The 240,558-nt window shown below is 43.9% G+C and overlaps 9 protein-coding genes across 27 annotated transcripts; 6 read left to right on the top strand and 3 right to left on the bottom strand.

The window, feature by feature from the left end:
- Window positions 1-2,205: 2,205 nt before the first annotated feature.
- Window positions 2,206-59,552, bottom strand: VPS35L (VPS35 endosomal protein sorting factor like). 5 transcript variants are annotated; one of them, XM_082312485.1, is made up of 31 exons: window positions 59,470-59,552; window positions 54,295-54,394; window positions 53,179-53,346; window positions 52,741-52,863; window positions 52,358-52,382; window positions 51,183-51,259; window positions 49,297-49,425; window positions 46,061-46,145; window positions 44,976-45,035; window positions 42,940-43,036; window positions 42,474-42,521; window positions 41,340-41,433; window positions 38,987-39,064; window positions 38,496-38,618; window positions 37,732-37,778; window positions 35,424-35,535; window positions 35,103-35,219; window positions 34,696-34,749; window positions 34,191-34,271; window positions 33,259-33,321; window positions 32,107-32,192; window positions 30,953-31,033; window positions 28,429-28,492; window positions 26,294-26,392; window positions 25,405-25,482; window positions 24,115-24,229; window positions 13,999-14,138; window positions 11,863-12,028; window positions 9,894-10,012; window positions 3,465-3,611; window positions 2,206-2,906 (listed from the first exon to the last, which is right to left on the bottom strand). In XM_082312485.1, exons 1-31 carry the CDS (start codon window positions 59,484-59,486, stop codon window positions 2,808-2,810), a joined length of 2,892 nt encoding a protein of 963 aa, XP_082168611.1. In that variant the 5' UTR covers window positions 59,487-59,552; the 3' UTR covers window positions 2,206-2,807. The 5 variants fall into 5 exon arrangements, with proteins under 5 accessions (XP_082168611.1, XP_082168612.1, XP_082168613.1 ...); XM_082312486.1 differs by lacking the exon at window positions 59,470-59,552 and adding an exon at window positions 58,417-58,460; XM_082312487.1 differs by lacking the exon at window positions 54,295-54,394 and having other exon boundaries at window positions 59,470-59,530.
- A 344-nt stretch (window positions 59,553-59,896) lies between these two features.
- CCP110 (centriolar coiled-coil protein 110) lies at window positions 59,897-79,881 on the bottom strand. Of its 5 annotated transcripts, none has more exons than XM_082313577.1 (15): window positions 79,660-79,881; window positions 78,255-78,411; window positions 76,759-76,887; window positions 73,662-75,300; window positions 72,561-72,685; window positions 72,233-72,416; window positions 71,016-71,155; window positions 70,542-70,658; window positions 70,180-70,281; window positions 69,783-69,899; window positions 69,148-69,227; window positions 68,479-68,541; window positions 67,475-67,534; window positions 66,818-66,900; window positions 59,897-62,174 (listed from the first exon to the last, which is right to left on the bottom strand). In XM_082313577.1, exons 2-15 carry the CDS (start codon window positions 78,399-78,401, stop codon window positions 62,122-62,124), a joined length of 3,039 nt encoding a protein of 1,012 aa, XP_082169703.1. In that variant the 5' UTR covers window positions 78,402-78,411; window positions 79,660-79,881; the 3' UTR covers window positions 59,897-62,121. The 5 variants fall into 5 exon arrangements, 4 of the variants coding, with proteins under 4 accessions (XP_082169703.1, XP_082169702.1, XP_082169704.1 ...); XM_082313576.1 differs by lacking the exon at window positions 79,660-79,881 and adding an exon at window positions 79,395-79,516; XM_082313578.1 differs by lacking the exon at window positions 79,660-79,881 and adding an exon at window positions 79,395-79,516 and having other exon boundaries at window positions 72,561-72,682.
- A 1,482-nt stretch (window positions 79,882-81,363) lies between these two features.
- GDE1 (glycerophosphodiester phosphodiesterase 1) lies at window positions 81,364-88,247 on the top strand. 2 transcript variants are annotated; one of them, XM_082313580.1, is made up of 6 exons: window positions 81,364-81,676; window positions 83,412-83,587; window positions 84,861-84,966; window positions 85,742-85,834; window positions 86,450-86,661; window positions 87,054-88,246. In XM_082313580.1, the coding sequence occupies exons 1-6, from the start codon at window positions 81,422-81,424 to the stop codon at window positions 87,199-87,201; spliced, it is 990 nt and encodes a 329-aa protein (XP_082169706.1). In that variant the 5' UTR covers window positions 81,364-81,421; the 3' UTR covers window positions 87,202-88,246. The 2 variants fall into 2 exon arrangements, with proteins under 2 accessions (XP_082169706.1, XP_082169707.1); XM_082313581.1 differs by lacking the exon at window positions 85,742-85,834 and having other exon boundaries at window positions 87,054-88,247.
- Window positions 88,248-89,679: 1,432 nt separating this feature from the next.
- On the bottom strand, window positions 89,680-125,842 carry TMC5 (transmembrane channel like 5). 10 transcript variants are annotated; one of them, XM_082313476.1, is made up of 25 exons: window positions 125,574-125,842; window positions 125,237-125,357; window positions 123,574-123,721; window positions 109,413-109,606; window positions 108,647-108,846; window positions 108,136-108,240; window positions 106,336-106,428; window positions 105,426-105,525; window positions 104,734-104,824; window positions 104,161-104,409; window positions 102,742-102,893; window positions 102,057-102,201; window positions 101,320-101,475; window positions 100,575-100,741; window positions 99,845-99,923; window positions 99,382-99,479; window positions 97,530-97,625; window positions 96,880-96,955; window positions 95,881-96,014; window positions 94,520-94,693; window positions 93,259-93,337; window positions 92,383-92,475; window positions 91,247-91,345; window positions 90,903-90,948; window positions 89,683-90,323 (listed from the first exon to the last, which is right to left on the bottom strand). In XM_082313476.1, exons 4-25 carry the CDS (start codon window positions 109,484-109,486, stop codon window positions 90,208-90,210), a joined length of 2,622 nt encoding a protein of 873 aa, XP_082169602.1. In that variant the 5' UTR covers window positions 109,487-109,606; window positions 123,574-123,721; window positions 125,237-125,357; window positions 125,574-125,842; the 3' UTR covers window positions 89,683-90,207. The 10 variants fall into 10 exon arrangements, with proteins under 10 accessions (XP_082169601.1, XP_082169602.1, XP_082169603.1 ...); XM_082313477.1 differs by having other exon boundaries at window positions 125,677-125,842; XM_082313478.1 differs by lacking the exons at window positions 125,237-125,357; window positions 125,574-125,842 and adding an exon at window positions 124,862-124,883.
- A 158-nt stretch (window positions 125,843-126,000) lies between these two features.
- TMC7 (transmembrane channel like 7) lies at window positions 126,001-141,895 on the top strand. The gene is given in 17 exon segments (XM_082313497.1): window positions 126,001-126,244; window positions 126,246-126,315; window positions 126,317-126,624; window positions 129,237-129,385; window positions 129,738-129,905; window positions 130,090-130,175; window positions 130,705-130,850; window positions 131,389-131,536; window positions 133,016-133,186; window positions 134,642-134,799; window positions 135,661-135,778; window positions 136,315-136,412; window positions 136,706-136,889; window positions 137,708-137,838; window positions 138,111-138,266; window positions 139,556-139,634; window positions 140,765-141,895. Coding segments are annotated over 17 exon segments (2,382 nt in total). The 5' UTR covers window positions 126,001-126,092; the 3' UTR covers window positions 140,825-141,895.
- Window positions 141,896-142,337: 442 nt separating this feature from the next.
- On the top strand, window positions 142,338-147,668 carry COQ7 (coenzyme Q7, hydroxylase). The gene is made up of 6 exons (XM_082313972.1): window positions 142,338-142,428; window positions 142,569-142,768; window positions 143,191-143,305; window positions 143,417-143,556; window positions 145,617-145,685; window positions 146,980-147,668. The coding sequence occupies exons 1-6, from the start codon at window positions 142,353-142,355 to the stop codon at window positions 147,055-147,057; spliced, it is 678 nt and encodes a 225-aa protein (XP_082170098.1). The 5' UTR covers window positions 142,338-142,352; the 3' UTR covers window positions 147,058-147,668.
- Window positions 147,669-163,413: 15,745 nt separating this feature from the next.
- On the top strand, window positions 163,414-173,646 carry ITPRIPL2 (ITPRIP like 2; the record flags this gene model as incomplete). The annotated part of the gene is made up of 2 exons (XM_082313944.1): window positions 163,414-163,494; window positions 168,352-173,646. The coding sequence occupies 2 exons, from the start codon at window positions 163,414-163,416 to the stop codon at window positions 169,918-169,920; spliced, it is 1,650 nt and encodes a 549-aa protein (XP_082170070.1). The 3' UTR covers window positions 169,921-173,646.
- A 12,998-nt stretch (window positions 173,647-186,644) lies between these two features.
- SYT17 (synaptotagmin 17) lies at window positions 186,645-226,358 on the top strand (the record flags this gene model as incomplete). The annotated part of the gene is made up of 8 exons (XM_082312236.1): window positions 186,645-186,659; window positions 189,958-189,975; window positions 191,353-191,501; window positions 196,666-196,814; window positions 197,245-197,864; window positions 209,027-209,147; window positions 209,948-210,103; window positions 225,720-226,358. The coding sequence occupies 8 exons, from the start codon at window positions 186,645-186,647 to the stop codon at window positions 225,914-225,916; spliced, it is 1,425 nt and encodes a 474-aa protein (XP_082168362.1). The 3' UTR covers window positions 225,917-226,358.
- Window positions 226,359-231,551: 5,193 nt separating this feature from the next.
- Window positions 231,552-239,687, top strand: CLEC19A (C-type lectin domain containing 19A; the record flags this gene model as incomplete). The annotated part of the gene is made up of 5 exons (XM_082311867.1): window positions 231,552-231,642; window positions 237,185-237,350; window positions 237,845-237,938; window positions 238,710-238,842; window positions 239,608-239,687. 5 exons carry the CDS (start codon window positions 231,552-231,554, stop codon window positions 239,685-239,687), a joined length of 564 nt encoding a protein of 187 aa, XP_082167993.1.
- Window positions 239,688-240,558: the final 871 nt, after the last annotated feature.

Here is a 240,558-nt window from a genome sequence, read left to right as displayed (position 1 = left end):
GGTTACTATCTCTACTTACCCAGCTCATCGTTCTTCTGCTGAATTACCTATCATCTGTTTTGATAAGATCATGCCAACTAAACTACTAAATTTCTTGCTCTTTGAAGGCAACCTCACTTTCCACAATAGTCTTTTCCAGTGGACCGCTCTACCTGAAAGCAGCTGCCTCCAGCAGAAAATACACTTAACAAACCAGCAGTTGGTCCCAGTGCACTTTGGGCAGCTCTATGCAGAGGCTCCAGCTTACGGGGTTGCCATGAATCCATACCTGGGAAGAGAGAGATGCCGAACCACTTCCTGCAGGGTCTGAACTTGTCTTATGAGGAAACCATCTCATTTAAAGTGTCATTTAAAACCACCACTACCTCAGGGTGAATCTGTTTTGCATCAATGCTCTCAAAGCTCAGTGACTGGCTTCACCTGGCCCTTCTACACTTCCGCTGTTGCTTTACTTAAATTGAGGTAGTGGAGGTTCTGTTTTCTCTTCTGATTTAAGACAAATGCTGAATTCAGGCCCTCAGCTACTTGCCTGGCAAAGAAAACCAAGTTAAAATAAAGGAACAGGTAGGAAAATGTCAACTAGTGACTTCATTTAGGAGGAGAGGGACAGCTTTCTGCTGCAGAGCCAGTCTTGGATGGGTAGGGACTGGTCCTGCACTGCCACTGACAAAGTTGCTGAAGGTATTAGTCCTAGCCTCGCCTTTGGATAAGGACTCTTTTTCCCATCTAGGATTGCATAATGTATACCAGTGTGTTGCTCGACTATAGGTTTGTGGATGGCCTGGTACCTTGCTCTTGATAATACTGTGCACATGAAAATGTCGTAGTTTGAAAAACAAGACACGTACCTGGGAAAAAACCTGTCGGCTTTTTTTCAAGCAGTCAAACTTGGTCTGGCCTGTATATTTGCTATACACAGAAGAAAGAGAAGGTCTGTAATAAGTAGAGTGCTTTAACTAAAATTAATTTTGCTCGTAACATGGAAGTAAGCCAAAAGCAGTTTATTAGAGTGGCTGTGTTAGCTTCTAAGCTAGATGTTTAGAGTTTGCTATTGATAACTAACCAGAGCTTTCTGCCTGTCATTGAGCTATTTTTGCACTAATAAAAACAGTACTAAAACATTTGAAAGCATTTCTCATGGCGGTCTTGCATCAATAAAGAAACCAAAGTTACACTGTGCTGAAAAGACAACAGGCAAAAACTGGTGCCTGTATGGGGAAGAGGAACAGTTGGGACATTCGTAAGCCTGCCCTTAGAGTTTCCATTTTACAGAATCTGGAACAACTCCACACTGGGTTTAGAGCAGTACATTTGCCCCCAGAGGGCAATTTCTGCCATACCACAGCTGCGTCGAGTGACCCACTTGGCGGTTTAGAGAGCTCAGAGTTTAATCCCACTTACCCAGTTTGTGGTTTATGTTTCCAAGCCCAACAGGGAGAATCATCTACGTGCTGTTGAGAGTTGTTTTGTGCAGCTGTAGCAAGAAGGAAAGCTAAATTAAAGTGGGACATGACAACATGTGCCGTACTATCATTTCCTTATCTTTGTGCGCTTTATACAGAATTATTTAAGGAAAGTCAGTATAATTAAAATAGCTAGGTACTAAGGGTTGGAAAGGTTCTGTATCAAGTTGATACCACTTCATAATTGTCTTGTATTCCTGCAATTTTACTCGGCTTACACATATAGTCTGTACCAGGACCAAAGGGTCCTAGTTCAGTTCTTTACAACCTTAACACAAAATAAATATTTTAGATGTACCCTGCTTCAGTAGTCACTGAGGAGATGAAAAACATGCAACAAGAATGGTTTAATAATTTGGGTGGTATTTATTATCCGCTTCCTAACTCCTTAAATATATGGTTCTAGCAAAACTGATTACTTGTTTAGCCCTAACAAAATAGAACATTTTTGTGCAAAAATATATCTTAATATCTATATAGGGATTTAGCTCATTAAAATACTTACCACTAAGCAAAAGCAGCAATAGATGCAAGGTCTCAACATGGTTCCTTACCACAGGACAGAAGTAGTGAGAGTAAAATTTATTAGGTGTAACAGCAGTACATGTAACTAAATTCCACAAGGGTAAGGTGATAAATTCGTATACGCAAAGAAACTCCCCCAGAACAAACAGATGAACTGCAAATTGTTTTATTCAGTGATACAGTGTACTTTGCGAATACAGAGTACTTTGCGTACATTTCCATTTTCCTTTGCAGACAGCACTTAAAATATTCCTTCCATTTTACAAAACACCATTGAACTAAAATGAAAGCATAAACATGTCTGGGAAAATGTATTGTACAAATTAGAACAGTAACACCTTGGCCATTTTTCTCTTTTACTGGAACTGACCAAACAAATGTTGGCAGCATCGCAAAGCAGATAGATGACTTAGTAGGATTATTATATTGCAATGCTGCTTTCTACACAGGAGAAAGACTATTCTAGAGGTGGGATGAAGTTTGGAGGCTGTGAATTGATCCGTGCAGATTATCTTCTTCCTTTGTTGCTAAAATGACAACAGATTAGATTTCAAAAGGCTTTTGCAACGATAGAGGTTCCAAATACCCTTTACTGAATCTAAATCAGCATTTAAAATAAGAATATTGTGGTAAAACTGGAAACAAAAATTCAGGTTAAATTATTGCACTCAGAACAGTTTTACCTGTGTCCAAGTAAATCTGTCACACTAAGTAAAATGAAAATACACTGAACTCCTCCAGTCAAAATCTAGATCAGTGATTTTTGGCCTTGGCTACACGCTCTCTCGCACAGATGACTCCTTGGAAAAGAGGCATTCATCAAGTCCTGGACTGCAGAGAAAGCCGAAGGGCCAAGTCTGTGAAGTGACTCATTTCAGGTTGTTTGCTTCGCCTCTTGATGTATTCTAGCGTTTTCACCTGAGCATGAAAAGAAAGATATTTTGAGAGTTTTACTGTCTTTGTCTTTTCTCGTTTCATAGGCCATCATTTAATCTATGTGAAGGTATTTTAACAGACACTCTCATGATTTCCCCTAAATTTCACTAGCTACACAAGCACTAGCATTTCTTACTCCAGAGGTCATTATCATGTCTATCTTTCTTAAAGGCTCTAGAATGCCCAAGATTACACCATGCAGTTCCTCTACTAAATAAAAATGCTGTATTTCTCTTACAGATAGGTTTCTGTACTGAAAAAAAATTATAGTACCCAACGTTTCTAGGGTCCTTAATGTGTGAAATATATTTAAAAGTGCTAGAGAGATACAGACCACTTGAAATAAGAGAAGCTGCTTGTTCATTAAGAAGTGTTTAAAAAATAAGGGTTTTTTTTTTAAGCTAATTTGATTTTTTTAAGAGAGCAACTTGTAAAGAGATTAGGTTTATTCAGATCAAGAAAATGTTACCTTTTCCCAAATGAGGAGTTGAAAAAAGATCTGAAGAACTAAAATTTCTCTGCATTATCTGTTTTCCTTACCATAGTCTTGGTGTCAGCAAAGCCATGTTTCTGAGCAAGATTCCAGAGATTCACTGAAAGCTGGTTTAGTTTGTTGTTCCGTAGATCCCCATGAGCTAGAATAGTGTTAAAGAAATAGAGTGCCAACTGACTCTGTCGCTTTAGGGTCTATAATGACAAAAAAAAAATCCCATATTACCATATAGTCATCCCAAAATATCCAGCATATCCTCTCTGGGTTCTCTGAACTCTTACAAGTGCAAGGGGCACATACTCGTTCTGTAACACACAGCAACGATTACAGACACAAGAATGCAGGCATAGTTTCCATGTGCCATTCAAAATGCAAGAAGTAGTGATAGTCATGGATCAACGTAAGTTGCTGTAAATAAAATAATTACACAAGATTCCTACATCTCATACCACTTTGGCACAGCACAGTATGTAGCTCTGACACATTCTTTTAATATATCTATCTATAATATCTTTTAGAGAGACCACTACCATAAATCTAGATTAATGCAACTTCAGGCTTTTTCCAGCAGTCTACTCTACTTTTATTTATTTAACCAAAGATGTTTTTCCCCTGCTATTCTTTCACTGAAACTTTGGTGATACCAACATATTTGCACCATATTTGCAGCTACTTTCCCTAAAATTGCTGAGGAGGGACCTTGAGGAAGAGCCCTGCTTCATGGTAACGTACCACAGAGGAGCACCATGGCCGTCGGCCTCTATGGAGGAGTTCTGGGGCACAGACAATCCTGCACTAAGCTTACAGGGTGCTACCACCCTGATTTGGGGTGAGCGGAAAACAGAAGTAATTAAAATGCTATTACAGATTCTGCCGATTCCTACAGAATAAGTTTTAAAAGGCTAAAAGGATGAATTATTATTGAATGCATCTGAGACGTATTTGTTTGTACTGCTTTGCTGCAGCTGTCTTTTTTTTTTTTTTTCTTCTCAAGAAAGACCACTGATAAAAGCATAGCTCCATCTTACACAGAAACCACAGCAGCAGAGTAGTAGTTAAAACAAAACTGTCAGCTGAGCACCTCAATTAATGAACTCAATACTTCACCGCAGCCCTCTCAGTTCAATACGTATGAGTAGCTAATATACAGCATTCAGATATGAAGTTACAGGAAGAATGAGGCAGAGATTGGGGTAAGAGGAGTGCAGTGATCTCTGAGACTTGTCTGCTCCTGCCACGATACCAATGCAGCCGTGCAGCCTCTGCCCTTTCCCTAAGGGACTGAAAATAAATTAATTTCCCTTCTCACTGCCAGCAGAAGAGAGGTCAGATGCTATTAGTCAAAGAAATGGCACACACTGAGCTATCAGTCCTCCAGATAAATATGGAAAAGGAGAAAGCCATGCCATTGAAGAATTGGCTAACGAGAAAAGAGGACACAGCATGCCCCAAACTAGAAGCAGGAGACTGCTACTGTACGTATGTGACCCACACAGTAGATTTGTACATGCAGAACAGTACCCCAGTCTGAATATCAACTAGCAAGGTTTTCCAGGCAGTATAACGCAAACGCAAAATTTATTCTTCAAAATAAGGATGACATTTTGACTAAACTGAAACATAAGTACTTCAAAAAGGATCATACTTCAAAAAGGATCTAGAAACACATTAAAAAGCTACAAGAATGAGATGCGCACTAACTCTCATAGTATTGGGGTAGGTATAACAGACAGGATCTTGGCATCTAGTCATCAGTTACACAACGCAAAGTGAAGAGAGAGGCAGGCGCAGGTATGCAGTAAATCCCACTACGTCTGAAAACGAACGAGAAGAGTCAGACAAGGCTTCATATGATGATGAACAGGAATGTTTGTGTAACATGGCACCGACCTCCAACCCAAGGGAGACATCTACGCCAGCGCGCTGCCAAGCCTGCTGACATAACTGAGATTGAATTGTGGGTGGCACTCCAACTCACAGGATGCATTCACAGGCAGCACGGAGAAAGCAACAGCTCAGCTATTTGGCAACCACATACGTCATGGGACTAGCAATTCCCACACTAAGAAGAATTGCCAGCCTTCTAGGCAGCGCATTTTCCATAATCTTTGGAATAATGCTGATGACAATGAAACAAAGAACAAACTACATCATCCCAGAATGTGACCCCCCCTTGTGTCCTAGCCCCTCCACCAAAGTGCAGAGCAACGTCCAAATTTCATACAGCATAACAGAAAAAAATAGGATCTTCCATATAATGGACCATGTAACTTCATAGTCCACAAAATTCTGGATAGCAATTCAAATATTCATTCCCGTCTTTCAGTGACTTTTGCCAGACATCTATGTCATAAGGGTATCTTAAGCCTTCTATTAGAAAAGCATTTGTGCATTTAGATGTGTTGCTCCTCTGAAGGTGCGTCTGGCCTGCTGCTCCCATGCACAGCTTTAAAAAGACTGGCTCTGATACTTGTTAACAGTCCATCTGCGGCAGCACAGAGCTCAGCATGGGCTGCAAGGCTCCTCCAAGGTACTAAATATATCAGTCTAGGCCAAGTCTCCATGCTGATATAGCATCTGTTTGCTAGTATTACCTGAACTATTTGGCTGAAATTAATTCCAGCACTACTCTGATGCTGGTGGTTACAACCTTGTGATCCAAACCTAGATATTCCTAAAGAAAGCCATGACAGGCAGCCTTGCCTTTCCTTAAAAGCTCTCACGTGAGGCACTTTGGGAACCTTTTAACATCTGTTAGTTCACTGGAAAAGATCACGAGCTGCACGGGACAGACCAGGTTCTCAGCGCTCTCATTATACAACTGTCCTAACACGGGATAAACGAAGCACCTAGCACCAATGGCAGCTAATATGAGTTCATTTATAATAAAAGGAAATAACGATTTGAGAAAACACCAAGAACCAAGCTGCAGCTGGGAGTTCACATACCGCACAAGAGGATGCATATGCCCTGTTTCACCACTCCTCTAGCACACTGAGATGGTCAGAAAAGAAAGTGCTTTATTTTGGATACAATCCTTGAAAGAGCAGTCCAGAACCTCCCTCTAGAATACTCCGTCTCAGTGACAGCTTCTGCTGGCTCAGGGTGCAGTAACACACCTCTTAGTTAAGGCAGGCTGAAACATTTTACTCCTAGCTCTATGCTGGCACCACGGTAGGTTCACCTCTTTTTCAGAGTCCTTATCTATTTTTAAAGCTTTCAATATTCATAGTGCTGCTCACATCAGTTTGATTTCCCTCTAAAATTAATCTAACAAAGATGTGCTCCATGTGGAACTTGTGGTTCATGGAGGACCAGACTGTATTTTCCAAAGCCATACTCAGTAATCCTGCTGTAGGCAGTTAGCAGAATCCTAATTTATTTATTTTGGTTTCCACCATTTACCAAGTACCTTACAAACATGCAGAAACAATATTCCCCATCAAAGTATTTCTAGTCTTTAAACTCCACCAGAGACAATGGTGTAATAAAAGGATTGATCTGGGGACTCTCCAGCGCCGAGGCAGAGAAGCGGAGCTGGTACGCGCTCAGCAGCCGCAGTGCCTCCTCGCAATGCACCCGTCCTCTCGCCGCGTCACCAGCTGCAAGCGTGCCAAGGCAGGCTCCTCCACCACCTGCAACGTCTTCTCGAAACCGCAGCAGGTAAATTCCCTCGCCTCCCTCCTCCCAAAGAGGAACGAGATGTTTAACCACCTTTAGAAAATCTTGGCCAATGACACAAAATCCTTCAGGATAAGAAACCTCTTCTCAGTTTAAAACACAGACAACTATGTCCAACTCTCCTTGTAGCTTAGTATTCAAACACATACGAAATCAACTGAAGTTTTTATAAGTTCATATAAAATTAAAAATCAGTTGTGTTGAAAGGAGAAGCCTCAAGAGCGTACCCAGGAATTGCTTTCTACTGCTCCATTTTTGATAGTTACTATAAAAAGTCCAGTATTTATCATATGGTACACGGGAAGACTGCCATCCTAACATGGCACTGCCAAGGACACAACAACACGCTCTTAATGTTTTGGATCGAAAGTGGTGTTTGAATAAAACATACTCCATCTGGACATCTCTCTCTGAGTAGCAAGTATTTACATTTCTAAGAAACCTGGAGCATAAGATTAGTCTTCCACCCACACAAAGGCAGAGAGGATTCACTGATACATGCTCTCATGACCAGAAACAGCTTGAACTTTACAGAACCATCCAGAACTGAAAACTGCCATTCAAACACTGCAACATAAATGAAGCATTCTCTAATATTGCGAAAAGACCATGCTGTGTTAACATAAGTTGCATTGTTCTCTTCCAAATTGCCATTTTGGTGAAAGCATTTTATTGTGAGAAAAAATTATTTTCCTTTATAGCTTTTAAAGGAAATGAACCAATAAAAATCCAGTATCATCAGAGGCTTGTTCATTTAAATGAGCAGCCAAGCAGATGAATAATAAAAGGTCACCAACACTGAAGCAATCCAAATACCTCAGTGATTTTATGATCGGTTCTACTTTAGCACAAATGGAGGTCTCTGACAATATTCTCGTCGCCTCTTTCCTCAGCAACAACAGCAACAGCTTCCTCAAAAAAATATTCATTCTTACAAAACAATTTTTATCTAAATCTCTCAAGGACTTCTGTTCAACAAAGCAAAATAAATGCTCCCCCCCTTTGTAAATAAGGATGGACAGAGGAGTAAATCCAAGGCCACGGAGGCAAAGGCAGGGCAAGGACCTATATCGATGCTGCTTAGCTTTAAATCCAGTTTTCTATGCAACAACTGCTTCAGGGAAATAACACAGGATCTCATTACTCAAAGTATTAAGCTTGAAAGCAGGAGGGGGAAAAAAAAAAAAAGTCTTTCAGAAACCACAGATTTCAAGCCTTACAAACATTCCCACCCACCTACTCCATATAGGAGTCAGATGCAAAAAATCCTCAATATACAACCCACAGTCCTGAAAACTCTGTTACAAATCTCCTTCCAATACCTGCTTGGACATTCTTAGCTGTGCAAGAATGGTTGTTGTCTGCTATTATTGTTCTGAAAAAGAACTGCTGTTCACTGTGGTGGTGTGTACAATGATGCAGAGGCATTTGAGCAGAGGATTTATTCATCTTACATCTCTACAATTGCTCACGGAAGGATAAACAAGATAGCGAAAGCAGAGAAAAGGCTAAACTTAGCATAGTGTCCTCAAAATATGTATCACTTAACGCATTCTGTATTGGCAAACACTACAGGCTACTGTGCAAACAGGCTATCTAAAAAATTTTATCAAATGAATCATCCCCTGCCCTCCCATTTCAGTCTACAAGCCACAAGATTTCTATCATTATGCACCAGTTCAGCAAGGGGTGATTAGGGAGTTGTGGAGGGGTTCAATCTCAGAAACAGGTACAGGTACATTAACAGAACAGTAAGTTCTCATTATTTCAGTAATACTGACAACATTAGTCACCTGCCTTTCACACACAATCCATTAAGCTGTATTTGATCTCTCAGAGCCTCTGAACTCCAGTGAAGAAATCCAATAAGCTGTTGAGAGTTTTCTTTATTTTATATTGAACAAATACAACCCTGTACTAAAAACAAGGTAAAGGCAAAACACTTTTTCCCTCCGTCTGTGCCTCTCTCCTGACTTCAGCCTAGCATCTGGGATGCAAAACTTGAACAAATTAAAGGTGGTTTCCACTGCATTTTACCCAGTAACAGACTAACTGTGAATTCTCACCGCCCATTACAGAATTGGACATTTCAGGCTACTGTTAACTTTGCTGGCAAGAAAATACAGTTTATTTACAGAGAGAGAAAGGTGACAGCCAGGAGGAAACAACAGGAAGAACAGACATGGAGCAGATTTTAGGCATAAGTGTACTGAATCAAAGGAGTGACTGTGGCACTGTCTCCAATTCTCTAGCTTAGGCCAATAATTGCAATACCAGCATCATGGAGCTCATTATAGGCAGAAAGACTCTCATAAGGAAAAAAAAAAGTTATCCCACACTGAGCATCATATTTCCATAACCAGACTACACCAGGACTCAAGCCGGTTAATTTAAAGCTAACTCCAACCTCACTATGCTGCTCTGCAGCAGAATCACATCCTTTGGTGCACTGCCACAATCCATACCACAGAGTATATACCAGAACAGCTTCTACTGCTTGTCGGTTCTGTCAGGCTATCCAGGTAAAGCATGCAGCTAAGCAGGTAACTGTAGCCTGCATCTTAAAAACGTATTATAATTGCCACATGATCTCTTTCACATCATTAGGTCTTTCCACCACCAGCCTGCCTACGTGATCGACTCACTTTTTAAACAAGTAAAATTACCTAATTTCCTCTTGTTGTAAGGTTCCTGGAGCTTTCTAAAAGACTAATGCTTGGTCAAAAGGGTGGTCCCTTTATTCAACTCCAAAGTAATTTTGGCTTTGCATTGAATCAAGCTGAGTAAGAACATACCTCATCTTTTCCAAGGGTTTTCAGATGATCCAGGATCTGTGCTATCACTGTTTCACACAGTTTATTAATTTCAGCCAGGAACTTGGAGTCTCCACCATACAGGGTATCATTGGAATCAACTGCAGAGATGAATTCAAGCTTAGGTCTGGCGAAAGAGCTATGCATTTGCTACCGAAAACACCAGCTATTTATAGAAGACCAGATTGGGAAGTTATAAAATGACCCTCCTCCATGTAACACAAACAGAACAATCTTGTCTGAGTGTCTACCACTTGGTTGCCTACTATGTCCTCTTGACTTTAGGAACAAAACACTGAAAATAATCTTCTAGCTTAAAGCCAGTCCTGTATTCCTGGATGCAGCCAGCTTCAAAAATATCTGCTAGACTTAAATGCAAGCCGACATATAGTGTCAATTTTCGTTTTTTCCACAGAGACAGACTCCCTGCTCCCATCAGTTTAGAAGACTATGGCCATCATCTTCAGCAGCAGCAGGACTGGGCCAAACAATTTATGTTTTCCTTTGTGAAAACAAAATTTTCAAAGGAGACTGCATCTTACATTTGTGTTGTTTTTTTTTTTTTTCTCCTAAAATAAAACCTTGATTACCTCAAAGTCACAGAGAGAAATTCAGAAAGTGTATTTCTAATTTCAAAGCCCTTGAAGGATTTTTTGGAGGGACAGAGCTCTTGAAGTTTAGAGCTTATATAATCGTGATTTTAAACATGTGTTTTGGCCTCATTTATTTATAATGTTTTACTAAGAAGTAAATTACAACAAATTTGTAAATTTAAGTGTATTCTGGGTAAATCAGAGTGTATTCTGGGTGTATTCTGGGTAATCTGGGTGAATCAGAGAGCACATAAGATGTGATCCTCTGTTCCCAAGTAAACTTCCTTTTAAGAAGCTAAGGTACGTGGTCCACCTAGAATAAAAACCATCATCCAACTACCGGGGAAAATTACTAATTTATATTTCTGTGCTTCTATCCATTGAAGTCTAATTAATTTACATTTCTCATCTTGGGATTATGCAGTTATTTTGGTCATATAAAAAAATGGAATGAAAGAAAAAGCAGCTAAACCACGTTTCCTTACAGAATCTGAACAGCAAATTTACTACAGAGTAGTTGTTCAACTGACAACTATTTTCTGTGCTGCTAACCGCCAGAGATATTCTTGTCATGGTTGGTAACTCTGACAGACTATTCACCAAAAGAACTACAGAATAGATCCCAGCCTGCCTCTTTGTGAAAGCCCTGTGCAACTAAAAGAAAAAGCCTAAGTAGCTTGGCCTCTCAGACTAACTACTCTCGCCAGTATACTTTAAAAGATTCAATTAATGCTCTACCTTGATTTAGTAACCTCTCTATGATCAGAAGGCAAACACTCAAGTTTTAGAGCAATCCAAATATTATTACAAAAAGACTACAGCCATTTTATAAAATGCAAAATCTTTAGAATTTTTTCTTCTAGCTATTCTGAAGATCTTTATAAGATACCACCACAATTTCCCAAACTGAAAGCCTGCCTTCAAAGCAGCAAATACATCATTTAAATAATGAAGACTAGGCATTACATTCTGAAAACTGGAGTTGTTAATAAATGTGAATGAACCACTAACGGTAAGTATAAATCAAGTTGATACTTTAGACTAAAAGGAAACCCTCCATACATATAAAGTTCTAATATTTACTTGAAAAGTTCACAGTTCTAAGTATTTGCATCAACACCACCAGGAACAAGCTAAGTAAACCAGTCTGCACAGATTCACTTTAAAGAACAGACTGCACATCTGTTTGGCAGCCACCGCCTGTGATTATTTTGTCACAATATCTGGACCTGCATAGGAAGAGAATCCATTCTGTAAGGCTGACTACCATTGATCTTCATTAACTAGGGATGGTGACAACACAATACTACAAATTGCATCGTGGAATGCAAGGATCCAGAGACACCATTATGTATTACCTTTATCTACATGGTAGATAAATGCTTCTTGAGTCATTGCAGACAGAAGATGCAAAACATTAGTATAAATCCTGACTTTGTCATCGCTGTTATCCTCCCAAGTATAATCCTGGATCACATTTAGTAATCCTCGCACAAGAAACAACACTCCTTGTTCTGGATGGTCCTACAGAAAAGAACAGAAATAAGTCAAAACCAACAACACAACCACCCCAAAACAAAAATTGGATTATTTGTGGCCATTCAGGGGTTTAGAGTCACAATATTAGCTCTATAAAAGCAAAAACTAGAATATAATTAAAGCTGACAACTACTTTTCTGAAGTGTACTTTCTGCAAATCCTTTTAAAAATTTGTTCCAGTTTCCTTCTAAAATGCCCATTTGACCCATAACCATAAACTTGATCTGCACAGTCTCCACAGACAAACTTTGAAATCCTTTGTTTTCTAGTCAGGGGTGGGAGGTGGGGGGTAGTACAGAATTACTTGTCAGCTTCTTAACAGCTAAGCCCCTAAAATTAAACACACTGGGTAGGATTTTTTTAATTAAAATAATGTCAGTAAGCTATAGAAACAAGTACATTACTCATATAATTATGAGTTTCAGAAGAACACCTACACTGGAAAGTCAAAGTTATAGACAATCAACAATCTTTTAATATGAAAGGGATATAATTAGGAAGACATCTGCTTTACATAAGCTATGAGTTTTTGCAAGCAGTTTTAATACTGCACCCAGCTTATTTCAAGCTGGCAGTTGGCGCAATGATACCAACATATGTAGAACAAATCACAGTCCACTGGGGACATTTCCTTCTGATCATGTATCCTGTAAAGTAAATAGGGGAAAAAAACTATGGAAGCTAAGTTCTGAATCCTGGTTATTTTTTTGCAAGTTCTTCTTCGTTACTGAATCCGAGAGGCTCGATCTCCCTCCTTCAATCATCTGTTAACGATCTGAGTCATTTCTCTGAGGGGCATCCAGTTCTGACATAGCCTTTGTTCAAAGTCTTATTTCCGCAGTCAGTGGACAGCAACGACATGTCTCAGTGGCAACCAGCCTTTCCCTTCTAACAACACAGCACCTCTGTGTTGCTGAACATGCATGGCTTGGGCGACCCCTTCCATTGGAAAAAGGAGAATACGCTGATTATGAGAATTTGGACAGCACTATACTGCGTGCTGCTTCACCAAACATGTAGTCAAAGAAAAAAGGAAGGAGGAAACCATAAGAAATGTTTCAGTGAGGAGGAACAACCTACTTTCTCCAACAACAAATTAATAAATATAAAAAAAAATTTTTTTTAAACATGCCATGATACTAAGCCAACCCTTGGTGGGAAAGAAGAGTGTTTTCAGAGGGGGGGCAGAGCTGTTAACAGAGGGAGGTAAAATCTTCAAGCAGTAGGCTTTCACTGCAGTGAAATCTTGCAAGTCATAGGCCTGTCTTTCTTCTCTAAGGTCAACAAAATACCTTCGTTATGTAAGTTCTATCTCAGGTCTTCCAGATTAGTTTACAAATTTTCCTCATCTTTTAGCTATAGCTGAAAATATAGGAAGGAAAATTACATATATATCTCTATTTAAACTTGACAATTGGTTAAAAATTGGAAGGGAGTAGAATGGTAGTATTTTGTGAAATATTCATCGGAAGAGGAAGGCTATGCCAAAACACATCTTCTAATTATTGTTTTCACTCAAAAGATTAGGCAACCTATAACAAAGAAACTAACTGAAACTAATAGAAAGTAGAGCTCTATATTTTTCCTCTCCTCAGGCATTAGATTTTATGAGTGCTCAGCTAAAATACCACTTTTCTGCAAGGATCTATTAAAACAGTAAATGATGTTTACACAGTTAAATGATGGCAAGATTTCACTCTACCCAAATCCGGTTAAGCGCAAGGTGCTACTGAGAGAGGCAATGCTGTACCTCCACCTCCGAACAATTGTTCTGCCTCCCCATTTTGCATTGGGGCGAGTGATTTTGCAGCCAATGAGCAAATCGCTTCAGCTTGCTCGTGGAAAACTAACCACTGCATCTCCCACTCCCAAAAGCCCAGCCTACTCTAAATTTTTAAACAGGAAAGTCAAAATAGTCTACTAGCCTATGTGCTATTCATACACACACAACTTACCGGAACAACTAATAACGTGGAAAAAAAATTACAAAGGAATTCCAGGAGGAAGGCATCAGAAGGTCGCATCTTTCCATCTACACTGATCATTTTTGGCACTTCAGGAACAAGGCTCACTGCAGCTTTGAAAAAAGCATCAGCTACAAAATAAAAAGATAGTTGCTGTGTTATCGCTCCAACTGCAATGGCAGTCATGCCTGTGATCCAATGATTGCTTCGAGCTTGTTTTAAATAGACTACAGAAAATGAAGGTACGCTTAACTGCAAAGAAACTTGAGACTCAGCAGTCAAAATCTGTGGTAATTCAAGCGACGCTGTTTTTTCAGAAGTTCTCGCACCACTTGAGACTTCTGAAATTATAATTCTTCTCCTTTGCTTAACAAGAGGACACCATTGTTTCAAATATATTGCACATATAATAAAAAAAAAAAGCACACAATTCAAAATTGACTTATCTAAAGAAACGCTTATGCCAGGAGAACGGAGAATCCAAAGGGGGGGAAAAAAGTACATTAGATCATGCTAACTTGTTCACGACTTCGTTCACAAAAGGCTGTTAAAGTTATAAGGAAGTATGGACAACTTAATTTCCTTAAGTATTTACAGTAATTAAAAGTAAAATACTAATATAGTACCAGAACCTGAGGTATTGCTGGTTACCTAGATAAAATTATTCTTTTCAAGAATCACAATACAGGAATTACAGAAACCATCCACCATTATGGCCTTGGCAAAACAGCTATTATGAAGTTTTTCATAACTGTTTATTATGTCTCTAATCCTACAAAAAAAACCCCCAACAACCACTAGAACATCTATTCCTCAGTTTATTAAGTTAATATTCACAAATTAAAAACAACAACATTTTCCCTCTTACCCTAGAAGACCTCCTATATATGCTAAGAGTTCACAAAAAATTTTCTGACAGCAACATTCTTTTGCACTTTCTTGGCTACATTTCAAAATATCCGAGTATCCAAATCCCATTTAAGTTGTTTAGCCATGTACTTCAAAGCATCCTTCGGAATTAATACTGTGTCTTTATTTTACAGGAACAAAGACTAAGCCCCTGAAATGAACTTTTAGCGAAGAGAAAAAGAGAATTCTTGGTGAAAGCCAAGAGGTGTTACATGGCTGGGATGGAGATACCACTGACAGGCACGCATGGGCATTTCCCGGAGTGCAGCTTGCTCTGGAAAAATTCATCTGAGCACATGAGACTCCAAGCAAATTTGCTAAATATAGTACCAACTGATATCTAATTTAAGCTTATGAGGAATACCAGGGAAACATGTGCTTTGGAAAAACTGTAATTCTTCTGACTTCTTTTCAGCACAAGAGTGAACTTTTCAGTGCTTAGAACACAGTCAATCATCATACTTCCTTTTATTCTGCACGTTTGATGTGAAAGAATGTTTTTTATTTATTTCAAACAACATATAAGTTTACACAGCCAACCTAAAGGAAGGTAAGTAATCTTTGTCTGAGCTTTATTAGAGGAAGGAAAGCAGCAGCAAATGTTCAGTCTAGCACAAGTAAATAAATCGCTGTCAACTTCCACAGTTGTCTCAGCAGAAAAAAAAAGAAGTGCATGCCCCACATCACCATATAATCAAAACATGTGACCAGACAAATGAAAAAATGTGTCTCAGAAAATAGTCTGCATACCAAAGTACCCATGCCTGTGCACAGAATACTCCTGCCTTCTGAAGTTACTTCATAACGGGACAGGAATGCGCTGTGCAGCAGTCGGTCTCCGCAATTAAAGAGCAGCGAAGTCCCTCACCTTAATTTACACCAGAGAGGGCTCACCGGGCCCTGCCCTTGCTGCGACAAGCTCCTCTGCGCTTCCATCCTTTTCTTCCCTAACCACGGCAATCAGATGGCTGCTGCCTCCCTGCCGTCTCCAGGTGGCTGCTGTCCTCTCGCCACTGCCACACGGTTGTGTTTGCAGGACGCCCTGCAACCCCCAACGTATTGCTGCTGCCTCAGCACAGCGGGGAGACTGCAGGGCTCTTGCCCCCACGCTTTTCATTCTTCCTCCTTGCCTCGCTCCCCCTGTCCCCCACACAACGCAGCAAGGCAAACCAAAAAAGCAATAGAGCCTAAAAGCAGTTAGCTGCATTTTCCATTAAAGAGATGAATATTTTACTTTGGTACCTCCAGAAGTACAGGCAAAGGAGAACATATTCATTTTGCTACAAGTTCAGCCAATCTGTGCTAACCACAAAATGGTTCTTACACTGGAATATTAAAAGCACATTCATCCAAGGTGTACGTGCTTCGTAAGAAGCAAAAATAAAGTAAATTCACATTAATGCAAAGGCTTTATTAGGAAGTTTGCAGAAAACTAACTGTCCTCCACACACTACCTATTTCTCTTGTGAAAGGTGTCAGAGTATGCATCGTATGCTCTGAGTTTGGAGGAGAAGTTCACTAAATAGGTTGTCACAGAAGTGCTGACTATTTCCTTAAGTATGAAATAAGCATCGGTATTTAATTCTGAATTACACTAATTACAAGGTTATGCAACAGTGCTTTCTCTACATCTTTTAAAAGTCAATTTATAAAGCTACTACTGTTGAGATGTTTCAAGAGAAAACCGTACACCCACTTTTCCTGGCTTCCAAAAGGTATGAGGAACCACTTAAAAAGCACTGAAAACCACAACGATATTATGTTCTTGATTTAAAAAAAAAAAAAAAAAAAAAAGATAAAAAAGGCTTCTTCTGGTGAAGGATGCTGTTTTCTTATCTGCCTAAAGTACGATACTGCTTCTAAAGCGAGCCACTGTTAAGTTGGTTAAGGGGAGCACAGCCTGCGCATTACAACAAATCATCATGATAAAGTCTTCCCAGACTGCTGTTAATATCTTGTGCAGTGCTCCGAACATGACATACTTCATGCTTCGCTAAATTTATCCTTTCACAGCAGCTCCTTCATTTTGGTTGACCATAATCCTATAAATCTTTCCCCCAAGCATACATGCTGACCTTCAGGCTAAGAAAACTGACAATCTCAGATATCCAAGTCGGCACTTCCAGTAATACTCTCCTACAGAAAAAGCAAGTGAAATTGGTGTTGAATGTTTTGCTATTGTTGATATTCATGATAGTATGTACACGCACACATTTAATTATACATACACACAAATATATGTACCTCCATATATTTCTATATATCAATTCTCTACATACAAAAATTTAGCTTATATTGTATTTGCTGCATCTATGATAGTCAAATTGTACTAATTTAAGATTTCAGGCAGGCAAAAAAACAAGGAGGAACAAAGCCATTAGAGATGGGAAAACAATTAAGCTCCTTAAGTCCACCTTCAAAGAGCAAAAGGGAGTGAGTTTGACATACCTACACAAAGTATTTTTAGTCACGGATACAATTACACACGGCTAAGTCCACCCAAAGGACAAAACCAGGGACCACACGCCATCTTCCGCATTCCGCATCACCTTCGTGTCCTACAATGCTGTCGAGCATATTTTAATACTCCGAAGATTTTGCTTCCACATCTGACAGATGTTGGAAATTTAATGAAGCCTTGTACTCCAATGCAAAAAAAATAATGGGAAGCAAGCGTGGGGGGTTTTGTTGCCTTTTTTTTTTTTCTCTGTTAAATAATTAAAGCATTACTGTTTTGATGACCAAGCACTGCAAACATTTGGAACTCCTCCTCACATTGGTGAGGTCACTGTGAGAGTTTTGCCACGTTGTTGAAATGTGTTTTTCCCTTGAGCTATTGAACATTCTCAGTCTTAAAACCCTCTAGGCATCACTTCCAATCCAGAAACTACAAAGAATTATTTGAAGTAACAAAGATGAAATAAGAAAATGAATGTGCTGCTGCTTGGTGAACTGGAATGGACTATGTCAATTCATGCTATTTCATACTAATTCATACTATGAATTAGCTGCAGATAAAAAATTATGTGGATGAAGCTTGCTAGTGCTAGTTTTAGGAATAGCTTGATTATAGATTGTTAGCCAGGCCTTAGTACTTCCAGACAAAGGCATACAGAGGCATGAGTGGAAGGGAAGATTCATACAGGGAGATCATACAGCACAAGCAAGAACACTGGATACTAGATGTTTTATTCTTAAGCTGTAATCAGTAAATGCAACACATACCACCCACAACCTCCCCCAGCCCCCCGCCAAAAACACCCCAAACCCCAACCCCAAATTTCAGCCTGCCTCTCTGAATTCCATGTAACCCCTAAAGACTGTGAGGTAAAGCACCATCAGTAGTCTTTAAAGAGAGCTCCATTATTAATACTGGAAACTTTGAAATAATAAATGCTATAGTTAAATACTGTAGTTTCTCCTGGTTATTATGAGGTGAAAAAAAATATCAAACGAGAAGACACATGGAAAAACATGATACAACACTGAAGAGTCACATATGGTTTTTGCAGAGAGAAATCATTCCTCAGAAGTCTCTCAAGTTTTCCAAAGAACCAGCAAGTTTGTGTTTAAAAGTGACCGAGCCAATGCAAATACTTAGATTTTTAAAACACATTTGACAATGTCCCTCATACAAAAGGCTCTTGAAAGAGCTAAGCTGACAAAAGATAAGGAGGAAAGCCCTCCTGAGGATTCATTACTTAGTAAAGGATGGGATGGAAGGGGAAAGGAGCAGGAATAAAAAGTTTTCACAGTGCAGTGAAAACGACTACCGCATTCCTTAAGGTTTTGCAGAGACATGTCCTTATGATGAGCTGGGAGGTGACAATGTTTGCAGACTAGTCTGGAACGTGACTGCAAAGCATCACAGATGGATCTCATGATTCTAAGCAATAAAGCAACAGATGAAATCTAATATTAGTAAGGCATGCGGGGAAAGAAACAGCCCTTGCTATAACTATAGAAAGATAAGCACCAAATAAGCTATTCACACTCATGAAAGATTTTGGAGTCATTATCGATGGTTTCCTGAAAACTACATCCTAAACAGCTGTCAAAGAGGCAAGGCAATTATAAGAATCATTAGGACAGTAATGGAAAACTGAGGTTTCATTGTATCATTTATATAGCTGTTGTGCATTTATACCTGGAATACATTCCTGATCTTCCCATTTCAAAAAGGATAAAAAGAAGATTAAAAAGGTGCTAAGGCATGGAACCGTTTCTTTATTAGAAAAGACTATACTGACACAAATTCTTCAGGAACTTATCAACTCCAATATCTCATAGGTAACATGAAGAAAATGAACGAAGAATGACTGAATTTTTCACAGTATCACTAGTAGATCAGCTGCATGCACTGAAACACTCAGCTAACATTTAAAAACAATACAGAAATAAATCCCCAAGTAGTAGATTTCCAAGTAGCATGTAACTGTGGAACTCACGGTCACATGAAGTTACAAAGGCCAAAAAGTAAAAATTGATAAAGAATTCAATTCCTAAGGATCGGTTCATCTATCTTATGAAATACCGTGGTCCATGTGCGACCTCTGCTCAAGGATGTATTTAGACCACCTGCAGCTGAAAGCTAGAAAGCATCATTCCACATTATTGTTTCCTGTATGTTCCCTTAGTAGATGCTACTAGGCACTTTCAAAAACAGGTCATGGGCTAGACAGACTTGAAGAACTGATAAACTGATACAAAATGCTAGTCTGAAAAGCTTACAGAGGCAGAGATGTCATCTCTCTCAAATCATATGGAAAAGCTATTGGCTGGGATAAAGAGAGCAACAAGAAAAAGCTCAGTGAACGGGAGAAGTTTCCACCTGTGGAAATCCTAGGTAACAGTGCAAGTCATAATTCTGTTCAAATAAAGCAACATTTAGTATTACTAGTAAGGAAAACAGTATCTCATAAGTTTCTCCCAAAGCTACTTTGCTGCCTTCAAGGCAAACAGTATTTAAAAAGATAACAGAGGCAGCATATACCAATCTCACCAGAGAAGCGTGAGCAAAGAAGTCCCAAAATCTGTAATTGAGAAAACCTCTTCAGGTTCTTAATTCTCTCAATTCTTTACCTCAAATTTTCTCTATTTATATTCTATTTATATTCTTTAGATCTATAAAGATTTTTAGGAGATTAGGAAAGAATACTAAAAATTGTTATCTAATGCTACTGAGAAAATACACTAAAACATTATTAGACTGTGATTACAAATTACTTATTAGATATTCAATACTATACTTTCTCCAAAGTGTGGCTGAAGCCTGTCACATCTAGAGAACATTAATGGAAAAGTAACATTTTCTGAAGTAGAAAAAGAAATTCCTTTTGCAATCCACTAGGGAAATGGTGTTTCGGCTACATTTGAAGAACAGAACAAATACTTAGCAGTACATTAAGCACTGTATGCTTCAGAATTAAAATCTGCATTTGCTAAACAAAACAAAGATCTGCGTCAGTTGATTTGGGGGACAAAGACTTTCCATTTTTAATAAATTTTTACGTTTGACAATATCCCAGTGAAATTAGTCACACAGAATCAGTTGAATTACTTTATTCACTCAGCATGTTACTTCTGAAGCGAGGCAAGGATTTCACAGACTTTAAGATAAAAATGCCATTGAACATACATTACCAGAAAGTTGCGTCATCTCTACCCACCTGCTGACTGCTGTGACCAACAATTAAAATCGTGCTGTCTGTTCTTTGACAGACAAAAGCAGTGTTTCCATGGGGAGGAAATATGTGCAATTAAAATACCACCTATATCTCAAAAATCCAGAAGAGTGACACAATGGAGAATGCGTTTAATCTCAATTTAGTCCAGGCACTCCCTATGACAGAAAGCATGACCGATGAGAATTTATTATTCTGTGTTGGCAGCATGCAGCATTCTGTGGCTCAGTTAAAAAAAAAACATGAAAAGCACATCACTGTAAAATCTAGCATCCTCCTTTCTAAGGTGGGCTCTTAATAGGCTCTCCAGAGGTATAAACTGCACATCCAGGACAAAATCACCTAAAACGTTCTGAACTTAATTACAGATTAATTTTATTTAAAGCACCTCTTGGGAGCTGGAGACAAGAGAGATAGTAGTCATGTTTAATACATGCTGAACAGCATACCTGGACAGACATTCGTCACTGTATTAATACTGGACTTTCCATGAGCCTATAAATTCACATTTCTGACCCAGTTTCATTGTATTAAAGAAAAACTATTCCAAGAAAAAATACAATTACAGTTTTCTAATACTGAAGTATTTGGGTGAGTTCAAACAAGCATCACACAGTTGCTTTGATTAACAACGTGGCAAATCCCAGCAGGCAAGCCTCTGATTTGATAGAAGAAATTGGAACAGAGGGACATTAGGACTGATGGTCTACGGCTGCTGCCCCTTGAGACTGGGAATGAGGCAAAAGCCAAACTCCTCCAGTTATAAGCAGATTAGCTGTGGCTCTCCAGTTGTTGGTAGTTTATCAGTGCAGTCCTCAGTTTTGCAAACTTTATTTACTGTTATGACCCACACGTCATCTTTATAAAAAAAGCAATCTTTTAAATTCCCCTTATCTACCCTAATGGGTAATTTTACTCCTTTTCAAGTTAGATACATTGGCAATTTAGAGAAAACTCCCTATTGCCAACAAAAGTCTATCCTGTGAAATTCAATTTTGTTATAAGTTTAAGTAAAAACTCAACTCACTGAAATAGCTAGACTCTCTAGGAACTTAAAATTTTAAAAAAATCCAAGAATTTAACTCGCTAAAAACAACAGCTGGAATCTTTAAAGACAAACTGCATGCACATGCACACATGCATGCCCCACTACTGACTGAGCTATCAGATCAGGTACATTACCTTTCAGTTTTATTTCTCTTCCCAATTTTAAACTGATTAAGCTAATTCCACTCAGCATGAAGTAAAGGTTACACACAAGGCACAATTTCACTTCCTAGCCTAATGCTATCATTAACTGCACACTCTTAAAACTTCACTTCATGCTGCATTGGTTTTAGTAGATCAGTGTCTAATTGGCATCAGTTAACACAGTTAACTGACTGGATTTAAATTTGCTGTTATGAATTAATCAGTACTTCTTATACACATGAAATGCATTCAGTTGAGATACAGATTAAACAGTGTTAAAAGTAACTTTCAAGGACACGTTATCTGACTACGATACACCAGAATATGCAAAGACAGTTCACAAAAAAATGTCCCAAGACTGGTGTCACTGTTGCCTAACTGGTTAACACATGCTAAATTACTCATGCAAGTGACATGTCTCTGAATACAAATTATGCCCAAAATAGCTTTTCTAAGGAAGCAAAAAAGTGTATAACAATAAAATCTTGGTAAATGAAGTGAGTTACTGAACACCAGAGTTTTGCATATGCTTCATTTCAGCAAAAGCTGAAATGGACCAAATGCTCCTCTCTCTAGCTTGTGCGTCTAAAATTCAGGAGAGAGTGGGGTTAATAAATATGCATTTTAGAGACTGAGTTCATAATACTTTGCATATACCTGCTACCTTAAAAGATTTCAGAATGGGGATCCTATTAATTGTTTAGTGAGTGCGCTGTGTTCACATGTCAAACGACACCTGTGCACATTTATAAACTCTCACACTGACAAATCTGGACAATTGTTGGGGCCCAGAAGTCTCACTCAGAGAAGATGTGGATCACAAAAATAGTGGAAAAGCAGTGTATAAATTGAGAGATTATTAAATCGCTGAGTTGATCCCAACATGGGCAGGGCACAGTCCTCAAAGACCGAATATTACAGAAAAACTGCTTTGGATTTGTTTCCAACAAGAGCAGCACTGCAACACAGCAACAATAACAAAAATTGGTACAAAGGATAAGGTAAGCTGGTCAATTAAACAAAAGAGGAAGAAAAAGCGAGCCCATTTTTGGTAAACTCTGTTACTTACAAAGAAACTGCACAATACTAATTGCACAACAACAGACTTTGCAGATCTTTTATTTGCACAACATACTTGGACACAACAGCCAGCTTTACTCTAAATCCCTCGGCTTTGCTCTATGGGCAGCATCAGATTCAAAACAAAGAAATACAACAGTCACCCTGTACTAAAAAGTCTTAATCAGCATCCTAAGTCAGCTTGTTTGTGCAGCTGGAACTCACTGGTAAATGCAGAGCTTGGAAAATGAGCTCTCGTGAAGAAGCACAGAGCTAAAACAAAGAATTAATAGCCACAACAAAAGATGTTGCAAAGTAGTCCAATCTATTACTCTCACAGCTCTACCGAAAACACATAAAGGAAAATAATTTACAATTGGAAAGCAGGCATTTAAAGTCAGTATTAAAATTGCAAAACAAGGGAGAACGACACCAGTTTAAAAAGGAAAAGAAAGATAGTGCAAACAGTTAAAAGTATGAGAAGACTTTCAGAATAGGTAACTGTCTTCCATTTGTGATATGAACAGGAACAAGATCATATTAAATGGTGATACAGATTTAATGCTCATTCTGGTGCCAGAGTAGCTCCAATTTTTTTCCCCCAAATCACTTTTTGTCAGAATTTCCAATTACTTAAGACTGAGCTAACACGATGGCTAAAAACTGTACACAGGCCCTGGTTCAATCAGTAATTCCGATCAAAGAAAGAGAATATATTTTTCATTCTTCATATTATCTGGTATTACTCCATTATTTCACTCCGATATAGTGGCACATTTTCTTAGCTAAGTGTTTATCATGCATGTGCTTTGACAGCAAGTTTCTGGTGCCATTGCCCTAAGTTTTAATTGTTTTCCAGCTCGTTGCAGGATTTTGTCAGCCTGTGAACTACTACACAGATGAACCAGTTTCTTTTCCCACAGTTATAATAAAGCACATCATTTGTGATTGGAGTGCTTGCATAATTATGCAGGAGAAAAACATTCCATGCTTTCCATAATTTCTAAGTAATTTAGGACAACCTACCTCAGCCATGACTATGTCGACCAGAGTCAGCTGTCCTGGTTATTTAGATCACAGGATTAGTGTTAGAACTGAAGAGTTGCTTTAATATGACAAGTTTTCTCTGTAACAGTGCTTGAAACAGGGCTGTATTTTAATTACATCATAAATATATGACTTATGATTTCAACCAAGTTATTATTCACAGCTAGAAATATTTCTGAAATAAAAGAACCTTTAAGTAGACAAATTCGTGCCTTACCTTGTGAAAGGCACTGATTTGCCAGAGCAACCTGTCCAGAGTGTAGATACAGATTAAGACGTGTGAAGATGCTGCTCAGAGATGGAATTGTAATGAAGCAGAAGGCAACACAAGCCTAAAGCAAATAAAAAAACGAAACTGAAGAAAATTCCTAACTTAGAGTTGCAGCAATCATTATTGATTTTATACATGATTAGGAATCAAAATCTCTAAGTCACTTCTGAGAAAGGCTTTCAATAAAAAGCAAATATTTTGTGAAGTCCAAAATCAGCAGCTTCAAATTTCTCATTATCATGTCAATAATTATAACAATATTTATTAACTATTGTTATTATGAGCAGATTAGCTCAAAACTTACCCTATGACTCTAGCTCAAAGAGTTCCTCTCTCCTCAAGTAACCAGTTTGCAGCTCAAGACCAAAATCTAACTAGAAGAGCAGACTACTGGTCCTCAGGGACAACCCATCTGTCAAACTGGTCAAAGCACGTGCACTGTGGATATTTGGGAGGAAGCAGACCTAGTGCAGCATGCTGCAGCTTTAGCCCTCCCGCAACAGCCCAAACACCTAGATGGAGTGAGTGGCTCCCAGGCAAACAGAAGTTGGCCAGTGTGACCCTAGCTATCCTTTGTCCAGGCCATCATGCACAGGTGCCGTGAACAAAAATCCTTTAATTAATGGTAGCATATGCAAACACCTTCACAACACATGAAGATATCTTAGTTGCTATGTTTCAGGTGAGAAGAGGGGAACACAAGCAACTTGCACAGCCTGTGCATAGTTCAAAGCTCATTTGACCATATCTACACAGACTCAGAGGCACTAAAACCGAAAGGAGCACTTTATTTGAAATTCAAACACTGAATTCAGCATATCGACATTGATATTGTGAGACAGAAGTTTAAATACATTCTTTTCCCTCTATCTCCCATTCTCTCTGTGATTCAGTTACATAGAAATTAAGTATTTTATTTCAAACATAATTTGAAAAGCTGAGCTTTCCAGAATTCACACAAGCACCTCTCCAATGAACCTTCCTTTGGAGACGGAGTTGATCTTGTGGCTCTTTTTTAACACAAAGCTGCCGTTAGATGTTTTGGGTCTTTTTTTTCTTAAACGGCAGCATTTGGCTTTAGAAGGTAAAGATCAATGGTAACAAGAGAAAATGAGACTACAAACAGTGTCAAAAAAGACTAAGATATATTTTTTGCAAAAATTATAAACTTAGGTGGCAGCAGATAGCATTATCTGCTAAGAAGGCAGGTTCAAAGTTTATTAGAGTCAGACCTACCCTGACAAACGCAGCCGTCTTTCTGGAATGATTTCCTTTCATCACCTTTCTTGTTTCCATTGCTAGTTGGTTCACAGACTACACATAAAAAACAAAAGCAAATAATTAAGAAAAATGCACAGATTTATTAGGTCAGCGGCAAATAACAAACTGCATGTTTCACTGCATGCATTTAGAGAACAGAAACTGTCAAAAGGGACCCTGATATGGTGTGTCCTCACTGTACTATTTAGTTTTTACTTAGGGAATTTTAGTGACTGTTCCTTAAAGCAATACGATTCTGAAGGTTTTTGAAGGTAGACTTGTTGATTTAATCAAGGCTTTAAATCATCCCTTGCTTCCCAGCTATAGTGGGTCATCACCTCCTTATGTAAAAATCATGATTTCTAGCTAACACACTTACTAAAAAAACCAAAAACAAAATAATAAAAGGATTTAAGAGAAGATACAATGTTGCAAAGGAATGAGATGCAGCTAATGCTCACCTGACATGTGACTCAATACAGAAAAGAGATTAACCTTCCCTATCACAGCAGGACTCTGCCTATATCTGCAGCCAGACACAGTCTAATCTCTCCTAGATGGAGGATTATAGAAGAGACAAGCCAAATTCTGAGTGCACAGAAGTGCCATTTATTTTATTAGACATGAAATCTCTCGTAAGATAGCCCGTTTTCTTTGTTGCAACGATACCGTGCATGCCTGTCAAGCAAGAACTTCAGAGAGTTTAGGGTGATAAAATGAGAGATGAGATCAAAGTTTACTTTAAAAACACCTGACAAAAAGACTTCAGACTGACTGTGACATAGACCAATAATCTGGGCAGGGAATGGGAGGATGGCAAATATATCCCCACTTATTAAGATAACGTAGATAAACTGTAGCTTACATGAATCAACTGGACTAGAACAGGCTCCAGATTGCAAAACATTGACCTGGCTTCAACATAGAAACTCAGCTGTTGTTCAAAGTCACGGCCAAATGAAACCTATGAAAGACAAAAAAGACCCTAGATTTTACCATTGTAGGCCATTAAGAAACATAAAAATGCATACAGATAAACCACAAATATTCAAAAGTTAAAATCCCCATATATTGGTAAGAAAAAACCCCCACCACTAACAACAAAATAGCACCTGGAGAATCTCTGTCCTTTTAACTGTCTGCTTTCCAATACTTAACCTTCAGGGAAACTTGAAAGTTTTACTGGGGTTTTTTTGTCCATATTCCACATGATCTTCTACTTCACAGACCAAGTATTGATCAAGAAAATAAAATTTAAATCCTGGATTTGTGAAGTGTTTTCAAAACTAGCAGAACTCCTGATTCTTTACGGAACAGGGACAAAGGCTTGGTATAGTTCATACTTAAAAAGCAAAATAAAAAAAACCCAGAAAAATAGAAATAGATCAGTGAACCTGTATTCGGATTCCTGTAATTTCTAGTTGCTAAAGGGCCTCCAAGAGAAATTAGCATTTTCCTAACTAGATATACCAGTAAGAAAAGCAGTTTTTCCTCGAGTTTGGTTAATAAATATATGCTTATATAGTATGGCAAAAGCCTGCAACCTTGCATGCTGGCAGGAAACAAGTGAAGTCAGAAACAACCCTTGTGTGAGAACACTCTACTTCCAACCCTCCAGATTTTAAAAAGCCCAGTGCTGTCAGCTGGAGTGTCTCAGCTGTCAATTAGAAGCCTAGCAAGAGAAACAGTCTCCAGGCAGTCTACATTTACGTATTCAAATGGTATTTTTTTCTAATAGAAGTAAAGGTTGAATTATTTATTATTTCTCAAGCCACATGCAAAAGAAGTTTTTACAGAATTAAAATAAAAATTACATTTAATCCATACAGTGAAAGATCAAAGGAACTGCACCAGAAAACAAAGGATTACCTCTTACATTACAGACTACTGTCTTTGCCTTTCCTTTATTTGTACAACTGCTGATTCTTGAACCCTAGTCTCAAAAAAACTTCTCTAAAAATACAACATTTTCCACAAAAATGCCTGACTGTAAGGATGACTGTTACAACGGCTTTTCCCTCCACATCTTAATGCGTGCTGGTTTAAAATTTATAACTAGTCATTTTGCTGCTATGGGATTCCCCCCCCCCCCCCAACCCAAGACTATAAAGCCACATCAAATATTATTCAATGTGGGAAATCCTCCTAAAGGAAATTATACAATATTATACTGCATATAAAGCTTAATAAAGCAAAATTATATTAAAAACATATTAAATAGCAAATTATTATAGCTGGAGAGAAAGCAACCACCTAGAGATAAATTCATAGAATTGCAACAAAGAACAAAGAGGACAAGTAGAGACAAAGCCTGTCAGCTCCAACTATGTGAAAGAAAAGCCAAGCATTGAGAGTACCTGGTTAGAAAGCAAAAAAAAGCTTGACACATCCCCCTAAAACAACCTGACAACTCAAACACAACAGATAAGAACAAAAGATTTTACTGGGATATGAGGGAGGGAAGGGTTAAAAATTAATTTCAAGACAAAACAACTGGAGTTTTTGTGGGACTACCAATTTGATGATACAAATTATCTTATTTGTAAATTAGGATAAACAGAGATAATAATAACATACTTTTTTGTGTGTGTTTTTTAAAGCTCGTATTGATTCCGTTTAGAGCTGGGTAGTTGAACTTCATTCACATACATCAGTGACCTCTCTGATGCTATAATAGGCAAGACTTTAATTGCTCTAACTTTTAAATACTTACCATGTTTTACATGAGATTTAAAAAACTAGCAGAAAAAATGATTAAATAAACAACATGTGCACTTTAAACTCTCATATTGCACCACATCAGCTTCAACACTATGATATTTCTTTCAACACATGCATACTTATTTCACTAAAATACACTGGTTGGGGTTTTCAACGGTCTTAAGCAAGTCAGACACACAGAGTCTCTGATTCAGCTACACGGGCACCTGTTTCTCATGGGGATCATGAAAATCCGAGCTATAAGGTACACCCCGACAGTTGCACACAAGTGTCACTCACCATTTTTATGAATCCATTTATCAAAGCTGCTAACATTCTTTTCTCATCCTCAAGTGTCAGTGCACTGTAACAGAAAATTTATATTGTAAATTTTAGAATATTGCTTATCTTATTTCTCTTTAAAGGTTCAAATGATACATACTAATTGATATAATGTTATGTCCATATGAAATATTTATTGCATACTAAGACCACTAAGCTCGTAATTTTAGTTACAAAGCAATAAAACTAATTTTAATATGAATATCACCAAGTCAACCATGCACCAAACCAAATTCCAAACTAAAAAAAAAAAAAAAAAAAAAAAAAAAAAGTAAAAATTGCTAAGAGTGTCTTTAGATTTTACAGAAACCCAGATTTTGGCATGAGGAGAAGGAAGCTAAGCTAATGTTCTTTACTGCAGCAAGCAAATGGCTTCAGTCTTGTGTTACAACATGAGAACTTGAGTAGGAAGTGATTATAAAAACCTAAAGAAATTACTAAATCTATTCTTAGAAGAAAGTTATCCTATTTAAGGGGAAAAGCTTTTAAAATACACTTTAAGTAGTATATGTAATCATTAATGTATTTATTTTAGAAAGAACATTAGTTTATTGTTTTGTTTGGGTTTTTGTTGTTTTTCTTTTTAAACTAACCCTGCCACATAATTTAAAAAATAATTAACATCACCTTGTTACAGTGCTGCCTTTTTGATGTTTTAGTAAGAACCGAACTAAACTGATACGTAAAAAAGTTCTTTTTCAAGATTATCACAGATACCTATTCTATAGCAAGAGTCCAAATCTGATTTGAAACACATTTACATCACATGAAAATCCAGTAAGTCAAACCTGTTTCACTGAAAATGGATGAACAAAAAGTTAAATTACAATTAACTAATACAATTTAATCCTTTTACTATTATATACTTGTCTCCAGCTTTGACCTTTAGTATATCAGTTACCAATTTCCTAGCTCAGACACCAGATGGGAAGAGAACAATAGTTTTATTATACAAATTCAGTAAAGGAGGAAAGAAAATCTCAGCATGATTAGCTCATTAGTGTATTGCCAATCAAAAGAGTCAACTGATGGCCTCTGGAAGGCTCAGAAGACTGGTAATGAGATCTCCGGGTCAGTTATAGGTTTCCAGTTCAATACTGAATCAGAGCTCTACCAGTCTAAAGGCTGTTATCCTCCAACAGCTGTTCCGGGGGTTGGCGAGCTCTACACAATAGGTTGGGAGTTTCCTGAACCAGGATGTAAAAACAGATGCGGGAGTTACTTTAAGATAGTTAGAATTCATGATGATTTGCCAATAAGAGATGACACAACAGAACCAAGTTAGTGATGTACACCATCTTATCTCAGCTGAGAGAACTGCTGGTTTAAGGGATTTTAAGGATCCCGGTAAACTATCAAACTGTTTTGGCAAAACGTCAGAGGAAGCACCAAATATGGATCACCATAAACTGCTTAATTCTTTTAATAAGCTGTTTTACTTTCAATATATTGTTCTAGTTAAAGGTTGAAGTGGCTTTTAATGCAGCATACAGCCAAATAAGGTGCTCTAACCCAAAATAAAGCACTCTAGCTGGTATAAATTGGAATTACATGCCAAACCTGACTTCTTTATTGGCAATAAAACCTGCATTCATGGCATATCAAGGCTGAGACAGTTACAAGTTCCTTTACAGCGTCTGCCATACTGAGATGCTCTGGGCTCAGAGTGCCAAAAGAAACTGTGCCCTTACAATTCTACTCAACCCAAACTGGAAGAAAAAAGGAGATTTTTTTGCTCTTCAGATCTAAAATCTGCAGTATTGTGATTCTGGCTCTATTTTCAATCATAGATCTCTGTGTGATTTCTGCAAGTTACCTACAAACCACAACTGTTTTCCACATTGCACAACTGCTGTTCAAACAGTGAGGGTGCAACAGAGTGCCCAGGATCCCTAACCACCTCAGCGCTCAAAGTCAAGGGGAAAAGAGAAGAGGAAGATTTAGGGAAAGACATAGATGGTTCAAGAGGTTCTCCTCTGTTCTAGCTCCCCCTACTCAAGTCCCTAGAGATCTTCCAGGTGTCCTTTTAAAGATTTCACACCCCTTTATAATGGCTGAAAAAAGCGGCCCAAAAAAAGGTATCATTGACTATGGCAATCTCAATCTGTGCTTTAATAGCTACACATTCACTTAAATCTCAAAAATTGTTTATTATTCACTATAACTCAAAGATTACATTGGTTCCACTCTCAAAAATATTTTTAAAAGATTGGATTGTTTAGTATCTCTGCTTCACTAGAAAACGCTACAAAACCGTTGCTACTTTCCTTTTAAAATTCTGCTTCAATATTCAAAATAAAGCAGTAATTAAAGAGCAAATGGTACATGCTGCCGCTTCACTGCACAGCTCTTCCCTCACCACTAATTGGATTCATGTCTTAATCCACCATGAAACAAACAACCTCAGAAATGTGAAACTGTACACCAAGCAGCCAAACTTTGCATAAACGGTAGTTATTAGTATGAGTAAAGTTAATCTTACTTCACAGAATCATGCATCGTCTTGCAGATATGCAGAAGAGCATTGAGTATAACAGGATCCTTTGTAGATTCCTGCTGATGCCTATAAAATGTTTTAGAAAATGTGATGAAAAATCCTGCTCTGTCAAAATGGAAAACAATTAATAGAATAACACTGATCTAATGCAGAATTCCAATCATCAGCATTGTATGACACTACAGAAGTTTTATATTAATTTTTTAACCAACAGAACTCCAAAGATCACATGGTTAATAGACATACAATTCCAACAAATGCCAGTCAAGAAATATTATCTTAACACGTGGAGCTTTACTTCCAAGCCACAGAATCTGATTCCTTAAGGGACACAAGCTAGACATGTGATACATTAAGGCAATCTAAGCACATCAAAACAAAGGAATCCTAGATCTACTAAGAGGTAGTATATTTTCTCAGCTACTGATGGACAAACAGAAGGGATAAATGTCACGTTTAGGTACAGAGGCACACGTGCAGTGGAGCACCACTAAGATGATTAAGGGGCTGCAGCATCTCTCATATGAGCAAAGGCCAAGAGAGCTGGGACTGTTTAGCCTAGAGAAGAGAAGGCTTGGGGGGGTGCTTAGCAGTGTATATAAATACCTGAAGGGAAGGTGAAAAAGAAAAATATGTTTCAAGGAACCTGTTAATTATTTGAAAAAGAAAAGGACTGTTTGACTTTTACAATATTTGAAGATGAAGCCTCATCTTCTAAGTTCATTTCCAACTGTGGAAATACCCATTTTTCTACAAAATGGAGCTTGTAACAAGAGACTGTCTCTCTTCCTCCATTATACCAAGCTAACGGTTCTGTGCTGTCACATCAGCTGGAATACGAAATAAATTTCATAAACCAACAAAGGCAACATAAATTTAAAAAAGCTCAGAGAACAACTATTCTATTAATCCACAGCAAGTCACCATCAATGTGATTACTTCAATTTCAGCTTTCTTTGTGAACAGTTAAACAGTCAATCAATAGATTAACAAAACTGACACATTTTTGTTTTTTTCCCCATAGTCTGGAACACTTTCACAAGCTAAGTAGCCTATATACTAACCATCTTCCCTAGCAATCTTTCAATACATTCCCCAGACCCTCCAGAGTACATTTAATCTCAATATTCTCCACTTACTTAATAAAAGATTCCATAATGCACTTGCAAACCTCCACTCTCACACTTTCCTTCTGGAACATATCCAGAAATGGCAAGAATTTCTCCTGAAAGTACAAATACATAAACAAGTAAAATTAGGTATTTTACAAACAACACACTAAACCAATAAATATTTTTGATAAGTTTTATAATCATAGCTGCTTTAATTAAAAATTATTTTAATCTTTTTTGAAGACAGTAGTTCATAGTGAAGCATGAAAGAGTGGAACAAATGGAAAAGCACCGATGGCTGAAAGGCGTATTGATTTATTGATTGCAGAGATCCAGAATAAAACACAAAACACAGAACTGTTTGAATCAAATGTTGCAAATTTTTTAAAGCAATCATATGCTTGAAACGGCTTAAGATCATGACAAATTCAGACATCTATGGGAACAAAAGGTAGGATATTAAAAACAGTGAAAACAGGCCACATGCCAGCAACCATTTTGCATGTATTCAGGGCAACTTATGAAGGTCCAAGACATTCAAATTTTCTTCAAAGATAAGAGTTTAGGTTGTTAAGATACTGAAATACTTAGTGTCTGTATCATCTCAAGAATGTAGTGAGGGTAAGTTTTTCAGAATTATCTAAGCAATTTGTGAACAAGACTTGATTCCAAATCCACAGGGTCAGTCTTGAATTTTACTCTTCAACTGGTTTCAGTACTTTGACACCCACTGTCTTTGTTCCTTTTTCTCTACCTCATATACAGTCTCTGACCTCTCTAAGTTTCACTTTGTTTCAATGCCAAACTTAAGCCCTATAACAGAGCATGTTATGTATATATCATAACATAGAAACAGCTATCAGCAATTACACCCCCCCCCCCCAATAAATGGTATTTTATCTTCCATTGATTGGTACTTATGCCATAGTAACAAACAAACTTAGAGAATCTAACAGCCTAAGGAAAAAAAAGTATAGAAAATTCGAATTACAAGAATGAATACTTAAGTAGCAAGCAGCAGAGAGCTTCCAAAACGTTTCTGCACTTATCTACTTGATAAAAAGTCCTCTCACTACGTGAGCTTGCAAACAATCTAAATATCCAAGTCGGGTAAAGTCTCTTGCAGAAACAGTGCAAAATAGTTCCTCCTAAAATTTTATTAGACAGAGTATCACTTACCACTGAAAAAAGCAGAGAGAAGTCATAGATATAGGTAATAACTTTCTGAATAATTGACTGCAGCTAATGAGGGGGGGAGAGGGAAGAAAAAAAAAGAGAAAATTATTGTAAGACAAGTTAAATTAAGACTATCCACACCAGAGGTTATTCTTCTTTAGTTATTCATAGAAAACTGGGTTGGAAGACACTTCAACCATTCATCGATGTAATTTCTCTCCCCAAAACAGGATCAACTACAGCTATGCTGTTCTTAACAGATGTTTTTCCAATATGCTCTTCAGAACTCATAGGAACAGAGGCTGACCAGCCTGCCCAGGCTTTATTTGTTCTTTACTTTTTATAGTCAGGCAGATTTTTCCAATTTATAGTCTGCATGTCCTCCAGCTCTCCAGACTAAAAAAAACCCAAATAAACAAAACAAAAAAAACCCCAAACCAGTTTGTTAAATCTTCTTTTGAAGGCACTTTATCTACCCTCCAAGTAACCACAAAAACCATCTTCTAGAACCTCTTCAACTAATCCATGTCTCACCTTGCATGCAGCCTCAAGAACTGGACATGATAATTCACTGAAGCCTTAACAATGTCAAGTAGAGATGGATTATTTTATGGTTTACTTCTGTTTAAACAGCCTGCCATAATTGCTAATTTTCTTCAGCAGAACACCACCGCTGATGTAGGAGTTAACTATTGCTACTTCTAAATACACACATCATTCTGGTTTAGCATTTCTCTGAACTGAAAGACTGATGTGCAGGGTAAAAAGGAGGAACAAATCACAGCATTACACTATTCCAAAAGGCTTCCCAAATTATAGCCAGTGTTTACAAATAATTGTATTGTGGTAAGAGACATCAGTAATGTTTAAGAATTAATTTCATCTAAGAAAATGCACATCAGATTTTTACAGAGTTGGCAAAATAAATTCTTTACCTGTGGGTAAGCATCTTCAAATGCTCGATCAGGAGTCATATGTTTGATAACATCAGCCAGAACTGTATTGACCTCTCGCTTCTGTGTAGCGAAAAATGAGGTTACAAAACACAGTAATGAAACCGGCACATAAAACAAGTCACTGAAAACCAGTTGGATAATTTATTTCCATTTGCCAAAGCATCAGCTTTCTACGGAGCTCTAGTTAAGCCAGGAACTTTAGCCATAGCTCCAGTAAATCCTTACTTAAACGGCTCCATCTGCCATTAAAATAAAAGGATAAGAAATACTCAGTGCCAGGGAGTGGCAAAGACTCCTTTAAAGCTGCATCTTTTTTTCCTATTCATCTTTCATGAAAGATAATACATTTTTTCATTCACTACTGAAGTCCTACACACTTATATTGAATAGTCATAGCTTTTCCATTTTTAATACCAATCTGCTAATATAGCCACTTCATCTGTATCAGAAAACCTTCAAAGGAAACAAAGAAATTTTTACGTACCGTAAAATGTCTGCATGTATACTCCACCCACACTTCAGCACAGTTGATATAATCCTAGAAATACATGCGTCTCATGATTACCAATATTTACAGGAGTGTATGAGAAATACACTTGCAAAAATTACGCTTAAAAGAATTAACTCCTGAGGTATGATTCATGCAGACCTAAAGATCTAGCACTAATGACAAACCTCAGAAGTTGCCTATGTAGAATTATGTTATGCTTAAGTAGAGCTCGGAAAAGCAGGGATCATATAAAGATATTACCAGGTATCACATTTTTTGGCAACTGTGTGTATCTAGAAAAGGTAAACCATGTCATGCTAAGCATATGCTTACGGAACAACTGGCTACAATTTTGCCCTAAACACAGACTCAGTAGTGAAACAGCATGGACAATAACTCACCTGTGGGTTCTTCAGCTTTGTTATAACCTTCCAGGCTTCATTTAATATTTGAAGGCGATCATTTTCAGGAGGATCAGCCAATGCCAAGTTTAATCCCAATGAGCGAAAGAGGAGATGCTGAAAGTTAATGAGAAATTTTAAATTAAAAGCAGAAGATGCATGTCCATCCGACACTGCTCTAGCAGGTACATGGTGCAGAAAGATTTTCTGGATCAAATTGCCTTTTTTTTAAATGATGTGCAAGTTATGTAGGCAAATAAGAGTATAAAGAACTGTCAGACAATGAACAGGAATTATTACAAATTACATACAAAAAGTTACCTTTGGGAATCCAGATTCATCACACTCTTTAATCATGCCAATGAAGTCCATGGATCTTGCAGCAATAAACTCTGCTCTGAATGCTGACATTACTGAATTCAACAGCAAAGCACTACAATGAACATAACACGAATCAACACAGCTCAACATCAACTCAAATTTTGTTGTCCCTTCATTTACATTAATCTGCACTTCTTAGACTAATGACTGTCCAGCATCTATTCTAAATTTATGAAAAGGGGATAAGGAAGAAAAAGCCTCACAAATCAAGCCTGCGTTGATGAGGAGTAATAATGCATAAGCAAACCAAGAAAACATTAAGCCATCAAATAAGGACAAGGTAACCCCGCCTGTAGAATACTTATTCCAGACAGATTTTTTTGAAGCCATCATTTTACCAGAAGTTTGCTAGAAAGATCAAGTAAACCAGGAATAGCTGACACATTTAGAAACTTACTCTCTTTTTAACCATAGTTCAGAAGTATACTTTGGCAAGGCAAATCTCTATTGAAGTTCTTCTCACTGAATTAAAATATATATGCATTATAAAAGTCAGATTTCTAGTAGCTGCTTTGTTAGGATTAAAATAAATCCAAACAGTCATTATCGTATGAACTGGCAATGACATATTTAGACATTTGTGATTAATCATTCAAACCCGTATTTGCATTACTATCAAGCCAAAGTTACAGATGGAAGAGAGAATTCATCGCATTACTGGAAAACCCAGTTTACTGATACTGTTATGCAAACATAAGAAACAAAATCTAGCATCGTTCAAAAGGCAGTTCCTTTGGGCAAACTCCGCCATGAGTTAGCACAGAAGCTGCCTCATAAAACACTGTGCCCTTCACTAGTCTGAAACAGACAGTTTGAATACAGGGCAGTTTACCTTGAGGGAAATTCTATGGAGCACTTAAAATAGCCCAGCACACTCTGTGGTTCTGACTGAGCATCAGCGGTCCCATCGCAATTTGACTAGAATTTGCACTTTATCATTAGACAAGTACTTCCAGTTCACTAGGTATATGCTTGGCAATACAGAGAAGCAGGCTGTCACTTTTCACTTAGATGGTTGCAATGTAGTTCATGGAACATACTGAGATTATTTGAAGATTCATATACTGATGCCTCTTGCTTTGTAATATTTTGACAGTCATGAGAAGACATAAAACCACAGAACTCCACTTTAAAAGAAAACTACCATGCTTTATAGACCATCTAAACTGGATTATTCAACTTCCCATAAAAAAAAAGACATGTTCCAAAAACATTTCTTTAAAAAAAAAAAAAAAACAAAAAACACCTCAGTACACTCAACATTTTGTCCTTGCTTCAAAGAGCAAACAGGCACAAAGAGGAGGCACCTAGTCCAGCTTTACAATGAGAAATGCTAAAAGGTGATTTAAAAATAAGTTCCACAAAACAAATCAACACCTATACAAAATAACTAATAAAGCAGAGTACGTGGATTATCTTTACCCATATTATACACTCTAATACAATAGCATCTTCACATTACATTCCTAAAATCACACTTTCCCCACACTCCTTAGCTCAGTCACAGAACACTAATGCTGGCATTCCTCATCTAAGTGATGAACATATTTTAGTTCCTCAGCCACTGCAGAACTGGACTGTACAAAGCACATCAGAAAAAAATAGGTAGCTGAAAACTTCCACAGAACTCAGCTTACCTACCCAATAAAATGAACTGAGATTAGCTCATCAGCAGGCCAAATTGCATTCGCACAGCTCAGAAAGTACATCCAAAACTTTCAGTCCACCTTCCTGAACTACTCACTGAAGGCAATTAGTCTGCACACAGACTTCTAGGAGACATTTGGGATACTAATTTTGATGTTGAAAAAAGCAGTTGCCTAAATATTACCATCTTCCAAAGGTGTCAGCTGCTTTACAACTTCCCTTGCAAAATGCACGTATGGGCTGGCTGTAGCCAGTGGAGGCTACGGGGAAGGAAGGGGAGGAAAACAGAAGAAAATGAAGCACAACCAGGAATCAGAGACATGGCTGATGGAGAACACATTACGTGTTCTGAACTTTGGCTTAGGAGCCAAAATGCAGCAACCAAGTTAAATCAGTTAACTTTTGCTCTACAAGTAATCTACCATATTTTAGAATTCATCTCTGGAAAACAGATGTTCATAATCACAATTTAGTAAGCTACAAGGAGAACAAAAGCTATAATATGCATCCAAAAAGTGTTTTCAAAAGGGAGAGGATTTTATTACAGGGATCACGGGTACTCATTACAGAACTCCTGTCTTCTACAATGTGCAATACTTACTTGTTCCCCAATTTTTTGCATCTCTCCATCATCTCAGTAAGCAGAACCTGGAAGAATTACTTATTAAAATTAGTGAGTAGTGACTCTGCAAATAAACTCAGCTTTAATTACTGTAATGAAGTCTACCAAAAGCTGTTTTAATTACCTACCCAATACATTCCAATAATCCTGTCTTATCCTGTATTTACAACACAAGAAAACAATGGTGTAGTACAACATAAAACACACCTACTGGAACAGGTACAGTGGCATTTTAATCAAAACCACCATTTTATGGAAGTCAAATTTGCAATCCGTCAGCCATGCCATTTCTCAAAATAATTACTATTTGCCAGCCAGGTCAATTACCTCTGGGAGGAGAGGTGAAGATTACCAACTCTTTGCCACAGAATGCAAAACAGACGGACTGAGATTAAAATAGCCTGTTGACTACGCTAAGCAATTACAAAGCTACAGTTTACTCAAATCATTTTTATATCTGTATGACAGAAGAAACTAATGAATTTAGGAAATTAAACTAGCTAAAGGACAGCAACAAACAACCAGGAATACCGCCTATGAATTTAAAGTGGTCTAACTTGAGCTTTGTGGAAATGAACATTCTTCCTGTACAGAAAGAATAGAGAAACAGGCAGTCGTATCTAGGCTCTTTATACTCGCTGTCACACTCATGTAACTACTGACTGAGGGGTTGTTTTAGCAGACAAAATTAACTCTTCAACCCAACACTTCCTTTAGTATCAAGCACTACCACGCTTACTTACTTCAGGAGCACGGTATGCAATACACTGTAAAATCCAGTCTATAGCAGGAGAATATAGAGTCAAATACAAAGGAATCTCTACGCATTGTACTACCAGCTGATTCTGAACCGTATCCCCGTGAATCTGTTGAAATAAAAGACAAAAACATGTTGCTGTGAAAAGGTATTTAATAGGAGCTATAAGCTGGAAAAAGTTTGTGTATGAATGGAAACGACAACAGACAAGATCACAAAGATACACAGATATTCTGAAGCATTCCTTGCATGCTGGGGGGAAAAAAATATCAAGCTCATGTCACGTATTATTGAAGTATGGAAACATGCAGTCTCAACTTATCAGAATGTATGTAAAATTTCCCATACTATATGTGGGTACAGGAACACCCCTACATCTAGATTTAAGAAGTTCAAAGATTTTTTTAAAAAGTATGTGGTAGTTTGCTTAAGGAGTGCATTTATGTGATTTTGCAAATAAAAACCCTATTTGCTTACTTGTTTAAATGTTAGAAGAAAGTCAAAGAAATTTTTGTTAAGGCTTTCTTTGAGTTGTGGTGCCACTTCCATCCCAACCTGTATTAAAAGAAAGAGAAAGATTTTATCTGCATCTATCATCTACGATTCCCCTTCAACTCTAAGACAAGAACGCATTTTCCGGAGGAGTACACCTAGTCACACGCATCAAATCAACAAAGAGCACCGAATTGTATGCTTTTGACTGATTATTGCCTTGCTAACTATTATAGTCATGTCCACTAACAAGTACCCTGCGGTAGTTACAGCTGTGTTTAAATTTGGTTCTCCTAACATCAGCTCCAAGTATCTGTAAGCAGTGAGGAAATCAATGTCTACCCCAGTGCCTGCACTGTAACCGCCTACATTCATTGTATGCAGAGAGCCTACAGTGAAGAACATTTAAAAAGTCAGTCAAAGTTCAGAAATTGCTTAAAGTCACGTGCATTTATTCCATGGACAGAGTGAAGCAAGGATCCCAAAGGAAAATATGAATATATAGACAGATATAGATAAAATATTGATAAATAATACAAGGTGATGTACAAACACAAGGCCTATGTAGAAAAGCTGGAACCGCAACAGAAATTAATCCATACAAGACTGTTTTCAATAACACAGATTAAAAAATATCAAAAAATAAAACCATGGCATATTACTAAAGAAAAGAGAAAGATGCAGAAGTGAATGAGAAGTTAGTAACAGATCAGGCTTGAAAACACCACAGGCAAATCCATTTCAACAGCTTAAGGTTCCCCTCTTCAAACAAACCCAGGGTTCTGAGTTTTTGGGATCCCTGAGCATATGCAATTCTAGCTGACTTCATCACAAAGCAGAGGTGCCTTGCACAGACCCAAGCCAGTCATCTATCACTTTTCTTTATATAGCATTTCCTTTTAGCTCCATGGTTTGAAGAGAAATGCATCATCTTGCTGTGTAAAGATCTGGTTCTTTAGTTTCATGCAAGTGTTTATTCCGACATTTTACTATGCTGTGGCTTTAAACATAATTTATTATTGATAATACAGGTTCCCTATTCAAGAATTTGTTGTTTTTTTTTTTTTTTTAACTCTATTTTCATTATCTTAATTGTGAAAGTATTAATACAGTGTCAGTAGCTGGAATACAGAAGATTAAATGCCTTCCGTTCCAATAAGTTTTCTTATTTTAAACAAAAGTCTGGATTTTAACAGCTAGTATTTTATTCCAAGAGAATTTTTACTATTTATTTCATATGATCATCTTTGTGGACAAAAAGGAGCATGCTAAGCTCTTTCTTACTACATAATTGCAATTACTATTACTAGATTATTAGTCTTAACTGCTCTATCTTTATGCATCTCTTTTAGCTGTATCAGGAGCAGTAAAAGGTGGACTGTGCCTACAAGCTGTTTCCTAAAAAACCTTCAGAAACCTTGCACTATGTAGCAGGAATGATTAGGCTACGACAAAAATGCAGGCATTATTGTATTTCAGATTCAACTAAACTAAGCAGCTCATCTATCAGAGTAAACCAGAGGTTAGTGATTACTTGCAGATGCAGGAATTCATAAGGACACCCCTCAATAGTATACCAAAAGCATACCGGACAGTTTATTCAAACATAACAGACGTATCAACACTGAACAAACTCGTATTTCGTAATGGCAGCTAATTTCATGCAAGTATTGCTAATTAGCAGCCCTACCATTTTCCAATTATAGTCGAGATCTTTGCCACTACTTCAAAAATGTATTTCACAAATATTTTTCCACTATTGATGACTTTTTGAATCATTTTAGAGTCTCCTCTTGGGTAAGTTTATCTTGGCTGAGCTGTTAAGGTAACTGCAGGAGTAGTTGAAGATAAGAACGTAGCCACACTGTGCAGTCAGACAAAAATCCACTCTCTGAACACTTTACCAAGTGGCTCCTCTGCCAAGGAGCTTGCCAGCCCTCTGCCTGCCACAGACACGCTAGCAGTAGGAGGAGGAAGCTAAAGACAAGGGAAGTGCATATATGAACTATGAAAGCAGTGCCTGGCAATCAGACAACAGCATGTAGTCTCCAGGTTCAAACTCTCCTTTCACTTAGGTCCCTAACATTTTGCCCTACCTGAGGATGAAAAACTGGCATAAGCAGCACATAAAATTATTTTTATTTATTATTATAAACACTTAAAGAAAGATTCCCCATTATTAAAACAAAAGAGAAATTGTTGTTTGTTCGTTAGAAGGAAGAGACAGGCTGCTGACTACTTCAGATAAAAACAGCAGTTAAAAGAAATTTTCCTTTAGTGGCAGAGCTAGCTGTAGTAAACCTTTGATACCGATCTGAAGTGTTAAATGATAACCTACCCTGCAAAGGTATGCTCTTGCATAGACTGCAACCAGTGGATCTCCAATTCCTCTAATCATAGATGTTAACCGTGGGAGACATTCCGAAATCCCCCTGTTAAGATTTTTCAGAAATGAAAATGAGATTTACCAATCAATAACAGAATTATATCACCTACAGATAACTTCAGTAGCTGCCTTGCAGATTGACAACTGAGCATGAGTTATAGAAACACCTACCAAAGGTGAAGCATACTAGCACAAAATTTTATTTCAGAAGTAAAATTTTATGTGTATAGTAACACATATCCTATATTCAAATTACAGTATTTGCCATTAGGAGTAGGGCAGATAATAGCCAGGTTGGATGCTTGGCTTGTAAAAGACAAGCACAACTGAAAAAACTCCTCCTCTAGTTTGGAGGAACAGCAGAGCTCTTGAAGGGCTGTAATTCAATGTGAAGAAAGCATCCACTTAAAGCAGAACTGGCAGAACTCCTTGTATGTCTCATTTTCCCACAGGTTCTTTTTGACAGAGCTGTACTACTGCCTGGAGAAGAGGCCCATCAATTCCAGTAAAAGAACTGCTTTTTAGGGATAATGAAGTTGTCACTATAGTAGCAATTTGGCTTACAACACTCATTTCAAAATATAACTGAAAAAGGACGATTACATGTGAAGGAACATTTTCAGCTCAGCAACTGACACTGTTTGGCAACATATGAAGCTTATACCAAGATTTTCAATAGATAATGGTTCATTGCTCCTAAATTGTTTCTCCAACTCTGACTCTAGCAATGTGACACATCAATATTTTACTTTCAGTTTTCTATCCCATCTTTTTGCCACACTCCTCAACAGCCTTGCTTCCCCCTCCACCATCTGAAGCCACTGTTTTTTCATTTGTAAACTCCTGATGTCACAATTATACACATATTCCAAAACTGCAGGCACTATTGCATTCCAAATTGTACCACAGTTCACCTTGAATTTATTCCATGGCATTCTCACTAAAAACTCCAAAACCTCTCTGTGCTGCTTCCTCTCAGATCTATTGAGACCCTGTCCACCATTAATCACGGAACGTGCATGCTTAACTCCCTAGTTTATAAGCCTGCCCATTAGCTTCCTTCCCACGCTTAACATTTACTCTTACGTTTTGGATAAGAACTTATTGCACTTCAGTATTGCTGCTTCCACGTAACTAAAATGAAGCCAAGTTAAGGAACAAAACTAAGATGCATGCCATTTAAAAACATGAAAACAAACTTATATGCTGAATACCTAATGAATGAACTATTTCAAGGCCTTCTGTAATTAATTCCCACTATACGTTGTTGATTTTTACGATTTATCTACAAGATTTTTATTCTTTCCCAAGTTTTCACACATCAACTCTACTTTATCACTGCCACGCTGCTCATAGCCAATAATTCAGCATTCGGTTTACTATGAAACATGACTCAAAATTAAATTCAAAACATACAGCCTGAAACAAACAAACCAAAGTCAGTATAAACATCAGATTTCTCTGCATTTTATTGAAACAAACATGTTCCTTTTTGGAAAAGTCTATGAAAAGCCTGCAGACACACTTTGAGAGTCTCTTTTGACAAGGATACAATCTGGGAATGAGTTCTCTGATTGAAGCAATCTTGAAAAACCAGTTTAAGCAAGTTTCTTTAGCCGTATCATTAACACTCTCTGGAGAAAAATTATCTGAGGAAAAAAACAACAATTCAAAAATAGTTACATTCTTTCTGGAAACAAGTTGCTTTTCATTCTAGGTTTAGAATTGTATTCTCTTTCCTTTCAACAAGGAATTAGGCATACCATAATAAACGAGGCAGCATGTTTGACTCTCAGCTCTCTCTTGCAGCAGTAAGAACTGAATACACAGACAGCAAGAAGAGGTAACTAGAGCTTCCATCGTGCATTAAGTAACATTTCAGAAGCTGAAGTCAAGCACTCAAAGCTAATCTCAGATCTGCTACTTAGAAATCTAACCTCTGCCTCCCTGCAAAAGTAGAAATTGTAAAAAAATATAGGGAATTTATAACAAATACATGTATATAAATCTATAACAAATGCATACATATAAAGCAGATTTAAGCACTCAAATTCTTTACTTTAAAAGGCTAACAATTTTTAAAGATTATTATTTAAAACTATATTGCAAGAAGTAGGAAATATTAAGCACTGACAGAACACTTGTTCCTGTACACTGAACATCTAACACTGCAGTGCAGTTCTCTCCTCCTGAGCTCTGGGACTATTTGTGTCAGCTGCCAGCAGGAAAAAGCTGCCACCCCGGGGTGGAACAGATGGGTTTTGGGGACAGTGCTCTGGTCAGGCAGGCATGCAGTTGCATGGCTAACTGCCTCCTCTTTCTCCAGATTGCCTGCAACAGAAGGCAAAAACGGGCTTCTTGGGACCACCCCAGGTCTGAGGCAAGATGGTTGGGAAGGATGAGTCCCTCTTCTCTCAGTGATAAAGCTACACAAGCAGCTTCTGCCGTGAATGTCTGCTTATAAACTCCTTGTGAAACAGTTTTAAAATACCAGTGCTTTCCCATCCCTGCTCCCAGAAGGCGAGAAGCTCCTGTTCCACAAGAAGGTTGCCAAGACTAGAGAAGCCACATGCTAGATGCTGCCTGAGTAGAGGAAGATGTTCTATCTCATCTAGGACCACACGAGTTCTCGTCCAACTTTGTTTCACTTGGTTCCCACGGGATGAGCATGGAGGTTGGGCCTGAAATCCCCGGGGGTTCACACTGCCACGCACAGCAAGCGCAGCACAGATTTTCCTTCTCCCTCCCACTTTTATAGCTACTTGGGAAGTTCCCACCAGCAATGCCTCCAGCAGCTGTACAGCTGCAGCATGAGCTCAGCTCTCCAGACCAGAGGTAACTGTGCCCAGTAATCATGACATGCTACGGGAACTGTCTGCCTTCATTAATGTTTATAAGAACAGTTTATCAGAGCTGCAACCACCAAATTTATTTTAAGTATTTTCTGTAGGTTTATTTCAAATTTAAATATTTGCTGGTTTCAGGCTCCTGGCTCAAATCCTATGGATTTAACTGTAAACTAAAGTACTGTTGGATTGCCAGCTACAGAGTAAGAATGTTTCATATTTCAAGGACATGCACTTAATACACTCCAAATTGCAAGGAAAAGCCCACATTTCAATGGAATATTTCGGTGCCTTCCTAAAGAAGTACTTCCATATACATTTGTACTGTAAATGCCAAATTAAACTTTTACATTGTGTTAGAACTTCAACTGAAAAAATGAAAAGGGCCCAAGACAGAAAGATCATACTGACAGCCTGCTCCTTCTTCCAAAATTCTTCCCTAATTAAAGCAAAACTATCCACAGTTTCCAATGTAGCAAACAAAAACATCTATTTATCAAAAACTGAGACTCTCAGCTTTGTCTGTATATTCTTCACAGTTAAAATGCAAACTTGCATAAACACTGTGAATGGTGAAAGCTATGAGCAATGGATTTTACTCTGTTAAAAACCCCAAATTACTAGATTCAAATCAGAACTTTTTTCATAGGAAATAAAGTAGCATGGGTCCTATTTAACCTTTCTCAAATTAGCTCAGACACGATTTTTTCCAGGATCACAGTAGAAACAAACACAAAGTTACCTGGCAGAGAGACACGATTGTCCATGCACATTGACAGAATTCTTTCATACACTAGTTTCCCTGTTTGTTTGTTTGTTTGTTTGTTTTTTAAAAAAAAAAAAAAGAAAAAAAAAAAAAGAGGGTCATTCATAACAAACTAACAAACTGTAAACCACAAAATATTAATACAAAGGTTCCCGCTCCAACATACACTGAAATTAGCTGGAAAAAACTTCCTAGAACACTAACATTATGCTGCCCTCTAGTGAGGATGAAATGTTAAGTCTGAATTTAGCACTTCGCACACTATAAAAAAAATTTATCTCGCTCCCTTAAGCGCAGAGGTAGCACACAGGACAGATTTCTCCCAGGCCAGGAAAGGACAGCTGATGTCCTGTCTTTGCTGAGTTTGGATATTACGTTATCTTCAGCAACTTTTGGTAAGTAGGAAAGAGCACAAAGAGGAAGCAAGACCTGAAAAAACAATTGGATCTATGTCATAGCATATCCTGCTAAACATCAAAATATCCTTCAACTTTGAATGCCATCATCTTTTCCATAACATGGCAGAAAACCAAGAGAATCACATGAAGTGGATGACGGTTTCACTTAAAGGATCACTTAAAAATGATAAAAATAGATTAAAAAATTCAGTAACTACATTTTGATCACTTCAGAGTCCCTGTTCAGCTGAAGAAAACTTTCTGACTTCTATTCTTCACATATAAATAGAATGAAATATTGAGTCAAGAGGCTGCCAAAACCAAAATGTTTTCATGATAATGACAGTGTGCTTTAAATTTCAAAATGAGAGATCATGGCTTTTCCTAAAGTTTTGTGCTAGATATCCACTAATACATAAAGCATAGAACTACAAAATGAAATATTTTTATTTTAAAGACTTCACTCATAAGAGTTTTTCAACAATTCTATACCATGTTTATACCACTGGCGTCCAAATGCTTATGTTGGAAATATTCTGTGTTAAAACTGTGAGTCGTTTCAGCACTTTTTGGATAACTTCAATGTTTTCTAACATTACAAAAAAAAAAAAAAATTCATCTTATTAACAATTCTGTAGTAAGTCTGGCACATTAGATACTTACCAAAAGTATCAAGGATATCTGTAATTAAAACAAATTTACTTGGATAAAACTGGATTACTGTTGTGTCTGAAAGAAGCTTAGAACACTAGAAGGAAAAAAAAACAAAGAAACATTTTTAGAGGACATTGCAAGTTTGTGTTTTCACTCCAGACAGGCTGGAACAGATTAATATCTCCAGATGGAAAGGACCAACACGAACAATCCAGCAAAAAGCACAAGAACCTCTAACATAACACATCATGGTACTCTTTGTATTTTTCAGGTTATTCTTCATTTCCGGCAGAGCTAGTCACAGATCTGTTTTTCCTTTATACAAGGTAATCTACAATGCAGAATTTCAGCTGACCATGCAGATCTGTGCATTTGTTCAGACAAGACAAATTGTCTCCCAGAAGCAGCACAAAAAGGCACTTCTTTTATAAAACAACTTTTTTTTAAGGGCATTTTTCAGTTTCTCACCACCTCTCTAAGCATCCATGTCAAACACTAAATTTGATATAGACTAAATTAAGAAACAATTTCAAAAGTTTAGTTAATGAGCTTTTCAACACATCTTTGCAGCTCACATAACCAGTTCCAACATTTTGGAAACAGGCCAGCTGATCCACAGGCAGCTCTAGGGAGGAACCTGTGATCATTCACCACCCACAGGCACCCAACATGATCACGGCAGTTGGACTATAATGATGGCTGATACAAAGTCACATTTGAAAACCTATTAGCCAACTTAATTCTAGCATCCTTGAATGTTAAGTCCAGGTAGGAACATGTCCATTTATGAAGGAATTCAAACTACACAGGGAGGAATGAAGCTATTTTTAAGATATTTAATTAAGCTATACTTTGTTTCCCAAGATGGTGCAAAAACTGCAGACTAAACTGGAGTCAAAAACTTTGGCAGAAGTTTATTCACAAAAAAATCAACTTCCACCTGAAGAAAACAGGCAAATGACTGACTGGGGAGAGAAATCCACCTCCTCCCTACTTGAGCCAAATGCGGCCTTTGAATATGAGTCTTTTCTGGTCTCTGTTTAAGACTGACAAGTATGGTATCCTCTGTGATCTCTGTCCCTTCTCTCTCCATCAGGAGACAGTTCTTCAATCTCAGTGGAATAAATAAAGTTCAAGTTTTCACTACATTCCAAAAATCCGGGAAGCAATCTGATAGCCCAAAAGACTGCTTTGTTTAAACAAGAAAATCGTAAAATTTAACATGCTTAAACGAGGGGCACACTTAGTCTTTTTGCTTTATTCATCAGGGAGGAACTTAAGAGTGCACCCAAAAGACAGGTGAGAGCATTCACATCTTACAGCCAAAGCGGAATCTTCCGTACTGCGTGGTAAGTCACCTTCAAAGAAAGGTAATTCAGTAGCTGTTTAGGACCTACACATACCATGAACGCTTAATTACCACTTTTCTTAGAGCTCACATACATAATCAACTTACTTCAGCTTAGTCTAAGTAGCTTAGCTTATTCCAGGTTGACAAGTAAAGTATCTTGTAAAAAGGCACCTGAGGAATTCACGTTATCAATTCAGACCCTGCCTTAATAACCAGAACTCTTCCTGCACTTCAAGCTTAAAACGCTCATACAGAGAATGAAGGCTCCATCCCCAATGTCCAAATGAAAGATTTTGTGTAACTTCATCATTAGTTCTTAAATCAAGATAATTCTGGCATTCAAATTAAAATTGCTCTTTCCAGCCCAGTATACGTTTCTGAAAATAACAACCAAAAAAAAAAGGCCAAACTTACTCCTCCTATTGCACACTAATCAGTCTGTGATACTAATGATAGACTACGTATATAATCACAGCCTGATGTCAAGAAAACGGCTTAGTTCTTTAAGAGGATAAAAAAAATTCTTAAAATGATATTATCTGCTAGGAAGAATCACAACAAGGAAAGTTCAGTCAGGTTTCTACCCTATCCTGCTTTGTAAGTATAGAATTATTATTAGTTACTTATCATCTCCTTTATTAAAGATTTTTGTATTCATGCTAATTACCCAAACACCTATTTCATTTTTACCCAGTCTTTCAATTAATGAGCATCTGCAGCACGAAGTTCAAGTGCAAAGTGAACAATACACAGACAACACTTTGAGATAAACATGCAATTTTGATAGCACTTTCCTAAAAGAAAGCACTGAATCCCATCTTAGAAACTGCATTATTTCAAAATCATTTGTGAAACCATTTGCAAAAGAATATATGAAAGTATTAATGCATAATCACTGCATGTCAGACACTATATATGTATTAATGCACTGTAAATACAGTAAGATTTCACTTCACTAAGACATTCAAACTTCACAATGCTGTATATGGATTCTTTCAACGAATAATAGTGCTGATTTCATAGTATTACAATAGAACATTAGTCACCCTAGGTCACATATAATTTTCTGATCTCCCCTCGTTTATGTTTCATTTCCTTTATTGTCTTTACCACAATTTAAGATGAAATTACCACAAACAGTTTTCACAAGAGTATCCAGCATGAGAAAAAAAACAAACAACTGACTTTATATAACCCTGCTTGATGACTATTAGCATTACATCAGTTTTACAGCTTTTAAGGATGTCATTATCTCCTCTGTCCTCTGATGCACTCTGCCTCTGGCCTTTTTATAAAGGCCAAGCCAAACAAAAGAGCATTTAATTGTCCTAATCCTCCCTGCCCCTCTCACAGCCCGTCACCCCAAATGAGCCAGAGGAAGACTGTGGAGAAGTTTAAAACAAAAACAAAAAATATGGAGTTGTTTTCTGTACTTTGCTAGGGTCCTAATTCAGATTATTCAGTTGCCTTAGTAAGTCTGGATGGCAAAAACACTGACGTTCAAAATGCCACTCTGGTGTTATTTGGGGTGGGGGGCAAGGGGGAAGAGGGGGAAGAGGAGAGGAAAGGAAATTACATGTCCTAGGAAGAGCTGATATCACTACATGTTATTTTTTTAAATTATCCCTAACCAGGTAAAATTTCCACATCTGTCATTTGGCCACTCTCTTCAATAAGAATTCCATCCCACATACCCTAGTCAAAACCAATATGTAACAACAAACTTGAAAATCCCACTGTTGTCAGAAGTCATAAAACTGAGAGAAATGCATTTCAGTAAAGAACAGAAGAAAACAGTAGAAAAATAAGAGAAACCTTTCTTTCCCCAAGAAAGAAATGGGGCAAGCCACACCAAACTCAGCAGTTCTGTACAGAGCGAAAATGTAAAACTGACCTGGATGACTATTTTCAGAGCTTTTACTTTCTGATCAGAGGACCAAGCATCCTTCAAAGACTGATTCAGTTCTTCAATTCGGTTCATGTAATCCTGCTGAGTCAAATTCAGCAGCTCTTTCTGTGACCCCTGGCAAGAAAACACAGGTCTACTTAATAAGAGAGGGAGGGAAGGAAGAGAGTGCCATTATTAGAGAGTCAAATCACTGGGGGGGAACCCACAAAGCTTATTACAGAATTACCTAATTTTCCCTTCTTACCTTTGCAGCATCAATACTGCAGGTGTTTGGCACAGGAGTGCATCACAACTGCTTTGGTTTTCAAGAGACATACATGCCGGTACCCAACGCTGTCTGAGAGATCAGAAATGCTGGACTATTTCGGTGGTATTCTACCGATGGTATAATTAGGACACTAACACTATACATAAGCATACTAGCACCTGTGTAGAAGCAGTATCGGAGAGAAATGAACTGTTTTGCCAGGAAGGTCCTAATGAATTTGTTGACAGCAAGAAAAATCTGGCTATGCTTCACCCTCAGTAAGAAAATAAAACTGTCTTCATTTCACACTCAGTACTGGAGCATTCTTGTGATCGTTCTTCCAGAAGATCACAGAATCATAGAATTGTTTAGGTTGAAAAAGACCTTTAAGATCATGGAGTCCAACCGTTAATCTAGTGCTGCCAAGTCCACCACTAAACCATGTCCCTAAGCACTGTGTCTACCCATCTTTTAAATACCTCCAGGGATGGAGACTCAACCACTTCCCTGGGCAGCCTGTGCCAGTGCCTGACTGCCCCTTCGGTGAAGAAGTTTTTCCTAATATCCAACCTAAACCTGCCCTGGCGCAGCTTGAGGCCGTTTCCTCTTGTCCTATCACCTGTTACATGGGAGAGGAGACCAACCCCCACCTCATAAAAACATTACGTATCAAAAATAAACTAGTGAAACGCTGGAAGCAGAAATAATTGTTTAAGCTTTAGAACCAAACTGACACAGCAAAAAAGTTACTATAAATGGATTTAGAAAAATCAGAAGGTGGTTCTAGAACAGTCTTCAGTAGGAGTGACGTTAAAACCTACCTTCAGGACTAGTACTGATGGGTTTATTAAGCTGCATTACAGAACAGATTTCGTAATATGAGAGTCTAGAAACAACCATCAGTAAAAACAATCACACATGAAGAGATAAAATGCAAACACAATTGGTTTCACACAAGGTTACATATTTCCTTACGGTAAAGAGGAGTTTATTTTTCTACTAAAAGAATCCAATCCTTAATTTGTGATATGCAACTATTAGAACTGTGCTGGTGCAGGCAACACGCAATATGAAGTTATTTAAGAGGCACAGATTTCAAAACAACATTACCCAAAACAATTCTAGAAGTACCCCACATATTCAGGTTTTAGGAAAGTAAGTTAGGGAACACCTCATCTTTGCACAGTAGAACACTGCCATTTGAGAAATAACTTGAGTACTCAGTATTTCTATCAAGCACATAAATGTAACTTTAATCAAGCTTAGGTAGACAGTATGCAGCTTCTGCAGCAGGGGCAAACAAAATTATCAGATTATTAGGCTCCATGAAGTTTTATAGCAGCTGCAGACCGTACACAGTATCAAGGTAAATCAACAGTGGTAGATCAGGTGAATTTTTCAATCACCATTTCTAGTGATACAAAAATACGATTCTGCCTGAATTCTACAACAATAAGGACTGAAATTACTAGAGAAGTCCCATGGAAAGTATATATTTGTTTAAATACCGTAGAAGCACATGCAGAATCAGGATCTTCTTAAAAGGTTTCATACAAGATTTTTATTTCGCAAATTTATTTAACTTTTAAAATGGTAATGTAATTGGATCAGAAAACTTTCTCACCTCTTCCAGATCATCCAGTTCTTCTAACCTTGTCCTCACTTTTTCAGAAACTGCTGACCCAGTAGTTGTAGCCTTTCCTGTAAAGAATTATATGTTTGAGTTTCTTTAACATTTAAACACTTGGACTTCCAAAGGGAAACAAACCTGAAGGAGCTTGACGGACTCAGACAACTAGTCAGCTTCCAGGACAGAAGACAAGTGGTTTGATTCATTTGGTGGCTATTCCAGAAGACACACATTTAAACGTACCTACAGTTCATTCACTTTGAACAGGGAATGACAAGTAAGCAAAACTGAATATAAATGGATTTTCTTGCAAGTTTTGCTGGTAAGGAAAGAACCACTGGATAGAACCATAGGATAATTTAGGTTAGAAAAGCCCTACAGAGGTCTGTGTCCAACTGCCTTCCTCAAAGCAGGTCCAATTTTGAATTTTTAGCAGGTTGCACAGGGTTATACACAGTCAATTTAATGATATCTAAGGATAGAGATTTCACACCCTCTCTGAACATCCTGTTCCAGTGTTCGACCATCCTCATTCCAAAAAAGTATTTCTTTTTTTTTTTTTTTGCAGAAGCTGAAATGCTGCATGTTTACTCATATATAAAAATTCTGATTTACTACGCAATCAGCTATGACTACTTAGCCTACATTTGCTTCGCTAGAAAACATGATAAAATATTTAACATTTGGTTCTTTTTTGAATACTCAGCATACAGTTGAAATCATTTCACTTTCATGTGAAGAGAATAACTGAACAAGTTCCCAAGGGACTTGTTTGCTTTCCCTTCCAGCAAGCAGAAGAGGTAATAAACATGATCCTCAAAATATCATTGCCCACTTTAAAAGGAAGAAAGTTTTAAGCTACAGCAGAAGGCAGTGAATTCCAGTTCCTTCCCCAACACATAATCACAAATTCATTGGCCTACAAGGCACACAGGACAGGGTGGTTAAGTGGTTTGTTTTCAATAATTATTTTAAGTAAAAATCCAGCAGAAGTCTTATTTACAAAAGAAAAAAAAAACAAACAAAAAACAAAACACCATAGATCCAACCATATGTCAGAATGGGGGGAGGAGAGGAAATCACGTTTCAACTATTCTTGACCACAAACCTGTCACTGCAATCTACCTCAAGCAAAATTTGTTACTGTTAGATACAAAGGAACTGCTTACCTTTTTCAGATCCCATGTACAGATTCTGTGAAGAAACAGAAAAAGCAGACTTTTAGAAAACACGTACTCGTTAGCATTCCAAGAACGCACAGGGTAATTACGCTGGTAATTAAGCCTCTAATCATTTAGAAGTAAACATAAGACCAGAAGTTATTTGTATTGCTACAAAGAGACAAAGTGATGGCTTCTAAGTATCAACAGACTTTTGGACTGGGCTCCAAAACAATCATTGTAAGTGAGAGCTTGCGGTACAGCTTTCTACAACATTAAAACTGAAATTCAGAGGACTGGTATTTACTCATGGAAGAATTACAAAACAGCAACATCCAAAATCCATTACAGGTCTAGTACAAATAAACAAAACTGGAGAAGCTGCCACTTACAATAGAGAGCTTCTCTGTTGTTGTGTATCTAGCAAGGATTTCACCACGTTTGCTTGACCATGGTTCAAAGTCATTTCCTACTGCGGAGCTGTCATCTTTATCCCGTTTCTTTCGTGTACTATCCTATGAGGAAAGTACGAGTGCAAATGTTAAATACAAATCTGGAAAAAAAAGAGAAGGCTGATAAAGGTCAACTTAATGTTTCAAGTGCTTCCTGATCCAAAAAGTTACAATATTAAGAAAAAAAAATCCATATTTAAATAAGTATCAACATAAAACAGGTAAATGAAAAAGAATACTTTGTTCTATTAATACAGTATATTTCCTATTTGCATTAACCTCCAAATTGGTAAGACAAATATATTTTATCCAGGGTTGGCTTTGTGGTTTGGGTTTTTTTAATTTTATTTAGTTGAGATAACTGCCTTCTAGTGTTACCATGGTAGCAGCAGTCGTCACAGGATCTGCAGCTGCTGCAAATAATGACAAAGGATCGGTACCATCCAATACACTGCTCAATGGATCCATCATAGAACTCGAAGAAGAAGAGGAGGTAGAAGAAGTACTTCCTTTCCGGTTCATTTTCTTGGTCTTGGATTCAGTAACCTGAAAGAAAAATTCAAAACCATTAAACAAAAAGACTTTATTCCCCTCATTTTCTTTAAAAAATCATCAAAATATGTACCACATCAATTGTGCTGTTGCAATGAAAGCAAGGACCCACCTATAAGAAACTCTTTAGAACCAGCATTAGCATTTAAATTGAAGCACCTCTTTTTCCCCTGAATCTAGAGGCACCTGCACTAGCATTTCCATTACTTTTCTCTTTTTCCTTCCAATCCTGGGTCTGCAGAACTATAAGAACCATTCTAAATTTCTTTCTAGTACCCTTCCTCTAATTTATTGTTTTTCTCCCTCTCCTCCAACCTCTTCCTTGCTGATTTCCTCTGCCAGTCTCATCTGTACTTTTCTTGTACGATACTCAAGCCTGAAACATCAAATCCATTCTCAAGGCCTCTGCCTTATCTCCCTACTGACCTTCCCGCGTAGAAGCTGCTGTCCATTTATCATTCATTAGTGTACGACTATCATCTCTTTGAAGCTGGATTTTTTTGTACATCCACATTTTTAAAAGCTTCTCATACATTAAAGAAATGATAAATGTTTTAAAGCATACAGCTGACTGGAAGTTAACCCAAAACCAAATCTTACATCAGGCAATTATGCAGGTTATTTGTAATGCAACAATTTGATTTTAAACTTATCCATTATTCAGCATTTAATGCAACCAAGAAAACCCACAAGTTGAAATGCTGTATTAGTCAGAAGGAGACTGGTTTTGACACATAAGAGCACCAGCAAATTTTTGTGAAGGACAAACAACAGAATAAACCTTGATGCCTCTAAAATAGCAGGCCACTACCACAGACAGCAACTTCACTAGTACCACCACTAACTTCAAAGCTTTTTAATGTTAAAGGAGGGGAAGTAAAAAGAGGAACACGATCAGGTTTAATTCACATTCATTTTCAAAAAGCACAAAAAGAAACTCACTGTAATGGGTTTTAGCGGATGGTAATCGCCAAAATCCAAGGGTACAGATTCCAGTTTGCACACTTCAGATTCTGAAACATAGTTTCTTGATCTTGCATGCCTTAAAAAGCAAGAGTAAAGGGAAAGCATACAGGTGCATAAATAATCACATAATTATGAACAGAGAAACATATCCTATGTCAATACAGATGCAGGGATATTTACGAAAAGAAATGCATGTTGAAAAATAAGTCAATGTAAAGACCAAGATTTCTCTCTATTGAGATACATAAACTAAAACTGAAGAAATTTTACTGTCAGCCATTCAACTGTACCCTGCCTCTACAGCTGGATTCTCTTCCATTCCATTGAACATCAAAAGGGCTATTTAACCAAGCGTCTGTATGTGTGACAGGCTGATGGAGATTATTCAACACATCTTTTAAAGTGAATAGTCAGAGGAAAAGAAAAAGGTAAGTGCGAAAACACGAGGGAAGAAATCAAAGTGATCACGCACAGATATAATGAGGGACTACACAGATTATCTTGTGTAGCTGCAAAGCCCTTCCCTGAGAAATCTATTTCTATTTGTTCACTGTACTCATAACAAAAGTTGCAAAAGACAAATTATAAGAAAAAAACCTATCAGTATTCATATGCTTCCCTTGTGGATAAGTCCTTGTAGAAAAGCCTTGCCTCTCCTATGAAAATTAAGTATGCCATTAAGTGAAATAAATCACAAAAATATACATATTTCAGGTTTTATTTTGAATCTGATGTTAAGAGAGAACTGTGAGAACTATGGCCTCCATCTCTAATTAAAAAAAAAAGACTTGATTCCAGAAAAGAATATAAATAGAAGTATTTGAGTAAAACAACATTGCCACTAGGAACTAACAGTAATGTACACTGATTTATCAATCACAGTTTAAGGACGCTGCTCTTTTATAAAACAGACCATTCATCCTGGTTTCAATTGCTCAATTATAGATATAAATTTATATTTTAAAAAGGCTTTTAAAGCACATTCGACAATGTAAGAAGGCAAAAAAGGGGGATTAAAACTTTCCTGACTAACACTGGATGACAATTTCAAAAGAGACTTAAGAGTTACAAATGCTTTCTAGTATCTCTGACAGCACATTAATATATGAAATTAATTCCTTTTAATTGTATGGAGTAGTAGTAGTGGTTAAACAGGGAAATGAAAATACAAACTCACAAAAATACACAGGACAGCAGCTTCTTGAAACAACTGCCATCATAGCTACTACACGGTACCTTCCTTTAGCAGCAGCAATAGTTAAGTACTAAGGCAGAAAGAGATCCAAGTAAAATCTAGAAAAAAATATATTTGAAGAGGTTTTCTCTGCATTCTGCCCTCCGCAGCCTCTTCATTTCTTTTTTAGTCTTTGAAACATGCAGAGCAGCTAATTGTTCTTTCCTGTTTCATCCAGGATCCTGAGAATGTTTATAGCGCGCACTAAGACCTTAGCTGAATGAGTAAAACCAGCGGATACACAAAGGTTTGTTTAATCAGATTCCTAATGAAAACAAACAGCACTCCCCCCATATAATACACATCTTTCCCACAGAAACTAATCCAAACTTTCAAAGAATTCCATTCCTACTCAGAGGTGTAACTCATTAGGTAGAATTTCAGCAGTGCCAAGCAGCCAGCTCTTCTATAGATACTGTGTACCCCAAAAACCCCCAGATTCATTTTAAAAAGATATTGAGTTTAATTTATGGTTGTGCTACTCCAAGGAGAAGCTTTGACATCTAATGAGATACAGCAGAGCAAGAGAAAGAGTCCAGTGAAATCCACGTGCTTATTCCTTTTGTTTTCTTCATCTCCAGCTGCCTTTCTTTATACATGAATAGTCTCTTTAATTTACTATTGTCCCATGACTCAGCGTTTCTCCTTGCTCACTTTCTTCATGGGTTAATTAGCATTTGGGTGAAAAATCTTTCAAGCTCTTTCTGGCTGCCTAATTATAACATTTCTATTACTCTGTTACAGTTCTGTCAGTGTTTCCATACCTCTCCTTTACAGATATTTCCAAACTAGCAGTAAAGAAAGATGTCACCGACAGCTCACACTTGGCATACCGCTCCCAGGCCAAAATCAATTGTACTCCAATAATAATGTAAGGCATCACTGGGCAAGTATACATGTCTAATACACATGTGGGAATGAAGAAGAGCTGTTCACCCTGCAAATAAGTCTTTAAAAAGTACATTTGCAATGTGGCTAGTCAAGCGATAAGACAGCTTGTAACATAGCTAATACGGGGGGACAAGTTCAAGCTTGCTCTGACATTATGTTCCACGTATTCTCCAGGGAAAGGAGATTAAGCATTCCTTTTTTGGCCACAGCAGCGCAGCCAGCTTCCGAGAGTAAACAAAAATAAGACCCAGGCCAAGCCGGGGTTTCATCCCCAGCGCTTGCTGCAAGATACGCCCCTGCTTGCAGGTGCTGTTTTAACAGTGGCTTTCAACCTTTTTTCACACACGAGCATCGCTGCAATTGCCACCAGTCTATGCCTCCGACACCTGCCAGACTGCCAACCTTCTTCTCTCCTCCTGGTAAAGGATCTTTTTTCCTAGGACTGCTGTACTTCCACCTTACCCCCAAGTTACTGAAGCTCTTTCAACCCACCCTATGAGCCCGGGTGCCTCCCTCGCGCTCCAGGCTCAGCACACAGCCAGCCCCTGCACAGCAGCAGAACCAGCCTGGCCTCCACACCTCCCCTTCTCAGGACGTGACACCTTTCTGGCACACAGCACCCACACGGAGCCAGTGCTTATCCTAAAGCAAGCGCTTCAGAAAGCTTACAGGGAGCACAAACAAGCAAGGCATGTAAAATGGGAAGGAATCTCTTCACAACACTAGACATATATTGGTATTCATAATACAATGAAGTGCATCCCACAAGCCAATGTACCTACCATTATTTGAATATTAAACATAAACCCCAAACAATATCTCTAGATAGTCACACACAGTTATTACAAAAGTTAATTCTAGCCCTAAGTTTTAAATTACTTTATATATTTGCCAATTCTTTTTACTACTGTAACGAATTTTTAAACTAATAATTTTCTTAATTTGAACACTATGTTAATGCAAGATCCTTTTATTCAGCACCAACAGGTGCTATTTCTTCCCCTCATATGAAGACTAATGAGTATGCAGACAATTAATCTGCAAAACACCTTTTTAAAATTAGCATCCAACAATGCTTAAAAATAGCTAGCGTTCTACTGAACCCTGTAGCATGACAGTATCTTCCATATTTCAGAAAAACATGCATTAAAACATTTTACTCCGGTTCATTATTTCTCCATGGCCACTTCTGCATCAGTGTTACCAGACCTACTTATTAGCCTGCTACCTCATTGCTGCATTATGTAAAAATCAATTTGTCAGCATCCCTACTGTTCTGCTTTGCGGCTGCGGTTCTTAATTTTTTATTATATTTTGGTACTGCTAGAAATTCAAAAGTTGCAGCCACATTTATTCCTTTCAGTTTCTGCAAGGTCACTGACCACACAGATTCCACCGAAATGACTGCACTCAGCAAAAGTACCATCAGTTCCAACAGCCAACTAACGTGTCAGAGCCGTCTTACACCCTCCAATTTTCTTAGCTACATAAATTCAAGTTTTAAAGTATTTCATACCCCTGTGAATTTAAAGTACAGCTCTGATGTTGTTATAAAACTTCAATCAGTTTCATTAACAATGACTTTTAAATCCACCCATTATTTCCACTTTTTATTAAACATGGAAGTTTACTCACACATTACTAAAATAAAAAAGTGAGGCAGACAATTTTCAGCATGACAACGTATATAGGGGGGAAACTTTTTGGCACCCTAATGCTCTAATTGGCTCTAATTGCTGCATATTACTTTTCTTGATTCCACATCAGGTTTGATTTCTCGTTTGCTCAGGACCGTAACACATCAGCCACGTCAAATCCTCTAAGTCAGATATATTCGATGTGTTAAAAGAAGAATAGCCTCAGGAGAGCAAGTCTTCCAGAAACAGAAAATCAGCTCATTTGTAAACAAGAACAAGTTCGGAGAAGAATGAACTATCAACCTATTTTCCTTTACTCTGTCAGAGAGGGAGCACCTGTTTTATCCTTCCTTTCCGTAACAAGCACCAGGCTGTGGAAGTTATTCCACGTCCTACGCAGCGCAGCTTCCTCAGCTCCGTTTTTCCTGCAGAAGTATTGCACCTTGCTAGAGGCCGACCCTGCCTCTTCGGTTTGCAGCCCGTAAACGCCGTGTCTACTCCTAAAGAGGCTGTGAAAGATCACTAAGGGAAGCTACCCCGCGCCAGGGTCCTTAAACCCGGCGTACAGAAAGGCTGGCCGTCGCTGCCGCCTCCGGGAGGGCGCAGCCCCAGCCCCTGCTGCCCGCCGGCGGTGACACGGCCCGGGCGCGGCGGGAGGAGGCGCCCGCCCCTCGCCGCCGCCGGTCTCCGGGCGGAGGACGCGCACCCTAACGGATACGGCGCCACCACACCGAACCGAGCGGCCGCCCGCGGGTAACCTTCTTGCTTGGTTAGGGGAAAACAAACCCACGGCAGCGCGCAGGGACGGGCGGGCGGGCGGCTCTACCAGCACCGCCTCCTCCCTCCGCCGCCTCCCGCTCGGCTGGGCGGCGGGGCCGGCTCCCGTCAGGGCCCGCTCCTGGGTGGGAGCCCCACGTAACAGGGCGCAGAGCCGCGCCGCCGCCCCGGCACCCCAGCGCGTTGTGAGCCTGAGCCGGATCTCCAGGCTCACCCGGACCGCCCCACAGACCGCCGGACCGGCCAGCGGGGCCCCGGCGCCCTCCCGCCACTCGCGGAGGTTCCGGCCCCTCAGGAAGCAGCCCCGGGGGCGGCCAGCGCTTTCGCTTCCCGAAGGCGAGGCTTCCCTCGCCCGGCAGCGGAGCTTCCCCCGCTGCCAGGCTCCCGCGTTCTCCGAGCGCCCCCGCCTCAGCGCTGCGGCCCCCGGCTACGAGAGGCGCCGAGGATGACGGCCGCCCTCAGACAGCCGCGGGAACCCGCAGCCCGCTCCGAGCCCGCTCCCCGGCCTCGCCCTCCCCAGCGCCGCCTCAGGGGCCGGGGGGAGCGCAGCCCCCTCCCGGGACGGGGTCAGGCAGCGCCTGGCCGCCCCGCCCGCGCCTCCCCCAGCCTCACCAGGGGAAGGCAGCCATCTTGCCGCCCCGTCACATGACGCCGCGGCCGGGCAGCGCCTTCCGCCGCCATTTCCCGCCCCGCCCCGCGGCGGGCAGCGCCTCGCCTCAGAGCCGGCGGCGGGCGGGGCGGCTCCGCCGCGGCCTGGCCTCAGGGCGGGCCGGCGGCCGAGGCGGCTCCCCCGGATCTTTGAGTCTCGTGTAAAATGGCACACGGGGGTACCGGCCCTGTTCGTGGGCAGGTCAAAAGACCCTTAACGAGCAGCACGAATTGCAGCCAGTTGTGAGGTGGAAAAGCCTTGCGCCATAGGGTCTGCCTTTTCCTCGTTTTACATCCAGTGATTATCCAACCCAGAAAAAGAAAAGAAAGGCAGTTCTTTTTGAAGTTTATTGTGCAGTATGTTTTAAGTAAAAAGCAAGACCTGAAAATGAAATAAAGTACAAAAATAAATACACTTTTATAATGATAGTACAATTCCACACAAAATAAAAAGATAAATATGCATAAATACAAAACATCAAGTACAAAAACAAATTCTGGCACTTGTCAAGAGAAAGGCCACGTGAAAGTTAAAAAAAAAACCACAACCCTCATGCTACAATGTTTTATTACACATACTGGAAGCATGCTTAAAAGTAAAAGGTTTAGATGTGAAACCTGGACAGACAGTAAGCGTTCATTTTTACTAACACTTAAACTAAACCTATTTTTACATCAACATATTGCCTATGCTAATGATAAATACAGCACATAAAACATCCTTTAAAAACATTTATCTTTAGCACTGCTTTATCAACAGCACATTTTGTCACCTGTGACACTCTTGCCATTGTAAATTTTTCCCCTCCTAAGGAAAGCTGGGAACCAAAGCAGCGCTTTGATGCCTCCCGGCTGAGCAGGAACCTTGCCTTGGGCGTTTTTTGTATTACAGCTGAAATTTTAAAGATCCATAGCATTTGTAGGAAGGAGGCAGGTCCTCCATCGGTGTAAACTCTTACATTTACACCATTAGGGGAGCCCTCCCCCCCCCCCCCAGCTTTCAAATAAACGCCACTGTAAAGAGCCACCGAGCATTCCTCAAATTGTTTAGGCAGCATTTTTGCCTTTTTAATAAGTATGCAATTTGGGTAATTCACTGCATGGTATAAAACACTTGTTTTGAACAATGTCACTAGCTGCAAAGGACAGACTTGGTGGTCAATAAAAGCCACAACTAGTGCCACAAGCAAGCCAATTCACTCATTGCTGCTCCTGAAGACACTCCCCGCATCCGACCACTCATGTTCCTCTTTCGGGCTGCTTGACACAATGAAATTGTCGGTCAGTCTTTTTTCTCATATCCATGTCAACATGTTACAAAGCCTCCGAAGTTAGGGCGTTGCCTTGTATTGCTAGTGGGGGAAAGCAACAGGATATAACCCATTCCACATTCCAGCAGTTGGTTCTCTACTAGTACTGTTACAGGGCAAAACGGTAAGCCCTGCGAAGACTTACACTGCCAAGCTTTTCTCTATTGGACTTTGAATGTTAACATCATGTCTCAAGTTCATTAAAAGACAGAAGTTACAGAATTCTGCTCCCCTCAAGTTGAAGGATAATATCCATCAGTAGGAAGACCAAGGTAAAAGATGAGCATGGTCTTTTAATGTTAGATTTCCATAAATATTACAGTGTGTTTGTTGGGCTTAGGTAGGGATTTTTTCCCCCCCCTGAAATCATGATTGCGGAACAAGGGCCTGTTAGATCACGGTAGAAGAGAAGCTGCTCAGAAAAATTGCAATTTTCATCAACAAAACATAAGATATCCGAATTATTATTATGGACAATAATTTGTAAGTCTGAAATGGTAAAACAATTAAAATCTTGCCTTCCAAAATTTTTGTAGAACATACGCTTCGTTTCGGCCAAAAGTTGTTTCTGTAAGAAAATGCAGTAGACAGCAAGGAAAAAAAATCCTAGGACTCTTCCAGCACAGTGGTTTGACCTACCACATGTATAAATGTGCAGTTTCGGTAAAGTCATTGAAAGTACGTCTGCCTGCCCAGCAGTTAATCGGGATCCATCTCTGTCCAACTCAGCAGAAATGCAGAACATTTAGGCCATTAGTATTTAAATTGAGGTAATCTCATTCATACAGAAAGTACATTCAAAAAGGCTGCTGACAAATTCACTGATGGAAGAGCTCAGTTTTGTTTGAATTATTTTTTTTTTCTTATTTAACTGCTTTAACTTTATGGTATGAAACTAAAAATATATACACACGACTTATTTATGGTGGCAATCATACGCAGACATTGCAATTTTAAGGAATGCAAAAAGCTTATGTCTGAGACAAGAATCAGAGTGTGTGAAAAAGTCACACATTAACTTACTGTTGCCCTACAGTCATCTTTAAATAAACAAGATTATGACTCTTATGTGTACACAGGAGTATGAATATGTAAGTTTTAACATGCAATTTTTCCACAAGTATTAGAGCTTCACAGCCCTTTATTACTTCAATATGATTGTATTAATGTGTCATCGTCTGGAAATGAAAAAGTATGTTTACCATTTCTAAATACACATATACATACAGAAGATGCAATATTGGAATCAGTGCTGAGAATGCCATCATTAAAAAATAGCCATTTTATCCCAGCGAGTGCTGTCTTCTTAAATTGTCACAACATTTGGCTTCTTTCTTTGGGTTCTTCCTGCATATGCTCCTAAAAATTAAGTAGAAACATTAGCATTTTACAATTAGTAGCACTGGTTTTTGTAACAGGATTATCCAACAAAAATACCTGAAAATGTTTAGGGCCATTTTTTTTAAGCAGTATTATATATTCAGTGGCTACTTTTAAAATGGCAGTTTTCATAATGTTACATGCAAAACGCCTTACAAAAACTACCTAGAGGTTCGAAAGTAACGACATTTTATAGCAGTTCCTTCCTCAGTAACTGTTCCATCTTCTTTTCTGCTACTCTACAACATCTACAACTACAATTCACAAGTTTTTAAAAGTCTGTCACATCACCAAGACAGAGATTAAATGACCGATAAGTTTAACTATGCCATGTACTACTTTTAAACAAACTACCAATTAAAAAAAAATATTACACAAGTCAAATATTTAAGAGAACTCTTTCCTTTTCCCCAACTGCCACATTAATAAACCAAGAGACAGTTGTAGGTTTCCATATCTCGATAGACACAACCAGAATTAAAAGTGCAGTATGAATAAGGTCAGCAGGCAGAGCCCTTATAAAAGGAAAGCTGCTCAAGTATAAAAATAATAAATAAATAAATAAATAAATAAGTAACGTATCTCCACATGGAAGAAATATATACACACATATATATATTTAGAAAGCCATATTATACTATGCATAGCAAAAGGATCTTCCAGTAATAAGGGTTTAGCGCTGCAGGCTGCTAAAAAGTAGCACAACTCCGCATTCGTTAGGTTCAGGCAGTTATTGCGAGTGTCCAGCAATGTGAGCAAACATTTATACAAAGCCGTGAAAATCATACCACGTGGTGCAGAGCAGTGGAAATGGGAGACAGCCATGGAAGAGAAATGATTACCAGGCAATTAAATGAATGTGACGAAAAAGTGCCAGTCCTTTTTAGGGTCTTCAGTTACTCTTTGTCAGAGTTGCAGTGGTTACTTACAGGTGTCCAAGGGCTACGTTCAGCACAGTGCAAAGCAGCTTTGGAAATGCGCCCCGAGACCTTACCACAGCAGGATCCCTCCCTGCTGAGCACTGCTTCCCACTACACAAAAGGCATTCTGGCTGGCCCAGCACTCTCCAGTGCTGCACTCTTCAGCTCACCTGCGGTCTCGTAGGACAAACAACCAGGCTGACAGGCATGATGCTTTATTAGTGACTTAACACTACCTCTTAACCCTCCTCAACTGCACTCCAAGTTACGTAAAAACCTCACCTAGAGAACAGGACAGTATAGGGAAGTGTAAAAAAACCCCAGCAATCTAGACTAAGGAATTGAAGAAGCCAAATTTTATTAACAAGAGTTACGGTCCTTCTGAATACAATTATCACCCAACTTTTTCCAGTGGCAAGGGGAGCAATTACACAACGCCTCTCTCCTATGACATACGATTGACCGGCTACTCACACACAGCCAGTCTGATGCCTTCCTGAAGTGCTGGCCTGAACGCTAACACGCCTCCCAGCAGACGCCATCTCACGCAGGCAACCTGCTGCCTGCTCAGGCTGGACAGGCATGCAGCAGAGACCATGCCTGGCCAAGTGCTGCTGCCACCCAGATACTCTATATGCCTCATGCCCCGTATTTCTTTTCCACAACACTTACTCAGACTGGGCAGAAACAAAGGAGATGAATGGGTCTGGTTGCAGCAGCTGCCTGATCTCAACCACTTTCTTTCTAACACAATCAGATCACATGAAATACCCTGCCTGGCACAGCTTGGAGGCTACTGACTGAGCATCTCTGTCCCGTTTAAACTAATAAAAAAAGAAACAACAAATAAGACTCTCTACAGATTTATTAGTTTGTACTTTTCTCTTTAGCACAGAACTCTGGATTGAAGGAGTACAAAACAACAAAACCTAAATTTAGGATCACCAGTTGATTCCTAAAAGAAATGCCTTCTTGCCAGAAAAAGACAACAATCAATCGGAGTGGTATTAAAGCTACAAAGCACTTTGCAGACAGAATTTATAAAAACAATCAGAGGAGTGAAAAAAAAGAAATAAAAGAACAAAGTAGTTGGATGAGTATGTTACTGTTTTCTTCTGAGGGTATGTCTCTCGTCTAATTTGAATGCATAAGTGACATTTATATATAATAGTTGTATTCTACTAACCCTCCTTCCCTTTTCCCCCCTCTAATAAGCACAATTTAATTGGGAGTCAGGGATGAATGAAGACAAGAAATTAAATAGAAATATTATGGGTTAGGAGTATAGCAGACTGACATAGCTGCAGATATAAATAAAACTCTGTATTGCCTAGACCAAACCACTGCTACAACTCTTCATTTTCTGACATGCACAACTTCTACTAAAATAAGAGAAGCATATGCATTTGTTTGACTTTTTTCATTTCCTTTTCAAATTGACACTTGAGATTATATTATCCTCTGTCTATGGTCTTTCCCAGACAGAACTTGTTGCCTCACTACAGATGACTTTCAAGGATCTCTCTTGAAAAGATACTTTATTACTTCAAAGAAGAGATTTTAAAAAGTATATATTAACAAAAAACCCTATACAACATACTGCCAAGCCTTTCACTATTCACATTTTATCCATATATAAAGAAAACCATGTTCTATTTAAATGTATTCAACAATTATGCAGATTATTTCTTTCATGCCGAGCGTTCCCCACCTAATAATTTCAGAATGCATTTCTATTTAGCACAAGTAGCCCAAACTATTTATAAAGGAGCATACGGAAGTGCTGGTATTACGCCACGGGAACACAAGTGATGTCCAAACACTAAGCGAGGTTAGGTTGTGCAACCAGAACTAGGCAGCATACAATTGGTTAGACACATCTGCTTTAAGTTCCAAGAAGTCCACTATAGAAGGCGTTAAATAGCTTTCAAGATACTCAGCAAGTAGCAATAAGGAAAGGCAAAGAGAAATGGAGAGATGTATGCCAAAGGATTCTTTTCATTGCCAAGTATCAACTGTCACGACTTAGATAACTACGACTAAGATAAACTCAGGGACTTAGCAGAGCAGCACACAATGCCAACACAGCAGAGTGAGAATGCTTTAACTGGATGTCCGATGCCAGACACAAATGTAAAAAACACTGTAGATCATGACGAGCTGAGCATGAATCATACGAGATTGGGAATGGCATCCAAATCTCAACTCACTGCTGAACTTGACACTGACACCACCCTTACACTACTGCTCTTCTACAACCTCTGTCATACTGTAAGTGGTAGAGGTCTTGATTGTTTTACTGTCCCTGTTCTTCAGCACTCTCATTTACTAGTTAATACCAGACACATTTTTGCAAACTTGCAGGTGAAAACTTGCCTTAATGGCTACCTCTGGTTGCTGAAATTATATTGCTTACTTAATTTTCTTCTTTGTATTTCAGAGACATTGTTTACTACCTTTGCTAATTTTCCTGTAGTGTCACTGAGTGCAACTGAACAGCTGCCTTGCTCCACTTCAGTGGTGACAGCACTGCCAGGAGAACTGGCAACAGAAAAATAAATGAACAAACCTTGATTGTAATCTCATTGTTTACTTTTCTATTTTGCCCTCTTTTTTTTTTTTTTTCCCTCCTTCACAAACTGAAATGCTACAGATGTGTATGGCTTCACAAAGTACTATGAAAAAACCAAACACTCTGGGGAAATATCACATTTAAACAGTGTACACGCTGCACTAAAATGCGCAGATGCTCCCTGCCGGCATTGCTCCAGGGCAGTAATAAACGGAGAATTTCCCTTATAGGAAAGGTTTGATACTTAATACATAAAGATAGTTCAGATCACTATGGAAAACAGTTGAAATCCTACTACATTATAATTTGCCTTATTGAGCCCAAAAATTCCCAATTTTTATACTTGACTTGTGGAACTCTGCTTTGAGAACAAAGTGTAAGTAAGATCTTAAGCAGTTTTAGAATGCGTAAATCACTTTACCTTTTGATAAATTAAGGTTGTCACTTAAGAAATTTAAAATCTGATTTAAAAAATTGAAGTTGTATACAATGTTTCATAGTGTTTTAGTCCTTTCATGGCTGAACGGGCTGAAAACTGAGAGGTTTTGCACTATTATCAAACCTTTTTAATAAAAGGTAACCAATCAGTAATCTCTGTATGCAAGTACAGGAATACTCCACTTTTAAAATTGGGTCATTAAGACTCAAACATTCTGTAAGATACTACAGTAACATATATAATTTCAGGACTGTATGACAACTGAATAATGTTGACTGATAAGTCTGAAACTGCCCTTCCTGCCCTTTCAGTAGGCTTCGTGTTGAAGATGAGTTACACGTGTGTACAGAACTAAGAATCAAATGACATTAAGATTCTAATCCAAGTCTAGTTTGACTACTATTAGCTTCTCAAACAGTTGCAGTGAATATATCTGGCAAACTTTTTTTATGACTGGGCATCTGGTGAGTGAAAGCAAATGAGCTGCGCAGTACATTCTATATACTACGTTTATAGAATTTAAAAGTGGATGGTTAAGTTACCAGCACATGTTTGTTTAAAGAGATAGGTTAGATTCAAGACATAGCAAAGCAGGTGCACAAGAAAAGGAAAGCAATATATCCCCCGTTTACTTTTTCTAGATACTAGTAACTTATTTACTATAAGATCCAAGCACCAATTTTCTACACACCTGGAACAGCCTTGTTAGACACTCTGCTCTCTGGGGCCTTCTTTCTATTTTGCTCAACCCCCTTCATTGAGGTCTTAGGGGTTCTAATTAAATATAAAAGAGTTAATAAGTCACTTGCATCAGAGTTGAAAGGCTGTATCCAAAAATATAAAGATACTATCAAACTGTGTTTGTCATGAAAACATTTTTTACAGTGTCCCACAGAGCCTCCTCCTGAGTATGTGTACAATTCTTGTTGACATTATTATGGCTTAAGTACATATATTAAATAGGAGAACACCTCCCCACGAACAGATTTTTAAAACTGTATTCAAGAAACCGATTCAGTTCAGATACTGTGGCATTACAGTCTACATTTAAAAATATACATATTTCCTTAAGTGGAAGCAAAGCTTCATGGAATGAATGTTACAAATACAAATGTCGGAACACAGTGTAAATGGCGACAATACACAAGAGGATGAGAACACTAAATATTTTCTTGCAGTATAAGGTAAAACAGAGCTTTATCACTCTCTCAAAATACTGTGAGAAGTAATTATTTTTACTTTGAACAAGAGTTGCATCAGTACGTGTAAATATTATTGAGAAATCACTGTGCTCTTGCACTTTGCATTTAATTTTCATCTTTAGGCTATGAACACGCTGTGCCCTTACCCTTGTCTGCAAAGCAGTCTATGAACTGGGGCATTCTGTCCTTGATTTGGTTGAAGTACGCTGTTAAAATACAAACTTTTATTAGCATTTCTTCTCTTCTTAAAAAAAAAAAAAAAATCTCATAAGGAATACTGAATTATGCATCATGTTTCACATAACAAATTTCAGAAAAGGCTAACAGGTTCTGTAACGCAGATGACATGTAGGCAAAAGTGGCAGGAATTAAAATACCGGAAGAGGAATTACTACATCCACTACTTAAAACAAATAAACAAAAAACCACATAGATAAAACTCCCTCAACAGTGCCTTGGGTTCCCAGTCATTGACAAGAACATACAGGAAAAAAGGACTGAATCGCTTAAACTAGTCATTAAAGAGTGACCTGTATTAGTAGACAGCATGTGTTAAAGGCTTTTGGGTAAGCATGGGATAAAAATTGTTTTTAAGGGATGCCAGGTATCTGATGTTGTGCACTAGAAAAAGGCGCAGACAGGCCTCGTAAGGAAAGGGCTGCTGTCTTCCTGAACCGCAAGTATTGAACACTGTAATTTCGATGATCTAAGCAAACAATCGCACAATCTAGAAGTAGGAACTTTTCCTCCTAACAGAAAGCCACTTCTTTTCTGACAGCTTCAGATAAGCCTATCAGTGACTACATTTTAAAGTAAAGGGTATTAAGAAAAGTAGTAATGTCAAACTGAAGTTTACGAGATACTAATATGTCAGAGAAAAACCTTGAACCTGAGCACAGAGATTTAAAGCCATAAATAATTTCGGAAGGTAACATTTCAGAACTGACTCTGAAGAAAATAAATATTTTCTATCTTCTAATGAGCTAATAAACCCCTTTCTCAGACCATGCTAAATCAGATTTCATTACCGTCCATCATTATAGTGCCAGGAATTGAGCTGACTGATGGCAAACCACCAAGGCAGATCAAAGAATCTATCATTATAAGACAGTTCTTTAGAAGCATCCTAATACAAGTAAACTTCACTCACCGGCTTTCAGGAGTTTTTTGTTTTATGATTATTTTTTTACTTGGCATTCCCATTTCTGAAGCCCTAGAGAAACAAAAGTATTGAAACATATTTAAATTATAAAATCATCATCTAGGTCTTAAACAGAAACAGCAAGAGAAAACCTACAACAGGATCTACATCTACATGTAATACTGCCAGAGCAGTACTACAGATTATCACCTTTTACTCATGAGCAAGTGTAACACAACTGTTCAGTCCACTGTGTTGCAGGGTAATGCCTGCTATCATCCCCCCCAAACTTTGCCAGATACTCTACCAAGTATCTCTATTGCTAGGCACTTTAGAAAGACTGATAAGATAACTTGGAGCACTTTTCACAATTCACAAAGTCAATCATAAACTAAGTGCACAAGGATCATTTTGCTCACCACTGAAATATAGCATAAAAGCACAACTTAGAACAAACATTTTTCTCCCGTACAAACAAAAGCCTCTTAAAAGTAAGAGCAACTACTATTAGTAAATCACCACACACCTGAAGACTTTTTTTTATTCATCCTTCCTAGGGGAGGTACTGGTTTGCAAAGAAGCTGTTACTCCAAAAACTTCTTTTCACTATTTCCAATGTCTCCTGCCCATCCTCTTGCACCCCGCCCCCCACCACCACAAAGGGAGAACTGCACATACTTCATGTACTTTTTCCTGTCCAGAGATTTCTGTGTAGCTGTTGAAAGTGTCGCTCTCTCTCTTGGGCTCTTTACTTTATCCTAAAAACCCAAAAGAACCGACAATAACACTAGTTACTGCTCTTACCGAGCTTAACCCCATCTGACCTGCCCCTACTTAAAAACAAAAAAACCAAAAAAACCCAAAACACCACACTAAACAAAAAAACCCCACAACCAAAAAAACCCAAACAAAACCAACAGTGTTTTCAGTACTAAGTTCACATTCAGGCTAAATTCAAGGTTTTTTTTCTTTTTTAAAATTAAAGGATCTTCCTTATATTATCAGATTAAAAATATTTGTGTGCCATAATGAATTCTTATTTAAAGTACAAACTTTTTGTTATTACTTTCACCATGTTTTTCATTCTATTTTTTATACATCTACACACTAAAAGTTTCAACATATTAATCTCCTACTGCAGTAACCTCTTTTTTTTTGTTTTTTTATTTGAAGAAAGTTACCTACAGAAGCATAACTAAACAACAATTTACATTTAAAAAACTTTTTACTGGGTGAGAAAGAATCTCTTAAAAGCAAAATGATTCAGTACTTCAGGTTTTAAAACAGTTTACATTCTCTTGACTATAACACACCATTTGCCTGAGCATCTTCTCTTTACGGACTTCACGATCATGACGCAGAATATTCATTCTTTCGGATGCCTCCATCGTGAAAAATATGTCATGGATGTCATACAAAGCAGCTCGCAGCTGGAAAGAATAATTAAAGTTTTAATAAAATATTCAGTCAATTTAACATTCCCATGGTTTTGATCATCAAGCTCTTCTTGCTTTCAATCTAAACAAAACACTTGAAAAGATAATTTTGAAGTCTCTCTTAATGTGTCATCACAAAAATGGAATCTTCTCTTCACAGCCATAGTTTAAACCTTTTACTTTAAACAAAGTCACTGTGAAGGTTTTAGGTATTTATATTACAAAAGCAGAATAGCTAGGAAAGAAGAAAAGAAAAAGGTTTAAACTGTGTCACCTGAGCCATTACTCTTTCATGAAGGGATGCATCTTGTGCTGAAACATTTCCTCTCTTTAATGGGGCTTCAGACTGAAAATTTTTTATGAACTCCATAGTGTCCTGGGGAAGACAGGAAAGTAAGATTAAGCACCAAGCATAATCCTTCACAACAAAGGAATCATTACAAACTGTACGCATAGGATGTAGTCTTTGTTTGACTTGGACCTCATGACACTAAGCAATGCAACACTCACACATTCATGTGACAGACACTTCCAAATTCTTCTGAAATCAGAAAATCCATGATTTCACCTGTCAGTTGAAGATAGGAACAAAAGCAAACAGGAGGAGAAGCTGCATAATAAAAATGCTGATCTTACTTTTACAGTTTGCTTAAGATGTTTCAGTTTTTCTGTCTGCAGGAGTCTACGAGTGAGAAACCCCTTTGCCACAGCAGTGATCTTATCAAACTTCATTTGTATCTCTGGACTGAAAACCTTAAAAGAAAAGAAGCACCTTCTAAACATTCGATAAAGAAGCAAGAATTATGAATTATTTCTCAAATAACGTGAATCATATGACATAAGTTTTCAAGTAAGAAACAGGCCGCTGATAAAAGTTTTGGCTAGGCCAGAAGTACCCATGATAATATTAACTTAGCAGAAGCAATATATTGTTATATGATTATTTTGCATATATGAACAACGAGAAAAATATCCTATTGAAGTTGATATAGGAAGGGACAGCAAACTTCTCTGTGAGATATATTACTGCACAGCTATTATAAAGCTACCAGTGTCTTACAAAAACTAGAGGGCTTTTTAAGCTATAAATAAACCTTTTTTTTTCCTTACCTGAGTCCACCTAGTTTTGATCCTGTTACTTGGCCTAGATACCGAGGTTTTTATAACTCCACCACCTGACGGTCCCCAGAGAAAGAATGAAGTTTCACTTGTTGAAGCAAAGGTGTCAGGTGTCGCAGTATGAGCAAAACCTGCAAGCAAAGCAGAACATACAGTTCAACACACAGGCTTGGTCCATAAAGTAATGACTATGTGTGCATATACACATATATACTGAGATATATACACAAATATACAAATGCAGCACTCCATAAAAAACAACAAATGCAGATAAAAATCAAGCACATACATAAACTTTAACTCTGGTTGCAGTCAGGAAGCCTTTTTGGGCTTAAGACCAAAGAAGCTCCCAGGGCTGTTAGCAATTCTTATTCAAATTGCAGATCATAATACTTGTGCATTGGGAGGAAAAATGTCCATATGCTACAGCATGAAAAATCACTTACCTAATGTTAAAATTTCTACAGAAGATCTTATTCACAAAGCATCTCAAATAAAATGGTTTTAAAGTGTTTAATGTTGCTATTATGGATCCTAAAGATTAATAAGAATAATCATCTAGTTCAGCAATTTTACTCTCAAATGAAAGTTCCTTTGCAGTTTGCCTATTGGAATACCCAATTTCCATCTGTGTTTGGTAACTGCATGTTAATACACTCAAGAAACAGAACTCAGCTCAGAGGTAGCAGCTTTGTTTACAAGGTCAATTATAGGCAAGAAGCAATCTGAATATTTCGGATTCATTTCCTAGCAAAATTCGCTAAACAGAAGACAAAACAAAACATTTCAGTGTTCTGGAACAGGTGAGAGGTGTTCTGTCAGCTATAGCTGTACTTCCTTACAGTCAAGACCCCTTGGCAGAGCCCTTCTCATCCTCCTACACAAATGAGAACACCCGGCCCGCTGCTGCGCAGCTATATGGAATGAGGATGAACGCCCTGTAGCAATTATATACAAATGCAATACATGGAACAGTAAAAGGATGGCTGAAACTGTGCTAAATGCCAGCTAGACACAGATGCAACACAATTTGTTTTACATATGCTGTCAATAGCTGAAGGCTGCAGCTGGCCGCGTAGCCTGACCAACAAGTGCCCTAGGACAGGAACAATGCATTTATCAGTACAGCGGGGTAGCTGGTCCGGTTGAGCACTGCACAGCAAAATATAGCACAACATTTAGTCTACATTCTACCCTCTCAGTTTTACCAATGCTGGTAGCGTTTGCATTATGGACTGTCTCCAGCTGAGACTGCACACTTTCCAGCAAGCCACTCTCGCTTTTTTTCCTCCACTCCAACTCCATCCTACTGTTAATATTCACTTTGGAAATTTCTATTTCTGTTGTAGCAACCTTCTTTCCTTTCAACTTTCTCTCTTGCTCCTCCAGTTCCTACAAAAGAGAGAATCAACTATAAGACTATTTTTCAAACTCTGCAAAGCAATACAATAGATGTTTTAAAACCAACTGCTTCCTGACAAACTGCAATACAACATATGTGACCTTTGCTTAGAATTTTTCCTCTTTTTACCTTACCTTCTGCAATTTCTCCTGTTCTCTCTCTTGTTCAGCTATCAGAATCGACAGTTGTTGTGCATGCTGTTCCTCAAGTCTCTTCCTCATTTCTTCAAAGGCCAACATTTTAGTTTTTACAATATCTTCTGAGAAGATACATTACAAAAATCAAGCATTAAATATTTTCTGTATGATCTTTGCCACAGACATACATGCTTTAAGCAGGAGTAATTTGCATCATCAGTAAAAAAGTGCAACATATCTTTGATGTCAAGTCCCCATTATGTATTGCAAAGAACCTCGCTATCAAGTTCCCATTAAGTACTGCAAAGAACCTCATCAGTTCCTACAGTTTTTCAAAATATTTGCATGTTCATAGTTGTGGGCTAAGCACATGATTGGAACAGCAGTAACACCAACTGAGCCTCTATTAAAATAAGGACATAAAAAATCTAGCTCTGAGAATAGTATACCTACACTTGCTTCAGTGAATTAAAATTATTTACGCCATTTTAGCTTGATTTGGTAGAGACACATACAGATTTAACGGTCTTGAACTGGAAGAAGATACCTATATAATGATTTGCAACCTGTTAAAAGGTATTTTCTTTTAATTTACACGTGGTATCTGTTCTTTTAGTAGTCTCATTTAGACCTAATGGAATAAGACATTATTTCTAAACCCGTATTTCTACACTCAAATGGGAAATTAATATTTTTGGTGTCAAATGATACCCTTGAGAATAAATACAGAGTTCACAAAACTGATAAACAATGTTTTAGCTGATGCTTCCTTATAAACTGTTTAATCAAGTATTTGTTACAAATAGCTGTTATAAGACTTTTGACCCCAAGTGACTCCTAAGACAGCAATTACGCCATGCCGTAGCAGTTAAAAATAGCTTAAGTAGCGAGCTGAATTTCAGAATTTGTCATTAATTAAAAATTAGAGAAATAATCAGATTACTGAAAAAAAGATACTTTACACTCAATAAAATTTTAGCCTTTTGATCTATATCCATGTTTAGAACCACCAATGACTAATGATCATTGGGGTCTTTCCTAAAAGATTTATAAGCCGAGAAGTTTAAGAAAAACCATCAACTACAGGAAATCTTTTACCTTTTGCCATACTATCAGGGGCTGCATTCTTGGTAATATAAACTGATCTCACAGGATATTTCTGTTCTTGCAACCACTGCTTCTCTTGTTCTTCCATTCCAACTGTTAGAACACAGGGATTGTTTTCTTTTTGGCAGTTGTCGGTGTCCAAATCAAGTCTACGTTTTACCTTTTCAAAACTATTTTCTAGAAACTGCTCATTTGCGGGGGAAACACTCAGAGTGTCCATCTGCTGTCGCAGATTCTTGCTCTGCATTAGTAGCGGGGATGGGTTTTCTACGTCGTAAGATTTATTGAGTTCTACTGGAGAATTACATTTAGTATTTTCTAGCAAACTGGACGGTTTGGTTTCATTCACAGCGAGGAGCTTCTGTGTTACTGTAGACTGACTGATGGCAAATGGCTCATTCAATTTTGGAGCTACAATATTAGCACTGGTCTCTACTTTATATGGCCCTCTGCTGTCCATCACTACCTGTCCTTCCACTGTAGCCGACAACGTTCCTTTGCTTTCAAAGTGCCCAAAGGAATGGCGATTTGGTTTGCCAACCCCCAACCCATCACAAGGGCCTGAAGAATTTCTGTTAACACCAGGAACTCTGCTAGGGCAAACCATAGTGAAGTCCACCATGAACTTCGGCACTGATTCAGACACATTATTTTTATCTGCAATATCTTGCATGATTAAATCCATCGCTCTACCCTTGCCTTTAGGACTTAACTCATAAGCATTCACAGGGTTATTTATAACGATGTGCCCCATTGATAAAGGTCTTGGGCGCCTTCGGTGCATTTTAGGGCTCATGCTTGGCTCTGGGCTCGGCAATTTGGCGTAAGAGCCTGTGAGGCTCCTGATAATGCTACTGTCACGATCAAACATAGAAGTCTTTTTAAATTCTTCATCTGAATCAGAATCCACCAATGGGGGTGTTCCAACTCTCATAGGTATGTCCACTTTAGAAAAACTGGATAAAGTTGACGTACTTGTGTTATTTGTATGAGTAGAGGCACCTTGGAGAAGGGTATTTGATTTATTAAGACTGGGTTTATCAAGTGTCAGAGCTGTGCAACTTCTGCCTGTAAGCTTTACTCTTTCTTTCACAGAGTCAGTCGTTTTAACGCCATCATTTTCTTTATCTGAATGACTTTCACTCATACTCCTCTTTGAATTACTTTTTGAGCTACGCTTGGTTTGCTCTTTCTCTATATACTCCCTAGATTTCTTCATCAGGTTCTGAAGACTCATTACATATGGATCTTGGACTTCCTCATCCGACAGCGGCACTCCTAGCCCCTCTTGCAAAGCATGCGACAGAAGTTTATTACGCACGTTGTCAGGAGAGGCAGCCCTTGGACAAGGTACGTCTTTTGAGAACTGACTCTCACTTTGCTCTGAAAAAACATTTTCTTCTGCTGCTTTAACTACTTCTGTCACGTTTGATGTCACCTGCCCAGTAGTATCTGCTGGCATAAGTTCTGGTGTCTTTTCAAGCTCTGTGGGACCCTGCCTTTCAGGAGAACACGCCAGATGGACATCTGATAGAGCCGTGAAGTCAGTCGAAGCTTTTGAGTCTGAATCAGGGCAAGTATTCTCAGCCTCCCGTGCATTCATGTCACTCACACTAGGTCCTTTCCTGATCTGCAAATAAAAATTGAAAAAAAATCATGTATTTTCAATGAAATCTCCTCAGGTTCTCAGATTCTTGCAAGCTTCACGTGAATTAAAAAAAAAGAATGCTACCACCTTAAAACCAATAAAAATTTTCAGTTCGACTGTTATCAATTTCCTACAAATTGCTTACAATACAGAGCTCTTCGCAATGAGAAAGAGGTTATTGGAATTAAAATGTAAATTTCAACAATGGTCCACTCAGCATTTTTACTGATACCAAGTATCTGAATCCAAAGATGCTCTTTTCTTCATAAGGTAATTTGGATATATTCAAATAATTTTATGGCTTCAAATTATCTTGCAAGATTCCTCTGAAAATATGAAAGCATGTTTATATTAAATAAGAAATGTAAGTGAAAAATTTCAGCATGAAATATAGAGTAACCTATAGACAACTAAGCACAAATCAATAAAATTCCTAATGAAAATAGTGGAACTATAAAAGAATTTGTTCATTTCTTTACTAATCCAGAGGTAATTAAATACAAGTTTTCATTTGTCAAGTACTTGGAAAACCAACTTTATTTTAAGTGAGAATTACACGCTGCTTCTAGCCAGCATTTGTTTAAAAGGATTTTCACACTAAAATTATCCTACAGGTTATCCTATTTGTTGCAACTCAATTACCAATTATACCTTTGGGGGGGGGAAGGGGGAAAAGCTAACTTATTGTTGTATTGAGCGCATGTTCCTGGTCTCTCTTCAAGTCCCAAGCCAGAGGACTGTTGCCATGTACGCTCCAGTAAACAACGCAACCTAGCAGGTTTTGTTTGCCACCTTCGTAACTCAACAAATTACGCGTTAACTGTACTTGTTTAAGCAACAGGTTAAAGACTGTCTTACAACTGTTTCAAAGACAAATAATACCACTTGATTAGATATATTTAATATTCTTTTCAATTTAAACCTCTACTAAATTCATCATTGAAGCAGCAAAGAAAACAAAATAGTTGCAGTAAAATTATACAGCACACAACAGAATTACAAGTTGTTGCAAAGGTGATTTTAATTCTGTAATCATAAGGTTGTACATAGGTTGTTTTCTGATTGAACTATAAGCTTGCAAATAAAGCAAGCCGGTTGCTCTAACACCGAGGGTTTTGTTCATTTGTCTTTACAATCTAGTTGTTTCAAACACAGTTACAAAAGCAACAGTCAGTCATCTGGTGTGGTCTGGCTTTTGCATATGCCAAAACAAGCAGTGAAAAGCAAGTCCCATGCATTACAATGAACATAGACATTATCACTAAATAATCAATAACCAGGTCACATAGCATAAAATACCAGTAAACGCTGGTTCTGGAGAGTTAACTGCTATTAATTTCATGTTTATATCGATGAATACTTAAACCCCAGCACTTTCTCAAAACGTCTACAAGCAGAGGTTTTCTGTAAAGCTATGAGAAGGCTTTGGACTAACGCTACCTGAACATTTTCTAGAATCTCCTGAACACGATTCAATAAAGCTCTTTTCCGGGAGTTCTGTCTCCAGGTCTCTAGGTCCAGTGCTTTCTGTTTATATTGCTGTATTTCCTTTTTCTTTTCAAGGCTAAGCTGCAAAACAGAGCGTAAGAAACATGGTTTATATCACTAAATGAAAATTTCAATAGAGAATTACAGAAATAAATCAAAAGAAAAACAACAGAACAAAACAACAGAAGAACAACAATCACCTAAGTTGAAGCTTTGCACACGTTTTAAATGCGAGCCTCATTTTAACCAATTATACTTTTTTTTTTAATAGAAGATGCACAAAACGCCTTCTCGGCACGCATGCAAATGAACATGAATGTAAAAGGTCGTTTATAAAAGAATTTGCACACACATGACATGCTACACTACCAACTTCAAATGACACAGGACTCGGACTGCAGGACAGGTCTTTCCCAGTCCTCTCTGGAGCTGGGAGGTTCGGGCATCCTGTAGAGCCCTCTGTGACCTATCTTCCTACCCATACTCAAACTACTAAGTTGTATGAAGGGCTAGCTCGCACTTGCTCTCTTGAACCAGAGGTGAATTTCACAAGAAGACAGAAACGTATGCAAGCAGTCTTCTGGATCCTTTCACCAATCAGAATCTGAAAATCTTCTGAGCTACTATTTTAGAATATGTAATTTGGATAAAAGTCAAAACTAGATCTACAAAACTACATCTACAAGAAGTGGTTTCACAAAGTTCTACAAAATTGGTAGTCTCAGGTCAAATTATACATTTCTTCTAGGAAACCTTAAAATATCCACCCATTTGTAAATGAAAAATAGTACAATATATCGTTTAGTCTCCAATGTATATCTGTATCACAATTTTTGGAGATTGTTGTTAGAGAGGCTCTCCTTTCATACTTCCCATCACTGAAACAAGGAAGTCAGCTGCATTATTGCACAAACTACCAACAGTCTTCTGCTTGCCTCTGTTTGCATTAAGCATAGAATGACTTAACATAATTGATGAGCCTGTGAAATACATTAGAGGAAGCTGCAAACACATGCAAAACAGAAATTTACTTAAAAGCTTTTCAACTGTATCAGTATTTCCTATTTGCACTTTTTTTTTTTTTTGACACTTTTAAACAAACTCACACATTCAATATTTGGAATGTCAATATGATTTTACATAAAGTTACGCCCAGCAATAACATTCATCTATTTAATACCATAAACATCTGTTCTCCCCTTGTGAAGATAACGAATTTCAAGAAATGAGAGCAAATTTAGTCAATGTGAAAAAAAGTACATTTTACCACTTTGCTTTGTAAAATTAAGGCTAGGAATGCTTAGAATACACTAGGCAGCAGGCCAGATGATACCTCAAGCAGAGCTGTACCTTCAGTAGAATCATTACATGTGGATATCAAAGCTAGTGCCAATAGCACAGTAAGCACACCAGCAAAGAAAAGGGAAAAAAAAAAAAAAAAGCCTTACCAGAGGGGAAAGCACAGGGACTCCATGGAATTGAATGAGGGAGATATTTTTGTGCTGAACAGTGAAAGAGGTTTCTCTCTTTATTGCCTCTTCTTGGATTCTGGAAAGATGCTTCTTACAGAATATTTCATAGTCCTCCATCTTCATATTAACTAAGCTGCAAAGAATAACAACATTACTCTTCCATGTATTTCCAAGACCATGAAGGAAAACACGACCACAACTAATTCTATATCACTATATTCTCGGAAACAAATTATACATTAGAAAACTCAATTAAGTTTCTCTTTTTCCTATAATTAACAGAAGCTGCAAAGCTGGGGGTTTTTTTCCCCACGTAAAAATAAAATCTGCATATATGAGCAAAAAAAGATGATCACAGGTACACTGAGAAGCAAGCACGCATTGAGATAAGATTTACAAAACTACATATGCTGCAGGTAATCTCAACAATTTCCATCAAAGACTAAACCTTTAAGGTCTCCCACGACTATCAGATAGATCCTATCCACTGTAAAAAAAAAAAAAAAAAAATATATATATATATATATATATATATAATTGCAGCCAAATTTTAAAAATTAAAAAAAAAAAAGCTGGTGTTAAAGCAAGACCAGCCTTTATATTTAAGGGCCTGAGAGGAATTTGCATCTCACTCCCATGAGCCTCCTCCTGACACATCTCTGTATGAACAGACGCCAATACTTTCACCAAAAAAAATAAATTACAGCCTAGTTTCCTTAAAAGAGCCTACATATCTCGCACTGCCCATCCCTACCGGAGTCAACATTCAGAGCCCAGCACTACCTGCCAAGGCCTGCCAACGCTTTTGTCCCCCTCGCACACCCCCTCGGCTCATCTCTGCCTTCCTCCCGCCCGCTCCGGGCGCACCGAGCGGTCCCCAGGCCGCCCGGCAGGCTCCCCGCTCCCGGGCTCGGGCGGCAGCCTGGCCTCCCCCCTCCCCTGCGCTCCGCTGCCCTCGGCTGCCCTACCCCACACCCGCCCCCGGCAGGCAGGTGGCACCGGCGGGGCCGGGCCCGGGCCCCGCGGCCCTCCCCGCCCGGCGGCAGCGCGCCCACCGCAGCCGCCGTCCCGCCGCGGGGCCCCCCCCCGTGGCCCTGCCGGTGAACCGCCCGGTACCTGCGCGGGGCTCGGAGCCCCGGCCCGGCCCGCTGCCTCCCCGCAGCCCGGGCGCCCCGCGCGGCGCTGCCCCGCCGCCTCCCGGCAGCCGCCCCGCCTCAGCCGCGCTCCGCCGCCGCGGCCCGCAGCACTACAAGCCCCGGCGCGCTCTGCGGCCCCGCTCCTCCCTCGGCGGGGCGGGCGGCCCGCGCTGCCGCCCCTGGGCCGGGCGAGGCAGCGACATCCCTCCCGACCTGGGCTGGGAAGGGGCCTGAGCTCCACCTACCCAGCGCTTCGCGTAACCGAGCCCCGCGGGCCAAACCTGCCATTTTCGGGCAGGTAGCTCCGGTTTTCAGCGGCGTGAGATGGGACTGAGGGCCGTCCTCGCAGGTCTCCAAGACGAGTTCCCCTGGCAGCACGGGCGCAGTCTGTTCTGCTTTATCGCGTTAAATATCTGCGCAGTCCTTGTATGCAGCACCACCAGCGGGTATCGGTTTCACTAAACACGCTGCGATGAGAAAGATAAAGGTGAGAGCTTGCTAACAGGCTCTCTGAGGAGAGCATGAGGGTGTCGGCGCAGACATCCCGCTGCTGGTCCCGCCAGCCGGAGGAGGAGGCCATGCTCACCCACCAGGCAGGTCAGGCAGACACACACGCTTGTCTGCCAGCACTCCGTCCAGGGAAAATTAATTTAAATTTATGGAAACATCTAGTTCCCAGCGAGCATTTAGAGATCCTAAAGCTGTCGCTCGTTTCAAAAAACCAACTCCTTCATCTGTTACCTCTTCAACATGTTAAATATTATTGAGGGGTTTTTTAAATCTTCATCTTTAATCTCAACAAACACTTGTTTATCAAAACATTTTTAAATATGTAAGACATTTAATTAGACATTCCATCATTTGTTATGTGTCTGCATATATATGTCTGGTTTTTCTTCAGATACACCTGGCAGAAGCATAAAACCATAGACAGAAAAGAATATCCGAGATGCTCAGAACCAGCTAGGACAGTATGTGACAAATATTTATCTCAGCTATTAAAAAAAAAAAATTAAACGCAGTTTAGAAGATTGCCTGGCCGCTGTTCCACCTCTAGTTGGCAAGAGTTCCTCACTGCAAAGTCAGTTTCTTCCCATCCTTCCCACGGAGAACACAAAAAAAGCCAAAATCCTCATTTATGTTAATACAAACTATTTCCTCTGCTTTGTTATTCTTTATCTAGACTAAACAAGCCCAGTTTGTTCAACCTTCACCGATTTCCCTGTCTTGCTGCTCTTTCCTCTGGATTCTCTCCCGTTGTTTACACTTCTGCTGACCCACAGTGAGAGGAGCGAAGGCCCCTCTCCAGCAGACGCCTCTCTCCGAGCGGGAGCGGGCTGCCGCCCCCCGGGCGGCTCCGGGGTCTCGGCCCTCCTCACAGCATCAGGCCTCGCGTTCCGTTTGTGAGCAGGCGTGACCGGACAGCTAGCTATATAATGTACACAATATAAAACATTGTATATAGAAATACAATAATTAATTGGAAAATAACTAATATTAATATTTCAAATTAGTTAGCTGGCATAGCTGAAAAAAGCCCACGACGCTCTCCAGACACACAGGTCTTCAGCGACAACCTGGGCAGCGGTACCGCTCCTTCAGTTAACACCGTTTTATTTTTATCTGCGCCGTTTTTTATCTGGAATAACCCATATTTTCTCGCAGTGCTCCTCCGACCTTTACCTGAGGAGGTTTCTCAGCCCTGGGAGCTGCCGGCCCCGCCCTCCCCGCGGCCCTGAGGGGCCGCCACTGCGCCCTGCCTGCACCCGCCCCTCAGTGCCTGCCGGCGGGCGGTGCCGAGCGGGGATTGGCTGGGGTTAGCTGAAGGCGGGTGAGCGGCGGGCGCCGATTGGTGGCTGGCGGCCGGCGGCTGAGTGCTGGTTGGCTGGCGCTGGGCGTGGCGGTTTTGCCGTCGCCCTTGCCCTGAGGAGAGGCGGCGGCCGCGGGAGCGGCCGCGGGTCCGGTCCCGCTGCCGGCCGGGGCGGCCCGCTGGGCGCCGCGGCCGCCATGTTGTGCCACGGGGAGGGCCTGCTGAGCTCCCTCACGGCGCTGCTGGGGGTGGTGCTGGCGCTGAGCCGCAGCCCGGCGCTGGCCTGCCTGCTGACGGCCGGCCTCTACCTGGCGCTGCACCTCTTCAGCCTGGAGCCCGCCGCGCCTCAGAGCGCCCAGCGCGTCCTGCGGCCCCGCGGCGCCGCCGCCCGCATCGCCCACCGCGGCGGCGCGCACGACGCGCCCGAGAACACGCTGGCTGCCATCCGACAGGTCAGCACGGCGGGGCCCCCCCGCCGCCTGCCCGCCGCCCCGCCCCGAGCCCCTCCTCCCCCGGCCCGGCCCGGCGAGCCGGCCGTGCCCCGGGGGGGCGCTGGGAGCGCGTTTAATATGCCCAGCCGCTAAGGGACGTGCGGGGCCTGGGACGAGAAGCGTGAGGCAAAGCTGCCAGATGCTCTGTGGAGAGAGAGCGAGCGAGCCTTGGGGAGCCTGTCTCCCCATCGGTCTGGCAGCTGAGAGACTGAAGTCGGTGGTCAGTAATACCAGCCTGTGGGTTATGTGTGATAATCTGCCTTTTCAGCAGGCACCAAGCCCTCGCCACCCCAAATAACTCCAGCTTCTTCCCACTTGCCGCCGGAAGCTGTATGGCCTGTCAGTCCATCATCCCCAAGCGGATTCAGAACGGTTTGATCAGATCTGAGTCTTGTGGCAGCTGTGTTATGTCCTTGGTGCCGATGGATATTTTAGCAGTGTAGCAGTAATGAAGTGCTGTATTTTGCTGACGTTACAACAGAATATAGAGAGCGGACAGCAACTTAGTAACAGGTCGTTTGCTTTTTAAGCCTTGCAGATTTGTAATGAGAATCCATGGTTATGGGAAAGTCTGATATTGTGAGAACTTCACTGTGTACAGCCCTGCCGGGAAACTTACTGCTGCCTCATCTGCAAGGCATCACGGTGCAGCCAGGGTTCAAAATCTGTTTCTGAGAATCATTTGAAATTGTGATTAGCAGTCTCAAATGTAGCGTGTCTGTGATGATGAGATGTTGCTGTTCTGATGGTTTCTTACCTTTGGGCGAGGCAGGGCTCTTTGTTCTGATAACTTCTGAAGCTGCACAGTAGAGATCTTTACTTGGCAGATACCCCTAGCGTAACCCCTAGTGGATACCTGGCATTTGTCTTTCTGGTGCATTGGCCCTTTTCCCAGGAGGGCATTTGGCCTTCAGAACAATGCACCTGGCTTGCGGTTTACTCGAGTGCTCTTCTGAGGAGTTCCTGCAAAAGAGCCAGGGCAGGAGCAGGAAGTATGAAATGTTCTAAGGCAGCCCAGCTGCTTATTGCTCTCTGATATGGGGATTCCTCAGATAGGAACAGGGATTTGCCTACATACATCTACTATATACTGCAAGCATGGTCAGTGATGCTTCTGGGAAGTTTTGTATCTGCTGTGTATGGTGTATCAACTGTACTGCACGTGAATGGCGAATCTGACCCTTAAAGGAAATCCTGCACCTGTGTCCCATAAAAAAAGGGATGATAGCTTTTTCTTGTGCAAGCAAGGACTTTATGCTCTGATAGCCTGGTCTGATTCTGGCTTCTAAGTGTTCATCTGTAAATTATCTGAACTGTAGGCATTTGCTTCCCTTTTCTTTTAGAAAGTAACATAACTTAAGGACTCAGGAGTTATTGGACCAGAAGGAGAGCACAGGATTCTTTTCTGCATTTTTAACCTGAAACAGTTCCAATCCCAAGACCGAGACATTATCACTATGGTTTTATCTGTAAAATAGGTTATATGCTTTCAGTTGATCTACAAATGCCTCTCACAATAACTTGGATAAAACCTACTTTGTTCTGCAGATCAAGCTTACTGAAAAGAACATTAATAGTTTATGATTTTTTACCATAATACAAACTAATTATAGCTGTACCTTTATTAAATCTATAAAGCTGTCTCTTCCGTTGCATATGTGATTTTTGTGTTTGTTTGGTTTGTTTTTTTTTTAAGGCAGCTGAGAATGGAGCAACAGGTGTTGAGCTGGATCTTGAATTTACTGCAGATGGTGTTCCCATTCTAATGCATGATGAAACAGTAGAAAGGACAACTGATGGGTCTGGAAGATTGTGTGACTTGACTTTTGATGAAATTAGGAGGCTTAATCCATCTGCAAAACATAGGCTATGGTAAATGAACTATCGCTATTCTGAAACTACTGTTTCAACAGTGAAAAAAACATTCTTGATAAACAAAATTATTGATTTGATCTATCACTGATGAAATTTTTTTGTAAATTTAAAACTTAGTCCCGTATGTTACTTCTCATTTGTTTTAGAAGCATATGAGACTATATCTCTTTACCCATCCTTGCAATAGGAACAGTGAAGCAGTCAAGATAATTGGCTTTCAAGGACAAAATCCACGAGCATCTAATGTGAAACAGGTTAATCTCTACATAAGCTTCCCCTAAATTGACTGCAGGACACTAAAGATACCGGGAGTTTCACTGTATGTCGAAATTGGCTTGAGTAATTACTTCTAAAACTAATTTTATTCACATATATTTCTTGACTGCTTGTGTCTTGGGGATTCTAAACATCAGGATTATACTGCTGAAAAGGAGCTAGGCAGATTTCCTGGGCAGTCTCAGGTCAGAGCTCTGCCCCCAGTGGCTGATTAGGTCCTTTCCAGTGGCATGCAGGGGAAAATATTTTTATACGTTACTAAAATTTTGATAACAATGCAACTTCTACAGTATCATAAGTGGATCCACTTTTGTGTGCTCCTGAGACACTGCATTAGGGATTTCCACACTCTTGTAAATGAACCACCTGTGAGCCTGTGGTACAAGTAGCATCTTCCCCGCCTGTTACTGGAAAGGTGATCACCTGAACCACACAGCGAGAACTTCCACGTAGGCAGTTACCGCTGATCAGCTGTTGTTCACTGTCACCTTATCAGCAATAACTTATTGATGTGTGGAGCTGCTTCTCCTACCTCCTCAGCTTGTCTTGCTTATTCTGCCAGGACGCGCGTTTCTGGCTCAGGGTTAGGGAGCGCAGCCAAAGCAGGATGAAGTGGGTGGGTAGGTGGTCAGCAGCTGGGGCTGAATGCTTGTTTGTGGCAGTTGAGGAAGGAGGTGAAGAACTGAGGTTAGTGTTTCGGTGTGGGACACTGGGTCAGTCAGCATCGGATTAGGCCTTGAATTTGGAAGGATCTAATTGTCTAGTGGGTTCTGGGGGAAAAGGAGATGTGCACGCTTCCCTCTACACGTGCAGCCTTTTACTGGGTGGGAGGGCCACCACTGCCATTGCTAGTGGTGCTTGATCCCACCTCTGATACTAGTGTATCAGCAAACTATGTTTAAGAATCCCTAGGAAACAGCTCTGCGTAGCTGGGGATGTGTGTGCACATGTGTATCCTGACTGCATTCCAGTGAGGAGTCCTCTCTTTCCACAGGAGAAAATTCCAAGGTGAAAAGGTACCAACTCTGAGAGAAGCTGTTGTGGAGTCTATGCATCACAATCTTATAATCTACTTCGATGTCAAAGGCCATGCAAATCAGGTACCGCTTACTTTACTAAGACACCTTCCTTCACCCTTTCTTTGGGTTTCTAACCTGCTTTTTGTGTTGGTCTCAAACTGATGTGTGGTACAGTCCCTTCTCTAATACGAGTGAGACTGGGTCTGCTATTTGTGTCATCCAAAGTTGGGCTGTCAAAGCGAAGACAACACGTCCCCTTGTCCCATTGCACTGTCCCAGGAAGCTGCAACGTAAAGTTAGCATGAGACTTGTGCGCGCATTGAGCTCAGCTTGCAGCACCATCATGAAACAAAGCAAAGTGAATTCCCTGCCTGTGCCGAGGGGAGCTAGTATCTCATCTTCAGCCTCGAACTAAGGATCCTGCTTGTCTATAATTTGCATTACTGAAGGGAAATACAGGTGATGAATCATTAACATTTTATGCAAATTAGAATATTTTTTTCTTTAGCGTAGCAAAATATGGAAATAAATTCATTTTTCCCCTTGAACTAAACCTTAGGTAGTACTTCAGAATTTTATCCACACTATATTTAAGGGTATTTCAAACACTGAGAATGCTACTCATTGCAGTAAACAGAGTCATGGAAAGGACTTTTGTTGCAAAAACCAAAATGTCATTTCTGTGTTAATGGTATAAACAAGACGCTGTCTCTCTTCTCCCCCCTTTCCATTTCAATCTTGTTACACAAAACAGGGAAGTATTTTTAAAGGGGATTTTTCTAAAATGACTTTGCTGTGTCAAGTACATATAAGCTTATGTATAAAGATAACACATGTGTGTATCTCTAATTGGCAGGCAGTTGACGCCCTAAAACAACTCTACCTGGAATTTCCGCGTTTGTATAACAGCAGCATAGTCTGTTCTTTCATGCCAGATGTTGTTTATAAGGTGATGTTTCCTAAAAGTTTATTTTGGATTTTTTTAGTTCTGTCTGGGAATTTGAGTAAGATATACAACTCCCCGTTCCGGATTACTTTTAGGTTGTTAAAATTGACAAGACTTTTTAGAAAAAAAATGAAGCATAACTCATAAGTCTCCTGCATAATCTTATTAGATCACTCTGTGCTCATTAGATGCACATATGAATCTACAAAATCTGAAAGCTATGTAGAAAAAAGTGTGTTGCTGTTACAATTGGCATAGGGCCAGGTATCTGTGTGCAAGGTCCCTGTTAAATAAACCTCATATTTTGATGCAAATGTAGACTATTCTTAAAACCGTCCCCTAATTCTCACTGCCAAGTCCGTTTACTATGTATTTTATTCCATTGCCTGACTGTTATGCAATTTTTTTAACATAAGAGCAGTTGCTTATTCAGTATGTTTTAAAGAAAAAACAGTAAAATATCATAAATGGCTTTCTGAAAGAGTTACAAAAGGATCGGGGGGGAGGGGGAGAAGGACTCTGGTAGAGCTGCAAATGCAAGCTAGCACTTTGTATCTAACCTCTCCCAATTTACATCGCTTTTGGATGAATTGCAGTCTTTTCTCCTTGATCTTCCAGATGAGGCAAGCTGACAGAAATGTTGTAACAGCACTAACGCACAGGCCTTGGCACCTGAGCCATTTTGGAGATGGGACACCCCGTTTCACTTCCTCCTGGAAACATTATTTGTATATGACGATGGACGTCATTCTAGATTGGAGCCTACACAGTTTCTTGTGGCGATTGTGCGGGGTTTCAGCTTTCCTCATACAGAAAAATTTTGTTTCTCAGTAAGTGTTAAAGCTTGCTAATACATCAGGAGGCAACATCATTCCATTAGTATATAAGGGTGGAGTCAACATAGGATATGTTAATCAATGCGTTCCATTTAGTGTTGTGTAAGGTTGTTTAGATAGTTTCTTTACCACATGCTATTTTGTTCTTTTACGCCTCTATCTTTTCAACCTGTATTTCTATCTTATGTTAGATCCTAAGTTCAATCTCAAAGGGTAAGAAAACTGTTGCTTTTGCCTGTGTACAGTAATAGACCACAAAAAGATGACACACTATCGTTCTTCATGTGATACTGATGCAAGACTAAGACTCAGTTGTAGCCTCCACACTGTCCGCCTTAAATATGGTAGCGTCAGCCTTCCTCTTGTGGTGTCTTTGTTCCTTGCAGAGACTATGTGAGGCACTGGGCTTCAAGAGGAATTCAAGTGGTTGCCTGGACAGTGAACACATTTGCGGAAAAAAGCTACTACGAAAGCGTCCTTGAATCCAGCTACATCACCGACAGCCTGGTGGAAGACTGTGATCCTCACTACTAGACCCGTGCTTTGTAGACACCAACCTAAATCACCCACCTCACTCGGGCAGGTCTGAATTCACCATCGAGAGGGTTTCCGCTGGTGCGGACGGGACTGCTGACGCTAGCTCTGGGGAAAGGAAGGGCAGGAGTTTACTTCTGCTGTACGGTCAGACCTCAAATGCAGAAAACCCCTCTGTTGCAACACTGGACAAAGCTGAGGCACAGCCAGTCGTAGTCTGAGGCAATCGCGTTGTAACGTGAAAGGATCGGTCTTGCCAAGCTCGCGGGGCAAAATGCAGGTTGTTCTAGAGTTCTCAGGCTATTCCTTTGCTTTGTTTAAATCTTGGTTATAAAGTCGTATCAGCAATTTTTGGTGGCAAAATTTAAAATCATACTTTGATTTTAGTAATTTAAACAGCCCGTTCTACAACTGCATAATACTTTGAGGTTGATTTATGGCATCTTAAACATTACTGTTCTCAAAACAGAACCTGAAAATAATGGTGCCAAAATAGAGGGTGAGTGTATTTCCTTCCTACTGCATGGAAAGATGGCTGTGCTGCATCTTGACAAGGAAAAGAAAGCCAGCTTTCCATGTTCAATGTGAAGACTATGAGAATTAATGAATAAAACTTGAGTATCTTCTTATCTTCCAGACTTTTTAAAAGAACCAAGGGAGGATAGGAGATTATGTCTTCTAGTGATACGGCACATGAATGTATTTATTTTTAACAGAAAGCTGTATCTCGAGTGCTGGTAGTTGTAGAACAAATAGGGCTGAAATGTCTTTTTCTTTGCTTATTGTTTGCATGATTGAAGGGCACTCGAATCAAAAGAGCCTGCAGTTACAATAAACAAGTATCTGATAGCTCACGCCTACGGTACTCTCTGTCAGCTGTGCGGCAGTAGATGGATGTAAAACGTCAAAATTAGCGCAGGTTGCTTGCTATTTTTTCTAACAAGTAAAACGCCCAGGTGGTGTCATCACAGCTACCCTCAATGCGCCGTGAACAATTTTGGCTCTGCTCTGGAAGGAGCTGGGAGTTAGAGAAGACTGTCAACGAGTCGCAAGAGCAGAAAACTCCTCCGGAGCCAGCCCTAACATAAATTACACCACCTTTTCTTAAAGGCCAATGCATGGAATTACTAAGTTTAATAACTCATTTCAGAAGAATGTGATACCAATTCCAACAGGGATGAGGAATTGGGACAATTACCTGCTTGGTTACCTGCTGCAGGTTATTCAGAGATAATCCCACAAGGCACCTTAGACTGCATGTGTAGCAAAGCGCACGTTTGACTAGAACAGGTAACCACGTTTTAGTAAGGTACCTCCTCGCCCTACTTCAGCACTGCTGAATTCCTCGTTTCCTTGTTGGGCGTTGCTGCGTTTCAGCTGGGGTGCTGCGCTGTACGCTGGGTGATCCCTTCACCGCGGGAAAGCTGCGCTTACCAGCCGTGGAGCAGCGGATTGCATGGACTGGTGGTGCAGTTTGGTACGTTCCTGGTAATACGCCCCACAGTTAGACTTAGTTCTCATGCACAGAGACAACTGAGATTTAAAAAAAAAAAAAAAAAGCTCCTATAAAAGAGGCAAAAAGTCATAAAGAAAAAAAAATCAGTCATCAGTGGAAAGAACTACACAATTCTCCCAATTAAGGTAAGTCCAAACTTCTGAAGTAGCAGATTGGTGCTACCTCCTGCAAGGGGTGATGGATTTTTTTGCTTGTAACTTGAACTATACAGGAGCACAATCTCCGTCTTCTGGTGCACGCCCTATAGCATGCATACATCACATCCTCAGCCCGTTTCTGTCCAGCCATTGCACGAGCGCTGTAGCCTCTGCCTTTACGGCTGTGTTCTACAGGCGCTCCCCGCGCGGGCGTGGAGGAGCAAACGGCCCTTCACGGCGAGCGACCGAAGGCCCGCTCCTTTGTCACTGCTGCCACCGTGGAGCCACCGCCCTCGGTGCAAACGCTGGGCCCGTGTTCGATGCTCACTGCCAGGCTCCCCCGCCGTACACGCAGAAAACCAGTGTAAAACTGAACCTCTGATCTCACGTGTGTAACCTTTGCCCTTTCCTCCGTCCCCCTGGTGCCTGTTTTTTGGGTTGTCTTTAACCTAAATTATGAGCATGAGGGAAAGATATGCCTCTTCCCTAAGGCATTTTTATGTCCAAAGCAACAAGGGAGGAACAAACCAGGCAGTAGTAGAAAACGGGCTAAAAAATAAAGTGATCATGGCAAAGTTGTGGCTCTGAATAAAAAGCAGCTGCATCAAGTGTCTCAAAGTCACATATGATTAAAAAAAAAAAAAAAATCTCAATTGTATTACTTCCAATCTGTCCTTTACTGGGAAAAGATATGTCGTAAACTTTTTGTTTACAAGCAGTGGTTTTACACAGATGAGAATTTTGATAAGCAGTCACTCTTAAAAAAAGAATTCTGATAACTTTTGACATCAAAGCTGGTTTTGAGTGCCTCTAATAAACCGTAAAAAATGGCTCAGAAAAGTGAAAGTGGAATAGAAGCTTAACCTGGTTCACACAAGTTACTTCACAGCCATTACAAACTCTCCGTCATTAAAAACAACCTTTATTTGACTAATACTTCACTTTTGGTCTAGATCAGATAAAACCAGTTTGAACAATATAACTGATATAAAAATATTTTTAGACCGAAGTTTGCATTTACAATTAGGCACCAGTTTCCCTACACGTAGTCAGCCACAGGTGACCAGCTGCGGAGGGACCCTTCCTGGACGAGGTAACGGCCGTCCGGGGGGAAGGCTGCTGATCACCGGAATATCGCTCCTTCAAGGCCAAGCCAAGCACACAGGAGATTCTCTATCATAAGCAGAAACTGCAGTCGGGATGCATTTTGCAATCTGTTCTGGTTTTTTGTTCCATTTAGGGGTAAAAAAATAAAAAATGTTTGAATGGTTCTTTCAGTCACTACTGCAAATGAGTACCGCTTTCTGCAGAACATCACTCCGTGACTTAACATTCAGTGTTGATCGCGCCCGCTCACGGTCCAAAATCGTCATCGTCGTCTTCCCACTGAGCTGCTTCTCTAGCGCGCAGGGCGAGCGCCAGCGCCTCAGACATGCCCGGCCTGCTGCGGGGCTGGGGCGGCTCCGAATCTGTCGTCACAAAGGAAGTCCCGTTAACTGTGCTGGCGTCGGTGTAATCGCCGCCCCCGTTAAAAAGCCCCCTGCTATTTCAGTGTCTCCTCTGTCAAGTATTTGGAATGAAGTTACGTGTTTGTGTAAACCAGGAATAGTTCAAGCTACCACACGAGTTTCCATAGCTTTTTCTATTCCAGACATACAGTGTCCTAGGGGCTCTACGTCATTAATAACCTCTGCCGAGATTCACACCAAGATGTGAAGTATCTCTCCAACGTGATGTGATATTCCAGCCTGTGGCTGCTCCCGCAAGACAAAATGGCTCATTTACCCACAGAAGTGACACTCTGGTGTACAGAAGCTTGCGATCAGCCTTCAGAAGCCACCGCCGACGTCGCAACAAGCTACCAATCAGCACGTCCTATAGAAAATGTTTACCCCAAACCCAGCCTTTTTGTTTTCTCTTTATAGAAGATGCTAAAATTCTGTGTCTCTCACATCACGCTGTTACATGCGGTGTCTGTACCACATCAAACGTTTTTACTGAGCTGAGCTTCTAAGAGCTGCTTTCTGTGTTTCGCGTTTGTTGCTTACCTAGCGGGCAGCCCGTCCCCCTCAGGATCCCGGCAGAATAGGGATACTGAAAACAAAACGCACAAGCAGATTTAGGTCAACATTTCCCTCGTGCCTGTTATCTTGTATGTAAAAAGATACCAGTTACCTCTCACGCAGCCGTACTCTCCAGATCTTAAGCAGGTCTGTGAGTACGACTGTTCCAACAGCTATTCTGATTACATTTTTGTACCTGTTCAACCTTTAAAATGATTTCTGTACATACAGGATGTCCTCTTTGTTCAGCACACGCCCATTGTCTATATCGTGGCCCAGGTGCTACATAGGGAAATCGAGCGGAGACTTCCTTGGTTTGACCATCTCACCTCGTGGGATGCATTTCGATTTCTGTCAGATGCCCTTCCCGGGTAGCCCGGCACTCGCTGGGCAGGTTGCCTGGATGGGCCGTATGACGAGGAGCTTCTCTGAAAGACAGAATATTTGGCATTAATAGTGTATTCTGGCCTCCGGTCGTGACTTCACGGTCAGCGCTACTCACACCCAAGGCTATTACCCTTGTTTTAGGGAGATGGCTCTTCTACTAGATCCACAATGAGATTATTCTGGCATCTCCTTTTCAAATCCGACCTTAACAACTGCATGACTACCCACGTTTTGTAGGCCATCAAACCCGCCCCTCAGGGGTCCCAGCTGTGACCCTGGACGTGGCTGCAGGGGTCTCCAGTGTTTGAAAATCCCCAGCACACAGAAAATGCCCATTCACTTTAAGCTCCCCTCTTTACAGTCAATATTTATTTATTTATATTATCACATATATATTTGTATTTCTCAATATCAATTATCATTGATATTTATTGATATTTATTATTAATGACAGCCAGTCATACAGGGGGATTTGTTTTTCTGGGGGGCAGGAAGGGAACCTAACAAACCCTTTTCCTTCACCAGTATGTAGGTCAAAGAGCTTTCACTCAACCCAAATAAAAACACTGCACAGCACCTACATGTGCACATTCTAACGCTAATTTGATGGCTCAGCAGGCAGGACTGACTTGAAAAATAAATTCAAGTTTAAGATGCTAGATGTCTATCTGGATGTTGTATGGGATTTAAAATGGGTTAGGTCAAAGCACTCAGTTTGACCTCAGCTGAAGATTGGGGGCACAAACCATAAACCCCTAAGGAAACCCAGTCTAGGCAAGGTTCAAGTGTGGCCGAAAACTGCACTCCTAGATAGGAATGTTTTCTTGCAGTTTCATAATCATAAATAATGTCTAGTGACATATCCTTCCCAGGTTAAATTCCAGTCTGGAACAAAGAGTTAGGGAACTTCCACGGTATCCTTTTGCTGTCTGGAGTTAACTAGTAATCAATCAACTTACATGGAGTTTTAAATACAGACATATCCCAAAATGGCAGCCTATTTGCAAGGCTGGAGGAACCCCACGAAATCGTACCAAGCACACAGTTGGGACAGCAGTACCTGAACTATCGAACTGACCTGCTGGGCTTCTCTTCTTGGCGCAGATGGGGTTTGTTTTGCCCTTTGCAGTGCCCGTAGTTTTTCAAGTAAAAACATTTTATCTTTTCCTTCCTATGGTCAAAACATATTTGATCATTAGCTGGAACAGACTAATCATTCTTGAGAAGCTCAAGGCGTATGAGTAACCGTTGACCAGAATAATCATTAAAATTCCTTTTGTTCCAAAATAATCTCTCTACAGAGGGAGCTGCAGCAGCAGAGCTTGAAGATACAACGATTTTGCAACAACTCTGTGTGTTAAGTTTCCCTGCGATTCCCATGGGGGAGGGCTCCCACCTCCTTCGGCTGGGGCTGCGTGGCTAGAAGGCGCGTCCCCTGGGTGGTGGATAGGGGATCCCTCTCTGGAGGGTGCACCGGATAAAATTGAAGAAGGTGCCGCGAACCAACGCAGCCTAAGGGAAGGCCACCCTGACAGAAAAACCACTGGCCCTCCAAGTCATGGGGGCTGGGCAGGAGGCCAACTACCTCCTCCCGGAAAAAAAAATAAAGAGTTGCAGAAACAACGAGCATCAACTCGGAGATGGAGAAAATCAGTAATGAAGTGAGGAGGAGGAGATGGAACTGGATCGGTCATGTCTTGAGGAAAAAACCAACAGAAGACTGTGCTGTGGCCCTTGGGACTCCAGAGCACGCAGCCGCAGACCGATCGAAGTGGAAGAACGATGTTCGCGCCTTGTGTGCCTCCTGGCACTGAGAGAATTCAGAGAGAGAGAGGGCTCCCACCTTCCCTTGCACTGTCATGGGAAAAGCAGATTAAAGCTCCACAATAGCAGGATGAGACAATCAACAAGGAAGCAAATTTTAAAAAAAGATAAAGCTGAAAGTCAAACTTACATTAATAATTTGCTTACGTAAGAGTTTGGTCATGGTCTTTCTTCCGTCTATTATTTGCCAGTAAAGGTAAGTAATAATTCTAAACAACGACAACAAAAAAGTCCAATATATAAGCACTCATACCCATGAGTAGTTCCTCCTAGTCATTGCCTAAACAGAAAGTTGTTTATTTTATCCATTAAAAGATATATATACACGTATCTATACACACATATATATACATATATATAAAAAAATGTACGTATACAATTATGCAAGGAATGGCAAACACACGAAATTGCTTAAGACATTCTCTTGGAAAAGACCCAAAGATTTATGGACTTGTATTCAAGATCCATAAATTACCTACAATTAAAGTAAGTCAACAATACAAGGTGCATTTCAGATAACAAATAGGAACCTAATGTTCTTATCCAACTTTGTATCATTTGCTTAGACACGTGCCTGGACATTAAATCACAACACTGAACACTTACTGCTTCCAGGCCAACCCTGGTCCCACTAGAACGAGTGGGATCTTGTTTTACGAGAACAGGTTTGGGCTCTTAGATGTGCATGGTCCACACTAGAAATACCAAGCAGCACAGCTACAACATCAGACCCTACCAGTGGGCACAGAGCTTAATATACACGTGCTGGTTTTGCCAAAATTATTTCCTTCAGCCAAGGGGACAGTATGTGAATTTACTTGAGATTAGCTGGAAGCAGACTGTAACCTACTTATTAGCAGCTCCCCATACGGTGTGCTCACTAACATGCCGCTTGTGCCCGTCCCCTGCAGTGTCCCTCTAGTACTTCAGCTGATCTTTACCTGGTATCATCTCCTCTAATGACTCCACTGATGAGAAGCGGTCAGAAAAGACAAAGCAACCATCTGCCAGATTTCTGGGGAAGGCAATTTATCCTGCCAACTGTATGCAGCATGTTCCCTTTTGCTGATGTTCCTAAAGCTAAGCGTGCCAGTGGTAATAAGATCTGGAGCCTAGGCAGCAGTAAACTAGAAATATTCAATTGAAAGCAGTGTATCCTAGGGTTAGCATGAAGCTGGTTTGTAAAGAGCTTTGGCATCCTAATATAAAAGGAATAAGTTTTATAACTTTTTTATGTACTTCAAATACATGAGTTTCCAATATATTAATCATTTCTGATGCTTTAAAATGCACTTTGCAATTATATTTTTTTTAATGAAGAATGGCTATGTCATAGCCAGTTTTTCCCACTTCAGGTCCTTTCCCAGTGCTTTTCATTAGCAGGTACTTACAGGACAAGAACGGAGAGGATGAAGAAGAAAAGTTCACTTGTAATTAAGTTATGGTAGATCCACACTACCCATTTTGAGGGAGTGTAATTTTCCAGTATTTTTATCCACTCAGAGACTGCAGCATACATAGAAGACAAACCTCTGAAAGGACCACATTCTTCTGAAGGTTTTAACCTGAAAGTGTGAGAAAACAGCTACTTAACGCTTCACATATTAACCAGTGATTTAGTTAATATTGTCATTTTGTACATCAAGATGTTCGTTAGTTTGCTGTAGCTCTCTGCTCTCTTTGGACCCTCAGGGAACTTCCATGATCTATGTTTGATTTTTAACTTGGGTCACTCTCCAGCCATTAAAATGCCCACCCCAGTCTATGCAGCAAGAGATAAGAGACCTCACTGCAATGGATCAGTACCAAGCCCTATAAACACAATCTTGACCTAAATGTAACAAGTCAATCACTGTAGCGCAAGCTACAGCAAACTGAAAATCTGGATTTTCAAAGTTTCACCACAGGTGCTTAAGGGAACCATCGTTCCACCTTGCCTTCAAGGACATGAGTCACTACAGGTTTTCAGTAACAACAGGATGTGGTGAACTAAGGCAGCCTGTAGCAAGAATTAACATTTTCACGTAGACTGAAATAGGAAAATGTTGTTTGCTTTGAAATTGAACCAGTCCAGACAGTCTGAAATTCCCACTCACCATCTGGAAGTGTTTGCTCTGAAATATTTAATCCCACCTGGTTTCATGTGTAGCCACCTGTCTTACTAAATATTAAAATCATGTGGCTGAGAATTGCTGAGAAAAAGAAGAGGGGTATCCATGCTGCCTTCATTACTGTGACCAGAGTAACATACACATAAACAAAGCAACTTTAAAATACTGGTAACAACCGAGATGCATTATCTAGCGGTCAGCACTCCCTGCAAAAAGAGCCTCTGAAGTTTGTAAATAATCCAGAATTTGACCTCAATTGAGTTTTTCCAGGTGTTTCTCCACTGCAGACCCAGTATGGCGCATAACATAAATAAGGCCAGGAACTAGGACTAGGTCACAGAAACTTTTAAGGAGGAGGAAAAGCCAAAATTTGCTGTGACGTTTAAACAGGAACTCAAAACTTCAAGGTAACTTTGTTTCTCCTCCCACTTTCTTATGGGACAAGTTACTGCATTAAGCATATTCTTGCAAACTCACTGAGTGCATGTCTTGTTCTCAGCATACAGAACACCTCATGAACATCTGAAACCTTCCATTAGCAATAAATATAGCTCTTTCTACAGAAAAATGCAGGTTCCTCTGCCTGGTATCAGGTCACACAGCATAACATAGTAGGTGTGAATGCCAGTGACCTTCCATACCTCCAGACAGTGACTCCAATGACAGAGAGGACTCCAAGGAAGGAAGGGAAAAACAGCAGGAACAGGAAGGATGTTGTCATCTGAGCAGTTCTCCACACTTTGCGAGGGGGTTGGCAATTCATCATCAGACTGACCTTTAAAGAGATGAAGGTACACTGACTCTTGGAATGGTGTTACCTGCCACTTCAACTCGGTTTAAGTCAATTCCACTGAAACTGCTGGTGGCAATTGCTGGAATAGCATCTAGCAAAAGTTTCCAAGAACTTCTTTTATGTGAATTTGATAGATACACTGTAGTTTTAGAAAACTTCAAGAATATAGTCTTTAAATAGTAAGAGGCAAAATGAGGTTCTGATGGGTTCTTCAGGACTCCGTTGGGTAGAGTTTGCTGTTGCAGCGTACGCAAACCCACCATTCAGGGAAGTCTGAACCACTATTTCTAGCTATAGCTTTGTTCTTCTACGTTGAACACTACAAACTGTTCAGTGACCCAACAATCAATCTATCATCTAGTCATACTACTGAGACAAAGAATTCTGAAAAGAAGAAAATTCCAGCATGATCTTTAGCTGAATCACCCTGCTTACACTTAGATAACATGGGGGGGCATTGCTGGGGAGTGAGCGAGAAGCCAAAGTCACAGCCACAGGCTGAGTGTCTATATTGATGTAGGCACTTGCACACCTTTAATTCCCCAGCCTTTAATTTTATTAATTTATTCACTTCCCTCTGTAACTGTGCTCTTAACCCCTCCTATAACCCTTCCACACTTTCTCCCCGTCTCAAGTTTCACAGGTATGTAATTCAAGGGCGTGCATCTAAATTGTGTTCCTTTAAAGCAACCCCCCCATCCCGCCCCTGCAAAACCCAATCAACCAAACTGCTCCCCTAAATGCAAAACCCCACAGCCTCCAGACAAAACCAGCACTTTAATGCTATAAATTCTGCCCAGATTTCAGACAGTGTAAGTTTGTGATGAATACATGTAAAGCTTGTTACCTTTTTCACATAAAATACTACAGAAAATGTTATCATCTGGATACCAGGCAGCAAAGGTGAGAAGAGGATACCGATCCTACCAGAAAGGATTTATAAGAGGAAAGTTAAATCTTCACCATTCACCACAGAGCTCTCAGTGCACCGAAAGCAGAAAATATCACACTAACTTCATATACATTTAGTGTTTGGTTATTTGGAAACGTACATTGATCCTGTAACAGCAAGTTAACCTTTAAAAATACACAATTTCAAACATAAATATCTATATACGCATCTGCAAAACTCTTGTAATTGGAGTAACGTACTCATTCTTAGAAATAAGGAATCTTTTCCAGGGTTTAATACTGAGACTATTTCGACAGGAACACCATTCCAGTGGGGAAGTAAACAAAACTCTAGGATGTTCCTTTTATGGGTTTCTGCCAGACCAGGCGGCCACAGGGTAAACTACTGACTAAAGTTATTACCTGCATAGTTACAAAGAGAATTGGCAAGTCACGATCCTTACGAAGGTACTTAATATATGATCTTCTCAGGCATTTATCCTGTTCCTTCCCCTGTGATATGAAGCACTCAGAAATGTCTGAAGAAGAATGTTCCATGGTATTTTTAAGTGCAAATGAAGTTTTGGCCATAAAGGCACCACTTACCAGGTCAAAGTCTGTGCATAGATCAAATCTAAAACATTTCGTCCGATATCAAATTCTGGCAGCCCCAGGCTCACACAGACTGTAGTCCCAATAATTCTGAGGGGAAAAGAACAACACAGCACATTCACTAAATGATAAAACCCTTTATAAAAATCTCCATAAACGACCTCCTGAATAGAAGCATCAATGACAAATTACTCAGAGGCTGCATTAACCACATGTCATGCAAAGCAGCCACAGCTTGTTGATTAGACAGCACATAAAAATGAAACAGAATTTGGCAAAAGCAAATCCCCATAACACACAGCAGGGGTGAAATAAGACCTGGGATATTTTTCATGCAACTCAAAGAAGGGGGGGGGGGGGGGCGGGAAGGATTCTTAACTATATCAGAAAAGTACGCTTATGCTTATGGATTAAACAGTTGAAACGGCCTCAGTACGAAACTGTAACAGCTTTTCAGTTCCTGAGTCTTGAAAAATTTCAGGCTTAATAAAACAAACAAACAAACAAACAAACAAACAAACCAAATCTTGTAGACAGATACTCTTAATATATCCTGAAGTATGTTCTACTTTAAACTAACTGAGGTTGCAAGTAGCTGAGACACACTGGTAAGCAAGTACCCAGAGGATTCCTACTGAGGGCCAACAATCCCTTTTTATCACCTCATTTTTCCTGAGCTGGGAAGATTCAGTTTCTGCTTGTTGTAGCAAGAACAGTAAAGATTTTGGTAACTATCCCATCTCTGCTTGAATACAGGTCTTGGTACCACCTCATCAGCTGCATCATCAATCATGTTTCAAGGCTGGGCTTGCAGGGTGTTACCCTGAATATATACAAATAAATACAAGTAATTGTACTTTTAATCTTTCACGGCTGTAAGTCTGGTGCTTTTGCGCAGCTTACGGGAGGACATTCATCACAGCTGACAGTGCAGTTTCAGTACTGTGACCTTTTGCTGTGAGGTGGTTTCCTATCTGAACAGAACGAGAACAGAAGGAGGATTAAAGTACACCAGCAAAAGCTGTGGAGGGAAAGTCTTCAAGGGCTTCTCAATGTTCTTTTCTATTGATTTGACATAAAGGTAACAAAGTCCTACCTTGTAAACCAGTCTTGTTCACATCCTGTGCAAAGGGCAAACAAAGGATCTCCTATACAAGTATGGCCAGGAACCCTAAATGCTCTGTAGAGCTGGCAAGCATTTAAATACTCTACTACCTTAAGTCATAAATAACGTTTGGCAACAGGAAGGTACACACAGCAGATGTCAGAATTAAATGACTTTTTGCTTACATGCTTAGCTGTATTCACATTCAGTTAAAAATACTTTCTCACTTACCATGCTGCAGAACTCTACATTTGAGAGTCATATTACATCCTTAATAAGACTGACTAAAATAAGACCTTAAACTTGTGTGCGCTCTGTGGAGTGACATAACTAAGAGGAAAAAAATACAGGGGGACATACCAAGGAGAGCCAGCAGTGTGCCTGAGCGTATGCAGAAAAGCCAGGGTTTCTGCTTGAGACTCTTGGTCCTCTGTCACCCCATTCAGGAGATCTACGGGAGTACAGTGTGGCTTCCTCCCTGCCTGTGTTTCCATCTCCAAAGGAAAAAAGGACACACTGGGAGAGTAGAACGGTACATACTCTGACCTCCTCCTAAGCAGGAGCTGCAATATACGCAAGGCATGTACCCAGAGACTGTGCCTGGTAGACACAACCAAGGAAGATTCAGTGGTGCCACAGCCAGGCTCCTGTTGGACTTCTTTTCTCACATTGGAAAAAAAGACCATGTCTTTGGTGTTTTTATTCATTAACTAAAGACAAGATTAGAAAAGTAGTACTCACCTTCGTAAAAACTCTCCAAAGAAAGAGCCAAGCAAACAAAATATGAAGTCAACTAGAACAAGACGATAGATATCTTGGCCAACCAGAGTTTCCCAGCACTTTAAGAAGTAGAAGAAAAAAAAAAAAAAAGTATATCTAGAAGTCAAAAATGATGCAATTCTAAAATTGTTCCCAAATGCCTGTGCATCTGAAACTTGGGCTACAGATCAAAGTTCTGCTAAGACCCTGACTAATCATAGTTGACCTCTCATTGAACAATGCTGCAAACCAGCTGAGACCTGAGCTGGGTGATTCATTTTTTCCTACAGTTCATTTCTCTAGACATGTTAATAAAAAGTGTTGGGGTGGCAAATTCAGCTTTCCAAGACACTACATGTACTTCTCTTTGCTGGAGCAAGCCACTTATCAAAGTGGTTCCTAACCTGGCATTGTAAGTCAAAGATTTTTATTTTTGAAACTTTACCTGTGACTCTGATGCAGCCACAATGTTCAGCCAGTAGTAGCACAGTATTCCAACAATTGATATCTTCAGGATGATATTTCTAAAAAGAAAAAGTAACAGTAACTGCACTGACAGATGGTCCGTAAGCTCACTGGAGGGAATGACGGCAGGATGACCGTTGGTTACGCCTTATTACCTCCTTTTATAACAATAGCACTGCAGAGTGCCAGCACTAACAGGAGCTCTCCTCGGAGCTCGGGTGCAGCATTATTCTATTGTCCTGACAGAAGGGGACCTGGGCATGACAGCCTTGGCACAAGCCTCTGCTGAACAGGCTGATGACTGGCTGTGGGGGCCACACAGGGGAGGAAGGCCTGAGGGGCACCAGGGGTTATGTGCTGTTAATTCCATGCATCTGTTGTGTAGTAAGACCTCCTCACTCCTCTCTCCCCTTTCCTTTTCCTGGGGGCCCAAGGGCCATCTAGGGAAACTACAAACAAAACCAAGCCCAGTGTCACAGTGTGCCTAACAGAGGGAAACCATACCCTGTCCTCATGCAGAGCTGTAACACTCCAGAAGGCTCATAGAAGACAAAACATGGAGGGAAGAGTGTACAGAAGCCTTTGGAGAAGATGAATTCTCCTCCATAGCTCCCTACTGCCCTCCACACCACCTAGACACAGCTTGCCGTCAAAAAGAAGAGTCAGACAACTTCGGACAAAAAGCACTAAGAGGTGGCAGCAACAAATACCTTGTAATAGTGACATATATCTGGTGTCCAGGAGACTGAAATCTCTCCAGGTGTCCAAGCCACGAGTAGAAGAATGGGATGAATGCGTTGAGGAGAGATGCGACAACAGGTAGCACCATCATAGCAGCTTGGCTCTCCAGGTCATTTTTATGCCCTTTCACAAACAGCTTAGAGAGGAAAAACAAAAAAAACCAACCAAACAACCCCAACTTAGAGCCTTAACCGAAATGCTGCCTCAAGTTGTGTCCACAGAGAAGACACTTGGCACACCTCCCTGTATGTTCTCAGGTTAGAGACTATCATGTTCTTATGGGCCCATGTCCAGCAGCACAGCAACCCTCTCCCCTTCCCGTGTTGCATGTGACCAAGGGTGGGAACCCCAGCTTAAAAGCAGCTCCTAGGCAAAGGAGAGGCAGGCCTTGCTGAGGCTTCTTCTTACTGTTTCTTTCAAGGTCACCAGCTGTGCTATCCCTAGCCAGCTGTGAGCCCAGGTAAGCAGGAGGGATCTCCCTCCTGGAGATTTGCTCAGATCCCTCAGGTCCTACGCTCCTGCCACAGTCCCACTTGGTGCAAGTCTTTGCAAAACAGTTTTTTAGGTACGGCAGAATTTGTGTTTGCATTGGCAGAAACAACAGCTATGCTTCCCTACAGTCCTCGTAGTGAAGAGACCCCGGCTTGCATTCAGTGTAAGATACCCATGTGGAAAAACGCATCTCCAAAAACAGACTGCAAAATCTGCCCTTACCTTTAGGTTATTAATGGAGAAGAAGTAAACACCAGCACAAGCAGCTACTGCCGTTCCCAGGGAAGCAACCCAAGAAGCAAGATGAATAATAATACGAATAACTGTCTCTTTTACAGAAAAATTTAGAACTTCTTGGTTTACTTCAGTGAGGTCTTCCTGCAAGAAAACAATTCCTAATGAAGAATTCCTTAGTCAACAGCATAAAGCAAAACTTGTTTCAAGTAACTGCTTGAGCGACTGAATGAAATATTATTTCTCCAGAAGATGGGCCGACTAATATCCTGGGAACGTTTATGGGACAACTTTGTGTTCCTATCCTAAAAGTCCTATCTCCTGACATTTACACTGTATTTCGCATACAATATTACAAGCCTGCCTTTTGTTTACAAAATGGTTAAGCAGCAGGAAGGAAAAACAGAAGAAATATTCTGTTTGGCAAATATTTAATAGTCATAGAGATTCATTCAGTAGAACAGAAGCATACAAATATTTATATGTAGCTTAAAGAGAAAAGAAAAACAAGTAGCTAAGCCAACCCCCGGAGTTCAAACCAAATGAAACTTAACAGTCAGGAAGACTTAAGTCTACTAGTCACAGGACTAGCATGCTTGAGTCTCTCTGTCAGAGACTTGTATGTGCACACACAACTTTGTATGCACAAATAAGTCTCTGGCAGAGTGACTCATGCATGCTAGTTTTGTACTTTTCTACCTTTTTGTACCTCCTGTGTTTTCTACCTTTATTTGTGTGCTGAGATTCTTTTGTTTCAACTTCACGGCTTTTTCATTAGTTATGTTGAAGTCCCAAGTGCAGAGAAGTTTGCTAGCATTTCCAGAGTATGTCTGAGGGTTAATGAAGTTCCTGCAGAAGGATTTTGCCATGCTGCAATGAAAATTAAATTTGTGAGATGCGTAATGGGGAAATGCATCAAGTCTGTACAGCAGGGCAAGAAGGGAGACTTGTCAGTTTTTCTATCCCATCCCAAGGCTACTGAACCTCTGTCAGAGCATGTCACATAAGAAGACATGGAAAATAAACTTTCATGTAAGAAACAAGTCTCACATTTCCTTCTCCTAGTTGTTGCTGCCAATCTGTACCTCTGGAAGGCCACATCAATACCAGAAGATATTAGGAACAACAGCTTACAAAAGGGAGATCATGATATTCATTGGTTTGAACTGGGATTCTCTGTGTGCCCCTTACTATTTTGCAGTTATTCTTCATTTGTCTAATAAAGGTTTGATTTCTGGAGACTGTCTTTTGAGCAGAAACTTCTACTTTAACTCTAGACCTGGAAATAAGGACTTCCAGAAACATACTCAGGTAATTATTACTGCCAACCATTTACAGGGTGGGTTTTTTTTCTGTGGGATTTTTTTCCCCCCTTAATGTAAGTGAAATAAGAATATACAGCTAGTTTACCTGAACAACAAGATAAGAAAACAGATGACAAAATATATTCCAACGGTGAAAAAATAGGCCAGCTGCATGTTGTAAGATGGACCATTCTCTATTTTACTGATTGTAGCATTGGTGTAAAAGCCATAGTAGAGTACTGTTTGTTGAAAATAACCCTGAAAAGATATGGACATCATTCAGAGTGTTTGCTATTGCCTGCATATCATGGGAAGTATCATCATCTGAAGCCCAATTAGTGGAAGTGGGAACTGTCCCATTCCCTACTGTGAAATCACAAGTGTGATTAAATTTCTAAATATCAGGCTCTTTGTTTTCCTCCTATCAGCTAAAATCTTCCATATTTTTGAGAGCTTCTAGAGATATATAGATGACTTGTATCCTTCTTAAGATTCGTGCAGGATGGTCGTGAGCATTCAACACCTTTGCAGGATTTGGATTTGGTCTCTTCTGAAAATTCCTGAAGAGGGAAAGTCTTAATTGCTTCTTTCTTAGGAGCAAGTTCTGTACTGACAACTTGTATCAGCTATGGAGGAACCAGGAAGAAAGCTCGAGACATTCAACACTATAGTTATTACGTTATAGCTGAACTCCTGCAATGGTGACTGTACTTTGCAAAGTTAAACAGCATTACTACAAAACACAGCACTTTAAAAGCAATTTTAGAAGGAAAAGATCTTTCCTTTTTACAAAGATCTCTTCTCAACTAAGTACTAGTAAGAGCAGAGTCTTGTTTATGAACTAGAGAAATCCTTTAACAACGATAAGATTGACACATTTTTTACTGCAAAGACAGAGAAAAAAATAAAAGAGTAAGTCATCTTCTCAGATCACTTAGTTGATTAATACTAGTCAAGTTAGAGCAGTGCAAAATCTTCCTTTAAAAACAGCCTGGGACTTTATTCCCTGAATGTAATGATCTTCACACAATGAAAAGATTCTCCTGTGTCCAGGCCCCAGTGAGTTCAGCAGGTTGCCACAGAAAGATCTGTGTGCTCCTTGGAAGAATAAAGCTTTGGAAATAAGCAAAATTCACAGGATCACATATGGAAATCTGCACTGTATTTTCAGAGCAATATTAGCAGGGGAAAAATGTTTTGCTGGAGACTGTTGTAGCTATCTCTGGAGGGCCCGGCTTCCCTTGTGTCTCCTTGTGAAAATAACGAATGTCTTGAAATAAATATTGCTGAACACAGCACTCATTGGCAGTGAGACAAATTCATAAGGATGAGTTCCATTCATCTCACTCTGAGTCAATGTTTGTTGCAGCTTCTTTTTCAAGTATGTACTAAATATTATTTCTAGTCATGTAAAATTCTAACTCCACCGCTTAATAAGAAATACTAACTTTTTTACTGTATCGTGAGTTTTTAAAGTAGATCTGTTGCACACAGTACTAATACAAGTCTGTTGTTACATACTTACAGCTCCAGTGAACAGCTCCAGACCCGTGAATGAAAGGTTGTTTGGTTCTGCTGCAAGAAACTGAGGGATTGTGATGAAACTGAAGTTTATGAGGAATGAGAAGATGTTGAAAGTTAGCAGCCACTTCAAGAAAATAAAATAAGAAAGAACACTTGTTCCAAACTTGGCGCCAATGATCTTCAGAGTCTTGTGCCATAACTGCAGTAGGTGAAAATATTCTGACAAGCTATTTCCAAATCGCCGAAATGACTGAGGTGCAAAAGAGCAGAGAGAGATGAATCTCAGCAAGCAGTCTTAAACAGCACTCCAATTCACATAATAAAGCGTCACATTTTTTACAGTTCCATTTTGATGATAAGAACAGATTTCCCCCACTACATGCACCATAAGATGCTTAACTGGTGTTCCTAAGTGCTACCATAGTGCAAGTCATTATTAACGAACACTGCAGCAATTAACTGGTTCTTTGGTAAGTAACATAAAGCAAGATACCAGATACCTCTGGAGACAGTGATGATATTGCAGCTAAAGTGGTTTACGCTATTGTGACTGACAGAAGTTTCTGACACTTACCACTACTGTTCCCTGCAGACACTGTGGACAGCAGGAAAGCTGAGTACTGCGGTGCCTTGATTTTTTTGTTACTTCTTTAAGAACTTTATTCCTGTGGAGAGCAGGGCAGGGGGTGACAAGCATCATAGTATGGGTTGTAATTAAAACAAGAAGCCAAAGAAGCTGCTGCAAATACAGTTTCACACGTGTCCACATGAACAGAGTTAATAAAACACGGAGTTGTTCTGCTGGTTCTTTTTCTATTAGCTGATACCATGGCTCTTGTCCATGCTACAACAGCATGTTCTAATCCCTCCACTAACTCACTCTGGGAACAAAATTTAAATATGTTCTGTGAGGAGACAAAAGGATGGTTGAGACCATGTGGTCTCTTTCTCCATTTTCAATGGCCAACATCTAAGTTTCCTTTGAAAATAAATCGCAAGTCATCATTCATAACCAAATCTCAGGGCCTTGATATTCTGTTTTATATTACCATGAGAGATTCTTCTTATCCAGAGAAAGGACAATGAACCATCTTTACATTATTTTCCCTTGCAAGATGTTAACTTTTAAAAAGTGAATTAAAAAGTACTTTCAGTTCTTTCAAAGTGACAAACCAAAGCTGAGCAGTTGGCAAACAACTACACTTGATAGCTAGATGTTGAAAGTATAGTGTTTTTAAAACTGAACAGACAAACTTTTATTTTTACCTGATCTCTCTCTTTTTTTTCATGGTTGCTGGCATCTTCTGTATTGCTTTAATCCTTTCACTGATGGACATACTTGCAAGATTTCCAATTAAATTTCCCTCTGCATAAAACCCATGAAAAATCCAAATTTTGGGATAATAATACAATAATTCTTACACAAAATCTGAAATGGATGTAACAACATTCCCCATTTTCACTGCTACTAAGGTGTGGCAAGTTCTCAGTGGCAAGAGACTTAATAATACTCCCCAGAATATCCTCAGCTCCATCAGTACTCTAATACAGATGTAAGTAAGTAGTACAATACCGAAAGTTAAAAAATAAATGTCATTTGTCTGATGCTTGTTTAATGTTAATACAAAGAGCTGCAATATAAAGGAAAAGAAAAGAGTGACAAACTGGAGGATTCTGGTCTATTGCTTGATCACTGTTTGATAGTTACATATCTATGATGCTACACATTGACTTGAAAGCTAAACTTTTGTTCTATTTGTTCTATACTTTTAGTTGATGTTAGTGCCCAAGCTTAGCACTACCTATGAAACAGACAGAACTGTATTACTTGACAATCATCAGGCTGTTTTTGCGTAGTTAGAATTTGATGCTAATTCCAGACAGAGTGGCTGAAAACAATGCATTAGCTGGTCAAACAAATTCTAATAAAGAGTTTAGCTTTTCTTTCTACAATTTAACACATATTCACACTGCACTGTGCTTCATTTATCATGGGATTTTAGTGTGCTACTAGAGTATAAAAGATTAATCACTAGCATTAACACAAAAACAAGTTGTTCCCACAACCACAGAAAGAGTGTACCTGCAATTCTGGTGATAAACCAAGAATAGTATCAGTCACACCATCCTTGTGCAAGATGCTATTTAATATTGAACCACTTATGTAAACTCCTACCTTCTTTGCACACTGGATCTGTTTCAAACAGGCTGGAAGAAGTCACGAAGATCTCATCACGTGGTCTTCTGTTGCGTCTCTGAATAAAGGTATCTAAATAACATGCACTGTTTAGTAAGCCAAGATACTCCTGACAAATTGACTGAAGAAATTCAAGTTTCTCTTTCGCAGAAAGGACTTTAAAGTATACCCTTCAATCTCACTACCTACATGCAAACATATACTCCCCCACTCACTTCTTTCCTGGTCATGCTTGATGACCTCATGCAATTTTTCAAATGCATTCTGGAAAACAGGTACTGAGCGCAGTCTTCAGCTGTCATGGAAAACTTTGTCATCTAACCCGTTCATGAATGCGCACGTTGATTATTCAAGACTTTCTTCCTAGAAGACAGGTCCTTTCTTTAAAAAACCTTCTGCTGACTTCAGAGGGATTGTTTTAGAATCACACTCAATCATGCTGAATAAGTTATATGTACCCAACTGCCATTTCCCTGGGGCCAAAATGCAACTGTTCTCTCAACCTTCTTTCATACGATTATTCAAACACGAGTGACTATATTCCTTAAATGCATCTGCCTTCCAGCTACGAAACAGATGAGTTTAGTCACAGCTTTCCTTGCCTCGCCTTCCCAGTAAGCTAATGGCCAGTCTGCGCAATGTTACATCCCCCTTTTGAGCTCAGCCCTCTAGTGTGGAAGGCCCCAACTGATGCGTCTGTTGGTTAATGCACACGTTGCAGGCTCCTTCACAATATTTACTATTTAGATCTAATGGTTCCCTGATGTTAGTATCATTTCCACTTTAGGCCAGCTTCCTTTGTAGCAATTAAAAAGAATCAGAAAAAAAAAAAAGCATCTGTGCTTCCTTGTGGAGGTACTTCTTGAACTTTCAGCACCCAGACGTTTATCCTGTAGTTGATTGTGTTGGAAATGCACTCTCTCCTTCCTATCAGGTATGAAAAGCCTTGCATGGTAGTTAATGTTTGGAAATGTCCTATTTCTATGGTCACTCATGGACGGAGGCATTTCTAGGTACTGATAAAATCATTGCTTTTTAATATGAATACAGAGTTTTGCCAAATCAGATCCTAACTTAAAGACCATGTTCTTAAAGATGAAAAAGAGGGAAAAAACCAAGAATCTCTCACTTTGGGGGCACAGACAGATGGTTCTTTCAATGCATCTAGGTAACAACTCCAGAAAAGTACTCTTAATTGTGTTCCAGAAGCAGCAGACAGGAACCGAACTGATTGTAACAGAAAAATTACACAATATGGGAAGAACAGTTCCTACCCAGAACATGAACAATAAACTACTATGCTAGTCTAAACCAGAACCCAGATTATACTATTCCAGACCCCCTATATTTTAATGAATATAAATCTCTCATTACTATTATAGTCTAAAGTTTACATGGAAACAACACAGTGAACGATTCACTAAAGACAGTCTCAAAAATGCATCCTATCCTCCCCTTATTTCCTCCTACAATGAGGCTCTTCAGATAACTCTAAGTTTGTTTTATGTTAACCTGCTTAGAGGGAGTTTGGGTTAAAATTGGTAGGCGTTACATCTTTCCCTGCTCAAGAAACAAAGATGATCACCTTCAGAAAGATATTGAAAAATTCAGCTACAGCGATGTAGGATAGTAAAAGATAATTTATGTTTTATGATTCCTTTTATTACATGAAGATCTTCAGACCTGAACCAGAAGGCTTTTAAATATTTATTATTTTATGGAGGGCAAGACTGACATTCACATTCAATATTCTGACGCACCACAATCCTTAGGTCTTACCTTCCGATACATTGGAAATTCTGTGGGCATAGGGGCGATCCAGCAGATGGAAGGTAGAAGGTGGGCTGTATGCCAGTTCTGGCTCAGGCTCAAAGGAAAGATTATCTGTCGAAGGGAATCAGAATTATACAGAAAGTCGTATGCTGCTATGGGTTATTTATACACACAGAATATCAGCCCTATTGACCAAATACAGCTCTACTGCAAACATAGCAGTATACCTCATTAACAAAACTACTATATCTCCAGTGTACATCCTAGTATTCAGTGACTTATGCAGTCCATACAAGTCAGTATTTACTAATCTGTTAATGCAACAGACAGGCCATGGATCTGTTAATATAACATCTGAACTACTTCTAGGAAAAAAAAAACAAAGAAAACCCCACTGCCACCACATACAAATATACACAGAATTGAGCTTTCCAGAGCTGCAGGACCCCCTCAGGAGAGAGTAAGCCATTATTTATTCCAGTGTTTCTGTAAGCTGTTCATATGAGAAATTACATACCTGTGGAATTTCCATATGGACGTCTGCTTAGGACATTAACTCTTTGTAAATCTTCTCTGTATTCAGAGCCATGGCTCATGGAGGCCATTGGTATGTCCAGAGGGTAATCCTGTCCTCTTCCGCTGTGTTCTCCATAGGAACCATGCAGTGAAGAATCATAAGGAGTTCGGTGAGAGAACAGATTCTTTTGAGAACTCCTCCTGTGTGAGCAACAAAAACCAAAACCCTGAGTGCCACAAAAAACTCTCAACAGATATCCTTAATAAATTGTTACCTACTATCATCAAATTTGCATACATTATAAAACAAACACTGATACTGAGAGGTATTTTGTATTTAGAACTCCAACATCATAATTCTGATTTGGTCCTCAGCTGAATTAGAAAGACTAAAACTTTTCTCCACCTGAAGTTAGCTTGGGCTCTACCTAAACAGGAATAACTGCTTGGAAAACAAGGACGTCCAAGGTTATAGCACATTGTGAAAATTACTCGAACTAAAAAAATATCATGACATTATGCCATAAATCCTAAAACACATTTAACTGATAAATTCATCCAATATGTAAAAAGCAAACACGCCATTTCTCTTGAATGACGCCTTCCTGGTAACGGCTTTAAAAATTTATGTCTGAGAATGCAAGCATAAAGGAGGCATTAAAAGAATTCCACAAATTAAAACTCTGGAGAAAAAGTTTCTCCTGCATATAAATAGAGAAATTAATTTCTTATGGCACAGTCACAACAGCAGAACTATATAAACTCACCTTCTATCAATTTCCAGTGTCTCTGAGAAGGGGTAGTCTGGATTTTCAAAGGCTTCATTGTAATGATAAGACATGGCAAGTCCTTGGTTTGAGGGATGAAATCTTCCTTATTTTCGTCTCTACTGATTCATTAATATGTTCATGGGAAGAGTGATTACAGACCTAATTACAAAATAGATGCACATACATACAAACTGGAAAGAAAGGAAGTCCATTTTAGCATCTTAGATGATTTTGCCACCCCGCTAATAAATAACATGAAACAATATAAATAGGAAATTTTTCTAACTTATTGCTATTTACCAGCAAGAAATTAGGGTCCAATAGAAGTTGCAGGTAAAATGGGAACTAATATTTCTCTATAGTCTCTACAAGACTAAGGAAGTGGAGTGCCACACGAAGTCTTCCCCAGCACTGACAATGAAGCCAGGTTTTAGAAGCATGTCGAAACATTAAAAAGAAAATAAGTTCTCTCTTTCCTCCTCATACAGGAAAAGCCAAATACACAAATTTTCTCTGAGTACTACATTTCCAAAACCAAAGAGGAGGTGAAGTCTGCCCACTTCCTTACTAGCAGTGGCATCTCTAAGCCTTAGTTGTGAACAAGGGACCCACTGGACCACTGCTATGTACAGAGCTGACATTATTTAGAGACCCACTCTTAATGAGGGGTCTTCTAATGACTTAATGTCTCGATCCTGTAAATAGGTTTTGTTTTAGCTTTATTTCTCACAGAGTGCTCCATTTTAGTCTTAAGCAAACCACACTTGGTCAGCATTTAACAAACAGAAGTCCAGGTAAGTCAGTGAAAAGGGAACCTTATATTAGAAAAACAGAGTCCAAATTAAACAGACAGTTTTTGCAATTAATCAAAAGTCATACTCAAAATTAAAAAGGAAGCAATTTTTAGCATCTGTTCTTAAAGGCACCACTCCAAGTTCGATCAGCTGGCAAGCTATTCAACAACAGGGGAAAAAAACAAACAAACAAAATGATAAAGGACACATCTGGCAAAACCCATCAGACCCTGCTTTTATCTCAGCTCCACTCCTAGAAAAGCAGAGCTGAATCTCATTTAACAGTACAGTCTCAACCAACGTTTCTGTCTGCATTGTTTTTTATTCGTGATTTCTACTGCAGTAAAGGAAGTATCACATGAGGAAAAGTATCTTCAAAATGGATAATTGTACAGTGTCTAGTTTCTGAAGGCTTGTCAAAATCTCATTTTGCCAAAAGAAGCTCTTAAATTACTATGGTGTCATTCACACACCTAACGATCTTGGAAGACAATGTAAAATCTTGCAGTGTGACATACAGTTGTAAACACTGCCCAGGCTTTGCACACTGACTTGCAAAGAGATTTGCATATAAACACAGGTGGTTGGTTGAACTCAAAGTCCTACATTTTAATCGGAACATTGCCTACACTTCCATTATAGCATGATGAAGCATGCTATGAGGCCCACGTCTTCAGCAAACATTCAGTAAAGAAAGCATACCAGGCAATTTGAATATAAGGTGCGTCACCCATCCCTTCTGTAAATAGTGGAATGTGATTACTGCCAACAAGAAACTGTAAACATAGTCTCACCTAGGTGAAACTTGTGTTTTTTCAGGCAACAATTTCACACCTACACAGACAGACTGAGATTCTCATGTATTAAGAAACATAATCAGCAGAGCCTCCTCCCCTTATCTCCAAAGAAAATCAATAAACACCCCAGGAATCTAAGGCTCTTATGTAAAAGTCATGGGAAGTTTAAATCTCCTGAGAGGTAGGTCTTCTTTGACAGGAATCACTTAGCTCCTAATGATCTTTTGAGAACTAGCTTAGAATATATCTGAAGTTTTATACAAACTCTTCAGGAATTAGTACATTCTGTCCTTATACTCCATTAAAAAGCATGGAAACAATTCTTGAAAAAGATAATCATGGTCTTCTGCAAAGAGTTGCTTGGGAAAATAAATTTCCCCTATAGAAGTGTTTTACAGTTCAAACTGTAATGAAAAGCTAAAGAGGAAAAGATTACTTTCTCAGGGGAAGAAAATTCTCAGACAATTCCCTTTGAAGACTGTGCAAAATTACATTTTCCTATTTTTTAACTAGTTTCCCAGGAACCCAGCTCACTCAGATTCAGCCATCCAGAAAGCTGGGAAGCCTGCCAGCAAGGCAGCTGGAAAGCTGAGCACTGATCTAAACAGCTTGTCAACTTGCCTGGTCTTCATTCAAACTGTAGAGAGAATGGATATTTTGATGGAAACGTATGGGTTGTGTAGAATCAGCATTACCCAGCAGCAAGCTGGTAGGAAGCGCCAACCAGCTCTATCAACCAACTTGCCAAAGTGGAACCAACCAGAAGAAACAGATCAGCCTGACTGAAAAATACATCCATCACTTCTTTCTCTTACTCATTTTAAAGACCTCTAGGCATATCCATAAAGGCTTGCTAAGACACTCAAATAAGCCCAAGACTGACTGTCTATTGGTTTCATCATTATCCACTTTATTTCCTTTGAGTCTTAAGATGCACTTTATGCCAGGATTTCTATGAAAATCCACAGGGATATTTACAGTCTAACACTGAACCCAGCATCTGAAGCCACTCTGTTTTTCTCCACTCCCAAAGTTTTAACGATTTTAAATAAATTCTCCATGTACGCTGAGGCAAATCCAAATCTTTGCATTTCGTTCCTGAAAAAACTAGAGATTTTCCTCTTGCTACCTGAGAGCATTAGATCATTTGGAGTGAGCAAGAACGTGAACGTGGATAACCCGTATGTTTCCTGACTGAGACTGTAGTCACTCAAAGATTACTACGCTACCTGGTACATAAATGCTCTTGGGTGGGCTGGAGGTGCGTATGAGCGTGCATGCTCAGGGTATACGGGTGGCATCCACCCACTTCCTCCATCTCAAGCCCAAAGATCACGAGAAACTCTTCTTATTAAATCAGATGCTTCATTATAGGTTTGGTTTGGGGTTTGATGGACTGGCAGTTTATAAATTTCTGACCAGTCATAGCTCCTTGGAAAGAACCCAAAGCAGGTAATGCTCAAGTGAAACCATCTCTTTCTTCTTTTTGACCTATGATGGGATGCAGTAAACCATAGCTCCAGGAAAAGCTATGACATTTAGATTTAGCTTTCCCTGTAAAAAGTTATTTTTCAGAAGGAAAAAAAAATTGCTGGAGAACAGAGGTCATTTGTGGAAGAAAGATAAAAAGCAGGAGCTTGACAAATCTTCCCTTTGCAGAGTGGTGTCCATTTGTTGGACGACATTTTGGATTTTGGCAAGCAACTAGACAAATCTTGTGTTCCTCCTCTGGAGACCAGGAGGGTTTAAGATCAGTGGGTTTAATAATCATCGGTATGTAAATAAGTTACAGGATAGGCGGAAAGTGGGTGCTTTCCACTTAAATCATTCAACACACACTGTAATGATATAGAACAGGAAACTTGAAGCAGTGCAGGCTCATGCTTCTGGATCATTTCCCAGAGAAATGCCTTCATGTCACAGACCAACAGCCCTGACAAAACGTTCCAGGTTAGTTTCATCCATTCCTGTGCAGGTAATTTTCTGCTATAGACACTAATCCTCATTTAGAATATAAATCAAAAAACATGAATGTCTTGCTAAAATAGCACTTTGTCCTGGTACCAAGTTTCAGGAAAGCCACTTAGACCTTCAAGTCCTTTACCTATAATCCCTCAGTAAAAAGGATTACATAAAGTAAATTCTACTTACACAAATCTCGAAGAGGAATGCAAACAGTAAGTTCTAGAACTACATCATAGTTGACTTAGTGTTGAATGAAGGGAACAGAACTCATGGAAGAACTGATTTAGAAGGCTGAATGTGCTCTATTTCCATAAAGATCTTTTAAAGATCTTTTGTAGGGTACGACTGGACAGGGCTTCACTGTTACCTAAGTTATTTTTATTCATGAATCCCTGTCCTGTTTAACATATTCCACACAGCTTCATACTGAAAAAAATCAGATTGATTTCTGGAAACCAAAAGTGAGTTTGAGACAGACCAGAGTTAAAACTAGATTACATGCTGCATCAGCAACTAGGTTCCAGTACTGACCACTACTCTTCCACTATCTCAATCCCAACAGTTTCAACACGGCTGCAACAAACCAGGAAAGCCTCTCAGAACATCTAAAGAGGCCGTGAATTGACGCTAATCAAACACTACACTCAAGAAAACCTGATCTGTAATTGACATATTAGCAATGAAACAAGCGTGAATCATACAATGAAATTAAAGTCACTTATCTTTTATGCATACTGCCAAAGTACCCAGCCTGCACTGATAAACGCCACTTCTTACTCGCCTTCCACTGTGTTTTTGACGTCAGCAGGGTCAATTACAGGAACCAATGTAAATTTTGTTATTTTAGACCTTCAATCCATTTCAGCAATGTAAATTGTACCTCTGCTACAAAAGATCTTCCCAGTGAAAGATGACATGTGGTAGCACTAACGACTCATCTGCTTACTACTGTATAGGCAAAGGACAGACAACCAAACTGGGAAGGGAAAGGAGAGTGACAGCATCCCCATTACAGCTGCAAGTGCTGTCTCTCCCAACAGCTTGTTGGATCTCGAGCTCGCAAAGGAAGGTATTTCCTAGTCCTATAGTGCAATGCTACCTACCAGAATTCAGACCCCATCCTCCCTGTCCCCCCAGCCCTTCTTGGTGAGCATGGGGTGCAGAGAGTAGCCAGGCAGGCTGGCAGGAGCAGGCAGAATAGCATCTGCCCGAGACGGGGGAACAGCCTCCTGTCGGACAATCTCTGCCCCCAGCTAGCTGCTCCCATTCCCTCCAGCTACTGCTTCAGCATCATGAGCTCTGCTCCTTATTTGCTCTTTATCCATTTTTTGCACCTACTCACTTGTTTGCCTTGTCCTTTCCATTTAACATTCCTCTTGTAATTTCCTCCCTGCCCCTCCCCCCCTCCAAATATAGTTAAGACTACAATATTTTCATCCTGTTCACTTTGTTTGCAAGTTAAACCCCTTCTATCACCTATGGCTGCTTAGATAAGGCATTTGGAGAAGGACTGCCGACTACTTCGTGCTTGCAGCATCTCAGGCAGGATTCTACTTCTTCACCTGAGTGTAGACACCTTTATTATAAACATGTTCCTGAAACATTCAAAAAATTGTTACAACATATAGTTAAATTTTAGTGTGCAGTACAGTGTCGTAAAGACGTGGCACACATTTCAGAGTTTTTGCTTAATGGCAGCGGATGAAAGCTCAGATACTTCATTAATTCTGTGAAATTCACAGTGCTCTTCCTAGTCTAGCACACAAATCCCTGCTTCTCCACCCAAAAGGCCCCACAGAATGACAATTCTTATGAACTGAAGTACATATCACAGTGATTTTGCATTATCTAATCCTTTCCCCAGAGACCCTTTGAGAGTAAGTCTCTGCGTTTGCTGCTTGGTTGCTTTTATTTTCTTAACTCTGACCACAAGTTGCAAACTTAATCCATTGGGAAAACTATGAGCACTGAGTGAAGTGGAACAATCAGGGATATATAACCACTAAAATTAGAAATAGGGAACTGAAGAGTAAGAACAGTATACCTGGCAGAGAGAGGAATGATTAACAAGAACAAGAAACCATGAACAGAACTCTGCATTATTTCTTTAACACTTGAAAGACCTAGCTCATAGTCTGACTATTACGGGGAAAAAAAGGCTAAGGCAAGTACCAGTACAAGTTAGTCTTGTGACTAAATTTCCAAACTGCAGACTATCACGTTCTTTGCATGTAGCAGGACTAAATCTTTCTTTGCAAAACAAGTTTTTTAAGTCTGTCTATTAACCAACATTACCAACTACTTGTATTTGAAGGAAGTGTCTGGTTACAAAAAAAAAAAAAAAAAAAAAAAAAGGAAGCAGTTTTTGAGTACCTGTTTGGAATTAGTTTTCTGCTTTCAGTGAAAAGGCAGCCTACCAAACCAGGTCTAATAGAGGCATAAAATACTGTTTACTAGAAGAGTTCTAACATTTTGCCTTAAAAGAAAGCTTTGTTTATTCTGTACTTCCAATGGATACCTATCCAGTTTAAATGCAACCTTCAAATTATACTTTGATGAGCAGTATCAGTTACAGGAGTCTCATTCGCAAGTTCAATTGGAAAAGCTTATGAAAACTACACAGACCATCACGTTAGATAATAAACAAGGTTTTAAAGATACACGATGTTGCTGAACTAAAAAAAGGGCATTGTTCTGTTTGTAATTTCTAGCTTAGCTTCCTGTTAGGATATTATCATCTTGTTACTATTTGCACAACCAGCATTTAAGATGACCCTGAGGGAAAACAAAAGCTATTCACAACATGCTAGCAAATCAACTAAGAAGCTAGAAAATGGCTGGGGAGAATCCATCATAAGAAAAGACAACCAGTTTTGTCACAGGTTTCTCCTAACTCTTCAAAATCCTCAAATGCAGTTTTCAAATTGTTGGACAAATAATTTCACATAAACCAAATACTTCCTTTTCAGACAAAATAAAGCTACATTAAAATGCAGTACAACACGTTAGTATGTTAGGGTTCTATTCTACAATAAACATACAGAATCTATCAACTATAGAAGTCACAATTAGAGGCCTTTTCACAAAAATGTGAAAGGAGACACCACTGTAGACTGCTCGTTCCTGTTAATGTCAGCCCATACAGCTGTACCACACCACCTCACCACTTTATCACTTTCATGGCAAAAATGAAAGTCCTCTCGAGACATTTATTCCTGGGGGGAGGGGAGGGAGAGGGAAAGAGAAAGAAAAGAAACTGCAATTGATTGCTTTGGGTGGAGTACTGACATAACAGCCGGGCACAGGTGCCATTTCAGCTACATCGCTTAGCACAGGCAGCCCACTGCCACCTTTGTCCCGTGCCAGGGCTGTGTCGCACGGGCAGGGACCGATACAGCACCCGCACTTGAACTATCACACCTTGAACATGGCTCTAGAGCTGCCGACTGGCTGCTTTGCCACATGGGGCAGGGTCCGGCTGCGGTCGGTCCCAGGACTGGCAGAGGAGACCGTAGTGACATTAGGTCAGTGGAAGGAGAAGTTAGCACAGCTCCCACGCAGTACCACAGGCTGCTTGCGCGTTTGTTTACCTAACAGAGCATTGCTAAGGGACAGAGACTTAGCAATAGAATCTTGGATGTAAAGATTTGGCTTTTAGATGTATATTTAATCTTCGGCATAGAAACATTTCAACCTTTGTAGGTTAGGGCATAAAGGAAGAGACTGAAGAAAAAGAGAATAGTATTTAAATAGTATGCCTGTGTGTTTTGAAGGAGTGACAGAATGATTGACCACAAAGAACATGAATACTTAAACCTGGGATTTTCCCCACCTATATAATACAAGAGTACTTCTGGCTACCTAACGTAACACACAAAACTTACAACCTGCTATTTGGAAAATGCAGTGCCATATTCATTCATTAGCTAGCAGACTCCAACACGCAACCTACACTAAAGCAAAAGCAGATGTCGTGTCACAAGCTGGTGATCCCAGCAAGGCTGGTCCAGAAGCGTGGAATTCCAAATTCCTCACAGACTGAAGCGTGGCACGCTGGCTAAACACACTGGGGAAGGACGTGGCTGTTAATCCCCCACAGGACCAACCCTTCCAGCTGAAGGCAGCAGAAGCCTGTATGTGACTAACGGGGAGATAAAGCTGTGAGGTGCCGTGCAGCAGGGCTGATACCACGGTCAGGGCACAGCTCCAAGCAGCTATTTACATCCCAGATAGCAGAAGCCGAGCACATCCCTGGGCACGCATGCAGTCCAGCCCTAACAGTTCTATCACTGTAAATTAACAGCGAGCATTAATAAACTGCAGCCGCCTCTCAGGCGGTTCGGGTGACTCCTCCAGGCCAGGTGCACGGAGACACCACCTCCCAGCCCCGCCGTCGGAGAGCCGGTACAGACCCTGCTGGGACCCCAGCGAGCTCCAGACCCCGGCCCTACCAACGCTGCTGAAGTAGCCGCAGCGGCGAGGGGCGCCGGCGCAGCCCCAAGCCCCGGCCCCGGCCCCGGCCCCGGCCCCTTACCTGCCTGCCGGCAGCGGGCTGCCCGGCCCCGGCTCGCCCGCGCCAGGTGCCTCGGCGTCCGCCCCGGGAACCGGCGCCCCGCTCCGCCGGCGGCTCCTCCCGGTGCCCGGGCCCCGCCCCTCGGCCTGCCTCACCTTCCCAGGCGCCCCGACGCAGCAGGCACGGGGCCCTGGGCGCGGGCGGGCGGACAAGCGATGCTGCGGACGTGGGTCCTTCTGGGATGTCTGGGCAGCCTCCCCCCCGCATCACAACCACCCACGTCAAGACAAAAAGAAGGGGAGTTGTCACAGGTGACTGCCTTCTGAGGGGAACGGAGGGTCCCCCGTGCCGGCCGGACCCAGCCCACAGCGAAGTCTGCTGCCTCCCTGGGACAAGGATAAGAGAGGTCACTCCCCAGTCTGGTAAAGTCCTCAGACTACTACCTGCTCTTAGTTCTTCATGTCGGCAGCGAAGAGATAACAAAGAGAAGTCCTAAGTCAATCAAAAGGGATTTCAGAGCCGTGGGGCGGTTAGTTGAAGGCTCAGGTGTTGAGGCGGTGTTCTCTTCGATCCTTCCAGTGGCAGGGAAGAACACCGGATGGAACAGGCAGACCCGGCTGATCAGCACGCCACTCCGAGGCTGGTGTCATCGCGGAACTGTGGGTTTTTCAATCATGGGATGATCTGTTCATCCCCAGGTCTACTGACATCCGATGGGATGCACCCTTCTCAGAAGGGGACAAGGGTTTTTGCCCAGGAGCTAGCAGGGCTGACTGACAGAGCTTTAAACTAGATTGGAAGGGGGAAAGGGACAATACCTGGCTAGTCAGCAACAAGCAACGGGATGGCACGCCAAAGTTTGAGGAGCTGCATGCAAGTGAGATTCCTCAGGCTGCTCCACGAGGCAGCGGGCACAATGAACCGCACTTGAAGTGTTTTTACCCGGATCCACGCAGCATGAGGAACAAGCAAGAGGAGCTAGATGCCTTGGCCCAGTCCCAGAGATAGGACATCACAGGCATAAGTGAAACCTGGTGGGATGAGTCCTGTGACTGGTGTGCCACGATGGATGGTTACAGGCCCTTCAGGAGGGATAGGCAGGGCAGGCGAGGCGGCGGGGTGGCACTGTATGCAGCGGAGGGGCTGGAATGCATGGAGCTAGCAGTTGGCGATGGCACAGTGGAGAGCCTCTGGGTAAGGATTAAGGGACAGACAAATAAAGCTGATGTCGTTGTGGGAGCCTACTATAGGCCACCCAGCCAGGATGACAACACGGATGAGTTATTCTTCAGGGAACTAAGGGATGCTTCCAAGTCATCTGCCCTTGTCCTTATGGGGGACTTCAACTTGCCAGATGTCAACTGGGAATACCACACAGCTGGTACAAGCAGGTCCAGAAGATTCTTAAACCATCTGGATGATAACTTCTGGGTACAAGTACTAAGCGAACCGACCAGGAAACGTGCCTTCCTCAATTTGCCGCTTACTAACAGAGAGGGTCTCGTGGGTGAAGTGGCTGCCTTGGCCACAGCGACCATGAAGCGGTCAAGTTTAAAATCTACGGTAACAGGAGGAAAACTGCCAGCAAGACCTCAACTCTGGATATGAGGAGAGCTGACTTCAGGCTGCTCAGGGAACTACTTAGTAAGGTCCCCTGGGAAAAAGTTTTTGAAGGTGCTGGGGTCCATCAGTGCTGGTCACTTTTTAAGTACTACCTCCTAAGAGCACAGGAGCAGGCAATTCCAAAATGCTGGAAGTCAAGCAGGCGAGGTAGAAGGTTGGCTTGGCTGAGTAGGGATCTTCTTCTAGGACTAAGACAAAAGAGGAAAATGTATGGCCAGTGGAAGCAAGGTCAGGCGACATGGCAGGACTACAGAGATGCTGTTCGCCACTGTAGGGAGGAAATACGCGTGGCCAAAGCTCAATTAGAGCTGAAGCTGGCCAGTACTGTGAAGGACAATAAAAAGGGCTTTTTTTAATATATAAATAGCAAAAAGCAGGCCAGAAATAACATTGGCCCATTACTTGACGAGCATGGTCACCTCACAAACAGGGACATAGACAAAGCAGAGACATTTAATGCTTTCTTCGCCTTGGTCTTCAACACTGATGATGGGCTCTGGGCCCCCCAGAGCCCTGGGCTAGAGAACCATGACTGGGAGAATGACAAACTCCCAACCAACCCCGAACTTGTGCGGGATTTGCTGCTCTAGCTGGATCCCTATAAGTCAATGGGGCCCAATGGGATTCATCCGAGGGTATTTAAACAGCTGGCTGATGTCATAGTGAGACCTCTCTTAATGATTTTTCAATGTTCTTGGGAATCTGGGGAGGTCCCAGTTGACTGGAAGCTGGCAAACATTGTCCCAATCTTCAAGAAGGGCAATAGGGATGACCCCGGTAACACAGGCCTGTCAATCTCACCTCTGTGCCTGGCAAAATTATGGAGAAGATTATTCTGGGAGTTATTGAAAAATACCTGAAAGACAATGCAGCCATTGGCCCCAGCCAGCACGGGTTCACAAGAGGAAAGTCCTGCTTGACAAACTTGATTTCCTTCTATGACAAGGTTACCCACCTAGTTGACCAAGGGAAGCCAGTCGATGTAATCTTTTTGGATTTCAGTAAAGCTTTCAATACTGTCTCTCACAGTATCCTCCTGGACAAAACGTCCAGCATACAGCTGGATAAACACATAATGCAATGGGTGAGCAATTGGCTGATGGGTCGGGCTCAAAGGTAAATGAGGTTACATCGGGCTGGTGACCAGTCACTAGCGGGGTTCCGCAGGGATCCATCTTGGGGCCAGTGCTCTTTAATGTCTTCATAAATGACTTGGAGACAGGACCTGAAGGTTTCTTATCAAAGTTTGCCGATGACACAAAACTGGGAGGAGCCGTTGACACTCTCGAGGGCAGAGAGGCCCTGCAGAGAGATCTGGACAAATTAGAGAGCTGGGCAATCACCAACCATATGAAGTCTAACAAGGACAAGTGCCGGATTTTGCACCTGGGACATGGCAACCCTGGATGTACCTACAGACTGGGGAATGAGAGGCTGGAGAGCAGCCCCGTGGAGAGGGATCTGGGGGTTCTGGTCAACAGCAAGTTGAACATGAGCCAACAGTGTGCCCTGGTAGCCAAGAGGGCCAACTGTGTCCTGGGGTGCATCAAGCACTGCATTGCCAGCCGGTCGAGGGAGGTGATTGTCCCACTCTGCACTGGTGTGGCCTCACCTTGAGTGCTGTGTGCAGTTTTGGGTGCCACAGTACAAAAAGGATACAAAGCTACTAGAGAGTGTCCAGAGAACAGCCACAAAGATGGTGAAGGGTGTAGAGGGGAAGCCGCATGAGGAGTGGCTGAAGTCACTTGGTCTGTTCAGCCTGGAGAAGAGGAGACTGAGGGCAGACCTCATCGCGGTCTACAGCTTCCTCACAAGGGGAAGAGGAGGGGCAGGCACTGATCGCTTCTCCCTGGCGACCAGTGATAGGACCCGAGGGAAGGGCAGGAAGATATGCCAGGGGAGGGTTAGGTTGGACATTAGGAAAAGGTTCTTCACCCAGAGGGTGGTGGAGCACTGGAGCAGGCTCCCCCGGGAGGCAGTCACGGCGCCAAGCCTGACAACATTTAAGAAGCATTTGGACAACGCCCTCAGACATATGGTGTGAATTCTGGCGTTGTCCTATGCAGGGACAGGAGTTGGACTCGATGATCCTTGTGGGTCCCTTCCAATTCAGGACATTCTATGATTCTATGATGCTGGGGGGTGCCTGGTGGCTGCCTGCTTCGCTTCCCTTGGCCCTGAACGGGCTGTGCATGGAGCTGCACACCCCAGAAAGGGGGAGCTGAAGTCCTGCTCTTACAGCTCAATGAGAGGAAGGAAAACAACAACAAAGTCCTTTTCATGTTACCTGCTATAGAACACGTTGATCTCCAAGACGTTCAGTCTCCTTCCCTCCACGAATTAAATCATGCTTTGCTTTTGGCCCCTATTGCAGTAACACCGCAATAAAAGGACAGAGAGAAATGGTTTTCAGACACGTGATGTGTTACCTTTATCCCTGGATTAATCATTTGTAGAGCAGAGAGAAAGAACAAGCTTGACCTCACATGTTTTTATTTGTATTACAGGAAGGCTCATCTAGGGGTGAAAAAAAAAATAGTTCACACTAACATAGGCAGTAATTAGCAGCTCCTGGATGGGGAACTTAACACCAGCCCTGTCTTCCTGTACTCTCTAGGGACCAGAAGGAACTTCTCCTTTAGTGTGACACAGAGATATTGATTTTTCTTGTCTTCCTCCTCCCCTGCGTGTCCTCTTTTCAAGCAGACATGGGCAAAACTACAGACTGGACAAAGCTACAGCTGAGCACCAGGCAGGGTGCAATACAGAGAAGCCAATAAACTGCTGGGGTGGTGCCTCTTGCAGGAATCTCTGTCCCAAAGCAGCTCAGCAGGGATGCCTCCGTTACTTTAACCACTCTGTAGCAGCTGGGTGTTGCCAGGTGGACTCAGGGTTACCCCAGCACACCCACCATACAATGGTCACTGCCAGGCTGGTGCCCAGTGCCCTTCCCAAAAGCCAATGCTGTCCTCTGAACAGAGAAGCATCCTCCAACGGGATGTGGGGCTCAACAGCCACCACTGGGACAGGCACAGGTAGAGAAGGGAAACAGGATTAAGGACAAGACTGGCTCTGCTGTCCCAGACCTGTGCTCTGCCCATTACTTTTTTTCTTTTTGCTAATACTGTACAGAATTATAAAACCCCAGCCACTTTTGTATTAATAGTTTGTTACACCCTTTTGGCATATTTTATCTCCCCAGAAAAACACACATCTTAAAACTTCCAGCAACTATTCCTAAGAAACTTCTCTAGTCAGGAAGATTAAAACCCAAACAAATCAAAACTACCCCTGTCAACCTTTGGATTAAAGGCACTATCACTAGCCAGTGGGGAATTGGTAACAAATCAATTTGCTCCGTGTTCAGAAGCTGTGCTGCTGTAATGGGTGAGGATCACTTTTACCAAATGGCTAGTGCTTTTCCAGCTCCTACCATGGGTGAAACATGCCTATCCTGTACCAGACGCATTCAAGATAGATTTAAGTGCAGTTTTCTAATACTGCTTTCAGATTACGTTTTGCCCAAAGCAACATTCCTGGCATGACTGCAGAGGACTTGTCTGCAGATCTCTTGTACTGATCCAGGAGCTGCCTGCACGCTGCACAGGCCACAGGGCAAAACACGGCGGTAGTCAAACACAAGATCCCCCCCAAACTAAAACTATCACTCAGAATTTCTCTGAATGTTTAGAAGCGTTTTCAAGCTGTGGCATTATGAAGAGGAACTACACAAAAGAAAAAGTGTGCTGGAAACACACGGTGTTACTAGATGTGACTGTCGTGGTTTAACCCCAGCCAGCAACTAAGCACCACGCAGCCGCTCGCTCACTCCCCCCACCCCGGTGGGATGGGGGAGAGAACTGGAAGGGTGAAAGTCAGAAAACTCGTGGGTTGAGATAAGAACAGTTTAATAATTGAAGTAAAATGAAATAGAATAGTAGTAATAATAATAATATAATAGTACAATAATAATATACAAAGCAAGTGATACACAATACGATTGCTCACCACCTGCCGACTGATGCCCAGCACGTCCTCGAGCAGCGATCGCTGCCCCCTGGCCAACTCCCCCAGTTTCTATACTGAGCATGACGCCATACGGTATGGCATAGCCCTTTGGGCAGTCGGGGTCAGCTGTCCTGGCTGTGCCCCCTCCCAGCTTCTTGTGCACCTGGCAGAGCAGGGGAAGCTGAAAAGTCCTTGACTGGTGTAAGCACTGCTTAGCAACAACTAAACCATCAGTGTGTTATCAACGTTATTCTCATACTAGATCCAAAACACAGCGCTATACCAGCTACTAGGAAGAAAATTAACTCTACCCCAGCCAAAACCAGAACAGTGACAGACGGATCTCCGGCATCACGGGAAACAGTATATGGCACTGGCTTCCATGCTCAGCACAGACTGAAAACTGCTGCTTTTATGAATAAGGTACATTGGACAAAAAACGCATGAGAGGAACCTACCGCACTCCCTGCGTGTGACTGTTGGGCTCTGGCAGAATCATCCGTTCTCTCCTCCTCAGCATGCCTGTCTTCCTGTTTTCCCACCTGGGATTGCCGAGATCCATAAAATTCACTGAAACATTTCCAAGTGTCTAAAAAGCTTTCTCAACTGAAAAAAGAGAACAGAGAATGTTCTCACAAGTTCTTCAAATTTGTTCTCACGGGGTCATTAACCTAACACTTTTCTAGCACACAGAGTTTTGGAAAGAGTCTCGGAAAGAGTCTCATTAATCAGCAAGTGTACTACTCACCTTTCTTCTTTGTATTCTTAGTGGTAAGAAAAGGAACATAAATAAAAAGCAAAACTCATACCCCAGATGACACCCCTAGGGAAGTCTTACAGAACTGGCCTTGCTCTGTGTTCACAGCCAAACACAAGGATGGCCCACGCGTGGTTGGCTTCAAGGGACCAATAAACGTGGGTACTTAGGCTCTTGTGGTGCAATACACATTCACATCTGGCATATGAATCGCACACTTAGCATGAATGCTGAACAATACTAAATGATTTTTCAGGAAGGCTACCAAGGGGTTTTAATTTCCATCTCCGTAATTTTCCGGAATGATCAATTGGAAGTTGTTCAAATGAAGCCCATGAAATGTGACGCTCAACCAAGGAACCAAAACCACCCACGTAACGGGCTTCACCGAGGTACCCAGCTCTGTTACAAACAAGCCGGTCCTGCCTGCTCTCAAGCTGAAGCCCAGCCCAGCCTCTCAGGAGGGCAGCAGACAGTCACGCAGCATCAGCCTTTGCTATACAAAAAATCCCACCTGCGAAAAATCATCCTGGAGATCTGCGAAAAAGAGAAGGGGAAAAAGCAATAGGCTTGAAGTCTTGCCCTCTTGTACTAGCTTCCAGAGTGACCTATTGAAGGATGAGGGCAAGTATAGCTTATTCTCATGGAAAAATAGCTAAAAAACATATTAGTTGTATTCTAGACCAATCTACGAGCACAAAGGCAAGAACACCTACAAAGTCTTTTTTTTTGTTGGTTGGTTTTTAAAGTAGTTCAGTGTAATAAGGAAGTTCCTGTGCTTTAATTCCATGTCTCTGTATTTCACAATTCCCCTTAGGATACATCTTTCTCCTCTGCCAGTAATACATCAACTGACTGATCATAAACATGTACATCTACATTACTTTGAGAACTTACGTTTTTATCAATAACATGTCATGGTTTTATTATGAAAACTGATTATCCACATAGATCATTGTTGCTAATAAAACAATTCGAAAATCACATACCTGAGCTGATAACACACAGGTAAGAAATGTACTCATTTATGTCTGATTCACCATCCTGAAAACTAATGATGACTTATTTGTAAAAGTACTGCAGGAAGTGGATGAGGAATGTTCAGAAAAATCTGGTTATTGATTTATCTACCAGTAGAATACAGTAAGAAACACTAGAAATGTTTTGTTTTTTTTTTTTCCCCACGTGTAATACTGTTGGAACTACAGGAGGTTTCATTTTCTTTTTCGTCACATGTACTGTTATTTTCACACTAAAGGCAAGAATTATTCCAAGAAATAAGTGTCTCAGGGATGTTTACTACAACTTAACACAAAAAACACCCTCGCTGTCAGATGGAAAAAGAAATCCAAGCATCTACTGACTTTGTTTGCTCCAGTTCATGCTCAGTTTTCACATTCAAGGGTAAAGTTGTGTTGTTTCCACTGCAGCCCGTGTCACTGGATCCAATCACTCAGAACAAGCTAGGGAGTTTGGGCCAGCAACCTAAGGGGAGTTGACCAAATGTGAGTTTGCAAGTTTTTACAGCACCCAACACCAGCACGCCCATTTAACAGTAACAGAAGACATCGAAACAAAGCCTGTTTTGAAGCCAAACGTCTGCGAGAGACAGCCGGCAGTCAGAACACCCCGCTGCCCCGTGCGTGGCGGGTCGGGCCTTGCCTCATTCTAGGGGAGAGGGTGGTCTGCTTGTAGCCTTACCATCCTGCTGTGTCTCTTCACCGTCTCTCTAAAGAAAGCCCTGGGCAAGAGGAACAAAAAGACTCTGACACCCCCAAATCTGAAACCCTTATTTTAAACCTACGAGTTTAAGGATACAGAGCTGTGCCGTGGAGGGAGGGGGGCCCGGACTACAGACGGGGTGCTGGGTGCAGGAGGGAGCGGGCCCTGCGCGCCTCGGCCGCTCCCCTCACAGCGGGGCAACGACCCCCGCGCCGAGCCGGGGAAGGGGCCGACCCCCGCGGCAGCTCCAGAGGCGGGCGGGACCTGCCTGAGGGGCGCGGGCGGGACCTCCCTGAGGGGCGCGGGCCGTCAGGGCTGCGGCTGCGGGCGCCCCCTGCGGGCGAGGCGCCCCGGGGAAGGCGGCCCCAGCGGGGAGCCTCGCCCCCGCCCCGCCAGCGGCCCCGGCTCTCCGGCAGCCGCCGCCCCACAACTCCGCCGGCTCCGTAACGCCCGGAAACGGCAGCACCGACGCGGGGCTGGGGCTTCCTCCACGCAGAGATGAGCGCGCTCGGGGCCGCGGCGGAGCCGCCGGGCTGGCGGCTGAGCAGCGGCAGCAGCGGTAAGGGCGAGGGGGAGGCGGGTACGGGGCGCAGGCGCGGAGGGAGCACCCACCGGCGGGCGGCCGCGGCTCCGCAGGTGGCGAGGAGAGGGAGGGGCGCTGCCCCCCGCCTCGCCCGCCGCCTCGCCTCCCTCAGCGCTGCGGGGCGCCGGGGGGCGGCCGCGGCGGGTGCCATGTCGCAGGGAGCCCCGCTCCGCAGCCCCTGTGCTTCCTCCCTCTCGCAGAGGTCTTTCTCCCTGAGGAGACGCGCGCCGCCGCACCTGTGGATTTCCTGCAGGAGCTGCCCAGCTACCAGTCGGCGCTGAGGCGCCGGGCCGCCGCCGGGGGCACCCAGGAGCGGCGGGCGGCCCCGCAGGGCTCCGCGGGGCTCCGCGGGGCTGCGGCCCGGGGGCCGGAGCAAGAGGCAGGCGAGCTGGCTGCTCGCCCCGCGAGGGAATACCCCTTGAGTATCGCGGAGAAGAGGAGATTAAGGTAAATCTTTACACTTCTTTTCCCTTTTTTTTTTTGTTTTTTGTTTTTTAAATTACTTTTACCTAAATACAACGCAGGTGCGATGGAAGGCTCATCTGTATGGGTTTCACCCTGTGGCGTGTGGTTTTGACAAGAAGTTGCCCGGGTTCTTGTGCCGAAATGTGGCACCTGCAGCTGCCGGAGCCCGGCCGGGGGCTCTGGGCTGCCTGGGGGAGGGATAGGTTGAATTGGAAGAAATGAGTCAAAACTGGGAATTACTTGCGGCAGCCAAGCGCGTTTCCCACTGGCTTCCTTTTTGCTTTTTGCCTCAGGGTTTTGTGCTTTTGAGGGTCACTGTGAGTTATCTGTCATCAGCAACCCGCTTCTGCTATGCAAGCGCTGCTGTTCTTGAGTCTTCACAGCAGTTCTTCCAAAATACGTTGTGCCGTCTCTGGTGTGGCTCAATACAGGTGGAAATAGGCTTTCCAGGACCATTTCTTCTTTTTTTTCCATATGCCTTTTTAAATTCCTCTTTGCTGTGAGCTGTAAGCAGTTGCTGCCCCGCTGGTGGTAACTCCCAGCAGGGAGGGGATGGCAAAGAGCATGCTTTGCCCCACCTGTATTTCTCTGCTTCATGTCTTACTGCGAGGCTGAAAGCTCCTTTGAGGAGAGAGGATACGGTATGTGTTTTTACGTTGTCAGGGAACAGCTGCACCTTTAAATCAGATCCTTTGTAGTTGTGGTTATGAACCAGGAGAGAGGTGAAAGTACAATTAATGTCTGGTGCTCCACAAAGAACCAGTTACTCCCTTGCAAGAGCAGTGGGAAGCGAATTACAGCCTGACCCTGGTGTTAAGTTTAACCCTACAGCCCGTACACAAGGAACAGCAGAAGGTCTAGGTCATGGTAAGGAACGTGCTCGATACGTTGAATTTTTATTTGAAGTTGGGTATCTAAAGCTCAGTTCTTCAAGGAAAAGGAACTGCAGTCCTGAGGCCATGGTGTGTGTTAGGAACGGAGTTGGGACGTCCCAAGCTTGTTTACACGTTTTAGTGCTGAGATATTCTGGTGTGGCTTCTTTGCACTTCTGCGGATCAGTAATCTGTGTGTATTGTGCAGCAGCTGCAAACACAAAATGCTTGATCTAAGTGTCCTGAAAGCTGAATACTCAACTTCTGTAACGCAGATGAATATGCAGCCCACGCCTCTATTTAAAATTCAGACCAAACACAGGCCAGATAGTTCTCTAAAGTGTCTGTTTAAAACACTACATGCTGCAGCCTGTTGTTTCCACAAAATGAAATCTTTTGAGAGTAGCTGTATTTGCACATAAAGATGAGGTCATCTGCTGCCTGTTTGTTGCATTTAGGGTTTAATTCGGCTTCCTGCCAAAATGCTAATTTTACTTTTGGCTGAGAAGGATATGGAAACTTTGTCAACATACAGCACACATGGCAGTGGCATGGCATGGCACTTATGCACTTAAGTAGGGTTGTGTACAAAGTATTTTAAAATTGAAACCTTTGTCTTCTGCTCTAGCACAGTGACCTCGTGGGTACTTAACTGTTGCCCTTCTTCAGTGGCATCAGAGGCTGGAAAGCATTTGCTGCATACAAGTCAGTCTTCAAGCTATGTTTCTGGGAAGTTTTGTCTGTTTTTGAGGTTTCTTAAAAGAAAAAATGAAATGTAAACTGTGAGCCACTCTGAATTCACCTTGATGCTGTTGCTGACCATGCAGCAATTTTTAAAATGCAAATGTATGCATATAGTATGAAAATCTATGTGAGAAGTGACTAAAAATTATAGGTGGTTTGTGGCACATCCTCGGTGTTTGTTTGCAGCTTATTATTAGAACATCACACCCCCACACATGCTGGCAAAGAAATATGTTCTCAAATTTGTCGAGTTGGCACTTTCCAGTGAGTTTTTCAAAATGCTATAAAAACTGAATAATGAAAAATGAATAATTTTAATAACATTTGTTTCCTGTTATATACTGGAATGCAATATAAAAGTTAAAATTATGAAGTCCAAATGGAATATTTAAGCCTCTTTATAGCTCTCTATTTTTTTTTTTACTTTTTTTCCCCCAGCATATTTTGACATTTCATTCTGATTTTGAGATTTGTGAATTTTCTGAAAAAAAGAATAATTTTCCATTTTGAAAAGCTGCATCTGTAACATTAAAAGAAGGAAGCTAAATATTTTAGAGAGATTTATTTTTTAGGAGCCTCTTGGTGGAGATGCTCTGGTCAGAAGCTTTGAGGAAAGAATCTCCTCTTCCTTTTCCAGCCATTTGTGAATGGGAAGTCATTAATGGCAACTTCCCTGAGATCCCACCAGGAAGTTCAGCTACATATTTTTTCTGTGTTGTGCTATTGTCAATCAGATTTTTTTTTTTTTTTCCTTCAAGAGAGGCAAGTGTTTTCTGTGAGAGGATGTGCTATATTTGAATTAACTCGATGTCACAGTTACTAGGAGGAACAGATGGGGACAGCTAGCGTATGTTACTCCAACTTTTAGCACTGTGCTATCCCTCTGAGGGCTGCAAGCAGGCTCCGCTGTGCTAGGCCCTGTTACATGCAGTCAAAAAGTATTTCTTGTGCTCAGTAACTGTATGTCTTGATTCTTAGGGACTGTCAGCAGGCTGATATAAAATATTTATCTGGATGGAAACAGTGGAAAAGAACTAGCAGTAAATCATTGAAAAAAGTCCTCAATGAAGTCAAGGAGTTGTCATCTTACTTGGAGCTTTGGCGACATGATATTCACAGCATAGAAGGTATTTACTGTCTTACGTCAATTTCTCCCCTTTCAAGTTGCTTCTGTTGTTGGTAGTTTTACCTGTGTGAGCATAGTTTCAGATATAACTGTATGTGTTTAAGAAGTTACCTGCTTCCTTTATTATTGCTGATGTAAAATCCATGATGGGGTAGAAGGAAAGATACTGGAGAAAATTATTAAAAAGTCACATTTCCATTTCAGTTATATTGCTAAAAGCGTGCAGTAGTTAAAACTAGCTTTAGTAGTGTTTTGTGAGTTAACTCGATGTAACTGAAATGATAATCTGCTCATTCGGTATTTTCAATGATTTTATCATCTTAATTATTGGCACATGTTTCTTTTATTCCCAGGGAAATTTGGTACTGGCATTCAGTCCTACTTCTCCTTCCTGCGTTTTCTGGTCCTGCTGAATTTTATAATTTTTATCCTGATGTTCAGTTTTGTTACCCTTCCCAGCATCATTTCTAAATATGGACTATTCAACAGCAGCTTTGCTAAAATTCCTCCAGAGAACATAGGTAAACATCTTCTCTATGTACTACTGTTGTTTGTAAGAGTCCCCCTCTCCATCAGCTTCTCCTCTGCCTCCCAGGACAAAGAAATGCCTTTTTTTATGAGAACTTGCCATGTTTGAATTAACTTGAGCTTACAGTTTAATGGGCATTACCATTTGAGTGACTTTTCCTGCCTTTCTTTTGACAGCGCCTCACTGCACAGTTTATAAACCTAGTGATAATGTGGGACTTGTTTACTTCTATACTTACCTCAAAGATTTGCTCAGTGGCACTGTAAGTAATTAGATTTTTTAAATTAAGTTTCTGTGTCCTGCGTAACATGTAAAATGTGAAAGCATTCTACTTGGGGGATGAAGCTTTGATAATTTTTAAAAATGATAAGGCATATGCATCACTGGAGTAATATCAGCCTTTATCTGTGAGAAGGGGAGTTTTCAAACTGACTTTTACTGAGCATCCACAAGGCCTGGTTGGCCACATGCTGCAGCCTGCACCTCTCCTCCCCAGCTGCTAAACGCTACATATTCTGGAGCATGCTGCCTATTGTGCTCTCTGTGTAGGCTCTCGGTGTCCTTGTCATAGACCTCTTTGATTGGAGAGGGGAGGGATTTTAAGCACGTAGTGTCTGCATTACGGTTTGGTAGAGGCAATGGCAGTATTTAGAAGCTACAGACTGTTGTAGCTTGTTGGGGGCCCAGTAGTAATTTTAAATTTACAAAATGATTGATTAATACCAGGTTGGATTTAAGTGGGCAGTTGCTGGTACTATTACAAATTCTATTTAAACTTCATGTTTTCACAGGGATTCCTTGAAGTGACAAGTTTGTTTTATGGCTATTACACAATAGATGCTGCGTGGCTCAGTGTCCTGAGGTACAACTTGCCACTAGCATATCTGCTGGCGACATTTGCCTACCTTGCATTAAGTCTCCTCTGGATAATAAAAAGGTAAAGATGTTGGCATAGTTTATTTACTGCTACCTATTGCACAGTTTACATTGCATTCTTGCTTGTAGGGAACATGCTACATTCTAGAACTGTTTTACATGGAAATGGAGAATTTTTTGCAGTGCCACGCTAGCCTTTGTCTGTCTTTGGGAAACTCAGCCAGCAAAATACTTCAAATTTATTTATTTTTATTTATTAGCTTTTCATTTGTGCGCATACATATAAATAAAAGACCCTCAACTATAAAGTAGTTGTTGCTGGAGGATTTTATTTCATTTTTTTTGGGCGGGGAGGGTTGCCCTCTCAGTTTCCTGAGCCAGCTCTTTGCAGCATCAGAGAAGCACTGGATGAGGAGAGAAGGTATGACTGTGGCTAAGTGCAGAGGGGAAGTAACTAAAAAAGAAGTGGCGTGTGTGTGTGTGTGAGTGCCATTTAGTCTTTGATGAGCCAGGTTGCTTGAGGTGTGGTTTTTTTGTTTCATTTTCTGTGGATAAAACATGTCTTTTCATGAAAGAAGGAAAGTTGTATTTTTCTCTAGGTCTGTGGAAGGATTTAAGCAGAACTTGGTGCATGATGAAGATCAATTTCAGAGTTACTGTAACAAAGTCTTTGCAGGCTGGGACTTCTGCATTACAGATCCACATGCAGCACGGCTAAAACATCGCAGCTTGCAATATGAGCTCCAAGTGAGTAACTCTCATTTTTCTGTGATTACGTTTTCGTATAGCTTAGATGGCTAAAAAAAGAGAGGTGTGTAATTCTGCAGATAATGGAATAAGGATAAGAAGGACTGAAGTAGTTTATATTGGGGGCAGGGCAACCTACATCCTCTTGCATGCTTTGTAGGTAGCTAAAATTGTGGTGTGAGAAGGATTGACACTGAGGTTGATGGCCCTTCCCCCATCCACTGGGAACTGAAGCCAACCTATTAGCTGCTTGTCTTATCTGCCTCTTCCTCACACTCCAGTGCTGCTTCCTGTGTTAGTTTCTACATGATCCAACAGGAAAAGCTATCCCGGCTGTGGGCAAAATCCTTGTACTGTTGAGAATCAGTTTGAGTATACTGGGTTATAAGTCTGCAATGTGGTAGGCAGTAGTTTGGGGAGGAATAAAATTCAGATGGTACTCTTCATACAAGTTGAGAGCATTGTTGCAGTAAGAAGATACTGCAGGTTTTTCGCGAGGTGTCTTTGATGCACATGCACATACAAAATGCTGATGCAGCTAATAGATTTTCCAAATCATAAAGTCTCTGAAAAGAGTCTGAAAGGCTTTTCTGGTGAAACCAGTACCTTCTTTTTGCTCTGTGTGCGCTGGAAGCAGAGATTTGTGTAGTGAAACAATTACCTTTAAAAAGATACTTCCACTTCAAACCACAAAGCAGTAATTACAGATTTCATAAATTACAGTGAGTTGCTTTCTGCTCTAGTAAAGTTCACAGTCATCTTTTTTCATCACATAACCAGAGCCTCCTTCGCTTACCATGCTTTTGCCTCTAGAACTCGCACCTTAGAAACACATGCCCCTTCATATTACTGTTTGATGGAAGTAAGTCCTCAGAAAATACCTGGGTAATCTGTGGGCTTGCCCAGGTTAAATTGCCTTCACAGGCAATACTGTATTTTCACATCAGCCAAGGTGAGAGGTATCAAGTTTACGTGACAAGCTGCTCAAAACTGTACTTCTTTCTCTCTGTGCCATCCCCCAATTTTCCTTCACAAAGAGTAGGAGAAGGAAGTTTGAGCCATAGCGGTGAGGACTGGTTACTTACCTGCAGAAGTAAGGAGATGAGTGGGCTGATTTACCCATTTCAGAGTTTAGTACCAAGCTATCTGAGATCAGTCTCTCACAATAAACAGACAAGTTGTCTTTCTGTCCTCAAGGAGATATGTTACTGATATAGTAGAGATAAGAGGATTACGAGACACCTGTCTTTGGCTACAGGGCCCTCAGCCTGAGGAGACTGAGCACGCTGGGGCTTCCACTCCTGCACGGACCTGTTGGTGTCAATGAAAAGGCACTCTCAGTTCAGTGTGCTTGGGCAGGCGGTGGAGTGGCTCTCCTAGAACAGGCTATGGATTTGCACGTCCCAGAGGTAGAAGACATGGTGTCAAGTGTTCTATGCTGCACCAGAAAACTACACATCCTTTTTCTTTTGTTTGTAGACAGACTTGGAGGAAGAAAGACTGAAGCGAAAAATAGCTGAGAGGACAATGAAAGAAAAGCTAAGAATCTACTCTCTGAGAATATTTATAAATATAATTGTTATTGCAGTTTTATCAGGATGTTTCTACTCTATTTATAAAGCGACTGTCTTCTCTCAAGAAAACTCCAATGTAAGTATCAGACATGACATTAGGACAGATTCAGTCGGGGCTGGTGATTACAGCAAGAGGAACTATTGTGAAAGAGTCAAGTATCTTAATATAGCACCTTTCACGCAAGGGATCTGAAAATGCTTTCTACGACCTAGAATTCTTTTGCTCCTCGAATTTCTTCTCCTAGTAGAGGAGAGTGAGAAGGATCAAGAAGCATGCGCAAAAAAAACCCAGCGATGTCTCCCTTTGGTACAGAGGTGCCAGTGTCTCTGCCTTGGAGATAATGCAGCTGACAGGAAAAGCAGCCCTTGCTTCCCTTCCCGTGTAACTGTTCTCACCTCACTGTAACCTCCTAGTACAAACGCTTTTGTGCCTGGGCAGTGAACTGGCTCAGGGAACTGATCTTGTTAAAGCAAACTTCATCGTGATGAGTTTTGTGATCTGTTTCACTGCTCAGCTGCAAAAATGAACAACAAGGGAAGAGAGATTATCATCTGTATTGTGGCTTGAGTTACGGCTGTGTGGGGAAACAGGAAGACTTTGAACACAGAGCGCTTTGCAGAAAAGGTTCTTGCATCAGTAGCGGAAAGAATCAGGTTGAGTGGGGTTGTTCATCCCTGGCAAGACAAGCAGATGGGAAGAGCAGTTCAGAAGAACAACAACAAGAGCAGACAGCAGTTTCAACAGTTTTGCAACAGCAGCTGACGTCTCTGTAGAACCCCAGGGTTGAATTAGCCTGACATGAATGGAGACAGCATTTTTTCTCTCGCTCTGTTCATTGGTGATGTGATGGGCACTGGCTGTGTATGGGGAAGGTTGTGCTCGTGGTGGACCTAACTCTTGGCTTCTGTAAACTGCCAGGGTTGCAGAGAGAGAAACAGCAAACGGGCTAAAGAAGTGTTTGTGTCAGAGGTATTGTTTGAGGGCAGAGAAAGATGATAGTACAACACTGAACAACTCAAAAAACAGCCTCACTTGCTGTTGGCTTTATGTATATGGGTTGATATCTTGACGTTGCCTAAATGAGTAGGTAGAGAAGCTTGTTAAGATGGTAGGAAGGTCGGGGAGCTGCTTGGCACTAGTGTGAATAACTTGAAAAGTGTCTGCACTTTGGCATAGGTATAAAAGCTGGTAGCCATAGTGCTGGGTTAGACAACGTAGTCAGACACAGGCCTTGGTGAGATGAGCCTCTTCAAACAGAAGTTTTGGGGAAGTGCTAAAATACTCATACCTGGAGGTCAGGGGAGCTGCTGGTGAAGTGAGCAGGAAAAAGCAAGGGTGTAGCAGCAAACTGCAGAGATAGATAGCAGTGGTCTGGCTTGTAGTTCCAAATGTAGGTGGACAATGAAGACAGAATAAAATACGCTACCTGAGTCCTGGACAAGAGAGCCTGGGTGGGTAGCTGGAGAGAGCACGATGTCAGGAAGGTGTGTTGCTCTGAGTATTATCTTTCTCCCATCTCTTCTTGTACAGGGCATCAGCAATACGAACTTCCAGGCTAATCTCTTAGTGCAGTATTTGCCTTCCATTGTGATCACATTGGCCAACTTCATTGCTCCTCAGATCTTCTCGTTTCTGATCGGATTTGAAGATTATTCACCAGCCTTTGAAATCAGGCTGACACTCATGAGGTAAAGATGTTTTTATTGTAGGTTACAAGTATTGTAAACATTGAAATACCAAGAAGCAAAGAGGTTGGACTCTCTGCACTGGAGGGCCTGGGCACTGGAAGCCAAGCAGGCACTGTTTGACTTACATTTAGTTGGAAACTTTAATTTTAAATCTGGAAACAATCTCCTGTTTTGATGACAGTATAGTGCAGTCATTTCAGTGTCCAAGTTTCTCTCTCAGTCCCATTTAGCTGTGTGATCTGGACATCTTCAACAACCTGAATAAACAGTCAGTAGTGAAGTTGTGGCTGCAGAGCTGTGGTTTCACACCACTTTGCGTGCAGCAGTTCCTTGAATGAGCAAATGTGTGTGTACAGCAGTGACTGAAGCACGGCTTTGCTCAAGGCAGAAGTTAAAAGTTTTGGGCTAAAAGATACTTCAGTGTGAGAGCCTGAAGAACTGGCCTTTGGCAGCTTAAAGCGGTAAGATCTGGGTTGAAGCATCTGAACTCTGCAAGCCCCTGTGCTTTGTATTTACGATTTGGCTAAATGCCCCTGAAGGCCTGAAGAGGGAAATGCTGCACACAGAGTTGTCACCTGGCCTCTCAAACTGTACTTGAGATAATCGCAGACCATCGCAGGGTCAAGATCTGCAACTGAAATGACTGATCTAGGAACAATACTGGGAAAAGAAGCAAGAGGTTGCAGCCTAAAGCAGGGAAGGTGGAAAGCAATTTAACTTACTACTAAGGAAAGAAGTGTGTTTATTAAATAGCTGGTGGTTCCATTGAAGCTCTGTACAACCCGACCCTTTTGTGTTTCGAATGATGTTAGAATGTCTCTTTTTTGGCAGGTTTGGAATTGGGTTTTGCCTTTCTTCCAGGTGTGTCTTTGTGCGGTTGGCCAATATCGGTGTTCTCTTGTTCTCACTGTGGAGTCAGATCTCCCACTGTGACACTGACAAGTGTAAGGCCTGTGGATACAATTACGAACTCTATCCTGTAAGCAGATTTATTTTGGTCTATAATCATCTGAACTTGTGAGTAGAGATTTGTTTTCCATGAAACTTGCTTGTCTAGAGGTATTCAAAGTCAGACCTAGAATTGCCATTCTTGTTCTATCTGGTGCTGATTTTTACTGCTCAGTGCAAACCAGTACACTTCTTACATATATCTTTTGTATATCTAAAACTGATTAGAATTAGTCCAGTGGCAGATCATCATTTAGCATAGACTTTCTGACGTCACGAGGGTTGTTTGAGGTAGCTCTGTTTTGGAGACAGTTGTGTTACTGCCTTTTGCTCCAATAAGACAAATGGTCTTTCCTCAAAAAAAAAAAACCCAAAACCCAACAAAACAAACAAACAAAAAGCTTGGCATGGAAGCTCTGAAACACTTAAATATTTTAGAAATGGGAGTTAATACAATTTGAACTTTACGGTGTTAACTGAGAGGTTTGTTGCTTTAGTGATTGACAGATTTATTTTTCACTTGTGTTTAGATTCCTAATCTTGTTTTTTCCTGACTTGTTTTTATAGTGCTGGGAATCTGAAGTTGGGCAAGAAATGTATAAACTGATGATATTTGATTTTATTATAATTCTTGCTGTGACCCTCTTTATAGATTTTCCTCGAATGTAAGTATCTCTGCCTTTTGAGCTTACTTTTGCAAATGACTTACAAAACATGTTTCTTTCTTCTGTTATTAATTCCCCATATTTCTAATCAGATTACTAGTTTTAAAATAAAACATACACATATTTCTGGTAGTTTTTTATACTTGAGTCTTCCCCCCCCCCCCCCCCCCCCCCGACATTTTTCTGTTATGTTGTCTAATGCTTAAAAGCTGAATATGTGTGTTCTAAATGTGTTAGAATTCAGCTAAGCTCTGTAACTTCAATTTAGAACTAATGCTGTTCTTTGGGTTTAGGTTGTTAGTTACTCATTGCTCTTGCAAGCCAGTTCAGTGGTGTGGATTGCAGGAATTTGGAATTTCTGACAATGTCCTGGAGATCATTTACGGGCAGACTATCTGCTGGATTGGAACCTTCTTTTCACCACTTCTCCCTGCAATAGCAACTATAAAATACTTCATCATCTTTTACATTAAAAAGGTAATGAGGGTTTGTGGTAAACAAATAAAATTGAGCACATCTCTGTGGTTTTTGTGATGTAGATATGCAGTTGATTTAAAACAAAAAACCCTAAAAAAACGACCCAAGGATGCGGTGTACTGGAAATGAGGTAATGGTATTCCATTTTCTGTAGGTTTTTTGCTTTTAAGAGAAGGTAGAATTTTGCTTTGAAAGCAAGCAAAACAACATTTTAATAATTACCTCATCAATTATGTGTCTTATTTTTTAAAATATTTTTTTTATGTAATAAAGCTAGTTTGTAACATTTTTCTGCAATAATCTGTTACTAGCAACAGAGCTTAGAACTTGGACAAGATTTTGCCAAGCTGCTAAAAATTTGGAAGCAAAATGGATAATCCAAGCTGGATTGGATGTTCAAGACGTGGTTTCTGCATATCAGAAGCTTTGCTCTGTGACCAGACAGCTCCTTCTGTGCAACAAGTCCTTACTGATATTTTAGTTCTTGCAAGGGGGGATGTATCCAGTGAAGATTCGGCAGATCAAAGCTAAAGGCTGTGCCATGGATCATACACCAAATGACTATGTCAGTTGACACTGTGCAAGTGTATGAGGCCCTCTGGATCAAATTCTTACCCAAAATAGGAGACATTGACTTACACCAGAATGTGAAGCGTTCTTGTCTGAGTCCTCTTCAGTCAGTGTACATCAAAGGAAGGATGATTATGTGGTAGCTGGTAGCATATTTGAGGACAGAAAATTCAGTTGGTGGGGAAAGTATACTTGGACGTATGTATATAGATGTACTGGTAACAGTCTTGCTCACTTTCCCTCTTCAGATCAGTTTGATGCACACACGTAAACCTGCAGCTAGGCCTATCAGAGCATCAAGTTCCAATTTTTTCTTCTTGGTGGTGCTGTTGATTGGGCTCCTGTTGGCTTTTATTCCTTTGGGAATCAGCATAGCACAGTAAGTGACAGTTTAACTTCTGTGAAGTTGACATTTGCTCTAAGGTTGTCAGTTCCCTAAAAACACACACACAACTTTAGAATGATAAAGTGGAATAAAATATATTGTGTATAAGAAAGTGAATTATTATTTAGTTCATATAAATAAAAATTACAGTTTTAAAGACAAAGGACATGTTTACCCCATCGGCAAAATGGTGATAGGCTTGTGTTGGATTATTTTATCTTTACATTTTAATATAGCATCTCCTTTCTGTTCTGCTTCTTTGACAGTATCCCATCCTCCAAGGCATGTGGGCCATTCAGGAGTTTTAACACTTCATGGGGAGTTGTTCCAGTTACAATACTTGGGTTTCCAACAGGTCTGCAGCAGGTCCTTCATGGCATAGCATCAGAAGCCTTTGCAGTGCCTTTTTTTATGGTCATCTGGTGAGTACTGTGGAGACCTGATTCAGTCATGCAGCTGCGTGATTCATTTCCTTCCTTACTGAACTGATACCAAACAAGTATTAGACCAGATTTTTCATCTGCAGTCAAAAGCATCAAAGCCGAGGTCTTGGTTTAAAAAAAAAAAAAAACAACAACAAAACAAACAAAACAGAACAAACAAAAGACCCAAAACACTCATTTTGTAAGATGAAATTCAATATAGAATCAGAATTTTTAAGGTTGGAGGTCACCTCTAGAGATCATCTAATCCAATGCTCCTGTTCAAAGGAGGGTCAAATAGAGCAGGTGCTCACAAACTGTGCCCAGTTGGGTTTTGAATATCTCCGAAGATGGAGACTCCACAACCTCTCTGGGAAACTTGTTCCAGTGTTGGGTCACTCTTGCAGGAAAAAGTTTGGGGTTTTTTTCTTATGTTTAAATGGAATTCTTTTGCATTCCAGTTTAACCTGACTGTTGTCAGATCTTGGAGCCTTGTCACCCGATACTTTCTACAACTTCTATGCTTGGGAAACCATGCAGTTTATTTCAGACTCCCCCCCAGGCCTTTCTTCCATAACACATTTATGTGTTCTCTTGAACTGAACCTGTTATTGTGTACACAGGCAATATCAAGCCCTCTTTTTTGGTTTGTTTTTTTTTTCTTTTTTTTACTTCATCATAAAGCCTGTGTAAGAGGTGGAGGATGACTTGCACTGCTACCCTACTACTTACTATTTGGAGAAGAAAATACATGATTTATATAGACATTTGTGCCATTCTAGTTCTTGCTGCTGCTCTTTATCATTTAATGCACTGTGGACAATCTGGGTCACAGATTACATCTGGAATATGTGCTATAAGGAGTGGCTGCTCACTATAGTTACAAACCCTGACGGGAGCAAAGCGTTACTCCAATGAAACCTCATTAAACTCAATTTCTGAGGAGCAAAGCCCCCATACATACACTTAGAGCAGGTCAGGAACTGAAACTCTAGAGAGAGCTGTCAGAACACAACCTGTAACATCTGAACGTGGCCGTGCCTCTATGTCCTCTAGCACTCTGCCCCTGCCTGCTGGCAGCCCAGATATCTCAGCAGATGCTTTTGAGCAGAGCCATGCCCAACCTACCCCAGCTGTATATTGATTTTTTTTTTTATTTTTTTTTCTCCAGCAGCTTCTTATCTGAAGGAAATGCACAAACTGACAATTTCTTTAGCCCATAACAGCCTTTTTCTGGCTAATTCTGTTTTGCGTCATGCTAACATATAATGTTGGTTTGTTGTTTGTAGCCTCATTATGTTCTATTTTATTGCCTTGGCTGGAGCGCACAAACGAGTGGTTGAGCAGCTGAGGGAACAACTGGTTATGGTAAGATTTGACCCACTTTTCTGTACCCCTGAAGTTTTCTTTGTTGGGTCGGTAATCAGGCATGCAGAGGAACAACAGTTTTCATAGTCTTCTGGATACTTGGTGTTTGCACAGGCAGTGAAGAACGTTCTACAAGTTACACAGGAAAAATAACTGAAGCACTATAGTATTTCTCAGTCTAGTTGGTTTTCTTGGGTATCAGCTGCAACTGCAGCAAGGTCTGGTTATATCAGGCAACACACGTGTGAGATAAGCCTCTGAGAAGCGGTGTCCCTGTTCTTCATCTGTTGTCTTGCTTAAATCCACCCATCTGCATGGGTTTTTTTCTGCTAAAGAAGAACCTGAATCTTGTGCTTCCTGTCTGCTCCACCATCTTGCACAACCCCCACCTCTGTTTCCTTCTCCGCTCTCACAAACAGGCACCCAACTCCCCACCCTTCCCGCCAGGTCTGTCCTTCTACTTCATCGTGTCTGGTTTTATTCCCAAGTGCAGGCCCCAGCACCGCCTGCAGCAGGTACTCAAAGTGGAGCAGGTCACCAGTAACTAGTCCTTCAGAGAACGGTGCCAGTGCAGATGCGGTTCTTTGTGGCCATCAAAAGCTGCTGCCATGTTTGACAGCGTTCATATACTGTGGTCTGTCAAACTCTGCTCTAGTCACAACGTAGCCTCACTAGTAAGGCTTCTCACTTTCTTAGGAAAGAGCCGATAGCCCTTAGAAAAACACTGTGCCGGGGATGGATTTTTGAAGAGTACAGAATTTAGGAGCAAAAGCCTTACTGCTTTTTCAAGGGTTCCCAAATCAGTTGGGAATTCTGAAAATCCTTGCATGCTTTTTATTTTTATTTGTTCACTGTTGTTAGGCTTCTTGGAAGTACGGTTTTAAGTTTTTAGGTGTGTGAGGTGTTTTTACTAGGCTCAACGCAGAACTGTTAATATGTGACCTAACGAGATAAATGAAGTCAAGACTACTGTAAACTTAAAATTGTTCAGACAGTTGAGAGTGTGTTGGGAGCCATTAATTAGAGTACAACGTGGTGAGTGCACCTATTTAATAAAGAAATGAGCTGTTCCTAGATAACCTGTACTACTTCAGTTCATCTAGAGTATACTTTTTATTCTGTCTTTCCAGGAGAGCCGTGACAAGCTGTTCCTAATCAGAAAGATAACAGAAGCTCAGAGGCGTCCTTGAAAACCACGAAAAGCCAGAAGAACTTGACTTCCTGAAACTCCCAGAACCACTAGATAAGCGTAGAGGCATCTGCAGCACCTAAAAGCTGAGCAGCTGACTGGCACCCTGGCACTGCAGTCTGTGTAATGGACGCTTACGGTCTTAGTCTTGATTATGCTAGTGGGCCTTAAAGTTTCCAAGACTGGAAGTTTAACTAATTTATACTGTGTTAGACCTGTCCAAAAAATTGTATGGTAGGACACTTTATTGCTGCTACAATTTCAAGGTTGTTGGGGTTTGTTAAGTCCCTGGTTTTTCAGGGGTTTTGGGTAAAATGGGACCAGAACTGAAACTCTGTACTTTTGAACTTTGTACTGTTTTTACAAATATGCTTTAAGAATCGGGAGGGAGGGGAAGGGTGTGGCTTTACATGTTTCCAATTCAGTTCTCTTAAAATCAAAGCAAAAGAGAGACCTACGTCAGTATTTTGAAATAGTGCATAGGAGAAGAAAATACGGCGTGGGTTTGAAATGAGTTTTTTCTAAATATTTTTAGGGAAGAGACTGTGATATTTATTTTGCTCTGAAATAGCAAGCGCAGTTCAACACTGGATAACTTCACAAAATGGTTCAGAGAAAACAAGCTGATAAAAGAGCTCTGAATAAACGCTGGGAGCAGGCAGAGGCCACCAGTGCGGCCACCGAGCGGTGCGCGTCTGCGCAGGGGACGCCGTTGCTCGGGTACCAGCCTCGCTGCTGTGGAGTAGCCTTTTTTTTTTTTTTTATTTTTAAAATGTGTTAAGGAATTATTACGTGTGTTTTGTTCATCTTGATGACTGTTCTCTTTGTTCTAAAATGTGAGTATTTGAGAGTTAAGTTATAGTTTGGAAATACAGCATTCAGAAACTTACGTGTCAGTACCCTTTAAATTCATGTTTCTTCTCACTTAATGATGGCGCTGTGTGACTCCGAGGAAACAGTATTTCTAAGCAGACTTCTGTTTCCTTTATTTAAGGATTGTGCTTAAGGGTTTTCTGTACAGAATTGTGTTTATTACTTGAAATTTGCCAGTAGCGCACTGTTAGTTAATACGTGAGAGACTGTTCCTTTTATATACAGTTTTGCAATGTTTTTCTGTCTTCATTTTAAAGAAATTAACATGCAATAAATGATTTTTCTTTTTTAAAAAATGTAGCGTCTGATGTTTTTAAAAATCGCTCGCTGAGGCCGGAGGCCCCCGCTCCCGCCCGCAGCCCGCCCCACCGGCACCTCCGCGCCGCCAGGGGGCGCGCAGGGGCGGGGGCCGGCGGTGACGCTGCCGCTGGGCGGAGCAGCCGCCTGCGCCGCGCCTTCCCCGCAGCGCCCGGAGGGGTCGCCCCGCCCTCGTTCCCATGGCAGCCGGGGGACGCCGGCCCTGACTGACAGCTCCGCTCTCCAGTGCGGCGGCGCTGGGGAGCCAATCGGAATCGTGATAGGGCGGTGCGAAGGCGTCCCGCGGTGATGACGTAGCGGCGGTGCGACGCGGCGGAGGAGGCGTCGGGGTCAGCGGGATGGAGGTGGCCGCCGCGGCGGCTCCGGCTGTGCGGCGCTGGCTGGGGCAGAGCCGGCCCCTCCGCTGCGGGGCGGGTAGGGGCTCGGCTCGGCTCCCGCGGCAGCCCGCCCCTCGCCGGGCGGGGCGCCGCCCTGAGCGACGGCCGCGGGCCTCGCACCGCCCGGGGCCGCCTCGGGCCGCGGCAGAGCTCGCGTCACCTTTGTCTCTCCGGCAGGTCTCCGGGGGGGACGGCCCTTGCCCGCCGGAGGGGCTTCCCTCAGGCCTTGCAGCACGCGGGTGACGCTGGAGGGCATCAACAAGCCCGTCATAGACCGCATCATCCGGGTGGACCATGCCGGCGAGTACGGGGCGAACCGCATTTACGCGGGACAAATGGCCGTCTTGGGTAGATCGAGTGTGGGACCGGTTATCCAGGTTAGTGGGCCTAAAAGCGGTGGCTGTGTTTCTGGTTAATTTGCATCGGATTAACAAAGGTCGAGTGAAGTTGTAAGATCATAGCTTTCGCTGTAATGCAGCTGTCCGTGTCTTTCTAAACACATTTAAACATGTGAGTTTATAAAGAGCGGTGGGACTGCTCGGTAACGGAGTTACCAACACTACAACCGCTGTAGCATTGTCACAAAGACTCTTTATTTTACAAATGTTTTTACATTGCCTATTTATAACTGTCATCTGCCCCTCTTTAACGTTTCCTCTTTGTGATGTGAATAGCGTTACCCCTGCAGTCAAAGTGTGAGTGGCCTGAGCTCATTTGTTTTTCTTCGTGTTCATTAGTTTTATTGGAAATGTTTAATTTTTCTGGTTTTATGCTTTACTGTGATCTGGTTCTTTTGCAGCAAATGTGGAATCAAGAAAAAGACCACCTGAAAAAGTTCAATGAACTAATGGTTGCATACAGAGTTCGACCTACGGTTTTATTGCCTTTTTGGAATGTAGCAGGTTTTGTTTTGGGTGAGTCTGTATTATTACTATTGTTGTTGTTTTGTGAAGTCTTCAAATGTGTAAATTATTTGTATTGCTTCAGATTTCATTGTTTGTATATGTTTGGTACTGCAATCACAGGGGCTGGAAGTGCTTTACTTGGCAAGAAAGGTGCAATGGCTTGCACAGTGGCAGTGGAGGAGAGTATATCGGATCACTACAATAGCCAGATCCGAACGCTGATGGAAGAAGATCCAGAAAAGTACAAAGAACTATTGCAGGTATTTAACTGTGACTTAAAAAGTAGTTTAACGTATTCATTGAATTATCTAATGTGACTTTAGTCTTTTAAAATAATAGGCTCATAGAATTTACAGTAGATCTCTTTTTCTTCTATCACTTAGAATGCTGAAGTCAACAGAAACTTTAAGTTTCTTTTGAGTAAAAGGATTTTTTTTTCTTCAGCAGCACTAGATTGATCAAGCACCAAAATTAAAATCTATGTTGGATTAGCTTCAGCATGCTTTCAGTACTTCATTTGATTGGGAGAACTAGGCTTTAATTTTGATTACTTTTAATTGAAAGGAAGGGTTTAGAGGGGAAACAAAAGGAGAAAATATGATTGCGTAGTAACATTTTGCTTATACTGGATATGATTATATAGTTAGAATAGAATATTTCAGTTGGAAGGGACCTACAGTGATCATCTAGTCCAACTGCCCGACCAATTCAGGGCTGCCCAAGTTAAAGCATGTTATTAAGGGCATTGTCCAAACACTGACAGGCTTGGGGCATCGACCACCTCTCTAGGAAGCCTGTTCCAGTGTTTGACCACCCTCTCGGTAAAGAAATGCTTCCTAGTGTCCAGTCTGAACCTCCCCTGCCGCAGCTTTGAACCATTCCCACACATCCTACCACTGGATCCCAGGGAGAAGGGATCAGCACCTCCCTCTCCACCTCCCCTCCTCAGGAAGGTGCAGAGAGCAATGAGGTCACCCCGCAGCCTCCTTTCCTCCCAACTAGACAAACCCAGTGGCCTCAGCCGCTCCTCATAGGACATGCCTTCCAGCCCTTTCACCAGCTTTGTTGCCCTCCTCTGGATGCATTCAAGGACCTTCACATCCTTCTTGAATTGTGGGGCCCAGAACTGCACACGGTGCTCAAGATGAGGCCGCACCAACGCTGAATACAGCGGGATAATCCCCTCTCTTGCCCGGCGGGTGATGCTGTGTTTGGTGCACCCCAGGATGCCATTTGCCCTGTTGGCTGCCAGGGCACACTGCCGACTCCTAGGGAGCCTGCTGTCAGCCAGCACCCCGTTCGAGTTCTAGTCTTGGATACTGTTCAGAGCATGTAAGGAGCTAATGTTTGTTAGCTCTGCAAGAAAATTATTTCCCAAGTATTTTAGGCATCAAACTGGGGCGCATTCCTGTAGGGTGCTTGTGAGAGACTGACCTCTTTCCACGTGCAGCACCTGGAGCTCGTTTGTGCTCCGTTTGGTGGGAGCTTGCTTTAGGGTCTGTGTGTTCATTTCCAGTTTTGCTGACTATCAGTATGTTCAGTTGTGCTCATTTTAACACCTAGCCAAGTCTGGTTACTCCAAATGTGTCTTCTTGTTACAGAAATAGTGTCTGAAGTAACCCAGGTTTTGCTGACATGTGCCCAAGGGAAACACTACCCCTGAAAATAAAGACTATAAACTGAGAGGGCACAAAATAAACGAGAAAAAGCTAAGCAGCAAGGTTATTCACACTGTCACTATGAGGAGGACTAGCGATGAAACCAAAAGTGATGCGAACCTGTTGGGTAGGGACAAGTGCTTGGGTGTCTGTCAACTCTGAGCACTTTATTAAGCAATCCTAGTTATCTGCGGGCATCTCAAGAGAAAATTCTTTAAACCTTTTAGTCCCAGTTGAAAAATCAGAAGAGAAAAAGTGTCCTTTAGAGTGCTAGAATGGACGTAAGCCCTGTTGGCGTACAGGAAAACACCCTTACTGATTACCTGGCAAGGCAGGGACCTTAATTTCGTTATTTAAATTGTCAGAATAATTTGGGTGTGTGAAACTAATTGGTGTTATGAGTTACTATGACTAGAGGTTATAGGTTTTCTTGAAACAGTGAAAAAGATAGTGATATATTAAACAGCAGCTTAGTTTTTAAAGACTTCTTTTGAGACTATTAAAAGACCTTTATGTTTGGGGAATGCTGTAAATAATTCCCTTCTTGCTGAATTGGAGAATCAGGTCTTTGAGAAGCAATGGTCAACAGCATATAGTTTTGTATACTAGCTGCCTTGATTTCTCTGCAAAGTAGACTTACTAATTAACTGCTATTTTTAAAGATAATAAAGCAGTTTCGGGATGATGAACGGGAGCACCATGACATTGGGCTTGAGCATGATGCAGAAGCGGTAAGTGCAATGTTAACTCATTGGCACTGTTAGTGAGGATGTAGATGTGATATTCTTATCTTCCTAATCCAGTGACTGTGATCTAGTTCTTTATTTGAGAAATAGAAAATAAGGCGCTTGATGTTCTTTCCCAAAGATAAATATAAGAAAGCACTGCATATTATAGCTTTCATTTTTCTAGAGCAGAATTGAATCTGTTGGAACTCATGTCAAGCGTCGAAGTGATTGTGTTTTCCTGAGAGGTGTCCTCTGCACAGTTTGTAATTTTATTTTAAGTTTAGATGAAATATTTTTGAAGATAAGGCTAATAAGTGCTATCCATACAGCTGGGAAATTGAGGCATCATCTTGATAGACAAACACAACCATGTTAGGAGTATGAAATACAAATTCTATGCTCCCTTGAATACCATATGAGGAATGTGTGACTTCTCTCCTTTTTTTCTCTTGACTTACATTTGTGGAGAAATGGAACCATTCTGCAAAGTTAATAATTTTTAGTTTGCTTTTCTCTAGGGTAGATTAGACTACAAATAACGGGCATTTTTTGGTGGTGGGTTTTTTTGTGATTTTTTTTGCTTTTTTTTTTTTTTTTTTTTTTTTTTGATAATGCTTACTATTCCTTACCACAATCTGGTTCAAACAAAACACTTCATTAGTGTTGTGGTTTAACCCCAGCCAGCAACTAAGCACCACACGGCTGCTTGCTCACTCCACCAGTGGGATGGGGGAGAGAATTGAAAGGGTAAAAGGGGAAAACTTGTGGGTTGAGATAAGAACAGTTTAATAATTGAAGTAAAATAAAAATAGAACAGTAGTAATAGTAATAATAACAATAATAATAAAACCTAATAATAATAATACAATAGTAATACAAAGCAAGTGATACAGTGTACAATTGCTCACCACCTGCCGACCGATGCCCAGCCCGTCCCCAAGCAGCAATCGCTGCCCCCCGGCCAGCTCCCCCAGTTTATATACTGGGCATGATGTCATGTGGTATGGAATAGCCCTTTGGCCAGTCTGGGTCAGCTGTCCTGGCTGTGCCCCCTCCCAGCTTCTTGTGCCCCCGGCAGAGCAGGGGAAGCTGAAAAGTCCTTGACCAGTGTGAGCACTACTTAGCAACAGCTTAGCACTGCTTAGCAAGAACCAAAGCATCAGTGTGTTATTGACATTGTTCTCATCCTAAACCCAAAACACAGCCCCATACCGGCTACCAAGGAGAAAATTAACTCTTATCCCAGCTGAAACCAGGACAATTAGATGTATTTAATCTCTTATTCTTTGGTTTACAGGCACCAGCTTATTCAGTGTTGAAGACAGCTATACAACTCGGATGCAAAGCTGCAATATTTTTATCGGAAAGAATTTAGTGATATTTTCCATAATGTTTGTGGCAATAAACTGTGACACACAAGTGTATGGAAATTGCAGAAGACTAATAGTTACTTTATTCAGCCTTTTAAAATCTTCTTCACTAAGCATCTGATTCAGCCAGCCTTTTTCACATTGAGTACCTGTTCAAAAAGTGTCTATATTGAAGTCAGTTTTGCTAAATGTGAATAAAGATGGCAGAATTGGGTCCGTATGAACTAAACCTCCTTATTCAGAGACTGTTCACAAGGTGGCAGCAAAATATGTATGTCTATACATGACTTTATATATATAATGTGTATGTATATACACACACATAAAAATGGTAAATACATTCTCTGTTGCCTTCAAATTTATATGTACTTGAAATAAGCTGGAGCTCATCAGCTCATTTTAAAATGGTTAATACTGCCTAAGTAGGATATTTTTGAGTTCTGTTTTCAGGGTAAGTAAATGAAGTACTAGGAAGTATTTTTTGGTCTGTCTTGAATAAAGATTGGTATCATAAGACTTTAATTTGAAGACTTGTTTGTGGGTTTTTTGGTTCTTTTTCAGGCTCTAGTCTGAATTCTTAGTAGAACTTTTCTTCCTCTGTGTTTGTGGGGTTTGGTTGGGGTTTTTTTGTCCTGAATGTGTAAGGAATGGATCCCTGATATAAAGCAGGTGGAGAGAGCAACCTGGAGCACCTGTGGAATTGCACTTAATATTCTATTAGAGCTTTCAAGTTTATCTTACTTTGCTTCTAGTCTTCAGCGGCTCCTGAATAGAGATGCTTTTGCTTTCTCAACATTCAAACAATTTCCCCATGCTTTCTGTTGACAGCTTGGCATGGAGCAATACAAATAAAAAAGACAAAAGTTGTGCATGTCTGTTCTGTTAAACACTCATCGGAGATGACAGAAGTACAGCGATGGAATTAGTGTGCCTTAAACTGGTAGGGTTGAAAGGGACTTCTTGCAAGATTGTGTATCTTGTTCTTTATGTCCTAAGAACTTCCTGACTATTTCATTCTTTTCCTATTGCATCATTACAGAAATAGGATAGCTTCCCAAATGCATATGGATTATATAGAAAATGCTGATACCTTGATACAAATATTTAAAGTCTCTGTGAGAGACTTCCATTTTATAGCTGAGAAGCACAATCTTTTGATTATATGTGGCAAGGCAGGGAAATGCTATGAATAATAGTGCAGGTCATACCGAAAGCACGTATCCATGCTTATCCCCTTATATCCACAGTTCTAAAACTTTGGGGAGACGCAGCTTGTTTAACTGCCATAAGCTAACTTTTGTTTCCCAGTTTTACAGGTTTTCCAATTTCTGCAGGTTTGTGGATTTTGCTTTGGTGTTTGGGCTTTGTTTTGGGGTTTTGGGGGTTTTTTTGTTTGTTTGTTTGTTTTTAATAAGAATAGCTAAGCTTGACAGATCAGGTAGCAGAATTTGATGCATCTCATTTTCCGATTAAAAGCTACGATGTACTAGAAGTCAGTATTTCTTAGCCCAAGCAATGGGGTATAACCAGTTGAACAGGTCAGCTATGGATGTGGGATGGAATGGATATAAACCTAGTTGAAAATGAAAGAATTGGAAACCAAGAAATAAAAGAGTAGCAAGTGTTGCCCATTGCAACAGTAACCTTACCAATCTTGACTTTTACCTTATATGGCAGAGCTACCCAGTTATACTGAGGCTGGTTAAGTAATTTGATGAAGTTTTGCTGTGTGCTGGTTCCAGTTCTGTTGTGCTGGCCAAATGCTCTGTACTGACTTTGCAGCTGCTTTGAGACCAGAGGAGGATAAGAAGTGTGGAGTTGCCAGCAGGAATCCAAGACCTGTGGGAGCGTCTCAAATCCAAGCTTCTGGGAGCTTGGTAAGGCTGCAGACAGCTCTTAATCCAGGTACATCTGAGTCTACCTTTTTGAATAGCTCTGTTAGTGTTTGTAGGAACTGATTGTTGTGTAATTTGACATGAAAGACTTCTTAAAGAGGATTATTTTCCCTTGTTTTTGGTGAAGGAGCTTAGACTGAAGGTTAGATCTTAAGATAGAAGCTCCTGTTCTGTATGATTTATTATGACTGACACTTTGTACGTTCTTTAAGAATAATAATTTCTATCCCTTACACCATTGCAAGTCTGGTCTGGTTATACTCAAACTACTGATGTTATTTACGCTGCCCAAACAAAGTAGCATTTAGTTCTCTATGACTGGTTTCCACACCCACTGGAACAACTTGACTCAAGGAACTCAAAGCAAAATCACAGATTTCTCAGGGACTGTGCAGTAAGAAGATAGCTCTAAGGGATTCTCATTTTACTTGCCTCAGCCCCAGACAGTTGCGAGCGGCGTGCACCTAAACCTGAGTTTACTAAAGGTACGTCGTATTAGACTAACACAATGTCTTCCCGAACTTGACCAATTCTCTGAACAAAAGTTACATCTAGCAGATTTCTTGCCTTAATTTCTCTAAAGCATTCGATATGCTGGCATGTGGAAAATCCCTAGGTAATTTGGAGAAGAGAGGAATCGGTACAAAAGAATGGTTAATTAAAGTGGCTAAAGGAGTAACAAGTGGTGTTGAAAGAACAGGCCGTGCAGTCGTGTAAGTCACGGACTTTAATAGTTGAGTAAAAAGAGGAAAAAAGATCGCTTGATGAATAGTCCATTGTAAAGTCCTTAATAACAGGGGCAGCATGGGGTGGCATCTTTTATAAGTCCATTATTAGAACTGGGGAGGGAGAGGCACAGCATGTTTTGACTCAGAGCTGGAAGTTGCACACCCATGCATACAATGGTCTTGTGATGCAAACTGGAAACCCAGCCAGACAGTTTTCCTGGTCTCTCAGCCATTACATCAGGATTGAATACTGGAGAAGGCATCCATGGGGCCTTCCCAGATAGGCGATACTCAGCTAAAGCCTGATATTCTCCAAGGCAGTGGTTACAGAGGCATTCCCTGAAGATGTCCGCGGTGGTGTTCAGCAGTTGTGGGATTTGCTACTGACCTCGAGAAGCGCTCATGTGATCCCTCCTCCAAGATGTGGGTGGCCTCAGATCATCACACACTGCTCGCTTGGGGCAAGGACATTTGAGAGACAAATCTCATTTTTAATGCATTTAGTTTGGCCGAAGGCTGGGAACATCAAATACCAGGAAATCATTTTATGAGGTCCGTGTGTTTGGCCATATCTGCAGTAACTGTGAAAGCGCTCACAGCGAATTCTTTGTCCTCAGCAGCTGAAAACGTCCTGCGCATTTGAGTAGGCCGCCAGACAGTAATACTGTCTCTAGCTGCGAGCATAAAACATGAATCAGGAGAACAACTCTGCTTTATGCCCCCGATCAGGATTTGTTCCTTCTTCTTACTGGAGCAGCATATTTGCGCCCATCCATTAAAGCGTGGGTGAGTTGTTCTCGTGGCAATTCCAATGGCTATGTGTTTCCCTGCTCACTGGCAGATACTCTTTATTTTTGTTGTTTTACATAGAAAATGGAGTTGCTTTTCACTTTGCTAATGCAAAAAGGATTTTTTTTTGTTTAAAAAACCTGTTTCAGATTTTGAAAGACTACAAAAGGTGGTAGAAGGTTACAAAAGGGCTAGAGATGCTCAAATACTGTGCAGAACTTCTATTGTACAGCTGCTGCAAGGCTGTAGTTTCTTTTTTGTGTGTTATTTTGAGGCAGAACTAAAGCTAACTAATGTCAGCCGTCCTGGCAGGGGTTAATGGAAGGCAGAGGCCAAAGTATATAGCTTATACAAGTCTGTTATTACAGCAATTCTTGATGAACTCTGGTCATGTTGACAGAGGAAAAGGAACTTGGATCAGACAGGGAGGCTGTGAAATGCTGCATTTTCAAAACAGGGAGTGGGGAAGATGACAGGGTCTTCACTGTGCCTTTGGGTTTTAGGGGTCCCTTCTGAACCATAAGATAAGCACATAATTTGGGTCTTGTAGTGGGATGAAATTCTTCTCCTCAAAGTAATGAGGGCTTCTTCTAGCTCCTTTGATAACCAAGGGCTTGATCCTGATTTTCTCCTCTGGAAGGCGAGTGAGTTTTATTTTTCAGTGAGGAGGAGCAGAGGGTATCCACCTGTGTCTGCAGGAGGCCTAGGGCTGTTATCTGCTCTTTGATCAGCATCTCACCTCTTACTGTTGTCTCCTGCAATCAGTGCTGGGACGGATGTGGCCCCTATTCTCCAAAGCTTCTCTGAGTCAGAGATTAAGGTAATGCCAGTGCTTGGAGGCGAGTGACACAGCCAGATGGTGCGGTCCTTGTGCTGAGCATTGGGGCTTTTTCTGATGCTCAGACAGCTCTGAAGCAGGATCTCCGCACCGTCTGTAGGCACCGTGCTGGCTCGGGAGGAGGAAAACCCAGCGACGGCAAACAAACAGGCAACAGCAGCTCTGTCTCATGAAGCAAGAAGGATGGTTATGAAAATTCAAAGCAGCTCTCAAGATCTGTGGCCCACCAGTAATAGCTCTAGAAAGCTACCAGGGTGGCAAGGTGCACGTGATGCCATGGCGGCGTAGGTCTGGCTGTGCCAGTACTTGTTTCAGCCTCTTGCTGCCGCAGCTAGGCTAGGCTAAAATCAAATCCCCGTGGCTGTGATTAATGTGGTGAAGCTGACATAAGCGGAATGGACTTATGCCATGAGTTATGTAAAATGGGACTCATAAGATTGTTTGGCAGAGAGCTAAATCATTGTCTGAGATGATAAATATTACAGATAGAAGAAATCGGATCTAATGGGCTTGATCTTTGTCTGGAGTAAATCTGTGTGGCTCACTTGAGAATAATAGTGCTAGGCTTGCTACAGATTGACTGAGGATATGCCATACAATTCCTGTGCTGGGGGTGATGTGGATTGTACCTCCCTATTTTCTCCTCAGCATTTAAGGGGTTATTTAATCTATACAGTCCCTTGTGTCTGCCTCGTTTCTTGACTTTAGGGAAGATATAATTTCAAATGGGTGCCAGTCATTTTTTGTCATGAGCTTCAAAGTTGTGGCATATCACTTGCATTGAATTCTGCACATATTTTCAGCTTGGGGAGCTTAAAGGGATAAGTCAAAAATATTGGCCAGTTTAAAGGAGGAATGTGTGTGACAAGGGAGGAGATTGTTTAAAGGTACCATTTTTCTATCTGTTAATTCAGTTTCCCCAGACTGGCTGAGATGAAAGATCTTAATAGATATAGGAGAATGACAGCAGCTTTGCAGTTGTGCTTCCAGAGTGACAGAACTTCACTTGTGTTGAGAAAAGCCTGCTGACACTCCTGTTTAGAGTTGGGGGGCTGATCTAACGTTGAGTAAGTGAACTAACAGTTAATTGGAACAGGTTCAGTGGGTAACAGATCTCTAAACGACTTGACTGTGTTAGAGGGAAAATTCCATTTGTTGTCGTTATATGCTTTCAATAAACATAGCGTCCTGTTCACTTCAGGCTTTTTCGAGAAGTACTACCTTATACTACAGTTTTACAGAGTAGAACCCAAACCTAACCAGACCAGGGGATGGTACCTCTGTGTCCAGTAATACAGCTTATGGCAGCAGCATCATTTCATTGTGTTAAGATGCAGATTAATAGACCTATGCTCATATTAAAAAAGATTTTTTTGTGTGTGTGTTAAATATCTTTGTTTCACAAATTAAGGCTGTGGCCCTGCCTTTACTTGTGCTTGTTCTTGACTGAAAGCAGATGATGATGTTCTCGTGAAAGCCCAGGAATCACGCAGTGTTGCTTGGAAGGGAGCTCTGGAGGTCATCTCGTACAGCCTCCCGCTGGAGGCAGGACTGCGGCCAGCACTAAAGCAGGTCAGCCGTGATTTTGTCTAGCCAGGTGATGAAAACCTCCAAGGACAGAAATTCCACAGTCTACAGGCAGCCCGTTTCAATGCTGCATTACCCTACCAGTGACACTTTTTTTTTTTTACCTGATATCATCCTGAGCCCAGAGAGTGGTGGTGAATGGAGTCAAATCCAGTTGGTGACCAGTCATGAGTGGTGTTCCCCAGGGCTCAGTATTGAGACCAGTCCTGTTTAATATCTTTATCAATGATCTGGATGAGGGGATTGAGCGTACCCTCAGTAAGTTTGCAGGTGACACCAAGTTGGGTGGAAGTGTCGATCTGCTGGAGGGTAGGAAGGCCCTGCAGAGGGACCTGGCCAGGCTGGATCGTTGGGCCGGGGCCAGCTGTATGAGGTTCAACAAGGCTCAGTGCCAGGTCCTGCACTTGGGTCACAACAACCCCATGCAACGCTACAGGCTGGGGGAGGAGTGGCTGCAGAGCTGCCTGGAGGAAAAGGACCTGGGGGTGTTGGTTGACAGCCGCCTGAACATGAGCCAGCAGTGTGCTCAGGTGGCCAAGAGGGCCAATGGCATCCTGGCTTGTATCAGGAATAGTGTGGCCAGCAGGACCAGGGAGGTGATAGTGCCCCTGGACTTGGCACTGGTGAGGCCGCACCTCGAGTGCTGTGTTCAGTTTTGGGCCCCTCACTACAAGAAGGACATGGAGGTGCTGGAGCGTGTCCAATGAAGGGCAATGAAGCTGGGGAAGGGTCTGGAGCACAAGTCTTATGAGGAGCGGCTGAGGGAACTGGGGTTGTTTAGTCTGGAGAAGAGGAGGCTGAGGGGGGAGACCTTATCGCCCTCTACAACTGCCTGAAAGGAGGTTGTAGCAAGGTGGGGGTCGGTCTCTTCTCCCAAGTAGCAAGCAACAGGATGAGAGAAAACAGGCTCAAGTTGTGCCAGGGGAGGTTTAGATTGGATATTAGGAAAAAATGCTTCATGGAGAGAGCGCTTAGGCATTGGAACAGGCTGCCCAGGGAAGCGGTACAACCACAGTCCCTGGAAGTCTTCAAAAAATGCGTGGATGTGGTGCTTAGGGACATGGTTTAGAGGTGGACCAGGCAGTTAGGTTTAACAGGTGGGACTCGATGATCTCAAGGGTCCTTTCCAACCTTAAGGATTCTATGGTTCTGTGATTCTAAGAATGTGGTTGCTGATGCTTGTTATGTCACGTGGCGCCATGGAGAAGAGTTTGGCTCCACTACCTTGGTAAATACTCTTTGAGTAGTTTCAGGCAACTATGAGATCACTCAGTTCTTACCTTCCCAGCGTACCTGCCCTCCACCAAGCCCTGTGCTAAAGAGGAGCCTGGGAGGCGGTGAGCGAGGTGGTGGGAAGCAGGGTGCGGACTGGGGTGCACATCTCTCCTCCTGTGGATGGCTGCATCATTCCTGCTGCGTTTCCACTGCGGTCACGGCTTTCACAGCAAAAGGTACCTGCTGGCAGGACTGCATCCCCAGGAAGGGATCTTTGCAACGCCTGATTCCTGAACTGGCACAGAGGAAAGTAAGAGATGCATCTAGTGACCACCTTGACAGTCTCATTATTTGTTTTAGACTCCAGGCTTCATATGAATGCCTGAAGCTGTCATCTTTCCCTGCAGGTATTTTCTACCCAACTGTTTGCATGTCAGTGATTTGTTTTTTAATGTTACCTGTGCCTAGGACAGATGGATTTATTGATTTGATGATACAGATGGACACATGTAGACGAAGGTATTAATGAAAGCAAGTCATACACACACAGTGGGTGTTTTTCCTATTTAAAATATCTTTTCTGTACTGCAGAATAAAAAGAGTATTGCTGGCACTAGAAGTGCTTTTCTGTTTTCTTTGCAGCCTGTGGCCAGCCACCTGCCAGGGACTGCTCAGGTCACAGCAGCGGCAGCAGTGGGTGAGGGGGATTTGAAATTTGTTGTGGTACATTTTGAAGGCAAGCTCTGCCAGCTGCATTTTAGCAAGCTGTCATGAATTTCTCCCAAGTTCGTGGTTTGAGGGCAGCTGTATAGTCAGAAGCTGCTAACTGTGTATGCAAATGGCTAAAACATTTAGTGGAGTGAAAAGCATTTGCTTCTAGAAGAGAGTCATGCAATGCCAAGGCAGATGACTCAAGCCTGTTGATTTTTGTTGTTGTCTCTGGATTACAGTAAATTTCCTCTTTAAACAGCAGCCTATGTCTAATTTAAAGCTGTCTCTCATCTTGCTGATGGATTGTTTCCTCCCTCCTGTGGGGGCAGAGATGCGCTCCATAGCTGGCACCCAGCTCCTGAGGCAGGAAAACACACACCGCTTGCTTTCCCAGGACTAGCACCCGAATGCCAAAACACAGCGGGCCCTCTGCTCTCTGGGCGTATCGTCCCTCGTCTCCCAGCGCCGATGGCTGTGGGTCCCGAGGCAGGCGCGGCAGGGTCCCGCTCTCCTCTCAGGAGTGACCCTATCGTGTTTAACAAATGTCTCTTCTCTACTAGCCCGTGGCATTCCCGTGAGAAAGGGGCTTTGCTTTAGGGCTGGATTAAGAGAAGGCTAGCGGGTGAAAGTCTACTAGAGATGTAAGTTTATGCTTGGCTCTAAGCCCAAGAGCAACAGGGATAATTGGATGCCCCAGGCTAAACTTGTTCTGAGGCTTTAGTGACTCGCCTGTGGCCACCTAGCAAGTCTGTGGCAGAAATACACTGGAAATACAATTCGAGAGGAGTTGAAACTCCTGGGTGTCTGCACTAACCGTACACTCCTGGTATCTGGCGAAAATGTGCAGACTTCACTGCTTTTAAGTGTTTTTATCCAGCATAAGAACAGCAGCAAGACTTAAAATCACTGGTGAGATTGTTCTGCAAGTACAGCTTAATGGCTTGATTCTAGCCCTGACCTGGAAAGCTAACTGCTAGTGACGGATGAGGAGCTGTCTTCCACATCTCATCTTGTCAGCCCTCATTGTTCTGACTTTGGCAGGAAAAATGGAGTTTACTTAAAGACTTCAAAGGTGGTTGAAATGTTGTGATTTTTTAAAAAATATAACAACCGTCCACTTTTCAATTCCTCCTACCCAAATATCGCAGCAATACTTGCTAATGAGAAATAATTATATCTCAATTTTAAGTGACACAAGTGCTACTGCTTACACAAAATGTGAGAATCTAGTAAGACATCAGGCGTATGTTTAGAGGGATAATGCATGAGAAATCAGTTCTCTCGGGGAGCTGAGCCTTGCAAAGGAAGATGTCAGATACATGTGTTTATAGACAGACTCTAGAGCTGGTTGTATTTGCTTATCATTTGTCATAAATGCGGAGACTTGCAGCCCAAAGTACTCATACAGCGTAAGCTGGAACATATGCTTCTCTCCAACAGATGTGGCACCAGCCCTAATGCTCACTGGATGTTTCAGGTTGGTGACCAGCAAGAGGATTTATCCTGGTAAGCAGGTATGAGTAACCTTGAGCCTTCCCGTGGGTTGTTGCCTAATCCATGGAAAAATCCCAAATGGAGCGGGCCAAGTATGGCCTGGTTTTCAGCTTGCATCGCTGGCAATTCGTAACTGCTGAAACAGCCGTCTGGGCCTACCTGATACATTGCTTAGATATGATGTTGCAAGTGTGTTAGGATAAAAATGTTTACTTGAAGCTATTGCTTTGAAGTGACCTGTAGAGTGACCTGCTACTTCAGTTTTTCTTTCCAATTGACTCATCTTTCTCCACAGACTTGGTATTCAAACAGAAATAACTCTTTCACCACTCACAGTGGTAAAAGCCCTGCATCTTGTTTTCAGTGACTTTCCTATTAACAAGAAAATCTATGGTTATTTTTTTCCCCTCTTTTTATCCTCCCTGAACTTACCAAAATACATGTGATACTGATACAGCCTTTGTTTTCAGAAGACGTGTTAAATACACCCTCTGTATGTCATCTTGTACTGAGCACTTATTCCAGGCTGAGCTGTAGTGAGTTAAGAATGAGCAGCAGAATTCCCCAATACGCTTGTCTTTCTGATTTACTGAAAAAAACCCAAACACTTCTCTTACAAAGTCTTATTGTCACAACCAAGAGAAACTAATAGAATAAACTATGCACAAGCTGCACATGTTAGGTATGAAAACATAGTAAGAGGAGAAGTTTACAGAGACTTCCTACAGAATATTTGCCCATGTTGTAACACCAATGATAAATCTTGCTGCATCTGGCAATTATTATGCCGCACTCTGTTCTTACTCAGCGTTCACCCTGTTCATCTTAGGCAACACGTACTCATTCCTGAGTTCTCCCACATACCAAGATATTAATCTGCTTCTCATGTAAACAGTCAACAATCTGAAATTGCTACAACACACCATCATGGACTTGATTCAGTAGCTGTCTTGCTTTCTTTTGGTTATTGCTTTAAGGATAAAGAATCCATAGTGGATCAAAGTCCATTCAGTCTCTGGAGCTGGACCCGTGCCCCTGGTTCTCACCCCTGTGTTTAGACTTGCATGCTATGAAGCTTCAGAAGTTGTAGCCACCACATCTGTATTTGCCTTAAGTCCAGCAACTTCTTAAATGGATTTTAGGTGTTTCATTTTTCTTTGCTTTGCTGGGCGTAAGTAGGGTCTGATTTTTCTGTGGCCTTTGCTTTCCTTGGCTTCTAAAATCATTTTATAAGGTGCTGCTAATTTGAATCATTAGGTCATTAGGTGAGTCCAGCTGTGCCCCTTAACCAGCCCTGCTCTGCTTCAGGGGGTTACAGAAAGAATCAAACTCCTGTGCTGAAGGTAACAAATTACAAGTGAAAGTATTATCATGACAATTGATTTTGATTATTGAGGGGTGGGTAAAAGTATCTATGCAAATGCTCATCAGTGTGTGCCTTTTTATTAATACTATGTATCTGTTGAGCCGAGGAATGGGTGATGTGCCTTTTATTCAGAGAGAGCGTTCAGAGAGAAGAGCTGCTACAGCCTCGCTTGCGACCACCAGCAACGAGCAGCGTTCAGGTGTGGAGTCGACTGCACCTGGGTAGACGACGAGCGGAGAGGTGGTGGCTGGAACGTGGCTGTAGATGGAGCCATTTACATGTAGGAGAGCTGGCAAGACCATTTTGCTAGCCACGTCTTCAAGTCTGCTGGGTGCTCTCTGCTGGCTCTCCCGGGATGCAGAGAGCGCACAGGCACGTTTATGTCTTTCCTGGACTCCGAGCCTTCCAGCCCTTCTTGGTGAGGTGCGTTCGCACCGCTGAGCAGGAGCTGGGTTTCTCTGAAGCAGAGGAGAGGTGGTTTCATGCTGTTATGATGACCCACAACATGGTTGGAGGCCAGGAGAGGACAACCTGGCTGCCGTTGAGCTTCCAGATACCGGGCCACCGTGTCCTGTTCAGGTATATTTTGACCTGGATGGCTTGCCTTTTGCTGATGGATGAAGATGGCCACTAAAACTAAGTTATGTTTGTTTCTACTCTCTTTTTTTTTTTTTTTTTTTATTCCCCTTTTCTTTTATCAATGGACAGGGTGTAAGTGGACTTGTTGGCTGGCTGTTTGGGAGATACCTATTCTTTGCACAAATACCTGCCTTCAATTAATCTTATATTATTATTTATTTATTCATCTAATCAGGGAGCTAAATCAGTGCTGTAGCACTTATGCAGCTGTATGCACAGCATGAACTAAAAATGACGGAGGATACTGGAGGCAGATGGTGTCCAAGAAACCCACTGGTTCAAAATTGCTCATTCAAAGTATTTGGTGAAGAGCTTCAAGTAAGATAAATGCCCAAAAGCCCATGAATGATTCATTAAAACAAGGGAAATAAATCCAATGAAGCATTCCGTCATCATGAGTAATTCATTGTATTCTAGTATGTTTAGGAGTGATATTTAAAATATATTTACTAGGCTTTGTCAGGTTTCATAAACCTGACAAAAAAACTGATCTAGAAAGAGGGTGTATTATTTATTCCAGAGCCAAAGCCTGGTGCTGAAATTGTGTGAACTGAAATCTCTTAGTGAGTTCAGATGCAACCCTCGGTATTTCATACTTCTTAAATGACTAAAAATCTTCCCGCAGAGATGAGTTGTTAAAGCTCCCGTCAGATCAGATCCCAGAAAGGCTGTAACCACAGCGGCGCAAAAGGTATGGAAATTTCAAGTGTGTAACTTTCAATATCAAAGTGCTCTCAGAGAGAGCTTGAAATTTGTTCGGCCTGAGGCATCTCTCCCTGAGCCTCTGTCATCTGCCACGCTGAGATGGGAGGGGAATAATGCATTCATATGAGGACAATGTCATATCATTTAAAGAGCTGCAATCCGAGCAGAAGTCTTGCTTTTGGGTGGGTAACCGTTCCTCTTTATATTTCAATTCAAGCTTTCCATTCTTTGGCCACCACGGATATCCCTTTTTTTCTGCTACCATGAGGATCAGCAAATGATTGTGAGGGTGGCTGGTGACATCTCCACTCTGCAGTGCCATGTCCGCGGTCCCTAACGTGGGAGGCTGCAAAGGTGTCGGAGTCTGTTTCACTTTGACACTTTCTATGTGGTCTTTTACTGCGCCATGCTTTCTCCAACAGTTATATCCTCCTTTAGTTATAACGATGCTCTTTTCCATTCAGAGAGGACCCAGACATAAAGATCCCAGAGGCACTGGTGACCCTGCTGCTAGGGAAGGTGGTGATTTTGGGCACCGCAACATGAGCCCGATGCTGATGAGAAGCTGTCTGCAGGGAGCCACGTGGGCCTCCTATCAGTGGAGATCAAATACTGATGGCTGCCAGGGAGGACATCTCAGCACCCTCCTTGCTCCTCTGGAAGGTGCCCTTGTGTCCCATCTGCAAAACCTCCCATGAGTTTCACTGACTGCTGTAAAAGCCCCCAGAGAGGGATCCACTCACTTGCAATAGCAGGACCTCAGCCAGGTCATGGACGTGTCCCCTCCCACCGCTGCTGAGAGAGGAGGAAAAACAACTTTTTGCATTTGCTGTTCTCCTGCCCCGTTCGCAGGTACAACTTCAGAGATGGCAAAGGGAACAGGAGACAGAACATGTTCCTGGAGGTAAAGTAAGAAAGAAAACGCAGCCGTGAACTAGCTTGTTGTAAAGGCGGTTTGGGCTTGACCTCAGTCTCCCTTAGGTGAGCCTGTGCGGTTCCTCTTGTTTTGGTGGGTTTGCTTTTTGTACCTATGTGAGATGAGAAGGATGACTCATATTTTACAGCTCCAGGGAGCAAATATGATGCCTTCTGTATCATAAATTTAAAAAGTAGATTTAAATTGAATTAGGTAGGACATGACAGATGATCCTACCTCTGTTCAAGGGGTCGACACTGTAATAATAAGGAAACTTATGACACCAGATGTAAAAATAGCTGTCATTTAATGAGCTCATCTGACTGGCCTTAAACAAAGAGAGGTATATGCTGCACTTGCTGTCTTGCTAATAAAGTAATTGTGTTGCTTTGCATCGATCTGTGGAATGTTTAATCTTAGTTAAAGGGGTGCAGCCTGAGGAAGCAGTGAGCAGGGATGCTGGGAAGAGATCACGTTTAGCCCTCCTGGCGAGATTCCAGGCTCCAGTGCTGTAATGCTGGTCCCCTCACAGAGCAGCCAGGCAGGTAAAGAATATCCCTTCAAGCAGGAAGATTGCATGAATGAGACTGATTTTTTTGGGCGTGATTTAAACAACTGCATGTGCAGACATCTCCTATACCAGGCACTGTGCTGCAAGGTTTTCATTTTGACCGATGATGAGCAGTACCCACAGCATCCCCCCAGCATCTTTCCACGCAAATCGGGTGGGCCAGAGCAGTGCAGAGGACGCTGCCCTGCATGGGCTGCTGTCACTGGGGTGGCACTTCCCGATGGAGATGCTGCCAGCTTGGCATTGCTGCCAGGCTCCCTGCGTAGGTGTGGGGTGAAACCTCCCTGAGCCCACGGACCTCTGCTACTGTCCCTCTGGGGACGCAGCAGTGAGAAACAGTGCTGGCTCAGGCCCTTTGATCCGTTTTGGGTTGTTTTTCCTTCTCTACAGGCCACTTTCCTTTTAAGCCATTAGCTTTTCCCTTCTCTGTCCCCGACGGGATGAGGTAAGGGTCTGGGACAAGGCTTCCTAGAGCTACCATTGCCCTCCAGCCCTGCAGAACCGGTGCTGTGAGCCAGAGCATCAGCTTTTCCCACCCTAATTGCCAGTGCTGATAAGCTGGTTTCCCTGGACTGATCCTCCCTCATTCAGGTTTCCTCCTACACTGTTTTTTCCCTCCCTTTCCCTGGGTGGGTGATCCAGCCTAGGCTCATCAGGAGGAGCGCCGGCTCAGCCAGGATCATCTCATTATTTGAGGCTATAAGCCGATAACAGAGCTTGTTCCCTGTTGTGCGCTCGCCTTTGATTCTGCGTGCTGCATCTCATCGCTTTGTGCCGAAGCTTCATCTTTGCAGCTCGCTGCTGCAGGTTATTTGTCAGGCACAAAGCCCCTTCTGTAATTTCGTGGCAAGCTTAGGGGTACACAAGCCCAAAGCCGAAAGACACGGAGGCCAGGCAGGCTCATGGCTGGGACCCGGTAAGGAGTCACTGGAGGGGAGGCGGCTGCCGCCGCTCTGCTGCTCTTTAAAAGCCATCGGTGACACAGACACAGCGCTGCTGAAACCAGTGGAAAGCTGTGGGACGAGCCCGAGGTCTCTTTAATTCCCTTGCACTGGTTTATGAAAAACAGAGCTTTTTTGGTTTTGTTGTTGTGGTTAAGGTGATTCATATCACCGAGGAGCTGTTTTCACTGTGTGACTCGAGACTCTGCCAGGATAAATTCACAAATGCTGGTAGATGGGATTTATACGTGTAGTGGTGAAGGTGAGGGAAGTTTTAACCTGCCTTGTGAAAACTTGTATTTTTTAAGTTAAAAAAGAACAGGTGACTCTCTGAGCAGCCGATGAGGTTTTGGCTTTATTGCTCTCAAGCGGAATCAGATGGCGAGGCAGTGCCGATGTCCTGCTGCAGCCTGAGGACCTTAACAGGATCTTTCTTGTATGAAATTGCATACGTTAATGCTTCGGGCCTCTGCTCTCCTTCCCAATGGCCAATTTGAACCAAATCGATTGCAAAGTTATTTGGAGAGTGAGTGCTGGACAAGCAGCATAGTTTCCTTGGGAAGCAAAGGGAAAAGTGTGTTCCAATAATGTGAGCAATAAATAGCAAGTTGAAACCTGCGTTAAATTCTCTTTCCTAAGTCTCCTCTTTGCTAGCAAACAGGCATTAAAGATCCAGACCTATTTAAAATGGTCTAGTCTTGCTAAATTGATTTTAAAATCAATCAAGTGGCACAATAACCCAACGGGTATAATGAAACTGTTACAATCCTCATTTAAATTACTCTGCTTTACCCAGCAAATTAGGGCTCAGCTATGTGATCAGTTTTTATTAGTTTAGCAACTTATGGTGCAAATACACCTTTAAGTGACTTACCATTAATTAAGGTAAACCATTTCAGTCAGTGATTAAATTTACATTTGAACACACACATCCAGGTTTAATTAGATTGGTATTAAACTGTTTTTTGTTACACTAGTTTAACATGAGCACATGATGCATGATTTGGCTCTACCTGATGCTTTTCAAACCTGGGGGTTACCTGGCTCCATCTTGGGTGTCCTCAGACCCACGAGCTCCGCTGAGGCCTGGGGGTGGTGGGGAAAGGGAAGGGCTGAGCAGGCTCAGTACTGTTGGTACTGTTCACCAGCGTAGAGCCGGGGTATTTCTGTCTGTGACAAGGACAGGCTTGGTCAAGAGATTGTTGTACGAATTACTCAGGAAGCCATCCTTCTACAGCAAGGAAATCCTGTATTGGGCTATATGTGGTTTATAGCAGTCAGGTCTGCTTGCAGGCTTTCTGATTAAGAAGTGCTACACCCTGCTGATAGCGAGTGAGCAAACAGACTGGCAGAGGTGGCAACATCCCACTTATTAAATAGAAAATATTTTAAGAGAGAACATGCAGTAACACCCCTACCCCCAAACTCCTCCGTGCCCGTGCGCGAGGTCAGTCCCGGGTTGCTGAGTCTCCGCAGCTGTTTGTGGGAGCAAGACACCCTCTCCTCTTTTCCCATCCCTCAATGGGGACTCGGTCACCCTGCTGCTGTGACTGGCAGAGATTCATTAGTCCACCAGAAAAATGGATTAGTGTCTGCCTGATTGCGTTGGTTTGTATTGTAATTAATAGTATCCTGTAAAGCCTGGGAGCCAGAGGAATGGCAGGTGAAGGATGTTTATTTTGATCGTGGCATCTCCCTCGCAGGACCACCCAGCGGGTGGGGGAGGAGATGTGCTAGCAGCTTTGCTTTCAGAGGAAAGCGTAATGATTGGGGCATGAAGTCAAGTGACTGATCTTTCAGATGTGGGTTTTTTTTTTTTTTTTCAATCAGTTATTGTACTTTTCTGCTGTAGACTGTTTAATAGTGCATTATAATAGGTTGGAGGAATAACCCACTCACTGTAGAAGAGCAGCTGTACATCACCGGTGCAGGAAGGGATCCCCATATATTTCCTCCCGCACCTGCAATGGACTCTGTGCAGCTTTGGTTCACCGGGGCAGACGCCGACCTGGGAGAGCTGGTGGGAAGCCTAAGGCTCATGGCTCAGGTATGTCGTCACCTGTCTGGGCCTTCTGTCTTTCTACCACTTTCTTCTACCTACTCAGATGGTGAGCTCGCTGGTGCAGACTGCTCCTCCTACATCTCAGACAATGTCTGGCATACTGTAGCATTAACGGATCAGTTACACAGCTGGATGAAATACTGCTAACTGTGGAGAAACTTGAATGGATGCTGTATACCCAACGCCTCCTTTTACCTCTGCAAATCTCCTCCAGAGATATCATGCAGATCGTATATGCTGGGATATCTATTTTTAGCTCAGACTTGTATATGAATAAGTATAACATTATTCCTTATTTAGTGAACAGGATATCCTGGATATGGGACATTCTGAAGCAAGTGTTTAGATAACATCGATTTAAACAATGGGTGATTTAAACAATGGTAGTAAAAAATGGTGTTTTGAATTCTCTCTGGTCCTGATTTTGAGGTCATGGTTATTATTGTACAACCCATTATTTTTCTGGAGTATGCAATTGCTATTAAAAACCTCATAAACTTTTTTTTTTTTTAAAATACAGGAACAAGAAGACCACTGCTTAAGTGAAAAACAAGGAGCATCAGCATTATAACTTGCCAGCAGTGGAGTTTAAAGATATTTTATTCCAAACAAATGAGCTGCTGCTTCTTTGGGAGACAGAGAAAGAGGAAAACAAATCTGATAGCCACACAGAAGTAAATGTATTGCGTGTGGTTCAGCTCCTGGGAAGCGGTGGAAGACCATGCAGGAGAGGTGAGTCGCATCCCTGCGACTTGTGCTCAAGTTCAACATATCCTTGTTACAAGGAGGGACAAGAGGAGCGAAGTACTCCGGGCAAGATAAAATGGTTTGTTTCTTTTCTTCTGTGATGGGTTGTAAAATGCAAAGTTTGGATAAGCTGTGATAATGTGGATGAGGTGTATCCATTGCAAAGTAAATACAGCCCCTGCGGCATAATTTCAGTAGGACTGGAATGATGGGTAATGAGGAATGATGCTTGTTGCCATTTGGTAAATGAAAGCAGTTTTGTGTTTATGACCACTTCAGTTCTGGTACAGCAGCCATCAAATGCCCTTAGCTTGTGAGTGCAGACAGACGGAGTGGCTCTTAAATTGGCTCTTTCCAAGTATGGTCCAGATAGTAAAGCTGAGTGAGCACCTCTGAGAAGTCTCCCACCTCTGACATATTCAGTGTTCTGCCCGGAGACCCAGCCTGTGCTCAGGGAGCAGTGAAGCAGTTGGGGTCCCAGAAAATAGGACGCTGGCCATCTTTTATTAGCCTCAGGCTCTACAGGTCTCACCTTGCCACTGGCTGAGGAAAGGAGAGAGAAAGGACTAGCTGGTAATTTAAACAGCGGTAGTAAAAATCAATGTTGTGGATTCACTTTGGTCCTGATTTTGAGGTCACGGTTATTAGCGTACAACCTGTTATTCTGCAGCTTGAGCGAGCCTGCACCAGCACCGTCTGGCTCGTGTACGAGCACGGGCTGAGCCAGTTTTGCACTGGCGGGTCTGGTGTGGCTGGTCACACGCTTTCTGCCAGCTGGCCCCCGGGCTTGTCCCACTGGCCGGGGTGACATCTGCATTTTCTCCAGCCTGTGGGGCCCGCAGCTGGCTGGGAGGCTGCAGCCGTTCCCCTGCACGCAGGTCCCACAGTGGTCATCGCTGTGCTGCTGAGCTCTAGGTCGCCCCGTAGGCAGCAGCTGCCTGGCAGGCACGAAGGGCCGTGCCAGCTCCTGCAGATGTAGCTGTCTGTCTCCTGAGCGTGGACGTGCAGCTAATCAAATCAACCTCGCATGAAAAGAGAGCGCAGGCTGTCTTGAAAAATCAGTATGCCTGTAGCAAGACCTGAAGGCATGTGAAACATGCTGGGCTTGAGGGTGTAAAAAAGCACAGGCTAGTAAAAATTGAACGTATGGGCCAATGGCTTCATAGAGTTCAGTGGTATTTTTCAACAAAACACCCTGAAGGATGGGTTTCGTACCAGCAGAGCTGTGCTTTTTAAACATTTTGGGGTTTTGGGGCTGCAGAACAAAGTGTTTGAAGTGATGGGTCACAGACAATAAGCAGCGTGATGAATATTTTTGTCTTCTTATCTGGCTTTGTGAAGAAATACAGGAAAACAGAACAAGGCGTGGGGAAGAAAGATGCTTTCCGCTTCCTGGTTGTTTTCAAAGATATGGCTGCTGTGGAATGACATTTCTGTGTAGCAAGGTTGTGGCTTCGGCTGTCCCACAGCTGTCAGAAAACATGCTTTTAGTCATGGGGCATGGAATATTGTGCTGGTTGAGATGTTATAAAGGTAAGAAACTGTTGGCAATTTTATATCTGCTTTACTTCTAATTAAGAAAAACCCAAACAACTCCTAATTATAACTCCAAAGGTCAGTGTCAGAGTGGTTAGGACACCTCTGTAGCTCTCAAGTGTATTCTTGACTCTCACCCTGGTTTGGTTGCCTGTGAATTAATTCAGGCTGCTTGACCTTGGTTACCTAGTTTGACTTTGAATGCAGCATCTTGGCTATAAAACATAAGCTTCTTCCTGTGAAGTATGATTTTTATGTACTTGAAGTCATGTTTTGTTTCATATAAAGACAAATTACACAACCAAACAGTTGTACAGCCTATCTCTTGCACTTGGTTCTCTGAACTCTTCCTTGCCACAGCATTTTCAGCTTGCTGGGTTCAGTCTCTTGTATTCAAGCACTGCTCCTTCACCACCCGTGGCACTATGCAGATGCAGAAAGTTGCAGTAAAGCAGTAATAACTTGATCATCTGAAATTAAACCACAACAGAATGCTTACACAGATGCTCCTTAAACTTCAGCAAACAGCTTCAAAACTCAGTAAACATTTATTAAACAAACAGAAGCAGACGATGATGATCCTGTCCCCATCAACATCACCACAGCAAAATACACACTTAAAAATGATCTCAAGTATCTGTGCAGAAAGTGGGGAGACACGAATTCTAGAAAGAAAAGAAGAGCAACACACAATCAAGTCAAGAAATACAGTGACAGATAAATGCTATATAAAGAATCATAGAATCCTTAAGGTTGGAAAGGACATCTGAGATCATCGAGTCCAACCAGGATGCCATTGGCCCTCTTGGCCACCTGAGCACACTGCTGGCTCATGTTCAGGCGGCTGTCAACCAACACCCCCAGGTCCTTTTCCACCAAGCAGCTCTGCAGCCACTCCTCCCCCAGCCTGTAGCGTTGCATGGGGTTGTTGTGACCAACACAAGTGAAGTCTTGTTTAGGACAAGAAAAATGTCAGATCACCTTGATGACTGAATCTATGTGTTACTATGTGGCACCGTTTTCCTTTTCTCTACATTTGAAATGCTGCCATCACATCTCTAGGTAATCAGAATCTCCAAAGGCTTGCAGGAGCTCGATATGCTCATTCCTCAGGTTTAGTCACCATCACCATTGCAGAGGACTCTTCAAGCTAAAACTAGTCAGGACACAAAGACCCATCCAGAAATACAGCTCAGCTACAGTGGGGATGCCACAGCCCATGAGGGAGACATCATATGAGATATGAGGAAAAGTAGGTCCTAATGATCTCTTCAGACCTGCAATGCCCTGAAGGAGAAGTCTGGGTGAAGAAGTCTCAGTGACAGACAAGTCCCAACGATTTCTGTGGGGTTTAATGTGACTGTTCAACTCTCCAGAAGTGCCTGGAGGCTTTGCACGTGCAGTGATGTTTTTGTGCCTGTCTTCTGACCTGAATGTTGGGCTCTGCTGTTTGCAAACAGCTTGGGATGATGCCCGAGGCAGCCCTGTGTGCGTATTCCTGAGGGATCCCGAATTCTTCCATTTGGTTCATGCTGAGGGTGATGCTGTGGGCAGAAGCACCGTGACAGTCGCGGTTAACAACGTGGTATCATAGAGGCCGTCATACAACAGATGAGACCCAAAGTCCCTGTGCAACAAATTAGTAACTTCTCCCAGGGTTATTTCTTCTCTTTTAGTTTGCCAGTGGTCTGAATAATTTAGGCACAAGGCAAAAAACTCAGGCTTTTGAATGGTTTGACTGCAAGCAGCTGTTAGTACCATACAGGCCCTGGGGAACTGACGGTGAGGACTTTGCTGTCCCTGTGGCACCGAGGCCCTCGGGCAGAGCCGCGGACGGGAGAGCCGCCCCTGCGGTGGGGCAGATCCTTCGCACGGGTACTTGAGGACAAACGTGCAGCGTGGAGCTTGCGGCACGGCACCGCTGCCCTGGCGGCAGCGCTCCCCGGCGACACAGCCCTGCCGCGACGTGGGGACACAGAAACACGCAGTCTTGCACCAAAGCACCCCTGCAGCCTCCCGCTGCAGTGAGGGGGGCAGGGAAACGTGAGCTTGGTGCCCTGAGAGCGGCTCACGCCCCGCTTTCGGGGCCGCGCAGGCAGGCCGCGGCGAGAGACCCGGCGCAACGGGCGGAGGGGCTCTGCCCCCGGGGACGGAGCCGCCCGGGCTGCGGGGGGGGCCGGCCTCTCCCGTGGCAGGGCCGGGGGCTCCGCGGCCGCGGCTCGGCCCTCGGGCGGCCCCGAGGCCCGGCCGCGCTCCCTCAGCGCGGCGGCGGGAAGGAGCGGGCGGCGCCGCTCCCCGCCCCGCGGGCGGCCCCGGGCCGTCGGGCCGGCCCCCGGGCGGCCAACGCCCCCGGCCCTCACGCCGCGGCCGGGCCCGCCGCCCGTGGCATTTCCTCTGAGCTCACTCGGCGGCTGACGCGGCGCCGCTTCCCTCGGAAGAGGAAGCCTCGCAGCGGAGCGGCGGCGGCAGGCAGGGAGGTGCGCGGCGAGCGCCGTGCCGGCGGCGGCGGGGCGGGGGGCAGCGGCGCGGCCCGCGCTGGGGGCGGCCGGGGCGGAGGAGGGGGGCGGCGGCGGCGGGGGCGGGCGCTCCCCGCCCGCGGGGCCGGGCGGCGGCCACCCCCGTGGGCCGACCCCCCGCCGCGCCGTGCCCGTCTACGCCCTCAACGTGCGGGTCTTCTGGCCGCTGGTGACCGGCCTCTGCACCGCGCTCCTCTGCCTCTACCAGGCCCTGCGGGGCGGCGCGGCCGGGGAGGGCGCGGCGGAGGTGGGCTCCGTCCCGCTCCTCAAGGGCTCGGCGCTGCTGCTGCTGGGCTGCCTGTTGGCCCGCTGCTGCGGCGCGGCGGGCGGCGGCCCCAGGCCCGGCGGGGTCCGGGCGGCGGCGGCGGCGGCGGCGGGGTCGCGGCGCAGCGTCCTGGAGAGCTTCTACGGGCGGCAGCTGCGGCTCTCGCCCCATGTGCTGGGCCACAGCAAGGCGCACGTCGGGCGCGTCGTGGCCGAGCTGGTGCGCGCCGCCAAGGCGCAGGGGCTGCAGCCCGGCCCGCTGGCCCTCAGCCTGCGCGGGGACTTCGTGCGCATCGGCAGCGCCTACGAGCAGCACAAGGTGCGCAGCCCCGACTGCTTCGACATCCTGGTGCCCCTGCGGCTGCCGCCCCGCCTGGAGCCCCAGCCGCGCTGCGCCGAGGGGCCGGGGCCGCGCGGCGCCTTCCTCTGCGGCCTGCGGGCGAGGGCCGGCTGGCCGCGCCGCTACCGGCCCTTCGCCGAGGGCTTCTGCGTGGAGCTGCAGGGCCGCAGCCACCTCTCCTCGGGGCTGGTGCTGCGCTGGTTCCAGGGCCACCTGCAGCGCTGCCTGGGCGCCGTGCGGTACCGGCTGCAGGAGCGCTGCCGCATCAGCCTCTCGGCCTGCCCCGGCCGCCCGCCCACGCTGCACATCCTGCCCTGTTCCGACTACGTCTGCTGCCACATCTCCATGGCCGTGCGCCTCATCCCCGCCATCCCCCTGGGCGACGCGCTCTACCTCACGGCCCTGCCGCCCGAGGGCCCGCAGGCGCCCCCGGCCCCCGAGGCCCTCTGGGGCCTCAACGCCTCACGGCAGGAGCAGCGGCTGCTGAGCTGGCTGAAGGAGCAGGCCCCGGCCTCCTCCTGCCACCTCAAGTGCCTGCAGATCCTCAAGGGCCTGCGGGACCTCCGCGGGCAGGGCCTGGAGGAGCCCTTCTGCTCCCAGTGGGGCCGGGTGCTCTCCTCCTACGTGCTGAAGACGGCCCTCTTCTCCCTGCTGCTGCAGGGGCCCTTGGAGGCCTGGGACGAGCGGTTCCTGGTGGAGCGGCTGGAGGACCTGGTGCTGTACCTCAGGAACTGCCTGCGCAAGCAGGTGCTGATGCATTTCTTCCTGGGCAACACCAGCCTCCCCGAGGCGGTGGCGCTGCCCCGGTTCCTCAAGGAAGCCGCCCCCGTGAACTTGCTGGCCGCTTTCGATGGGCCCACGCTGGACCTGGCCGCCTTCCAGCTGATCAACACCTGGATCCAGGCCCCGCACATCATCAGGATGTACAGCAGCCCTCGGTACTTGCGACCAGCGCTCACCCCGTGCCGGCACGTTGCCGAGGTCAGGCAGGAGCCGCCAGGAGAGTGAGCCAGTGGCCGGGTGAGCCGGCATCGCCCGTGGACCCTGCCAGGGCAGCGTGCACTCCCAGCCCGTCGGTCCGTCGAGAGCCCGCATCTGCCCGAGGAAGGTGGGATCCATTTAAATGTGGTTCTGTGGTTTTGTCCCTGACCTGAGAAAACTAGGAAACCAGAGGCCAAGACTTAATGAAACTGTGATTCTCGATTTTTAATCTTGTTGGATGTTCATGGGAAAATTGTGAAATTTCTGGGAAATGCCTTAGTGGAGAAGTGTTACTTTCAGTTGACTTTGCAAACCTAACTTTAATAGGCTCAAACTGACATTTCTGGAAGTTCATGTTAACTTGTTGTCTTAGTGGCAAAATTGACCTTTTCCTGAGATTTGCTTTTTATGATAAAAAATCCATTTGGGATTTAAAAATCCTGTAAGTGCAAACAACCCCTCCCAATGTACCAAGGTGCTCTTAAAATGCGATGAGCACTAGAGCATGGGTGTTGATCACAGCTTGAAATGCTCAATGACATGCTTTAAATTTCCTGTGTAATCAAATACATTGTGCCGAATAGAAATATAATATGCATGTTAATGTAAAATTGAGGGAAGAAGCGAAACCTCTCCAACAACAGTATGAAGAATCTAGTTGCACGTTTCCGTGTTCAAGTGAAGGTTATACTGAAGGACTGAAATCTAGATAAAAGGAAATAACTAGCACTTTATTTTCACAAAGGCCTTCTTTTTAGGATAATTGGCTGCACTAAATACTTGCTATGGAGGAGGCATTAGTATTTTTTTAAAGGGATGATGTTTGAGTCATCCTGAAGAAAACCTTCTTTTAAGGAAATACTCTGAGGTTCGTTTGTTTGTGGGTTCTTGTTGAGATTTTTTTTTTTTTTCTGTCTCCAAGTATTATTTTCTTAGAATTTGCTTTACCTCAAGGACCAATAACAAAACTAAGACATTCTGGGGTTTTTTTTGTTTGTTTTGGAACAAACCTTAAACCAGTCCAAATCTCAGTGCTGTAGTCTGACTCCTGCACCCTCCTGCTCTCTGGTAGGAGTTTGGTGGGATTTTTGGATGACTGCCTAACCAGTTGTCTGATTGTGGCGGTGTTTTGACCAAATAATCTGATGGGATTTTCTAGTGCTGTGCTATGGCAAATTGTTATCTTATTGCGGGGAGGAGGAAGTGAAATATTTCAGGGTACTTCAAAATTATTTAGCACTGATTCATGGTACAGTGGCAGTCTTAGGCTATGGATTCCGGTGTCCTCTAAGTATAGACATCAGCCAGATAATTTCTACTTCTTGCCTGGTTATGTCCCAGTCGCTGGAATAACCTGGTGAGTTGTAACGTAGCCAGCTCTGCAAGCAACCTTAGCTCCCGGTGCAGGTACCTGGGCTACGGGAACCTGATGTGTCCCAGGGTGTCAGCAAACTCAGAATTTCAAATCCTTGCTTGCAGGGTCACCTGCTCAAGTATTTGCTATATGAATACCCAAAAATGTGTTGCTGAATTGCTGGTTCTCAGGAAGCTGAGCGTGTGCCTTATTACCCACTATACTGTGTCCTAGGTGAGCAGTCTGAAATGAATTATAAATGACCAAGTATAACTTCTGGGAAGCTTTAGGATAACTTGAAGTTACTAACATATTCCTCCTCTCCCTGACGTACATTGAGATATCGGTGTGCTTTATTCACAGTTCTATGCATCAGAGCACAAAACAAACATTTGCAAAGTGTATGAAGCTTTATAAAAATCTATTTTTCTAAATGGAAACACTCCCTAGGCAGATGTTTGCCTGTTTCTATTTTTTTAACTGCTCTTGCAGTCTTATTTTCAGGTAATTATAGCCTAGGTCACACCCGCAAGTTGGGTTATTTTTATATATGAAGCACCGTGCTTCTTTCTACAAATACAAATAGTGTATTTATAGGTAGTATTGATCAAATGTTCTTTGCACATGGTATTTAAGGCTAAGTGAGCTACCTTGGTGTTTTGAATTTTTTTTTTTTTGGTAGTAGACCATGATACGTATTATTTTTGCAGACTTATTTTACTGGGTATTTGAAATAAAAGGCAGTTCTGCAATCGCTGCCATTGAATCTTTTGCCCAAAGAAAGACTAGATGACCGCCCCAGGGTATTGTGGCTGCCTGAACCCATGACAGAAAAACCCTTTAGCTGTTAATTCTGGCATCATAACCACTTCAGTCAGCTGACGGTTTGTTTACCTCGCTGCGCATCCCTGTCTCTGAAGAGTGATCTTTTCTCTGAAAAGGGATTTACACTTGGTGTGTATTTAGTATTGCTGCAATGCATAGAAATCTGTAATAGACTTGTTAAGGACTTTCTCACTAAAGTGTGGTAATGCCAGGAAAAGACAGTTGCATCAGGAAATGCATGACAAGGAGAGATGGTGGAGAAGATGAACAGTTTAGAAAACGAAAGTTGGGCTGAGGGGTGAGTGAGAATGATGGTAAACTCCCAGTGAAGACGTGCTGCAAGCAAGCCAAAGGACATGGGGATAAAATTGGAGGAGAGTTATTGAAAGCAAGGCAGATTTGGAGCGTAGGGAAAAGAGATGTAAGCGGGTTTTGCTTTGACAGTATTTCCAAAGTGGTTGAATCCATCAGGGCTGAACAGTGAGGCAAACCGTCAGTTCATTAGCCTTGTAGGCAGATCTTCCGTGTGAGTTCTTGCTGAGCAAGGCATTTTTGAGTTTGCGATGGCTGGTGGTGGGAGAAGATGTATGCATTTGCTTTAGCCTTAGGCTTGGGCAAGCTTCCTTGAGGAGAGGGGGCTTTCTGCCAGTAATGCAGTGTACATGCAGTTGGCGGGAGGTCTGAGAAAATCTCTTAGACTAACTTGTGGCTCTGTTGTACAATTGAGATATTAAGTGTATTTTCTTTATCTTCTGTAAAGCATGCATTTGTGAATACAATTGACAAAAAGAGCTGATAAAAGTTGTGTTCTGTTGTGGTATTCATCTTATTCCACAACCAACGTGACAGCACTGGTACCTGCAGTGTCCTGGAGCTATTATGCGGCCTTATCTGCGAGGAGGTGTACAGAGAACTTGACCTACATGAGTAATACCACGGCCCTTTTTCCTTCTTCTCCCAAGCCAAGGATACTGTACACAGAACAAGGTTATGAATATGTTTTTGTTAAGATTGTAACTGTTAATAACGTACCATAGATTCAGCACGGTTGCCTCTGTGTGTGTAAACTGAAACGCAAACACAGAAGAAAGAGCGTGTTATTTAGCACTAATGTGCGTTCTTGGTTCTCTTTATCTGCAACCTTATTTTGCAAAGACTCTGTGCAAATGAAGTTTTTATGGAACATTGATTGGGAAGAGGAGTCATACCTGCAAGAGAATAAGTTTATTTACAGTACCAAAATGCATATGTGTGACTTCGTTTTGTATTGAAAAATGCTGTGTATTTCTCGGAGACATCACTGTTTCTTATCTGACTAAATATCGCAAAAACATTCCTCTCTTGATTTTGAATCTCTGCAGAGTAATGTAAATTTTAAATGTCTGTTTGCAATGGACATTCTTGGTACAACTATTTTTTGCTGGTTAATAATCAGACCAAAGATTAAACGAAAGTGTTTAGCTGCTATTGTTTTTTGTTTTTTTTGTTTTTTTAAAAGTGTTTATAGGCTCAAAGTGTCAGCCCATTTTAATGAAACGTTTATAAATTCATTTCCTATTTAATATCAAAATACATTTGCACTTTTATTGTTCCCATTAAAAGTTGGTGGTTTTGTTTTACTATTTCACTGTAGTAATAAACAGCTGTTTTAAAGCCTCTGTGCCTCAAGATTTAAATTCCTTGTATCTCTTTTTCAGTAAAGGCTACCTGCAGCCACAAAACTGTGATCAGCAGGTTTATGTGGTCTTTAGGAGGAGACTACTGAAGTGGCAAAACCATGGGAAAGGAGGAAGTCCACGCCCTGGGAGTTGTGCAGAGGGATACAGACGGGGAGCCAGGAGAGAGAATAGCGCGCGGCTGGCACCGTCTGTGGTGTTGCTGACTTTTGAAATGGAGCACGTTGGGGTTTGTGGCTGTCTTGCTCAGAGGTTAAGAAGCATCATTTCTTGTTTCTCTGGCTCCAGTTTCAGGTCTCTGCACAAAATCTGCTTTTTCTGGTGCTTAACAAAGAGCTAGAACTTCATTTCACAGTATCTGTGTGAGCTTTTCAGCGTGGCATGTAGAGACACGTCTCCGTTCCAAACCGCGTAGGTCGCGCTTTATTAAATATGGAAAAAGTCCTGCTGAAGCCAGCAAGAGTTTTGTGGATGGGCCAGCAAGTTACCTGTCCTTTATTAGTCTTTGGTAAGATGCCAGAACTATACACTTGTGGCTTGTGCTGATGTTCCCTATTAAAGAATGAAATAACAGCAAGACCCTGAGCTTTTTAATCATTAAATCGAAGCTAGGCCGAAAATAACTATCTCCAGATCTTTGTGTGCCTGCCTCTTACCTTGCAGGGAGTAGCGTCTGTAAGAGGGGCAGCAGTCGGTGGTGCAGCGCGGAGGCAGCCCAGCTGGCTAACAGACTTCTGGCTGGCAAAGACTGGAAGAATGTCATTCCTGTAGTGTCACCACCCAGTCACCCAAGTCAGCGCGGAGGAAGTATATGTAGATCTTTTGCCTCTTTAATAGCATTATCTCATATTAATGGCTTCCTTTAAAAGCAATAACCATCCTCTGGTCTCCATTCATTCCTTGCTCTGAAATATTTCTCTGTTTGAAGCCTGAGTTTCTATTCAGCAGAAAATCATTAAAGAAACACAGGAGTTTCCTTTCGCGATATATCTGTTAACAAAAAATTAACTGGCCTAAGGACTTGCATGCTTGGTGTTTAAAGAAAAGCCTGTTTGCATCCAGCTCATTGGATAAATTGTTTAAAATCTTTCCATCCCTGCGCAAATACCTCCCTTGTAACGCAGCCAAGGTCAGCAGTGAATTGCTGATTAAGTACTGTTAATGCAAGTTAAAGCTGCCTGGAGGAGAAGGGACTCTTATTTGTGCATCTCGTTTTCATAAGGCTCCAAAAGAGTTCAGACATGAGAAATTTGCTTTTCTAGGCTGGTTTATTTCCTGTGTCACCTCTTTAAATGTCTGCCTGGTGAGTCTTCCCTGAGGTAGGTGATATTCTGACTGATGAGCATTAATTTGAGTAGCTGGCAGAAAAGCAGCCAGCCCCACTTTTGTTGGGCCGATAGCACTGGGAAGCTGGCGGTCGACGTAGGGGCAAGGACCTGCACCCCTTTAAGCACGTGGATTCACCTTCAGTGCTTGGTGATGCTTCAGAGCGCGGTGCTCTGCTTATTCGAGGGGTCTGAGTAGCTCACAACTCCGAAATAAGCAGGATATGGAGGGCTGACCATACATAGATCTGCCTAGACATTGTATTACCGTCATGGGTTTCTCAAACATATGGCATGCCTAATTAAGAGACTACCTGTGCTCTCGTGTGTGTGCCTGCAGTGTCCTATTTTAAATATGTAACCAAGAATTGGCATATTTGCAACTCCTTTATAAGAGACTCAAAGCACCGTAATACTCGATCAGCAACAGAGCTATAGAGAACGTATGTTCTGTATCTGTGCGACAGTCTGTTAGGATTAAATAACGATGTACATGCAAAACTCTTAAAGGTTGTTACAAATGCGTATGCATCAAATGTCACTGTGTACTAGTCTTCTGTGTAAGGAAGCCTTATTTTTTCCCCTTAAAGGATAGCAACGCTGATTCAGAGACTCGGAAAATTTCTGTGTACTCAAGTTACAGGCATGCATTTCTTGAAACCCTTGGGAATATTTTTCCCCCTAAAACCAGGACCAAAGCTGCATACAGAATAATCAGTTCTCGGGGCTGGACTGGATGTAATAAGGGTTTGCTGGTGTTTTCATGATACTCGTGATCCTCTGTAGGCTTCTATCCCTGCCACAGAGTCCATACAATAATCTGTGTAGGAAAATAAAAGAGGGAGGTAAGGAATCAAGAAGATGGGAGTGACGGGGATTATGCTGTGAAGGTTACTAGCTATCAAATTAAGGACGACAAATTACCCTTGTGATGGATTTCTAGTGGAGAAAGTGGAAGAGTTGCTTTAAAGAGTCTTGCTGTTCTGATAGAAACCCACTAGCTGCAGAAACAGAGGAGGAACAGTAGCAAAATCCAACAAGATAACCCACTTCTCCACTGCTATTTCAGTCTGCTCTTTTCCAGTTTCAAGCAGGGGAGAAGAGAAACTTAGAGCTGAATTCACTGGCAAATCAGCATGCTTACTAGCCACACTTCAGTGAGAGGGCAAGGAAGAGAGCAACTCTTGGCTCGCTCTTCCAATGTTTTATTCCCTGCAAAATTAAAATGCTGAAATACAATACTCCCATCAAGGGAGGGAGTGCTTGGGAACCATTTGCGAATCTGTCTCCTCTGCTGTCCCAGATGACAGTCTGGGATCACTGGTATTAAAGACAAGTCCCGGTTGAAATTCAGCTAGGTTTACGTATGCTGGAAACTGCTCCCGATTTTCCCAGTTCCTGCTGGCATGGCAGAGGGAGCCGCTCCGCTGCCTGTGCAAGGGAAGCGCCGCAGCAGCAGCTACAGAGGAAATGAGTCATTCCTCTATTTCTGTTGCAAAAGACTTCTCTGTGCTGCACAATACATTTAGGAATATATTCTTAGGGCTTTTTGGAAATTCGCCTCCTAGGACCACGTTTAGGCATACAAACATCAGTGTATTAACAGGCACGTTACAGACTTTCACTTGATTTTAAATAGGTTGTGCAGGCTTGGCTCCTCTGGGGAAGTGTTGCCCAGGGTCTTCCTTGAGCTGGTATTTCGTGCCGCTGTCAGCTCTGGGTCTGTCCGCTGGTGGAGGGGCTGCTGCCAAAGAGGTGGTTGTATGAGGGCATTAGCGTGTCTTCTGAGCATCTTACTTTGTCATACACGCTTGGAGGCTTGTTTAAGTGTGTTTCAAAAAAGAAGAAACTCACTAGTCATAAGGATTGTGAATCAAGGGCACTTCTCCAAAAAGTATTTCTGTAGGGAGCCTGTAAGTGTTTTCCCAGAAGCTATTTGAGCTCACCAGCCATTCAGACCCTACCAAAACTAATGACATCTCCTGAATATTTAAAAAAAAAGGGGAGTGGGTGGGAGAAGAATAGCAGTAGGCTCTGACAAACCAATAAACCCATTTCTCCCCTTTTATTTTAGTGTGGTGTTTTCCAGAGTGCTGCAACCAGACGTTAAACTGGGTGTGGGTAGCATGGCTGGTTTCAGAGGCACGGTGCGTATGAGGCATTACCTGATGAGAGAGCATCAGTCCTCTCTGTCCGTCTCCTCACTGCTGCCCTGGCAGGTAGGTGACCAATTAAAGCGGACTGGCACTCAGTTGTAACTTCTGCTGTGAGAGCGCAGGAGATCTTGGTAAGAATTTGGTAATTTTGTCAGTTTTCAAATCTCGCAGGAGTCTGACTTGTTCAGGAAGAAAGCAAGTCTTGGATGAAGCTTTGTATATGCTTATGGATGAGTTTCTTCTAGCAGTCTGCTCATCTCTTGGCTCCTTGGCTGCAGTGTCTCCTTCAAGTGCAGAGTCTTTGGGATGTCGTGCATGCTTCCACCTGGCTGAGAGCACCGATTCCCACAGAGCAGCAGCAATGCAACTGTCCCGTGGCATTTACTCCTCACATTTTACAGGTGCTCCTTAAAATGTTCCCACTTTCAGTATAAAGACATGGTGGGTGCCAGAGGGAGGGAGACTGGTAGCAAAAGACGCTGACTTGTGTGGTTTTCTCCTTGGAAATGCTATCAGTGCTCAAAGAAACAGTGCAAATCCAGAGCTTGTGTGAGCAGTGGTGTTTTAAATTTGCCTCTTGAAATCATTCTCATTACCCAAAACGTTTATAGGGCCACATAATGAGCTTTCAACACTCAAATAACTCCTCAAGGAAGAATTGTTATGGTCTTCCAAAATGATCCCTGTGTTAAGTGGCAATTAAGAGCTAATTATAATGAGATGCTGCGGGATGAAATTAGTATCCAACTTAGAGCGACAACAGAAACATCCATGTAGATAAGCTAGAGGGGAGAGAGGGGAGATGGTGGGAGAAGGGGGAAAGTCGGGAACGCAGCAGCTACGCTGCAAGGAGGGGCAGGTGCATCACCTTGGAGCAGATGGCGACTAACTGGATGGGCATCGGAAGAGTCAGCCCTCAATGGGAAACGCGATGGCTTTTCTGAGGGCTAACTCTGGGATTTGCATGAACTTCCTTGACCAAAGCTTTCAGGGATTGTAGCTTTTCTGGAAGAAGATGTGGTTTGAGTGCTGCTTTCTGCCTTCCAAAATATCAGCTGGTGAAAGCGCTCTTCACCCATCTCCGGCAGCTGAAGGGGTACAACAGCTGCTACCGCAAAAAGGGCCATTTTGGTGGTGGAATTAATCTCTTTGGCCTATAAGGACCTTTATAATGAGATTTTCATATCAAAGGGGTGTGGGAGTGTAACAGTTTGAGTATCTGTTTGCCTGACTGCCACTGGAGTAGCTGCATGTGAAGTGCACAGGTATTTTATTTGCATAAAAATTCTTGCTCTCAGTGATTAGCAAACACAGCTGCCCCGGAGACCTGTGAGTTGCAGAGCAGAAGTTAATTTTGGGTGGATAACGTGCCGCTCTGATTGAGCAGAAGAGCCTGCACATACCGGGATACGCTGTCCTGGCTGCTCTGGCACGTCTTTGCCCCTCGAGAGCAACTAGGGTTTGTTTTCAGCAGATTTTCCCCCTCCGTGATGGGTCTGGGCTTGCAGAGGAGGCAGGCCCTTGCTGTGAAGGGATCAGACGGATAACTCCCTTCTCCCTCCCGCGCAGTATTTTCATAACCTTTTAATGGCATCCCAGCAGAACGGGGGCAGGATGGCGATCGTGCACTGCCCACAGCCCGTCCGTTTCTTACAGTGGGGGGGAGGCCAGGAGGAGATAGGATTTATTTTGTTCCCTCTTCTGCTTGGAAGCTTAGCTGCGTTGCTAATGAGGTTCCCAGTTCAACACCGTAAAAGGTATGCTGCAGGAAAGGGGATAAGTAAGCTTCCTCCCTTGGGAAAGGGCTAATGCAGTCCTTGACTCATATAAACTGCTTTTCTGAGGTCAGCGAGCATGCAGTTCATCACCCGTGATATCAGGTGATACTGGTTGAGCTATTGACACAGCGGGATGAAGCGGCAGATCCCACCAGGACATTGCTGGGGAACAGAGACGTCTTCCCTGATAGCACCGCTTGATCAGCGGCAACTTGCTGGGCACAATATGAGGGGAGGAACGTACCGTCCTGCTCCCTGTGTAACATAGGGAGCAAACCCGAGAGCATGTGTTACCATCTAATCTAAACCTAAACAGGTTTCTTCAGTCACACACCCGGGGGAACGCCCAGCAGCAAGGAGGAATTTTATCACCTGCATTTGAGCGGCTCCTGCAGACTTTTGCATATGAGGTTGGCTCGGACTGTGGTGGAGATGTTTGCCTTTCAAGTACAGCTCTGAATCTGGACGGCGGAGAGCACAGCTCTGTGTAGTGATTTTGGTTTCCATTAATGTCCAGAGAAGAGATTCCTCATGAGAAGGAAATTTTAATTCAGAAAGGACTTGGTTCATTTATATTGGTTGCATTTAACTGGGTTTACAGACTCTCCAGCAGGGCTACGTCCTAGTGAAAACACTTCAGGGTAAACGCATAGGAATGGGGTGTAGGGAGAAAAAAACGAACAACAGAAACAGAAAGGTGAAATCGAGGTCCCTACAAAGCAGAAATATTCAGTAATTCCATGTATTTCTTAGCTATAGCACCGCAGTGCTTTAGAATGCAAATGACCCCTTTAACCCACCCAGTTTATTTCTACGGCGTAATACAGTATTTTGCACATCTGCTTAATGAGATGGGAAAACCAGATATAACGGTTGCTGCTGCGAGGGGACGATTGGAAAAGGAGCCTTTTGTAATAAAAATAGTCTTGCCCTTTTGAACCTGTTGAATTCTGAAGTCGACATGGGCATGTTTTTGCAAATGATGATTTGGTATTTGCAGCTGAATGATCCTAAACTCATTCCTGTAGCTGTTCCTTCGCAGCTCAGAAGTGGGTTTTATTGCCGTTGATATTGTTTTTTCCAAAAGCTTTAAGCAATCTCTGTTTTTCTGATTTGGTCATTTGTGTCATAATTTAAAAGCTTTTCTCTTACCAGCCATATTTGAATGGTTTTGGATAACTTTTGCTACATTTTACAGCTGCACAGCCCCGGGGCTCAGTTAGAAAGCCTTGCTGATTTAGTTGAAGAAAGTGTGCTTGATCACATCTGTTTCTGTGTTAATTTACGTCTTTAGGCCACTGCTGGAAAGGAAAAAACTGTAAATGCCAATTCCTCCCCCTCCTCTTTCTAGGTTTGATACAGTTTTTAATACTCCTATGAATAGGAAAGGAATATTTAAAATTGTGACTTATTAAATTAGTCTGAATCAAATAGGAAGAGTCGTAGCACAGTTATTCAAACAACTTCATCAGAGGATGAGACTGTTCTTCTAAAATAAGTCATCCGTGAGTTTGTAACACAACCGAAACCCTCAGCACTTATCTTACAATTTTATCCTTGAGTCTCAGAGAGACGACCTTAAGTGAGTGCGAGACTGAGTTTGCCTCATTCTATAAAATCCCACACTTGGATCTTTTCAGAAGATATCCTCTTAGTTTTTACGATGGGCACTTGAGGTTTCGTGAGTATCTTTATCTCTAAAGTTGTGTCACCTTGGAGAGCTGGGTTCTGTCCCCCATGTGCTCAGCCCCCCTCGCCGGCGTCGCACTGCATCCCCTGGGGCCTGGGAAGCCACGTCTGCAGCTCCCATCCAGCTCCGCTTGGTAGGAATGACTCTCATTCTCCTGAATTTGTCTTCCCAAGAAATGGGGATAATACTTCTTGGCTTCAGAAAGGCTGATGTTGCTCATTTGTCAGTCATTAGATTAAAACAAATACTAAGTAGAAATTTTCTATAAAAATAGAGCTTGTTTCCTTAGGAATTTGCTTCAGTGGGGACTGTGAGATAGTCTCTCTCTAATGATTTATATGACAAAAATAGCTCCGTCCTATGTCTGCAAACAGTTAGAAATGTGAGCCTGGAAAAGAAATCTAGCAGCAAACTCCTCAGCCTTACAGCTTGAATAAACCAATCGTAAACAAAATGAATTACAAAAGCAACTGAAAAACTGAACTTCCCTATAAATACGTTCTCTCCTCGGAAGTCTGAAAATACTCCGGGCTTTTTAGCATGACCCAAAGCGTACCGTATCCAAGCTTTTTTGGCCTAAAAGCAGGGAGCGAGTTCCAAAGCAGAAGAGTCCTGGCAGCGCCGTGCCTTCTCTGGGGGGCTCTCCCGCTGCCGAGATTGCACTGAGTCAGGAGGGACCTGCGAGCAAGTGACTCCCAGGCCGGAGACGCCCCATCTTTGTTGCAAAATGAGCTCGTCGTAAGAACATGACCTCAAATTCGTATTTACACATGTGACCGCGCAGTCACCGTTTGCCTTCAACGCTGTTGATGATGCTCGGCTCACACATCGTGACACCGCGTGAAGCCACCGAGGGCTCTGCTAGGACGGGACTAGGGCCGAGAGGCGGGCAGCGTGTTGGAACCCAGCACGCTTAACTGGGCGGCGACGGCTCCCTCCGGGGACAGCTTTCCTTTGAGCAGGAACTTGGATTCGAGCGCTTGATACAATAACATGCGGTGCCTGCTTCCTCAGCGGCTGCGTGCCCTTTGGCTGTGGTTTTTATCTCTGTTTACTATGGAAATAGCTTTAGTAGATTATGCTGCGTCATTCAGTTCCCTGCTAGAACGTATGTTAAAGACAAAATAGAAAGCGTGTGAGTGCGAGAGTAGCTGTAATTTTTATAGCATAAGCAAGGCCATTATAAATTGTACGAGGCAATGAGGATCTGAGGATTTTAGATCAAATTTAGCCACTTTATATGGAGACGTAAGAAAAGACAAAAATGTGCTTTTACTGATATTGCCAATTAGGGAGCTGCCAGGTGGCCAGTTAATAATCCAGATGCGCTGCAGAAGATGCAGCATCAGCAGAGGCTGTTTCTGAAGTGAAGCAGAGGAGCGCTTCCCAGGGCACAGCAACAAGCCGGGGGAGCCGCGGCGGCTTCCTCCCGGCTACGGCCGTGAGTTGGGTACGGGAGATGTGACAAGAGGGAGATCCTGGGGTAGGTAATGGCAAACCAGAAAGGGATAAGAGCTTAGGAAAACTGCAGAGAAGGAGGATGTAATATAATACGGCGATGTAATATAAAGAACTGTTGGCTACTGAAAATGCAGAAGCCTGGGAAACGGTATCTTGGCTTGGAATTGGGCATATTCACAGGTGTCCGTGGAGTTGGTGGGCTAATTTAGAGACAGTTGAGACCAAAGGCTGGGTGAGTCATGGAAATGGGTTGTAGCACCTTCCCCTTTTGTCACTAGCTGGAATCTGTGTCTGTCACACTGATGTCAGCCCAGTTCCTGCTGGAAACTGCATCATCGCTGGCACAAGACCCACTGCTATGACCCTCGCATGCCTCAAGGGGCCAGAGCCTGGGACAGAGGCGCTGGGGGCCCAGGCTTCTTGCTGACCCCTGGAGCACAGCAGGAATGATCTGGGAGAAGGGGATAACCTTTCCCTACTCTAAACAAAGCTGTCTGGGCACACTGCTACGTGGGAATTTGGGAGAAGGAATTGAAGAGATCAGCACATGAGCCTGGGTGGGCAGCCGGGGGGGTTTAGCTTGCACCTTTGCCATCAGCAGGAAGCAGAACTCAGCTCAGGACACTTCAGGCATTTTCTGCACGTGTAACGAAGCACAACACAGACCCTGACACCGACTCAGTCCTAGAGCTAGAATAAACACAGGTTTCTGCGGCAAAGTCAAAGCTAAAGCTAACCCTTGCTGCTGAAAGACCATGAGGTGCGAGGCCAGCACGACAGCTGCCCTGCCCCAGAGCGAACCGTCCCTCTCGCCCACACCGTGTGTTGGGTCTCTGCTGGGACGCAGCTGGGGGCAAAGACAGGTGAGCAGAGTTTGCTCCTTTCTACTTCAACAGCTGGGGCAGATCTGCTTCTCAGAGCCTGGCTTGCACTCCCGAATAGGGGTGTTTACCTGTTTTTTCCCCCATATGCCACTCCACTGCTCAGGGTCTCTGCATCAGTGCCCGCTAGCCCTTCCTCTCTCCCAGGTGCAGGTTGCAGGGGACAGTCCTGCCCCTGGTTGCCCTAAACTTCTTGGCTAGAACCTCATGGATATGCCTCTTCAGGGTACAAACACCAAGGCAGAAAAAGGCCTGAAAAACCACAGGGGGAAACTACATTTCCATGAAATGTGCAAGGAGACAAGCATGTTGCTAGAGATGGCTCTGGAAGAGTGCATCTGAGATGCTTTTGTTGGAGGGATGATGCTGTGGGGAACGAAGCTAATCCTGTAATGATGAGAGAAGCTGGACCTTTACAGGCTGCCAACAGCAGTGGGGAAGCACCAGCTACAATGGCTTGCCATTTATAAAAACATCTGGAGATAAGAAGCTTATTTTTAGGCAGAGTGGTAGCCGGCTATTCCAGCAGGCTCAAGTGATGATGATAAGGACTTGGCGTACGAACAGCAGAGTAAGACATCTCATCTTATCTTGCACCACCACTTTTCTCCTCCCTTTACCCCTTGCAGCAGAAAAAAGCACTGTCAATTGCTTTAGGAGGACTCAAATAAAAATCCTTTGAAACAGCCATCAGATTTCTTTCCTTTCTTTCTCCACTTTTTTCAGAGTGATGCTCTTCTCTCTTAACTTTAAGGCACGAAGCAGCTGAAAGTCTTTCACTAGGGTTTGGAAGACATGGCAGACATGGCATTTTGATACCAGCAGCCCTGCTTCTGGTTTGTCTGAGAAGCTGCTGAACTGATTTGCTGTGCTGGAGGTAGATTTTGCTGCTTGCTGGGCTGGTTGTAATAATTCAAGCGCGTGCTCTGGATGTGGCTGATGTTATTCCCAATGTGTATTAATATCAGTAAGAATAGAAATCTATCATAAAATCATACTCTGCAAAAGCAGTGTTAATTAGCTTGTTTTCTGCGTAGAAATGTTGCATTTGCAAGCCTTGCCATCTGCATTGCAGCCGTTACATGTGGGAAGTATGGAATGTGTCTTATCAGACACAGAGCGTGCACAGCAAAGGACATCCAAAGGTTATGTTGTCATCGTGTGAAATGGCTCTGTTTATTCTGAGTGCTGTAGAAGCAGAGCTTAATCAGAGCATCAGCCATATGCAGATTTGAAATTAGATTTTACAATAACCACCTGTCTGCTGTTTTGAATCCATCATATTCTTTGGGTTAAAGCTGTGTTTGCTTAGCGAATATATTTTCTGAGAGGCTGTAATCTAAAAGCCTTCAAGCAACAGTGTAAAAGGCACTTAAAGGCATGTATATGTATGAGTGTGCAAGGGAAGCACATCTATCTCATGGCTTTGTACTACAGCCTGCTACTAAAGCATGTGGGGAGAAGAAAAGGCATTTTTCCATGTAAAAATCAATAGTATTAGTGAACCCCCCTATAAAACTTCTTTTGCTCTTCTTTTTGGGTTCGTAATACTTACGTGTCAGCCAAAAAGAAAGTTGGTGACAAGTGATGCAGCACTGGATCTTCCTTTCTCTGTCCTCAATGTTTTTAAAGGAGTAAGTACAAACATGCACATAATGTTTATATAGCGAGGCATGCCATAGGTTTTGTGACTCACAGCATTCTGCCTCTAAGGAGTCAAAAAAATCTGTCTGAAAAGTTTAAGCCTCTCTCCACTACATTGTAACATGGAAAAAAACCCCCATGTGTTCGCTTATTGCAAGCTGCATCAAGGCGGTGGTGAGTCAAGATGAAAAGAGCAACGATATTCAAAGCAAAGGCTGACATTTTAAACACTGGCACTTGGAAAGAAGTGGAATTAAAAAGAATTGCAGAGCAAAAATTGACAAACAACTTGTACCACAGTTTAATCATACGGTCAACGCTGCCTGAAACAAATAAGTACTACAGTTTTTTTTCTTGCTTATCTCCGCTGTGGTAATTATTCTTCTAAAGCAGTAGTTGCTCTCCCTGGGGAAAAAGAGAATTTATTTTTTTAACGCAGAGTATGGCCCTTCCCACGGAAGTCAACGGGAGTTTTTCATTGAATTCAATGAGAACTTAAATAGGCCATTAAATGAGATCAGTAAGGCAAGAGCTTTCCAAAGCCATCCCGTCCCTCCCCACCACAAGGAGCAGCAGTGACCTGTGTTTTTAGGCTGGCCAACACCTGAAGCTGTAGGCAGCCCCTTCTCCAGAGCCAGAGTGGTTTTGCCATTCACCACAGTGAACTGAAAGGTAGCGGGGCTGTCGTTGAGTCAGGGAAGTGCCCCATAGCACCCAACTGCTGACCGTCCGGCTGTGCCCTGCAGCACCCAACTGCCGACCGTCCGGCTGTGCCCTGCAGCACCCAACTGCCGACCGTCCGGCTGGGCCCTGCAGCACCCAACTGCCGACCGTCCGGCTGGGCCCTGCAGCACCCAACTGCCGACCGTCCGGCTGGGCCGAGCTGCCCTGGAAAGAAGGACGCTGCCTCTGGCCTCTCTGCCTCTCCCCAGGGTTTAGTGTCAATCCACGGGCTAGGAAGGTGCCAGGAGCGTAGCCGCAGTTTCCTCCGAAGCCGAGGGCAGGTGCCTTCGTTTACAGCGGCGCGTAGGGAAGCCTGTAATTTGTGTGGTACCAAGGTGCTGCTCAAGAGGAACAGCCCCAAATCTCCCCCTTCCCTGTGCTTTCCCTTTCCAAGAGTTTGACCTCCAAAGAGACCGCTTTCCTACTCGAGTTCCCCAGGTCCAGCCACCCATGGGGTGGGATTTGCCCAAGAGGGTCCCATCACTGGGCCACATCTCCTCGGGCTAGGCCCTGGTATGTCAGCACAAGGACATGAAGCCAAGCAACGCGATGCTCAGTGTGGTCTGGGGGTTAAAAGCTCGCTTCTTACTCCAGCTCCTCATCCTTCCTTGGGAAGATGCGAGTATATATGTTTTAACTTTGTTCATTCAAGCTCATAAAACCACCTCATCCCTGTTGAAACTCTGCTGTGCTTATAGCATCTTCTCACACGGGGAGCTCTGTGGAGGAAAACACTGCTATAAAAACGGCTTTATCAGACAGGGCTACCGCTCTCCCGCCCCGCACGGACGTGCCTCTGCTTCCCCCGGCGGGGGCCGTGCCGTGCCGTGCCGTGCCGTGCCCCCCCGGGTTTGTCCCCCGGGGCCAGGAGGGGTTCCCAGCCCTGAATTTCCGCGCCGGGCCCTCTGGAGGTCAGTGTTTGCCCGCGCTGCAGCGGACCTGTTGCACCCGCGGCTCACGCCGCGCCGCGGAGGCTCCGCGGGCAGCAGCCTGCCTGCTCGGAGCCTCCGCGGAGCGCGGACCCCACGCACGTTTTACCCACCCGATCAGCCGAGGGGGGCGGCGGGGGCTCCCCGCCGTGCCGGCGGCCCCGGACACCGCGGTGCCTGCGCGGCCGCGGAGCCGCTGCTCGCCCCCCGCCCCTGCCCGGGGCGGTGCCGCACGGCGGGGCGGATCGCGGGTGGAGCGGAGCGGAGCGGAGCAGCGCGGCGGGAGGCGCCGTGCGCGCCCCGCGGAAGATGGCGTACATCCAGGTGGGTGCGGAGCGGCGGCGCTGCGGGCCCCCGCCATCCTCCGCGTCCCCGGGCGGGGGGGACGGACGGACGGACGGACGGACGGACACCCTTGCTTCGTCTGCGGGACGGGTGCCGGGGCCGCGGCGGGGCCCCCCCGCGCTCCTTGCCCGGTGCTGGTGCGCAACTTCGGGTTAACTTCTGGGGAGGAGTTGCCGGCGAGGGGGGCAGGCGGGGCCGGGGCAGGAGCGGGGCTTCCCGCCTGCCCTTGGTGAGGCGCCGGGGCGGGAGCGGATCCCCGCCGGGGACGGCGAGCAGCCCTCGGCCCTCTCCTCTCTGCCGGGGGGAGCGGGGTGGCCCCGGGTGCGGGGAGCCCGGCCCCGGCCCGCGCAAGGGCTTTTTGGGGGAGCAGGATGCCAGACCCCGCGGGCAGACCGAGGTGCGCTGGGGCTGAATCGGGCCCTCCAGCCCCGGCGCAGCCCGGCGGGGTGGGGGGTACGGGCGCCCGGGGCTGCGGCGAGCCCCAGCCTTCGGCGTGATGGATGGGACCCCCCCAGCAGTGTGAGGCTGAATGAAATTTGGGGCTGGTTTAAACCCGGAGTGATTTTCCCCTCCGCCCCGGCGGCTCCCAGCTGCCTGTTTTCCATGGGAAGCCCCGAAGGCTGCCGCCCAGTTTTAGGATAAACCCGAGCGGAGCATTCCCAGCTGCGCGGGGAGTCGGGGCGCTGATGGAGACACCCGCTGCCAACGCCACCCGTGACCCCCGTCCCCCGGGGCCGTGTCCACCTCCAGCCGCCCCGCCGTGCCCCCACCGTCCCCCTCCCACCCGGGGCAGAGCCGGGTGGGTGCGGGGCTCCCAGGGCCCCTCGGGTGGGTCCGGGTGGGCCCTCTGGCAGCGCCGCCGTCGGGGCCCCCGTGTGCGAGCTGGGGGTACCCGGGTGGGGGTGAGGGTAGCGGGGACACCCTGTTATCCCCACACTGTGGTGGTGGTTAGGTTGGGGTGGTGAGAGACCACCCACGGGTGTGTGGCTGGGGGGACCCCACTGTCCCTAGGCTGCGGTGTCCGCTGTGGTGGGGCTTGGGAGCCTCCCCTGGGGGTGTAACTGCAGGCAACGCAGTCCGTCACCAGTGGGGACCCCACCCTGCTGCAGCAGCCCTGGGGACGCTGTCATGGCAGGTTGTTGTAGCAGGTCCCTTGACCTGTTTGTGACCAGCAGCTGTGCTGCTTTGGAGCAGGCGACCCTCCCCGTGGGCCCGGGGAGGCTGGGGGTGCCGGGCTCCTGCAGCAAGGCGTGAAGCGGAGATGTAGCCCTGCCTTGCACCTGACTCCAGGCGAGGGGATGCGCCTGGGACAGCCACGGTCGGCCCTTGACGAGGGTTCCCTCGTGGGTGGGGGCTCCCAGCTGGGTTGTCCTCTGCTCGTCTGGCTTGGGACGACTCGGCAGGGCACGACGGTGTCTCCCTGACCCTGCGGGCCAAGCCCTTCTCCTGGGGGTGCTGAGCGCGTTGCAGCAGCTTTGCTCCCTGGGACACCCCCCCCCCCCCCCCAGCGCCTGTTGGCTATTGCATCCTTCCCTAAACCTCTGCCCTTCCCCAGCCCCGACCCTCCTGCCCAGTGTGAGCGAGGGGGATGCACGCAGCTGGTCGTGTTTGCTCTCCTTTCATAGGTGCCTGCATTTAAGCCCTATATGGCACTGGTTACTTGTTTACCTCTTCTGCATTGTAATATTTAGTTCTCACTTCTGTCCTCACGTTTCCTGGCGGAGATTTCTGGGTGGTCACAGAGGCACTTAATGGTAGCACCAGCCAGCTGTTGGGGCTGGTGGCACACAGGAGTGGTTTCGCATTGCTGGTGGCTGATGGTAACCAGGAGGGCTGTTTGACACAAGCCTACTGCGTGTCCCTGCGGGCCGTTCGGAAATGCCACTTCCTTCGCACAGCACGTGCGACGGCGTTCGATTGCGTGGCGCGGATCCAGCCGCTTCATTTTAAAGCAATTTAAATATTCTTGTTGCAGCTTTGCTAAACCGCTGTAGCTTTGGCTGCCGCACTTTGGCTGCAACTTTGCATTAATAAGGAATGATAAAGCCCTTTAAATCATTTAGGCTTTTCTTAAACAGCTGGCCCATGGGTATCTGGTAATCCCTGTCTTGTCACATTGCACTGCAGCATTTCCAGTCTCTTAATTTGTGTTTCAAACAAGTGGTGGCCTTTTCAGCAAGCACTGGTTTCTGAGAGGTTTAAAAGGGTTTGGGCTGAAACATCGTCCATGGGAGAGTTCTTGAGACTAAAGTCAACTTCTGCATCCCAGCTTCTTTATAAAAGACTGCTCTTGTCCCTGTCACGAGCATAAAGCTAGAAACCAATTTCTACGTGTGGAAGAGTAGAGTGTGTGTGTGGGGGGGTGTGTGGTTTGGGGGTTTTTTTGGGTTGTGTCTTTGTTTTTTTTCCTGTGTAGAAAGACAACCAGGACAATTAGAAAACTCTTAGACATTAGACAGGAAGCAATAGGAAAGACATTTCAGCAGGCATCTGAAATGCTACTAAGTCTCCAGTTATCAATGAAGTGGGTCCACTGTAATGTTCCAAGGGTGGCTTTGTGAATAAAACAGTGGCTTGCGATGATTTCTTCTTTGCTGTAGATTTTCTCCATGACTGAGGGGAAGTGGCTACAGTGCAAATTTTCAAACTGGAGCGCACGACTCAAGTTTTAAGCACTTCACTTCTATTTTTTGTATTCTTCAAGTCACATCTGAGGATGAGACTGAAGATGCCCAGCTACCTCAAATGATGTGTACATAATGGAGAGTATGCCGAGTCTGTGCCCCTTCCTAGAAATGTTGCTTTTAATGAGTTGGCATTGAAACTGCATTTATATGGGCTGAATCTGGAGGAAAGCCTTTTTCCTCACTGTGGCATTTAACTGGAAAATTTGGATGTGGTTTGCTGTCAGCAGCAAGTAGTTGCTGCAATTAGAGACAGGTTATTAAAGAAAAGAAAATAAGTGCTTGCAGGTGATACCCCGTTAGCAAGGGGCAATGAGCAGGATTTTCATGCTCCAGGATGGGTTTGGGAATTTTGCTCCTTGGGAAGGAGGAGCAGAGGGAGCTTGGTGGGGAGGGACTGGAAGCTGATGCCTGGTCAGGAGACCTCTCCTTCCTCTGACATTATCAACCTACTGTCTTGCCAGAAATCCAAGCTCATCCCAGGCCAGGGCATGTCATGGCAGAAAATTTAAAGTTATTTGAGCATTGCTAACCTGTTTTTGTCTTTTTCATTTTGTTCCCCTTTGCTTCATCCTGGATGTCTAAAAGGACAGTTGGAACCAATAAATGAGGTGAGTTAATCTGATGATTCACTCTCCGCTCTGTCTCCTCACTCCGTCCTGAGGGGATTGTCTCGTATTTTCTGACTCTTTACTGATGTCCTAGATATAAGTAATGCACCACATTTTGGGCTGGTAATTTTTTTTTTGTAATGTTCAGATTTTGTTTATGGAAGAAACTGGTTTTACTGGAGCAAAAAGAACGTTCCTGTGGAGTCTCCTCTGCAGATCTGCGTTCCTCAGAGGAAACCCCTTTGCGTGGTGCGATAGTGCCCTTGTATCTGTACACTCGTGAATACTGCAAACGTCTCAAGTATTTTGGAGGGATATCTATGGAGAAATTCTCACGTGCTTTATATCTTCAGCTTCTTAGGAACATTTCAAGGTCACATAAAATCGTGAAGCGATTCGACCCTGGATGTGCACGTGCTGTACTCTTGCAGCTGCGTGTCTCCCCCCCGTGACTACGGAGCAATGCCCTTTAGGGCCCTTGTGCTGCTTGATCAGCCTTCTTGCAAACTGCAGAAGTTGGAGCTGGCGTGGGTGGGAAACGGGCTAAGGTTTGGCTTTCTGCTCCTCTTGAAGAAAGCAGAGCTTTGAAGTAGAGGGAAGGCTGTAGGGATGCCATGGAAATGGGGCAGCAGCCTGTTGCCCCTCCGATGGGGTGCTTGCACCCCGTGGCTCTAACAGCAGAGGAGCACTGTTATAGGTGATGCTGCCAGTGCCACAAGAAATGAAATACTTTTCTGGGTCAAGTAACTTCTTTAAAAAGAAAAAAAATCATTGACGGTTCTTCATTAAATTAATCTTCATAGCAGAGGGGAGGCACGTGGATAGCATGCTTTTGCTAATCCATTTTAGTGGCAAGTTTGTTTGGTTGTAACGCTGTACGTGTATGGATCATACAAATACTACGTGTTGATATATCTACAGGGATGAAATGTGTTCACGTTGCTGTGTTAAGATTTTCAAATTAAATAGACCCTTGCCGGATTAAATCGGAGCTTTCACTTACTTCTGTTTTTAATTCCTTCTGTTGTACATTTGCCGATCTATTAGTCTGTTGATGTGCGTGAAAGAATAAGCATGTTTCCACTCTAGCATATTGCTACGCCATAGCGTTTTGTAAATCACCCTCTTGCCAACCTACATAATAATACATTGCTACTAGAGGGAAAATACCTGCAGTGAATGCTTATTTTCCTGCCTTGTTATGGCATCAGTGAAGTTGGGCTGGTAACTGCATAGCACTTGTCTGTTGATATAGATGGAATAAATATAGTTCTTAATGTTCTGTTGCAGAAACACAAACATAAATACAGCTGAATGTTATTTCTCAATAGCTACTGATGGGTTGTAATCTTGTACTTTGGTTTCCAATGGCTTCAGGGTCTGCTCGCTAGAATCTCGGATCTCTTGCTGTGCCGGTGGACTTGTAGGAATTGTTGTCAGAAGTGTTTCGACTGTAGCTGTTGTCAAACAAATGAAGATGAAGTTGAAATCCTGGGACCTTTTCCTGCTCAAACTCCAGCCTGGCTGTAAGTTTAGATGCACAATTTCATAGCCCTAACTGAGGAGTAGGGCTGTTCAGCTGTGATGAGAGTATTGACAACGAAATGGCAATAGGATGTTCAGAGGATGCCGTGTAGAAAGGAGGAGCCTTCTGCTGAGGGTGGGAACGAGGCCTACTGAATGGCAAGGTGAAAAAGGGCAGCCCTGTTAGCTCAAATAGTAAGGCTAGTCTTTGTAAAACACTTTTCTGATGAGGAAGACAGAAGTTATTTTGTAAGCTAGCGTAGCAAGCTGATACCTGGTTTAGCTGTGCACCCTTTTCTAAAGATGCTTTTCATCTTCAGTCCTATTTGCTTTTCAAATGGGCCAGCCCTTTGGAGCACTTCAACTTAGCTGAAATGCTGATGAGGTTGTTTTGAAACATTTTCTTATCCTACCGTGAAGGTGATTATCCTATAGGCAGATGAAAGGCGTACCTCGTGTGTGCTCTAAAGGGGAAATTCATCTAAAGTTTCATTTAGCAAGACTTGATCTCCTGCGTCATCTTAGTACTCGTCAAGATTTCCTCTTGAATCATTAAAGAACAACAGCGGCAATGCCGGGTTTTACCTGGGGCTTTGATTAGTGTTTTTACAAGTCTATTACAAAGAAAGTCAGTGAAGTCTTCCCTGTTTTAATCCTCTTGTTTGGGAGTTTGCAGCACAGAGGTGACCCTGTGGAGGCATTAGTGAAATCAAGAAGGGAGCAGAGGTCTCCTGTCTTTTAGTATCTGCTCTGTTGGCTGGGCTGGGCTGTCTTCTGCGAGAGCAGATCGTTTGATGGCCACAGCTTCTGTGTGTCCAGAAGCTACGGCACAGGAGATGCCTATTGAGTGCATCATATGATGCTCAGAAGTTGGTACCTAGGCACTGAGACACTCGGTTAATTTTATTTACTCCTGTGAATATCTACTGTTATTCTGTGTCAGGTCTGGAAGGTCCATGTCTTGGTGCTGCATGAAATAAATTGTCTCATGTTTAAATCATAGTCTTGTCTATATACTCTTTTGAATCCAGGTAGAATAGGAGGATAAGTAATACTGAAGCAATAAAAATAAATACGTTCAGGATGTGTTAGAGTGGTTTTTAAATGTGGAGCAGCATACTTAAGAGTCTGATACGTGCCCAGAAATGGATTCACCTGCAATTAATGGGAAATGGAAGCAAAATCAATGCTAAATAGGAAAGCATTGCACACAGGAGAACACAGTGATGAGGCTGCAGTATTGGACGTAGAAAGATTGCCGCAGGGACAGTTACATACTTGGGAACAAGTAGCTAGGCTTGATGTGAGAGAATGCTTTGGAGTTTCTCTGGTGTGCTGAGGAGCAGAAGGGACATCATGTGTGTTTGGGGGTGTGGGGTGACTGTCCCATGGTGTAGTTTTTGACTGCTGGATCCGTCTGTCTGGCTAGAGGGGCACTGTAAGCATTGAAGTTCTGTTCTTCTTTTGGTCTCAAAACTTGGATGTATGCTGACTTTGCAGATGAGCTGGACTTTGCCACAGGCAGAGAACATGGAGACCTTTGGACTCATAAAATGCTCTCTCCAGCCTGTGTTGTTTTCCCCCAGTCCTGTTCCATCTGAAAGCCTCTAGGATTAACTTACTGCAATGGCCACAAGCAGAAGACAATGCGCTCTGGAAAAAAAAAAAAAAAAGCCCAGTTCTTCAACCACGTTGCGCTTTATGCTGCACCTGCTCATGCTAGCAGCCCTGGGTAGGGTCCCCAGCACCCCAGCCTAGGTCACGTATCCATCTTTCCTTCCAGCTTCAGGTGATCTGGTGCGGTTAGGGTCTCCCTGTTCTGCTCTAGTGCTGAGAGAAGGCGAGTTCCCAGAGGTAATGCCCGAGAGGGGCGGCAGGTATCCAAGAAGAGGACACACGAGAGAAGTAGCTTTCCTTTGTGAGGAGATGTGGATGCTGCCATGCCTTAGGATCACTGAAGCCACCATCTCCTCTGGCACTGTTGCAAATCCTGTGATCTTTGATGACGCCTGGTAACACACGTTGGTGTGGAAGCTGGAGATCAGTCTTTGCTTGCTTGAAAAGGCTGTTGGCTCCTCTTCTTGAGCTGGGATGGACCCAGGGTGGTGCCAGGGAAGATGGCGATGCTTTAAGCTTCCAGGGTGACTTTGTTGGAAAATGGTGAGGGAACCCAGAAATGAGTCGAGTGAGAGCAGAGGAGATACGGAGAGGGAAAGGAGCCAAGGGGATGTGATTGAGAGGACAGGGGGAGAAAATGAGCCTGTAGAGGAACAAGAGTCTGGAAGACAAAGAGGAAAGGAGAGCAAAGGCAGGAGACCAAAACAATGTATTTTGTTTGCTGATCAGTAGGAGGGCTATGCTTTTTGTGTGTGCAGGTTTAAGATGGAAGCGATCCCATGCAGCCTCTGCTGGCTCAGAATTCAGAAGCTGAAGAAGATTTCTATTTTAACTATGTTAATCTTCCACTCTTAAATTTCCATATGTGTTTTTGGAGGTAGGAAACAATGTCTGGAGTTAGATGTATGAGCAGAATAAGGGTTTGGAATTGGTCTCAGAATAAGGTGTTTAATGAGTATGTTTTTAAGTGCCCAGAAATCTGTCTATGCCAATTGACTCCTTATCCTTTTTTTCCTTTTATTTTTGAAAAGGGGGCTTTGGATTCAGTGGAAACCCCTAAAATGGAAGACAGATTTGACACCACCAAATTCTGCATTTAGATGCGTGCATTGAATTTGGGAACAAATCAATTTATTGTATTCCCTACTTGCAGGCTGAAAGTGTTTTAAAAATAGATCTAGGTTTTCAGCTGAGATCTTTCCATCTTGCCACTGCTTCATGGGCCCAGGACACTGGTGTAATGTAGAATGCAATTTGCTCCTTCCTTACCTCCCCACTCAGTCCCCAGGGGAAAACTGCTTTTATGGTCTTTGTTGGCCTACTAGCAAACATCTGAATGTCTGTGCTTAATAATCCATCCTTTATTTTTTGCCTGTAGGTTTTCCCTTTGGCAGCTCTGAGACACGTCATTGTCCTGGAAATTCAGGAGGGGACATTAAAGCTGGAAGTTTAAGCCCTTCCTCTTGGGAGACTGTTGATTTTTCTCAAGTTCTGAATTTTTTACAGTGGCAACTTAGGAAAAAAAATTCTTACTGAGTGAGTGTCACTGTATTGACCTGAATGCATGGTAGCTTCTTATTTCATGAGGAGCGCTTGCATCCTGGCCTTTGCAGAAATGGGCTGGGAGCGAGGGTGTATGTCGGCGCTGCCTGTTATGGAATATTCTGCATAAACCCCAAAGATGAACGGTGCACGGTCTGTGAGACGGAATTGAAATCAGGACACGACTCCTCTTCCCAAAGGTTCGGATTAAACAGAAACAGAGCTGCTTTAACTAGAGCCAAAGTTTATTTGAGGAAAAATTATTGTGGCTCAGTAGCAATTTCCTTACTAAAGGTCATCTGTATGTTATTAACTCACTATTACGTTTACCCATTGTAGAACATCCTTAATGCCTCTCTTCCTGATTCCCTTTTCCCCCTGTCTTCTCCTCATTCTGTGCATTTGCTTCTCAAACACGAGTTTATCCAAATGCTACCTATGATTGTGTAGAATTGCATTTAGGCATGAAAAAGCTATTTGTGTTCCAAGTAAGTACTGATTATATGTCAAATTGCATGATTTGGACCGCCTTTAATGGGCTGCAGAGTTGTGCAAATACTGTATGCCCCTTTTAGCACAGGGTTTGGTTTTGATTATTAGCAGACTCTTTTTTTTTTTTTAATGTGGATGAGTTGTGTGACTCTGGGTTGGTCAGATTTGCATGGATCCTGGTGTGCACTTTATGAACTTGGATAAGAAATTCTAGTTTAGATCTATTTTATATTTGGGGGGCCTTTTCTCTGAGGTTACTGCTTTTTGCAGAATATATTTATTGCTCTAGTCCAGTCGTTGGTTACTAAAGCAAATGATTCAACATGTTTCGTTTACACCCAACCAAGCCATGCACGTAGAAAGGGTGAATCAGGAGCAAAACTCACACAGTATTCCTCTCTGCTTTGCTCATTTCATGCTGATGCTTTCGTTGTGATCTGCTGCTATTTTTTGGAGTGCTCTGTCTCATGGATTAACCAAAAGGCTTATTTTGCGTGATGCACTACATATCACACACCACTGTGTGATTTCATTTCCATTGGCAGATGTCTGCCAGCTGCTCCCCTCTGAAGGTGCAGTTGGAGACTTTATCTCCTCTACTTGTTACTATCTGCTCTAGCTTTTCTTTCAGTCAAGGTTGGGAGGTCCTAACTGCTTTTGTGAGCCACTGCGGCTGTGACGTGTTGAGGTTTTTAACCAGAATGTTGTTTTATATTGAAACAACATGTGTGTGTGTGTGTGTGTATGTAAACTGAAATGGGAATTACATGTGGACGTCTTTATGATGCCAGTGTTCTGTTGAGTCTTCTCAAAGATGCTACAGCGCTCACTGCAACTGGCATTGTTGTTTAGATCCTGCCGACTTCCCTGCTCCCACCAAGACCCCTGGGCAGTAAAATGACTATCTTGTAAGAATCGCCTCTGCTTTATAGACGTGGATAAAAAGCAGCCAATTATTTAAAAAGGCATGTCAATAAATAGTAGTTAATTAATTGTAGTTATAAGATCGAGTTTTGAAACATTAGTGGTGTACCTGCAAAGCAACATTTTACTGAGAGGTGCGTGGTAGGTTTGAGATGCCTGTGTGGTGGTTTCCCATGCTGGTTCATTCCTAGTGGAGGCTGTGCTTCCAAAGTGTAGCTGGGAATTTACAGCAATAAGCTGCTGTTTGGGTTTTGTGGTTTGTGGGTATTTTTTTTTTTCCTTTCTTTTTTCGTAAACACAAGTATAATACTTCTGATCAAGATCTGAGTCACACGTGCCCGTGTGGCCCGTGTCGTGCTCTAATACTGATATAACTCTGTTTGAATGACAGGCAGAAAGATAAAGAATCTCTTTTCTACATAGGTCTGAAGTCAGTTGCTCAACCTTTTGCTTGACAAATAGATCAGGAGATACCCCGCAGCATCCAGGGATGTGCACCCAAGATTAGACCCAGAATACCAGAACACATTTTTGTTCTGTATATACTCCTTTTACTGGGTTGAATCACTCAAAGGTCTCTCGTTATAACAGGATAAGCAGCCAAAATGAGGACAAAGATGGGGACTCTGATAATACAATCAGTGAGCTGCCTCCCACTCTTCAGGATGTTTCCCCTGACAGAAGGCGGTCGTCTTCAGATGCATCACGGTCCACTTACAGCCTCACAAGGCGGATTTCAAGTAAGGTCGTCCTTCCAACATTAATGTAATTCTTGTGGGGAAGAAAATCAAACTGTAGTGCTTGCTCTTTCATCTTTTAGACAGGGAATCAAGTCAAGTTGAAGGTACATTGATTAAAATCTCATCGTGTTCTGCAGGAACACAGTGGAAGGGGCCAGCGCTGTTTTTCTTGCTGAAGCATATGCATGGTAATTAGATGTGAAAATGGACGGGGCGGGGGGGAAGTGTAGCTGAGCTTGCACTTCAGCATAACTAAGGGTGCTATTAATTGTTGGCAATGTAGTGGTGGAAAGCCCCACTGGGGAGCCTGCTGTGCCGGGCATTGCACAGACAAAGAGCAGCTCTACCCAAAGAAGCACAAGTTGACTTGCAGCTGTAATGGCTTTGGTTGAGTTTCTAACCGTCGTGTTTGTGCATTTCTCTCGTCTAGGTTTAGAGTCGAGGAGGCCAAGTTCTCCGTTAATTGACATTAAACCTATCGAGTTTGGAATAATAGGAGCTAAGAAAGAAATAGTTCAGCCAACTATCCTGCGAAAAACCTATACCCCAGATGACTATTTTAGAAAATTTGAACCAAGACTGTACTCTCTTGACTCGAATAGCGATGATATGGACTCCTTGACAGATGAGGAGATCTTATCGAAGTATCAGCTGGGCATGCTGCATTTTAGCACTCAGTACGACCTGTTGCATAATTATCTAATAGTGCGAGTCATTGAGGCTAAAGATCTGCCTCCTCCAATTTCTTACGACGGTTCAAGGCAAGACATGGCTCACTCCAACCCCTATGTAAAGATCTGCCTTCTTCCTGATCAGAAGAACTCCAAGCAGACTGGAGTGAAACGCAAAACGCAAAACCCGGTGTTTGAAGAGAGGTACACATTTGAAATCCCCTTTTTAGAAGCCCAGAGAAGAACTCTGCTTTTAACCGTAGTGGATTTTGACAAATTCTCACGCCATTGTGTTATTGGCAAAGTGTCAATGCCCTTGAGTGATGTAGACCTTGTGAAAGGCGGACACTGGTGGAAAGCCCTTGTGCCTAGTTCTCAGGTAACAGAATTTATCAGATTATTGCCACAATTTTTCTCACTGTTTTTTTTTGTGCCGTTCCTTTGCTTGTTGGCCAGTAATGCAGTTTCTAATTAGTCATTGTCTTGTTAATACAGCATCTGTTGGGTTGAAATAATGTTGGGCCTATAACTGGTCTTATAGCTAATACTGTGAGGTAGAGGAGCTGTCCTCTTTCATATTCAAAGGAGCTGGCCCGACAAAAGTTCTTATGTCAACTCTAAGGAGACTAAGTCAAGACTGCTTTGGAAATCTGCACCTTTTGGAAGACCTTTCTTGTCACTGCAGTGACCTGCATCCATTCCCAGACACTGCAGTGACACTGTCCCATCTGAATCACCCCTGTGGGTGTTAACCTGACTTTGCTTTGGGAACGTGAGTTGAACCACTGGTGCCAGTTCAGTAATAATTTGATGCAAGAAAGTGTATAGAAGACACAATCTCTCCAGACTTATGGCATAATGCATGAGCAAAAAATTGCAAGGTGGTGGTAGATTTATTTTTGTCATGTCCCTGAAGGAAATAAACTTGCCATAGATTTTGTCTCGTGTAAGTGGCATGTTGCATGCATGCAAGTTTGAGCATGCATTTTGGACTAGATTCAACCATCAGATGGAATGGGAGGAGAAGGTGTAGAGGATCTGTGTGCTTCCACGTCTGTTCTCAGGATAGGGCACTGGTCAATGCCACCTCCTCTCCAGCCAGGAAAAGAGCTGTTCAATGGGAAAATCTGAACTTTGCAACCAGGCACGGCAGTTAGCTACCAAATTTGCTACTAGCCATGTCACCCACATAGCTAGAGGCATAGGACCCCATAAAAAGCCAAGCTAAGAGCTTTGCATGAGCATCATCTCAGGCATTTGTGCTAACGACAGGAGCACCACTCAGGGTTGGTATAACATGATTGCCTTTCCCAGTTCCTCACCAGCTCTGAGATTGCAATTTCTACGTTTTAGAGCCTTCGCTGAATCAAAACCCTATGTGAACTTGGATGGTTCACAGTTTCTGTGATTTTTACGTGTTCACTAAAGGGTGGCGTAGCCAGAGGTATTAGACAACGTGAACAGTAAATCATTGACCTCACCTCTGATTGATGGTGTAGGTCCAAGAGTCTGATTTGGAGTGGAAACTTGTGATCAGACACTTGTGGAAGTAAAGTCCACCAAGCAGTGTTTATACGCAAAGTCAGCCGGGTCTCCGACTCTGCTTTGCCCCGTTTCTGTGTGCAAAGGGGCTGGAGAGCGCTTTTGCCGCTTGCTCGGACTTTCTGCAGTGTGTGAGGGAGAAGATCAAGACCCTTGATAACTGCAAGAGAGCCCACTAGATTTGCTGTAATAGAAGTAGGAGGGTTACGGGATTAGCCTGAACATTGTTCACACAAAAAGGAAAGTTCTGAAAGTTGTGCACAAGTCAAAATTGTGGGGTCCCTGAGTGTGTCTTTACATAGGACGTGTCTTAATGTCAGTGGGATCTGCTTTTGCTTGGTAGAGTGGCAGTGGGGGGTGAACAAAGTGGTTCATAGGGAAGATGAACAAGGATGGATGTTCCTGGGCTCCCCTCACTGCCTGGGCCTTTTCCCCAAATGTTTGTTTACAAATGCCTGCAACAATTTTTTTCTTTTTGGTAGTCGTGGTTCGTCACGGGCTCTGGGTTGTGTATCTGAGGACAGAGCTCTTCTCTTTGCATCCTGTTATCCTCCTGTGATTTACACCATGCAACCTTGCTTCCCCACCTTCCCTCCCCAGCTTTTGCATGATAAATACTTCTCTGTATTATGTATCTCTTTATTAGTAACATGGATTCATTCCACAGCTAATACAGACCTTGATTAGACAGGATCATCTCTGCCTTCGTCTGCCAAGCTCGGAGCCAGCCCTTCCTCCCTCCCTCTCCAAAGTTTCATTGAAAGCTGCTGCTGTTTTCAGCAGTGCTGTCTGCTTCACCAGGATTCAAGATAAATTATTTATGCAGAAATTGGCATTTCTGATATTTATAAAAGGAAGGAGAAAAAGAGAAAACTCCCTTTGAATGGGCAGGCCTATCCTTACAAGCCTTTTGCATTTATCTGCTTGCTATCGTATGGAAAAACTTAATTTAAGCAAAAAGTCCTTCACACCTTGATTATTGAACTGCCTTGTTTTGGTCTTTTCATATTTCTTGTTCTTTTTGGCTGGGCCTTAGCTGACAGACTGCAGCTGCAAAGAGAACAACAGTACTTGTACTAGGATATCCAGGGAGGATGTTTGGTATCATCTTCCCATGTTTTCTCAGTGATAAGATTTTTTTTTTTTTTTTTAAGTTCATGGAATAAGGTGTATTTTCTCTTAGTAGCAATTAAAGTTAAATGCATTGATCAAAGGGTTAAAATACATCCTGGAAGAAGTGAAACAATAAAGCTTATTACTTTGAAAAACTGCATTTTAATGTCTCTCAATAACAGTGATGCTTGTGCTAGAAATTTGTGAGGGTTTTTTTGATTGCTAGTTGGAAGATTCTGCCTGTGGAATCATAGATTTGACATGTTGACAACTTTTTTTATACTTATCGCTTTTTTGCTTGATTAGTTGAGGGACAGACAGCCTTTATTAGTTCCTTGTTGTATTGAACCTGAGTCAGTTCTGATCATGAGTCGATGAAAATTTTCCGGGCTGGGTTGGCTGCCCCAGGGCTCTGACACGGAGCAGCAGCTGGCAGCAGCAGCCCCCCAGCGATACAGATCGTGGTGGAGAAAACGCTGAAGCAGGTGCTTGGAAAACCAGTAACAGGCGGGAGAGAAAACCAGACAGGCATAGATGTGACATGTAAAGATGAAAGACGCAAAATACGTGATATTTTTTTTTTTTTTTTTTTAACTGGCATTATAGACAAAAACATGATGAACTGGAGAGATGGAGGAAAGTGAATCCAGATGGCACGAGCTGTGGAAAAGGTTTTCTCTTCATACCGGTGGGAGTGGGATGGGGCAAGGTCTGTGGAAGAGCAGAGAAAGCAGCCTAAATGGTATCGGCTAAGATGAACATCTGTTTTGCACTTGCGGTATCCACCTGGAAGCCATTGCCATGGAGTGTGCTGATAAAGGCAGGTGCTGTGTCCTTGTCCCACCCTCGTGCTGAGCCCCATCAAGCCCAGAACTGGGACACTGCCTCAGTACAGGACTGTGCCAGCATGAGTGAGCCCTGCTAAAAAAGATGGGGGGATGCCAGCAATCTCTTGGTGCCTGTGGGACGGGCAGGTTTCTCCGAGGCTGAGGCATGGTCCAGCTTCTGCAGCCGATGACTCCATTGACTCCGCTGTGAGCTGGAGCAGGATAAGCTCCTTAGGGATGTACAGCTCCTCAGTGGCTGAAAGCCCATCATCAATAGCAGAATATCTTCGTTACCACCTCATGGAGTTGCTTGTTAACTAACAACCTGAGAACTTACCTTGGGTGTAATGAGGGGGGCAGTGCAGCATTGCTGTGCTTGTTATGTTGGGAAGGGGTCGTCAGAGAACCCGAATATAGGTGAGGAACATGCTGTCCTCTCAGCCTTGAGGAATCAGCGCAATAAAACGATGCTAAGATTCAGGCAAAAGACCGTATCTGTGCATAAGTGCTTTTTTAGCTTGGATCGTGTGTTCAGCGCTTAGCGGGATGGAGTCCAAAGCGGAGGCACAGGGGAGCTGCCGTCCAGTACATCATCAGAGCCAGCAATGAAGCAGAAGGACTTATTCTCTGTAGAAAATGTCAATGCAGGTATTGCCAAATTCTTTATCCCTGGTTGTTCTGGGAGGCTTTTTCTTGCAGAGTAATTAATGTGTTTCTAAATAGCAGTAGCTGCTTATGGAGTAGTTCTTGAGTCCAGTCCCCATAGGAACACTGCGCTCCTTAAATATCCCCTTAAACGTGTGTGGCTTTGCTTAATTACCATGAATGAAGTTGGCAGGCCTTGCTGTAGCTGGGCTCAGATTCGCACATTTCACCGTTAAGATTAATTCTGAAACACATGTTCAGGACCCCAAGTTTTATTGACATATGATTCATTTCTCTTTTGGCAGATTTGAGTGGGCAGGAATAAATGTTTTAGACCAGCAGTAATGAGAGCTTGGAGATCATTCCGTGAAAGAAAAAAAATTGCCTGGAAGTGGTGGGAAAATAGCATAAAAATTCCTTCTCCCCTCAAATGAAGGCATTTTTATAGTAGAGGGGGTATGTACTGGACTTGCCTTTTTAACTTTGTACTATGAGTGCACTAGAATGACAGTCATTTAAGGAGCTGTCAGCTTTTTACGTTCAAAATGGTATGTGCTTCGCAAATGGAGTGGCTTTCCCATGGCAGCTCTCTACAATTTTTGATAGCCATCTCAGGGATAAGCCTACAAGAAGTACTGTACTGTTGTTATTACCATGCTTTGGTTGGGAAGGAAAAGGGACAAAGGAATTTGAAATTCAGGTAATGAGTCATTTCAGAGCATTTCTTTTGGGTGTTACGTTGAAATCTGCTGTGGAGCCAGGTGGTTACGGCATGCAGCTTGGAGGCCTCTGGTTGTGCATGTACCAAGTTTGTCCCTGGCGCCCTTGTTCCTTGGCCTGTCCATTGCAGCCCTGAGAAGGAGCCAACCTTGGGGAATGTGGATGATGCCCTGTGTTTGGCAGCACAGCGTATTATTAAAAATAATGCCAGGACCCCCCTCTCGTACAGGCGTAAAGCATTGGGCTGATGTAAAAGTGGCCAGGCAGAGACTTGGTTCACAGGGTTGACACAACAGTTGGCTCAGGGCTGTGTGCATCAGTGTGGAACAGGGGTCTGTGTTCGTGACACAGTCATGGGAAATTAAATACGGAAGTGAGTGTTGTCAGGATTATTTCCTTTTCTTCCTTTTTTTTTTTTTTTTAAGCTGTCCAAAATCTTAGCGGCTGTTCAATTAAAGGAATGATGCAAAATCACTGATGATGAATGTGGCTTGGTTACGAGGGGGGCTGCTTGCTCATTAATGGGATGTTAAAATCAACCTGGCAGTTTACCCCTGTCTGGTGGGAGAGATGCCCCGGGCAAAGCCTGGCTGGAGGCGGGATGCCACCACTCTGCAGGTCACTGGAGTGAGGGAACAGTGACGGGATGCCATGATGGGTGTTTATCCGTCCCCCCGCCTTCCCAGGAAAGGCTCAGCAGCAGTGCAGCAGGCTCCTGGATTTTCACACTCCTTCCCCATATGGTCTTGTCTTCTGACAACATTTTTTGCTCTTAACCTGTGATTTGTTGTCATATTTTGGCTTATGGCGTTCTACCATCTTTCTTTCGCTGTATCTTTATTTTTTCCCCAGATCCATTTCAGTTGTTTTTTTCCCCTTTTCTTTTTCTAGTCTTTAAAGCTCCAGCACTGAGAAATTTTTCTTCTTGATCATTTTCTCTTCTTTATCCTTATATGTCTCTGCTGCTTCCAGCTGCCATCTCAGTCACCTCATCTCTTCCCCTCTGTGCTGTTCACTCCTTGCCCTTTCTGCGGAGGACTGGGATGCTGTGGGGTTTATTTTGCAGAGGAGGAGGTGGGGGGGCCATGGGCAGGAGCTCTCTGTAGGAAGTCTTCCCTCACCTGCCCAAAGGTCTTTGCACAGGAGAGGCTTTCTCATGGCCGTGCAAACTGATGCAAAGCCAGTTAGACTTTAGAAAGGGTTTTGTGACTCTTTTCACCATACGTCTACTCAGCATCTGTTATATAGGTGATGTTGCTCTTATCCATTGGTAAGTATATATTTTTTTTCAGGTTCTGGTCCTTAATAGCTCAGCCTTCATGAAATGATTGCTGTGTGTCACAGGATGCTGTAGAAAGCCTGTTAGAGCAAACTGTTTCTAAACCATCAGTTTTCTAATGTGCCTGGAGGTACCATCACAGATAACCTTGAGGAGGAAAATCAATCTGAAACTTCATTAGGAGCGTTGCATAGATGTCTGTGCTGATGTAATGTGCTCTGGTTCCCGTCGGGAACCGGGGAGGGTTTCAGCTGCAGAATTTTGCTGGTCTTGTACCAATGCACAGTGAACAGTTGAGTTGGGGGGAGGGTGGGGGCTGTGAGGAAAGAATTGCCCTGATCCAAACAAGATGTGCAAATGGCATTAATTAAAAACTCCTCTTCCCTTGAGGTAGCCTCTTTTTTTTTTCTTTTCTGTCATGTCTGAAACACAAACTTCTTATGTGTGTGTGGTTCAACCCAAACGGTAACTGCAGAAGGTTCTGGATCACAGGCAAGCCCAAGGCTGCAAATCCAAATGACTGGCTGTGTCATACAGCTGCAGAGAGGAACAGCCAGGAGTGAAATGTTAATCAGAGGTACAGGAGAGCCTCAGACATCCCAGACTTGGTGTCACTCCGGCACCTCATCAAACAGGAAATTGCTTTTCCAGGGTCATCTGGGATCTTGGCACGAATCAGCGTATCATCAGCATAATAATGGCAGCTAAAATGATGCCTTTGCACGGCGGTGCCTGAGGGGTACGTCTGCACACTGCATTCCGTGAGCAAAATACGCAAGGCGAAACCAACAGCATTTTTGTTTCCTGATGAAAAGACCTAGGTAAAGTAAAAATCAGGCACTTTCTTTCCCTATGGTGAACAATGTGCCAACGACACCTCTTGTGCATAAGCATCCCTCTCCTCCGCTCAGCCCCTATGTGAGTCTGAGGTTTGGGGAGGCTCCAGTGTGTGACAAAAAAAAAGCCATGCTTCTGTGCCTGCAGTCCCCCAGCACGATGTGTCTTAACACCGTTGCTGATAAGGATGCCTATAAACAAGGTGGTGGGCATGGGGGTCGACGGTTATGGCAACACAGAGTGTTTCCAAGGTGCAGGTGAGCTCAGTGGGTCCGTGGGCTGGAGGAGCACCCTGGGCAGCTCCTGTGGCCCCACGAGCCACCTGAGACCTCTGTGGCCACTCGTCCCTCCCTGAGCTGTCTCCTGCCTGACCCGTAACAAGAAGGGTCCTGTTTCTCCATCTCGCAGCGGACCCCACTGGGCTCCCTGGTTATCTCAGTTTTGCCCACTGAGCCAGCGAGTCTTTTAAGCCACAGCTCTGTCTGCATCTTCATCTCTGACACAAACTGTGCCACCAGCATGTCTCATTAGCAAGACTGTCACATCAGCAAAGGTACGCTGCGGCGTGAGCTTGTCAGGGAAAGCATGGGGAGCTAAAACCTGAGGAGGTATGCCTTGTACCTTGGGCTTCTTGGAGCAACCCGTTAATTCCTTGCTTGTTTGCTAATGATGACAGGTGACCAAAGAGCAGGAGGAAGCTAGTGAGCGTGGTGCAGCACGGCACGGTGTGTCCCCGACGTGCCGGGGAGGAACCGTGTGGTGGCTGCTGGCCACTGATTCATTTTCGAGTGCTTGACATTGCCTCAGGCACTGTGGCAGGATTTGAAGCACGTTTCCTAGAGCCTTGCGACTAAGCTAGAAATAATGCATTTATAAGATCAGAGGCAGTTCACTGCTCGAGTTAAGTGCCTTGAAAAGGCTGAGTCACTTGTATGGGGAGGTGAGCTATCGGGGGATCTGGGTTTCCTTCTGAAAACACCTTTTGTTATGGCTGTAAACACTGCTGCTGCTCTGCCTACAAGGAGGCTGCTGCTTTCTTGCTGGCTTTGAGCACACCCATCCTGCCATGGCCTCTGCGGGTTGGACCGTATGTTCCTTCCCTTAAAATAATTAACAGAAATCTGGGCACGCTTGAAAAGCATTAATGGGCAGAAGGTGCTGTTGAGATTTGGGAAATTAGGCCTGATCTGAGACTCATTAAAGCTGGTGGTAGTCTGTCTTCTGACTTCAGTGGATCCCACTTAGAAGGTATAGCATTTTATATCTCACCTTACCCAAATTTAAGCCCAAATAGTCAAAAAGATTTTTCTAGAGGTGCCAATATCCCTGTTAGGTTAGATCCTATGGAAGATCGGGGATTTAGCTTTACCTTTACCTATTGAAGGCTCGTGGGTTAGGCAGCAGTGTGATGGTTACGTTACAGTGGCTCCTTCAGTAACCTTTGCAGGGGTTATGGGACACGGTGCTGGGGAGGGTTCAGGTGCGGGTAGATGCCTGGTTCTCCTGCCTGTGCCTCGGTGGGTGTTACATACCCAGTCTGATATTGCCAGTGTACAATGTGGGGCAATTTTTTTTAAAATGGAGAGTAAAGGTAAATGTGTCAGAAGTGTGGAGATCTGCCTTCCCTTTCTGGGCTTCACTGCTCCTCCCTGGCCCAGGGAAGCCCCTTAGTTCCTACGGGTCTTGGATAAGGTCAACAGGTTCCTCCAGTGGACGAATCCAGAAGTAATTACCCCCAATCTTAATGTGGATTTTCAGCACTCTAAGCTTGAGGTGACTTGAAAGGTCCTACATCCCTGCCCAGTACCAGCCTGCCTCCTGGCTGTGCCAGAAGTTTGGTATTTGCAGCCGGAGTTGTTTGATTGCCTCTTCCCAGCGGGTAATAACATCGCTAATTAGTTTCCTAATTTGTGCTGTCCAAATGTACCTGAATTTCTAGGAATTAAAGCCTGCATGAAACCCAACACAGCGGTGAATGCAAGTGGAAGTAGGACTGGATATGTTAAAAATGTTGTTGATATGTTATAAAAAATTAGCTGGGGTCGAGGGGTACCTCGGGTGGATCCTGTTGTGGGTGGCATTGTGGGCGCTGCGATGCTTTGTTACTGTCCTGGTAACAGATTTAGAAGTCACCAACTGTTCTGGATGATAAACGTGTCTTCAGGCTGTTCCAGCCACAGACCTGAGAGGAGCAGTTTTGAGGAAAATCAAACCAAAGATGATAGTTTAAATTAGATAGATGACGTTTAAATCATCTTGGATGTGAGACTCCCTTAGATCCTTATATTGTGCAACCACTGGGCACAACGGTGTATGTAGGTATGGCTTGACCTCGCAAGAGTTGTGAGCGTCGTGTGTGTATTGGGTCAGGTTTGTGTTGGGGAATGGCTTTCTGATGGAAAGAATTTAAAATATCTTGTATTGAACAGAACTGTGGTGTGAGAGTTGACAAAGGTTGATGGAAGAGGGGTGCCTTCTCGGTAAACCAAAAATACTGTAGCAATGGGAGAAAACACACGTGGTGAATGTGAGTGTGCGTGCTGTGTAATCAATCACATACTGCCACATAATGTGACCCAAGAGATGCTGTGACAAAAGGAGTTTGGGGTAAGACATCGGATGCTTTTTCTCGTGTGGGAGAGGGGCTGTGGGGAAGGTCAGGCAGAAGGTGGGCCAGCTTGGGGTCCACGCTGCCAGGCTGGCTCTGGCGCTGGCTCCCAGGGCAGCGGAGTGTGCGAGGGGGGCATTTGGGTTTGCCTTAGGATCTGTGATGTAGGTCCATGCTTTTAGCCCAGGGGCTGAGTCAGGATGCTGCTGTAGTTGCAGCCTTCGCCCTCCCCGCATGGTGCTTCCCTCATCGTTTGCTCATTAAATGTGCAGGGTTAAACACAGAGGGGTTCCTTTGCCAGCTCCTGAAACGTGGAGACCTTTGATGTGAAATCAGGCAGCCTATTGCCATCTTTTCCATGGAAAGCCAAAAAAAAAAAGGATGTTGAATTAAATTGAATTGTATCATCGGAGGTGCAGTTCTTCCTCAGCCTGCCAGCTGCTCCTGCATGCCACGCATGTCCCGCTGCCTTTGCTGGGAGTAGTCAACAGGAACAGGAGAGGAGACAAAGTGCCTTGGGGAGAACTTTTAATACCATTACCTGACGTCAGTTTTAGTGCTTGGCTCGTTAAGTAAGGAGCCAAGTAGCCTGCCGTTAGCGGGAGCCATTCTGTGCTGCTGGCTGGCCAGGCAAGAGGTGCCATACTGCTCCTGGCAGAGGGACGGGGCTTTTCCCCAAGTGCCTCCTCGGGTTTGGTCTGAGCCCTCTGGTTCATCTGCGGTTGGTGGAAATTGTGCTTTTCCATTTGCAGCTGAGTAGCCGTGAACTGGTTGGGTTTCGCAGCAGCCCTAGCCTCAGTTTCCCTAGAGTCGTTGTAGCTTTGCCGGGGTGGGTACCTCATGTGCTGGCCCATCTGCTGATGAACCTGGTTCTTCGGGTCAATTCAGGCTGTGACTGTGTCTCAGAGCTTTTTTCTTTATTGTCTACCCAGTCCTTTAGTCTCTGATTTCTGTAATCTAATATTTGGGGCATCTGTAAAGATATTTAAGCCTTTTGTTAGGACTGCAGTACCACTGCAGCTCCTTTTCCTTTTGGAAATGGGCTGTGACCATCCAATCTAGGCTTGGTTTTGAACCGTTTGGCTATTTGGGATGAAGAACTAGCTCTGTACTCCTGTATGGACCTGAGACGAGGCAGACGGATTGATGCCCTGCCCAGGCTGGCTGGTGTATTTTCAGTTCCCAGAGTTGTTTCACCGTGTGTAATTTGCATCTGGCAATAACAGCATCTTGGTGCCAGGTCATGCTAGGGGGAGAGGGTATTTTAAGCTGTCATGTCTGAGGAGCAGTGATGTCAGTTCTCCAGCTCTTTTTTTTTTTTTTTAATTACTAGTTTTAAGCATCATTAACTAAGAGGAGAAGAAATAATGGCTGAACATCTATATTGATGGGAAGCTATGGCCATTGTACGGCCTGATGAACAGCAAGGGCACAGTTAAGCTGTGCCGTGGTCTCTGGTTAGAACAGGGCAGCTGCCGAGGGGATGTCTCCTCTGAATTGCCTTCTGTGACCCAGGGATGCATTAACCATCTCGTGCCTGAACTTCCCAAGTGGTTGGTGTGGTCCTTGGGGGCTGGGAAGGAAAGAGGATGTCTTCTCCAATGGGTCTGTGTTTTGTACATTACTAAGGATGTGAGGTTGGCAAGATCAGAACCACCTAGAACCATTCGAAATGGAGCAGGTAGAAACTACTGACCTTGTATTCATTCCTCCTTATAGGTCCTCTTTGCATGACTGCTGAAAAGCTGGTGAAGGATCAGTGATGAAAGAACGATCTTCACCTGGGGATATTCTTTCTTGTTTCTGCTCAGCATGAGGTACCACCAGATGGTTCTTGGTTGCAGTTTAGAGCGTGACTAAAATTTATTTTTCAGGCACTTAAACAAATGGGATTTATTTAATTTCTCTTCCTGCTCTTCCTTTACCCTCCGAGCTCTGTTCTAAACTTCCACCTTGCCTTTTCCCTGCAGAATGAAGTGGAGCTGGGAGAGCTGCTGCTGTCACTGAACTACCTACCCAGCGCGGGAAGACTGAACGTGGACATCATTAGAGCAAAACAGCTTCTTCAGACAGACATGAGCCAGGGTTCAGGTAAAGGCCAGTGCATTTCTCACATTACTCATACACAGATTATATGTGCTTTTAAAGCAGATCAGTGGTGAGGCTGCAATTTGTGGGGGACCCAGGGGGATTTGGATGCTCAGTTCCTATTAATACAAGGCTCCCGATAGCCATTTTATATATATAGCCAACAACAACAGAAGTATTTGGAACATTTACCCTGAGATAAAATGGAGGGCGTGAATTCCTTTGCCGTATTTAAACTAAAAATCTCTGAACCAGGGTGAGGTGAGGAACCAAGAGCTCTAAATTACCCCCGTGTTGTGTTCTGTAGGGCAGCCCGTTTGTGGCTGCGCTGTTTTGCAGATGCTGCATGCTGCCTGAGTGTTAATGTTGCAGTGGCTTCATTTACGATATCTAGCTGCTCTGTGGATGGTGTGAGGTTTTTCCAGTGTCCATGCATTGCTCCATGCCATTTCTGAGCCTGCTGGCTGGTAATTGCTTCATGCGTATGTCCTCGGGTGTTTTTCCCCATGTTCCCTGCCCCAGCCACTGCTGCTGCCAGAATATTGGCATTTTCCAAAAAGAACAGTATGGCCTCTATCAAGGTTGTCATTAATTGTGGTTTTGGCAGGGAGCGTTTTTAATCCAGCTGCCTGACTTTTGTCTCCACTGCAAATCCCTGGGAGTGGAGCGGTGGTACAAGTCCCAGTCATTTCCAAATGCTGTTTTCCAGCACGGTCCATCCCTGTGGTGCCCAACCTTCACAAACTGGGTTACTGACTCACGATGCCCATAACACAGAGCCTGTGTTTCGTGTTTTTTGTCAGATCCCTTTGTGAAAATTCAGCTTGTTCATGGATTAAAATTAACGAAAACCAAGAAGACCTCCTGCATGCGGGGGACGATAGATCCCTTCTACAATGAGTCCTTCAGTTTCAAGGTTCCACAGGAAGAGCTGGAGAACGCCAGCCTGGTGTTCACAGGTAAATGTGGTGGTGTTACCGACTTGGCACAGTCATGGTTGCCTCCGAGGTGAAAAAAGCAGCAGTTGTGGCTGTGCAGATGAGCCGGTGCAGGACGGTGTCTGTCCCAGTAGCCACCCTGCAAGGGGTGACCATCGCTGGGGTCTGCAGGGAAGCTTAAGTAGCACTCTCTCCTCTGCAGAAGCTGTTTCTAGCATTGCCACCTGATGGCTGGAGCCGGCTGGGAGTGCACCTCGTTGGTCCTGTGCTTAATTGGTGCCATTGGGAATGCTTTTGTGCAGAGGAGGAGGAGGTATTAATTGCACTTCTCAGCAGCAACCAATTGGGCATAAAGCCAAAAATTAGAAGAATGAGAGGGAAGTATTGAACGATCCCAGAGCCCAAACACTGGCAAAGATAACTCCGGGTACTTGACATAATTTGCCGGTGAGATGATGCAGCTATAGGTGTTTGACACTGACATCACCTGTTCTGTAAGCAGGTTTGTTCATGCCTTTATTTTTAAAGGGCTGGGACTTGGTGCCAAGCCCAGCGTGGCACGGCTGAGATAGACTGGGACCCAGACCACGCAGGCTGTGGGCCAGGAGGAATCCCAGAGCTAACCTCACTCCAGAGCTTTGTTAGCGCTGGAGATGTTTGGCTGGGATAGGAATTCTTATTTTCAAGCAATTTCTGAATCTCCTGGTTTTGTTCCCTAGGCATGAAAACAGTCAGTAGGAATTGGCAATTGGGCGTGCTGCTCGGAGCAGGAGTAGCGGAGCGCAGGGCTGAGTCCCCGGCTGCCCTCTCGCCCGCAGGCTGGGCAGCAATGGTGGGGCTGAACTGAGGCCATGGACCCACTGTGGCCAGTGGCCTTTTCTGCCATCCCACAGCGTGGAGGTCTTGGGCAGGGCTGCGGGGACCCCTAGGAAGTGGTGGGTTTCCCTCCCGTGCTGTGGCTTCACCCAGCCTGTGTCTGCTGTGGAGCTCGGGCACCGTCAGGAGCAGGGTCAGACCTTCTTGCCCTCTGGAGGAGCAGAGGGGCTGGGCGGTGGGACCCACGCTCTGCTGCCACGCTGGGCTCCCATGCTTCACAAACACGTTTTTTGGCAACTTTCCACCCATTACTCACCATCTTCTGATGAAGAGAAAGGAATCTGCATCTGAAAGAACATATTTTGAAGTATTTTTAAATCTTATTTCTTACATGGCAGATACAGGTGTCAAAGCTGGTACAAAGAGCCTAATTCCAATCCATTAGTTTGTTTCCAAACAAGTTATAACAAAAGTGATGTTAATCAGCAATTTAAATTTTGTCCTTTATGCTCAGAAATTTCCTCAGCAAAAACCTGACTGTACCTTGCGTATGCAATGATGAATTTGTTCTTGGAAGCTTCCATCAGGTGATCTTGTGACAGGTGTGAAATACTCTTTTCGTTGTTTTCCCCTTTTCCTAATAGAAGAAGAAAAGGCAAACAGAGTAGCAGCTGTGTGCAGTCAGAAGGGTGAGGGGACTACACTGCTCCTCGCCACGGCTGATGAAGTTAGCATTAATGAGTGGATGTCTGATTATTTTTTTCCTGCGCAAATGGATGTATTCTGAAATAAGTCAATGGGAAGTTAGCTGATTTATAATCATACGTAATGCAGTCAGATTTCAGTGGCATGCCTTTTAAGTGGTGCTTCACTTTCTAAGTGATGTGTTGCTTGCTTTGAACATTGCAATAAATAATCCTAGGTCAGAAATGTCACCAGTAGCTCCAAAGCTGGGAAGGAGCGTACAGAGCTTTTTGGAGGAGCAGCGGGGCCAGGTTCTCCTGGCCACTCTGACACTCAAGGGCGATGTGTGGCTCGGGCACAGCACTGCTGCGGGCATCCTTGGGCCTCCTGCTTTTGCTGTGGTTGGGACTGTTGTTTGAGATATGTGGTTTGTGTAGCCAATACAAAGCTGGAGCCAGAGGTGTTGGTCATGTTGTTGTACAGTCTTTTGCTGGTTCGGTGCCTGCACTGCCTCCTGTTACTAGAGGAGCCAAGACCTTTAGAGGAGCCAAGAGCCTGTCTTGTTGTGAGGACCTTTGAACTGGGACTCCTGCACAGGCATCTGCGGTGTCACGGGAGTGAGGTGGTTCAAGGGACGTAGTGGTGGTGAAGATGCTGAGCCACGTTTAGTGTTCACCAATGTGATGGAGATGCTCTGGATGTTGGTGGAAGCCTGTCCCCAACAGGGAGTGCAGCACCAGTTTCTTCTTGTGCGCATCTATGAGGTTTTAATAAAATGAGTGTCAGCGTGCAGCTTGGCTGAAGTTCTGGGATGGGGATGGTGGTATTCCCCATATAGCTGCCGCCTTGCATGTCAGGGTATTGCGCAGCTTAAAAGCTTGTAAAGGGATTTGGGATCTTCTGCTAAAAGACAATAAAGAGCAAATGGTTGCCAGCATGGAGAAGCTGTACCTCGCAACATGAGGATCTTTTTATTATTTTGCATCTCTGCAAAGCAGGAGTATAAGCCACGTTTTTTTTTCTCTAGGTTTTTTGTTTTTACTTGGAGTTTTTTTTCGCTGCAGCGGTGGTTCTTTCTGTTGTGTGTTTTGAGGGAGTTGTTTTTTATTTTTTGTTTTTTTCAATCCACAGCTCTAGTCTATTAGGTCAGTTAATTAAATTTGCTGTTGAGTCAAAGTCCAATTGAAAAGGAAAATAATCCTGCTTGAAGGGTGGGTGACGATGCTTTGAATGGAGAGAGAGCTGTAAAAGCAGTCATGGGAGCCAGAAGTGAGTATATCTTCAATAATTTAAAGGAACCCTTTTTGTGGCTTCATATTTTGGACCCAGTCTGCAGCTGTCTTTACATTGGCTTGGCTTCACTGGAAAGCAGTGGAGCCGTGCCAGTCCCTATCAGCTGAGGCTCCTGGCTCCCTCTGTGTGGCTGGTACCACACTGCAAAGTAAGGCACTATCTAGACAACGTAAGATTTAATTTTTTTTTTTCCCCTGTGTGTTTTTCTCCTGTGCATCTTGAATCAAGCTGTCTGGGTTTAGTGCACTGTAGTAAGAATTTATGCACCGTTTCGCTGCAACTTTAGGAAGGGCTGTGTGTGCAAACACTGCCAGTGAACGGTTTTCTGTAAAGCGCTGTTCTACTCCCTGCTTTCCTGGTGGTGCTCTGGGGAGCTGGACTTTGGACCGAACGCAGGACTGAAGTGCAGCCGGACTGGGAGACGGGCAGTTGGTGCCTCCAAGATGGGGTGCACGGGATGAGCTCTGCGTTAGCCAAGATTTATGGGGGCTGGGCTGGTTCTTAGATCTTTCCTCCTCCTTAAGCATACTAGGATTCAACACTGTAAATTATTGGCATTTACAGACCAAAATGCTTCTCCTTCCCCATTGCTGCAGGACACCTTGTAAAAGCTGTCTTTTTGCCTTCCCTCTGTTCCTACCTCAGATGCTTACTGGAGCTGTCACTCAGATGTCCCAGTTTAGTGCCTAAAATAAGGCGGGATGAGCTCGGGTAGAGATGTCCTCTCCAGGAGGAGGCATCCAGGGTCAGGATCGCTGCTGCAAGTACCGTCTGTTCACAGCTTCTCACCAAAAGAGGCTAAAACCAGGAAAGCAACTGATACTCGTAACAAGTCTAATGTCCCGACAGAAAAAAGATGATGAGTGAAGTAACAGCTAGTGGAGATGTTTGATTTTCATTTACTCCATCAAACACGTTGTCTAGGTAATGAGCATCCATATACATACTGTAACAGAAATGCACTTTTTTGGGTGGTTCTTTTTTCCACTTTTTGTTTTTTTGGCAACTTGACACACATCCCCTATGTGCCATCTTCTGCTCAAGTGCAAGCAAGTCACCTCTTGCAGAGAAATGGGGCAGGCTTTAAAAGACAGTATGTTCTGCTAAGCATGTATACCTGTGAACACAGGTGTTAATTATTCTTTGTCCTGTGGTAAGGGGAAGGTGGAGTTTGGCCCTGGCAGCAGGGCTGTCAGCTGCTGCCTGAGGTCACTTCCAAGCAGAAAAAAAGATATTTGAGGTGCAACTGCAGCCTTTGTGCTCCGGAGGGCTGGATGCTGGGTGCCTAGAGGCACCACGCTCTCCCCGCTGATGGATTTTGGGCAGGCTGTCCTCTAAATCCCAGCCTAACCTTCGGAAAGCCTGGGCTGTGCAGCAGGAGGTGAGATGACACCTGAAATGGGAGCACTGCGGTATTTTGTTAATGATTATAATGTTGTTAATAACAATCGTCGGTAATGCTGTTTGCGTTGCAGTAAAGCCCAGATGGCCCAATAAAAAACACCAGCGCTCCAGGGCAAACCGCATCTTGGTGACTCGTTAACATCTTTTGATCACTTACCATAAAAAATACAACCTTCAGCGCTCACAGTTAGGGGATATATACCTCCCTGAGGTCCTGTGATGACTCTGTATGTCTTTCCATCTAAATAAACTCTTGTACATGTTTAGATAACAGGATCTTTAGGGCTTGTGAAGCAAGCAGGGTTCCCAAAGAGGGAAAAATCATTTTTGTGCTCTGGGTACCATCTGTGCAAATGCAGAGGAAAAGCCTGCTTTGCCGTCTGACCTGGCCAAGAGTGTAGCTGGAGCTGGGAGAAGCATTGGGGCTGATGGTGTCTGACGGAGAGCGGTGGTGGGGCTTGTCCCACCGCGCTGTTCCCATCTGAAAGGTGGCCACGGCTCCAGCAGGACAGGGCGCTCTGCCCAGCGGAGGGAAACGGCTGGGGCAGGGTTTGCTTGTTGATGGAGAGGTGTCCTCGATACATGCGTGACAGCTGGCGAGATCTTCATCGTAAGTACTGGCTGAGGAGGCAGCTCACAGGCACTCTCTCTTCTGAACCATTCATAGGATTTTTTTATATGATTCTCTTCACTCTTCAGTATGTTTTAAAAATGGACCATGTCTCTTTTCTATAATGATTTAGGACCATTTTTTAAAATTTATTTTTGTAAGGATTTGAGTTCCTGAGGGAGCGTTGTTGAACAGTGAGACTTTGTACACCTACACCCGTGGTTTCAGTGACCACTGCAGAGGGGCACTGACAATACCGTCAAGCGTCTCCCTGCACCGAGTGCTGTAACAACGCGTGTCTTCAGGCCCCCGGATCACTTCGATGCTTTATCCCGGGGCGCTAATCAACTTCCAGTTAATAGGCAGTACTTAATTAAAATAACAAATTGCTGTTCGATAGCACTATACCTGGTTCCTCTATTGGCTCATTTTCCCTTTCCCTTGGCCTTTGGGAAAATTTAAGGACCATTTAATGAAGTTTGACTTTTTAGAGGGAAAAAACCCATCATTGTTGGTGTCTGTTGCTAATGGTGCAGTTCTGGGTGGTTTAGTTTGGTTTGCTTTCACTGAAATATTTTCTTTTTGAGGAAATACTGCCTGTTTTAGCATATTCATTCCTTTTCTGGCATTACAGCTTGAGAGGAGAGGAATTGGGTCTTCCTTGAAACCCTGAGGAACTGGGTCTTCCTTGAAATCCTGACTTCTCGTTAGAGGTGGTTGTTTTGGGACGTTTCTGTATCCGAAATAAATAGTCACTAATGGCGCAGACAGCCCCTGGTGAGCACAGCTCTGGCCCGCTGTCACCCTTCACTCCTAGGGATGTTGGAGATGCTCTGGTACAGACCAGTTTGGTTTTGTATGTTGTCTAATGAGCATTTTTTGGATGTTTGATAGAAAATGTTTTGGGGTGCTCTTGATCCCCATGACAGAGTTTCTGAGGCAGTTGGTTTTGGTGGAGATGGTGAGGAGGAGAGTAGCCCTGACCTGGCAGAAAAGGCTGATGGAGATGGGCCAAAGCTGAAGGTGGCCATCAGCTTCGGAGCTCACCTTCCAAGGCAGCCCAGGTTAGGCGAAGGGGCCAGCTGCTGCACCAAAGGCTTACAGCTCACAGACCCACACTTACCTATTGCAACTGGAAACAAAACTAACTAGGATTCATTCTGGGTGAGTCCTAAAGTTGGGCCTCCAGGAAGCTTGAGTTCTGGTTGAGGAGAAGATGGCTGAAGCTCCTCAAACCTTAAAACTGTTTTTCCCCATCAGCTCTGGTGGACAGACTTGTGGTGTAGATGTCTGAGACAAAGTGATGCTTTTGGTGTTTGCCTGCGCTGCACAAGATCTGTAAAAGTCCCATGAATGGGATGCAGAGATAGCGAGGCTTTTCAATGGTATTTTTTTAAGTAACAGGCTGATTTCTAAATGTCCCAATTAGCTGAGCAGGTTGAAGGCTGATAATGGTTTTGTCCTCAGGCTTCTCCAGAAATACACCTGAATTTTGATTTGCTTGGCTTTGTGAACGCATGACCTTCAGATGCCAGCGTCATCTTTAGGTTCCAGTTTGCAGGGATGGAAGCTGTGATGTGTTTGGGGTCATTACACATCTACACTTGAGCATCTGAAGCAGCAAGTCACTCTCTCCTTTCTCCTATTGCTTTTTCTCTCCTGCAAAAAAATATTCAGGCACTTTGTCTTTTGCACAGATATATGGGGGGGGGCGGGGAGAATCTCCTCTAATATATGAGGCCAATGAAACTTTTTTTCCCATGCTGGAACGCAGGAGGAAGAAGTGGTTTGTTTTGAAATGCTATCATGTTGGGCACTGTCACATCTTTTAGATGGATAGATAATTAGGCAACTTGCTGCTAGAAAATTGTTTCTTGTTGTCTATTAGATGTGTGTTTCTGAAGCATTGGACTGTCTGTTCCACATATCTGGAGCTCAGAAGCAGAATCTAATCTGTGCTTAAACCTGTGTAATCCTATCTTAGCCAAAGGGGAAAAAAAAACAAAAAAACCATTGATATCAGCACTGGATTTTCTGGGGATTTATACCTGTTCGATTTAGATCAGAATTTGGCCTTTGTGTCTGGCGTTATAAAATACTTCATGTATTTATGCACCGGACACCATATGGTCTGTGCTTGGGTCTGGGGAGAGCAGAGTGCTCCTGGCCGGCGCCTCCCATGGTCCCGGCTGCTTTGCTCCGGGTCCTGTGGCCACAGGAGGTCACCCATCAGGTCTTGTGAGGACATCTTCTGCTCTTGGGGCAATGGGAGAGGGGCACGGGGAGATGTGCTGGCAGCAGGAGACCTTGGCCTCCTGGAGACCGCCCTGCCTGGCAGAGCCTCTCCACAGCGGGTATGACACGTGGGCTTCAAAACCCTTCTGGGAGGAGGAAGGTCCCCATTGCTCTCCACCCTCCAGATCCCCACCTGTGGCTTCCTGGTCTCCACAATAGGTGCTGTTTGTGAGCCTGGAGTAGTTGACAGCAGTGAGGGTTGGTCGGAGATGCTGAGCGGGATCCTGCAGCCCTGATCCTGCCTGGCGTCACCTCTGGGTTAGGGCCACTCGGGGAAGGTGCTCCAGGGATGGAATTGGCTTTTTGCAGCAGGCTTGCTTTAACGAGGAGGAGTGAAACACTGTTAATCCTGGTGAGAGCAACATGATGCTGACGCTTCCTGAGCTAATCTGTTGCTTGCTTAGAAGGCAAAATTAGACTCAAGTGGACTGACTTTGTTACTAAGTCACGTGCAGCTTCGGAGTCTGTACCTGATTGTGGATGTGGCAGAAACTGATTGTCCTGGAGCTCCCTGGAATTTTTCAGGAATCTTTTTCTCCTAAAGAAAGGAGCAAACCCTCCTCTCTCCAGGCTGATCATCAGTGCTTGCTCATTTTGCCAAGCCCATTAATTTAAGCAGTGTCGTGCCTCTCTCAGCCTTGGTGTTTCATCTTGTTTTACTCATGCCGTGGTGAAAGAAATTGTTGAAATGTCTCACAAGGCCATAATCTTTCTGTTTATCAAATGAGGAAAAATCTCAGTGGCAGCAGCCGTGCTGGGCGGTAGAGCGGTGTCTGGAGATGAAATGCCTGTGCCTGTCCCCGTGGCCATCAGAGGAGACGCATGAACGTGCCAGCAGAAGCTGCCCCTCCTCTGTGGCCATCTCAGCCTTCGTTTGCAGGTGCCTTACAGCCTTGGTGTGAGGTGTAGAAATAGCATGAAGCCATTCATGTGCTTTGTTGGATCTGGGGCTCAAGGTGCGGAGAATTAAGATGCAATTTAAAAAAAAAAAGAGGAATTGGAGGTGGAAAAAGCCAACTGTAGATACTCCTTTTCAGTATCCGATGGGCTGTTGCAATAGATGCATCCAGTCCGCTATTCCAGTTCTTCCTGATGAGATAACTTCATGAGGTGTCATCCCTGCGTGTCCTTGAAACCTCTGCAAGACACACTTGTGTGTTTGCATTTCCCTTGCTCCCTGGGTCTCTGCTCTCTCCTACGGGATTTTCCATTTCTGAGGCCAGACCCAGCTGAGCCAAACGCCCGGCTCGGGGTGCAGTGCCAGGTGCATCCGCAGGGTCCCCTTCCCGGGCTGCCCCAGCCAGAGCACAGGGGCTGCCCTCACAGGAGGAGGAGGAGGGAAATAGTTTTCCAAAGAGTGTTTCCTTGGTGTGGCGGTGTTCTCCCACACGGAGCAGGAGCTGGATGCTGGAGCCGTGGTAGGTTTGAGCATGACCAAGATTCGGCCACGCTCTCAAGTGGTTCCAGTTCCCTCTGGAGCTGTGCAGGCGCAGACATTGCAGGGAGCAGCCTCACGGAGAAGATGCTGGGAAGTGAGTTTTACGTGCGCATCAGAGCCTGATGGAGATTAAATTGATAAATGTGAAACCACTGCATCTTCTCCTGTGCTTTTCTGTCCTCTCTACTAAATATTACAGGCCACGCTCAAGGAGCCAGGGGCAGAATTTGGTCTGTACCTGTGACCTTCGCAGTGTACATCATTAGTCCTGCTGCTGCCTGCTTCTAGCAGCACCCTCTTAGTGCTAAACAGCTTTTTAATATTGATGTCAAGCAGTTCAGAAGTAGTTTTCAGACCTGCTTAACCTGACAGCTCAGACCCACTAGCTGATGGCAGAGCTCAGCGGCCAGCATAGAAAAGGCTGAGCACTGGCTTCTATCTGCAAAGGATGGGGGACAAAGCGTTGCCTGTGTGAGTGGTGCAAGCGTGTGAAATAAGGCACTTTTTGAGACCCTGCCAAGCCCTGAGGCTGAAGTGGGGAAGTGCAGGGAGTGTTGATGAGTCAGTGCTAACAGGATTGTGGTTGCTGCCAGAGAGACCCCAAGGTCTCGTGAGACCTGTGTCCTCAGGGAGACCCTGCCGCTCAGTCGCCCACACGCAGCCTCGGGCGCGTCTTTGCTTATTTTTCCCCTGGTTTGGCTGTGATCCGAGGATGCATCTGGGCACAGCGCTTAATGTGGCCGCCGGAGCAGGACACTGATGGCTGAAGGTTTCTGGGTGTAGGTTTTGCAGCTCGCAGCACAACGCCAGCCGGCAGCAAGCATGGCTGCAGGGGTACAGTCGCGTCTCTGGGCTGTGGGGTTAGGTGTGCCTGTGCCGCAAAGCCCTTGCAGTAAGAATATTTACCATGTAGGTGTTTATTCAGTTCCTAGCCTGGGGGGCCAAGGGTATCAGGTGAAACTTATACAGGCTGTGGCAACAGCAATTTCAGGTATATAATAGCGGGTAAGACTTTTTTAAATGACTTTCATGCCTGATGATTGACCCAGGCATGCAATATTCTCCTCTAGACCAGCTATAAAAATTAAGCTGGGTTTTTGCTGTCTAGTATTTAGATTGACTAGCTTTATCCAGTAGTGGAAAGGAAAAGGGTAGGGCCCTCTAATTCCTTGGGGGTTTCTTCTGCTGGGGAGCTGGTTCCTGTGGCTGTATCTGCTGTGCTGGGAGATGCCCCTGGCCGCGGCGGGCCAGCTCCGTAATCGCGCTGGCTGGCGTGTTGTGCTGCCGTGTCGTGTGTCAGAGGGGTGCATGTGAGCCGCACCGAGGGATGCTCAGTTATTTATGGCCTTTTAAAATATGCAGGATGCAACCAAATTGTATTTAAAAGAAGAAAAAAGAAAAAAGAAAAAAAAAAGAAAAAAGAAAAAAAAGAAAAAAGACGACAACTTTGGGGGCAATTTGTTAGAGAGTGGGTGATGGTCTGCTGCAAATAAGCTAATGGCAAGCTAGTATAAACTGGTTGAAGATGTTCTGCTTGATGTCTAGCCTGAGTAAGAAGGCAGATCAAAAACAGAGGCACGTTCCTGCTTGCTATTTTTCTTTTCTCTGAGTTAAATGGTTTTAATTGCATTGCAGGTAACTGATGTAGGTGACTGAAGAAGCATTAAATTATTTGTGCTGGAGCCCACCCACTCCAGTGCGCTGAGATTTCTCTGCCCATTGCTCCCGGAGAGGCTGCAGCGGGTGCTCCGGCAGCTGCAGGCAGCAGCAGAGGCGCTGTGCGGCTGTGCTCGGCAGTGCAGCGTGGCCGTAACTGCTGAGTAACTGCTGGACACATCTGGTAGAAGGTTTACAGGAGGTACAGATGGTTTGTGACCCCAGCTGAGCAAGGTGCTTCTGTGTAAAGCTTGTCCTCCATCACATAAACGGTACTGATAGCCTTGAAGTTAGCTTAAGGAAATTTTTGAATTAGTGCTTTTTCCTGGTCATTATATATTCAATCAAAGGATGAATTAATATTTGAAATGCTAACTTAAATTCTGCTATTGCACATAAGTCATAGATCACGACTGCTTTGCAGTCATGCTCTTCACAAGTACTCGGCTTGCAAGTCTCAGTGTAGAGGCCAAGGGGAAGGTAAAGGGCGTTTTGGCTGGATCCGGTGCCTGGGCTGATGCCACTCAGGCAAACTCATGGGAAGTGCCAGAGTACGCAGTGACAGGCGAAGCTGTTGTCCGGTGAAAAGCAATTCTATGTGACTGAGGTTGGTAGGAAACATGGGAAAGCTCAGGCTGGAGTTGTGCTTGGAGCCAAACGTTGGAGCTCCAAGTCCCATCGCGTCCCCTGACAGTCCCTGCCACCCCTGGGGTGCAGCTCTGGGCCGTGCAGTGCCTGGTACCCGCTGTGCCGTGCTGCTCAGCCCTGCGGGGAGCACGGCAGCCGGGCCGGGGGTGTGACCCAGCCACCCCTCCTGCAAAGGAGACCTGTGGGGGACACGGGCCATTGCCTGGCTGATTGCTCTGCTCCCTACCCCGAAAAAAAGTTTCACGTAGCACCCAAGCCCCCATCAGTTTGATATGGATCAGTTAGGAATGATGCATCAGTAAGTATATAACATAAAAATGTTTTATTTACATCGCATCACTTGTCCTCAAGATTTCAACCCTTTCAATAGACATGAGTGAACCCAATTTTCTTTTATATTTCAGCATTTCTATTATAAAGAGTTTTTTTTTAAAGAAGCTGTTTCCAAATGCATCCCTCAGTAAAGAGCAGCTGTAGAAGGAATTGGTTTGACCTCTGCTTCCTTAATTGCTTTTTGCTCTGTGTTGGCCTGGAAATTGATGTTGCTATTGTGTAAATTACTGCGATGGTGGAAGGAGAGCTCATCAGATCAGGTGTGTAGTTTCTGTCAGGAAAACAGGTTTCTTAAGTGGAAAGCAGTGTCTACCTGTCCATAACCAGAGTCTGGGTCAGTCTGAAAACCCCAAATGATAATTACCTCATTTTCTGCTTCTGAGCAGCTCCGCAGAGTTACTGTTTTTTTGTGGCCAAGTGCAGATTTCATCTGAAATCTACTCTGAGCTCCTTTCAGATGGTGGAAGGGGATGCTCAGACATTGGGTAATAAATACAGCTCAGTCTGTTTGTACCGTAACCTGGGCTCAGAGCGCGGCGCAGCACCCAACTGCTGTCCTGTGGGCTGGATCATCTTCATTGATGATCTGGATGAGGGGATCGAGTGCACCCTCAGTAAGTTTGCAGCTGACACCAAGTTGGGTGGAAGTGTTGATCTGCTGGAGGGTAGGAAGGCCCTGCAGAGGGACCTGGCCAGGCTGGATCGTTGGGCCGGGGCCAACTGTATGAGGTTCAACAAGGCTCAGTGCCGAGTCCTGCACTTGGGTCACAACAACCCCATGCAACGCTACAGGCTAGGGGAGGAGTAGCTGGAGAGCTGCCTGGCAGAAAAGGACCTGGGGGTGTTGGTTGACAGCCGCCTGAACATGAGCCAGCAGTGTGCTCAGGTGGCCAAGAGGGCCAATGGCATCCTGGCCTGTATCAGGAATAGTGTGGCCAGCAGGACCAGGGAGGTGATAGTGCCCCTGGACTCGGCACTGGTGAGGCCACACCTCGAGTACTGTGTTCAGTTTTGGGCCCCTCACTCTAAGGAGGACATCGAGGTGCTGGAGCGTGTCCAATGAAGGGCAATGAAGTTGGTGAAGGGTCTGGAGCACAAGTCTTATGAGGAGCAGCTGAGGGAGCTGGGGTTGTTTAGTCTGGAGAAGAGGAGGCTGAGGGGTGACCTTATCGCCCTCTACAACTGCCTGAAAGGAGCCTGTAGCAAGGTGGGGGTCAGTCTCTTCTCCCTAGTAACAAGTGATAGGACAAGAGGAAACAGCCTCAAGCTGCGCCAGGGGAGGTTTAGGTTGGATATTAGGAAAAACTTCTTCACTGAAAGGGTGGTCAGGCACTGGCACAGGCTGCCCAGGGAAGTGGTTGAGTCTCCATTCCTGGAGGTATTTAAAGAAGGGATAGATGCGGTGCTCGAGGACATGGTATAGATGGACTTGGCAGTGATAGATTAACGGTTGGACTGGATGATCTTAAGGGTCTTTTCCAACCTTGACGATTCTATGATTCTATGTGTTTGAGAAGAGAAGCGATTGCTGCAGCAGAGGAAGGAATGGGGGAGAGCTGCTCCCCCTCCTGCACCAGGATGGGAGCCTGCGGTGCGGCATGGCTCCAGCCCGGTGCAGCAAGTGCCAGCAACACAGCCGGCCTCTGCTTTCAGCTTCTCACCTGGGCTTATGGGCTCCTACAGTTTCCCTTTCCAAGCTGTTATTGGAAGAACCAGTGACAGCAACAGAGAAAATTTTGCTCCTGAACGTGAGCAAAGAAAAGGGCTTATTTTCACACCGCTAATTTTAGCACCTTCTCCTGGGTAAGGTCTACGCAACAGCCTCGCACACCTCAACCATCAGCAAATTTGCTCAGTAAATACTGGCCGTTTTTAGAGTGGAGTAAAGCAATTAGCCTCCAAGAAAGGCAAGTTTTAAAGGCTCCTGAACTGATGAGTGAAGCTGAATTTTTGGCACACAAAGATCTCTCAGCTTTTGAGAAAGCTGCTGTGGTGAAGCAGCAAGTTTGTAAACCTGAGGTTGAATCTATTGCCACCTCTTGTTGTCTGTGTGTGAATAAGCATTTGGCCTTGGAAAACGTCTTCCCTGTTCTTCAGCAGTAAGTCTACCTCTGTGCTATTGAAACTAGTTAATGATAGAAGCAACAATGCTTGTATAATTAGCCCATTAATACCCTAAAGGAATCATCATGCTAATTACCCAACATGATGAGATTAGCAAGATGCTTTATAAGAATTCAGAATACTCAGATCAACAGTAAAATAACAAGTCTCCTTAGTTAGCACATCTACTCATTTTACCGTCCTGACGTGGATTATTTTTGAAGAATTGGTATGCCTGGGGTACTTCCCCACTGTTAATTTATCTTGTGATTAATTGATGGCCTTTAAGACTTCTTGGTTTAAATTACTTGGTATTGTCTCCCAGGATTAGGCTTCCTCTTCTTTCATTCTTGAAAAAAAGAATGGGGGAAAAAGGAAGGGAAAAAAAATCCTATATAAAAAATTAGGGAGGCATTTGGTTTGGGGGTACTTTTATGTGACTTTATCACAATATTTGTTTTCTCTAGGATAATAAATCATAGCAGGACATGTAGCATAGCCATGCTAGCTACACTTGTGATCCACTGCCTTGTAGGAGAACTCGTTAAGAACTCTGGCAGGCTGTGTACTAGGTGGAGATGGATGGCTTAAAATTCTCCTCATCCTCAAAACGTGGCCTTTCCAAATAACACCAACCTGGCCTCTTGACAGGGGCACTTCCGCAGCGGCACGTCGCAGAGAGCTGATGGCATCACTCCTAGATAACTGATGGCGACAAGCAGGAGTTTGAAGACAGACTTACAGTGCTCTGAGTTGCCGTGTAATTTTTTTTTTTAGCGCAATTATTTGGAGAAATGATTGGGACATTTGAAGGTTTGCTGTTACCAAAAATATCCCCAGGTAATTTGAAGTGGAGAAGCATCTCTTCCCATGAAGGGGGTGTCAGAGCTGTTGGAAGGTGTAAGCGAGATGTAACCTTGTGCAGCTTTATTTGGGGACTGCACTGGCAGGTGGCACCCGAGTCACCCACAGCAAGATCCCATACCGGTGCAGTAGCTAGGAACCAGCCTTTGCAGAGTACGGAGATGGTAGAGATACTGAGTAGCACATTAAAATAATACTAATGAATTGTGGGATATATAATAATAGGAAATACACAGCCTTGACAAAGATGCGTGGCTAAAAGCGAGGTGAGTGCTTAGTGCTCGGTGTCCTGCCTGCCTGGAAGGGCGTGTGCTGCATCGGGTGGTGCTGCCGCCAGGGATCCCAGATGTAGCTTTGCTGCCAGTACTGGTTTCCAGCAGCCCTGGAGAGCTGCTGCTGGCAGGGCAGCGGCGGCAACGCTCGGCTCCACGCCAGGCTCATGGCTCCATGCCAGGCTGTGCTCCCCCTTTGAACTTGCTCTTGCTGCACAAGCCTGGGTGGATTTGGAGCCCCTGTAGACATTTGTTCTTAAAAATCCCTCTCTTTCCTGAGGAGATTTTTTAATCCTTAATATTCCACTCAGCGCCTGTGGATATTCTGGCTTCAGCTTGCACAGACTTTTTGTTCAACTTTCTAATGAGCCGAGGCAGGGCTACAATTTGCAGAACACAAAGTGCTTTTGCTCCTGTCTGGCAGCAGCGTGCAGCCTTTCCCGGGATCAGGCCCATCATTAGAGTCCGCTGCTGTCTGCGATCTTTTGTTCCAGGAGACTGGGCTAAGCCAAAGGACAAGGTGTTGGGTTGATGCCTCTCCCTCGGTTGCTTTTCTGGACTTCAATAAGTAGCTGCAGCGATAATTATGGCAAATTGTTTCTGTATAAACATCCTGCTAACAGCCAGTATGTGTGTGATTCCTGTCTCTGAGTCGCGAAGGCTATCGATTAGCACTGGAACAGTGCGTGAGCATTTGGAGGAGGACAGTTTGAGATGCTGCTTGTTCATTTATCCAGGTGTGGGCCGCTTGGCTGCTTTCATCATTTCACAACGCCCAGGCAGAGCTTTCGGCATTTATTTACGCAATGTAATTCTGCTTCAAGGCCAGGTTGGATGGGGCTGTGAGCAACCTGGTCTAGTGGAAGGTGTCCCTGCCCATGGCAGGGGCGTTGGAACCAGATGATCTTTAAGGTCCTTCCAACCCAAACCATTCTATGATTCTATTTCACCTATTCTTGCTAAATACCATGATAACTGTTGATTTGTGTCCTGTTTATTTGAATTGTATTTCAATCTGTAGTACAGCTTATCTTATTCCTTCCAAACTCCTGATTCGGTCTCTCTAATGTTTTTGAGGTGCTGAGTTATATGCCAAAACCGCTGGCATCTGGCGTGCCGTGTGAGGGGGCATTTGCAGGGTGTTTGGCTTTCCAGAGGCAGAGGTCCGGGTGGACGAGTGATGCTTTTGCCTTGACCGGTCTCTGTTTCTGCTCTCCCCAGTGTACGGGCACAATGTGAAGAGCAGCAACGACTTCATTGGGAGGATCGTGATCGGGCAGTACTCGACGGGCGCCCCCGAGTCCAACCACTGGCGCCGGATGCTCAACGCGCACCGGACGGCCGTGGAGCAGTGGCACAGCCTGCGGTCCCGTGAGGACTGTGACCGCGTCTCTCCAGCGTCCCTGGAAGTAACATGAGGTGGGGGATTAACAGCAGCCAGACCAAGCAGGCGGATGAGGAAAAAAAAAAAAATAAACCACCGACCGAAACACCCCACCTCACACCCTACATGCACCCCACAGCAGCTCTGTTGGATTGAAGCGGCTGCCAGCACCCAACCGGCCACGCTGGCCTCTCTGAACCATGTCCCACCGGGTCCTGGCCGTTGCCCTGGGGCCACCAGCGGCCCGGCAGGTCGGACCTCTCGCTGCTCGCACCTGGCACTGCTCGGCTGTTTGCATCCCGTGCGGCGGAGCGCGTGGCCGGGCAGCGTGGGCTGCGCGTGGAGGTGCCGCGGGAAGCGCTCGAGCGGGTGGAAGAGTTGGGAGTTGCCTCCGCTGTCCTTCCAGTCCAAATCCATGGCTCATCCTCTCGGAGATATAAGTACCCGTGTGCTCTCGTTGGTGAACGTGGTAATTAGGCTAGAATATTTTTTTAAACGGTAGAACCTGTGGTGAAATCGATTCTGACTCCAGTTTTGTCCTTGTACTAGTTTTAACAGAATTAAGCTCCTGTTAGTACGTACGCGTGCATTTGTGTGCTGGGGCACGCACGTGTGTGTGGGGCCCCTTGTCAAACGGATCCGATGTCACGTCAGCGGTGAGACCTGCCACTCTCGATAGCAGTCTGTGTGCGTCAAGTAGATACAGTGATGATATAGCAAAGTAAACATTTCCAATAGCATTTGTACCGGGAAAGCCAGCTCATGTCTTTTCAAACCTGTGTTATGCAAAAGAAACCTGCTGCAGGGACTTTTGCAGTTAAGACGACCCAAAATACACAATTTTAATTCTCTCACAGGCTGCAGTGGCTCTTTCTGTGTTGCGTGTGTTAACCGAGGTAGTTTTCCAGGTCACCAAGTGAACTTAGTTACAGCCAAGCTGTCCTGTTGGTTGCTTCTGTACATTTTATTTTTTCATAGCGTATTGTCTGGTATGATGCAGATTGTATATTTATTGAAAATAAAATTCTATTTAATTGTGCCATGTAGACTGGGGTGATACTTGTTAGCAGAATTCATCTTTGTGTTGAGCTCCATCAGTTATGTTTATGGCACACAAAAAGCCAAAATGTTGGCGTTTACCCCCTTATTACCTGCTGCAGATGAAGCAGGAGCAATTTGAGAGAACCTGGGGACCTGCTGATGGAGATTGGTCGGGAGAGTGAGCCAAGTGCGGTGGTCGTGGCCATGCGTGGTTCCCAGACAGAGCATGCCCAGCGTGCTGCGGGTCGGACGTGTCAAAGTCTCTGCACTGGGCTCTGGGTCTTGGTTCTTTGCAGGAGCTGGCCCCAAATTATTATTATTTTTTATTGCTCTGTTTATCAACATTGAGACTGCATAAAAATCTGTATCTTGCTTACAGCCTGTTCAGGAAATCAAACAAGAAGGACATCACCCTGAAGAGAGCTGGCCCGTGACTTTATTGTCTTTCCACATCTTGGTTTTGGAGAAGGAAGGATCTGTTCGGTCTTCAGCAGTGTTTATCTGTGTTGGGCCGGAAAGCCTCAGGGTGTTACGGATGGGTTGGCCCTGCCGCCACATCAGTTGCTGCTGTGATCAAACAGGAGGTGGGGAAGGGCCCCGGGCTCTGGCTGTATCCTGCTCCTTAGGGCAGCTGTGTAACCGCTGGGTGGTGGCCCATGGCCCCTGCAGTGGCCCAGGCCCATGGCCCACTCCCCCTCCATGCACCCTGCAGTGCGGAGCCTTCCTGTGGCTGTGCTGGTCCCCAGGGTCCCATCGGCTGCTTGGGAGAGGTGCGAAGCAGCGCGCTCTCTGTCTGCCCAGCCTCAGTCCCTTTTTGCTATAAGTGGGAGAGTTGCCTTGAGCAAAATAAAGGTGGTGGTTGGGGCTGGGTACTGGGGGAAGCTTTGCCTTCACTTGTGGCCCGTTGACCTTTGAAACTGGAGGTGAGAGCGATGACAGTCCGGAGCTGGCACGCGGTGGGGCAGGCAGCAGTCATTTCCCTCCCCTCTGCTCATCAAATGCAGCCCGGAATGAACTGTTACCTCCTGTGCTTGTAATAGTTTGATTTTTAAAAAGAAAACAAGAGATACGTGCATATTTCATCTCTGTCTGTAGTTTGCCTGCTACAGTTAAGGACAGGTGAGCCTTGAAAAGCAAAAAAAACCCGATTTGTTTGGGCAGATGTCGTTGAGTCAGTCAATAGTCCTTGCTGCAGCCCAGGGTGTTTGTGGTCCAGCGCGAAGGTGTGTTGTAACTCTGACAGCAGCACGCCTCCGGTTGAGGACCCGCTCTGGTTTACATTGAGTCGTGGGTGTCTCGTTCCCTTCTGCACTCTGAGCATCCCTGTGCGTGCTCTTCGTGTGACGGCCGAGTCTGATACGGTGACCCTGCCATCGTGGAGGAGGGAATGCAATGAATGTAAGGAGGCTACAAGAGATGTCTCCACTCTGCATCAAGAAGCCATCTCTAAGCAGCTGTGGGAGAGGGACAGCGCGGACACCTTTCTCCTGAGCAGAGCACAGTGTGGCCTTGGGTAGAGGATGGCAAAAAAAAGGCCTCGGTGACCTTGTTGCCGAACCATCGCCCAGTTGCTGTGGCTGGGGGTGAACACAGGTAGGAGCTTACCCTTGGTGTGGTCATGCACGCTGTCCCCTGGTGAACACCCTTGCTTCCTACTGGCTGCTGCAGAGAGCTCCCTGCTGCTCTCCGGCCCAGCCGGCGTATGTTAGCAGCACAAAGCGATGGGGACAGCGGTTGCCACAGGGCTGTCCACGGGCATCCTCTTTCCGAGCATGTTGTGGATGGTGGGTTTCAGTTCTAACCTGCCTCTCTGCAAGGTGAAATTCCTCCTCTGTCCTGCAGTGAGGTCGATAGCAAATCTCTGTTCTCTGGCTTCCTCCTAGTTTGTCTCATCAATAAATCATGGTGGAGAGGGAGCCTGGGGGGAGTCCTGGGCAAACACACGCTGTAGGAGGCCGATCTCGTCCCGTAACTTGAAAAGGCTCAGACAAGGGGCTATGGTTTCACCAGTCGCTGCCATCAACATTAACATTCTTCCACGTTGGGTCTATGGGCAGCAGCACGAGCTCTGGGCATCCACTGAAGCTGAGCTGAGACCCGCCCTGTGCTTTGCTAAAGCGCTGGGGATGCAATGTTAACACAAGGCACTCGCCCATGAGTCTGTCCTTGGAGCCTTGCAGTCTTTGTTTTGCGGGGGGGGTGTGTGTGTGTGTGTTGTACATACATGGCCAAAAATTGGTGAGGAAACCCTGTGGAAAGGTCAATAAAAGCAGGATTCAAGCACACCGAGGAGCTCCCAACCTGGAGGGCAATGAGAAAACAGTGTGGGGAAGGAGGGGAGCAGAAGGGCTGAATAAATGAGATGTGTCTGTGCTCCTGGGGCTGCATCCAGCAGGTAAAACATGTCTCATGTTTTGTGATATCAGAAGGTAACCCAAAGTGCAGCTGCAGCTCCAGCCGACTCTGCATGCAGGACGTGCGTGTACTTTCCCAGTGCTGGGAGCAAAGCTGGTGCCCAGCTGCTGGGCCAGGCACGGAGCCGCCGGCTCGGGGTGCAGCTCGGGGGGCTCGGTGCTCCCGCCTGCGCACGGGGTGGGGGGATGCTGCTGTGGTGGGTCTGCCCTTAGAAACAGGATTGAAGCTATTCTGGAGCTCTGCTCTCCTTTTAAGCATAAACATTTGTGCTTTGGGAGTAGATTAATATGCTCAAAGAGTTTTGTTCCATACTTTGTTGATAATTGCTTACAACACTGGCTTTATCTGGGGATGGTGCACAGCTAAGAAGGGAGAAGGCATGCCTTGGTTTCTAATACTCTTGAATTCCATCATTTTTAGTGGTCTGATATATCAATAGCCTTCGGCTGGGGCTGCGTGGCTAGAAGGCGCGTCCCCTGGGTGGTGGATAGGGGATCCCTCTCTGGAGGGTGCACCGGATAAAATTGAAGAAGGTGCCGCGAACCAACACAGCCTAAGGGAAGGCCACCCTGACAGAAAAACCACTGGCCCTCCAAGTCATGGGGGTTGGGCAGGAGGCCAACTACCTCCTCCCAGAAAAAAAAATAAAAAGTTGCGGAAACAACGAGCATCAAGTCGGAGATGGAGAAAATCAGTAATGAAGTGAGGAGGAGGAGATGGAACTGGATCGGTCATGTCTTGAGGAAAAAAACAACAGAAGACTGCGCTGTGGCCCTTGGGACTCCAGAGCACGCAGCCGCAGACCGATCGAAGTGGAAGAAGGATGTTCGCGCCTTGTGTGCCTCCTGGCACTGAGAGAATTCAGATTCAGATATATCAATAGTCTTTTCCATGAGCCATATAGTTTCAGATTCATGTATGGAACTGCAAATGAAAGGGGAAGAGGAGTTTTCTTAGTAGGTTTTATTTAATGCAAAGAAAATTTAATATATGAAAGTTGATTGAATGAGTTACTGTCTCTGGATACTTAGCTATAGTGAAAGCTTTCTGTCACCCCAAGTAGTTTCTACCTGGATCTTGCCTGTAAAAACAGGGGTCATCCTAACTGAAGTCCCAGAAAACGCTGAAAATTTTAATCTGTAGCTAAAAATAAAAAGGGAATAGCATTGGCTGTGTTCCTAAGCAGTTCCTTCAATGCTAATTCAAGGCGTAAATTCGAAATGGAGCAGGACCACAGAAATGTCATAGCATTTGTGCCTATACCATTTCCCTTACCAGTGCAACGGCTAGGAAAGGACTTTATACAATATTTTTAAAAATCTGAAGTTTATTTCCAAAAAAAATTTGACCAAAGAAGGGAGATGTGCTAGATAATCTTGACTGTTAATAATATTGACTGCTGCCTGGTGCTGGAGGTTTTCTGCTGTTCCAGGGCTGCGTGGACGCGGCAGGGACCCAGCAGCTGGGCAGAGCCTGAGTTCTGAAACAGCCTTGGACCCCCTGGCCCAGCTGCGGCTTTCCCCTTCCAGGCTGTTTCAGCGTGTCCAAGCATTGCCTTTCCCCGGTTAAAAAAAAAGAAAAAAAGCAAGGGAAAAATGGGGAAGTAAGGGGTTAACCCCCCCAGCTGCAGGCTGCGCGGAGGCAGCGCTCCCTGCAGCCGGGGTCCCCGGCCGCAGCCGCGGGGCCGCAGCCGCCCCTTCCCCGCCCCGGGCGCGGCCCTCGCCCCCCAGCTGCCTCCGGAGGGCTGCGGGCCGGCAGAGCGGGCAGCAGGGGCGCGGCGTGCCGGCACCCCGGGGCCGGGCAGGTCTGCCCCGGGCTGCCGCCTGCCCCGGGCTGCCCGCCGCCCCAGCACCCCTGCGGGGCACGGCGGCCGGCACGGCGCGCTTGGGCAGTGCTAACCTGGGGACGCAAAATAACGTCTCAGGAAGCAACCGTGGGGGTCGGTAAGGGATTTCCTTGCTTCCTTGTGACAAAGGCTCCCCCGGGGCAGGCCGCGGGCGCGGGGGGCTGGCGTGGGATGCGCTGAGCGCGCCCGGGCTCAGCCGGCGGCGGGCGGGAGGCGTGTGGGGCTGGGAGCGCCGCGGCTGGGGGAGGGAGCGGCACCCCGCCTACATCCACCTCCCCGCCCGCAGCCTCCCCGGCACAGCCGGCGGGTCCCGGAGCGAGCGGGGACCCCGGGAGCTGGGGGAGCGCCCCGGCCTCCCGCCCCGGCCATGGGCACCGGCTGGGACCTGTGGGCGCTCCTCGCCGCCGCCGTGCTCGCCGCCCAGGCTTTCCCCCAGACGAACATCAAGATCAGCCAAGGTGAGTGCAAAGCCTGGATTGCGGCGTGGGGTGAAGGTAACCCTTAAACCGCGACGGCTTTAGCGGGGAGAGGAGAGCGCGTCCCTCCTGCAGGGTCGGCTTTCGCCGACTGCTCCAGAAATCGCTGACTTTCCTTGAAATCAACTTTCTTCTTCACTGGGGGGACGTGGCGAGAGCAGCCCCGCTCGCTCTCTCCCAGGATAGTGAAGCTGACCCGGCTCTGGCTTTGCTTCTGCGTGTTTCTTTCGCCTTCAGCAGCGCGCGCTCGCGTGGCACGATGCCGTGGACCCTCAGCCATCCCTGCCGTGGGGCTGGCGTGGAGGGCAGGGGCAGCGGGCAGACATAACTGCATGCAGGCACACATCTGCGTGGTGCAGGACTGCAGGCCGGCAGGGCAGGCGGGGAGGACCACCGTGGTGCCCAGTTTATTTATTCACACTTATTGTATGTGAAAAGTGGCCACAAATAAGTGATTCCCCCTTATTCCTGTTGGTGACGGCAGCTTCTTTATGGCACTTAAGGTTCTTGCAAACTTTTTCACGGGGCTGGCATGACCAAGTGGCTGCTCTGAGTTTGTTCGCGCCCTGTTGGATTTGTATGGGAATGTGAACAGAGAGGGACTCCTTAAGTACTGTTTGGTGAGTTCGTGAGAAAAAGGATTGATAGGAGCCCAGCTTTCCTGCCAGATGCCTAACCCATGGGAGCTTCACCAAAACTAATTAAGGAGGAAAAAAAAACATGCAAGATAACTCCTATCTGTTAGTGCTGGCTGCAGGAGGGCTGCTGCCGGCGCCTGCCATAGCCTCACGACTACAAACATACCTGGAAGAAGATCTGAAGATGTAAAACCAGCTTGGTTTTGTTACAGGATTTAGAAAACCAGAGCCCTCTCTGTGAAGGGATGTTACTTCCAACATGCTTCAACTGGTGTTTAAAATTTTACTTGGAAATTTGTAACATGTGCTTTAAAAAACCACATCAGAGTGTGTAAAATATTGCCCAGTTATTAAATGAGCTTCATGTCCATTGGACAATACCATCCCCTCCAGCTCCATACATCCCCCAGACACACGGCAACCAAAAACCCTCCCATGAATTGCTTGTTTTGAAGGTGGATGCTAAGAGACTTTTTCATCTGTTAATGAAAGGTAAATACTGCAAATCACATGAAGGTGGGATTGTTTGTCCATAATGACTGTGGTGTCAGGGCTTAAGGACGTGCTCCTAAAGCCATGGGTGACCTGAGGCATCCCAGCATCATACAGTAGCACTGTCTTAGCCCCTGCCGCACGCTCCTGCCCACCAAACCCCCATCTTAATGCTTATTCTTTGTGTTTTTTCAATAAAGAGGATGTGGGCTGGCAGATGTGTCGAGGCTGTGGTGGGATGGAGGTCTGGCTCAGCTGGCACTTTGAACCCCCCAGCCTCACTGCAGGCTGCTTCTGCCAAAGCCGTCCTCGGGGGGCCCTGGGGCTCCCCGTCCCAGCCCTGTTGTCTCTCCCATCCCCTATAACTGCCCACTGCTCTGGCAGCACTGACACAGGGTAAAGCTGTGCTGCCGGTCTTCCCCATGGCCCCAAGCTGGTAAGAGGCAACTCGGTGTTGGTGAGCACCAGGGTGCTCATCCTGAGCCCCTGCTCTGACCGCCGGCTGGGGAGCGCTCCCCATCCCTCGCTCTCAGCATCGCAGCCCTCGGGTACCAGCGGAGGGGCTCCACAGGCTGCTCTGCCCTGGGAAGGACCCAGCCTTGCACATGACGGGGATCTCCTCAGCTCTTCTCCGTTGGCATCAACTTCAGACAAGCCTCTTGGGCGTTGATGGACACCCTCCAAACCCAGCTGCTTGCCAAGAACTGAAGAGGTTCACTTGCTTTTTCAGGTCAGATGGCAGCATTAGCTTATGGATGTGCCAAGAGGGGTGTTTCAAGGCTATGCCTTTCAGTGAGGTGTCTCCTAACATCTCTAAGCTTTTTGGTAAGTCATCAGCTGCCAGCACTGACCTGATCTGATCTGCTCTCCAAAATGCTTTGATGGAGCTGCAGTATAGCCAGGACTCTTCCTTGCACAGACATCCCTTGCCAACCTTGTCCCAGCCCCAAACTTCGTGTCTCAAATCTGCAGATTGCTGGAGGTGAGGCAGCATTGCACCTTGGGATGAAGCTGGTCAGGAAAAAAACCTGCCCTTCCCTGGCTGAGTCAGTGGGAGTCCCACAGCTGGTATTTTATCCTTTTCAGTAGCATCCTGGAGTAAAAAAATGCGTGAAACTGGCTGGGGTTTTCTCAGTTAATTATTTCTGTCTGGAAAGTGGCCACTTGGGGAAGTGAAACTTTTTGGCAGAGCAGTGCCAGCTTCTGCAAGATTTTGACAAGTGATTTTCCCGGCGGTTCTGCAGTGGGTCTCAGCTAGTAAATAAATAAAAAGGCTTCAGTTTTGTTGGCACTATCACAAATCCAGAGAGCACAAAACTCTTTTTCTGACCCAAAATTCTTGTTTTCCAGCTTTTCTGAGTTAGTAACAGCTGCCTGATATGAATCTTATCCTCAACCAAGTTTGGACATCTATTTTGCTGGTGCTGCGTTAAAACATGGCCCTGACCTTAAAGCTTCTGCACTGTAAATAAGCAAAGGGAGGAAGGATTCTTACCATCATTTTTCAGGAGGAATTTGGGGACAAATGGATGAACTGACTTGGGGTCGGCAGCAGCCCCTGTCCCGCGGGCAGTGGCTGTGCTGCTCCTGCCCTGTGCGGATGAGCTGATGCTGCTGGGGGTGATGTTTGCTGGGTTGCTTAAAAGTGAGGATCTGGTCTAAATAGCCCCAAAATGCTTCCCCTGTCCCCCCTTCATCAAAATACCATTAGCAGCTGCTGGCTTGGGTTATGAGGTTTTCCTACAGAGCCATGAGTGGGCTCATATACTCACAACCATACATCCGATTTCTTACGGCCTTTCTGCTAAAAATAGCCCCCAAAGACCCCAGATAAAGTAGCACCCCCAGTTGTTCCTGCCTGTAAAACTGGGAGCAATAGTTCTCCTCCAAAGAGACAGCCAAAGCCTCTGATCCTGACCTAACAGAAAAGATGCTAATTAAACGCTGACCTCCCGTATTTTCCTTTTCAGTATATTTAACCTTAAATTCCTTCAGGCACCTCTGGTTCACTGAAGCTCATCAAATTAATGCTACCTAATGGGAAGCAGTACGGAGTAACAAAGAAGGACTGTCTCCATCTCTGACTTGGTTTTGGCTGCTCTGAACAAAACGAGGGTGATTTTCCCGGATGATCGGGGCGCCGATGGGCCCAGCTTGGAGCCAGGGCACTGGGACGCCTGCTGCAATTAGCGCTCGGGAGCGAAGGGCCCCGTTTGCTGGGCATGCTGCTGGGTTAAGGCCTGTGAATTTTGCCACCGTGCTGCTAGAGGTGAAGAGTTCATCAAGGCGCTTCACAGCCTGTATAATAAAACCCCAGTTGCTGGGGGAGCTGGCGGTGCCTGTCTGCCGCAGACCCCCGGGGTGCTCTGGGCAGGAGGGAGCAGCAACCTGGAGTCACCGTGAGCCAGGACCAGATCCCAGCCCTGTCCCGAATGGGGGGACGCGCCTCATCCACAACCTGGTGGTGAATCTGAAGCCTCATCCTGTGGGTTTCACCCTCTGCCCTTGCTCTGCTGCTCTTTCAGTGTGGCAGGGACCCCTGGCCGGCGCCATGTGGGGAGGAGGGCTTGGCTCCCAGGACATCACATCAGCTCTCGGTGTTCCTGGTCCTTCTACTCTATTGCTATAATAGCAACAATTTGCATTTTTTAGGGCTATTCAAAGGTTTTTTCCAAATGCAAGGATGGCAGGGTGTGAGTCTGAGAGCTGAACCCTGCATTGCCACTGAGCTGGCTGTGGCTTGGCCACCCTCCTGTAAAGCTGTTCCTCTTGTTTCCAGCCCGGTGTGCCTTATCTTTTTCCCTCCACAGCCCGTAACTAGTGCTGATGAGGGTGGGAGAGCCCCTCACTGCTTTCAGCGCGTTTGTTGCTCTGGGTGCAGATCTGCTCCCAGCCATGGCTTCTCCAGGGGCAGGGGTGATGGGGCGACAGCCAAATGGATGCTACTGGCAGTCGGGTTGGCCTCTGCACCTTGCTCAGGGGAAAAAAAAAGGCTCTTTGCATTTGTGGTTTGTCACCTGGGAGGGGTGTGTGACAGGAGGGACCCGGGGGCTGGCTCGTGGGTGTTTGTAAAACGCTCAGGGATCCCCAAGTGGAAAGAGCTGATGAAATATGAAATTATCACCCAGAGCTGCCAGTGCAGGGAAGGATTCGGCTCCATGAACGCTCCCGCAGCTGCTTTGAATTCACCTCGCCTCTCCTTTTCCCCACGCCGATGCTGCCCTTGCCGCTCCCATGTCCTGCGCTGCCGCTGGCAGGGTTTTGCTCTCCCCACCCTCGGGGAAAGCCATTCCCCCCCGGCCCCTCAGTAGCAAAGGCCCTGTAGCAGCACCCTGACCTCTCCGGGCTTGAGCCTGTTACCTGCTTGGATAGTTTCATGGCATCTGATGTGTGCTGTAACCCCCTGCTCCCCCTGCCCTGCCCGCCTCCCCGCTCGCTCCAGCAGGACCCCACGGGGATGCGGGAACTGGCTCTGGGGGACCTGGCAATTCCCCAAGGCTCAAAACCCAGCAGCTAAGAGAGCTAAGCCTATGTGCCACAAGATTTGGGGGTCACGCGTGCGTTAGCGTTGGGTGCTGTGTTGTGTGTGTGTGCTGCGTCCTCCCCACGCGTGACGTGGAGGAGGTCAGAGGGAAGTGTTAACACCGCTGCAGTGTTTACAGCGCAGCAACAGCAAAGGCTCCAGAAATGTGTCCTGCCCCCCAAAAATGGCCTCTTTTGGGGTAACTCCCCCGCTGTGTTGAACAGTGGTGGGGGAGGAGGAGCGGCCTCATGGAGCCCCGGCTCTTATCTGGTGGCGGGAGGCAGATAGGCTGGCACCGCTCCCGGCGGCATGCACGCCTTGCCTGGCTATTTATGGGGCCGAAAGCCAACGCGTGCGTATGTGCACGGCTGCGTCCGGGCCCAGGGACACAGGGGATGGTGAGGGGGTTTGCTCAGAGGGAGGAGGTGCAAGTTGGCCTTGCAGGAGGGCAGAGTGCGGCCATAACCCTGCAGCCCCTGGCTGTCAGCTCCCATCCCAGCACGGCGGCTCCGGTAGTGCCTGATAGAGATGAGAGGAGCCCTTATCTTGGTTTCCCCAGTAGCAAATGTCAGTGCCTTTATTTTAAGCACCCTCTGCCTAAAATGATGTCAAAATGGCTTGAAATGTCCCTCCTGATTTAGGCAGATGCTAAAACCGAGAAACCCATAGCTTTTGCAAAATGCGTTTTGGCTTTTGCAAACTTTTGCACCACTTCTACAACGATTGGTTTTTCCATGCATGTGTTTGGTGGTTATTTGCCTGGGTGAGGTGGGGGGAGCAGGGCTGGGTAGCGCTGCCTCCACTGCCTGCTTGGCTGCCCGGCCACACTGCTTTGCCATCGGCTGCTGGATGTCCTCTGCTCTGCCCCCAGCCATGCCAGAGCCCGTCCACGCCTACTCCTGCCCGCTCTTCTGGACAGAGTACGAAGGCCATTGCTACCGGTACTTCCCCATCAACAAAACCTGGGCTGAAGCTGACCTCTATTGTGCTGAGTTCTCCATTGGCATCAGATCAGCCAAACTGGCCTCCATCCACAGGTGAGGGGAGCAGAAACATGTCATCCCACCCTGGCACGGCCTGGGGAAGAAGGAAAATGGGGACGAAGTCCCACTCCCACAGCACAGGCTCTGTGCCAGCTGCAGGCTCATGTTCCAGCCTGAGCATCCGTCTGCAGCAGTGACCAGGTCAGGTCTGATGCACTGGGCACACAAAGGCAATGTAAAAAATGCCTTTTCCTGGCCTGGCAGGAAAACTGACATAGTATTCCCTGAATTTCCCAAAACTGTATTTTTTACTCTTGAAAAAGGGATAGGAATACAACAAGATTACCCAGGCTTTTTCCCCCGCTCCCTCTCCCCCAGCTCTCCCCCACACTACACACCTCTTGCACAGACCTGGGAAAGTAGTCAACAGCAATTAGAAGAGGGGGACCCATTTGGCCATGCCGTAGGGCGAATGCTTGGGGGCATGCCTGACCATTTGCCTGACATACATACCCCCTCAGCGGCTCCGTATTGCTCTGTTTTGCCAGCTGGGAAGAAAACGTCTTCGTCTATGACCTGGTGAACAGCCGTGTGCCGGGCATCCCCACCGACATCTGGACGGGGCTCAACGACCTGCGGCAGGTGAGAGCTCCCCGTAATCGCGTGGGAAATGGCTTTGAAAAATTCACTTCCCTGCGTTCTCCCCCTGGAAAGCCACTTGGTTTTCTTCTGTGCTCCTTATAGCCCCATTAATTGGGTGGTGGTGTAGGGTCTGTTGTGCAGCGCACGGGGGAAAGTTGTAATTTCATCCCCTCCAGTCTGCTCTTAAAAGAAAAGTATTACTAGAATTAATAGATTAATAATTAGTAATTATTCACATCATATTTTATTAATGGATTAATAGAAAGAGTATGGTACTGCTGGTCCAAGAAGAGCAAATAAACTGAAAACGTCTCCGATGTCAAAAATCACCAAGTTTCATTGCTTTCTTGTGATACTCTGCAACTTTTCAAAGCTGGCATGTTGGAAATGTATAGTCTAATATGTAACAAAGAGAAAACCAGACCATCAGGAGAACAGTCCCATCCCAGCAAATTTTTTGGAGATATTGGGAAAGGAATGGAAAAACAGGAAAAGGAACACAGAATTGGGTGGGTGTGTTAAAAAATATATGGGTTTAATTTCTGGGCTTCCCCTGGTGAGAACACTGCGAATGCTGGGGCTTTCCCGGGTAAATTTGCAGTTGTAAAACCCAAACGAGCTGTTTGCCCTTTGCTGAGCGGTGACAGTCTCTCCCCGTGTCCCCGGGCTGTGTGGCACTGGGGATGGGGACGGGGTCTGTGTGGGAGCAGGACCCCCCCACTGCAAATGCGGCTCTGCGATCGCCGCCTTTCTCCGCTCACCCCGCACCAGGAGGGTCACTTCGAGTGGACGGACGGCTCCTCCTACGACTACCACTACTGGGACGGCAGTCAGCCCGACGACGGGATCCACTCCATCCCGGAGGAGGAGGACTGTGTGCAGATCTGGTACAGGCACAGCAGCGGTGAGTGCCGCGCCAGGCGTCGAGGGCACCTTAAGTCTTATTTGCATGTCAATAAATTCAATCCACTGCAGCTCCTAATTTTCTGAAGAGGTTGCTGGCAGGCTGAGGATTTGCATTTTCATTTTTTATTATTATTTTCTTTTTTCTTTGCAGAGAAGGGATGTGTTTTCTCTTTCACTACATACATACATACACACACACAGTTCCTTTCCCTCTGCGCACAGCCCATCTCCCTCTGCCATAGCAGCGGCAGGAGGGGAGCATCATCCACTTTGAAGAATTACCGAATTTAGCCAAAGGTCAAATGTTCCCATTTCCCCTCCCATGGAAACACCCATCGGTTTGCCAGCTTTTCCCTCCCTTGCTCAGGCCAAGGGCATCTCTCTGAAGTGGGGCAAGACCCTGCTTGTGCAAAAATCCCACTTCACACCCTCATTGCCAGTGAGACCAGTCAGGTGTATCCAGACCCCCCTGAGCATACCTAAATGCTCCATCCATGGGCAGCCTGTTGATATTTTGTGGGGTACGGGGCTGCGTTTGCAGCTGCCTCCCTGCTACCGTGTTCCAGCCAGGGTCAGGTATCCCCGCCAGCATCCCCAGGACAGGGATGGAGATGCTGGGAGGGGGCACGGCCGGGAGCAGCGCAAATGGAAGCATACCCAGGGAAAGCCTCCTGCAATGGCAGGAGGTCCCAGTCCTGAGGGCAGTGCATGGTTACCTCCTCATGCCTTTTTTCAGCTAACGCCTTGTTTTTTTGGGGGGTAGCGCTACGCTCCTGGAACGACAATGCCTGCAGCAGAGCCTTCCCCTTCGTCTGCAAGATCCCCTCGCTGGCCCTGGACTGAGGCTGCCAGCGCTGCCTGTGCCCCTCTCGTTGTGGGTGACCTCTCCAGCCATGCCGGGGAAGAGCGGCCGGGACGTGGCACGGGCGGTGAGAGCCACGGAGCTGCTCGGCATCCCCAGCCAGACCCCAGCTGCAAAAATCCCTCCTGGGAGTGCTGCAGGGACAAACCCAGCGCTCACCCTCCCCACGGGTAAACGGCGATGGGAGCTGTGTTAAACGGCGAAGGATCCCCCCAAGCCTGAGCTTTGGGTTTCAGATCAACTATCGCAGTGTATTAGAGGAAACCCATGATTTTATCAATACACCAAACCACTAGCACAAAAAAATAGCCGTGTGTAGGAAATGATTTGCCCGTTGATCTGTGAAGAGTGGAGGAAAACTGTTATTTTCTATTAAGTTATGCAAAATGCCTCTTGTGCACGTTATTTTTCTCTCTGCTACAATAAACAGCAAACAGCAGGTGGAGGCTCCTCAGTCTTTCTAGCGCTCGAGAAGCAGCAACTCCCCAGGGACGTGGGGTCTCATGCAAAAGGAGCTGGTTTTACCCCAATCTATTCTGTATTAAAAAGGTGCATTGAGGGGGAGGGGATGCCTGGGAAAGCTTATTTTATTGACCCCGGCTGTTTTTTGGGGTCCCCGGGGGCAGCCTGTGTGCACACCCTGCCCTTTGCCCGGCCTCCATCAGCCACATGGCATCACCGCATAGGGTGTGTGGGGCACTCAGCGCCCACAGCAGGTGAGCAGGATTTGGCCCTGGCTGCTGTGGGCTGAGCGAGTTACAAGGGAGGCAGGTGAAGGGCTGATGGGCACCAGCCCATTTGTAAGGGTGGGTCAGCCCACCCTTACAAACCTTTCCTAGGTGAGGAGAGCTC

Source organism: Platalea leucorodia, assembly GCF_965183815.1.
Source record: "Platalea leucorodia genome assembly, chromosome: 5".
Classification (NCBI taxonomy): Eukaryota; Metazoa; Chordata; class Aves; order Pelecaniformes; family Threskiornithidae; genus Platalea; species Platalea leucorodia.
The sequence above is the reverse complement of the archived record's forward strand: the minus strand, read 5'-3'. Positions and strand labels throughout refer to the sequence as shown.

Coding starts and splice junctions, on each gene's coding strand:
- VPS35L (XM_082312485.1), bottom strand. Junction 45,036..46,060: donor AGATATCCTTGATACTTTTG/GTAAGTATCTAA, acceptor ACAAACAAACAG/GGAAACTAGTGTATGAAAGA. Junction 14,139..24,114: donor AAATCAGTGCCTTTCACAAG/GTAAGGCACGAA, acceptor TTTATTTTGTAG/CTGATGCTTTTTTCAAAGCT.
- CCP110 (XM_082313577.1), bottom strand. CDS start 78,401: ATGAAGATGGAGGACTATGAAATATTCTGTAAGAAGCATCTTTCCAGA. Junction 75,301..76,758: donor AGATTCTAGAAAATGTTCAG/GTAGCGTTAGTC, acceptor TTTTATTTGCAG/ATCAGGAAAGGACCTAGTGT. Junction 66,901..67,474: donor AGACTGCTTTGCAGACAAGG/GTAAGGGCACAG, acceptor ATATTTAATTAG/AACCCCTAAGACCTCAATGA.
- GDE1 (XM_082313580.1), top strand. CDS start 81,422: ATGTTGTGCCACGGGGAGGGCCTGCTGAGCTCCCTCACGGCGCTGCTG. Junction 84,967..85,741: donor TCAAAGGCCATGCAAATCAG/GTACCGCTTACT, acceptor TCTAATTGGCAG/GCAGTTGACGCCCTAAAACA. Junction 86,662..87,053: donor CAGAAAAATTTTGTTTCTCA/GTAAGTGTTAAA, acceptor TGTTCCTTGCAG/AGACTATGTGAGGCACTGGG.
- TMC5 (XM_082313476.1), bottom strand. CDS start 109,486: ATGTCTTATCATTACAATGAAGCCTTTGAAAATCCAGACTACCCCTTC. Junction 104,410..104,733: donor GTCTGCAGGGAACAGTAGTG/GTAAGTGTCAGA, acceptor TTTGCACCTCAG/TCATTTCGGCGATTTGGAAA. Junction 99,480..99,844: donor TGGCTGCATCAGAGTCACAG/GTAAAGTTTCAA, acceptor TACTTCTTAAAG/TGCTGGGAAACTCTGGTTGG.
- COQ7 (XM_082313972.1), top strand. CDS start 142,353: ATGGAGGTGGCCGCCGCGGCGGCTCCGGCTGTGCGGCGCTGGCTGGGG. Junction 142,769..143,190: donor GTGTGGGACCGGTTATCCAG/GTTAGTGGGCCT, acceptor GTTCTTTTGCAG/CAAATGTGGAATCAAGAAAA. Junction 143,306..143,416: donor TGTAGCAGGTTTTGTTTTGG/GTGAGTCTGTAT, acceptor CTGCAATCACAG/GGGCTGGAAGTGCTTTACTT.